At 45.5% G+C, this 269922-nt stretch overlaps 2 protein-coding genes across 2 annotated transcripts; both read right to left on the bottom strand.

The window, feature by feature from the left end:
* Window positions 1–3461: 3461 nt before the first annotated feature.
* Window positions 3462–10769, bottom strand: LOC127230311 (complement C1q and tumor necrosis factor-related protein 9). The gene is made up of 3 exons (XM_051195572.1): window positions 10584–10769; window positions 7487–7549; window positions 3462–4364 (listed from the first exon to the last, which is right to left on the bottom strand). Exons 1-3 carry the CDS (start codon window positions 10747–10749, stop codon window positions 3592–3594), a joined length of 1002 nt encoding a protein of 333 aa, XP_051051529.1. The 5' UTR covers window positions 10750–10769; the 3' UTR covers window positions 3462–3591.
* An 8252-nt stretch (window positions 10770–19021) lies between these two features.
* Spata13 (spermatogenesis associated 13) lies at window positions 19022–141787 on the bottom strand. Its single transcript, XM_051195573.1, has 13 exons — window positions 141635–141787; window positions 87713–89410; window positions 74754–75116; window positions 72377–72521; window positions 38085–38221; window positions 36732–36911; window positions 36219–36404; window positions 33842–34021; window positions 32178–32410; window positions 29802–29931; window positions 27064–27436; window positions 24337–24411; window positions 19022–22641 (listed from the first exon to the last, which is right to left on the bottom strand). The coding sequence occupies exons 2-13, from the start codon at window positions 89267–89269 to the stop codon at window positions 22466–22468; spliced, it is 3735 nt and encodes a 1244-aa protein (XP_051051530.1). The 5' UTR covers window positions 89270–89410; window positions 141635–141787; the 3' UTR covers window positions 19022–22465.
* Between the last annotated feature and the right edge of the window lie 128135 nt (window positions 141788–269922).

Below are 269922 nucleotides of genomic sequence, written 5' to 3' on the forward strand. Positions count from 1 at the left end.
ATATGAGAGGCTTGGGGAAGTCTCTTGACAGCCCCAGCCTTCTTTAGAGGAATACAGTCACATCTTTGTAGGTCAGGGTGCTGGGCTCTGCCTGGACCAGAGTTTTCCTTCCTAAGGTGCAGTCATCTCCTGCAGGTGACATATCAGGTGGCAGTCATATATGCTCTATAGACATTGGTAGAGAAGAAATGACAAGTTGGAAGGTTTCGTGTATGTTTGGTTTGTAGACAGGATCTTGCTTTGTATTCCAGGCTGGCCTGGAACTTGCCATGCACCCCAGTCTGACCTCAATCTGGCTATAATCCTGCCTCAGTATCCTGAGAGCTGGGACTCCAGACAGGAACCACCAACCCAGACGAAGGATTTTGTTATCAAGAACTTGATTTTTCCTTGAGAGATTGTATTACAATCATTAAAAACCCAGAGACAGATATTGAGATTCAAGCTTTAAGCTGAAGACCAGAGAAGCAAAGCAGCCGAGCCAGTAGATCTTACCTCTACCAGCTGAAATGAAAATCCTATCCCCACAAAGCCTCAGAGGCAAAACTCTCTCAGTTCCTGTCTCCTCCTCCTTTTGTTTCTTTCTGTACCCAGCCATATCCTACTGTCTCCGCCTTTCTAGTGCTGGGAGTATCTGCATGAGCTCTGTTACTCTTCACTCTTGTGTAGACCAGGGTGGCCTTGAACTCAGAGTGATCCATCAATCTGCCTGTCTCCTGAGTCCTGGGATTAAAGGTGTGTGCCATTACTACCTAGCTTCTACAGCTAACTAGTGTGGCTGGCTTTGCTTTCTGATACTTCAGGAAATCTTTATTAAATCATAAATAATATATCACCACAAGAGATTGCTGTGGGTACAGGTGGGGGCCCAGTGGATAGAAAAGGGATTTGGGGGTTGGAGAGATGGCTTGGAAGGTGAGTTCCAGAGAACCCAGGTTCAATTCCCAGCACCCACATGTCTGTAACCCCAAGATCTGACACCCTCACACAAACATACTTGCAGGCAAAACACCAATACACATAAAATAAAAATAAATAAATTATAAAAAAAGGCAGAAAGACAGAAAGAACAAAAGAAAGAAAGAAAGAAAGGGGTTTAAGTATCCCAGCCTTTAGGAGGTAGAGTTGAAAGAATCAGAATTTCAACACACACACACACACACACACACACACACACACACACACACACACACGGGAAGCAAGAGGGGCTTACAGTGGTGGCAGGATGATGGGGTAGATGGGCAGCAGAGAAAGATGAGCTGACACTCAGTTTGCCATTTCCTTCATTCCTTTTTCTTCAGTCTGTGGTCCTAGCCCATGGAATGGTTTCAGCCTCTTTCAGAGCAGCTCATTTGCTCTCCAATTAAACCTTTGTGGAAAAGCCTTCACAGTCTGGACCAGAGACGTGTCTCCTGGGAGCTTCTAAATTCAGTCAAGTTGACAATGATGGTTAATCATCACAGTCAGGGTTTGGAAACCAGTAAGAGAAGCAAGTGTGTTCCGAGGAGCATATGAGTTGTGGATACAAGTGTACAATTCACCATCACCACCAGGTACCCAGATGGGCAGGAAGAGAACCTACCTGAAACATACCCAAACAGCCCAGCAGTAAGAGCACATAAAGAACTGAAGAGTTATAGCAAGTGATAATGAGGAAATTGAGGGTGTTAAGAGAGGGACTATTGATCTATAAGACATAGGAAGGATGTCAACTTGGGCAAGTCCAGAGGGCGGACTATTGTGGGGATGATTATGTATCCTTATAAGACATGTTAAAGTACTAATCTTTGGTACTAGCAAATCTGAGCTTATTTGGGTAGGGTCTTTACAGATGGAATCAGATTGGGATGGACCTGAGTCCAATATGACTGGTGTCCTCTTTAGAAGAGGAAAGTTTGGACGTGTGCACTTACAGAGGAAACCTATGTGGAAATACAGGCAGAGACCCTGAAGTAGTGTGTTTCAAGCCTGGGGACACCAGTGGCTGGTAGAAGCTAGAAGTGGTAGGAAAGGACCTTCCTTCAGGGATTTAGTCTCAATCTTGCTGACACATGGACCTTGAACTTCTGCTCCCAGAACTGTCACAGGGTATATTTGATGTCTTAACCCACCCGCCTTGGTTATGAAAGTCCTAGAAAGTTAATATAGATTCATCCCAACTATTCTTTGAGTTGTATGGCATAAACGCCTATGTTAGAAAATAAAGTACCCATAGTTGTATTGAGTTGCCTCCTGGGGTGTCTCACTGACACTTGCTTAAAGCATTAAGTAATTAAATGGAATAAGTAGGTCTTTTGCAGCTCTGAGAATGAAACCCATGCATACTATGCAAATGCTATCCCCACTTAGACATAATCCCATCTCATTTTCCTTTACTTTCCCCTAATATCAGTAATCATAATGTGGCCCTTAGAGCAGGAATGTGACACTAGAACTCTCCCCACCACAAACACAAGCAGAGGATGCCTTGGGTAAGGGAGCAGTGATGTGTTAAATACATTGTAACAAGCAGGCTGAGGACAGAGCTCTGTGGCAGGGCATTTGCCTAGCATGCCCAAACCCTGGGTTCCTTCTCTAGCATGGAAAATTATCACAACAATCCCAGCCACTGTTTACTCTTTTAATCTTTCAGAGATTCTAAACCAAGTGTGGTGGTGCACATTTTTAATATCAACATTCATCAGGCAGAGGCAGGTGGATCTCTGATTTCAAGGCCAGCCTGGTCTACAGAGCCAGTTCCAGGACAGCCAGGAATACATAGAGACAACCTGTCTTGAAAAATTCAAAGAGAGAGAGAGAGAGAGAGAGAGAGATTTCTAAGCTATATACAACTGTGTCAATACATTATGATTAAAAAAAATCCCTTACATTATTGTAGTGGTTACATATGTAGGCACATATGTTCCCCAGTTGGTGGAACTTCTTGGGAAGGGTTAGGAGGTTCGGCCTTGTTAGAAGAGGCATGTCATTGGGAATGGGCTTTGAAGTTTCAAAAGCCCATTCCAGGTCCAGTCTCTCTCTCTCCCTCCCTCTCTCTCTCTCTCTCTCTCTCTCTCTCTCTCTCTCTCTGCTTAGTGTTTTTTGTTATCTGGGTCAGTTGGGAGCAGTTGGAATCAGCAACTTAATCCCTTGTAAATTCTGTTAAAGATTTCCATGAAGTATCCAATTACTTCCCCATGTGATGGTTTTGTTAAGAGAGCAAAGCCCTCTGCTGGGAACAGGGACAGATACAGAGACAGATTCACAAGGCACCCCTCAGGCAGACACAGATTCAGACTCATACGACAGACAGGAAAAACAGAAGACACATAGAACACTACAGGGAGGACAGAAGATGTGTGGAACACAAAGTAGGGAATTCAAATCTGGATCCACTCTTGGTTAAACCAGTGCTTTGACTGCTTGGCTTAAAGGGACACTGATGCATTGTTGGTATCTCTGAGTTTATTATTAATGTGCTCAAATGACTGGAATTGTAGGATTAGCATTCCACCTCTACATTTTAGGATTGATACAATAATTGGAGGAGTGGATACAGTCACATCCCACCTTCCCTGAGCTAGTTTGGGGCACCATGATGAGTCCTTTGTGTCATGAGCTGCTGAAGAGAAGGAAGCCGGTGAATGTGGTATCATCATCCTCATCTGCAAACAAGCCATTAAACCTCTCTCCTCCTGTCACCTGCATCCACACCTCGTCCCCAAGCTTCAATTCCAGCACAATGCCACCGGAGGCCTGGTCTTCGGAGCTCATGTAACCATCCTTGGTATGCAGGACTTTAGCCCCATTTTTGACCAAAGAGACCTGCACATTCCTGGAAAAAACAGTGATGTGGAAGGTGAAGTAGTAGACACCAGCCACATGGCAGGTGAATTTCCCTGTCGCTACATTGTAATGGTTCAGTTCATTGTATAGGACCTTATCAAATTTGATGGGTGCATCAGGAGGAGGGAACTTGCTGATCACCGTGAGCCCCACTGTGAAAGCACTCTTGGGGAAGATGGGAGCCTCTCCCACTTTCCCTTTCTCTCCTCGATCACCTTTCCAGCCTCTTATTCCTCTGACTCCGGGCTCCCCCTGGGGGCCCATGGGTCCGGCTTCTCCCTTAGGACCTGGTTTGCCAATGGGGCCCATTGGGCCAGGTAAGCCCTTGGGGCCCAAAGGTCCAGTACTGCCCACCAGTCCTTCTGGACCAGTGGGGCCCACATCGCCTTTATCTCCCTTCTGCCCCTGAGGGCCAGTCTCTCCTGGCAGCCCTTGCTCTCCGGTAGGACCAATGGATCCCTTTGGGCCATGCTTCCCTGGGGATCCTCTGGAGCCCGGATCACCTTTGATGCCTTTTGCTTCAACTCTTCCATCTTCTCCTAAATAGAGGAGGATAATAATGATACTTAGGATACATTCCCTTGTGCTCAATGTTGGACTTTCTACCACTAAGTGTTCAATTGAGACAAAGTAGTGTGTAGGTTTGAGATCTGCTCAGAGTCTGAAAATTCACAAACTCCCAAATTGCATGCTGGGAAATGCACATGTAACACATGTAAGCACACACACAAACCCACTTTTTTTTTTTTTTTTTTTTAAGACAGGGTTTCATGTAACCCAGAATGGCTTCAAATTCACTATAGTCAAGAATGACTGGATGATCTTGAACTTCCAGTCCTCCTGCCTGCACTTCCTGAGTGCTGGGACTATAGCTGTGTTTGACCATTCCCAGTTTATGCAGTGCCTGGAATAGAACCCAGGGCTAAGCAAACACTCACCAACCGAGCCACATCCCTAGCCTCCAAAAGTATACTTTAGTCAGTGCCAGGGCTCATATGAGTAATGACAACTGGCCAGACACAAGGCCACCCTTGGGAGAAGCTTGCATCTTTGAAGGAAAACATGACAAGGAGCAGATCAATCCAGACTGCTGAGTAACAGGACCTCGGTCCTAGGCGAGTGACAACCCCTCAAGGAATGGACCTGGAATCAGACGTTCATGAGGCCCACATGCCTGCCGACTGTGGAGTCCTGGTCTGCCCTTTCTGCACCAGTCTTCCCCTGTCTACATGGACACTCCACACCGTTGACTTCCTCCACCTGTACTTGGAGGCAGTGGTGGTGCTTGTGAGCAGAAAGCCTGTGCTTACCTCAGAACAACACCTACCCTTTCTCCACCCCACTCCAGCCCCAGCACACATGGATGTACTATATAAGTAGGTAATGAGCCTCCATCACATTTTTCTCTCATCTATGGAGCTGGAACAGTAATGCTACCTGAGGTATAGAACTCTTCTACGTTAATAAGAAACCTTAGATTAATGCCCAGAATGAGTTGCATGCATTTGGCATTAGAGTCATCTCTCTCCTCATCAACTGACTACTTACTCCCTACACTTCAGGTTGCAATTCATTCTGGGAAATTACTGGCCACTGAGCTGTATCTCCTGCCTGGAACCCTACTCAAGCGCCACTTTCTTCTTGAAGTAGAGACAGATGCACTGGGTGAAGTGGAACCTCCCTCCCTGGTGCTCATCCAGTAAATCAGAGGCCAGCACATCGTGGCCTGCTGCCCATATCTGTCCTCCTACCTGATTTTACACAGCTCATAAGCTAAGAATAGTTTATACGTTTTAATGAGCAAAAATAATATCCCATCATGGTGTGGTGGCCACAGACTCCCCATCTCAGCTACTCAGGGGGCAGACAAAGTGGATAGCCCGTCCATAGCTTTCCTGGTCTACATAATGAGGCCCAGGCCAGCCTCAGAAACTCCACAATACTCTCTCAAACTAAAAAGTTACACAAGAGAGGTGCCAAGGATAAGAAACTATTGAATGCTTAGCCAAAAATGGGCTATCTATGCCATCCCCTTCACTACCCAGAGGACATCGTGGAAGAGGGCGTAGAATGGAATGTAAGAGCCAGAGGAAGGAGTGAGGAATAGAACACTGAATCCCAGACATGAGATGGCTGCTGTACTCTTGAACTCACAGCAGCTGTGATTACCCTCAATACTCTGCCATGGAAGAGAAAGCTCCTGGGGCCCCACACTCCCCTGAGGATGTATATGCAGTCAGTGTGTGATGTGGATGGGATCACATTTTCTTCATTAGCTATTAATAAGGGTCACCTGCTCCTACAAGCACACTGTGTGCATATAAATACTCTATTGAAACTCACTGGGTCACACACACCAGAAAAGAGAGAAATCAGGAGAAGAGAAGCAGCAGAAGAAGAATGGGACCTGTGGGACTGGCCAGCATGGGCAATGGATGAAAATGTCACAGTAGACTCCATGATCTGTAACATATGTACATCAGGAGATGATTTTAAAGAGAAGGCTGTGGCACAACAGCATTTGCTCAGCATGCATGAAGTTCTAGGTTTACTCCCTGGTACTGGGACAGGGGAGCAAAAGTCCATACTATGCAAAAAGGATATATACAATGCAAACATTGGTCTTCCACCCTCAGCTCCCCCAGAACATGGCAACACTTGTTTGTGTGGCGTCTGCAGCTGCCTATTGGTGCAGGGTCAGATCCTACAGCCCACAAAGCTGAGACTTGTTTCCAGGAAGAGTTTTTTATCCCTACATGCACCTGTAGCTCTTGAAGAGCGAGAGTATGTTGGTGGCTAATCTCGATTATCAATTTGACAACATCTAGAATCAACTAAAACCCAAACATCTGGGCACACCTGTGAGGAATTTTCTTTCTTCCTCCCTTCCTTTTTCCCTCCCTCCCTCACTCCCCCCCACCTTTCTTTCGTTTGTTTTTTGAGCAGGTTTATCTGTGTAGACTTGGCTGTCCTATAGCTCACACTGTAGATCAGGCTAGCCTTGAACTCACAGAGATCTGCCTGCCTCTGCCTCCCAGCTGCTGGGATCAAAAGCACATATCATCACATCCCCGTGAGGCATTTTCTTGATCGGATCATTTGAGGTGGGAAGATCTACCCTAAATTGGGCCACCCCTTTTGTCACCAGCCCACTGTGAAAGGACACAGAAGGACACTTCTGCTTTTTGCCTGCTTGTTTTTGTCCTAGCTGGCAGATCTATCTATCCTGTTGCTGGGCCATTCCTTTGCTGGTGTTAGAATCTACTTCTTTATGATTACAACATAGACTGAAGACCAGCAGCCGTTTAGGAATTCCCTAGGATTCTAGAGCTAGATTGGGACTGCTGAAACATCCAGGCTCATAAACTGAACAACTAACAGATTCTTGGCCTTCCTGTTGGGAGACAGCCATTGTTGAACTCCCCAGACCACAACCTTATAACCACCACCACCACCACCACGTGTGTCGTGTGTGTGTGTGTGTGTGTGTGTGTGTGTGTGTGTGTTTATATTTCTATACAATCATTCTACCAGTTCTGTTCCTTTAGAGAACCTTGACCAATACAGTGGCTTATGCTGGGAGCAGCAGGCAGGTCAGTCCACAGTGGTGCTGAACAGCTGCAGTCAACCCAGCATGTGTTAGAGCAAAGCCATAGCCCACCTGGTTCTCCTTTTTCCCCACGAATTCCATCCTTCCCTGGGCCACCGGGATGTCCTGGTAATCCTAGGTGGAAGGAAAGAAAGCAGACAAGAGTTGAGATTCCAGTTCCAGTGTCCTTGCTGTGAGTCCCCAGGGCGATTGATATGGAAAGTCCTGGGGCGCCCCAGCCCACCCCTTTTCCCACCAGTGCAGGTGGAGGTAGCAACTGTTAGTGAGTACCCAGGGTGTTGAGTCATGTAGGATGAGCAGGTTATGAAATGGGTTGGTGAATTCCTGAGCCCAAGGAGCACCAAACAAGACAAACTAAAACACCAAGAGCCATGCTGTAAGCTTGTCTCAGGAGGAGAACTTGGAAATGGTCTGGATGTGGGAGGTGCTAGACATATCTCTCTGATCCCTTTCTACCATCCAAAGAGTGGAGTGGAAGGCTCACCAGATTCCGTGAAACACAGAGAACTCCATGATATGACTGTTGGGGGAAGGAAAGGCGTTGTAGACAGGAAATGAGCGCCACTGAACAGGCTGTGATGGGACACTAGCGTTCCGCTACTCAGACACTGTCCTAAGTCTGGGAGGAGACCACCAAGTCCCACCTTCGCCTGGTGTGTGTATGCATGGTGAGACGGCCAGAGCACGGTAACCGAAGAGTTCACAAGGCCACAGTTTACTCTAGGTTCTGTCTCATTCAAATCAGCCAAAACCCCAAAACTTCAACCCTGCCATTCTAGTTGTGGGGTGACAAGCAGCTGGGGCACTCTCCAGCTTCCAGGACTGGGGAGTGACACAGGGTGATTTGCATCCATCATAACGCCTGGTGTTACCCCAAGCAATCCCACTGAACCACCAGGTGCCAGATGTCCCCAAACCAGCCTCCTCTCCATTATCTTCACCACCCTGAGCCTGAGCCTTCCTACCCAAACTTCTTTCTTCCTACTTGTATTTTGTAGCATGATCTCAAAGCTTTTATGATCATACAGGCCAGAGCATGAACAATGACCCAAACAACTGTGAGTGTGTGTCATGGACACTGTACTAACTGTGTGTTGATTATATAAAACACATAGCACATCTTCAGGGGACCAGGTAATACAGAAGCAGCAGATTTTCCTGTCAAGCAGCATGGGTTAACATCATTCTCCTAAGAAGCAGCATGTTGAGTAGAATATGTATATGAACTGAATGGAAAAAATAGAGAAACAGATACTTTTGTTTGGGGTGTGTGTGTGTGTGTGTGTGTGTGTGTGGTGTATGTGTGTGTTGTAAGTTTGTTCGTTTTTTATTTTTGAGAGCTCTCTATTATGTAGCGCTGGCTGTCCTGGAACTCAATATATAGACCATGCTGGCCTTGAATTCATGGAGATCCACCTGTTTCTACCTCCTGAGTGCTAGGATTAAAGGTATTAAATGCCACTGTACCTGACCCAGAAAACATGTGCTTTTAAGAAATCTGTTTTGACAGAGCTAGGGAGGTAGCCCAATGGCAAAGAGAAAGAATGAGGACCTGAATTAGAATCCCTAGCACCCATGTAAAAAGCCAAGTATGGCTGTCTGAGCCTGGAGGAAGGACTAGAGGTGTGTGTGTGTGTGTGTGTGTGTGTGTGTGTGTGTGTGTGTGTGTGGGAGGGGGGTGCAGGGAGAGACAGCAGGGGGAATCCTGAGGATTTGCTAGACAGACAGCCTGGTCAACATGGTCAACTTCAGGTCCTGCAAAAGACCCTGCCCCCTGTAAAGCTGAGCAGAATAGAAAACCATAGCTGACAATGATGCACACACACACACACACACACACACATACACACACACACATGCACATACATGCAAAAGTACACACATGCTACAGAGAGCAATTGATCGATCGATTGATATTGAGCCTGGCACAGTGGTACATGCCTATTATCCCAGCACTTGAAAGGTAGAGGCAGGAGGATGAAGAGTTCCAGTTCATCCTTGGGTATGCAGCAACTTTGAGGCCAACGTGGGATGCATGAGACACTGCCAGTAAAACAGAAGGGTTGAGCTGGAGAGGTGGCTCAGTGGTCAGAGCACTGGCCGTGCTCCCAGGGGACCCAGGTTTGATTCTCAGAAAACCACATGGCAGCTCACAACTGTCCATAGCTCCAGTCCCAGATGACTCAGTGCCCTCTTCTGGCCTCCATGGGCACTACACACACATGGTGCCTAGACATGCATGCAGACAAAACAGCCACATACATAAAAAAATTAAATGTCTAAAAAAATGAAAAAAATTTAAAGCAAGAAAGATAAAGGTTTGCAAAGAGAGAGGTAAACAAATTGGTCATTACATGTATGAGAGTACTATCTTGATTTATCTAGTAATCATCTGTCTTCTTCATGTGTATGAAATATCTGATAATAAGCATTACAACTTCATATATTCAAAAATAAACACAGCTCCAGACAAGGTGGTACAAGCCTATGGTCACAGAACTTGGGAAGCTATATGTGACCCTCTCATCAGTCTCTCTGCAGCCATCTCAGTTATTAGAATGGTCGCTGCAGTCTCAAAGTGCTTATGGCCACATAACCTTAACTTTCGTTAATAAAATTCCCAAAGTGTAAGAGCATCGACACTGGTAACTTTATTATAGGAAAGTGTAATACTGAGTCTGTTTTTATTATTAATGGTTATTTACTCCTTACCTAGTTTAGAAATTAAGCTTTATCATGTATAGGGGAAACAAGATATCGATAGTGTTCTGTGCTTTCTATGGCCTTAGGCATCCGCTGTGGGTCTTCTCCCTGTGGATGGGGTTGCTACTGTACTTAGCCATCAGATTGCTCCGTTGGCCTGGAGATACTAAAGATCCATCACACCATAGTATCCCACTCAAATGCCCTAGGGTTACAGAAACGGCTGCTAACAGTCATCTTCAGTTGACGACAAGCCTGTGAGGGCAGGGGTGCTGTGGTCTTGTTCTGCCTAGGATGGCATGTGGCACAGAGCGGGTCTTTGAGAAGTGTCTGCAGGGCACATTGGTGGGTGAGGGCTCCGTGGGCAGGTGGAGCAGTACACCAGGGGCAAGTGAGTGGCTGAAGGGGTAAAGGAAGGCAGTGAGAACCTGCAAATGTCCAGTACCTATGTCTCCTTTGTCACCCTTGGCACCATCTCGTCCATCTCTTCCTGGTAGACCATTGTGACCTGGATTCCCAGGGATGCCAGAGTGTCCTTGCCGGCAGGTGTCTTGGGAGTATGTGTTCCTTGCACAGGCGCCCATAGCCAGCAGGAACCACCAGATCCACATGGTCAGATGACAGGGACTGGACTGAAAGAGGGATACAGAAATTGAAAAATGCCTGGCCACTGGGTGTAGGTATAGTTGCTGGGTATGGACAGGGCCTCTCATCTTTGCAATGGAACAGGCCTTGGTCTCTGGGGAGTGACATAGCCTTTTCTTTCTGCATTGACAAAGGATTGAACATGATCCTACATGTCAGATGGTCAGGGCAGGGGAAGTAGAAACCAGGTGGCAGAACAAGCTGTCATGAGGCCTGCCACAGTGGCACATGTCTGTAATTCCAGCACTTGGAAGGCTGAGAAAGAAATTGTTAAGTTCTAGGTCACCCTGAACTATATAATGAGACTCGTGTGTGTGTGTGTGTGTGTGTGTGTGTGTGTGTGAGAGAGAGAGAGAGAGAGAGGGAGAGAGAGAGAGAGAGAGAGAGGTGGAGGAGGGAGAGGGAGATGGGGTGGGGACCTCAGGGGGTGACACACAATTGGAACCACTTTTAATGGTCACTGAATGTGGAAGCCAAGCCTTGATGTTTGGGGACTCCTAATTATTGCTTCAATTTGATCAAGCCATTATTTTGAGCCAGAGAAAAATGTTTTCTTATCTCATGGGGCTGATGTAAAGATCAGATATTTGGCCACAATATACATGGAAAACACATTTAAAAAAGAAAAAGGCCCACATAGAATTGCTAATTCCTAGAAATAGAGCCAAATTAAAACTAAAACAAAACAACAACAACAAAAACTGAGGGACTTGAACAAGCTATGCTCCTGGCAGCAATGTCCACAGAGGCCACAAGGGGGAGCTGCCTTATGGCCATTAGTTGATGAGTCTTTATAGACTATGTAGTATATAAATACAGTGAATTGCCATTTGGCCTCCAGAAAGGCAGGAAACCCCGGTTCATGCTACATCATGGATGAACCTCAAGGACATTAGGCATTGACAAAATCTGGGACTGCAAGACTGGTCTATGTGAGTACTTATTTAAAGTATGCAAAACGGGGGCTGGAGAGATGGCTCCGCAGTTGAAGAGCACTGGCTGTTCTTCCAGAGGACCCGGCTTCAGTTCCCAGCACCCACATGGCAGCTCACAGCTGTCTAACTCCAGTTCCAGAGGATCGGACACCTTCACACAAATGCACATAAAATAAAGTTAAATTAAAAAAAAAAGAAGTATGCAAAGTGGTCCAACTCATGGAGAAGGCAATATAGCAGGTGCCAGGAGCTGAAGGGTTGGGGTGCTGCTCTGTGAGAGGTGAAACTTCTGCAGATATATGATGGTGATGGTTGCAGGTGACACGAATATACTTATTGCTTCTCAGTCACATACTTAAGGTGGCTCAGCTGGTGAGTTTGAAATTATGTATACATACATATATTACATGCATATATGCATATTTGATATATATACATATATATACATACACACATATATATATACATATATATGTATATACATATATATATATACATATATATATATATATATGATCAACAAAACATTAAGGCAGAGGATATGACTCAGTTGTAGAGAGGCTGCCTGGAACACATGACCACACACACGTAACAGAATTATGTGGCACTAACAGCAATGTACCAAGCAAGTGCATTTGGGTTGTGGTTTCAGCTCAGTGCTAGAACATTTGTGTCGCACATATGAGTCCTTGGCTTTTACCCCCACTGCTACAAGAAAGACACAAGCCTGCTGTGGCCCTGCATCCCTGAGCACACACAGGTTGAGGCATAGGCCTGTGCACACACCATCAGATTGGGGGTAACATTCCCATTCCTTTCCTCTGAGGACACTGGCTCTCCTTCTAGGGTTCTTGCCTGTTTGTATTTGTTTCTGTTTTTAATCTGCTTTCAGGCTCAGGTTAGAGCTGAGACCTGGGTGAAAGGGGAAAATAGGCTGGCAACAGCTTCCCAACAGGATCAGCATGCCAGCCCCTGCAGGGGTTTGAGTCCTTGAGATATGGATGGGTGGGATCCCAGATCAAGCTCAGGAACCCTGTGAGTGTGCAAAGTGTCACACCACCTCTCACCAGCTTTATATCCCCAGGCCTCAGGATAGAACAGTGTATTGAGCAGTATGGTTGAAGGCAAAGACTATGTGATGGCAGCTCTTTTAAGATTAAAGGAACAAAAAAAAAAACAACAAAAAAACACATAGGTTAATGCAACCCATCAGACCCCAGTTCCTATGTACCATCTACTGCAACATAGATATTCATAAGCCTTTGGGGTTTTTTTTTAAAGATCTATTTATGTATATTTATGTGTTTTTGTATGTATGTCTGCATACATGAAGAGGGCATCAGATTCCATTTTAGATGGTTGTGAGCTACCATATGGGTGCTGAGAATTGAATTCAGGACCTCTGAAAGAGCAGCCAGCAGTCAGTGCTCTTAACCTCTGAGCCATCTCTCTGGCCTCTATTCATATGCTTTTTGTTTGTTTGTTTGTTTGTTTGTTTGTTTTTGAGACAGGGTTTCTCTGTAGCTTTGGAGTCTATCCTGGCACTCGATCTGTAGATCAGGCTGGCCTCGAACTCACAGAGATCTGCCTGCCTCTGCCTCCCGAGTACTGGGACTAAAGGTGTGCACTGCCACCACCCGGCTCATATATCTTTATAAAGGCAAAAAATTGGGCATCTGTCCCTTTAATCCAGGAGTGTCATCTCTAAAATTATTCATAAAAAAAAATCAAGATCTGTGCGCTAATGGCAACTGCAGCATTATCTGTTAGGGTGGGAAAGGGCACATTATATATTGCCTAACAACAGATGTAGGGAGTGGGACAGTACATAAGCCTTCAGAGAGCTATCATAGCTGGTGACCTATGTAAAAGATGCCTGGAGGCAGAAGGATGATGAGTTCAAGATCAGTCTGCATACAGACGAGATTCTGTCTCAAAAGATCCAGCCAAAGAAAAAGGTCTAAAATGGGGGCTGGAGAGGTAACTCAGCAGCTAAGTTCTCTTGCCGCTCTTGCAGAGGACTGGAGTTCAGCTCCCAGCACCCACAGCGGGTGGTAGTTTACAACTGCTTGTAACCTCAGCTCCAGGGGATCTGGCCTCCCAGGGTACCCACACAACAAGCACATATACACACAAGCATACAAAAAATAAAATAAAATAAAATAAAATAAAGGTTTAGAAAAGTTTAACGTGACTTTTAGAAAGACAAAAATATCAGGCACATTATGAAGATATTGATATATGCATATTATCAAAAGCTAGGAGTACATACATGCAAATGACCAAACATGTTAATGGTTAGAATGATGAGGGGGTAAGAGGCTTTCCTGTGGAAAATGCCTTTGTAGTGTTAGCTACTCATTTGTAGCTGTTTTATTATCATTAATTGTGTGGGTATGTGTGCACATGTGTATGAGTGCACACACATGAATGTAAAGACCCTTGGAGGCCAGAGCATCCAGTCCCTGAGGACCTGGAGTTACCGGTCGCCGGATGTGGGTGCCGGGAACTGAATACTACTCCTAATGCTCTTAACCTCTGAGCCATCTCTCCAGGCCCTTTGTTTCTGTACACTGACATCCAAAAATCCGTCGCCCTCTAGTGGAAGCTGCTGAGTATTATGGGATACAGAAGTGTTTCTACAGGAGGAAACCCAGCAGTTTCCCCTCAGTCACAAACTCACTCCACTTTAGGAAGTTGAGCTTTCTTGGAGCCACATCCATGGGTTATCTACAGCGGCTTCTGCTGCTGAACTCACGGATGACGGGCGGGTTCTAGGTTGACTACTCTGTGCTTTGTCAACATCCCCCTCACTTCCCAACTTCCTCATAAAAAGCCACCTGGTGGGGTGGAGAGATGGCTCAGTAAGAGCTTGATCCTCCAGAGGACCTGGGTTAAATCCCAGCACCTACGTGGCTGCTCAACCACCTGTAACTTGAGTTCCAGAGGATATAATGTCTGCTCCTGGCTTCCAATGGGGTAGAGAGACAGTACTGGCATAACACACACATTATAAACAAACAAACAACCCACTTTTGGTGCCTCTTCTGATTAATTTTCTCTAATTCACAGTCAAGGGTAAGAGTATTCCCAAACATTTCAGATTCCTTATGTCCCCTCAAACATTTCAAATCCTTACGAAGCCCCAAACACTAACAGGAATCAGAACCATCTAACTTTTTCCAGGCAGGGTCTTTCTCTGCAGCTCAGGCCAGCAGGAGGACTCATGATCCTCCTGCCTCAGCTTCCAAGTGCTGGATGGCAGGTGTGCTGCACCAGGTCAGCATGGGAGCAGTCTCTGCTGAGGCCCAGCTTGCCCGAGCACAAACCGTGAGGGGCAGCATCATGACATCCCTCTATACTAGGCTGGCTTTATTACTTCTCCCATATATTCAATACAGTGTGACAGAATGCATCTGCTCCTCAACACATATTGAGGTTTTTATAGACCATAAATTAGCAAAGACATAATTATTAAAACAGACTCATTAAAACATGTAGCTGATAATCTATGAGCTTTTTAGAAAGGTCTGTTATTCGTGTGATTTATTCTGTTTTTTATGCCTCCTTTCAGCTCAGTATTTCAGAATTCTGGCAAGCAAAATTCTTTGCTTTTCTCTCTTATTTAGTGCCCCTCCCCCCAGTGTGTGTGTGTGTGTGTGTGTGTGTGTGTGTGAGAGAGAGAGAGAGAGGGGGGGGGAGAGAGGGAGAGAGAGGGAGAGAGAGGGAGAGAGAGGGAGGGAGGGAGGGAGGGAGGGAGGGAGGGAGGGAGGGAGGGAGAGCGTCTCATATCCGAACCCAGGCTGGCTGGCTGGCCTGGAACCCACTCTCGGTAACCCAGTCTGTATCAGTCCAGTATGACATTTCAAATATGAACCACCACACCTACACCTGTTTGTCCTTCAGAAAAAAAAAAATTTTAGAAGCAGATTATCTCAGTTCTTACCCAGAGCTTTTGCAGTGTATTTACCTGAACCCTGGAGTTGCAGCTGGACACAGACACTGTGAGAATAGGGAGCACACACGGTGTAAATAAAACTATGCCTTCCTGCCATAGAACTCCCCAGTGCACATAACTGCAAAACAGCAGGAAGGGGAGGGGACGGAGGGAGGCACAAGATGTCTTGGATGAGCTTCAAAACTCACAGCAGCTCTGGGGTCGGGTAGCATCTCTTTGGAGCACGCTGGGTGTGGAAAACCCCTTTCTTCTGTCCTCTTGAGAGAAATAAGGGGACTCCCGATGTCCCAGCAGGTGGAGTGCGGGGGAAGGGATCCCCATTGCAGGTTTTGTTCCTTAATGTGAACAGCTTTCTCATTGGCCTGGAGTCCATCGTGGGGTAGCAGTGCAACACTGACGAAGATGACAGTGACTGTCAGTAACTGGGAGCCCTTTGCATCGAAGACCGATAGGATTACTTTGGTTTACTTGGAACTTTCAAATGATTGGTTTCCATTGCCCGTGACTTTCATTAAGGGCAAAACTGAAATCAAGGGCAACCTACAATTCAGTTAACCCTCCCATTGGCATTCCCAGTTCTGCAGGGCACTTTGACGGCCACAAGGAAACGGCCTTTAGGGTGTGCTTTTGGGGTTAGTATGTTCAATAGGTAACTCTGAGCCCTTGTGACTTCTAAAGCTGTAGATAAGGCCAGACACTCCCAGTAACCCGGCTCAGTCCTTAAAATATACCAAATGTAAAATAAAGTTATTTTCCCCCGTTGGGTATTTAACTCAGTGGTAAAGCACTTGCCTAGCAAGCACAAGGCCCTGGGTTCAGCCCTTAGCTGGGAAAACAAACAAAAAAAAGCCATATTGGCACAAACTTTTCATCCCAGCACTCAGGAGGCAGAAGCAAGTGGATCACTGTGAGTCTGAGACCAGCCTGGCCTACAGAAAAAGTTTCAGGACAGCCAGGGTTATGCAAGGAGACTCTCTCAAAAAATCAGGAAAAAAGTTGTTTCCATAAAAGGGCTTTGAAATACATAACAGGTACACGTGGATAGGGACTGAAGGAGTCTAGAGGCTAGCTAGCATGGGCTTTGGTATGTAACCACGGGCATATGCTAAGGGAAGTGCCCTTTCGGGCAGGCAGAAACCCTTTCCTGAGTTCCTGAGGAATGCTGCTCCCTCTATAGACCAGCCTGAGCTAAGCAAACTGTTGTCTTGGGTTATCCACTGCTTTGGAGGGAATTGGGGTTCTCTTTAGAGGACCTGACAATTACTCTTCTCTTTTGGGAAATCCAAGTTTCAGCTTTTGGTGCGCTGGATGCAGCAAGTTACCATGGTCCAACCAGATCCTTCCAACATCTGTGCAGCCAGTTTAACCATGCATGGAGCAAATGAGGGCTTTGTCCATCCGGTCATCCACCTTCAGCCCACCCAGAAGCACGCTGTAGCTCTGCCCCGGATTGCATCTTGCAATCGTTACTCTTCAGGTTCTCCTGAGAAGTGTCCAAACATTAAGTGTCCAAACATTCAGACAAAAGTGCAAGTTTCCAGGGGATAAAAGGATGCTCTTCTGTTCTGAGAAGGGCAGGAGCTCACCTTACTGGCCACCTGGGCATGAGGTACGTAGGTACTGGGAAGCCTCACCTTACCATTAGCACCGCAGGAAGCCCCAACAATATGTCCAGGAGGAGGTGGGACTGGATTTAGCAGCATCCACTAAGCTAGGTAGCATTCACTGACTGCTACAGCCAGACTGCCACAAACCTCTTCTCTCCTGGCCAATCAGAATCCTCTCCAGCTGTGTTCCTAGCCCCACCAGGAATCAGGGGTTTGACTGGGTGCCTGGGCCACTGTTTATTTATACTACTCTTTATCTGTCTGTGGTACTCCTACTCATTCTTTGCATAAGAAGAAGGCTTAGGTCACCAGTGTCCCTCCCCTTCCCCAAGACTTGCTGGGACCACAGAAAGCCTGCTAGGCTGTCACCCTGGGCATCCCTCTGCCTCTGATTTTAGAGTTCTCTTTTCAGTGCAACCTATGTAGCCAATACTGACTACAGCTGGCCTTGAGCTATTTGGCCACATTAGGGAATGCCACATGCCACCATTGCCACAGGGTCTGGGTCATCTGTTAAAAACCAGCTCCAGAGACCACATGGCCCCAGGTCTGACTCAGCAGAGGCACTGTGTTTAATCCACAGAGGCCTTGGGCCTCTGTGAAGTCCTTTGGACTTGAGTCCTGGCCTAGATGTTTGACAGGGACAGGACTCCATTCTAGAAGCTGTCATGTGCCTACCTCACATGCCTGGTGCTATTGGTGCAAGGTGAACGTCATATTTCTACACAGTTCTCCAGCCACATAACCCTCTGGAGGCACATGGTCTCTCTCAAACAGCAGACAATGAACACACGTTAGCTTCCCCTCCCAACTCTTCTAGAATAAAGTACTGCTGTCTTCCAATTACATTCCCGTCTATGTGTGGTGCTATCCTGGGCCAATCCCCCACCCATGTTGTCGCTGTCACCCTTTTGCCCAGTGAAGCTCATGGAGAGGTGAGCAAGGGTACAGTGGACAGATGATGCTGAAGTAAACAACAGAAAGCAAGAGGCAGCCTTGGCAACCCAAAGGAACCTTTTCTGATTAGTCACAGCAAACAATGGGCTGTTTACTGGGATTTTCTGAGCTTGTTAATGAGAGGAGGAAATTCTTACTCACCCCACACCCTGGGTGAGGGCTGCAGGCTCACCTCCCAGTAGAGGGTCTTGCCAGCAGCCCTGGCCACCCACACTCCATCATTCATGGGAAACTGCTGCAATAGATTTGGCCTTCTGGGGACAGGCTGTCACTCAGTGGTAGGGGGCCTTGACCTTGAAGGTGGGGAGGGGGAGGGGGTTGTGAGGCAATTCCCTGTTCTAGCCAAACCCACAAAAGGGTAACAAAAACACCCAAACTGTCACTTCCCTCTGGCTCCTGTATTTCTCTAATGGCTTTGGAAGTCCAGTGTCCCGCTCTCCATCCCCTCAAGAGCCTTTGCTCAACACCCACCCAGTGATTCCCTCCCACCCAGCAGGATTGAGTATTGAGGAAGAAGTACCAGGGTCAGGACAATCAAGGATCTGAAAGCTCCAGCACTTGCAGCCTATGAAGAATTTCTTTCTTTCTTTTTGGCTTAGGTTGACCTTGAACCCCTTATTGTAGCCTCCACCTCCCATCTGCTAGGATTACCAATATGTGCTTCCACACCCAATTTTATACAGTGCTGAGAATCAAACACAGGGCTCTGTGCATGTCCCACCCCAGCTCTTTTTGTATAATGTGTCTGTCTTACTTTACTATGAAGAGGCATCACTAGAAACAGTGTGGCAAATTATTTTAATATACAGATACAAAATGACAAATAGAGATTCACAGCATTTACAAGAAATCAAATAACTATTAAAAAAACAACAACAATAACAAAAAACCCTTCATTTAGCAAAAATGCACGTCTTGTACACGTCCTATTTCAGGGTCAAGGCCGACTCACCATCTCAGGGACAGCACTTGACTTACACAGACGCCAGCACCCCGATATGGGTTAGTTATCACCAACAGAATAGCCAAGAAGCTCAGTCAGCAAGTCATGCTCAGTGGGCACCAATATGTACACAAAGAAATGGACCAACTATTAAATTACAGAAGCTGCTCAAAGTATTTTCTAAATATAAATGGCAATGCCTAGGAGAACATAAAGGCAATAATGAAGTGGGATGGCTAAGCAAATTTACATACATTATATACGTTGATTTCCCCCCTCTAAGACTAGCTAGAAGTTTCTACCTATTTTGTCCTATGTCTTTCGAACTCCCCTTTCCATGGCTCCTGAGAAGAAGTCATTTGTGGGCACTCTGTACCCAGCATCCTGGCTTTGAGCGGCTTTGAAGACATTGACTCACTTCTTGGCACTGGCTTGAAGGACACTTCTGCTTTTCCTATCCGTGATGAAGCCACAATGTGGAAGCTGTGGCTGGAAACAGGACTGATGTGTCCTAGGAAACATTCAGGTACAGATCTCCACATGTACATGATGCTGGATTGCTGGAGCTTACAAAAAGATTTCCATTGTGAACCGAATTTCCAGTTAAATACATTTTTGCTTTGTGTGTAAGAACAGCAACGTAGGATGTGGAATCATTCTTGAATGGCTTGGATATTAAAAGGCACAGTATTTAGAGATGGCATTCCATACTGGTGACAGTTCTCACCTGCAGAAGCAGAACTACCATTCGGAGAGGGGAATCGGAACAGATGACGCATCTAAGAGGTGGCATCTCTTAAGAGCCTCGACTCACTGTCTGCCACTCTCCTTTACTTCTTGGACAGAGCCTGGAATGCTCCTTCTTTCTCTAGACTTTCAAGTATTATTTACGACCACACTCTTCACCTACCATGTGGTGGCTATACATATAGGTATAATCTAAACCAGGTAGGCCTTCTCAACTCTATCAACAGAGCTGACAAATTCTGGACCACTAAAGACAGAACAAATGAAATCATTAAAATTGAAATCACTAGTCTTTTTTGGCCCATTCAGGGAGAGGGAGGGAATGTTGTTTGTGAGCATCAGACTCCATTTGGGCAACAGCTTTTCTTTTTTTTTTCCTTCAAAATAGAGCACATGCCTTAAACCAAGAAGGAGGTTTGGAAAACTGAATGTAATATTAACTCAAGATCTTCGACTTTTTGTAGAACTCAGTATTTGGTAATAAAATTTATACAGACATACAGATTTTTTTTTTTTTTTTTTTACAAAGTCAAAGGCTAGTATAGCTTTTAAAAACACATTAGTTTTCAAACTCACCCAGAAATCCCAAATAAGATTCATCTGGACAGACATTTGGTCAAACACGTCTTATACTGTATAAAATTGCCTGGGGCCAGCCCAGGTCTTGAACGTGACTCAATGCAAACACATCCTGATGTTAGGGATTGTTAGCAGGTCTCAGGAGGTAGGTGGGAGCCGGAAGTTAGGGCAGCTGGGAACTACATTAGGACTGGTCACAGACTCAATGTATTACTTCTTCACTGTCGTTAGTTGTAACAGCAAATGAATTCTGCAGTGAGACTCAAGTTGAACCCTCAGTGAAAATGAACAGGACCGAAAGACTCTCTTCACTTCCTTAAAAGCAATTTTCATATTAACAACACAGCACTGCTGCACATACACAGTGTAGCAGAGAAAGCACACTTAGTATAATTTCCAAATATATCATTGCATTCTATTAGTAAAAAACAAAAACAACCTGTCAGTTATATAAATGCAGCTACGCTAAGGCATGTATCTAAGTGTTCCCTCTCTCTCACTCTCTCTTACACACACACACACACACACACACACACACTGAACACCATGCACTGAACAGTTCTGTGCACTGAATCACTTCATGACACATAGAAATAGCTGTGAGGCCACTGACCACAATCCCCAGCAGTGCTGTGGCTAATCCCACGCCCAGGGTCAAGGTTATTTGCTGTGAAGTCACTTGCTTCAGCATAGCTCTACATATGGGGACAGAGTAGAGGAACTGTGCTGATGGACCAAACCTTCATCTCTAACACTGCAGACGTGTTTGTTCTTAAGCAAGGGCTGATGAGAGAGGAGAACCTTGCAGGAACAGCACCCAAGAACACACATGTCCAAAAGAAACCATGAGCTGCATAGCAGGACCCCTGCCTGGCCAGCTCACTGTGTAGATTCAAATGTAGAACCAGTCTTCCTTAGATCTAGTTAAAGGCATTTTCAATAAACTCCACAACATCAACAAAGGGGGCTTACTCTCTGCAGGTGTCAGCCCCTGTGGCCTTTATTAACAGACAGCTTTCTCAGAGCTAAGGAGTCATCAAAACCAATCTCCAGCGGGCACAGTCATGCTCGGCTCTTTCAGGGTCATGTGACAGAGGTGTCTCCACCGTCTTACTGATGAAGACCTGACAAATGGCTGCTGAAGATGCACAGGTCCATATTATCATGTTACCAAACCTGCAAGAATTCTCGCATCGCCACTGTTTCTGTGAATGGACGCTTGCTTCTTAGGTTGTGACCTCTGCTTGAATCGGTCAGAGAGACAAACGAGTTGGCAGTGCCCTCCCCACTGGCCAGGAAAGCAGCACTGCTTTGAGGATGCTATATGTCCCACGTTGCCAAGGTGATAGGTGCCTCCCGTCTCTCCCTAGTTTGTGAGTAAGGAACCTTCCAAGATGAAACTTACACTCTTGCTTGGCACCTGCTACACCTTGGGGAACTGTGGGTGCCTGCCCAGCAGCTCTAGGTCCTTCATTGTCTCTCCCAGGCCTGACCTGACCCAGGCCATCCTATGGCTGCCAACATCCTATCAATCTCCGTCAATGAGTTCCTTAAGATCAAACACAGAAGCCACCCTTACTGCAGTTGCTCCCAGGGGACTGAAAGGCTCTTGGTACTGTCCGGAACTGCAGTGGGAGTGGGGCCATCAGTGGCAAAATCTCAGGGTCACCAAGTCAGCAGTCCCCATGCAGAGAGAGACCCTGGTCTTTGCATCCTGGCCAGCCGAGGGTGCACCTTGGCTTCCGGTGTGGGACAGTGCAGTGTTTCATGGCCCCCTCCTCCTTGCCACAAGGGCACTGGCATCTCTCAAGATCAGAGGTGAGTCCTATTCCTTCTTTTTTATTGATTCCCAAAAGAAGTGTTCAGTCCCGAGCAAGAGGCCATGCCTGGACACCACACTGAAGAGACAAAACTGGCCTTCCTCCCACAGTAGCTCAGGGGCACACTGAGTGAGGCTCACTTCCTGAAGGGGGTGAGTTTGTGAAAGGTGTGCCAGAAGAGTGACGGCTTCCTCTTGGGCTCAGCCAAGGCAAAGACTTGCTGCTGTGGGATGCTGGTAGGCACCGTGATGTGGCGCTGGTGAACAGGCGGCAGGCTCTGGTGGGGTGGGGCCACGGGGCAGCTGCTGTAGCCTAATTCAGGAAGGACAAACAAACACACTAATCATTAAAAGCCACACTGGGACTCAAAATACTTAGCTGATTCACAGAAATCAGAAGGACATCTAGTAACTGTCCTAAGAAACAAGGCTTTTAGATACTCCATATGGGGCCAGCAAGGGTTACGTCATGAAGCCTACCCGAAACTTCACAGGGAGGAAGCCCAGGGGATGAAGGAGATCACCTTCCACCACAAGGGAGGTCAGTGAAGACTCAGAACCGGACTCCTGGTGTGGAAGCAGTGACATGCTCAGACCAAGCCCTGGAGCCAGCATTCCCTTGACTCAAATGCTACTCCACACTTACTGACCATGAGTATTTGGAGCGAGATTCTTTGATTTCTCTATGCCTACTCTCGAAAATGGGAGTAGCAGTACCAGGATCTCATGAGAATAAATGAAGTAAGATTCATTGGCACTATCTACTTTGGGGAGGCATTGAGTGTGAGCACTAGGACCCTGATGTCCCCTGGCCATGAATGTTTCCGGGTCACCACCAAGTTACTTCTGGTGAGGAAGCACTCTACAAGAGGCCCAGCGTCTTCTCGTCCACAGACACACTGGATGTCAAGATCCCCCCCCCTCCCCCTCACTGGGATGTGGCACACCGTGTTGTGGAATGTGGCTTTGACTAGGAAAGATGTGTTCCATTGTTTATGCTGTGGGCTATTCCTGTAACTGTGTAATGGTGTGTTCCATTTGTTTATGCTGCATTTGTTTAATTATGTAAAGATGTGCTGTATTTGTTTCACCTTGCCTGTCTAAGGCACCTGTTTGGTCTAGTACAGAGATGAATGGCCAATAGCTAGGCAGAGAGACAGAAAGAGAGAGACAGAGACAGAGAGAGGCAGAGAGACAGAGAGAGACAGAGACAGAGAGACACAGAGAAAGGGGAGAGAGAGAGAGAGAGAGGAATAAATAGGAGATTTAGGCTTGAAGAGGAAGTAGAAGAGAGGACAAGGGAAATGCTCAGGCCCAGCCAATAGCTAGCAGAGAGAGAAGAAATAAACAGGAGGAGAAATCTAGGCTCAAAGCGAGAAGTAGAAGAAAAGGGAGGATGAAGTAGAAAGAGAGGGAGGCGCCCACACCCAGTCAGGCAGCTGCCGGCCGGCCGGCTGGCCAGGAGAAGCAGTTTAAGTGTGATATATAGAAGGAAGGAAAGGAAAAAGCCCCAAGGCTAAAGGTAGACAGAGAGAAGCAGGTTAACTTAGGTGCTAGCCAGAAAGGTGCCTAAGCTAGGCCAAGCATTCATAACTAACAATAAGTCTGTGTCAGGATTTGAGAAGTGCTTGCTTCTCAACAAGAAAAAGCTTGGTATGCAGTCACGTATATATGGCCAGCACTTCCTTGTTGGAGATTCCTCCTCAAAGACACAGGGGCTCACTTGAATGGCGGTCCAGTGGTACCAGACTCATCCCTCCAGGGATGTGAGGAGCAGAGGGCACTGGCTGGGCTAGGAGGCTCGAAGGCCTCTGTTGCTGTCTGAGGTATTACATGCACCTGCATCCAGACCTAAAAGAGACTCTCCGCCCCTGTCAATGTGGGCCTGTTCCTCGAGTGTTCCTGGCTTTTCCTCTCCACCCAGGGCTGGGAAAAGTTCTTTGTGGTCACCGTCTCCATGTCATCACAAGGTCCATGGGAAGGAGACGAGGCCTTCGAGGAATCTTACCTTTAGATTTCCCATGTCCAGCCTTCTGAGCATTCAACATGGCGAGTTTCTTTTGATTTTCTGGGATTTCCATTCCTGGATTTGGAAACAGAGGTGGTGAGACCCCAGAGAACATTCTCAAGACAAACTGTGCACCACATACACTTGCATTCTCTACTAGAGCAAAGGGCCCTGAGAAGCGAGGGAAAGGGGAATGCTGGGAGTATCACCAGGGACCCCACAATGACCTCTGACCCCAGGTGTGTGACATGAGTTGTTATTGTCACGGGACACAGACCCTTGGTGTCTCAAGACAGACACTCAGGGCAGTGTCCACATGAGAATCACTAATTGCAGGTCTAAAACATGACACTCTGGAAAGAGAACCCAAGGCACAGAGGCCAGGGCTGCTGCTCACATGTGCCAGAGCTCTGTGGGGCGAGATTCTGCTTGCCTGCAGCCTGGCTCTGCAGTGGGGACAGACATGCTGCCTACACATGGCGGGGTAACTAGGTAAATAAGAGCTGGACCGGGAAAGAGGACAGAGAGACAAACGGGAACAGAAGCAGGGGTTGGGGGGTGACTGCTCCTTCCGGGGTGGGAGGTCAGGAGCCATGCTCCACGGTGGCTGCAGCTTGAGGTGACTCTTGTCTCTGTCTTGGATACACTCTCTACCTCGGTTGGCTCTGCTTCCCTGGCTTTATGCAGTCACATACACAATGTCTGTCTGACTGTCAGAGTCTCCTTCCCACCCACACCCACACAGAGACTGTCTTGCTCCAGGCAGAGCCTGAGGACCTGTCCTCACTGGTCCCCAGCTATGGGAGCCCACAAAGCAAAGGACACTCAGAAGCTGAAGAACAGAGTTGAAAGTGTTTAGGATGCTGGCGATCAACATGAACCCCCAGGGGAATGAGTGCAAGCAATCCGACTCAGTACTTCTAGACACACCAGACAGTGTGAACGACTGAGCAAGCTGGAAGCTGCTGATGCCACCTTCTCACATTTTAGTAACAAACTACCTGCACACTTCTGAGAAGGATTTCATGACAAGCTTTATTGCATCAGAGTCTGCTGGTCAGCAGCCAACACATGGCAGCTACTGGGGTTCCGATTTTCTTGGGTCTAAAGGACAGCCATACAGAGTAGAAGTTTCTACCTGGAGGCTGGGAGCTGCATGCCCTCAAATTTCTCTGAGCTCTGGAGGCCTCTGAAGAAATTCTTACTTTTAATGGCAAGATAGCCTGATGGATTTCTAAGTGCTCTCAACACAGAATCCCAGGACACTTCTTCTATTTCCAATAGAAATATGGCCAAGTCTGGAGCTGGTGGTTTGATACAGAAAACATAAAGACCACCCTTAAAGCCCCTTGGGCTCTGTAGCAGCAGGGCAATACATGCCCAGATACATGATCCTTGAGATCTGGGCAACACAGCCGTTTCTCACCCATCTTATCCCTGTGCAGCCCTGGTCTCTGGGCACCATAGCTCACATTTGACCGTGTGGGTGGGTGGCTCTGGAGTGTGGGCCGGGATAGACACTGAGAGCTGTGCTGATTGATGCCACACGGCAACTGCCTTCTCACAAGATCATGCAATGAAAAGATAAGAAGTTGGGATGACACACCAAAGTACAGGTAAAGTTCCCCTTATCTGAAACGCGTGGAACCAGAACATGCCACACTTTAGATTTTCTAGTATTTCACATACAACGTGGTGATGAGACCAAAGTCTAAACACAGGACTCAGTCATGTTTCAAAGACACCTTACACACAGCCTGAAAGTAACTCCGAACTGTACTTCTGGGACACCTGTATTTTAACTGGGTCCCTCACATGATGTTAAGGTATAGTTCTTCCACATCGATTTGGGGATCACAGTACAAGTCCACTACTGAATACCAGAAGCATGAGCTTACTCTGACATGTGGTACAGGTTCTACAGATGCCACAGATGGGAGGAAGCATGGGAGAAACCGGGTGTGAACTGACCCAGGCAGTGAGGCGAACTTAGAGTGTTTTACAACAGTGCTGGTAAAGGGGAAGCCTTGGCAATAAGCTGGCATTTCTGGGCTAGAAAGACGACCACTCAGGACTACGTAAAGAGTGCATGCTGTACAAGTATGAAGCCCTGAGTTCAAGTATCCAGTGCTCATGTAAAAAGCTGGTGCACTCATGTGTGCACCTACAATCGTAATGCTGTGGGGGATTGAGACGGGATTGCTGGGCCCTGCTGGCTGCCAGCCTAGCTCCAGGTTTAGTAAGACCCACTGCAAGTGAATAAGGCAGACAGACAATGATATAGCAGGACACTAGATGTCCTCTTCTGACCACATGCCTCACCCCTCCAGAAACAAATACACCACACACACACACTCACATGCAACATGAATAAATACGTGAAGAAAATAACGAGAATTATCTGATGTGTCTACTGGTTGGGTGAAGGGTATGTATGTACCACCACCAAATGGTCAGTCCCTGGGACCACACCAAGCTGGGCCATCCTATAAATAAGCATACCTTAGGGGGTATGGGACCATCTATAAAGTGTAAATAAAGGTAATAAGCACACTCTAGGAGGTTAGGGGCCATCTGTAAAGTGTGAGTAAAGGTAATAAGCACATTCTAGGTTAGGAGGCATCTCTACTATTGCTCCCCATAGCACATGGCTACAGCCCTGTTCATGGATTTGGCTCTTGAGGGAGCAACTGAGCAGAGGAGGTGGAGTAGGCTGCAGGGACTCACCCATCTGCTGGTCCTCCTGTACCCGCTGCCTCTCGTCTGCGTAGGCCTGCAGCCACCTCGCCTTGTCTTCTTGCTTTCTGGCGCAGAACAGGTGCACCTCATCTGTGGCTCTGCTGACCAGTTTGAAGGCATTCCGCATGCTGAGGTTCCAGTCTTTGTCCCGCCCATCCTCCACATCCACAAGCTCCACCTCGTCCATGTCCATGCGGCCCTTGTAGTAGAGCATGTCCCTGCGCAGCAGGTCCTTCTTGCAGGACACCAGCTGGTGGTCGAACAGGAAGAAGATCCGCTGCTGGCTCTTACCCTGCCTGGTGATTTTGGTCAGTTCCCCCGAATGAATCAACTCGGAGCTTCGCTCTAGAATGTCCAGGCCCTAGGAGACACAATTACACTGTGAGTTTTCTAAGCCAAATTGTTTCTAGTAGTAGAGACACAGAAGGGGCCTCTGATACAGTCTTCCTATAATAATCCAGTTCCCTAAGTCCAGGCATTGCTGCCCTACACACAGGCAGGTAGGGCCTCAAAGGCCATACAGACCCTGACTTCCTGGATCCCTTGTCCTGAAATACCTCTTTGCTGCTCTTTATTTCCTATCTCTGTTACTTGAAGTGTCTTTCTGATCTAAAAAAAAAAAAAAAAAAAAAAAAAAACACACACACACACAAAAACAAAAACCAAAAACCATGCTACAGTAACTGAATCCAGACATCTGCATCGGGAACCAATAAACCCTGACTTTGTCAGAATAAGAGAGAAGCAGAGGTTTCATTGTATAGGGATGTGGTATGACTGACTCTTACGGCTCCTGAATCAGGTGTATACCCACTCCCTGGAGTAGCTAGCTTAGGGTCCTGGAAAAAAAAGACCAGACTGCCAGTAGGAAATTCATAAATTCTGCTGAAATGATCTAATGTTTGATTATTTCTAATGTTAGAACACAACATTCTGAATGTTAGAATCTAAGGTTGGAAAGGAAAACTCCCTTTTATAATATCTTGAGTGGATGGATGCCAATGTCACCCTAAAAAATTCGATATGAACCCTGACTTCATTAAAAATCTTCATTTCCCCCTAATCCCAATAATGCACAGCATGTTTTGGAAGCAAAAGTGCTTACTCCAAAGTATTTCTTCTATTTCCTATCCTAGAGCAATTCTGTGCCCCAGGCTCTTCATTTAAAAAACAAGGGACCATACAGCGATGACAGAGGTATGCTCAGGGCTCCTGGGAAAGAGCTGCCTTCAGCTGTCCTCGCTCTCATAACTTCGGCTGATTCCTGCCCTCTCACACCACCCCTTCTCTGTCCGTGAAAGCCAGTTCTGACCAGCTGGTAGATGTAGGTGAACCTTACCTGGTTCATCAGCAATCTAGGTTGCTCTAGCTTGTGCTTAGCTGCTATGGTTCTCAGTGCAGGTGACCAGCTTAGGCACACACAACCACTCTCTAGCTCTGCCACTCTCTAGCTATGTGGCCTTGGACAAGGTACTTACAATCTTCAGGGCCTTTCCTTTACTCCACGGGTTAAATAGGTGCCCACTTCTAAGGGTCATTGAGAGGATTCACTGAGTTCATAAATGTAATTAGTAGTGAACACAGTAGGGGAAATGCATACTGTGAGTGTGTGTGTGTGTGTGCGCGTATGCATGTGTTCCTGCACACACGTGTAAATATGGGTTAATATACCAATTGGGCCATTTCTATGGGACTTAGCAGGTATGGTTGTTTGTACTATTACATAAATATTACATAATATACATAATGATCATGTAGCCTAAAAAGTAATATTTTCTTCCTTAATTTTTCCTTTTTTTTTTTTTTTTTTTTTTTTTTCTCCTTTCTTTCTTTTTTTGGTTTTTCAAGATAGGGTTTCTCTGTATTGCTTTGGAGCCTGTCCTGGAACTAGCTCTGTAGACCAGGCTGGCCTTGAACTCACAGAGATCTGCCTGCCTCTGCCTCCAGAGTACAGGGATTAAAGGCGTGCACCACCAATGCCCAGTGGTTCCCATGCTCCTATGACTGTGTTCTATGGCTGGGTGGGAACTGTGCCCTTGCTTTGGTGGAGCTGGTTCTCCTTATCAGGGGATTAGATGCTAAAAAATATATTAATGACTTTTAAAAATCATTTTTAAGCTGGATGGTACTGGTGCACACCTTCAATCCCAGCACTAGGAAGGCAGAGGCAGGTGGACATCTATGAGTTGGAGGATAGCTAGAGTTACACAGAGAAGCCCTGTCTCAAAACAAACAAAAAACCTCAAAAAAACAATTAATTTTTTTTATCTTATTTTATCTATCACGTGTACACAGGATATGTGTATGGGCATGGGTGTATCACAGTGCCTATTTTATCTATCTATCTATCTATCTATCTATCTATCTATCTATCTATCTATCTATCTACCATGGTACACAGGACATATGTATGTATGTATGAGCATGGGTGTGTCACAGTGCCTATTCTATCTATCTGTCTATCATGTGTGCACAGGACATATGTATGTATGGGTGTGAGTGTGTCATAGTGCCTATGTGGAGGTTGAAGGACAACTTTCAGGGTTCAGCTTTCTCCTTTTTACCATGTGTGCCATCTCACCTACTCAGACTTTATTTCTTTGTAAGCACTGTGTAAAAATAAGGGAACTGACATTTAGACTCAGACTTCCTTCAAAAGTATGTTATCACGAGGTCCATGGTGCAGGAGCTGTGGGCCACACTGTGCGTGTGTGAGTGCCACTCACCTCCCAGCCTACGATGGACACCTGCCAGCGGGCAATCTTGTCGATACTCTCCAGCTTGCGTTTGCGTTCATTGATCAAGCAGGCCACATTCTTCATGGCCTCATAAGCTGCCTTTATATTGTTGTAATCGCTGCAAAATGGGAAGAGTTCATTTTAATTGCAAGACATGCAACTCACAAAGGACGGACAGAATAATGTGCTCTCTTCCAGATCCATATGCTAATAGTGTAGACAAGGCATTGAGTAAGAGCCATTGTTCCCAATGAATAGACCACAGTCTGCACAGGTTAAGTGAGCTGAGGGGACACAATTCACAATTCTTTTGGAATAAGAACGTTGTCATTCATTTCCCAGAAATTGCCATGAATGAAAGTAAATGCCACAGAAACCAAGTGTTAGTCATAGCAACTAATTTTCATTAGTACAGAAACTGTCTTTATTTCTGCTTTGATTACAACATAACTAGTTCTGCTATATAAAGCTGCTTAAAAACCACTAGCAGTTTTGAAAGTAATTATCTGCATCAAGTCTCATCTTTTACTTGTTCAGGAAGGGACACAAGAGGCCATGAGCAACAAAGTATGATGGTCTTCCAGCAGCCCCCCAGCCCACACCTCTGAGACTGTTACATTTTGAAAACCCTAAAATCATCGTGTCTATTGTAAGAATGGGTTATATTCAGGTTTTACTCAGCAGAAGTGATTTGGGTCTGGTTTCCAGGCTGGGCCACTTGAGCTCATGTGGTGACACAGCCGGGACCTTGGCAGGCCGAGTTAGAATTCTCCTGAACAGCTTGAGAACAGAAGCTGTGAACCAGACATGGAAGAACTTGACTCCTGAGAAGTCCGCAGGATCATCCAAAAGCAGGCCCTGACTCCAGAGGCCTGTTCTCGAGGCACGGCAGGATGGGAAACAGACATGACATGGAACTGCCAAGATGTGGAAGCCCCCCCCCCCCCCCGCAAGAAAAGGAACAATGTTTTTGCTAAAAGCTCCCAAAAGCAGCAAATCTAGGGGGTTTTGTCACTTCTTTTTTCTAAAATCCCCACCCAATCCCTGTTTTACTTTAACAGAAAAAGAGAGTCCCGATGTCATTCTGTTTTGAACATTTTTCAAAGCTGATTCTGGTGGTGCATGCTTGTCATCCCAGCACACGAGATGCTAGGACAGGAGGATCAAGAGTTTGAGGCTAGCCTGGGTTACACAATGAGTCCTGACACACAGACACACATTGGAACAAGTGTGATAGTGCATGCCTATAATCCTAGCACTTATACCTTGCCTCAAAAATAATAAAATAAATAATAGGTGAGAAACAATCGAAGTCTGCAAATGCTCATTGGAAATGCTCAGTCTCCAAAGAGAAAAGTCAGGTAGCCGAGAGATGGTTCAGTGAATGGAGGTATGTGCTATGCAAGCCTGTGACCTGAGTTCAGTGCCTGGAACCCAGGTAAAGTGGCAAAAGGGAGGACTGACTCCACAAATTTCCCTCTGCCCTCCACATGTGTGATGTGGCATGCAGGTAGCATCCCCAAGATAAAGTGTTAAGAACATTTTAAACGGTGAAGCTCCCTCTTAGGGAGTGTGTATGTGGTGTGGTCACAGCTGCCCACCTTGGAAAGCAGAACACAGCCATTCCATGTTTCCAGAAGGCTTTGCTTTGCTTCTCAGTTCCCTTATTTATTTCTTCCCAAATCATTACTATGATGTCTTTCATTTATGATTTGTTAACTTCTACAAATTGAGGTTCTCCTGACTTGCTTATTTTTCTCCACTAAGCTCTTTTGATTTCCATATACACATGTAGAGATACAGTTCTGACCATAGTTTCAGGTACCCCCTGGTGTCTAGAAACATATCCCCCAAGAATAAAGGGGACTACTGTAGTCATGTCTGTCTATTTCTTTTAAAAATTAAAAACTGATTTACCACTAAACAACTACAAAGGGATATTAACATAATATTTGTAGATTATGCCAAATAATAACTAAGTGAAACTCCTTGTGCAGCCTGGTGTGATGTGCTTGGCTATAACCCTGGCACCCAGTAAACAGGATCAAAAAATCCAAATGCAAAACTAAATCAAACTGTAACAACAACAAAACCAACCCTCACCAAATCTCCAGGCACTCACAAAACCAGCCTAAGAATTCTTCTGGTTTTGTTTTTCTCAGTATCACAGTGTCTTCACAGACCTTGTAAACTTCTGTGAACTTCTTCCATGAAGCTAAGTGGCAGAGTGGCGATGCTACCACACCAGCACCAGCACCACCAGCACCAATACCAGCGCCACCACCACCAGTGCCACCATCACTTGTGCCAGCATCAGGCTGGCCGGGGTCCATTCTCCTGGCACCTGGGCGGCCTTTGGCTTACCTGTGCTCCTGTGTGGTGTACTTGAGCAGCTCAGCCAGCTGCAGCGGGTATTTGCAGATCTTCTGCACAGGCGTGAGGAGGAAGCCGTCCAAGGCGATGTCAATCATTTGCTGGAGCAGGCGACAGGCCTCGAAGAAGTGCCGGTACTTGCTCTGCTTCATGAGGTTGGACAGCTCCACACAGGCACCCGGGTGGTTGTTGCAGTACTCCGAGTAGATGGCAAAGCCCTCTTGCTGGAAGGGAAGGCAGCCTCATCAGTCAGTGGCTCATGACACTCCTAGAGAAGAGGGAGGATAGGCCAAGACCCCAAGGGCAATCCATGCTTGGCAGTGGCTTTCCACAGGAAGATCATTTGTGGGTGGTAGATAACTGGGTTCTCTTTAAGGGTGCTGGAGGGATTGGAGACCCCTGCCACCTGTGCTCACCAGCTCCTAGCCTGAGCTGATACAGAAGAGGGGAGAAGCAATGCTCTGAGACCTGGCTCTCCATCCTGGTCGGCTTCCTTCCACTGATAAACTGCCTTGGAGGTACCATGTGCTGCTGGCTAACCCTTGGGCCTGGCTTCCACATGGCACCCTTCTCCAACCGAAAGGCTCTGCCCACTTCCCTTTTTGCAGACTTCTTTTTCTAAGGTGCAGCCACACTGCTGCCCTCCTCACGCTGCCCACTTTCCCGGGCTTGGAGCTACACTCTTTCCTCTGCCCACTGTTCCTCAAGACTGGGTGGACACCGCTTCAGGAGCCCCGTCACTGGGTTCAATCCCACATCCCTGGTCGCCGCCTTTCCTTGAGCTTCAGCTGCTGGGCCATGCACTCCCAGCTGCCCTTCCTTCCTGCTTCCGCCAGCACGCCAGGCAGGCCTGGCTGAGCTTGAATGCCGCAGGTCTCCCACCAAGCCCCCATGCTAACCCCACCCCATCTGCTAACTCTATGACACAGGTGCTGGAAGCCGCTGCTTTTTCTTTGTTGGCACAACCAGCCTTGCCAGGCTTCCCTTGAAAATACCCTCTTTAGTGAGTCTCCTTTTCCTTGGCTTCTGGGCTGCCACCTGCAGGGCTGACCATGGCAGTGACTGCTATAGGACTCTCCTGCAACTGAGGAGACTCACCAGCCTGCTCTTTTCCTACCTCTGCTCACCTCCAAAGCCTCTCCTGAGCTCCTCACCTAAGGCCTAAGCTGCTCTGGCCACACAGGTCTTCAGTGTCTCAAAGATGCCTGGTCCCCAGGGACCCATTCCTGCTTGCTTCCCTTTGGAACCAGCACACTCAGCAATTGAAGGCCTATCCTCCCCTCCAGCTCTAGCCCCCTGCATCTAGAAAACCACTGGGTCCAGCACCCAGGCAGGGAGAGGCTATGGCTGCCACTGTTAGCATTACTTGAACGATTCTCTAAGTACAGAAATAAAATCCCCCCAAATCTTTTATTGTCAGCTATAGTCAGTCTGAACAGTAAGCATCAGTAATTCCTGTCACCACCAGAGGTTATGTACCATCTGCCTATGAGCATGTGACCCTGCGTCACTCGCTCTCTGGGGAAGGAAAATCCTATCTACCTAGAGACGGTACGCGGCGAGCCAAGGGGAGAACCCTCTGGACTGTTCTCAATCGAGGCGCCTCTCTATGCTATTGTCTGACCGGATGTGAGTAAGGAGGAACAGTGCCATACGTGTTGAAGGAAGCAGGATCCTATTTCACTTGAGTGAGGTTCCTCTTTGTTGTACTGTTTCTCAAGGTCTTTCAGAAACTTTCTTTGGAATTTGTAAATGTCTTCAATGTTTCCAAAAATAGTGGCTAGCTGCGCAACCGTGAACATGCCCGTGTGCTTACGACACTGTCGGATATAACCCTGCAAAGTACAAAAGCAAACAGTTTAGAGATATCTCAGCAATATAGCTTGTTGTTGCTGTTTCCGTTTGTGTTTTGGCCCAATGCCATGGTCTTGGGCTGAATTTTATTTTATTATTTTATTTTCAGGATAAGTTCTCACTATGTAGCTCAGGCTGGTCTTAAACCCACAATCCTCCTGTATGCTGGGATGACACATGTGTGGCACTATTTCCAAGTTGGAGTGGATTTTAATTAGAGAAAATTATTTTCCTTTATCTGTGGGGCCCTTATGGGACAATCATATGTCTATACCTAAAATTCACCATAAATATTTCAAAAACATCCTGGGCGGTTGGTGGTGCACACCTTTAATCCCAGTACTCAGGAGGCAGAGGCAGGCGGATCTCTGTGAGTTCAAGTCCAGCCTGGTCTACAGAGCCAGTTCCAGGACAGTCACCAAAGCTACACAGAGAAACCCTATCTCAAAAAATAAAACAAAAAGTAACTAAAAAAAAAAAAAAAAAAAAAACCAAAGCAAGAAGTGTCGTATGGCTGATTTCAACACTACGACGTGTGTCGTGTATGCGCATTTGTAATTGTTTGTGGGGTCAGAGGATAATCTTGGGTGACCTTCCTGAGGCACTGTCCTTTTGTTTGAGACAAAGTCCTTACTGGTCTGGAACTCTCAAAGCAGACTAGGCTAGCTGATCCAAGAGCCCCAGGGATCCACTTGTCCCCACCTACTTACTGCCAGGATTATAGATGTGTGCCCACATCTGGTGTCATATTGCTTCATTTCTAGATTCTAACTTTCCAGGCCAGGGAGATGGAGAGGTCAGTGTGTGAAGGCTTGCTGTCAAGCCTGATAACCTGAGCCAGTGTGGTTTTGGTCTGTTAAATCACAGCAAAGAACCAAGAACATTCTCATCAAGGACTCCATTATGGCCTGCTTTCATTATACAGCTTGAGTCTGTACTTCTTTAATCTGAGTCCTTCTATAAGGGCTAGCTGCTACTTCTCTATGCACATTATCAGGACTGGGTCAGTTAGTGGCCCAGGAAGGAAAGGCAACATATGCACGTTAACAATTCCCTCCCAAGGAGCATCACATACTTAAATAGAATAAACTGACCATTTTGTATATAATAAACCACTGCCTTCTTTACATGCGTGGCAAAATGTGTGTGCATGCATGTGTTGTACAGTGGGTAGACTTGCCCATTCAGGTACATATGACCTCCACCACTCCTCCACTTTTTTTTTTTTTTTTTTTTTTTTTTTTTTTTTTTGGAGACAGGGCCTCTCACTACTGGGGCTCACAGTTTTGGCTAGATTGGTTGGTTAGAGAGGCCCTGGGATCTGTCCATCTCTGCCTCCCAGTGCTGGGGTTACAGATGCATGCTGCCATACCTAGCTTTTATGTGGCTGCTGAGGATCCAAACTCAGGTCCTCATGGATGTGCACAAGTAATGCACCCCACCCACTAAATCACTCTATTCTTGTAAAAATTTTAAGAGAATACAACACTGGAAAGGTTCAGAGTCCAAGATGAGGGGCACACTGTCTGCCAACCCTGCCTCTTAACTTCAAGGCTCAGTTTCCTCATCTGCAATAAGCAACTAAGAGGACGTGTGTCCAGGGAGAAGGATGTGAGGAGCCGAGCTGAGTCAGGTAATGGGACCATCCATGGACGGGGCTTGGCAATGCTTAGGCGGAAGCTGTGACTCTTCTGAAACGTCCCTCTGAAGACACTGTTCACCACATATGTGTATAGACAAGTGGTGAGCCATGGCAGGGAGGCAACTGGTTCATCCATGACAGAACAAGCTGTCCTGACCGAAGCGCATCTCCAGCACTGAGTGATCACACCTGGATGAGTAGCACTGACATCAGCAACTAGAGAGACACAGCTCACCTGATCTGCGAACTGACAACCAGTTTGGAGGGAGCAGCCTGGCAGCCTCGAATCTACTAAGTCAGACTTCTGAATAACAGCTGGACATGGTGGCCCGTGTCCATAATCGCAGGAATGGCCACACAGTCACACTCCATCCCCCGACTCCCCCACTGCAGAAAGTCTACCAATTATCATGGAAAAGGTGACAGCAACATCACCAAAGAGGACCACATTCCCATCTGTGCAGAAACGATTGGGCATCCTGCCTAGAATCTGACGAGATGCGTGCGGTAGGAGGCCACCTCTGACTGGCACTTACCTCACAGATGTCCTTGAGGTGCTTGATGTATACTCGCTCGGTGTTCATGATCTCCTGGATGACGTTGGTGCGCATCTGCTGCTGGCTCTCGGCGTGCTTGTGGCGGGCCTTGCTGGTGTCCTCGTCCTGCTCTTCCCCAGGGGAGCTGCTGCAGCTCTCGGGCAGCTCCTCCTGATTGACTCGAAGCTGCAGGCCACACATAGGAGGCAGGTGGCTTAGGGAAGAGGGAGTGGTAGCAGAAGCAAAAAGCAAAGACCTCCCTGGCTCTGCCCTCTGCGTCATTATCGAGTCATGGTAAGTGTCCATGGGCAGTAGCAATGCCAAGGAGGTTGTTTGCTTTCATTGCTATTCTCACTGTAATCACCTGTTTCCCGCAGGTCTGTCTGGCTCGTCTGGGATACTAAACACGAAGGCAGAAGAACTGGGCCTGGTGAAGGCTGAGACCTGCTTCAACCGCTTCTGAAGCCCCTGTCCCACGAACACCCCTGGAAACACAGAGTGAGCACCACTTACCCTAACAAAGCTTGCAGGGAACCAGGCCTCTTTGTCTTCATTCCGGCCCCACCACCAGTCTTTGTTAGAGGCTTCCAGGACCTGGATGACATCCCCAGCCTTGAAGCCCAGTTCCTGGTCGTCCATGGTCACATGGTCCCACAGTGCTTCTGCACAGACCACGCTGCCATCGCTGATGAGCTGGAATGGAGATGGAAGAACATGCTTAGCATCCAGCCATGGGGGGCAGACACATGCTAGGCGAGCTTTCTCAGGGCGACCTGCCACCTTCTACTTTGTCTGGAAAGACTCGTGCTGGCCCGGTAAACTGGTTATATGAAATCAACCGAGGCAAACAGTATCGGGTAAGTGTATGGGACCTGCTCTTAAAGGGAAACTCAGATCAACTTTAAAAAGGTGCACATACATGCCGGGTGTGGTGACACATGTCTGTATTCCCAGTATGTAGGAGTTTGAGGCAAGAGGATCCCAAGTTCAAGGCCAGGCTGGGTCATACATACAGCAAGGCTATCTCAAAGCACAATAGTATACAGAAGCCCTTGACTGACAGTGGGGTCACATCCATCATGGTAAGTCACCCGAGTCAAACAGAGCACACATTTACTCCACCACACCTAGTAACCCTATGTCAGTGCTTACTTATCCTTTTGTAGTGTGGCCCAGAACACTCCTTTCTAACAGCCCACCTAACAGCAAGGACATCGCACAATGAAGTGCTGAGTATCACCTGAGTACTAAATTGAAAGCGAGAACAGAATAGCCGTCTTATACTGCTTTAAAAAAAAAAAAAAAAAAAGTCACCAAAAGGGGAGGAGGGTTAATGTAGCGTAGCAGGAAAACAGCACCACCTGACTGTGAATATGAAACACATGGTCAATTCTAGCTCTGCCATAGCAAATCATTTCACTCTTTTCTCTGCAGCTTTGGGGATAGAACCCAGAGCCCTGTGCACTCCGTGACTGAACTGTCCTGCAGGGTCTTCATAAGCTGACCAAGGAGGCAGGCCTTGAACTCGAGCCTCCTGCCTTAGCTTTCATAGCGGGCATCACAAGCACATCAGGCCCACCGTAGTTTCCTGTCCTTTCCTCAGGGTGTTGTGAAAATGCAGACAAGTGTTTTCCATTTACATTAGCAGCTGTGAGACTCACCTGAGATGATGAAAGCTTCTAGAAAGCTGAAACGCTAGCCCTGAAGACCAGCAGCCCCTTACCTTAGTGCTTACGGGGGTGACTGCCATGAAGGCGCAAAGCTGTTTTACAGGCACGTCCCTGGACCACGGGAGAAACCCAGCTAGCTTCAGGATATGCTGAGAACTTGAGAATGGACTATCGGGTACACAAGGGAGTGCAGTACCTCATTGATGGCCAGCTGCTCCCCGCCCGGCTGCAGGTACCGAGGGTTGGCCTGGCAGAGCTCTTCATAGCTGAAGTCTTCCTCACTACCGTTGTCATCCACTAAGGCCGAAGACTCTGCACCTCCATCTGAAGAGACTGCCGGGGAAACGTCAGAGATACATGTTTTAAAGGAAGCGGGCATGGCGGCTCACACTCACATAGCAGCACTCAAGAGGCAGAGGTAGAGGAACCACAGCAAGTCTGAAGACACAATGAATTCCAGACTGGGGTTACAGGGCAAGGTACAGTTAACAACAACCAACTTATATACAGGGCAAACCACGTGGCCCCGGTAACGCTCCTCAAGGAAATGGTCGTTTTCTCTCACCCAGAGTAGGGACGTGTTAGGAAATCCCCACTGAAACCCTAACCCCGAGGTGGCAGCTGGTGCCAAGAGCAGCTGGAGTCCAGTGTCCCAGAACCTCTGGAGATATTGCCAACAGGTATTTTGTGAGTCAAGGGAAATGATGTGATTGTGTTAATATCAAAAAATTCACCTTTAAAAAATAATTAATAAAAAAAATGTGAGGGTAAGCGCTTTGTTTGGAACACTGGGTACCCAGATGTTCTTTTGGAACAAAGGGGGTCCTTTTACCGCTGCTGAGTACTTGAGACATCCTGCCTTAGCTTTCCTCTGGTACAGAAGCAGGGGCATCCCATCACCATTTTCTCCAGCAGGAGGTCTGGTGAGTGTGGGGAAGGTGGAACAAATTTCATCTGCCCCCAAGGAGCCAAGACGAGCAGCTGGTGAGCTGGAGCTGAGGGCAGCAAAGGGGGCTCAGTGCTTAACACTCAAGTGAGACACTGGCTCACAAATGGTAATAGGGAGGCTTTCTACTGAGAAAGGCTCCTCAGTAGAGCTGTACCGCCTCAGTGATGATACCGAGACAACCTCTTGACCAAGCAAGAGCGAAGGGTTGCAAAATTTGAAGCCTACATGGTACTTGACTCCACGACCAAAGGCTCCCTTAATCGAAATCTTCACTCCCAAGGATATCCATTACTTACAAACATGGTTGAAAAATAAAATGGAAATTTCCAGAAATAAACAATCTGTCTGCTAGCTTCTGTTTAAGGTGCCACAGAGAGACCCAGGGCTTTGTGCATGCTAGTTAAGTACCCTTGATTCATTCCTATAGTATATGTTTCTTATTACTGTTGTATTTCTTTATTATTGTTGTTCATCTGAACCTTGTGCCTGGAGCACAAACAGGAAAACATAGCATATGGCAGATATGATCTGAGGTTTCATGTGTCCACAGATGTGTCTTCGGTGGCCGGGGTCCTCTGCATAAGGAGCAGAAGGGGAGAATGGGAAGACTGAGGCAGGAGACTCGCAGGGCCACAGAAAACCATGAATGCTCTCTCAGTGTGTGGTTTTTATGACTGGCTTTACTATGTAGTTCAGGCTGGTCTGGAACTCATACTCTCCTTCGTTGGTCAAGGATCAACTGGCTTGCTTCTGAGTCATGAGTCGGGGGTAATAAGTTTGTAGTCCAGGGTCCCCTTACAACACTGCAAATTTCAGAAAGATAATTTTGGCAGAATGGGACAAGGGAAGGACTAAATGGCTCTGCTGCAACAGGAAGGGAAATGGTGAGGCTGGGGGGAGAGGGGGCCACTGCAGAGAAGGGGCAACCACCCTGGGAAAAGGTGGGCAGACCTGGAGTCCATGGGTGATGGAAGTCATGCTCAACTCAAGAGCAAAAGCAGATGAGTTCAACAAGGCTCTAGAAGGACTGGGGAAAGGTGTAAGGATTCAGGCATTATGCTGGCCTGCCCCATCACCTGGCAGAATGCACTCAGGCAGTACCTTGGTCAGCCCAGGAATCCACGGTTGTGTAGTCTGCATGCAGGAGCAGAGGACCCTTTAAAAGAAAGATCCCTGCCCACTTAGGCTCTCTTTCTGATCTCTCTTCCTGCTGTTCTCCTGGGGCAGACAGGACTTTTCCTGTCTCCCACTTCTCTTCTGACCTCTGTATGTCTCTGTCTCTTTACCTCTTTTCTCTTCCCTCCCCCCTCCCCTTTCTAATAAAACTTCTCTCTCAAACTCTGCCTGGCATGCTTGTCCTCCACCTTGGTCACTCTTGCCTACCATGGAATCCAAGGTTCCCCACACACTCAGTCATAACAAAAGGGACATCATAGGAAGAAGCAGTGTGGCACGAAGGAGGCCCCTCTGCTACAGCCATCCCATGAGCCTAGGCAGTTTCTTCCTGCAGCATCTGACCTGGCTGGGCCTGCTCATAGGCCTATGCTTTCTTGCCTTGTTCCTGGAGGCTAGGGTCTCCTGCCACCTGCAAACTCACAACCTTGCTTTAGTGATGCCCCTTTCAGAGCTATCCTGTCAGTCTGGAGACTGTACATCTGTACCCAGCCATACACCAGTGTTGTTGAGATTTGCATGCCAAGTCCATGAATCTTGGACAAGCTGATGGGATGCAGCTGAACTGGAGTTCTGACCCACAGTGGCTGCTTGCTTCCTGCCTGAAGAGTTCAGTCCCTTCTCCCACCCCGAGCCTGTTTCTATCCCAGGTTGCAACTAGGCAAATTCTGGCTACAGTGTGGTGAGCGGCCTTGCAAGTGCCTCGGGGAGTGAGTGAAGGTGTCCCGGAACTTGAACCCAAAGCCAAGATGCACAGGGACACTCTGAGGAGCTCCTATGCTGTCCTGCACCTGGTGTCTTTCTGACTCCCTGGGGGAAGGGCGGGCAACTGGGCACGGGTAGACATCATGTGTACGTGTGTGATGAGAGTCCTCAGCACCTGCAAGTGTCCCCCCCCCCTTCAGGGATGCAGGGCTGGGGGTGGGGGGTTGAGGTCTTGAGGAAGTCAGATCTTAGCAGTCTGAGAAATGCACTTGAGCTCATAGTACAGTGTCTGTTCCTATTCAGTCATAACTTCCATTCCCTTTCTGTGGTCACAGGCCTTGCAGGTGCAGAATGGATGGTTATCTATTACGTGATGTATTGCATGATCCTGGGGTAAATGTGTGGGATGCCGAGGAATGAAGCCTTCAGGAAGCAAGAGTAGTTTTTCTGCGTGCGTAAGTCATCTGTCTCAGGCACCAGAGACAGCACTAAAGATAAAAGCCTTTGTGAACTCAAGGTGGGGGTGGGAGGAAGCATTGCAGTGGAGACAGCAGCCTGTAGTGGGGCCGGGTAGGGCTTGCTCAGATTCATAGAAGGTTCTAACGACCGTGGGTGAGAAACATATAGACAAACAAACCCTTGGTCTGGCAGGGGCCCAGACCTGCAGAATCTTTGGATGTCAGCCAGCAGTGACCTGGCGCTGCCCAACACCACCAGCATTTCTACTTATCACATTGCAGCTGTGGCTGAGACCAGATTTAAAAAGAAAGGAAAACAAAAGGAAAAAAGAAAAAAAAAAAAAAAAAAAAAAAGAAAAAAGAAAAAAGAAAAGAAAGTCATTGGGCCTCTCAGTCAGAGCAAAGCCCTGAAAATGACACTTTCCCCCTCAAAGAAACCACTGAACAATGTTGGCCCAGCAAGAACCCTGCCACCTGATCTGTCTGTTGCTGGGAACATCAATCTTTTCTAAACCCAGAAACTATCATCTATAATCCACACTTTGCAGGCGTCTAATATCAAGGATTCACTGGAAAAAGTGCTAGACTTCACAGGAGACAGGGATGCAAAGTGACAAGGACAAATGACCAAATAATCTCTGACCTGCTGCCATAGATGCTTAAGGATGAAGTGGGTCATGAGACTCCGGCTTCCATTAGCCCAAGTACACTGACTCAGGCTCCTCACCGGCTGACTGCAGGGGGTGTGGCTAGAGGCAGAAGACAAGCAGTGTATAGGGAAAGATGCCTAGCAGGACAAGGACCACACTGACCTCCCTACACCCATCACCACGTGGGTACACAAGTGAATGCTGCAACGCAGGCATGATTATACGTCACTACTTTCCCAGGCTGCTATGCCAGTTTCACTTTCTGGCTAAAGAACCATGGGCAAAGACACTGGATCCCTTTCAAGTTCAGTCCTGCCATCTATTATGAGCAGGTTTTCATGTTTTATATACTCAAAGGCCATTCTTCTTCTCCTGCCTTTCACATCTTACCTGGACTCTGCCTTGCCCTCCAAAGGGGACAAGAACCCAGCCAGCTCCCACCTGTCTCCCAGCACTGGCCTGGGTCACCCTAATAGGCTCACTCAGCTTCCCCTTGCTGGCCTCCCTGCCTTACCACATCCACTGTCTGTTTTAGGCAGCGATTATATCACTCCTAATTCAAACTGACTCTGCACATGAGCCTTGTGGGAGAGTCAAAGCCACGTGCTTCACTATACACCCACACCCTAATCCTGGTTCTGATGGCATCCTGATGCCCCCACCCCCACCAGGACACCCCTCCCCAGACAAGACTTTTGCTTCTTGAACATCCCATTTAAAAACCACATCTTCAAGACTGTCACAAGTTCAAGGCCAATCTGGACTAAGTATGGAAACCCTGCCTCAGTCAATCAACCAATCAATCAATCAAAATAACTAAATACATTCTAAAATGAAACCGGGGGGCTGGTAAGATGGCTCAGTGGTAAAGACACCCCTGCCAGGCCTGAGGACCTGAGTTCTATCCCTAGGACTCACATGGTGGAAACAGAGAACTGACTCCTACTAGTTGTCCCGCCCTCCAGATGCACAACCACAAACAATAAATACAAGGAACACCGTACAGAAGTGCAGATATTCTTTTACTGGGCGCTGTGTCGTGGGACCTCAGTGACCTATGTCTTCTCCCTCCCACTCCAGAGCAGCACTGGCTGCCTCTGTGATGCCTGTTACTGGTAACAAGAGAGAAAACCCGTGTGACAGACAGTAAACATGTGCTGGTACCAAACCTGGCTCCCAGTGAGGCCTAAGGACATCCTGACTCGGTTTGCCTTTCTTCTTTGCCCTCCACAACCTTAATGACAACCATGATTGTGTTCCTCCTAACCCCCAGGGCTCCCAGTTCCCAGTCCCATGGGCAAGGCTTATATGTTTCATTTTTACATGTAAACACCTGTACAGAAGATGCTCCACACTTTCCAAACAAGCTGCATGTTTCCAAGAAGTTATACAACCGAGTAGCGCTGCGCCAGGCCAGGCAAGGATGGACACCAGGTCTCCTTGGCACAAGCGCAGCACCCACCTCAGATCCTGCAGTCGGTCTTTGTTTACACATCTTCCCTCTCACGCCCCAGCCGTGCCCTATGCTGCGTCCACTGTCAACTCAGGATCCTGGTCTCAAGGTTTCACAAAAAGCCCCACAGTGTGGGTTTTGTGTTTTGTTTTTGTTTTTTTCCTGCAGCAGCCAAGGTCTCCTTGGACTGACTTCATTCTACTTCAGGGGTGTGATTACTGCCAGACATTTGCAGTAAATGATGTTCAGCTGAGCTGAACACTGTTAATGGGGAAAGAGCTACTGAAAAACCCCGGTGTGTGCGTATGTTTGCCAACGCCCACGCCCACCTCTGTGGGCGACCCCTTTCCTGGACCCTGTCCCTCTGCAGTCACTTCCTACCAGCTGAAAAGGCTCCCAATCCCTCTGCCACCAATGGGAGTTAGTAAAGATGACTTGTTAGCTTACAGTGACTTTGTGTAAAAATAACTAATATAAATTCTCAAAATGTTCGTCAGAAAAATCAAGAGAAATAAAAAGAAAATTGTTTTGGCTAGATGTTTTGAGACATCTAGCCAAAGGTAGATAGGAACCGCCGCCTCCTATCCACCTTTCTCTCCCATACTGGGAACTCGAGCGCGCGCACACACATACACACATGTGTGTATGTGTATTTGTATATATGTATATATATCACCACCAACGGCTAAATATGTAAATTTTTTCCTTCTTTTCCTTTAACCCCAGCTTAACCCCTTTAAAGCAGAGTTGAGCAGTGTTGTGCTCGGTAGCTATACATGAACTCTTTCATCTTGCAAAACCGAAACCCTATACAAACACTAACTTCCTTTCCTCCTTCTCTCTCCTGCCCACTCCTTGACAACCACCTATTTCCTGCCTCTGTGATTCTACTTCAGATAGTTTGTGTCCAGAACCACGTAGCATGAGCCTTGCTGTGACAAGTGTTTCACTCAGCATAACACACTCACGGTCTGTTCGTGTGGCCCCAGTCGGAATTCCCTTCTGTTCTAAGACTGTGTGAGCCTCCCTTTCTGTTTTGCTTGCCTGCTTCCATGTGGATGGGCACACTACAAGAGCTTGTAGCTCTTGGCTACTGTGAACAATGGCTGCCGTCTGCATGAGTGCGCTCAGCATTGCTTTGAAGACCTGCTTTCAGTTCTTTAGGTTCTGAACTCAATCAGGATAGTGCTGGCATTGCTCATTCTGCTGTAAGATTTTTGTGAGCTTCCATATTGTTTTCCAGGATGGCTACATCAGTTTATGTCCCCACCACCAACTCACAAGGGCACAGCTATCTATCGCATTTCTTTTGTTGAAAAATGGAAAAAATACTTTTCCTTCTTGAGACATTCTTTTATTATTATTATTATTAAAATATAGTTACATCACTCCCCACTCACTCTAGTCCTTCCTAGGCACCCCAACTCCCCTCAAATTCATGGCCTTTTTCTTTAACAATTAGTACACACACACACACACAACACACACATATATAATTTAAAAGTACATATATATATACACACACAGACAAATAAATATATAAATACAACTAATTCTCAGTAAAATAATCCTGTGCACATGGAAAAAAGACGGCTCAAAATCAAAGACACTTTAAGATCCCCAGACTCTCAGTTCTCATCCACCACAAGAGAGGGCAAGTGCTATTTCTAAGTGCTTACTAACTAAAACTTTAGCCTAATTCTGGAGAGACTCCCTTTATCTTTATTTTTTCAATTTTTTTGCACGACTGGGGATTGAACTCAGGGTATTGGGCATCCTAACTAAGAATCCCTGATCTTTTAACAGATCTCTGTGTGTGAGACAATTTTGGAAGAACACTTGTCAAGTCCACCTGTCCTAGATACAGAATAGAGTGTGTTGGACCACCATGGAAGGTTGTTTTCCTGGAGTACCATTTATATGTTCAATTGCCCTGTCCCTTACACAGTGGCCTCTTGTAGTTTGTTTGGGAAGATGTCTTCTAACTTCCAAGTCTGTTACCTAGGGAACAATTCTCTAGTGGAACAGGTGCATCAGGCTGTGTGCTACCTACAGAGACTGGGTCAATGTCTAGGCTCACAAGGCACTGGTCACAGGACTGTTAAGGAAGGACAATGAGAAGGGGTGTCGGTTTCTTAAAAGCCAACAAAGAGCTGGGTAGTGGTGGTACACACCTTTAATCCCAGCACACGGGAGACAGAGGGAGGTGGATCTCTGCGATTTTGAGGCCAGCCTAGTCTACAAAGTTCTGGGACAGGTTCCAAAGCTACACAGAGAAACCATGTCTTGAAAAACAAACAAACAAACAAACAAACAAAAAACCAACAAGGAACAGCAGCTATGTTCCTCATGAGATCAGCAGACCACCTTGCTAAACTCCAAATATGATCTGACAGATGGTCTGGTTCTAACAGGGCCTTTTGACAAGAAATGACAGCGCAGCTTTAACACCAGAGCCATGTTTTGTGCCCCCTTTCTGGCTGTACTCTGGAGAACAAACCCATCCACAGTGCCTGACATGGCTTTCTTCTCGGGACAAACAAGTCTCTTTCTCGATTGCTTATTGTTGCACACAGTGGCAGGGTTTAAAAGGACTGGACTGCCTAGTCCCCAGGGCTTGGTCTGGGTCCCAGTGAGGCCACCTTGGGAAAGCCACGATCTTTGAGCCTTTGCTTTCTCATGTGTAACTGAGAAAAACACCCTGATGCACACAGCCTGAGGTGGGTGTGGAGGTGAGAAGTACCCAGCCTTTCAGCTAGTCTTCAAGGCTGGGCCTGGAGATGGCACAGGCCGTCACCCACAGACTTGCTAATTAATGCACAGTGCCCTTTCCCAGCCAGCCAGCTCTGGTGGGGATTTCCCCAAGGCTTTGTTTGGGGGGAAATTCCCGAACTTAGAATAGTCTGTTAAAAACATACGTTGCAGAAAACCTCCTGCTGCTCACTCCACTTCCTCCAGGCTGAGATAAGCTATTCCAGCTTCCCCCCTCAAAAGCGGAAATGGCCTCACAGGCAGACAGCTGTGGTTATAGCTCAAGTGATGGGCCCAGCCCCTTCTCCCAGACAGCCACAGCCACGCTCAGGCCACCTCCATAGCCACAGAGGGAACCAACAATGCCCACAGAGCTGCAGGCAGGCATACCTGATCCACTCTTCCTCAGGGCCCTACAAACCAGAGGGCATGGCTCCCTGCCACATGCTTAGAGAAGAGGGAATCCCACCTTATTCTCTGGCCATCTGGGCCAGAACTGAGGTGGGAGGTGAGAATTTTGTTTTCAAAAGCCCCTCAAATGGCTTTGATGCCTGCCAAAATGGAGAGGCGATGGGCCGGGCCAGTGGTGGCACATGCCTTTAATCTCAGCACTGGGGAGGCAGAGGCAGGCAGATCTCTGTGAGTTCAAGACCAGCCTGATCTACAAGAGTTAGTTCCAGGACAGGCTCCAAAGCCACAGAGAAACCTGATCTTGATAAAAACAAAACAAAACAACAACAACAACAAAAAAGTGGAGAGGCGGTGGGCATTCAGGTGAACCTCACACCACAGCACACCCGTGTGTGCCTGTGGCCTGCCCCCACCACACCACAGGCTGCCCAGCAATGGAAAGTGCCGCTGCTGTGGAACGCTCTGATGGGAGAAACTGGTTTGCTCCTTCCCTCCCCAAACAACTCAGAGTTCTGAATCATTTTCTAAAGCCCAACTGTCTCTTCTTAGTGGAGGGTTCCCCATATGTCTCCCTCTAATCTGTGCTTTGATCCCGAGAACAGCCACCTCTTACCTGTTCCAGGAGCACATCTGGCTCACCTCTTTCCAAATACCTCCCACACGTACACAACTGCCTTTGGTACCATTACCACTGTTCTTCTATTTCAGTTAGGTATGTCCATGACTGTCCCATGGACCTTAAGGACAGGAACTCATTTGTGAGCCACTGCTGCAGGATGAACCAAATAAAGCATGGACAGCTTTCACACTCAAATATAAACTATTGCTCTCATGTCCTGCTGCCTTGAAAGCCATTCTTCAAAAATAGTTCTCTTTGCATCTCTGGAACAGGCATACCAACAATAAGATCCAAACAGACAATAGAAACAGACGCTGTCACCCTTGCTGATAACCTCTCATAAGGACTAAGAATCTTCCAGAAACAGTTCTCCCCATTCAGCTCTCGTCAGCACACTGCATGTTTCTGGCTGTCCAGAGCCGATAGGAGGAGGTCACATCACAACTGAGCCTAACCATACCAAATTCTAGAAGTGGATTCATTTTTCTGTAGATGACTTGTCAAGTCTTCAATTTCATCAAGTAATTTACCAATGAATATTCTCTACGCCACCGTGGTCAGCTTGCCTGGAGTTCTGCCATCCAAACTCTGGATCACTGTGCTCATCTGTAAAGTGATGGGATAGGATGGGATGGCATGGCATGGGCAGCTGACAGCCCAGGGTACCCCTCTCTGTGCCATTAGCCAAGAGGAAGTTGGCATCTCCGTGCCCTGTAACAAGTCTCAGCTTTATCTACGACATGCCCTGGAGCGTCTGCTGTATCCTCAGCCAGCTATGCCACCTCTGTAAGTCCCTGGTCTGATGGTGGCTGTACACATCCATCCTTACTGACTGACACCTGAGGGGTTATCCCTCCCGGATTCCCAAGTCCAACTGCTACCTTGCTGGTTGGAGAAATCTATCAGGGAAGCCAGATTGTATCTAACATGGTATTCAACACCTAACAAATGTCCTGAATTACTATCAGCACCACTCACTTGTCTAGGAGGAGGCCATAGCTCAAGATCAACTAGCTGTGTTGGTATGCCACGCCTATTATCCCAGCCCTCAGGATGGTTAGGCAGGAGAATCCTGAGTTTAGGAACAGGCTGGGTGGACTAAGAGATCCCACCTTAACTAAGAGACACCACCTTAAAAGACCAAAAACAAAGAAAAACAAACAAACAAAAAACTGGAAATAAAAAACGGGGGCCACACCAAATGGAAGGAGCATCCACCAGCCGACCCTAGGGTTCACTCCCCTCTCAGAGTGCTCTGTGCAGCAACCCACCAATGGGGGCTCCAGTTATTTTGGATACTTATTATTCCTGGGGAATTACACTACTTTAGATGATTTTACTGTGCTCATGCACAGCATGCCAAGACTTTGAGACAGTTCTTGAGTGAAGTCACAGAGTAGGGAAGTAAAGCAGGCTGGCTGCCGGGCTGCCCCTCCACACTGGCACAGCAGAGGAGTTGGGGGCTGACCTTCTACAGCTCAGCTGGTCACAGGGGCTGAGTACCCATCCATTGATTCCCCAAGCACAAGCCTCCATGGAAGATTCTGTAGTACTCTGTATCTCCTCCTGACTGCAGGAAGGTAAGAGCCTCATCCGTCTTAGTCTCCCAGTCCCTCTATCCTGGCTTTAGTCTGCTGTGCCGTGCCTGATGACAATGTGATTGAGCCTGTCACTCACACTAGGCTTGTGGGATAATCTGCCAGAGACAGATGCTGTAACCACAGCCCTGTCCTATCTCGGCTGCAGGGAAGAAAGCTGTAACAGGGAAGAAAGCACTAACTACAAACAGCCTCACTGCTGGCGGGACCTGCCTTTAAGCTGTCAACTACAGTTCCCATTCATCTCAGCACACGTTTCTGGCATCTATTTATGGCAAGACCAAAGACAAGCTCTGTTTTTTTCGAGTATCCCACTTCAGTGGGGGGAGAAGCCTTCCTGTGATCCCCCCCCATTTCCTCAGGAATTACAATTTACAACTTCCTAGAATAACATTTCTTTCACATTTAGCCCAGCTACTGATAAAAGAAATATTAGCAAGTAAGGGTAAGAAGAGCATAATGCCCAAACTGAACCAGGGCAGACTACTTTCAAAACTGCACCTCTAAAGCCAATCCTGGGCTTTAGGCCTTACCCCTCCCCCACAGTGCAGGAGGGGGCAGTTACACATCTCTACACACAGGCATCCCCTTTCAAAAGAGAGAAATTTCATGAAACATAAACAAAACCTATTAACAACCGCCTAGCAAACACCAGATCCCACCACTTGCAAAAGGTGGTCCACACTTGACTCTGACAGACTTCATGGTTCATTCTTACTCTATCATAGGCAAGATCAATTCTCTCCTGGGAGGAATGAGATTTCCCCTTTCCTTCCAGGTACACTCACACCAGATTAGAGAGGAGGGGGAGAGGAAGAGTGTGAGCTGCAGTTCAGAGAGTGGAGTCAACAACACTGAGAACTGCACACATACCCATGTGAAGGCTCTCCAGACTCCAAAATCTTGCAATTTCTCCTCTGGCTACCATCCTTCTGTCTGAACACGCACAGCAGGTTGAGGGTGTGACCCAGGAAGCTGGTCCTCAGCTCATTGTGGAGGGTGGCGGGTCAGGCTGGCAGCTGCGGGAACTCTTCAGCGCTGTGTGTTCTGGCCAGCGCTGCCCAGAAACTAACAGCCTGCTACCAGTGACTCAGGCATAGTGCTCCAGCGACATCACCACGCGCTGACTTTTGGGAGGAAATTCTAAACGGAGCGGAGCGGAGTGAGCGGCTGCCTTCAGCTATCGGAAAGCTTTTAACTCCAACCCCCCGGGGCTGCTCTAGCCTGGCAGAGCACTGTCCCAAAGCTGTTTGTTTCAGAGAGAAAAGCCCAGAGGTCACTGGGTTTGAAAATGGAGTTAGGATTTCACAGCATGGAATGCCAAAAATTTGAGTTATGATGCCACATAATACTAACTGTAATTTATGGAATCACTAAAGAAAGGGCTTTTGTTTAAAAGATATATGTGCAAAAAATGCAAACAGACAAAAAGATGAGGCACGTAATTAAGTATGTGCATGCTTTACTCTCCACAAGCAATACTTACATCTTATAAAATATGGGCTTTGTTCTAAAGGAGGTTCCATTAAATAACAGTGTGAGTTATTTTTAATTCTGCCATGCTTTTCTGTATTTCCCAAATATTGGGAAATTAGCAGGTTGGTCTTTTACATTTCAACATGGCTGTCAACAGTGTGCTTCCTTCATTTCTTCTGGGCAGGAAGTCACTGACAAACTTTATGAACAATGATGTGGATACATGTAAAACAGGGGTGGCATGACCATCCACACCATATGGGTTAAAAAGTCTTGATAAAGGCAATTGGTTCAAAACTGAAGCAGGGGCACACCTCACTAGACTAGAGCAGGGTTCCTCCACCTGGCTTCTGCTTCCTTCCTCACATGCCGAGGAAGGGCATTGGGGCACGCATGATCCTCTATGGCTGTTTGAAAGATTTTGTCAAGTGCCTGGAGCAGCTGGGAACTGTACTGGGAACTCATAGGGTTAGCTGTCCTGAGCCACTGTAGCTTGTAGCTACCTGGGGACCCCAGTAACATCTAATTTCCTGGGAAACCATAGCATCAAGGTAGGTCAGGTGGTCCATGTCTATAAACCCTGCACCCTGGAGAACAGCAAGTTCAGGCTAGTCTGCCATACATACATGGTAGTGAGAGCTTGCCTCAAAACAAATCAATTCAACAGAGTACCAAAGCTTAGAGTACAGCACAATACCCAGTGGGACTTACCAATGTAAGGCTATGGGTTTAATCACCAGCAACACACACACACACACACACACACACACACACACACACACACACACACACACACACAGAGAGAGAGAGAGAGAGAGAGAGAGAGAGAGAGAGAGAGAGAGAGAGAGAGAAACAGAGACAGAGAATGTGGTAGCTCACACCTGTACTTGGTAGGCTGAGGCAAGACTAATGTGAATTCTAGGCCAGCCTGTGCTACAGATCAAAACACTGTCTCTAAATTTTGTTTTATTAAAAACTAGACAAGGGGTTGAAGACATGGTTCAGTGGTCAAGAGAACTGGCTGCTTCCCCTAGTAACCAGGCATAATTCCCAGTACCTACATGGTGGCTCACAACCACCTTTAACTCCAGGTCCAGGGCATCTGATGTCCTTTTGGCTTCCATAGGTACCAAGGACACATGTGGTCAACATACGTATGTGCAAGCAGAATACCCATACACATTAAAACAAAACAAAATAAACAGCCTAAAATAAGGTAAAAACAGACACAAACCAAGTCAGCTTCAAATCTTCCTTTTAAAAGATGAGTTAGAATGGGAAGGAGTACAGCTCGATGATGGAGAGCTTGCTTAGCATGCATAAAGCCTGGGGTTTGGAAGCAAGCTTCAGAGAAACCAATGAAGAGAGCCAGTCTCAAAAATACAGGGAAGAGAATTCAAGGAAGATACCCACCATTGGTCTCTGGCCTCCATACATGCACACACACACATGCTCAGGTGTGTGCACACACTACACGTGCTGAGAGGAAAAGCATCACAGAAAGAACTGGTTCGACCTCTGGGCTTTTAAAAAATGTCCAGGGATTACAGTCTACATTTGCCAATGCTCCAACAAAACCTTAAGCACAGTGAAAATCAAAGTCTTGTCCTTCCACATAAAGCTATTCCTTTGGATAACTACTACGGCAGGCCACACAGAAGACCCCAAGTCGGGAAATAACCCATAGAAATGGAGTCACAAAACACGTATTGATAGCACATACTTAAAAATCAGGAGAAAGTAAGGCAGGCATGGTGGCACAGGCTTTGGGGCAGTCTGAATGAGAAATGTCCACCACAGGCTTGGCCATTTAACACTTGGTCACCAGCTGGCGGTACTGTTTCCGGAGGTTTAGGTGGTACAGGCCTGGTTAAAGGAAGTGTGTCTCCAGGCGCAGGCTCTGAGAGTATCAACTCTGCTCTCTCTGCTCGGTGTTTGTGTTTGAAGACGTGGTATCTGTCTCGGCTTCTTAGCCCTACTGACATGCCTTGTCCTTGTCACCAAGCCTCCCCACCATGAAGGACTCTTCACCCTCTGATGCAGTAAGCCAAAATAAGCTCCTTTCTCAGTTGTCTTGTTCGTGTTACTGTCTTATCACAGTAACAGAAAGTAACGCATAAAGGAACTGGTGCCAGAAAGTGCTGGGCTGGTGCTGTGAAAAAGCAGACCATGTTATTTTCTGGAAGAATATGGAGGAGTTTTGGAGTGAAAAAGTGGTTAAAAGCAATGCTAGCAGGCAGGCTGTTGAGCAGAGGTCTGTAAGATAGTGGTCCTGAGGGCACTGTGGAGGATGGAGGCCTGGTTCAAGAGGTTTCAGGGGGGAAAATGCTAGCAACTGGAAGAGGTTATTCATATAATAAAGAATCTGGCTGTAGACACGCCTTTAATCCCAGCACTCAGAGAGGCAGAGGCAGGTAGATCTCTGAGTTCAAGGTCAGCCTGGTCTACAGAGTGAGTTCCAAGACAGCCAGCTCCCCCCCATACAAACACACACACACACACACACACACACACACACACACACACACAGAGAGAGAGAGAGAGAGAGAGAGAGAGAGTTTGGCTGTTTTACCCTGTGATCTGAGAAATTTCTTGGGGCTAAATTAAAAAGTAATGGACTAATTTCTCTGGTGAAGGACATATCAAGACTGCATGATATCGAGTCCACGGGATACACACACACACACACACAAATACGTGTGTGTGTGTGTGTGTGTGTGTGTGTGTGTGTGTGTGTGTGTATGTGTGTGTGCTGACTGCTTATGGAGGTCCACAGTGAAAAACAGCATGTACAGTAGAATATGGTCTGGAGAGACAAAGAGCACTTTGGCTTAGCCAATGCAAAACTGGAAGAAAAACTCATGAGATTAGCATCTTGAAAAAGCCTAGGGCTCCTCACTGGTAGGAGAGAAAGGTGCCCTCAGAGCAAGACTACACCCAACTAAACTTCCCAATGAAGAGAACCTAAGGCATTATCTGCTCCTAGAAAGCAAAAGCAGAAAAACACTGCTGCTGAGGTTCAAGTCCAGCAGGATCGGTTCTAAACGAGCAGCCAAACTTGGCAGCGTTGTCCACGTGGTGTTGGTTTTAGAGGTTCAAGAGTGAAGGGAATTGACTGTCCAGTTTCAGAGAAACACTGAAGACAGGCCTCAGCATGAAGGCCCAGAGAGGGCAGGAAGCTGTGAGAGGCTATTGTCTGAAACTGTGAAAATAAAGCCTGGGAGACTCCCTATGTTGGAGATGCCAGAATTGCAAGACATGTGCGGGGGAGAGCTGCTCATGGGAGTGAAACTAGCCAGAGACAGGAGAGAGAGAATAGGCAGCAGAGCTGGAGGGGTGGAGCCATCTAAACCCTTTGACACTGGACTCGGAGCTACAGGATTTGGTATTTCAGTCTTGCTATGGTCCAGTCTTTGTCCACTGTCCCCATTCCTCAGTTTTGGAATCGTAATGTGTATTCTGTGGCATTCATTATATGTTGAAGTATGTAATTTGCTTTTTTGATCTTACTGGAGTGTATATTTAAAAGATGGCTTCAGTCTCCAAAGAGACTGGACTTTGAAAAGCAATGAGATTCTGAAAGACTATGGGGAGTTTGAAGTTGGACTAAATGCATTTTGCATTTTATGATCATGGGGGCGAGGCAGTGGAATTCGGTGGTTAGAGAGAACTGTCTCCCGTGTGAACACTTGGATCCCAGTTGGCAGTGCTTAGGGATCCAAGTGTTAGCGTGGTGCAACCCTCCTGGATTAAAGATGTCACTGGCTAGAGGGCTCTGAGAGTATATATTCTCACCCAATTCTAGTTCACTCTCTCTGCTTCGTGTTTGTGTTTGAAGATGTGGTCTCTGGGGCTTCCGGCTTCTGCCTCCACGCCTGCCACCATGCCTACCTCTCATTATGGATTCTTATCCCTCTGGAACCGTTAGGCCCAATAAACTCATCTTTCTGTAAGTTGCCTTTATTACAAAACAGAACAGTACCTGATACAATCCTTTGATCCCAATAGTCAGGACGCAGAGGCAAGAGGGCAAGGCCAACCAGGTCAACCTAACAGGGCCCTATCTCAAAATAAGAAAGCTGAAAGGGCTGGGAACCCAGTGCTCTCTGAAGAGAAATGGTGCCGCTCTGTACCTGCTAAGCCAGTGCACTTTGTCATGGTCATGTGCACTTGAACACATCATGACACAGGAAGTTTGTTCTGCATGACTTCAATGAAAGCTCCCACCCTTCCCCTCCCTTTCATATTCCACTTGCTTTCAGACTTGCTCCCAGACTCTCTCCACAGACACCAGCTAGAACTCAGACTGATGTAGAAACAAACACAGAACTGTTTTTAAAAGATGTTGTCTTAGATGGAGAGGCAGTTCAGCAGTCTATCAAGCCTGAGTTTGATTTTCAGGACTCATACAGTGAGAGAAAACTCTATAGGCTGCCCACCGCCTTCCATGTACACTGTGGCATGTGCGTGGATATATGTATGGGCACACACAAATGAATAAATGCAATTTTTAAAATCAGGAAGGGTGGCAAGATAGTTTAGCAGATCAGAATGCTTGCTGCCAAGCCAGACCGCCTGAGTTCCATCCCTGGAACCCACATGATGGAGGAAGAGGAAGGACTCCTCCAAGTTGTCCTTTGACCTCCATACACCTGCTGTGGGTTCTCTGCTTTCTGAAACTTGGGAATTAGACACAGGGATTTCTGAGGTTTTCCTTTCTGATTCTATTTTGGAATCAAAAGAAACACAAGTCATAAAACAGAGATTGCATTAAATGCTAGAAGATGGAAAGCTATGAGAATTCAGGAAAGTGTTAAATGCCAGGGTAAATGTGGTGGTACATGCTACTAATCACCACTGGGGAGGCTGAAGCAGGAGGATTAGGAGTTCAAGGCCTGTTTGGGCTACATACAGAGCAAGACCCTGTACCTTAAAAAAACAATAATAATGAAAAAATTCTCTATCGTGTTTTTCAGAGACAGAGACAGAACACTCTGTTCCTGTTTAAACCCCTTGATTATAGGCAATGATAAGCCACGAAATACCAGCTACAGAGTGGCTATTGGAGCTCAAGTAATCTCGGCCTGGAGGCAGCAAGCTTCAGGCAGTTAGGGCCTGTTCCTAATCCTTTCTTTGAAAAGGATCACAATTTCTGGATTCCTCGGCCTCTGTGGAATCCACACTATCTCACAGCAGGACTGGAGACAGTATTCTACTATCCAGGCTTAGCAGCCAGCAAAACACTAACAGCAAGGACATGCCTACAGATAAGTAAATGGATTTATCCTGTTTTACAAACAAGTACAGCCAATACCATAATCTCCTGGTATGCAGTATATCAAAGGCAGAGAGAGAGAGAGAGAGAGAGAGAGAGAGAGAGAGAGAGAGAGAGAGAGAGAGAGAGATGATGGGACAGGACATATGACCTCTACATCTGACAAAACTGGGGTCACTGCAGCCTTGATCACCTTTCCTTACAGTTCAGTTACTGTCACCCTCGTTAGGTGCTAAGCAACTGAGACGGAATCTCACGTTTCCTTTTGTATCCCCCTTGAGACAGGGTTTCACTCCTTAGCCTGGGCTAGCTTTTAATTTGGGGCAGTTGTCCTGTCTGTGTTCCAAGGTTGGGATTACAGTTGTGAACCACCATGTCCAGATCCAATTTTTCTTTCAAAAAAAGTTTGAAAAACAGTATGAATGTAGGAGTAGCTGGGCATAGCAAGGCATGCTGTAATCCCAGCAGGGCATGGGGGGCATGGGGGGCATGGGGGGCATGGGGGGCATGGGGGAAAGAACAGGGGGGCAACTTCAAGGCCACCCTGGGCTACACACACAGTGTGACTTAGTCTCAAAATAGGCTACAAGGCCTGACTACCTGAGTTTGATCCCTGGGACCCATGTGGCAGGAGGAGAGATCCAACCCCCGAAAATTCTCCTCTTACCTCCACACAAATGCTGCATCACTCGAGTGAATACTCTCTATAAGAAAATACAACTTAAAAAAAAAAAAAAAAAAGCAGATAAGCAGATATACCCAATAATAATGGTAATGAAGGCCAAACTAAAAGGATTTTGGGGGATGGGGAAGTGGAGCCATGCTAGGCAAGCATTTTCCAGCCCAGGTTGGTCTCAGACTTGCAATCTCTGGCATACCGAGACTGCAAACATACACCCCAATACCCTGCCAAAAGCTGTACTTGAAGGAGCCACACTTACCTGCCCACACTCCTGAGGACTGGACACTGCCTTTCTTTTTGCCCTTCGTCCTAATAAAACGCTGAGTGGAGTCTCAGAGTAATAAATTTTTAGGTATTCATGGGCAATTATGTGGTGACTCAAGTTTTGGATCATAAGAATCAATGGGACGATTCAATAAAGGTCTCCTCCCTAACATCCTGAGTGTATATATTTTAAATTAGCTTAAGCTGTATCTGGGTGTCCTGGACAAAACTCTAAGCCACTCTGTAGATAGGGTGGCTTATCCAGAACGGGCCACTGGCAGGTCTGGCCAAATAAGTGACTGAAGAGGCCACTGCTCACGTCCTGTGAGATGCCCCCTCATTTATCACAATAGTTACTCACACTGTGCCAGGCCAGCGTTCCAGCTCTGAGTCAGAGATTATCAACTCAATTCTGCATTTACTGATGATTTTAAGACCCTGAGATAAGTAACTTGCCCCTGATCAGCAGGACTCAATGGGGGAATGGGATCCTGTGCACGCCTCCTCTCTTCTAGATTGCATTAATTTATTCTGCTAATTGTACCCAACTAAAACAGAAACATGCCACCTGTTTTAAAGCAAACTATCTATATGTGAGTCCACCAATTCCAAAATATTAGAAATAGAATTTTGAAACATACACCACATATTTTGCAAAGAAATATGCTGCTATAGCTTCTCTTATTTCAATTCATCTAACTGAAAAAAATCAAATAAAATATGACACAAACAGCAAGCACCTATGAATAAATTTCCTCACTTTTAGAGAAAGACGGGGAGCGGAGTTAATATCCAGAGTATATTACTTTCTTCCCCCCCACCCCCCAGAGTTTTTCTATGTATCTCTGGCTGTCCTGGAACTCAATCTGTAGACCAGGCTGACCTTGAACTCAGAGAGCTGAGCAAAAATTTTGAGCAGATGCCTCCCAAATGGCTAATAAATCTAAGAACATCTTACAGAAATACAGACCAGGAAGATGAAGTCTCATGACATCATAACCCTAAATCAAGGAATGTCCTTCACTATTTTGTGGTGCTGGGGATGGAACATCCTGGGTGAGAGCTCCTCAGCAGAGCCACGCCTCCTCAGGGACTGGATTTCCTGACTTGTGTTGTTACTTGCATGAAAACCATTTAGCAAGGGTGAACCTCAGCTTGTGCATCTGTGATAATAAGCTTTCAATAATAAGCTTTCAAGCCCTGCCACACAGGGCTAGAATTTTTTTTTAATCATTAAAAACTGATTCCTGGAACTTACCGGATATTTCCAGTTATTAAATAAGGAAAGCATCACCCAAGTTCAGAAAACCATCAAGGACTGTACTCTTAACATCCAACCCAGGTGCAAGCAATCTTTCTGCCTCAGCCTTTCTAGTATCTGGAAACTATAGGAACAAGCCACTGGGACCCGCATTCAATCTTATTGGCACCAAGGAGCTCCTCCACACTCTGGGGACTCTACTTATCCCTACTATTGTCTATCTTTGTGAACCTCTTTTCCTGCCCCCTCCTGCCACTTCTGGTCTAGGAAGTCCTTACCTTCAGCCTGGGTCCCTCTCCCAGTCAACAGAACCTTGTGATCTGGGGCCTAATAAAGACTAAGCTGAGGACTCCAGTTCCACCCACAAGGCTGGGAACCTGCTCCAGTAACCCTGGCATTAATGTCATCATGGACTCCTCCCTTGCCCACAGCATCCAGACAATTCTTTAGACTTCTAAGCTCTTCACTTCCCCAGTATTACTGTCATGTTTTCCTACTTCTGAGCTATATGGCAACCTAATTAGGCAAGAGACACTTCCCACTGGCAATCTAGCCAACAGAGGCACTGAAATGAATATCTAACCACTTCCTTCCATCTCAAGCCCCAGAGCAGTTCCTGTCTGCCCAGACCCTCCTTTGTGTGGTAGCTGAATCTCAGGTCCAGAATGGCCTCTAAGCCCCCCACCCCAAAAGCGTCTGGGCTATTTAAACTCAGATCCTCCCAGCAGGAGCAACTTGGGCTACTCAAACTCCCACCCTCCGGGAGCAAGTCACAGCCAGACACTGACCCACAGAGTTGCACCATAAGCGGCTCAGCTGCAAACAGTAAAGGAGCAGCTGTTCACCTATACCAGGATGACAAAGGACTGTGTGGTCCCACGCACAAGCTTTCTTGCTCAATCCACACCATGATGCATCAGTAATGATTTCCTTCCGGCTTCTTGGCACAGCAGTGAACCCAGAGACACTGGCGAGGCAGTTGAAGACCAGGTTCCTTTCTTCTTCTCATTTTTATCATAGACTTTTGAGAATTTCATATGTGTTTTGATCACATTTATTCCCTCTTCCAACTCCTCTGAGGTTCACTCCCTTTTCCCAACCCATTCAACCCTGTATTCTCTAAAAAAACAAAAACAGACAAACAAACAAACAAAAAACACCCCTCAAAAACAGCAGCAACAACAAAATACTTTGATCAGGACCATGTGAGCCAAGTAAGTGCTTTCCCCTCCAAATTGCTATTGGAAGGAAGCTAGAGCGCTACCTATGGCAAAGAGTCTCCCTTACACATAGTAGGAACGAAACGCTCTGTCAAGTAAGTGCAAAACAAAAAGTTCCTGCAATTTAAAAAAGAAAATCTCTCCTCACCCCTGTCTCATTCTCCCACATAGGAGGGAGGAGTACTATACTATGCAAAGGACCAATGCTCACCTCCCACTTGGTTTTGTGATAGGGCCTCTTGCCCCTCCCACCCCCAGCTATGTGGGCCAGGCTGGCTGACCCAAAGCTCCTGTCCCACTTCCTAGTGGGAGCAATGGGGGCTGGAGATGTACGTCCTCCCACGGGCAAGGACTACACTGGATCTGGGGATTTGAACTCCAGTCCTTTACCTACTTGGCCATCTCCTCGGTACTGTTCTGTGTGGGAGGCAGACTCTTACACTGCCACTGGGGGTGGCCTGGGACTCATCTTGTAGCCCAGATCAGTTTTACTCCTTACGACAGTCCCGCCTCAGTTTCCTAAGTGCTGCGATTATGGACATAAGCCATCACACCTGGCTTTTATTTGTTTAATTAATTTATTAATGTTTCATTATTCTTTGATAATTTCATACAGGTACACAATATATCTTCCTTACTTTTTCTTGAGGCAGGTTCTTACCAACCTTACCAACATAGTGTCTGTAGCCAAGGATACCCTCAAGTCCCTGATCTTCCTGGCTCTACTTCCCAAGTGCTGGGATTAGGGTGTGTGCCAATCACCATGCCCCAATGTTTTGTTTTTTTTTTTTTTTTTTAAAAAAGACGTTTCTTTGAAGTCACAGCACATTTAAAATCTAACTTACAAACAAGCAAAACAGAAGAAATGGGAAGAAAATGAAACCCAAATAAGACAGATGGAAAAACAAACAAAATTAAAGCCTCAGCCTAGGCCTGGCCGGCCTCTATCCCAGGCCCTTTGAGTGTGGCTTGGCACTCCTCTCCAACTACAGGATGCAGAAGACAGACAGTAGCACCACAAAATAGAACAAATTAGTTCAGCTTAGAAAAGCTGAGATGATATCAGCCAGGCCCTCACAGCGGGTCAGACAACACTTCCTAACAGCTTCAAACTTAGCAACTGATCATAAAAAAACAAAACAAAAACAAAATCACAAAGAAACAACACAGATGCAGTGCCAGGCACCGAGCTGTTCGAGGCAGGTCCAGCTATCAGTTCCAGGCCAGCCAGGGCTACATAGTGAGACCCCCGTCTCAAAATATACAACCAACAACCCCAAACACTGAATCAACACCAAGGTGTTCCTTCAGCTGATACCAGCTCCTAACTGGGGAAAGGAAAATGGGAGCCTGAAGTTCTGTATAGTGTAATTTCACTATAAAATGAGGAAGAAACGGAAGCGTCCCTGCGTTTACACAACTGAATTTTGAAACTACTGGTCCTTAAACACTGGAAGGGGCCTGCTACATTTTCTTATTTACTTATATCAGCAGGCAAGGGAGGCGCTAGTAGGTTGCCTAGCAGCCCCGTGAAGGGGGGGGGGGGGCGGTCAGGGTGAAGGGGCAGACAGGGAGGCTGCACCAGGCTGGACCAGAGAGAATGTAAGGTTTTCCAAGATCCCCTAAGTGCCCACTAGATGGGAGGCTTTCATGCCCTGGGGCTCCTATAAGGCTAAGTTCATGCTTTCCTGCTGGGAGCCCCAAAGTTCTAGGCAGAAGCCATGCCCAGAACCAGTTTGCCGGAACCCACAAACAGGGTCCAAGCAGAAAGATGGCGGGGAGCTACCCACTATCTCTTTGGACCATCCTCCTGGCAAGTTTTCCAAATAATAGGGGAACTGGTACATCAACCGTATGAGAAGCAGCAAGGTTCTCTGTGGTGGAAGGCACTGCCCTACCCCACCCCACCCCACCCCACCCCACCCCACCCCCACGCACAGACTATTGAAGACTATTTTTTTTAAATGGTCCTCAAAGGCTAGAGAGTTGCCTAGGTGCTTAGGAGATGCTCAGTACCCATGTCCCAAGACTTAGAGCAGCTTACAGCTCCAGTTTTAAGAGGACAGGATGACTTTGGGTACTTACAATCACGTACATATACCCACATTTTGTACCACCTGTACAAAATAAAAATAAAATGGTGAAAAAAAGACTTATAAACAGCCCTCACACTCTTAAGGCAAAGGGTAGTGTGTCATATGCTGGAGTTCTCCTTTTTTTAATCATTGGGAAATCTGTGCTATAATTATAGCTATATACAGCTATAATTCCAGCTCTCAGAGGGAGCACCTAGAAGGCCAGCCTGACCTACACAATGAGTTCTGGGTTAGCTGGGCTCCACAGTGAGACACTGCCTCAAAAATCTAAACCAAATAAAAAAAGATAGAAAAGGAAATTTATTTTGGAAATGTAATTCGTATTCTCCATGCTTAGTTCTAGCTTTGTATTGTTTTGTAGACTGACCACTGTAAAAAAGAGTGACCAATTTTACTTCATCTGTAATAATTTCACAATTTGTTTGAAATGGGCCACCATGTAATTCAGGCTTTCGGGCTAGTCTCAGATTCTTGCTCTTAGGTTTGGTCTTCTCAGTGTTGGGAGTGTTGGGAGTGTTGGGAGTGTTGGGAGTGTGTGTGTGTGTGTGTGTGTGTGTGTGTGTGTGTGTTTACTGCATCCAACTTTGCTTGTTTGCTTCCTGGCAGCCACACATGGCATTTTAAAGACTTCAGAACAGGTTTTCAAGGCTCCTCCCTTCACCAGCCATTGCCTATGCCTGTGTGCCTCACAGTTGGCCAGCTCCTTCCACGGCAGCCATGGGCTGATTTCCAGCCTCTTGGGATGTTCAGATCCCTAAAATAGAATCTATACACGTGTTCTCCCAGATTTTAATCATTCCTAGATGACTACACAGTATAAATACAACATAAGAGGATTATACTGGGTTGTAAACATACAGAATACCAAAGAGGAAAATGTTTATATTCAAACTATACACAATTTTTCATCCAAATATTTTTATCTGAGATTTGTTCAGTTAGTAAGTGTGGGTCACACAGATAAGGAAGGACAACTGTGATCTGACCCAAGTGTCCTTTGTAGATGAAGGTGTTCTTCATCATGCGTTGAAAGGACTGGAGCGTAGGGCTGGACATGGCTCAGCGGTAAAGCATTGGCCTGAGATACACAAAACACAGGGTTGGATCCCGGACACCGGGTGGGGCAGGGGATGACTGAAATTTCAGTTGCTTCTATGTGTGTAGTAGTGATTCGTGTTTATAACAAAGCTGCTAGAAACGCATGGTCTTCTGAGGGAAACCGACAGATTCGGCCTAGAAACTAGGAATCTAGACTGGGTTGGTTAATTCTCTTTCCTAATTTGGAGTGACAGTAGTCTCTCACACACATAAAATGTAGAAAATAACAATTAAAATGAGCAATTATTGGAGTATGTTAGAAGGATTTTATAAAACAATAAAAAGCCAGTTCACACTGGATGTGTGGGTCAGGTCACACTTGAAATTCCAGCACTTGGGAGGTTAAAGCAGGAGGGCTGTGGTCAATTTGAGGCCAACATGACCTATATAACTATATATAACTATATAACTGTTGGCTGGTGGCTTGGGTTTCTAATTGGCTAGCTCTGTTTAACTATTAACCCATTTTCTATCAATCTATGTATTGCCACAAGACTGGCTTACCAAGTAATGCCCCAGCATGGTGTTACTCCTCCAACAGCATTGTGACTCCGTGTGGTGGGGGCTCACTCTGCCTACCTTTTCCAGAATTCTCCTTGTCTCTTACACCCACCTATCTTCCTGCCTCATTGGCTGAACTGTGTTTTATTAATTAACCAATAAGAGAAACACATATACAGAAGGACAACCCCCATCATCACCTACTGACATCAACGCATGGGCATGCATTAATTTTTTTGTTTATGATCCATAAAAAGTGCACTGGTGTTTAAATGTTAAGGAAACTAGATAGTCTTCTCTTTTTAAGACAGCCAAAATAATCAGTTTATCTTAAGAGCAAATTGAAATAAGAAAAATTTTAACATATCAAGTGTAACTTGGTAAAATTCATAAACTAGGCAGACTCATAAATACATTTCTCTGGGTGTGTGTGTGGGGGGGGGGTGTTGAAATGTGGAGGAGTGTGAAAGCCAGGCCCGGTATCTTAGCAATTTGGACTGTGGGGTAGGATGGTTAAGTTTAAGACCTTTCCAGGTTACAGAGTGAATTCAAGGCTAGCCCAGGAAACATAGGGAGATACTCAAACTAAAATAAAAGGAAAAGATTGAAGGGTTGGGAATGTAGCTCAGTGACAGGGCATGCTCAAGGTCTTAGGACCTACCCCTGGGAGCCCTAGATAGGGTAGTTCCACTAATTGGCCCACAGTGGCCTCAAACTCCTCTTCCCACCTTAGCCTCCTGAGTGCTTCACTTACAGGTATGTAAGCTGACTATAGCACTTTTACTGATGGACTTTGGAAAGACACTTGTAAGTGCCACTGATTCATCATCCATACTCCGTTATCTCCAACACCACACCCATGCTGGAGAAAGGCAATTCTCAGGACTGCCCGGTGGCAGCTACTAAGAGATAAGGCTGGCTTCTAAACACAACGCTAGGGAAGTGCCCAGAGCTAGAGAGAGTATTGTGGAAAACTTGAGAAGGGAGAACCTTTCACTGAGAAAACACAGATCTTCATTTCTTAAAGAAAAAAAGGAAGAAAGAATGAAAGCTAGCTAGCTGGGTGTGGTTATACGTAATTATAATCCCAGCACTTGAGAGGCAGAAACAGAAGATCATGAGTTTGAGATCAGCTTAGATTCAAGCAAGACCAAGCCTCACAACAAGAACAATGACAGAAAAGAGAAAGGTGGAATCACAAACATTCACTTCTCTGGATCCTGGGAAACTGTAGCTGTAGGTAGTTTTCTCTTTTCTTCGGTGACTGGGATGAAGCCTAGGGCTTCCCACATCCTAACAGTGTGCTTTACCACTGGGCATGGACAGCTCTGTTTCTGCAGATTTTGTCAACACTGGGCCAAGGGAGAAAGAAGCTTTTAGGTACTTACTGAGTGATTACCAGTATTTTTCTAATTTTATTTCAAGAATTTTCTCTCATCAACTTCACTGGAGTATGGAAAAAAATCTTTAATTATGCAGAATATATATGAATATGTATGTATGTATGTATATGACTTAAATATAGGTAAGGGTGGCTGGGAAGATAGGTAAGTCAGTAAAGTTCTTAACCTGGAAGACTGGAGACCTGAGTCAGATCCCCAGAATTCATGTAATAAAAGCCAAGCACAGAGTCACATGGCTATAAGCTCAGGACTGAGAGAGATGGAAGCAGACAGGCCCCTGGGGCTGGCTGGCCAGAAGGTTTATACTATTTTGGGAACTATCTCAGAAACAAAACAAAAGTAAAACCAAACAAAACCAAAGCAGAGTTTCCTAAATGAGGACTCTTTTTTTGTTTGGTTTGGTTTCTTTGAGACTGGGTTTCTCCCTGTACCCATACCTGTCCTGGAACTCACAGAGACCTGCCTGCCTCTGCCTCCTGAGTGCTGGGATTAAAGGCGTGCACCAGTCTGGCTCCCAATTAATGAGTCTTGAGGTTTGTTTGTTTGTTTTTGTTTTTTTGAGACAGGATTTCTCTGTGTAACAGCAGTGCAGGCTGTCCTGGAACTCGATTTGTAGACCAGGCTGGCCTCACTGAGATTCGCCTGCCTCCCAAGTGCTGGGAGTAAAGGTGTGTGCCTCAACTGCCCAACTGAGTCTTGAGCTCTTGTACGCACACACACATGCATGCATGCTCACCAAACCTTAAATAACTGCAGGATTGTAAACAAGCTTCCTGATTATCTTTTGCCCCTCACTCTGTTGACTTCTCTTTCCAATTCTTCCATTAAAGAGAAGCCTTGCCTAGATGATAACTGTTAAATCTGCATTCTTAGAGGCTCCAGCTCTCCCACAAAAGCCAACAATCACTGTCCCAGCCAACAAAACTCATAATTCATGTTGTCAAAATTCAGTCCCCATGAAAACGTCCCAATTTGGCTCTTAAAATAATCTTTAAAAATTTTTTGTTTTAATTTACTCTTGATTTGTATTTTATGTATATGGCTATTTTGCCTGCATGTAAGTCTCTGCACCATGTATACATCGTGCCTGTGGAGGCCAGAAGAGGGAACTGGATCCCCCTGGGACTAGAGTGACTGACAGCTGTGAACCACCATGAGGTGACCGAACTCTTTCCCTTTTGAAGGGATCATCACTCCGGTCCCACATGGTACTGGGCTTTGAGGCAGGAAGAATCCAAGAGTGAAGAGGTCAGAGACTTTTACTCCCCGGTTTCAGAGGGCCACTGAGGCCCGGCAGTGTGAGGCAGGGAGATCCTGCATGAAGTATCTGAGAGGGCAGGAGGCCATAAAAGACCATTGTGTGAAGCTGTGTAGCCTAGGTTGCAGTGGAGACCTGAAGATGTTGGAGATGCTAGACTGTGAGACATCACCCAAGGAGAGCTACATACAGGGAAGTAGATTCTGCTCAGTGGAGTGTGTTACCGGCAGCAAAGTCAAGGACAAAGCCATCTTAAACCCTTTGACATCAGGCATGGAGCTGTAGGATTTGGGGTTTGCCCTGCTGGGTTTTAGTCTTACTTTGGTTCAATGTTTCCCTCCATGCCCCCATTCCTCACTCCTGGAACAGTAGTCTTTGTTAGACTTTCTACTGCTGTGATAAAACACTATGACCAAAAGTACTTGAGGAAAGGGTTTAATTTCATCTTACAGCTTTTAGTCCACCATCCAGGGGAAGTCATGGAAGGAATATGGAAGCAGCAGCTGACATGGAGGAGGCCATGAGTGAGTGCTGCTTGCTCCTCGTGGTTTGTTCGGTGTGTTTTCTTATATCATCCAGGATCACCTGCCTAGGGACTGCATTGCCTACAGTGGGTGGGGCCCTTTCATATTACTCATTAATCAAGAAGATGCTCTACTGATGTGCCTATAGGTGAATCCTATGGAGGTATTTTCTCAATTCCCTCTTCCCAGCTACATCTAGGTTTGTGTCAAGCTAACAAAACTAACCACGATGTGCCTATAGGTGAATCCTATGGAGGCATTCTCTCAATTCCCTCTTCCCAGCTACATCTAGGTTTGTGTCAAGCTAACAAAACTAACCATGATGTGCCTATAGGTGAATCCTAAGGAGGCATTTTCTCAATTCCCTCTTCCCAGCTACATCTAGGTTTGTGTCAAGCTAACAAAACTAACCATGATGTGCCTATAGGTGAATCCTAAGGAGGCATTTTCTCAATTCCCTCTTCCCAGCTACATCTAGGTTTGTGTCAAGCTAACAAAACTAACCAGCACAGAGTGTATATTCTGTGGCATGTTGAAAGCTTTAACAGGTTGGGATTAAATGCATTTTGCATTTGGTATGATCATGAGTTTGTAGGGCCAGAGAGTGGAATGTGGTAGTTAGAATGGGCAATGTCCTCCATAGGCTCATGTATTTGAATTCTTGGTCCCCAGTTGGTGGCACTATTTAGGAAAGTGGTGCAGCCTTGCTGGAGGAAGTACATCATGGGGGAGGCTTTGAGAGTTAATAGCCTTCTCCAGTTCCAATTTGCTCTGCTTTGTGTTTGAAGATGTGAGCTGTCAGCTTCCTGCTCCTATGGCGGCCAGACATGCTTGCCTCCAACCCCTAATCTCTCACCTCTGTCAGGTTGGAGTCATATCCCTCCAGAACAGCAAGCCCTAATAAGCTTCTGTACATTGCTTATTTTATCATAGCACTAGGAAAGTAACTAATACATCCTCTTAGCATCAGCAGACAGAAAGGTAGGAAATAGTCCAACAGTAGCCATAAGCCAGCAAGTGAGCATTCTGGCAGCTTCTATTAGCTACAGACTGATTGGGCCAGAGATGCCAAAGATACCTTAATTGCCTCGGAGACCTGAACTCCTATTCGAGTGAAGCAATCACTGTTGTAGGATAGTGGATAGTTGCTGCCCTGGGCATTAGGGATCCTGACTCCTGACATCTCCTGGCATCTCTGATTGTGCCTCACTGATCTTAGGGGTCCCTAGCAACAAATCTGATGAGTACCTCCATTAAGGTGTCACGTGATTAATGAAGCATGAAATCTGTTGGTGAGCCAGTGTGACAGGGAAATCCAAGGCTCTGCATCTAGGGTCCCCCCCAACAGCAGGTCAACTTTGGGTAGGTATTCTACTAAGTGAATCATTTTCCTATGACAGGCTTCCATCCTTTACCTGGTCATTATGCACCCAGGACAGAGTGACCTTGAATGGAAGATGTATGCCTTAATTCTCCAGACAGAGTAAGCTTGCACACATGTATGCATTTGGGAGCTAATGGATTGTCAATACCATTGTGCCTTGACATGGGGCCAGGGGTGTGTCTGACAGAAGACCTTCAAAGCTTGAAAAGTGAAACACAAAAACTGCTGTTTAAAAATAATGTGGGCGCCAGGTGTTGGTGGCACATGCCTTTAATCCCAGCACTCGGGAGGCAGGTAGATCTCTGTGAGTTTGAGGCAGCCTGGTCTACAGCAACATCCAAAGCAATACGGAGAAACCCTGTCTTGAAAAACAAAAAAGAATCATGTGGGCATGATGCTCATGGTACAAACATAGGATAGGCTAATCTTCTCTACTCATCTTGATGGGAGGCTCAGTGGACTCACAAGAAACAAAACACCCACCAGGCTGCAGAAAGGGTGCCAGCCTGAGCTAGACCACAAGGCCTGCTCTCACCAGGGTTAATGATAGGGTTCTCTGTAGGCACCAGACAGCTACTTGTGGGAAGCTGATTACAATGGACATTTTTATAACAGAGGGGCAATGATTTGTCCTCACTGGAAAAGTCACTTGTGCTGGACACAGATTACCCACATCTCTTCACTAAAGGCTTCTAAACAGCCATAGTATCTCCCAGATGCCACCTATAACTTCCCAGTGACTGGCTCACATCCAACACCACCTCAATGAAACTCAATTGTCTAGGAAGCTTGGAGACATACCCTGGTGCTGCCATGGGGCACATGCTATGAACCTGTGACTCATGTCACTGGGGGATGGCAAGCCACAGCCGGAAACCCGGGGTAAACATAGAAGCAGATACTCTCCTACCCCACAGCACACTTGCAAAATGTTCTCCTCCCAGTCAGCACTGCTCTGTCAAACTGAATTTCATCTCCAAGGGGTAAAGTCCTTCCATGGGACATCCCAGCTCTAGCCCACCGAGCCAGAGCCTGGGCTAGGCATTTCAGCCTCCTTTTGCTTCAGGAAAATGAACACCCATGGGAACTGTTGGTGGCTTTTGTGGCCACGGCCACTGTGGATACTCAGTGGGACTCAAAAAGCAGCCTTCACGTCCATCTTTCTTCTCTATATTTGCCTTATCCAGAACTTCTCTACTTGCTTTTCTCCTTTACTTTCTCTGGTCTTTAATCTTTAATTTTTATTTATTGGTTGATTGGTTCGTTGAAACAGGATTTTGCTGTATAGCTCAGGCTGGCCAGAATTCACTGTGAAGCCCAGGGTAACTCGGCTAACTTCCTGGGATTACAGACACACACAATCACATAGGCCTGGCCACTCTTCCTCCTGAAGCACAGACCAGGAACCAGTAAGATGGCTCAGAGGGTAAAGGTTCTTAGGCCTGACCACTTGAGTTTGACTTCCAGGACTCACACGGTGAAAAGGAAGATCAGACTCCTGCAAGTTGTCTTCTCACCTACATATACATCTTCTGGCATGCTCGTGCCCACAGACACTCAACACACAGACACCACACATGTAAGAAGGTTTTACTGGTTTTTTTTTATTTTCATTTTTTAAGATTTATTTATTTATTATGTATATAGTATTCTGTTTGCATGTAAGCCTGCAGGCCAGAAGTGGGTACCAGATCTCCTTACAGATGGTTGTGAGCCACCATATAGTTGCTGGGAATTGAACTCAGGACCTCTGGAAGAGCAGCCAGTGCTTTTATCCGCTGAGCCATCTCTCCAGCCCCTTGTTGCTTTGTTTTTCAAGACAGGGTTTCTCTTTGCAGACCTGGCTGTCCTGAAACTCACTCTGTAGACCAGGCTGGTCAAACTTAGAGATCCACCTGCCTCTGCATCCCAAGTTCAGGGACTAAAGGGTTGTGAAACCAAGCCCATCTCTGTTGTTTTTAATTGAAGCGCAAACCAGAACGCATCATTTTCCTGTTGGCAATAACTCCTTACTGTACTTAGCACCTCAAGTCCTCAGGACATGAGATGCCTTCTGTTTAGCCACTATCTCTGAACACAGTGCCCTCTTCCGTCCATGTTTCCTGTGCTCAGCCACTGGCCTCCTGTTGAAGCTGTGCTCAGCCACTGGCCTCCTGTTGAAGCTGTGCTCAGCCACTGGCCTCCTGTTGAAGCTCAGTGAAGCATCTGCTGCTGCTAGGGTATCTCACTGCCTCTTCCTCATCACCCAGGCTGCTACTCAGTGTCACTCCTGCCCTTTCCTATTCTCCACCCTCCTCCTCACTTTCTCCACAAACATCACTAGTGGCTTAATGAATCCCATCAGAAATCTATCCAAATGCTGGGGTGTACAGTAACCCCTCTGTGTCCAAGGTCCCTTTGGATACCAAACTCTGGATACTCAAGCCTTTTTACTTAAAACAGCATGACCTTAGCACACAGCATATCCACATCTTATACATCTGAAGTCATTTCTAGATGATTTCACCATCTAGTGAGCATGTCCTGAAAAGGCTAGGGCTGGAGTATGTAGCAAGTTTGAGGACCTGGGTCCATGCACAAGGGACAGGAGCCTGGGCATGTTCGGTAAAGGCATAATTCTTTTTTAATATTTCCAGTCTGTGTAGGTAAACTCAGAGGACATGAAACCCAGGGATACAGAAGTCATCCGTATAGTCTTTGAGATGCTATTTACTAAATTACTGCCACAGCCCCTGGCTCACAATTGAGGCTCCACACGCTTTTGTAAGTTAACTGACTTTTGATAAAAAAGAGAAGAAAGAAGAAGACAGACCACTTTGTCCAACACAGATCCCTACAAGGTGAGAGGTTCTGGGAGGGGCAGGCAGCAGGCAGCTGGAAGAGGGGGTACGGAGTCAAAACCTACCACCTATGACCTGGCTCTAGAGGAGAGAGGAGACATTCCTTTTGTGACATCATGAATGGTGTGCACCAGTTCACAAATCCTGCCCTTCCCTGCCCCATTTCCTACTATGATACCGTGTGGCTTTTGTTAGAAACACTAGAAAGGCACCTAGCAGGAGAGGAAGCAGGGGTTATAGCTCAGGGTGGAGTGTTGCGTGAAAAGTAGAAGACCCAGAGACAGATATTGGGGTTCAAACTTCAAAATGAAGATCAGAAAAGCAAAGTAGTGGGCCACAGCTCTTACCACTGCCTCAGGCTGATGAGCTAATCCTGCTCCCTTTCCTTAAGGTGGCTGGAGAATCCTGAGACTGAATGTCTTCCTATCCTCAGTGTGGCTGGAGAATGAATTTTCCTATCTTCAGTGTAGCTGACTACTAAAGACCCTATTCCTATCTTTTATCCCTCTAGTGCTGGGAATACAGGCATGTGATCCCAGGTGCTGAGATCATCTTTGTGTGAGCTGTTTCTCTTTAGGACTGGATCAATCTTGTGTAGATCTGGGTGGCCTTGAACTCACAGAGATCTGTCTACCTCTTTATCCTGAGTCCCAGGATGAAAGGTGTACCACCACCTCCTTGCTGCTGGCTGCTGGGATTGAAGGCGTGTGTCACCGCTGCCTGACCTCTATAGCTTGAGTCTGACTTTGCTTTCTGAATTCTCACGCAAGCTTTAATAAATCATAAATAATATATCACCACAATGGAGGCCTTAGGCCTAGCAATGTCTGATGCAGTGATCAGCCTGTGGGTTATCTTCAGGGAAGGAGGGGCATTTCCATAGTATCTGGGGTAGGTACAGCACTATGAGGTGAGGTGGTTTGAGCATGAGTATGCCCCACCTTGCTGACTTCTCCTGCAGAGTGTCCCTGTCCTGTTAAACACTTCCCTGCTGATTCATTTTCTCTCCCAGGGCTTTAAGGGATGGAGCGACTCTGTCCTGTTCGCCACCGTCCCTCCTCTCACACACAGCAAATGCTCACTGCAGAGGGAGAAAGGGAGTATGAGTGGACCCACGGCAAGGGAGGACTTTGTCAGGACCGATCTGTTCCTGACACCACAAGGGCGCTGTTCTGGGAGCAGGACCTACATCTCTCCTGTATTCACACTGACGGCATGGAACAAATACCTGCATAAATGCAGAGGGGAGGGGACTGGACTCCCAGCCCTTGTCCCCGTCGTCCCACTACCCACGTGGTGAACAATGAGCTCAAACAGCTAGAGTCTCCATCCTGGGAGCCTGACTCTTGGAAGAACACCAGGAGGACAGGGCAGGCTGGCCTTCCCCCTCCCCCTGGCGGCATCGTGCCCAGTGACACTGCTTCTTGGCGTTTTGTGAGTACTGGGAGCAACCCTGACATCATACATGCCCTACCTAGTTCCCCAGCCATTCTGGGAGCAGCCAACATCCTCCTAATCCATTCCTCTTTCTTCTCTGCCCCCTTTTAAGTTAGGGTCTCATGTAGCCCAAGTTAGCCTCACACTCACTCCGTAGCCGAGGGGGGCCTTGAACTTGTGATTCTCCCTCCATCTTCCAAGTGCAGAGATGATGGGCATATGCCACCACACACTGTTTTATGTAGGTAGTATGAGGGGCAGAGTTCAGAGTTCAGGTACTCCACCAAATGGATGACATATTAGGTTGCATCCCCTTTTCTTAACCAAGTCAGTTAGTTTTGATGTTTTTTTTCAACCAAAGAACCCTGAGGTTTTTGTTTCTGTTTTTCTTTTTTTATATTAAAAAAAAAAAATCACACAAATTATGAATCAGGGTGCTCGGCTGTATACAGGGCTGAGGAGAATCCCTCTCCATTCCTAACAGCTTGGCAACATCTTCCAACCTTTTCTGGTATCCAAGCACACGCAGGCACGATAGACATTGACATAGCCACTGAAGCACTTTTGGTTGAACTGAACCCCAAAATGACAATGACATCCTCACCCCAGATCCCTAATGGTAACCTAGATGGAAGTCTTCGTAGGTGGGAAGTTAAGATGAGGGTACGGGGGTGGTGGCCACCTTAGAAGGGGGAAATGTGGGCACCTCCATTTGCAGCAGAGAGAATGCCACAGAGTGGGCAGGTGGAGAGGGGCTGCACAGGCCAGCCAAGGAGCCGTGAGGCTGGCAGAAGCTAGGAGAAGACTGCTGTGCTGTTCCTACAGCCTCAAACCAACCAACCAAAAGCACCCTCCACACTAGAACCTTGGGTATCGATACTGGGATGGCTCTGCAGCAACTTAGGTGTGTGGACATAAGAACAGGAGCAGGAGTCAAAAATTCAGGGTAACCCTGGCAACGGACAAAAGGTCCCAGGGCACAGAGGAAGCCCCAAGACTCACCATTGGATGCTTTCATCTGCCGTCGGCGCCCCACACGGTCCAGCCCGATGGGAGTGCTCTGGGAAAAGGTGAAGGGCCGTAGGCGGGCAGATACTGCCTTGTAGGGTGGAACCTGGTGTGCAGGCACCGGAGGCCTGGCTGCTGGCTGTGAAAGGAAGTGAAGAGCTGTGAGAAGATGCCAGGAAGTCTCAGCTCCTGTGAGCCACAAAACATCTCTGTGTTCTCACCCTGAAGCCTTCAAACCCAGCCAGCAAGCGGCTGCAGGCTGCACCAAGCTTGGTGGCAACAGGCTGCTTGAAAGTTTCAACAGCAGCCTCAGTGCTAGCTCAGTCACATTTCGTCCGGCTTTGAGCCACGCACCGGTAAGGAACAGAGAAAGAGAGGCATCTGTGGGAGAGGAAGATCCAGATAGCAGCAGGGCTGTGAGCTACAGTTAGGAAGGGACGCTGCCCAGAGCAGGAGCTGAGGAAGCAGGGGCCAGGCCACAGCACACAGACATGGTCACAGATCTCCAGTGTTGCTTTGCTTAGGAAAAAAAAAAAGGTTTTGTTTGGGGGCTGGGAGAGATGGCTCAGTGGTTAAGAGCACTGGCTACTCTTGAAGAGGACCCAAGTTCAATTCACGGCAGCTCACAACTGTAATTTTAGTTCCAGGGAATCAGGCACTCTCACACAGACATACATGCAGGCAAAACAGAGGTGCAACTAAAGTAAAAATAAATCATTTTGTAAAAGGTTTGTATTTTACACAGTACAGGTGTCTGTATGTGCATGCCACCCATAAGTTGATGCCTGCAGGGGCCTGAAGTCATAACTTCCTGATGCTGGAGTTATAGATAGGCACATTTGAGCTGCCCTGTTCTAGGAAAAAAAAAAAAAAAAAAAAGGGAACCATTCATCACGCTCCCCTTTGCTTTAGTTTGTACATCAGGGTCTTGCTCTGTAGACCTGGCTGGCCTCAATCCCACAATTCCTCTGCCTCAGTCTCTTAAATTCTAGAATTGCAGGCATGAGCCAGCATGTTTGCCCACAATACTATCTTGGTGTTCAGAAATAAAAGTCTAAGTACCTCAGATCATCCCTCAACTGAGTCTTGCATTCAAATATATTACAAATTGTTTTAGGTTAGAAATACTTCCTAACAAGTGGAATACCCTAAAACAAAAGGGCCTTCAACTTTGCTTTGCTTTGCTTTGCTCGTGGTTTTTAAATTTGTTTTTGAGGCAGTCTCATAGTCCACACTGGCCTCCAATTCTATACAGATGAATGACCTGAGGGGTCACAGGTGTGTGTGTGCCACCATGCTGGGCTTTTGATTTTATTTGAAGAACTCAACTGGGTTAAGCAAGGGTTTTTCAGTGTTTGGTTCAAGCGAGACATTGTGCTGCGCTTGGCAGGACGAGCTTTAACACATAATTCAAGCCTACTATCGGATTTCTTTCTCGGAGAATTTTTACAAGAAATTTAAGAAAGTACCTAGCAGGTTTTCAAAATGAAATTGAGCACACAAATTATTATATAAACTATTCTGTGACTATATGAGCATTGTTGTGGTATTAGTTGGGCCAAATACGCAAAGAAGTGTGAGTTTCTCCCCTAGGGCCTTTACTTGAATGTTCTATAGCCCTAAAGTGCTCACACACAATACACTTAAAAAATATTTGCCAAATGTGCTGAGGCCCAATGGTGTTTGGGATCAAACTTGCAGCAAAACTGCAATTCAAAAGTAGAATAAGGAACGGTGGTGTTGTTTCACAGCAGAGAGCTTGCCTAGTATGTTTCAAGCCTAGGTCCATTCCAGCAGTGGTGGGTGAAGGTGTGATGAATCACTAGGGAGGAGAAGAGAGATGTAATATTTTAGAAGATAAAGAAATTCTCTTCCAAGCATGGTCGTCCTCTTTGTTTTGGGAGGTGGGTGGAAGGGACACAGGGCTCCATGCATGAGATCAAATCTTCATCACTGAGCTGCATCCACCCCCCATCCCCTTCTATGTCATCTTTATTTTGTTCCTACGTTTGCATTCTAACAACGAACCACTTTGTCCTTCCACAGACACTCCCTCAGGAAGTGCACTAGATAAAGTCAGGCAGGGCACAGGGCGCCCCTCTCCCCCCTCCTGCTCAGGTTTCAGGCTTTTCAGACAAGTGACAAGTCTGTGCTGTTAGCTGAGGCACCAGGAAAGAAGACTGGAAAGCAGACGATGAGAGAATGGATTGTTAGTGTGCATCCAAGCAGGTTTCAAAGTCAGGAGGAAAAGGGGATGAGGAGGTATACCCTCCCCAAGAAGGAAAAGCAGTGTCCAGTTTAGTCTGCAGGAAGAACAGAGGCAAGAAGCCAAGAGTCTCTGCTGGCCACGGTTGGAAACACCAGCTCTTACTTGGACCAAGAGGTTCTCCACATCCTCTGCCTGGGTGTTGCCATAGAAGCTGACCCCTCCAATCACAGATATAGGTCGCCTTCTCCGGCCCCCCCTGGAACAGCCCGAGGGGGCATGTGGATGCTGGCTGGTGGTGGTCACTCTTGATGGGTGCATCCTGTCCACGTGGTTGTCATCTGGAGGGTCTGTAGCAATGGCATCTTCAGGAATGGACAAGCTTCTGCTGGCCAGTTGACCATAGTCAGACAGTGGCCGTGGCCGGGTGTGCCTTCCTGAGCCCCAGCTCCTCCTAGAGATGCGAGGCACCTCAGTCTGCTCCTCCTCCTGGGCTGAGCCCTGCTGCCAGTCATCTTCATTCACCACCTTTGCAAATGAACAGGCTGAGTGAGCTCAGAGATCCAGGCAGGGGTGAGCAGATGCCTTTGCCTCCCGCCCACTCTGTAGAGCCACAGACTCTCTTTACCTCAAGTGACTGTGCCAGGCAGTGAGAACACAACCACCTGTGGATTCAATGAGGCGGACTTCACTCCAGGCTCAATTAACACTACAGTTTAAGAGATATTTGGGGACCAGTGACAAGCTACAGCGAGACATTAAGGATGCAAGCAGGTTTACAATAACAAAATGAACATACAACCAAGATGGGTGTTTCCCAAATATGCTCAACAGCAGGAGGTTAGCCACGGCAGCCAGACATCGAGTGTGTAATAAGTGTGTAACAAGACCCACAGCTGCCCTGGATTCTCTTTCGGTGTGGGGGCTACTGACAAATAGAAGGTGCTAGAGATTACATCTAGGGCCCTGAGGGCTCAACACTTAACGATCCCATTCCAGAGCCACAGTCTGATGGGAGTCGACTAAACTAGACAGCGTTCCTAACACTGCCAGACTGCCAGCAAGCTGTGTGGGTCTGGACAAGTCAAGGCTAACCTTGACTCTCAGATAACTCTCATAATCCCATACTCAATGACCCTCAGATGAGCATGGAGGTCCATGAGGTAATCTCAGTGCTTGAGAGACAGAGAGAAGAGGACAGTGGAGATTCAAGCCAGCCTGCGCTACCTAAAGACGACTGTTTCAACAAGAACAAGATTCCAGGACTCTAAAAGGCAACACTTTTTTGCTAGCAGTCCTGGGATCAAACCTCGGGCCTTGAATATGCTGAGTAAACACTCCACCAAGTGCCACCTTCAAGTTAGCCGCCCACCACTTCTAATTGTTTAAATAAGTTTTCTATCTTTGGGGGGAGGGTGCAGAGGAGGGCAGAGTTTTGCCATGTATCCCAGGCTAGCCTATTAACTGCCATTCCTGAGTAAGAAGTTATGCACCACCAGGCCCACTCAGCTTTATATATTTTTTCAAAGGCAATCAGGAAAGTATGCATGGTTTAGAATCTGGCGGACTTTTGTATACATCCTTGTCAGGGCCATGGGCTGGCCGAGTAACCTCAAGCAAACAACTGAAATGCAATCCTGTCAGGAGAGGCCTATCAGGTAGAGTAGCCGTCCCCAAGGCTTGCCCTGCCTGGAACTAGGTGCCAATCCACTCGGCAGATCACCAAAGTCTGAGGCAGGCAGCAGCGGAGCTGGTCCAGAGACTGGCAGCAGTTGCCAGCAGTAGACACAGCAACTGCTGTGAGCCAAGCCTGAATGTCTCCAAGTACGCCTCCCTCCCTGTCTCTCTCTCTCTCTCTCTCTCTCTCTCTCTCTCTCTCTCTCGTGGAATATTAGTTAAAGATGTGTTCCATCCATTTATGCTGTGGAACATTTGTCTAATGATGCAAAGATGTGCTTCATTCTCTTATGTGGCATTTGTTTAACTCTGTAAAGCTGTGTTACTTTGCCTGTCTCAAGCATCTGATTGGTCTAATAAGGAGCTGAATGGCCAATAGTTAGTCAGGAGAGAGGGATAGGTGGGGCTGGCAGGCAGAGAGAATAAAAAGGAGAGATCTGGGCTGGAAAAAAAGATCGAGGAGGGTGGAAGAAGAGAAAAAAGGAGAAGGAGAGGAGTATGCCAGGGGTCAGCAGCCACCGAGTAAGAAGGGAAGAAAAACATACACAATAAAGAAAGGTTAAAAAGCCCAGAGGCAAAATGAAGGACAGAAATGGGTTAATTTAACTCAGAAAAGCTGGCTAGAAGCAAGCCAGGCATTCATAAGTAAGAATAAGTCTCAATACATTTATCTGGGAGTTGGGTGGCAGGCCCCATAAGAGGGGAAAAAATTCAAGGACACCCCACACACACTGTGTGTGTGTGTGTGTGTGTGTGTGTGTGTGTGTGCGCGTGCGCGTACACACACACACACATCCATCCATCCATCTGTCTGAGGCAATCTCCCTGACCCAGACTCCCAAAGTGCCAAGATTACAGGGCAGTGCTACCCATCTGGCTTGTCCCTATTTGTCTTTTAAAAACACAAACCAACAGGCTAAGGAGCTACCATTTGGGGAAGGATCCTGAGATATGCAGATTAGGCAGAGATGCCTCCACAGCAAGGCAGGTAGGACACATCAGAGGCAGGTGGCCAAGGGATGACACAGCAATGTACCTGGCCCTGCCCTGTCCAAGAGACAGTCTGGGCCAGAAGAAGGTTAAATGGTAGAGGTTCCGGAAGAGAAACCTTGTGCCAGGGACAAGAGCCCTAAAATGAAGGCTTGCTTAATTTTCAGGCTGATATGTTTACCTGTTCACTAAGATTATAAGAGTTCAAGGCTAGCCAGGATAACATAGTGAGATTCCCAATTAAAAAAAAAAAAAAAAAAAAAAAAAAAGATAAAAGATATGGTATACATGTATCAAATTAAAATACTGGACCTCATAAATAAATGCAGATCATCAGCCATAAAAACCGATGCTAAAACAGAAGCTGGAATGTATAGACAATCTACATCATCCTCTTCATTCTTCAAATTAGAAATACTGGGAGAGAAAGAGGAGCGTAGTGGTTTGCTCAGGGCCACGCAGCCACTCCGGTGTCCTCTGAATTTCTATTCACAATCTCTGCCTATGCTGCTGTCCTGTAACCTGTGAAGGGGCAGATTATACTCTATAAATTCTGTGAGCCCAAGACATCTGAGTAAAGTTACCCCTCCCACACCCACCTATGAAGCTACCTGCCTCTAACAGACTCCCCAAAGAATCCAATGGTCCTAGGCTCCTTCTCACACTATTTTCTTGCACTACTGTAGAGTAGGAGAACCACAACCCTTGTTTTCCTCATTTATCTTTCTACAGACCTATTTCTCTTAAAAGACATCCATTCTCTCTCAACTTCCTTCCCTATCTAAATGGTACCGAGACCTCAGATTCTCACCACCCTGAGGTGAACATATTTACATACATACCCAGGAGAAGATATCTATGCTTTTAGCCTCCCTAATATCACCATGGGAAAAGGAGAGAAATTATAAAGTAAACACCATTTCCTGAATTCTGTATGAAAATCGGGTCATTATGGGGGACTCAAACAAATCACTAACTACATACGATACACAGTAAGAGTAAATGTATATGATGTCACTTAAGGGCCAGACAACTTCCTAGGCAAACAGGTGCACAGAACAAAATCAGAGGCATGGAGCAGTCTTAACTGCTCCCAAAGGAATGTATACTTATTCATTTTATAGTTTTCAGTTTTTGTTGTTGTTAATGGCTAGAAGCTTTTTTCCCTGATTATGCAACAAGCAACCTGATTTCTCATGCCAAAAATAAAGAAATACACCAGGAAGTGACTGGGGCTGGGCAAGGCAGGCTCAGCTGAAGCAGCCTAGCAGGTATTCCTGCCACATTTCTGTCAGACAGTTGCTACTGTCTGAATACAGAACTCCAACTGTAAGGACTTCAGTGTTACACAGTTCCACCGAAGGTACAAGAAAAGACACCCTCTGAAAGGACACCCAGAAAATGTTCTGGGAATCCTGAAATCTAGTTACAAAGTATCATATCAAGTTGAAACATTCATTTCAGGAGAAGCAGCTGAGAAGGCCCCTGTGAGCTCACATTCAAATGCTGCTCCCCAGTCAAAAGGAAACAGATCTCTTCCAAAGGCAACTTGGATTTGTCTACATATGGATGAACCCGAACCCTTACACACGCCAGGCATGCCAGGCATGGACTCTGCACCCAGCTGCACTGATTCTAAATGAAATCTTTTTATTCTAAGCAGAACTTTGGTGCTTCTGGAATACTGTCAGGGTTCACTTAGAAGAGTGTAGACTAGTGGGCTCATTCCTAGAACTATAAACACACACTCCAGAAAGCATCATTCTCTCTAGGCTAAGAACCTACCTGAGATTTAGCCATGGACAGGGGCTGCCCACACACACACTGGAGGAACAGGCAGTTGACCACATCCATGTTTCCCAGAGTTGCTCTGGTCTTTAAAAAGCTATGATCAGGGCCCTACATGGCCATGCAGAGCTTTACCTGGCCCAATCTAGCAGGCTCAACTCACTCCAAGGCTCTGAAGCTTGAGTAATCAAGTCACACCCAAGTCATAAACCTTGGTAAACAGACCTTGCACTCTGGTGACTGCCCTTTTTAACTCTTGCTTTTCTGAACTCTTCTCAAGCAGCTTTCCTAGTCAATGAACAGTATTTTCTTCCTATACAGAGTTTACTTTTCTTAGTCACAGAAATGAAAGACTAGACAAACAAATATAAACTGTTTCTTGAAACATTTTGGTGATGATAGGAAATTATTAATTGGAGAAAAGAAACTTGCTTAAAAGAACCTGACATGATAGCATTTAATCAAAAGAGACACACAGGGTTAGCTGTCCAGTGGAACCCTGCCCACGCTATGGATCTGTCAGTGTGCTTTGTAGAAGCAGGCACATTAGAATGGGCACACCCCAGGTTAGATGGGTTCTAAACCAATGTCTGTTGACTTTCTACACAGAGGAAAATATGGATACAAATACAAAGGAAGCAAGCTCTTGAAGACTCATAGACCCTCAGGTGATTTAGCTGCCTGGAAGCAGGGTTGGATGTAGCCCTAGTTAGCTTCAATCTTGACACGTGGCTGAGGATGACCTTGAACTTCTCATATTTCTGCCTCCACTTCCCAACTCTTGGGATTAAAGCATGCTAGGCAGGAATTCTACCAATTGAGCTCTATTCCCCAGCCAAGGAATGACACATTTACAAGCCAGAGATTGTCACTGCCACACTTTGACTCTGAACTTGTGGTTTCTAGACGTGTGAGGTGGTAACTGTTGTATCAGCCATCTGCTGCATATCCCTTGTTAGGCAAGTCTAGCTAACTAAGCCAGCAGTGGAATTCGGAAGAAAATACAATAATGAAATAAAATTAAAGATATTTGTGAATATTAAAACAAAACAAACAAAGACCTCAGGTGGAGATTTAGGTTTCTGAAAATGCACACGGCATCAATCTTACTTCCCAGAATGTTCCGGGAGAACCACAGGCCTGGACAAAGTTAGGACTTCAGCTCTTCCATGGAAGAGAAAGGGAAGACCCTCTACGGCAGTGCTTCTCGACTTTCCTAATGCTGTGACCTTTAACACAGTTCCTCATGTTGTGGTGACCCCCCAACCATAAAATTACTTTTGTTGTTACTTCATAACTGCAACTTCCATACTGTTATAGATCCTAATGTAAATATCTGATGTGCAGGCTATCTGATATGGAACCCCCAAGGGGGTTGGGACCCACAGGTTGCTTCACCACACCCTACAGTGATGTAGAGGGCAGTTTCCCTGCCTGAGTGCGGGAACACAGCTTCCATAGTTAACCTTCCTGGCCACCCTGGAGGAAAGGACTAAGGAGAATCTACCTCAAAAAGCCAATGTAACACTTCGGCAAAATGAAGTCAGAGGAGAAACTTACTCCTTACAAAAACCCAAATCCTTATTTAAAAGTATGACTTGAGTACCTTCACACTAGGATCAGAGCATTTCAGATCTGTCAAACTGGGGACAAGTGGCTGTCTGTGGTCTCTATGAGCATACGAAAGTGCATGCTGACCCCCAGGTTCACTTGGTACCCATGGCCCCCTGCCTCCCTCCCCTGGTTTCTCATTGCCTTATAACCCTGCTATTTGGCCATGTGCTCTCCCTTTATGTCTTCTTTTCGTGACCCCTTCTTTCTCGCTTGTCTCTTTCTCTTCCTCTCTCACCCTCTCGTTCTCTCCTCTCATGGTCTGGTTCAGACTACTGGCCATGTTCAATCTCCAGCTTTCTCTCTCTGCTCTGGACTCTTCCAGATGTCCCTGGCTGTTTGCTCCCTCGAATCTACAATAAAAAACCTTCCCCCTCAACCATCCCTTGGAGCAGTCATGCCCTCAGTTTATATGAGATTATTTTTGTCTTGTTTTGTTTTTTGTTTTTCAAGACAGGGTTCCTCAGTGTAACAGCTCTGATTGTCCTGGAACTCACAGAGATCCACCTGCCTCCACCTCCCAGGTGCTGGGATTAAAGGCATGCACCACCTCCCAACACATTTTTGGATTCTAGAGTATTTACATGCAAATAAAGAAAGATCTCAAGGATGGGTTTGTCCTGGTTGGGTTTTTGTTTTTTTTTTTTTTTTTTTTTTTTTTGTTTGTTTGTCAACTTGACACAAGCTAGAGTTTTTGGGGGAAGAGGGACCTCAGCTGAGAAAAATGCCTCCATCAGATCAGCTGTAGACAAGTCTGTAGGCCATTTTATTGATTAATGATTGACATGGGAGGCCCCAGCACACTGGTGGCAGGGCCACCCCTGAACAGACAGATGGTCCTGGGGTGTATAAGGAAGCATCCTGAGCAAGCCATGGGGAGAAAGCCAGTAAGCAGTGTTCCTTCGCAGACTCTCCTTCAGTTCCTGCCTCCTGGCTCCTGCCTTGCGTTCCTTACTGATTTCCCCTTCATGATGGACTGTATGCTGGGAGGTGAAATAACCCTCTCTTCCCCAAGTTGCTTTTGGTCACAGACTTTATCAAAGCAACACAATCCCACAGTAAACAGGGTCCAAAGCAAAATCCCCCAGTGTTTCACATATGCCTCATTATAGTCAAGCCAACAGTAATTCATGGGCTATTTTTAACAATTTTGTACACAAAACAGTTTCAGTGTACGATCATGTCAGTGCTCAACAAGTGCTGGAATGTGGAATGTTCTGGCCTTCAAACATTTGGATTAGGGATGCTCAATCTGTGCACTTTACTCCCTAAATGAAAATTTACGTGCCACAATCAACAAGGAGTTTGAAGCCAGCCTGAGCAACATGGCATCGGCATGCACAGGTATGAGTTTTACACATATGTCCTATGATTTCAAGTGAGATCTCCTAAGATCCCAGATGAATGACAATTTTTCAGAGTGCGCAAGTAGGACTTGTGACCCAGAAGATAGACAGGAGGGTGGAAAGGACAAGGCCAACCTGGGCTACACAGCAGGACCCTCTCTCAAACAAACCACACACACACCAAACTAACAAAGACATAGTAACATGTCCAGAAAGAGAAGGCTTGCTTTTGTGTTTAAGGTCTCTGTCCCCTTTACCTAAACAGCCCCTCCCTCAAATTCCCAGTCTTCTTGTAGCTTCCCCTCTCCCCAAGCCTTAACTTTCTCCTTGGGCATAAGGGTGCCATTCCACAGGAAGGGAGCACTCGCTTCCAACAGCACAGGGCAGCAGACCATCAGAGGAAACACCGGCGATGTTCAGTTTACAGAATGTACACTTTTGCCCCCATTTCCTTCTTCCAAATAAAAACCATCTGACACTGTCTACAACCACAGCAGACACATGCAGATAGCACACCTGTCACCCTCCCAGACAGAAAGGAATTTCCATTCTGATCTTATCACAGCAAAGCTTGGGAGGGAGAAACCTGGCAACAAAGCATATACACTGGGACACATTTCTTAGCCAGCGGCAAGAACTTCCCCCAGAAAAGAGTACTGAAATTTACTTTTCTTATTTTAGGATTTCAGTTAAGGCTTATTAGGCCTTTTCTAGTCCCAAATTAAACAAGGCATTCATTGAGAGAAAACTTGGAAATACTATAACAATGGTTCATATTCATGTGATTATCTCGTATTCTTTTCAGTGCTGAGGATCGGGCATGTGCCAGAAAAAGCACACGGATTCTGAGCCATACCCCAGCCCAGGCTTTCATAAACACTAGACAGTGTATTCATGCTATTTGTAACATTAGTATGATATGCTTGGGGTGGGGGCATGACTCAGCGGCAGAATAAATGGCCTTTATCTGTCCTGTAGGTTGGAGAGAGAAAAAAGTAACTCCACCCAATGATTAAAAACACTTCTTTAAGCTTGGTCCAGTGCCCTAGGCCTGGAATATTAGGATCTTGTATCAAGAGCTTGAAGGCAGCCTGAGAAACAGCAAAATAGTGTTTCCCCCTCCCCACAAAAGGGTAGGTGTGGTAGTAGGAGGATCGGGAGTTCAAATCAGAACCCAGCTACATTCACTTCTCTAGATATAACATCATCTTCCTGGTTGTAGGAATGGTTATGTGAAATAACTTCTGCACCCTCAAAATCTTCCAGAAGCAACATCTCAGGACTTGCCAGGTTTTCCTGCACCTCTGCTGAACCGTGCAGACGCAGCAGCATCAGAAGACCCTAGAGGCATTCATTCAAGCTGAAGTGTCCCGAATTTACTGTTTCCCTGCTGGATGATTCTATTGCTCTCAGTGGGAGAGACGCTTTATTTTAGCAGCAGGGCACTTTTGCTTCCCAGTCTTTCAGGTTTGTGGCTTGCTGAATGGGTGGCACAAAATGTTACTGACCCTCTGTCCCCTGTACATAGAAAACGCTAAGTGACTTTGCAGTCCATGACTTCCTCCCCTCAGCGCAGGACTAGACTGAGGAGGGCTGCAGCTCCTCTACAAAGCTGGCCCAGTCAAGCCTGACTCCACAGGCCCCTTGCCTCATGCTCTCCCTGACTCCTCGGTGCCTGCAGGGTAAAGTACAAGCTCATAGCACCAAGCCAGGTCCTTTCTAATCATATCCAGACCTATTGACCAACCCCAGCTTCCATTTGTCCACCCATCCACCGGCATGAAAGTTAGCTACACACAGCAGTTCAATCGCCTGGCATCGTCAGGTGCAAGCAAGCCTCTGACAGACACAGTAAGCCAGATGTGCTAAACAGCTTGCGTGGAGGGACTGGTTAGTCCACCCTGACCTCACAGCAGCCCGTGTGGAGGAACTGGCCACCCTCAGGTTAGAGACCGGGCTGGAGTTCAGGGAACACATCCAACCTCTTCTCCCAGTCAGCCCAGAATGTCCAGCACTCCCCAGGAGCTGGGCCTTCAACATGCCAGGGCCCCACTTCAAGTACCTCCCTATTTCTGCTACTTTCGTCTCACATATTAATTCTAACTTTGTGGTGCTTTGTTGTGTCTGTGGTGGTTTGCATGAAAATGGCCCCATAGGCTCATAGGGAGTGGCACTATTGGGGAGGTCTCAGAAGCTCAAGTCTGGCCAGGGTCTGTCTTCCTTCAGGCTGCCTGCCCATCTGGGTGTAGGGCTCTCAGCTCCTCCTCCAGCACCACAGCTGCCTGCGTGCTGATGTGCTTCCCTACCATAATGGACTAAACCTCTAAAACTGTAAGCCAGCCCCAATTAAATGTATACAGTGATCTGCCTGCATGTATATTTGCAGGCCAGAAGAGGGCACCAGATCTCATTACAGAGGGTTGTGAGACACCATGTGGTTGCTGGGCATTGAACTCAAGACCTTTGGAAGAACAGGCAGTGCTCTTAACTGCTGAGTCAACTCTTCAGCCCCCAGAAGTTCAAGGTTTTATGGTGAGTTCAAGGTCAGCCTGGAATAAATAAAATACTGTCTCAAAAAAGAGAGAGAGAGAGAGAGAAACCAATCTAATTATTCAAAGAATTTCTCAACTTCTTGTAAAAGTATAATGCAGTATTGATAGACAATAGCTTTGGGGGAATAGCTCAGTGTTAAGAGCACTTGTTGTTCTTCCAGAGAACAGGAGGACCCTAGTTAGACTCCTGGCACCCACATGGTAACTCCCATCCATCTGTAACTGCAGCTCCAGGAGACCCACTATCTTCTTTTGGATTTCAAAACTGTTAAGATGCTAGGTAAACGGTTAACATAAGTGACTACATGGCTCCCACAATCCTATCAGGCAGGCAGTCACTTCATACTCTTAGGGACAATGGAGACCCAGAGAAGTTCAAGGCTTCCCAGTTTGCCAAGATACCTGAATGGCATCTTCTGAGCCAGAATCCCATCAAATTAGGAACATTCACAAAAGATTCATTACAGTCCTGGGACAGGCTCAGAGCTCGTGCTCATTACTTACAGCCAATGGCAGGCAGAAAGACAGTGTCCCTGTATATATTCTATATTAATACTGCAGAAGTTTTATCTCCAAAGTTCATAGATGGAACTCATGGCCTGGCAAGTGCTAGGCAAGAACTCTACCAGAAAGGCCCTAGGCCTTGAACTCTCGTGTGTGTGTGTGTGTGTGTGTGTGTGTGTGTGTGTGTGTCTTTTTTAGATAGAACTTACTATGCATCTCAGGTTGGCCTTGAACCTGAAATCCTCCTGCCTCTTCCTCTCTAATGCTGGGTTTACAGATCTGTGCCAGCACACTCAACTTCTGAATGGCATTTCTAAAAGAAGGAATAATTTTTAGGATCATGTCCAATCTAGCTCTGTTCTTTACCAAGATTCACCACCAGGTGGCAGGATGAGACCGTGTTTTGCATATGACAGCAGCATTACCACCCTCACCCCACCCCACACACACTCTCTGCCCACTTACAAACACCCCACAGCTCTTTTTCATAGCAGATCTGATTAAGACAGTTAACATTTCCCCAAAATTATTTTGTGTTCTGTTTTGCTGGGACAGGGTTCCACATAATCAAGGCTACACATAGCTGAGAATTACCTTAAACCACTGACCCTCCTGTCTCTACCTCTCAAGGGATGAGATTATAAGAGCACAAGACATATTACTGGGCTTATGTTGTCGGAGAGATCATACTCAGAATGGGAAGGAAGCACTCTATCTTAGCACTCGGATCCTACCTTTAACATAATAGAAACGGCTAGACTTGCAAAAACCCTTTACTAGAATAATGGGCCTCCAAATATGGGGGTAGCAGTGTCTGCTTGAGGATGTCTCACAAAGGCTCATTTGGATGTCCGAGGCCCTCCAAAGTCCAAAGTTAAAGCTCACTCCCTGGGGTGAAACATTGGGAGACCCTAGTGGAAGGTCCTCAGGTCACTTGGAACATCCCTTTCTCTTTCTGCCTCCAATCAGTCACCGACATGGGTTCCAGCCCACAATGTGCAACCCTTGTCAGAGGGCCAAACCAACAGGACTTTGAACTCAACCATCAACGAATCAAAACTCTTCGTTGAGGCAGTCATGCTGCAACACAGAATGGTGTTGGATTCACAGTCCTCCTGCCTCCATCTCCCAGGCACTGGGATTAGCTGTGTGTGCAAGCACACCCAGTCAGTGGTCTGGGCCTTTTGTAGTACAGATGCAAAACTGAAAAGCATGCCCAGGAGTGGATAAAACCTTTGGCCAATAAAAACTCCACAGTCAGCAGAGGTTGAACTCCTTCTCAGGGCTGCCTGTGTCCTATAAGGGATCCACACTTCCTTTTTAAGTATGCAAATGAACCAATCATCTTCAATACCAGACATCTTCAATCCTGGGCCTAGGGAATAAAGAAGTTGCACCTCTGCTGACGGGGTACCCTTAAAGCTGGTTTAGGTCTCCCCCAAGCACTCTGTAGTAATTTTACTTTCTAGGTCCTTTCCCACAGGCCCTATGATGTAAATGTCTTTGGACAACAAAGCTCAAAAATAGCTATTTGCCAGGCATGGAAGTGTGGGACCCATCAATCTGGATCCCAGCACCTGGGACTGTGACTTTGAGGCCAGCCTGGGCTACAGAGCAAGCTCTCATCTAAGCAAATTTATAACAGCTAGTCCAAAGGCTGCCCTGGCTTCTGCTTGCAAACCCAACTGTGCAACCATTCATCTGCCGGCCCTCTCCAGGATTGGTGGTGAGAGGGAACATTTCCCAAAGGGTTATTTCCTATTCCAAGCACCAATTCAGAGCTATAACACGGTCTAGGAAAATATGCAGAGAACAATTTATAATTTACACACACGTGGGCACACTTGTCTATGTAAGGTGATATTACTGAATGTTCTTATAAAGCAAGACTTGTACAATGAAGTAAAATTGTCTGGGTGTTTGACAGGATGAGAAAGGAACACGGCTCTTGTAGCTCTGACAGCTATGTGCTGATTCGATCCACGAGCTGCTCGGAGCTCTACCCTAAAAATAAATACAATGGCCATCATTAAAATCTCTCTGAAGAAGCATCATCCTGGGTTTGACAGGTACTGAGCTGCACATTTCTAATTCATTCCTAGGAAATAAAAGACTCAAGACATGTAATGTTCTCTAACAAAGAATTGCATCTACAAGCACTCTGTTGGAAAGGAGACAGAAACAATTTAAAATACACAGATGATATGGGGTAATAAAATTGTTTCATAATGTAAAACCTTTAAGCAATTCTAGTGGCCACAGTAATTCCTTATCTCCAGAGCCTAGCAGCACATAGTAGACACTCAATAAAAAAATCTTTTCAATGAGTGGTGTGGTAAACACTACATCAATGAATCATTTTCATTAGCAATTCAATTTAAGTGAGATAAAGTTTACCTTTTGGGGAGGTATGATGCTGGTGGGACCTTGTACATGCCAAGTACAAATCTGCCATTGAGACACATTGGAAAGCACTCCAGAACTAGGGAAACAAATTCAACAACTTCCATCTCGGCTAGAATCCAATATAACTAACTACTCAGTGCGGACAGAGCCAGTAGTCTTTGGAATTCTCTGGGTGAATGGCAGAGCACTGGTAGACAAGCACCCCTCCTGACACGGTCACCCACCAGAGGGACTCCATCTGGGCCCTTACCTCCTCCTTCCTCTCTTCCGGACTGGCCGCCCCATTGAGATTCATGGGGAAATGGCTGTCACTGCTTTCTCCTCCCTCATCACCGGCCGTGGTGCGCACAGTATCCTGCAGGGGCACGGGTCCCAGCTGCCTGTGGGCAGCATCCTCTGTCCTTTCTTCACTGTCCGCTGAACTGAGGGACAGCACACTTACACTACTGGGACATTTAGTACTCCCTGGGCTCTGAGGGCTTTGGGGCTTGGGCGTGGTGGGCCTCAGAGGGGTGGGAAGCTGCACAGGGTCAAAGGGAAGCTGGCTGCCAGCAGTTGCCTCATTGGAGGCTTGGCTCAACCCTTCTGGGTCTGTGAGACTTGGTGAGGGACTGCGGGCACGAGGTTCATCTTTTCCCAGGGGCTGAGCACTTTTGGTTTCCAGGGGGAATACTGCAGTGTCCACATCTAGGTGGGGTTCTTGAGCTACACTGGGTGTAACAGTACATAGTGCCGGGACACAGGGTGTGGACAAAGGGCCACCACGCCTGGAATCTGGCTCCACGCTGCTGCTGGTGCGGCGCGAGTAGTCATCGTGTAGCTTGCTGCGTGGCCCCAGTGGTGGATTCACATCCCCTGGGCCGGGGCTAGAGGCTGCACTCCTGGGGGCCTCCCTCTTCCAGGCCGCATCCTTGACGTTGCTCACCAGTCTTAAGACTCGGTCAAAGTCCTTGGCGCGGATGGGGCTCCTCCAGCGTCTGGTCCTCCTCTGGGAGCCACCGGGCTTCTCTGAGTCAGTGGATGAGCTGCTAAGGGTCCTGGGGGGAACCTGCCTGTCGCCTGGCAGTTCTGTGAGGTTGGATGCAGACTTGCGCTTGAAGGAGCTCTTCAGGACGCTCAAGCTGTCAATGCTCTTGCTTCTGCGTGGTTGAGGGACAGCGCCACTGGGCTCAGGGTTGCTCACGTGGATCTCACACAGGGCGGGCTCCGGTGCTGGCTGCCGCCCCAGGTCCATCAGGCTGATGCGGCCTAGGCCATAGGCCCTGCGAATGCTGCGTGAACGGTGCGTGCTCCTCTGGAAGGCATCCTCCGTGTCCTCAGGATCCGAACAGTCAGACCCAGTCCCATCCCCTGCAGGCCCTAAGGATGGGTACCTGCGCAAGCCCTTTCCCAAGATAGTGATGGTGCCATTGGGAGCAGTCCTTCCGGGGTCTCCTGATGGTTCTTCCTTGGAAATATCTGCCGCCTCCCGGTTCTGAATTCCTTGAAGGACAGAGGATTTTAGTCTTTTAAAAGATCCCATTTTACGGAAGGAGGCCAGGGCATTCCACGTGGAGGAATTCCCCACGAGAACCACCGAGCGAGGCCTCTCCGAGTGGTCATTCATCCTCTTCCGACTCCCAGAGAAAAGACGCACCAGCTTGGAAGGGCTGGGCCTGATTTCCACAGCCTCCGGGTCGCTGCTGGGGCTGCTTTTGCAGTTTCCATTCTGACATACTGAGGATGTTACCATTTTGGGGGCCTTCGGGTTGGAGGCTGAACAAGTGGCTGTGGCACCCTGCCCATGGCCATCCTGGGCTGTTGTCATGTTCTTGGGGTGGGCAGCCTGGTTCAGACCCCCATTCAAGCCCGTGACCGGGGGTCCCAGCTCCAGACCTTCATCTCCAAGGACGCCAGCCTGGCTTTCACATCTGCTGTGTACATCTGGATCCGTAGTCACAGCTACTGCCTGCAGCACAAAACAAAGCCGGCATTTAACCATTGTCCCCAAGGAGGCGCCTCTATAGAGGCTGATCGTTCAACCTAACAACTGCTAATGGAAGAAAAAGGAACACCCCAGGACAAGGCTGATTAATTAAAGAATTACTTTAAAATTTACTTTTCATCAAAGAATGGAAGGAATGCAAATATATATATTCCTAACACGAGAAATGAAAAGGACAGCTAGGGCTGTACATTGAACATAGTAGCAGACTCCTGAAGCCCTGAGTGAATGCTGGCACAGAAATGGCGAGACCTTGTTCTCTGTGTGAACTGGGAGGAGTCTTTTATTATCAAACACTGACCCCACAGCAACTTCCAAGAATTCCTGCTGAAGCACCAGCCTGCAAGGCAGCCACAATGCAGGGAGCTGGGTTAGTGGCCTCCAGGGAATTCTGACAGAGGTCAAGTGTCTCGGGAAGGCTATAACATACCTCAGAATCCCAACTGCGAGAGACATACAGTGTTACAGGGACTCAGGGCCCAACACACCGAGCCAGGGAAGCTTGAGGAAGAGTTCTGTGCAGAAGAAACCACCAAGTGATGTGAAGGCTCATGGGAGTATCGGATGCTCAGACACAGGCATTAATAAAATACCTTCTTCCCTCTGGCATCCAAACCCCTGGACACACCTGCGCCCATTCCCCCCCCCCCCCCCCGCTCTTGCCCATGCCTACCCACAGCACTACGTACTTCCCAAAAGTGAAAACACGCATCTTTGATGTTTGCTATCAGACAAGTCTGGCTCAGCCTTCCTCAGTCTTCACTGGGTGGCTTAAATGTCATGGCCATTCTAGTCCCAATAAATAAATTAATAATTGTGTGCCAGATCATGAAAGGGCATTGTTCTGGCAGTGCTTACACTGAGGTCAAGTGTAGATATGGGCTCTGTGCTGAGGTCTTTACGCACAGCATCACTGAGCATCCTACAAGTTTGAGGCCATCAGAATAAACTCTGCTGTACAGACAGACAACTGCATGGCCATACAGGCAGGGGAGGCATTTTTCTGGTGGTCCTGCTGCTGTCCTCTCGAAGCTTGCATTAAACTAATGCATAGGGAGATGGAGGCACAGCTGGGATCTGCACTCTGTGCATTTGACTCCGATTCCAGTACCGCCTGACCTCAACAAATCAAATCCCAGCTGCTTTTAAGATTCCAGTCAAGGTCATTACCTCCTAGAAACAGTCAAGGCAGGAAGAGGAAACGGTAGAGAGAATCCAGGGTTAGATTTTATTTAGCTTACCGTTTCGAGTTGAATTTGATCTTATTTGAAAAGCAGTATGTTCTACCTGCACCTGCACACACACTTTCTTTTCCTTTCGGCCCTTGTATGGTGTCCAATGAGGAAGGATCGCCAGGGAGAGCCAGAGGAAAGCAGATTAAGGGTCCATGCCACCTGGGATGAGGGAGCCCAGCCCCCACTGACCCAGCCTGTCAGCACTTTACTAATAGGAATACTGATGGCCTACTGGGCCCCCTGCAGTGCAGAATTCTAATGAAGAGGGCAGCCTGTGAGAGCTTGGGGGTGGAGAGGAGCTGTGGGTTGCCTGTGAAGTCTTGAAACCTCTCCCTGAGACTGGAGGTGAAATCTGTAACTGTCTGACAAGGGGCAAGAGTTATGAGATCCACCTATCTCCATCCTCAGCAACATGGGAGTGTACTTATTTCCACACCTTAGAATCCTAAATAAAGCAGACAGTGAAGTATCCAAGTCCATTCACAGGCAAGAACTGACGGCAGACTCAGTAGTAATAATGGTCCTGCTTGTGTGGTCCTGCCTGATAGTGTGGCTGAAGTTAGTGACACCAGCAGAGGGCACCACAAGACCCTTTTAGCCCAGAATAAACCCTGTGTTAAGGGGACCCTTAGGGCTCAAGGGATGCAGAGAAGCTGTTGGGTAGTTTGAAAATTCGCCTTGGAAGACACAGGGCTAGGCTGAGATGCTTGACCCACTACTGTCACACAATCGCCAATAAGCCACCTCAGAAACCTGTGCTTCGGGCCATCTATAAAATAAGAGGCAACTAACTATCAATCAACTCATTAGTCACGATCCCGCACTGGGTGCAAGCGGCAGGGCAGGCCCCATAAGGAGTTCAAGATGGTGAGAGGAAGCTGGCATGTGCAAAGGGCAGCTGGGAACACAGTACGCCTGGGAGGCAGCGAATGAAGGTGAATGGTCTCAACTCCCAGGCAAAAGTTGGGGAAGTCCTTAACAAACTGGATAGGGCAAGCACAACAGGGTTGCTCAGTGCAGTAAGTGCTGAGAATCATGGGAAATGGGGCCAGACATCTACATACCCTGCCTGCACATAAAACCTAACCATTCTCCAAGACCAACTGCAGGGGTCACTTTCTCTAGGGGGTCTCTTCTAGTTCCCCTAAAATGAGCAAGATTCCTTATTCTGTGCTTCTACAGGACTGAAGTCTTACCACATGTCCAAGGCCTAGCCATACTCTGGTAATATGAACAGATCTATGTACTTTTGTGGCGTGAGAACTGTGTGATGGTACACTTAAGCTTATTTAAGATCTTCTTGATACGAAGCTGTATCAGTTTTCCTGACTGCATCTTTAGCCAGGTGACAGATCATCACAACATTGTTGTAGTTTTATTGTCTGTGTTTTAACTGGTGATTAAATCGAGAGCCTCCCACATGCTAGGCAAGCCTTACACCAGTGAACTATATCCAAGCCCTCTTTTGCTTTCATTGATGCTGTTTTGGTGTTATTTGTTTGCTTTACTACCTTTTACTTTGAGACAGGGTCTCACTGAGTTTGTCTGTAAACAGGCATCCCCCTGCCTCAGTCCCCTTAGTAGCACCATCGGGCACTGTTTACCAGTATTTTCATGCATTAAAGATGCTTACATGTTCGAAACGATAAACATTTAAATTTAGATTTAGATTCAGACTCCATAACACACCCGCAACAACCTGGGAAACTTCCACAAGACTTCTGAAATGACACCCATAGAGGGCTTAGTTTTAGAAGAGTAACAACTTACTGTTTGTTCATGAGCCGAACAAGGCCATTGCTGTTGACTGCTTTAGAGTGGAAAGTGAAAAATCACAGGAAAAAACAAAGGCTTTCCGGGAACCTCTGAGTAGCACACCAAGTTGCATTATTTAGAACTGCTGCCTTGACCTCCATTAGCTAACAAGGGCTGCGATTCAATTACTGGCTTTATGGCCAGCCTTCTCAATCATGGGAGCACTTCCAGAGACACTTATGAAGAGAGCTACAAGAAAGAATTTGGGATGGGAATATTGTGAAATCCAGTTGCCCACAAGCTGGACTCTGGGGTCAATGAACTTTACAATGGAATATTTCTCCCCACTTGTAATGAGAATTCTCTAAAAGCAGCTGTGACCAGCAAACTTAAATTAGAACTTAAGTTTGAAAATCAGCGATATAAACCAATAAGCCCACTGATTAAATGTCAATTGCAGAAAATGTGAGACTGGTAGAAAATGCACTGAAACCAGAAACGTTAATAGAGTAAAAGTACAGACCAGCGCTACAGGGTTACGGATACTGCCTGTGAGCATAGCGGATGGACGCCCTTATGAAACCAGTGAGACTGAGCACTACTGTGCAACACGCACGTCCCCCATCCATTTCTGTGTTTTCTGGTATGTTCAGACAAATGTGACCCAAAGGAATATTCCAAAAGTAGGCAATTCATAGGCTTTTCTTTGCCTTTCACACCGTCCTTCTCTGTCCTGCCCAGGACACAAATCATCTCTGTCCGGCTTATCCACGCCATACACACTACCTCCCCTCCATTAGTCATTCAGTAGCCATCAGAGTGGTTGTCGTGGCATTGCAGTGGTGGGTTCAAACAATCCTTGTTTTACTTAATTCCTCCCAAAGCACAAAAGGAGAGATGCTGGCAACTCAAACATGCCAACGAAAGCACCTCCCTTACGCTATCTTTACGTCATCCACCAGGAGTCTTGGTTGTTAGATGGGGGTGGGGACCGCAAGGAGAGTAGTGGGTAAAACACAACAGACAGGCATGGATTCCCTAGTCCAGCACTGTCACTCACTGGCCAGAACCTAGAGACAATCTCACTACTTCCTCCCCTGGTCTCCATGGTCACCAAGTCTCAGAGACATCCCTGCCTTGCTCCAGTAGTGCGGAGCAGCACACTACCTTATCGATAGCCTGAGGCGCCTTCCTCCTGGACAAGTTGGCTCCTGGCCACCTCCCATCTTACAGCCCAGCTCACCCCTGCCCCTCCCCCTTCACTTTGTCACCAGTGTACTTCCTGATCTGCAGATGGAGTTGTCACTGAACACCATGTCATTGGCTGCTCAACACTCCGGACCTCACTCCAGCCAAGTTCCATTTTTGTTTAGGTTTTGTGGAGCTTATTAAAAAAACAAAAGGGACAAAAATTCCAGTGCTTTGTGCAAGCTAGGCAAGCTCTTTCTCCTCCTCTGGAGTACATCTCTAGCTCACAGACTCCCCTAGTGCTGGTCCTCTTCTGCGTTCAGATTCTCTCCTGTGGGTGTTGTTTTGGCTGCAGGGGATCACAATTCCTAGCCACCATCACTAAAGGCATCTGAGGGGTCTGGTCAGTGGGAACTAAATGTGGGAGGCGACTTGAGAGTGGAGAGGAAGGAGGCCCCAGGACTTCTGTGGGTAGCATTTGTCTTTGCTTTGGATATGCCCTATTATATCTCAGATCCTGTCAGGTGGTCCCAGTTCCTGGGTTCAAGTGACTGTCCCTTCCCTCCTCCAGCCTGGGGGTCAGCAGCACATATGCCACTTTCCCAACTGCACACATATAACCCTCCCTGTGTTGGAGTCTCTGTTTGAAACACCTGGAGGAAGTTCTCTTCTCCTGTTCAATAGGCACCTGCTTTCTGACTTCATTAATGTAACTGTCACCCCGTCCCTGATGCACAGGCCCTTCCTCATTCCCAGCACCTTGCTCCAGCATTCGGCTCCTTCTCTGGTTTCCCTGGCAACCTCTGAAGAGTGTGAAAAGTTCTTTGAAGGTAAAAACTGCTTCTGGATTTGCTGTCCTTAGCATCCATCGGGTGAATAACTGACAGATGAGAATAACACCATTTGTTCTGCATACATCAGATACTTCAATCTGAGGTCACATAATTCTCCTGTGGGAACTGTCCTGTATCTTGTAAACTCTTTCTTACCAGTGGTGGCTCCTAAAGCTACTGGGAACAAGAAAGACTGCATCAGGCGAGGCTCAGGCTAATCCTAGCACTTAGGAGACGGCTGCAGGAAGAGCTTGAGTTTGAGGCCAGTCTGGGTTATGTAGCAAATTCTAGACCAGCCTAGGCTAAATACATCAAGGTTGGTATGTGCATAGATAGACAGATAGATGGATAGAAAACTGTCCGAGAGCAGAGAGTAATATATGAAACTACTGAAATTGATTTCAACCATAAAACTGAAGGTTATATTGTTTGGTGGTCCCAAATATGTTTTGATCATGCTATAATTAACAGCTCTGTTTTATGCTGTAATAGCAATAGCAAGTCATTCTACAAATGACTTTAGGGTGTGTGTGTGTCTGATTTCTCTGTGTAGCCCTAGAACTCTAGAGACCAGGTTAGCTTCAAACTCAAAGAGATCTGCTTCCCTCTGCCTCCCAAGTACTGGGATTAAAGGTGTGAGCCACCACTACCTGACCACAAATTACTTTTTTAAATGCTGATAAGTACTAAGCTAATAACAATATTCAATCACTTTCCTTCTAAAGACAAGGGTTAATGGTGTATCACTCACTGCCCTTAAACTCACTATGTAGTCCAGGCTGGCTTTAAACTCACAACAAACTTTATGCTTCTGCCTCCCATGTGCTGAGATCACGATATGAGCCACCACACCCAGGCCTTATTTGGCCACTTTTCAATTATCAATATAGGTATTTCATTTTAATGAGTGATCAATTTATTAATCAAAATTTAGTGATCTGTATGCTGACTTTGCAAAAATGTGTATGTGGGTGGGCCTAGCCATTTCCTTGCATTTCAGAGCATACTCTGTGAAATGTAAAACGAAGGAAGCAGGGGCAGTGGTTAATACCTCCTGCACCCTTCATGCAGGGAGCAAGCACAAGCTTTTCCATTGCCTGCCAAATAGTGTAGATACCTAGTCTGTGCAGTCTGAGGCCTCAAATTGCTAGGCTCTTGTCATCAAATTGTGACAACTGTGGGAAAACGAGGAAATGAGCAGCTAAAATGCATTCAGATAAATAATAAGATCCTAAAGATCTTACAACATCAAGAATGATCCTTCGCCACAAACACTTTGATTCGTTTCATTTTGGGACCCTCAGAAGGAAAAGCCTATGGTCATGTTCTGCTCCTGCTGGGCAAACCCATGTGCCTCTCCCCCAGCAGAGTTCTTACCTTGCTGTCATCTCGGCATTTTTCAGGGCACTGGTGAAGTTGGGGGCCAGAAGCCAAAGTTTTAACACCACATTTTGAGAACTGATTGTATTCCATATGAGTAATCTATTTCATACAGAAATGGTGTGTGTGTGTGGGGGGGTCTTTTTAAAAAAATTTTGATTATTCTTTATTGCATTTTAGGTTATTCCATCTACCCTGAACTTATATAATACAGTTGCCTTTTCATTTCCTCACAATTTACAATGTTTTTATAGTTGTATGCATTTGAGTTCCTAATTTCAGGGGGCAAAGTGGTTTACTCCCCAGACTCTCACAATTTCCTTCTCGGCAGCCTCACTATGGACAAGTGGCCCAGGAAAGGGCAGGAGGTCCCCTACGCAGGGGGATCTGCGATTCAGCATTCTCCCAGGTAAAGAGACAGGTGTTTTCTAAAGCCATGTGTGACCGCTTTATTTAAATATTTGAAGAGTGAAGTGACACTGTGGGTAACTGGGCAAGATAGAATACTTGTGTATTTGGAAAGTGCGTCAATTTCATGCAGGCATGGCATGGCCCTAGGCATTCCTTATCTAGGCTACGGGGCTAATGGTGAGAATGGGAGGAAAATGGGGATTTCAAAAGTCAGGGTTTGGTTTAGTTTGGTGTGTGTGTGTTCCTTTTTAGCTTTTGTTTGTTTGTTTGATTTTGGTTTTTTGAGACAACGTTTCACTGTGTAGCCCTGGCTATCCTGGAACTCACTCCGTAGACCAGACTGGCCCCAAATTCACAGATCTACCTGTTTCTGACTCCCTAGTACTGGGATTTAAGCCACCATCACCAGGCTTAAAAGTCAGTTTTAGACCTAAGAAATTCTCCCTGCTGTCTCTGGAGAAGGGGGTTCAGGCATGTGTAATGTGAGATACAGAAGTAGGCAGGCAATGTACTCTGCTGTCCCCTCAGGATGCTGTCCCTAAAACTCAGAACAGGTCCTGGCTGTCCCCTTCTTCCTTCACCACACAGGGGTGCAGAGAATTTTGAAACAGTGTCCCCTAAAGTTGTCGAGTGGCTTGTCCAGATAACCCACAGCTCATCCCATCCTCCACTTGCCTTACAGCAGAAAAATACCGAAGCAGCTACCGGCCAAGGCCACCTAAGGCCTGCACAAATGTCAAAAGAGATGTCACTGTGGAGCCTGTGCCCCTGCCTCCTGCACTCACCATTCAGAGCAATGAAAGCTTTTCCAGATGGGTGGCCTTAATCTTGCAGGCACTTAGAAGGTCACTGGAGCAAAAGCAATGCCTCTGCTTGCTGGAGGCAGGGTGGCCAGACTCTGGGGCTATGTGCCAGGGGGCTCACACATTCAGACCGATGGTGCCACCGACACAGAAACGCCCAAGAGAGACAGCACAGTGGTACAGCCAGAGTTGGACCAGACACGCTGATGACCGTCGACAGGAGCATGTGCCTTTACAGTATTTCCCCAGCACGCTTATATTTCAGAGTTTCTGCTTTGGCTTTTTGTATTACATGTGCCTCTGTGTCTGAGGTTCAAGAGATCAACTTTCTGCTTAGTTTCCATCCAAAAGTAAAGGAAGTCGTGCCTTCACGGTTCAGGGAAGGTCACAGCAGAGTATTCGCAACTGTAAAAGACAGAATCAAGTGAGGGCCCTTCCCTGCCCTGTGCAGCCCGGCAGCTCAGTTCACCAGCACTAAGCTACAGCCAATACTTTCTGTTGTCACACTCAACTGCCTTCCATAGTGGAACTGACAGGTGGACCATGTCTTTTTGCAGAGCCCTTCGCAACTCTTGGCACAGACCGAATGCAATGAATAGAGCCGGCAGTAACCAGCTACCCATAACTCTTGGCAGCTCACCTCTCCCGTGACACAGGCATGTCCTGGTCTGGCAGACAAGGGTCTATGATCACTTTGTTAAAGGGGAGGCTCTGATCTCTAGCCTGTCTTTAGCGACACTGTGATTAAGCATAAAGCTTCTGGCAGCCAATCAGAAAGCCACATTCTCACTCCTTTGACACAGAGAGTGAATGGGGCCCAACCACGGGGAAAACTTGGAAGAAGGAATCCAAGCAACACCCCATTAAGAGAAAGTTACAGGGAAGAAAACTGGCAGAGAACTCTCAGGGCCTGCCCTAGCACCCATTCCTCTTAGCAGAGCTGTCTATAAAAAGGGACTCCCAGGCAACACAATTCTTTGTCTCCATAAACATGCACAGTCAGTAGCTTTGGGGGCTTGGGGGGAGCTGAGCTGCTGGCACATGCTGTTGGTGAGTTGAGCTGCTCAAAGTATCAGAGGATGGGCACCGTTCCAGGTGCTAGGCATGCAGAGACCTCCCTGCAAATGATCAAAGACATCAGTTACCTGGATCACCATGGTTACAATGTCCCTGTTAGGGTTTGACTGTGAACTGTCCCACTTGATCCCCTGATGGTGGCACTGAGTTGGGAAGGTGTGGAGCTTTGGGGACAGTGGTCTTAAGAGCAGAAATGCATTGTGGGGAGCAGGCTTTGAAATGAAACCTGCTTCTTGTCTACCTCTGTGATGAGGTTGGCTGCCGAGACAGCAGTCAGTCCTACCATCATGGCTCCTTACCATGAGGGAATTAGATCCCTTAAAACTGTGGACTAGAATAAACCCTTCCTCCCTTCAATTGTTCCTGTCAGGTTTCTGTCACAATAACAGGAGAAGTAGCCAATATAGAGACCTTCAGACCGCATACTGCAACTTAACTGCCAGAGGAAGAGTCAAAGCATTTGAGAACTGACCACACAGTGAGGGCTGTGCCCTCATAAAAGGACTAAACTGTGCAACTAATAAATGGCCCTAACTGTGGAAGTAACTGATAGTGTAAGCCTCTTGCATACTTCCATCTTTCTCTCTTGCCATGTGATGCACCTCATTATGCTATGATACAGCACAAGAGCCATTGACTTGGATTGTCTAGAGCTATTGTCTAGATGCTGCTTCTCCATATTGGACTGCCAAGCCTCTAGGACTGAGGTGAATATATCTTTAGCAATTATAATCTTCCAGCTTGCGGTATTCTATTACAGTGGCAGGCAATAGACCAAAGCACAGAAATGTCTTTAGTGGACACCTGCTCTTTCCTCTACAACCTATAAATGGACAATGAGTAGGAAGGGCCAAACCCTGCCAAAGAACATTCCTCAGTCCAGTACCTTCTAGTGAATACAGCATGGACATGTTTCTCATGTCTCCTTGTCTGCTTCTGATCTCCTCCCCATCATTCTGTCATTGTTCATCTGCATCACCTCCCATTAGAGACACCCAAACAGCACAGGGACTCACAAATACTCTTTCCCAAGTTGTCTACTGGGTGGGACCGCACTGGCATCCAGCATCTAGGAACACTCTGATGGGCGCCTAATGAAACAAAACATGCTTATTCCAGACTCAGCTACACTCTGGCATCCCACTGACATAATCCTTTGACACACTGAAGCTTCATCGTGTCCTCTCTTGGTCATGGAGATGACCAGAAGTGGTGGTTGCTGCATTGTGAGAGGAAATTCACCTCACAGGGCTAGTCCAAATGTAAAGTTGCAAGACCATTTATATTGTATGTGTCATTTCTGCACCATGGTAAAGGAAAAAAAAATACAAAAGGAGGTGGAGACTGTTATATTCTATTTGTAGGAAAGCAATTCTAATCCCATATAAGGTAGTTGGAAAAACAAAAGGAATATCAAAGCTTGCAAATGTGCTAAGCTAGGCAACTATTCCTCAAGGAGTCCATATCCATACTTCCATATGTATGTTTTGCTTACTTTTTTCCTTCAAAAAAAAAAAAAAGGAACAGCTTATTTATTTTCTTATATTTAATCAATTGTGTGTGTGTGTGTGTGTGTGTATATACACATTTGTGACAATAAACACATGGCAGAGGCCAGAAGACTACTTTCAGCAGGCAGAACTCTCCTTCCACCCTGAGTTCTGGGAATCAAACTCATGTCATCAGACTATGAGATATAAATATTCAAAACAACTATAAGTCAATTGCTCAAACTTTAAAACACCTCTTATCACAAAACACTTATATTTCCACCCCATAAACCTAATCCATAATGCAAACAAACTACTTACTAATTGTGATGGTTAATATTGATTTTCAACCTGCCAGACTTTAGCTAGCATCATATATGAAACAAGCCTTGGAGCACACCTGTGAGGGCTATGTTAATTAGGTAAGAAGACCCACCCTAAATGTGGGTGGCATTGTTGCCTGGGCTGGTGTCCTAGACTGCATAAAAAGGAGAAAGATGGCTGAGCATCATTGTCCGTTATCCCATCCATCATCTTGTCTGATTCTTGACTGTGCATGCAATGTGACCAACTGCCTCAAACTTCTGCCATAACAGACTGTGAGCCAGAACATTCTCCATTAAGTTGCTTTTGTCAAGGTAAATTATCGGAGTCAAAGGGAAAGAAACTAAGGCACTAATGGTAATGGGGTTAATCTATTGGTAATTGTTCACTAGTAACATACCAAAGTAAGTGAATAGTGATGTTGCATAAAAACAGGAATCGCAAGTGATTGGGAGAAGGCAGAATGATAGTAGACACAAAGAGGAAGAGAAGCAATGTCCTCTTTCTTCTCAGTATAACAGAGACCCTTTATAGTAGACTTTTTGAAATAGCATCTGTGGTGGTTGGTATAAGAATGGCCAATAGATTCCAATTTGAATGCTTAGGGAGTGGCATTAGGAGGTGTGCCTTTGTTGGAGGAAGTGTGTCAGTGAGGTTGTGCTTGGGGGTTTCAAATGCTCAAAACAGTCCCAGTCTCTCTCTCTCTCTCTCTCTCTCTCTCTCTCTCTCTCTCTCTCTCTCTCTCTCTCTGCTGACTACTGATACCCCAGGCTCTTCCTCCAGCACCATGTCTGCCTTCATACTACCATGCTTCCCGCCATGATGATAATGAACTAAACCTCTGAACTTGGAAGCTAGGCCCAATTAAATGTTTTCCTTTACAAGAATTGCCATAGGCATGGTGTCTCTTCACAACAATAGTAGCCCTAACTAAGATAGCACCTTTGTCCCTGGCATTCTCTGGTTTCTTCCCTGATAGCTCTCAGCCCTTATGAGGTTTCCTAGCACACATGGCTGCCTTCCCCAGTTTCTCAGCCCAGGGATCTTGCCCTCAGTGTTGCAGACAGAGGTAAAACCACAAAGGCCCCCACACAGAGGCGAACCTGTGGTTTCCTGAGCTGTGGCAGGCTCCCACACATGAGAAGGCCAGACTGCGGAGTTAAACACAGATGAGAGAAACAGAAGAGTAACCATATAAAAATTAATAAAGTTAAAATGTTCATATTACTTAAAGTGATCTATATATTCTACACAATCTCTACAACAGAAATGGGGGGGGGGTGAACCTGAAAATTCATATGCAACAATCATAAAAGGTTACAAATAGGCAAAATTATTTTTTTTGAGATCAAACTATCTGACTTTAAATTACATTATAAAACTCAAAATAATATTGGCATAAAATGGATGTACAGAGCAGAACAATAGAGCGGGGAGCTGTCTTAGTTTCTTTTCCTGTTGCTATGGTAAAATACTGTAATCATTAGCAACCTATAGCAGGAAACATTTATTTTAGCTCACAGTTCAAGGTACAGTTCATCAAAGAGGGGAAGCCAAGGCAAGCACTTAAGGCAGCTAATCACATCACACCCACAATCAGAAACAGAGAGATGAATACAAGCCTGTTCAGTTCCCTTTCTGCACTTATAACATCCAGGGGCCCAGCCAGGGAATAATCTCACCCACAATTAAGATAAGTTATCCCACATCAATTAATGTAATCAAGACAGTTTCCCATGGGCATGCTTAGAGGCCCAGCTACCAGGTGATTCTAAATTCTGTCAAGTTGACAATGAATGCTAGCCATTACAAGAGTCAAGAAACTAAGCCGCTCATACACACACACACACACACACACACACACACACACACACACACACACACACACTTAAGCTATGATCAATTCAAACTTAACAAGGTACCAAAAATGGGGAACAGACAGTGTCATTTATTAAAATGGTGTTGGAAAGCTGCACACTGCAAACCAAAGAATGAAACTGAATGCTATAGAATACACACACTCACTTCAAGATCAATTAAAGACTTCAACACAAGAGGTGGGCATGGTGGTAGATGCCTTTGATCCTAGCGCTTGGGAGCAAAAACAGGAAGATCTCTGTAAGTTCAAAGCCAGCCTGGTCTACATAGTGGGTTCCAGGATACCCTTTCTCAAAAAAAAAGACAACAAAAGACTTCAGCATGAAACTGGAATCACATCTGGGTATGGTGCACACCTACAACCCCAGCATCTGGAGGATGGTGCAGGAGGCTTCTGAATACACAGGACCACATAGTGAGGCTCTTCTTCAAAAAAGAGAAAGGAAAACAACTCATTGGCTAGCAAGTTAATACAGTTCAAAATGGAAAATACCTGAACAGATTGTTTTCCTTTTTATGTTTGTTGTTATTCTCTTGAGTGAGGGCCTCATTATATAGCCAGGCTGGCCTTGAACTCACTATCCTTCAATTTTCCCAGTGTTGGGATACGTGCATGCATCACCATACCAGATTAATAGTTCTCCAAAGTACACATACATGTGGGGCCAGCAAGGGGGCTCAGTGTATAAATGTGCCTTCAGTCGAGATTGCTGACCTGAGTTCAATGTCCAGGGCCCACATAGTAGAAGTAGAAAACCAACTCTGGAAAGCTGTCCTTTGCCTCCATATGCATGCCATGGTACACATTTGTAAACACACACACACACGCACACACTCACACACACACACACACACACTCACATAAGAAATGTGATTAAAAGTATTTGTTTAATATAACAAAGGCATACAGATGGCCAATAAACCTCTGAAAAAGTTTTCAACATCACAAATCAAAACTATAAGGAGCTATACTTCATACCACTTATGGAGTCTATCATCGGACTCTAAGAGCAAAGCTTAAGAAGGATGTAAAGGAAAGTAACCTTAGTTGGTGGGGTAAAGCAGTATAGCTATTGTAAAAGAGTGTGGAGGTGCTTCAAAAAACTCAGAGTCCAACTATGTCATCCTCCTTTCCACCTCTCAGAAGCCTGTAAACAGTACGTTCTGTGGAGATGTATGTCTTCACCCTCACGCTCACTGCTTTCTCAGAACAGTCTCAGACTAACCAAAGTGCTAATGGGCGGGGGAGCGTGGGAACAACCAAAGTGCCTATGGGTCAGGGAACATGGATGGAGTTGAGTCAGAGAAAGGCAAGTCCTACAAGACCTTACTCGCACGTGCAATTTAAAGTGGAAAGTAGAATGGTGAATGCCAAGCACTGGAGGTCTAGAGCAGTGAAGGAGGCCTTGGTGAAAAGGCACTAAGTTTGTTGGTTTCTTGCAGTACACCATGCATACTCAGCAAGCACTCTTATCAGCAAGCTCTCAGGCTCTTTGTAGACCTGCTCATTGTCCATTGGGAAATTAAGAATAAAAAAAAAAAAAAAAAAAAACCACATACCTCCATATCTAGGTATGTATTTAGGTAAGTGGGTGGGTGGACAGATAGATGGACAGACGGTTGGGTAGACATTTTTCCCCCCACAACTTATAAGCGAAGTGGTCAGGAGGTAGCCACAGATATGCCCTAGGCCTGACACTGACTGACCAGCAATCTAAACACAAGACACCAACGCCCAGTTTGCTCTGTCATATGGACAGCAACCAGCACCAGGAGGAGCAGACTGGGACAGCGGTCCTAGAACCACCTCTGAAGGGACACAGAGAAAGTGAGCCTGAAGCAAGCAGTCCAGCATGAAGCAACATGCAGGGATTGAGGGGTGTAAGGAGCCACAGGGTATGGTGTAGGTGCAGTTACTAGCTGCTAGGCAACATGGTTTTACTTATCAAGTAACCTTCTCTGGGACTGCCATTCTACCTCCAATTCCTCACTGCCTTGCCGGAAGTGTGTGGCCATCCAGTTTCATCAAAACACACTTACCTGTAAGTCCTACACTTCTGGTCATCTGAGTTGACTCAACGTCTAATGGACACTTCAGAGAACAACAAGAGGATGGCAACTTTAAATATCTATCCTGGGTATTATTGTGATTATCAAATTGATTCCTAAAATGACACTGGCTCCTAAACACAAGGATCCCCACTGCTGTGTGGGTACCAAAGGCCCCGGAAGTCACAATTCACATGCTCTCCGGAAGAAAACCTTGTCAAGAAGGAAAAAAAAAATTGCTAGCCATGGTGACTCATACTATGATCCCAGCACTCACTTGGCAGAAGGACTGCCATCACAGGACAGAGGCCAACCTGGGCTACAGACCGAAACCATCTCAAACAAAAATAAAAAGGCAATAAAAACATAGCTCACAATCTTACTTCCAGGGCCTCTGTGCTTTGGTGAAAGTAGTTCAACAAACTTAGGTTCAAAAAGAAAACTATAATTTTCCAGTGATGGCGTCTCTTCAAATGGAGTGGCTTCAAGTGGAAACACACAATAATTTCTTTTCCTTTCTCTCTACACTTAGAAATATCAATTTCCAGGCAGCTAGTTAAAACTATTTAGACAATGGAACCATCAGCATTCCTTTTGACCAAGAGCCTATGTCAAGATTCACCAAGACAAAGGTTGCCACAAAGAAAAAAGTCAGGCTAAACCTACTGGCCCCTGAAGGTTAATGTGGGAAGCCCCAACACTTTTCACTTCTGTCATCCTCCTCCAATGCATAACTTATTAGCTAGCATGAGCCACATCCACAGGAAGGGAAGGTGGCTCTCTGAGACTCTCCTCTGTCTGTTTTGCTCACTGACTTCTTAGCAGTACTGAGAGGTGATGAGATTAACTCCAACCTTAGTTCTATAGTCATTCCAGCTAATATTGGAAACACTGTGCATAACCAACAGAAACCTGGTTGGAACCTGGAGGGTCCATCAGCCTGAAGGTTCATCAACCTGCCACAGGATGGATGCTTTACTGGGATCCAGCTGCCTTGCCCCAAGCTACCCACTATTTGCAGAGGGAAAGTACCAGGTCTTTGATTATGAAAATGCTCAGAGTGAGCATCACAGGACATCATCACCTTCCTCCAGGCTGAGAACAAAGATTTCGGACTCAAACCATTGTGGCAGCTTTGACAAAGACAAGACTGCCACTTCCCCACTGACTGACCTTCCACAGCATCCCCCTCTGCAATACCAATAAGCCCCTTCCTTTTACATGATTACCAGTAGCAAAAGACTTTATGCATTAATGGACAGATGGATTGTCAGAGAAAGAAGGGACAGATGGATGGGTAGACAAAGAGAGACAACTGCAGTGGGCCCTTCTTAGCTTGGTGTTTAATTTTCCAGTTTTAGCTGTATGTGGTCAAAGATGAAGTCTTGCCCTCTTAGTAACTCCACTGATGGAAAACAGAAGATCAGTTCTTACCCTGATGCGTGCTATCTTCTTTTCTAAGGCTTAAGTTAAAGAAAATATTTTACACCTTCTTTTTCATATGCAATACCAGCACCCCTAACCCTGAGATACAGTGGTGGTCACCTGATGCACCATAACATAGCTACTATGAGACTTTGAGAGAATATACTGGCAGTAATTTGTGTAATTGCTATGTTTATTACTGTTAATAACTAACTGCCCAGTTATAAATTAAACTTCACCATTGGGCAATACAGGACAGATAAGGAAAATACACACACACAGAAACACACAACTATGGCACACATCAGATTGGTACTATGCAGTTACAAGTATGCACTAGATTTTGGTATTCATTACACAGACAAGAAAGGCTTCTTTCATTTTACAGAAGTAAAATCTAGTCCTGAAATCACACCATAGGCAATGATTAAAGCTGTCATTTGTATCGGGGAGCATGACCAGTGTGTTCCCTCTAAATCCACTGTAACTGCCTCAAGCTATGAGGAGCAAATCCCCTTACAGCAGCAGAGATTCACCCTCTAAGTCACATAATGTATTCTTTTCATATGACTATACTATGTATTATGTATGTATGAACATATACACACCACACCAATGCTTTCAACCTCACATCCATTTAAAATGACTATTACTTTAAAGTGTTAAAGACATGGATTTCTATGCACCATTGATGAGAACGTAAAATGCTATAGCCACTATGAAAACACTTTGAAGGGTCCTCAAAACAAAGCAACAACAACAACAAAATCAAATATGGGATTCTTATTTGTTCTAGCAATCCGCTTGTGGGTAAACCCCCAAATGAACTGAGGACAGGTAGACCTGTAGACTTGAGTTTATAGCAGCATAATTCATAATGACCAAATGAAAGACTTGACCCAAGTGTGCATGCATGCATGGATGGATGGATAGGCAGATGGATAGATGGTCGGACAAAACTGTGGAATGGATACAAAATACAATACTATTCCGGCCTAGAAAGTAAGGGCATTTTGACACATGGATAAACACTTGGCTCGGTGAGATAAGCCAGTCACAAAAAGTCAAACATTATATAGTCCCATGAGGTTCCCAGTGAATCAAATGTGTAGAGACACAAAACTGAATGGTGATGTCAGAACATAGAAGGCAGGGACATTGGGAATGCTCTGTTTCTGAGATACAGAGACTCAGTTTGGGAAAATGAGAAAGTTCTGGATGGAAATGGTGAGTGCTGGGAACAGAAAGATCAAGGATCTGTATGTACATCCGAGAATGCTCAAAACGGTAAATTTTACATGGAACCACATTGAAATATTGTCTGGCTAAAGCAAAACTCACGAAAGCAATGTTTTAAATAATTTACATTATTTAAAAGTTTTCCAAACCATACTGGATTAGTGGGGATTCATAATTAGTTTTGCGTATTCCTACAGGCTGTTTCTTTAGATTTTCCATCAGTTTAATGGGATTAGCAACAGGGACCCCAGAGGACCACTGTGAGGATTAAACAGTATTAGTTATTGACAATGCCTAGCTGTAAGGGGTGCTGGCTATTACCCCAGACAAGGCTATGGTCTGCCTCACCATGAGCCTTGCTGGCATCCTTGGGTAATCCTAACTCACCTAAGGGCTTCAGCTTTGGGGGGATACAGCTCTCTCACTGCCTTCCTGGTACTGAGAACCCCCATTAAACCATGACACATGCCACAATTCCTGGGACACACTCCCCATGACAGAGGGCTAGCCTCAGCACGACTGGCACACTTCCATTCAGACAAACTGCTCCAAGACGGGCTCTTTCTTAGTCATCGCCAAGCACAGACTGTGCATACAGCAGACTCTGACCCAAACAGAAGCTCAATAAATACTGTTTGGAACTTCCAGGGCCTTTTATAAACATTGGCTTTAGATGCCAGCAAGGTAAAGTCATCCTTCTGTGGGGTGATGACAAAAGTCCTCAGGCTCAAGGACAGCGTGCTAACGTAACATGTGGAGGGTCTCTGGCTCCACCCTACAACTGAAAACTCAAACCTGTGAATCATCTATACTTTCTACTTAAAGAATTACTTTCCAGTTCCTTCTCTCATAGACCATCTAAGAGAAAGAAGTCCTGTCCCACAACTAGTACATCCTGTGACTTTGAAGCCAGGAATGACCCTACACTGTGTGGGTTCCGAGCAACTTGGGTAATCAGACTTGGCAGCAGCACCTTTGCCTCTGAGCCATCCCACATTTCCCTACCCCACTCTCTGCTTTCAAGAACTGGCCATGAGGTAAGAACACGGCCTGTGTCACTGAAGTCTTCACCCTTCATCCACGCACAGCCGCTCACCAGACACCATACAGCAAGCTGCACAATGAGTAAAGTCCTCAGTGGCAGGTTTAGGAAAAACAACGCAGGGACAGAGAACTCTTGTCCTTTCCTTCATTTGAGCTTTGGCCAATCAGTCAGTCATGAAATAGACTTTATGAAGCTCAACCTGAGCATGTGAGACTTCTGCTCATAGAACCCTGAGATGAGATATGGGAAAAGCTAAGAGGGTGTCAGCTTGACTAATGATCCTGGCACTGACTTATGCCGCATCCTCTATAGAATGATCCTGAAGATTCTGGGCAGAGGATACAGACAAGACACTTGGCAACTCCAAGGTCACCTCTGAAATCTTGATGATAAAGATCCCTCCATAAACCTACGAGGGAAGAAGTGTCTCCCGTGTTGCGACTTCCTCCTTCTTTCTCAACTCCAAGCCCAACAAGTCAAGCAGCTGTGCAGCTCCAGCTTCACCTGCTCTGTTTCACAGAGCAAGCGGTGCACACTGTACTAGTCGCATCCCTTGGGAGGACTTCTCTCTCCCGGCTTCATGGAAATTTCCTCTGTGACTATGAAATGCACAAAGAGATGAAGAACGGATGACGATTCACAGTGACAGGTCTCTGTCTTCAGAACCCTGGATCTATTCTTCTCCCATCTCCTCCTACTCCCTTTAGCTGGTTCTCTTCCTGCCCCTGACAACAGCTGAGCAGCTTGCTGTCTCCATGGACAGGCACCTTCTGGATTTCATATCACATGGTCTTTGTTCTCTCATTCTTTGGCATGGTGTTTTTGAAGTTCACCCATGCTGGAACAATAATATTTTTAGAGTGTTAAAATGAGTGACTACAATTTTTGACTCCTGTATCTTTGGATATGTTTAAGCTTACCTTTGCCTTTAAAAAATAACAAGCAAGAATATAATTTGTCTAATGTATTTACTGTCTTTCCTGCTTGGCCTGGAACTTACTAGGTAGCCCACACTGGCCTTAAACTCAAAATCCTCACACCTCAGCCTCCTGCGTGCTGGTATTATAGGAATATGACACCAGAGCTTAAAGGAAACAAGGTTCAACCCAACAATGGCCTGTACAACAGTTTTGACACAACCTTTTCACAAGCAGTCAAAGGATTCTGCACAATCAGCTTCAAAACCCAACCATAGGTAAGACAACACACAGTGGTTTCTTCTGGAAGAGATCAAGCACTTACTGAGATGCACACTCCAGCAAAATCACTGTCAGGGTAAGGCTGTTTCATTCTGTGACTGAAAACTAACAGTTAATGAATGATGCTTCCAAACAGAACATGTTGTCCAGCAAGGTCCCTTAAAGAGGGACCAGTAGGTGGGATCAAAGACTGGGATGGATTTTGAGTTTTAAGACAAACCTTGTGCTATAAATCATGAAGTTTTTGCCCCAATTGTAAAATTTTTATGATTCTAAGAATGTAAACACATACTCTAAACATATAAATTTATTACCAACCACATAAAGGCACTGAGTCTTTCTTTAAGGAGGAGACTGGCATTTCAGATACCCTCTAGTAATTACTGGAGATCTGTTGTGGCTGACATTCACCTAATTTTGATGAATTTCAAAACCTGTATTAGTTCCTGTATCCTAATGGCAATGTGTGGGACAGGCCCACATAGCACTGTTCAGGTTTTTGCATGAGAAGAAAATGTAAAACAGCACTCACTTTTTTGCCTGACATGGGTCCAGTTTTTAATTCTAACCGTGTGGGACAGGCCCACATAGCACTGTTCAGGTTTTTGCATGAGAAGAAAATGTAAAACAGCACTCACTTTTTTGCCTGACATGGGTCCAGTTTTTAATTCTAACCCACACTTCCTAGGAAGCAACAATGGATTGCCAGCAGAATGAAAAAGAGTAATACCAGCCCTATAGTCACTCCAAGAACACTCAACAAGACATCTGTTAGTCTCTTATGGACTGTATTGTCTGGGTCTGAAATTCACAAATCCCCGCCCCCCCCCCAGGCTTTCTTTTTTCCTAGAATTCAACTTTATAAGCAATGTATAAAGATGAGTATTCAGAAGGCAAAGGCTAGAGCACCTGAGCTTGAGGATAGCCTGTGCAACACAGTGAGACCCTGTCTTTAAAAGCCAAAATAAAGGACTGAAGATGTATCTTAGGGGTAGAGTCCTTGCCTATCATGTTCAAAGACAGGTTTGATGCCCAGAACAGCAAACACAGATGTTCCAAATAAAGAGCAACTTCCTATGACTATGTCTCAGAGTGAGAGGAGGCTGTAAAGAGCTGACATTTAGTCCAGTGAGAAGCAAACGAGGTGAGGAGAAAGGCGGAGAGGGGTGTCCTGGTGGATGAGAAGAAAAAATCTGGGTTCTGTTTCGCAGGGCTCAGGACTCAACACTGGCTTTGTGCATACCAGGCAGACACTGAGTCACTTGAACATCTGTGGAAGGCTGGTTCTGGACATCTCCCTCACATGGTACTGAAGTCCACAGATGCATAAACCCTTACTGGAAACCAGCACAGAGTTTGCATATAGCCCAGGCATGGTGTCTGACCTGTACACTTTAAATCACCATTCTTACACTATCAGTGTCATATTTCTTTTTCTCAAATATTTTCACTCTGCAACTGGCTGAATCTGAGGCTACCCCAAGGGATATGAAGGCTAATCATATGTTTTTTTTTTAAGGGGATGTCAGCCCGAAAGAGAAAACTCTGCCTTCAGGAGACTCCATACCCCCGGGAGAACTGAAGAATTAGTGGAACATTCCAAGCTTCCTAATAATTCTGTTGGTATCAATGGCCACTTTTTACTCCTAATGTGTAATGTGTTTTTTTTTTAATTAGCCAAATACAGGTGATGGATAGATGGATGGATGCATGCATGACCTTCCAACAATTAACCAGAGCCAATACAACTGGTCTACCCCAAGAGGGTATCACTCTTCAGGAGATCATACATTATTCTGACTTGCTATTTACTGTGATTTAAACATGTTACAAGTTAATCTGTAGATTTTCCTTTTTGTTCACTAGAGATACAAACACTTTCTACCCTTCAGAAGATTACCATAAGAGCTATGGTTTTACCTACAGAACATTTTCCAGTTTTGTTTCTAACTTGGTAATTTTTTAAGTCTTTTCTAAAAAATCTCTTCAGTGATTTGGGAGCCAACTCCAACATCCTGTGGATGTCCACATTAAGGAGTTAACTTAATCTAAGTAAATCTCTGACACGTGTTCACAAAATGCTTGCAGGGAAGCCATGCAGCAACATTCTGAAATCTGTACTTTGACCAGCTAAGCCTTTGCTCAGTCACTACTGGGTGGCTCACACGCTCCATCTTTACACTCTTTCTATTGAGACTGTTTGGTGACAAAATGTTTATGTCGCTCTTATTTTCCCCTGTTCATTACACAGATATTATAAGTAATTTTTAGCAGTTGTGGATGATTTTTAAAGACTAGAAAGTTAAGTCATAATAATAAGGGTTTTTTTTTATTTTTTTGGTTTTTTTTGTTTTTGTTTTTTGGTTTTTTTTTTTTGTTTGTTTGTTTGGTTGGTTGGTTGGTTGGTTTTTTTGAGACAGGGTTTCTCTGTAGCTTTGGAGCCTGTCTTGGACTTTGTTCTGTAGATCAGGCTGGCCTGGAACTCACAGAGATTCCCCCTGCCTCCGCCTCCCCAGTGCTAGGATTAAAAGTGTGCACCAACCACCACTGGGGGAAGATGAATTTTTTTAAAGAACAAATCAAGTTTCACTGTTAAGGTTTAAAGTTAAGGTTTCTACAAAACTAAGTCCTGGGCACACTGTACAATGAAACACTTGTCTAGCACACGTAACACTTTGGATTCTATCCCCAGCACAACGGAGGTGGGGGTAGGGAGAGCAGCCCCCGACAGCAGACAACTCACTGCACAATTCACTTGTGTTTCTTTTATTCACATTGCTACTTCTTTCTAGTCAATCCAATATTCAGCTTGAGAAATCAAATCCACCCAACAGTTTTTTTCAGGAAAGTCAACAATATGTACTGAGAACATTGAGTCCCAGACACTGAAGGAGAACAATCTGAGCAGATAAATAGGCAAGGAAAGAGCAACAACAAAAATTAAGTGAATTTAGCCTTCATGTGACTCTAAACACATCAAAACCAATAGAAATGATTCTTTTTTTTTTTGAGTGCTGGGAATCACTCAGGGCCTCCTTGCCTATGTAAGGTAAGCATGCTACCACCAAGCTACATCCCCAACATGGATATGATTCTTGAAAGTCTCTTTTCTCCTTGTTTCCATTTCTGAGTCCCCTTTGTATCTTCTCGCCTCTTTCATTTTCCCATTTATTATCATATTGTAACATATTTCAGGGACCTATTGGGCTCTATAGCTCTTGTTATGTTTTCTTTGCTTGATCATTCCCCAGATCCCATATCAATGTCTGTAGATGCAAAACACCAGGAACAGTCCAATCATTCTCTGTTCCACGGTGACTACAGTCACCTTTTATTACATATGAGGTCACCAAGTCCTAGACACCTATAGACCTAAACACCTAGACACCCAAGGCCACACGTGGTGGGATAACAAAGCCTGATCTCGTCTCTACCACACAACAGTGTCTCCCACTCATCTCATTCTAGAAATTTCCAGTGTGATCTTTCCATGCACAATCCCTTAATGACACTTAGAAAGAGTAAGTGAGCATCTTGGCCAGAGTCACACAGGAAGTGTCAGAACTGCTGGCTATAAAACTGTCACCCCTGGTGATTTATTTGTAATTACCCTGCCTTCAGATCTCTCGAAGCATCCTTGTGGGTGTGTCCAGTTGCCGGTGTACCGAGTTCTTACCGTGCTGCTTCCTTGTGCATCGTGCACACTTTGCAAGAGGCGGGAGGACAGCTTTCTATGTGGGTACCACCACGTGCCAGGGCCAATAAATACTTAAAAAGCATTACGCAAGCAGGTAGTATGAAAAGAACACAAGACATCTGTTCTACCTAAAGAATATTTGTGATGTGCTAGAGAAAGATAGAGCTCTTTTTATTTGATGTTATGCAGGTCGTGTTTTAACACTAAAATAGTGCCTACTATACATGTATTACCTTTAAGAGACGATAATAAATGTCAGTGTGTTCTAAAAGACTGGAGAATGATACTTAAAAAAGTATTTGCTTACTTAACACAGGACACTTTATATCAGGTCTGGAGCCCTGCAGAATGGTGCCTGCTTCTAACTGCCCTCATGGGAACTTTGTTGAAACACCACCAAAGTTATCCCACCACTAGCTGGCGACCCCTCCCAATGTGCCTGATGTACAAGGCTAATAGAGAATGTGCCCAGCACCTGGAGATGTTTTGAACACTGCACTACTTGCTGTGACCTTGGTAGAGTTTCTTGGCTTGTCAGTATGAATAGCTGCTGTTGCAGTTTTTCCCATACAATGGCCACCCACATAATATGGAACACAGTTAATTATTAACAGATCCACAAATGAAAACAAAATTTACAAATTATTATAATACCCAAGAATACACCAACATAGTTCTACAGGTTTGTCAGCCACGAAATCCAAAGCATTACTTAAGGTCATTAATTCAGCCTTTCCCCACTTGGACTATTCTGACAACTTGTAAGCAAGTGTTAATATGTGTCTACATTAACCAGCGTTGAGCTCTCCCTTGTTCTTTCCATCCTGGTTTTCCAGCGGAGTAAAAGGAGATATTGAAGTAAAGCGAACAAATCAGTAACTTGGGAGACAGATAAAGAGAAGTGAGCCTCCCCTCCTCCACAGACAACCAGCACCAGAGTGGGAGTCTGGTGCAGACTGCACCCACCATTCCAGCCAACCTCAAGTGCTGGCCAGGCTGGGGAGATGGTCAGCACTCTCTTCTACTGCTGGTGTGGACTTAAAATGGTTCACTTTGGGAAAAGGCTGGTAGGTCCTCAAATACACTTACCATGTGACCCAGCACACATGTAGACTCCAGAGAACTGAAAACTTATGAACACACAAAAATATGTGTGTCAGGGTTTACAGTAGTATTATCCACAACAATGGAAAAGTAGAAACAAACCAAATATCCAGTGATGGATGGACGAATAATTACAGAATTTGTCCATAAAACAGTATTTTCCACTATAAATAGGAAGTACTCAACATGCTATTACACAGAGGAACTTAAAAAATATTCCAAAGATGCTAATTGCAAAATGCCACATACTGTGTGATTGTTTGTATATATCTAGAATAGTCACATACAAAGCAGCAGAAAGTAGATTAGGAATTGCCAGAGGCAACAGCTCAGCCACAGAATAAATGACATGTTAAAGGAAATCCCTGTCTTTCCAGATGAATGCAGGAACCAAGTCAGCCCAAGGCAGAGGTGGAAGGGGGTGGATTGGATGGGCTGTGAGATCCCTCAGGGAGCCCACTATGTAGTTACTAGTTAACTACCAATTCTGTCTGAGTAGGGTGAATGGGGAATTATTAATCCTTATCTCTGGAGTGGCCAGAGCCTCATATGAACTGCATCTAAAACCACAAAGCACCCGCCATAACTCCCCTATCTTCTCTGTCTCTTCTCTTCACTCTGAGAGCCACAGTTTCCTGCCAATGGTTCTCAATATTTCCAACACTGTGTCCTGTACTGGGAAGAGCCTGGGTGTGTCCCCTTTCAGTTTCTGTCCCATTCTTACAGGGCCCAAGAAAGAGAAGTTTCCATTAGTGTAGCTGTATGAACAAGCCAACAATGCCTCCTCCTGATCCTCTTTCACCAAATAATTAATTTAAAGGATGTAAAGTTTGGGACATTTTTAGGAAGAAATTTTAAAATGCTTACATTGACAAGTTATCTGGCATAATTCGTCATTTAACCATTCTGCTGGAGCACCAAAGTCTTGAGTCTGGGATCTCTGGTCTGAAAGGTCTTTAAGGTCTCTGGATGCAGCTACTGGGTGAATACACAGTAGAGAAGAAAGGGCCACTAAGGCCCAGGTGACTGCTATTGGCACTGAAGCTCAAAGATTGAAAACTGGACCTGGGCTTGAAGAGAGGAAGGTGATTCTCTTCTACAAACTCTTCAAATTTCTGCCTGCCTTCTGTGTTTTCCCAGTTCTTATAACTAGTTCCCTTCTCGGCTTACACAATGAGTTAGCACCCCTGCATAGGGTTGGGGGTGTTGGTCTTGACAGTCAATGTGGCTGGATTGATAGATGTTTATGGAAGCACACTTCTGAGTGTGTTTGTGAAGGTATTTTCAGAGAAAAATAACTGGGAGAAAGAAACCCCCCAAATGTAGGCTATACCATCCAATGGTCTGGGGGGGGCAAGACCAAAAAAAAAAAAAGGCCTGTTTGAGAAGGCAGCCAGGCCATGCCTTCTGCACAGTGTGTCTGCCAATGCTCCTGTGCTCCATCAACCTCAGACTCTGGCCTCTTGAGCCTTTCACAGTGAACTCAACACCAGCGACTGTCCCAGGAGCCTCCAGACCTTCAGTGCCAAACTAGCCCAGCTTCTCAGACTGAGTAGCCACCAGGTTCTCAACCTCTCCAGCATGAACACCCACTGCTCAATAAATCCCTTTATAACATATAATTATATGACATATGTAGAGGCCATGGGTTCTATTCCTCCAAGGAAGCTTGGCTCATTCACTGCTAGTCACATCACCTACTGTGCATTACCTGGAAACTCTCCAGACCTGTTCTGTTTGAAAGTAAAGCTTCATTCCCTAGCACAGTGCTTGCCACGCAGCAGAATTCCAGGGATCAGTGTTGAGCCAATGAGTGGCTATGTGGCCGAATTCACTGAGTTACCTCCCTACACTCTTGGATGCCTAGTGCATTTTGTCAATGTCTTGCTAAGTGTCACATCAAATGGACACTCCAGAGAGAATCTACCAGCCCTGCCTGAAACCTCTGATGTCATAGCTCTACACATCCAAGGTACCAACCTCTGTGGATCCCTCCCACCTGCACGCTACTCCCCTATTCCTTATCTTCTTACTTCCTCTGCCCATTCTGAGACTCGAAATACAATTTGTTTCTGCAGGGGCAAGGACTGATGTGCCTGAGTGGCCACTAACACACACCCAGCTCCAGGTGCAATTCACCTGTAAGCCAGGAACATCTATCTCCACCAGAGTTCACCCCTTTCACTACAATCCAACCATACACAGCCTTCTCATGCTTACTCTCATTTGGTCCCCTCGTCCCCAAGACAAGGTTTCTCTGTGTAGCCTTGGCTGTCCAGGAACTTGCTCTATAGACCAGGCTGGCCTCGAACTCAGAAATCCACCTGCCTCTACCTCCCGAGTGCTAGGTTTAGAGGCGTGCGCCACCATGTACAGCAAAAGTCTTCCCTTAAACACAAACAGTACCTCACACCATCTTTGTCAGTACCTACAGAACACAAATACTCTTTAATTTAACTTGGGGTTGTACCCGGATAACCCACTGAAAGTTAAACATGCCAAGCTGAAAATGTACTTCATTCATTTACCCTAGCGGACACCCGTCTCTGGAGCATACTGTGGGCTCAGTGCTTCTTCCTCGTGATTTAGGGACAGGCTGGGAGACGGGATCACCTTTCCAGTCCAGCAAAGAAAAACTGGCCACATGACACCAGGCTAAGAAACAGCCAAACTGAAAACCTGAATTTACTACTGAATACTCATTATTTCTAGGCCATAATAATGAAGACAAAACAGATCCAGCAACAATCCTGCCTTAATAAACTTTTGCGAATCAAGAACTGCCTGTGTGGCAATCATCTTTTTGTCCTAGTGCCACCTATTTCCCACACACTCTACCCTCTGGCCTTTTGGTCACTCCCTCCTGTCACGCCATGTCACTCTCTACCCAGAGCTAGGTTACTTCTCCTCGACGCTGATTCCATGCTTCAGCTCTACAGTCTACCCACCCACTACATTGCCAGGTAAGACTTCCTGGAGGGCTCTTGTCACAGAATTGTGCCCGGTGTCCCTCCCTGGATAAAGCCCAGTCCTCGAATCCTTCACCATGGAGTCTGGGTAAGGCCTTGGTGAGAAGGGGGGGGGGACAGTAGAAAATTAACACCAAGGGCCTTCACACGAAACACACACTATCAGGGTTTCAAGTCTTGGCTCTGAAAAGACACGCAAGACCAGTGGTTTGGGAGACATCTCTATTTAAGGGGTTGCCCAGAGGAGGAAGAGCAAAAGGAGGACTAGAACAGCAGGTGTCACCTCCACAAAGCAGAGACCGAAGCAGGGTGGAAAGACCTGCAGTGTCAAGGGTTGCAGAGAATTACTGTGTCCCAAGCAAAGTCTGCCGCTATACAGATGCAGAGGCCACCGTGTAAGTCACAATTGCTTTCCTATTCCAAATAGGCAAACCGTCATGCAGAGCCCTCTGAGATACACGCCTGGTGCGGCAGCTGTCCCCCATGCTCCTGTCAGACTTCCGGAAAAAGCGGAGTGGAGGGACACAGGACAGTGACTGTGGGTGAACAGGGCTGAGAACCACAGAGCAGAGATCACTCACAGTGCTTACTTCTCTGACGTCAGCAATGCGCCAGGCTTCACTTCAGAGCAGATAATTCTGTAAGCCAAAGAGAGCTGGCTGTATGAGTGACAGATAGGGTCTAACAACAGATGGGCAGGGGGCACTGCCTTGGAAAAAGTCCTCCTGTCAGCATGATGGTGTGTAACCCAACGTTTCCTGGAGCAGCCTCCTCCAGAAGGGTGAACAGAAGTCTTCACCGGTGCTGCTCAGTTCGCATAAACCCACACCCACAGAGCTGAGCCACACTAGGCCCCTACTACTTATGCAGCACAGTAAGTACCTGCACAGAAAAGTAACCAGGTTCTTGATGAGTGTGCCAATTAGCATTTCCCAAGTGCATCCAAAACCAAACACACTCAGCTTCCTTGGTCTTCCTTTATTCTTCTCAATTGGTTGATGGCTCACTAGCTCAGGCTCTCCCTTAAGTGAGGGCTCTGTAGAGCACTTCTAAAGCTTGTATTTCCTTGCAGGCCTGCATCGTCACCATCTTCCTGCAGCTCCCAAAGACTGAAGGCCGAGAAATTCTGGAAGGTTAAAAGCACCAGGCCTGACAGGGTGGCATGATTCAGACCCCAGGGTCACTGTGGAATCATTTGGGCTGGAAGCTCGGATCAGACAACATGACTGGCAGGCTTTGCTTGTGGTTTTGGTTTGTTTGTTTCTGGTGCTGAGGATCCAACTGGAGCCTCAAGCATGCTTAGGTAACTTCAACCACTGAGTCACACTCCCAGCCTAGTATTGTGTGAGTGTGTGTGTGTGGGGGGGGGTTTGCAGGCAGACACACACATGTGTGTTTGGTTACATGTACCTGTGGGGGCCACAGGACAGCCTTGGCTATCATTCCTGAGGAATGTCACCTACCTTTGTGAGTGTGTGTGGGGTTATGTTTTTCTTAGGGGGTGTGTGCATGTGTACATGGATGGGGCGTACATCTGTGTGGAGGCCAGAAGTAGATGTCAAGTGTCTTCTCCCACCTTAGTTTTTAAGATAATCTCTCACTGGCCCTGGAACACGCTAATTCCACTAGATTCAGTGGCCAATGAGATCTGGGGGTTCACACTGCCAGCTGTGGGGTTACAGACACACATCAGTGTGGTCAGCTTTTATCTGGGTGCTCAAGTCTCCATGCTTACACAGCAAGCATTGTACTGACTAAGCCATCTCTCTAGCCCAAATCCATGCCCCTTCCTCCTCATTTTATTTTACTTATTTTATTTAGTTTTTTAGACAGGAACTTTACTGGCCTGGAGATCTACCTCTCTCCCCTTCCCCACTGCTGAGATTGCAAATGTGTGCCACCACACCCAACCTTCTTACATAAGTTCTGGGGACAGAACTCAAGTCCCAGCTCGTAATCACTTTTCTACCTGAGTTACCTCTCTAGCCTCTTAAGTTCAGGAATCTCAGGTTTCCTGCCAGGCTCTTGATACTGTCCCCTCATCTAAATCCTCTCTGTGACAGCTTACTCTTGGTGACAACCCCCAGCACATGTGTGGAATGAGCCATTGTGTTTCTGACAGGCCACGATACTTCTGTAGAGTATCTGCTTCTCTAGATGCTACTCCTATACTTGCCAGCTGCTCTCTGCTTTTCCTTTGTCCACTTCCATTATTATGAAAATGTCTCCATGAGCCCCTGCTATAAGCCATTTTCTTGATTAGCGGATACAGGGAGGGTCCAGTCTATTGCAGATGGTGGTCCTGGGTTCTGTAAGAAAGCAGGCTGAGCAAGCTGTAGGAAGCAATCCTGTAGGCAGCTCCCCTCCATGGCCTCTGCATCAGCTTTTGCCTCCAGGTTCCTGCCCTGCTTCAGTTCCTGTCTTGACTTGCTTCAGTGATGAACAGCAATATTGGAAGTGTAAGCCAAATAAACCCTTTCCTCCTCAATTTGCTTTTTGGTCATGGTGTTCCATCACAGCAATAGAAACCCTAATGAAGACTTCCAAGCTGACCAACCCACCCTGCTGGCTCTAAGCTGGCTGGGGCCCTACAATTACAAGCTTACTTTTCAAAGCTGAGTAGCATTTCTCAGTCTCTCTCTCCTTCCTTAACAATGCCCGATCTTGTTGAATTTTCAGAATGTGTAAATCGGAAATCTACAAATCCCCAAGTGTGAAACATTTTGGACATAGATCTGCATCATGCTATTATTTAGATATTTGCCTCTCCTTCACCCCACCTGCCCACCTCATTGGAAACCTGTTCCCAGGGTAGGGGCATAGGAGGTAATGTTCAGCAGTGAGGCCTAATGAAAGCTTCTAAGGCCACAAGGAGTATGTTTAAGGCAGTGGTTCTCAACCATCTTAACACTACAACCCTTTAATACAGTTCCTCATGCTTCGGTGACCCCCCCAATCATAAAATTATTTCTGTTGCTACTTCATAACTGTAATTTTGCTACTGTTATGAATTGCAATTAAATATCTGATATGCAAGGGTTGTTTGAAGCCCACCCCCAAAGGGGTTGCAAAGCACAGGTTGAGAACACTGGCTTAGGGAATTCCTCACAGGAGCTGGGTTGGTTCTCCTGAAAGAGGCATTGTAAAAGCCTGGGCCTGTCCCCACCCAGTCTCTCTGGCTTCCCTCACTGCAATCCACCATTGAGATGATGTTCCCCATACTGCCTCACCACAGGCCCTGTGCTGTCTGGACTTTCAGTTTCCTCGGCTGCCAACTAAGTAAACTCCTTTTTCTTTGTGAAACAATCTGCCTCATTTTGTTGAACTACCAGAGACACTAATACATATCTCAGTTAGGAATTCCATACCATGAACTTTATTATAAATGGTTATATTATTAAAATGGTTATATGAAACCATTTTGGTGCCATATGTATAGAAATCTATGAAATAGAACTGAACTGTGTGTTCAGACTTCAGCTCCATCCCCATGGCATATCCCATTATGTTTATGAAAATATTCCAACATTTAAAAAAAAACCCTGATAAGGATGGATACACAACTATTTGCCCACACATGCGTACAATCTACAAACTGTTTTTCTGGGGAACTCTGACTAATACATGGGTCATGAAAGAAAACTCATATTTATGCATATGTTTTCTAAATTCAATTAAGGCAACTGGATACCTTCAATAAATGCATTATTTGATTTCTAAAATACCGTGCCTATTATATAAAAATCAATGATTTCCTTAAGGTTTCTGAAATGAGACCTTGTTAAAAAACATTAATAATCACGATGTCAAAAAAAAAATCATACCCAGGCTACTAATGGATTTTGAGTTCAAGGATCAATTATTTCCAGAGGTAATACAAAAGTCAACTTCATTCAGCTCTTTCAATTCTCAAACCCTAATTTTCAGTAAAAGCTTATTTCTTAGTGAATGGATCTCCAGATAACTTTAGGAAAAAAATTACAGCTTTGAAATTGTAAAGTCTAAATTATGGGCCCCTAAAAACCATACTTGCAGCAGTATTTTGCTAATAAATAAATCCCTCATGGAAAAAAAAAAGACTCTGTAAAGCAAGCAATAAACGTCCCTGGGTGTCTGTCCTGTATACCAGGCACTGCTGTGAACAAAGCATTTACTGCAAGGTCTTTAAGGGCTTTGGTGACAGAAAGTGGCATCTACTCAGCACCACAAAGGTTCTCAGTGTGGTACTGCAGCCTTCCATGTGAGGAAAGGCTTCTATTAAACCTCACATGGTGAAGGAAGCCCAAATTGGCAATAAACACAATTACAAAGCAGGTCCAGGGAAGAGCAAAACAGAAACCACAGGCTTATGCGGGTCCCGCTCTGAATGGCATCAATGATTTTTCACAGAAGGAGCATGGCATCTGCCTGGACCCTGAAACAGCAAAGCGGGGGTGTACTTTAGACTCAGAACGGCACTCACTCTATATGCTTTCTCATAATTGACTTTCATGACCATAACTAAGGAATAATATTATATAAAAGCAACAAATTGCAACCTGGGTGATGGTGGTGCACACCTTTAATCCCGGTACTCAGGAGGCAGAGACAGGCAGATCACTGAGTTTGAGGCCAGCTTGGTCTACGAGAGTTCTAGGACAGCTAGGGCTACACAGACAAACCCTGTCTCAAAAAAACAAAACAAAACAAAACAGAGAACAAAACAACAACAACAATGCAACAAGCTGGGCCCATCCTACGTCTTAGGCTCTTCACAATGTTACTACAGGGTCACGCCACAGCAGGTATGGCTTTATTGGGGTTCAGTCGCTAGGCTGGGGAGTCCAGACCATGAAATTAGCAGAGCACTGAACTTTGTCCTAGTCGGAACACAAAATCCACCAGTGTGTTTTAGAAGTCTGTGCTGCTGCCTGGCATTAAGTTAATATATAACAACAACCACACATCAGACAGGAGAAACCAACAGGTTAAACATACACTCTAGAGAAACCAAAATTGGCATCAACAGCCAGGGAGGGGGGTGGGGGGTGGAAAGTAGGGGCTGGAGGGTGGAGGGGGACAGTAACAGTCCTGGCACTCCCCCGTGTTCCCGCGTATGTGCAGGCGTTTGCTGGCAATGAGATGGACCTGTGCCAATGATTCCTGGCCCATACTGCACCCACTTAACGGAGCTTAGGCCAGGAGTTGTGGGCACACAGGAAAGTGACCCGACTACTCAGTTTAGGAGCGCATCCAGAGGTTCCCAGAGAACACTCCAAATGGCTTTAACACAGGTTTCATAAAAATGTGTCACTCAGTCGGTACTGATGACCCCAGGCCCCTTTTATTCATGAGTCAACACACAGCAGCCGACACACAGCACCACGGGGAGGAAGTCGTGGAGTCCCCGTCACTCTCAATAACCCTGACCGCAAACAGCCCAGGCTTTTCTGGGTGAAAAACATTGCCACCATGCCTCAGGACACTTCTGGGCATCATTTTAGGACAAATGCAGAACAAAATCGGTATTAGAATGAACACTTTCCTACTTGTGACCCAGTGCAGAGCGGAAGCCACCTCCTCTCTTTCTCTCAGAGTCCAGGTGCACCAACAAGGAAGGGCCACCACTTCAGCACACACAGTTATGAGGGAGTAGAAAAGCCTCACTTGGGCCTCTTTAAAAACTACTTAGCAAGAGTTCCCACATTAGGACACTGTTCTTTTGTGTGCAAAGTTTAAGGAGTGGTGATGCCCTTGACTAGAGTTTCTGGCTCTGTCACCTGATCCTGGTGGGGTGAGAGGGCACTTGTCCTCAGGGAAATGAGGGACAATGCCAGCTGCCTAGAAAACTCTTGTTCTCAGCACATTTAACATGTGTGATGTCCAACATATTCATTGATAGGATTTCATACTGCAAAAAGCGCATCCCTCCTAAAGCATCTAAATGTGCAAATAAAAGTGAAACAATGATGAACATTGCACTCTGTAAGAGGTAAAGCACTGGAAACATTAACCACCACAGTAGCCCAAACGCTATGCCATTGTTGTGTTGGGCTATCCAGGTTCTCAGGGTCTCTCTCCAGCTTTCCCAGGAGACTATACAAGTAAAGAATAGTCTGTGACAGTGGCTTCATACACCCTGACTCCAAATTCAGCAAAAATAAGTAATAATGAGGGCCCTGTGTACCACTCATCCAGTATGGGCACCAATGCCCCTGTGTCCGTGCAGGAGTGGCCCTTGTTCACTGGGTCTGGTTTAATGAACCAGCTCTGTGTTTACCCATCTTGAGTAATGAAGTGGAGCAACATGTTGAGTTTTCCCAACACCGATATCATCTACACAGCTCGATAGTTTTAACCCTAGCAGAACCATCAGGAATCATGCAGTTTAGAAATGAGAGCAAGCACATCAAGGTCAGCAAGGAGCCCCATCCTTCCTGTCTATCAACAGAGGCCCCCGGGAAAGCTTCCTTCCCTATGCTCATACTCTTAGCCTATTCTACACTGATCTCACATAGGCAGGCTGCCTTCTAATCGCAGGAACCCTTGCTCCAGGCAGAGAAAAACAGGAATTTTCTTACAAGTAGTTTGCCAACAAAACACTTCACTTAGGGCTAGAAAAGTTCAGTAACAGGGCCCATGCCTAGTATCCGAAATTCAATTCCAAGCACTTCAAAAGCAAAATACCACCCCCCAAGAAAACCTTTCATTCTGTTTTTTTTTTTTATTATTATTACTTTTTGTTTTTTTTTTCTTTTTTTACTTGTTGTATGCACACTTGTGCACTTGGATGTCTGTGCCACAAGGATACTGGCGGAGGTCAGATGATGGCTTGCAGGAGTATATGGGTTCTAAGTCTAAGACTCAAACTCAGGTTGTCAGACTTGGCAGCAAGTGCCATCACCTGCTGAGCCGTCTTGCTTTCTTACATGCCAAATACTGTTTGAAGCCCGGGAGACAGCGAGACACACCTACTGCACCTACTTATCAGCCCCTGCCAGCCACTCATGCTGTGCCTGTCAGCCCAGCCTGAGTTCTCAGAAGGATGCTCAGAGACATGAACTTATCTCCAGGTGACAGATGAGGAGTGGGGCAGATGGTGTCCAGCAGTGAGCGTGGGAATGTGAGTTCATTACAGCCGAGTCTGGGCTCGTGTGCACAATTCCTATAGCCAAGGAAAAAAGACAGTCTATATAACGAGTTTCCAGAGCCAGCACATAGAATTAGAGGTGGGGGAAGAAGGATGCTCGTTTGCCAAAGAATAGAAAGAAGACAGGTTTCAGCTAATCAGACATAAACAAAACTGAAGACTTCACTGAAATAGTCACCTATTAGTTCAAATTAATACCAGAACATGGTAGATAATATACAGGTGTTAGGATATGGCTAATATTGGATTCACTAAAAAAGAGTTGAAGATATCCCTATAAATCAACATTTACAACGTGTCTACTAATGTAAAATATTGTACTAGACAATCTATACTCTTATTCCTGGGCTTAAACTAATGCTATATTGTATAAGGGAACGAGACAGAAGGCAAGCCTCAGAACAGAACACTTAGCTCATTGTGAAACAGCCAGGGTTGGATCCCAGGACACTGCCTCCTGTTTTATTCTCTTCAATACTAGGTCCATGTTTGAAAAAACATGGTCATGATACATGTATATTGTACAATCATGGGAATTTGCACATGCACAACCACAGGCAACCAAACACACATATCCATATGAAGATATATATCCATATAAACACTTCTTAGAGTTTATCTGACCTGAAGAAACTCATGTACTAAGAAACCTTCACAAAGGCTTTTTAGAGCCTTTAATCCGTGTAACTGGATAAAGGGCTGTCCATTTCCTTGCTGTAGTATACTGGGTACTTCAGGACACTGTGGGAAATGGATACTGCAGTCACCTTCAACAAGGTCACATTCAAAGTGGACAACAGAAGCAAAGCAGGTGAAACAGCAGGGTGTAGCCACCTGGACCCAGGGCACAGGGTGCTCATGGGGCTTATCCATTAGCTACACAAGTTCGGACGCCAGAGCAGAGGTGGACACGGGTAAAAGTGTCATAGAGATGGGACACGAGCGAAGCGTCATGGAGATGGGACATGGGTGAAGTGTCATGGAGGTGGACATGTGTGAAGTGTCATGGAGGTGAGACTTAGTCACTGGGAAAGATGGAATGTATGGCATGGCTTGAGAGAAGGTAGGATGTAATGGCATGAAAGTTGGCCCTTTCAAAACTGAAATCAAATAAGGGGAAATAATACCAATTTTAAAAAAAAATCTTCCATACAATGAGACAAAAAGGAGCACTACCGACCTCAATCTATGAGCCAGCATGAGTGAAGAAGAGGAGAAGACACAATAGCCAGGCATGGTGACCCACACCTGTGTCCCAGTGTTCAGGAAACTGAAGCATGAGGATCTCAAGTTCAAGGTCAGCCTGGTGACACCTTCAGTAGTAAGACTATGCCTCAAAAAGCCAGTCCCAGAAACCATACACAAGTCATCCTTTGACTATAGAAACAGACATCATAGAAACATTAGCCAACCAAGTCCATCAACAAGAAAAATGATTACACACCATGGCAGACTAGGATTGTCATAGAAATGAGGGTGTCTTGAACATATTAAAAAAAAAAAAAACTAGAAGAGGGCAGTGAATGTGATCAAAATGCAATATACAAATTAATAAAGATTATTTTTTGAAATTTAAATGCATATGAGAAAAAGAGAAAAACTAATCTTGTAATGGGATAGACTATTATCATTATAAAAGATTTTATGATCATTTCACTTTAAAATTTAAACTCCTTTTCATGATAGACACACCCAAGAAACAAAGGAATAGGCAAGAAAGGCCTCAAGCTGACAAAATCATCTCTGAGCATGCATCGTGAAAGAATGGATGCTCTCCCCTAGGACAAAGGTAGGGTGCCACAGCCACCACTTCTAGTCCACATCATTCTGCCCAGAACAGTTCAGCAAGAACATAGAGATAAAGGCATCAGACTGGACAAGAAGTAAGATCAGCTCTCTTCCCATGTGTCATAATCTTACACAGAAAATATATTAAGTAAAACACTAAAACACCCACTGAACCAGTAAAGGACAAGAAGTAAGATCAACTCTCTTCCCATGTGTCATAATCTTACACAGAAAATATATTAAGTAAAACACTAAAACACCCACTGAACCAGTAAATAAGCTCAGAAAGGCTGATAGGTAAAGATAAAATAATGAAAAAGAGCCAGCCCTATTTTAACATCACTGCAATAAGTCATTCATTCCCACAGGAACTGCAGGGAAGAACTCCATTTACAGTAGCATCAGAGAGAATAAACACTTAGGGACACTTTAACAAAGGAAATACAAAACTTACACTCAAAAACTATGAAATAGTGTTGACATTCAAGACCTCAATAAATGGATTCACCACAGTCAGAATGGAAATGTGCCTCAAATTAATCTACATACTCGATATAAAACAGTTAAAATCCCAGCTAATTATGCTTCATAATTTTGAAGGCTGATCCCATAATTCATATGAAAATTGAAGGGACCTAGAAGAGCCTAAATGTTCTTGAAAAAGATATATCTTACATTTCACAATTTCAATGCTTACCACAAAGCTACAGAAATGAAGACTGTGGTGTTGGCATAAGGGCAGATATATAAGACAACAACAACAACAAAATAGCTCAGTTGGGGTCATTAAAATTAGAAACTTTGAGGCAAAGAACACTAAGTGCTAAGTAAAATGAAAATGTGTACAAGGGGAGCAATGGTTACAGACCCTTAGTCTAGTAAGAGTCTAAAATGAGGAACACAGCTTAACAACAAAATAACAAGTCACCTTGGTATGGAAACAGATTCAAGTCACCAATAAGATCATATAAAAAGATATCAACATCATTATACATCAGGGGAATGCATCTCAAAACCAAGGAGACAGCACATGATGCCCCTGGATACAGTAGTGTTAATGATGGCTGCCAGCGGTGGGACAAGGGGTGAATATGGAATCGTTACTTAATGAGTGGTGCTTCTGCAAAATGAAGGTTTAGAGGGACTGGGGAGATGATTCAGAGGGTAAAATGCTTGCCATGAAAGCATGAGGAATTGAGTTCAGACCCCCAGGCCCCACACAAAAGTCAGGCATGGGGCGATACACACCTGTAACCCTGGTGCTTGAGATGGGGGACAGAGAGAGACTAGCTTGCAGGCTGACCTTGAAACCACAAATCTTCCTGCATCGGCCTCATCACTGCGGACCCATCATATCTAGCTCTTATGATGTTCTTAATAATTGAAAGCAACAATGAATCCAGAACAATAGTGTTTAAATCCATTACACTTCAAGGAATAATAAAACTAAAGAGTATGACCTTGAACTTGAGTGGGGAAGAGATGATAGTTAGAAAGCAGACTACTGAGGAAAAATGGTGATGTCTGACTTCTCATATGGATAAACCAGACAACCACTGGCAAGCATCGAAGAGAGAAAGAAATTAGCTAACAACTGAATAGCTAGAGTTGGCCTGCCAGCTAATAACTGACAGGCAATGCCCCCACTGTTGTGTTGTTATTATTTGGAAAATAGATCTTTCAAGAATACCAGGCAGGGCTGGAGAGATGGCTCAGAGGTTAAGAGCACTGGCTATTCTACCAGAGGACCTGAGTTCAAGTCCCAGCAACCACATGGTGGCTCACAACTCTCTGTAATAAGATCTGGTGCCCTGTTCTGGCCTATGGGCATACACGGAGGCAAAACACTGTATATATAACAAATAAATAAATAAATCTTCAAAAAAAGAAAAAAAGTGTTTATTAAAACAAAAAACAAACAAACAAAAAAGAATACCAGGCTTCATTTTTATAGAAAACAAAATAGATTCAGTCAACTATCCCAAGGCTAGGGATCAATTTAAGGCCCCAGGCAAAGACCCAGTACACCTAACCTGTCCTTGAACTTGCTGGGCCCCATTAAGAGACCTGGTTTTCCAGAAAAGTTAACAGTTTGTTTTTTTGTGCATGTGTATATGATTGTATGTGTGATATAAAAAGCAGACATTCAAATGAAACTATGATGTCATAAGGAAAAGAACACCACCATAATTTACCAATTTTCCAACTTTCTGCCTGTGTTATGTGAAAAATAACACATCAAGGTCTTGGCTGCTCTTCCAAAGTTTACCTGGTAAAAAGAGTTTAAATTAATAGCATGTTCACAAAATGACATGGAACCACCTCAGTATGGACCCTAGACCTGCTGTATTTAAGCTCAACATAACTTATACAGGTAGTTCTTAGAATGTGGTGTCACAACAAAGGCAGATCCAAGTAAAATTTCCCACTGTGAGCCTGGCACAGTATTACAGGCCTTCAATCCCAGCACTTGGGAGGCAGAGGCGGATGGATCTCTGTCAGTTCAAGGCCAACCTTATCTGAATTCAGCCTGACTGAATTCTAGGACAGTCAGAGATACATAATGAGGCCCTAATTCAAAAGAAAAAAGAAATTCCCAGTGTGCCTGTCTTTCCTTCTCTCCTCCCTCTCTCTTTCTTTAGTTTTTCTTCTTCTTATCCTGAGTAGAGGTCTCACTATAATACCTTAGATCAGCCTGGGACTTGGGGTCTCCTGCCTCAGCCTGAGAGCTGGGATAACAGGTATATGACCACCCCTGAATCTAAGCACATTTTGGGATGTTTTTGTTTTTTAATATTCTGATCTCACCACAGAAATACAGTAGGCAAACCAGGGGTGAATGTGAGCATGCATTCCAGAGGAGATCACCCAGATACCCAGTATCAAGCCTGAGTTACTCGGCCTCTATACCAATTCCTTTGGAACCACCCCCCAGACACCCATAACATCCCCCCTGTCACCTACCTGGCACTGGGGGAGAAAAGCAGGGTGTGGCTACTACAAAGTGTCCCTCCATATCCACAGGAGATATGTTCCATGAGTCCTGAAGGAGGCACGATGCTACAGACAGTTCTGAGCACTATATGCACTACCATCAAGTCTACTCAATGCACTAGGTACAGTAACAATCACTAATAATAAAACAGAGCTGGGTGGTGATGGTGCACTCCTTTAATCCCGGCACCTGGGAGACAGAGGCAGGTAGATCTATGAGCTTGAGGTCAGCCTGGTCTACAGACAGAGTTCTAGAACAGACAAGGCTACACAGAGAAACCCTGTCTCAAGGGGGAAAAAGTTACTAAATGTGTTCAGGGAGTTTTCTGGTGAGCTGGAGGGACATCCAGAGTAGGTAACTGTCCCACTTCTGAACAGCAGGGCTCAAGAGCTCTCCAGCTGACTCAGTGTCTGGTCACAATGATCTTTTTATCCCAGGCTGATCTGCACAGATCACCACTACCTTCATCTCAGAGGAGTGCCTCGCTGACAAAGCTTTCTTCAAGAGCTCCAACCTGGGGACAAAGATGCCCTGTGTGGAGGAGATGTGGCTTCTATACACTTTCCAAGAAAGCCTGAACAGCAGAGCCACCCTGATGACAGGCAGCTTCACCTTCCTGGGGAGACCCCTCTATCCAGAATGGAAGGGCAACGGAGACCAGCAGCAATGTCTACTCGACAACAACAAAACAGGATATCAGACTCCGACAGACACCACCCACAACAGCAACAAAAACTAATAATCTACATGAATAAGTCAAATCAGTGGTCCAGCATTTAATACTCCTGAAATTTAATAAGCCCCTCTGCTTCAGAATACCTGATACATGGGGTTTCATTTAATTAATCTCAGCAGGCTTAAAAAGAAACTGCAGGAAGTCACAAAAAGAAAAAAAAAAAAACCTCCCCGGGCTGGGCCGAACTGGGAAGGAAGAAACTCTGCTACCAGATCAGGGACAAATATTATCAGCTGCAGTGGTTCAGTTCTGGGATGCTTCTCAAAGACCTGCTCTGCCTGGTCCTCAGCCCGCCGCACCATTATAAGGTGTGTAAGCAGGACCTAGGGAAAGAAAGTAGGTCACTGAGGCCTACCTTTGAAAGGATTTTGAAATCCAGACCCCACCCCTTCCTGGTCACCATGAATTAATATCTCTGCACAGTCACATGACCCCTTCCACACCTGCCATGATGCCACATGCTCCCGACCATGACGATGTGCCTTGCCACAGACCCCAAAACTGACCCAACTTCTGAAACCAAGGCCTCAAATAAACAACTCCTCACACATTGTTGATAAGGATTTTTTTACAGTTACAAAAAACCATGAACATGGAAGTTTTGACCCATCCACCTATTAGGATTTGAAAACAATATATGGTAAATTAAAGACATGACCTTGTAACATTGACTAGTCTGCCTCTGTGCTTTACCAGAGGCTTCTAGGTCAGAGCCCATTGAGTGCATAGTATAAAGAGGTCAGATTACAAACAAGGATTAGAACTCTTACTTCCTCCTCCAAGATCACCTCTGTGAGAAGATGCCCAGCAGGCTCTAAACCCTGAACATTCTTCTGGCCGCTGAGTCAACAACACACAACACAAACCATCTGCAGGCAGAGCAACCAGGCAGAAGAGTCACCGTATTGCTGGGTCACACACACCCCCTCAATGCTGAACCCAGCTTAACTGAGAAGGAAAAGTCTAGAAGGGCTTCCTCCTTTTCTCCTTTCCTCTCCCTTCAGCAGTAAGAGATGACAAACTATTCATCATTCAAGCTACAGCTAAGGTTAGATCACTGGAACATGTCTCTTAACTCCTGACCCAGACCAGCACAGCAGCATGGTACTCCAGGATTGAAGGGATCTGGGTGGGTGCCTGGGGTATCCTGGGGGCTGCCATGAGAATGGCTTGCTTTCAGATGGCCAGCTTTGTTGCTTACACTTGAGCTGGTTGGGAAGGACAGCAGTGTAAGGCAGTCAGGTATCATTGAAAAAAGCTTGCCTATTACTTCCTCCCAGGTTCAAACCTTCCATCTTAAGAGGGCAACGTCTAAAGACACAGGGTGTGTGGGGTTTGAAAGTAGACCCCATCCTATAGGATAAAAGGTCTGAACTCACTTCTGGGTTTGAAAACCCACTAATCCCTGGGTTTACCCCAAACTCGGGATTTGAAATCCCACCAATCTCCACCCTGGAAAGCTCCTCCCTCAAGAAACCCTATCTAAAGCCTGTCTCCTGCTCAGTTCCCTGCTGCTACTCCTGTGTCCTTCCCAATGAATCTCTTGTTTTGTTGTGTGGTGTGACTCTGCAGTATTTCTCCTGACTGCCAGGGTACCTTTCACCTCAGAACTCATTTACACATAGACTCATAGGGAGTGGCACTATTTAAAAGAATTAGGACATGTGGCCTTATTGGGGTATATGTATGGTCTTGTTGGAGGACCTGTCGATGGAGGAGTGGGGCTTTGAGGTTTCAGATGCTCAAGCCAGACCCTGAGTCTTTGGCTCTCTTCCTGCTGCCTGCCGATCCAGGTGTAAAACTCTTAGCTACCTCTCCAGCACCATGTCTGCCTGAATGCCACCATGCTTCTCACTCTGGTGATACTGGACTAAACCTCTCAACTATAAGCCAGTTCCAATGAAATGCTTTCCTTTATAAAGGTTGCCTGGCCGTGTCCCTTCCTGGCAATAAAACCCTAACTAAGAAAAGGGTGTAAGGGAAAGTGAAATGAAAGGACTGTTTAGGGCGGGTGAAACACTGCTCCAGGTGCCCAGCTTTCAAGAGCTGTCACCCATTTTGGGGTGACACAGCTCCTTTGAGTTATTTCTATTCAATAAGTAACCCCAATAAATAGTAACACCAAGTTGGACTTTAGTGGTGTCCATACTTTGTTCTACCATCAGTTCCCTATCTGGGGGTATGCAGACATTTGTTAAAGTCTCCCCAGAAAGTTGTCACACAACTCTTGTCAACAGACAGTCCTGTTGCTATGAGATGACAAGAGTACCCTGACCAAAAAAAAAACAAAAACAAAAACAAACAAAAAAAAAATTAGGTTGCATGGTATACATTGTATTATAGCATGGCCTGCCATCTCCTGGGGCCATAATCAATTAAACATCACAAAGTCACATCAAGCTCAAGAGAAATGACACAATCAGGAGAGCAGTTACAGACTATAGGACTCCGGGACGGCACACTGTCACATACTGCATGGCACTCAACAATGGACCACATACACCATGGGGGTTCCAGTCTCCTTTGTATAAGTAGACTGTGACATTTGCAGACCCACGACATCACCCTAGGATAAAGTAATACATTTTCTTTCATTAGGAATTCCATGTTCTTATCACACCTATCCCCTGACTTGTCATAAAGAATAAATGCCCTAAAGAAGCCTCTGCTTATTCAGAAATCCACTGCTAAAATGACAGTGGGGCCAGGAACCTGAGACCGGGGAGCTGACATGGCTGGCACCTCCCTCCTGAGCACTCTTCTGGATGGGTATACCAGCACTGCCCCTATCTGTGCCCCCCAGGACAGAGACCATAGCCAAGCCTGGGACTCAGACATCACAAGGGGAAGAAGCCTGTCAGAAGCCTGTCCCACAGTTCTGACAATGGCCAAGGACAGAGAGAGGATCTAACACCAGGGCTGAACTCACCCTGGTAAAACAAGAAGGCCCTTCAGCAAGGAGGGCCAAGCACTGGCTCTGGGGATCTCAGGTTTGTTTCAGGAGAGTAAAGGTAGAGAAAGCATAGAAAGCAGCTCAGCAGCTCTCAACACACAGCATTGGAAAGAACAGTGTGCTTATTCTTTCTGGTATATAAAAAAACTTGTGGGTTTTTAGCATTTAACATTTAGTTTTTCTCATTGAAATGATAAATACATTGCAAATATAACTAAATCTTCACCTAGTAATACATTCTCTACTGTTCAAATGAGCCCTGAGAGGATGTTATTTCAGAAGGATCCACGAACATTTAAGCAACTGCCATTCCTTTGAAGGCCTGATTTCTAAGCCCTATTCAGGCTGTGTGCAAGGCCACTGATACAGCTAAGTCCACACAATGGCAGCTAGTCTTTACCGCCATACTGAGTGGCCTGTGTGCTGGCTATACAAAAGTTTCCCTCTCACTTAGTAATTGGGCAGCCGAACAAATACAGTGAATCAATTCTTCCCGGCTGCAATCCACATTTAAATATGTGAGGTCAGCTTAACGGTAAACACCCAGTATTTGCAGCCCTAGGCTGCCTAGCAAAACAAAATGAACACCATCGTCTAACTTTTCCACAGAAAGAACACATCATGAACAGGATATGAGTTCACAAACTTCTCGCTTTTATAATTAGTTTCACCACATAGCCAGGGCTAATTCAGCACCAAAATAAACTGGGAGCAGACAGGACTCAGTGCATCTCAGGTTTCCTTCACAGGGTACCATGCTTGCTGTGGGCCATCATGTGCTCAAATCTTAGTGTCTTGGGTCAACTTGGTTTTAATAACTCACCTGGATATTTCTTCTTCTTGCCAGGATATTTTAGGGCAATTGTTGCATGGGATTTGATTTAATTAATCTCCACAGGGTTCAAAGAAAGCCCACAAGGTCAACACGAAAAATATCCTTCAGATGTTCTAATATTAAAAGTTGAATAATCGTGTTACCACAAAAGACAAATAATGGAGAATGTTGTCATTGCAAATCAAAACCTAAACCTAAAGAAGGGGGGCTGGTTAGAAGGCTGGCTGGTAAAGGCACTTGCCACCAAGCCTGACAACCTGACTTTGATTCCCGGAGCAACCCACTTGGTGGAAGAAGAGAACCAACTTCAGAAAGTAATCCTCTGACTTCCACATGTTCTAGGTGAGAAGAGAATATATATATATATGTGTGTGTGTGTGTGTGTATATGCGTGTGCGTGCATGCGTGTGTGCGTGCGTGTGTGTGTGTGTGTGTGTGTGTGTGTGTGTGTATTCACCTAAAGAAATAGTTGGTGTGTAGCAGGGCTCATGTCTTTAATCCCAGCATTGGGAGGCAGAGACAGATGGATCTCTTGAGTTTAAAACCAGCCTGGTCTGCAGAGGGAGTTCCAAGACAACCAGGGCTGTTACACAGAGAAACCCTATCTTTAAAAAAAAAAAAAAAAAAGAAAAAGAAAAGAAAAGAAAAAGAAAGAAATGGCTGAAATGGCTGTGTGTGCTGCTCAGAGGTAAAGCATGTATGACTGAACCCTGGCTCCTAAACTCCCTAACAAACAAACAAACACAAAACCCCACAATCTTGGGCTGGAGAGATGGCTTAATTAGGAGCACTTATTGTTCTTGCAGAGGACCCAGGTTTGATTCCCAGCATCCACATGGTGGCTCATAAACATCTGTAATTCTTGTTCCAGGGGATCCAATATCCTATGTGTATGAATCATGTATACACATAGTGCACAGATATACTTGCAAGCAAAACACCCATACACATAAAATAACTAAATCTTAAACAAACAACAACAACAACAAAAAAAAACTTTATTCATGACAAGAGAGAGAAAAGCCTTTCCTTGGGTCAAACTGCAGAGTTTGAATCAAAGTTCAGAGCACTTGGTTCACAACAGGTGTTCAGCAACAGCTGTCCATCCAATTGAGTAAAAAACCAGATGAAGTTGGAATGAATGTACACAGCTAGACATACAATGCAAAGACTATACACTCTTTCAAATAATGATAGGAACAGGTAATTTATACCATAACAGATCTGATGCCAAAGAGAGACCAGGTTAGACAGGTATGGAGGGAAAGTGACACTTGGTTTGGAGCAGTGCAGGCCTGGAGGCACTGGATACTGTCATCCATGCTTTAGGGCAGTGGTGCTCCCCAATACCAGGCTCTTGTCCCCTGTGCACAGCAGCATCTTCTGAATTGTGTCCCTGAGGGATGCTTGCAGGAATAGACATGGTGAGTCACAGTGTCTATGACACTTCCCAATTCTCAGAGCACAGCAGAGGGCCACAGGAGATCTGCAAACTGGTGTGCACTCGGTGTGGAGCACAGGGCCACTAAGAACTGCACCCGCTGCAGCGTCCTGTCACAAGCCATCAGGGCATTCAGGGACTCGTCCTCAAAACAACAACACTCCCAAGCCTTTTTTTTTTTTTTTCTACAGACAGATCCATCCACTTAACTTTCAACAGCCTGACTCCCCAAACTTGACTGTGTTGGGGTGCTTTCAAACAGGCCAATGCCTAGGTCTCATCACTGTTTTAGGTGTGATGACATACAATCAACTTTTGTTAATGACAGGTGATTCCAACAAGCAGCAGAGCTTCTGAAATCTTCAGCTGAGACAGTTACTGCTGGACATCATTGTGTATCCAAGAAACTTTTTCCCCATACTGCAGTACCAGGCCTAGTAAAGGCTTTTCCCAAATAAAATAATAATAATAATAATAAAAATAATGTAATCCCCCAAATGATGGCAGTTAGAAATGAGGGCTTTGGGGAATGAATGAGTAAGTCATGAACTGGATTAAGGACCATATAAAAAGAGCCTCCAGGGTACTGGAGAGGTGGCTTAGTCAGTGCTTGCCATGCAAGTATGAGGACTGAAGTTCATATCCACAGCACCCATGTAAAAAAACAAAACACAGTGTAGCACTGCATATCTGTAATCCCAGAGCCAGTGGAGGCTTCTTGGCTACCAGTCTAGGCAAATAAGTAACTCTAGGCTAGGGCCAGGGGCAGGATGTAGACCTCTGGCCTCTACACGTATGCATGTTCACACACACAAAACAGTGAGGGGTTTCAGAGAGCCATTGCCTGCCATTGGAACACATAATGCCCCTATTAGTCCCTTTCACCAGTTCTGCCCCGAGGCCACCACAAGAAGGCCCTTTCCAGACATCACACACCTGTGCCTTGATGTTCAGCTTCCCAGGCTCCAGGGACTGAGAGACGGTTCTCTTCTATGCGCTACAGTCTCTACAGCCTCTGCCGGTCTTAGCAGCACAGACAGTCTAGGGCGGCTTCCAGCTATGGCATCTGAGGCCAGAGAGGTTAACACCTTCACAAGATCACACAGCTGATAAGCAAGACACAAACCAGAAGGCCAAAGGACTGTGAAATGCAAGAAATCATCCTTCTTCCCTCACATGGCTGCTCGACTTGTCCTCTCTCAAGACGTTCAGGCTCCAGAGATTCCTGGCCAAGAGGCAGAAGCAAAATCGTCCTGCTCCCCAATGGACTTGGGTAAAAACTGATAACAGAATTAGGTACAACTCCAAGAGATGACACTGGGGAAGGAAGCTGGGTGTGTCACACACTCGGTGGTGTGCCTGGGGGTTTATGCCAAATCACAGTCATCCATCAATCCTATCAGATGCAGCTGGAGGGTTTTGACCTCTGCAGATCTGGATGTGTTTAAATTAGGTGTCAGATTTGCTTTTTATCTATTCCACATGAGCTAATTGGTTTGTTCAGTAATAAAATCTGTAGACACTTAAAAAAAAAAAAAAAGCTAAGAAATCATGGCAGCCAGAGGTGTTATGGTCATGAAGTAAAACTCCATTATGCAGTGACATGAAGCAGGGTAGGCAAAAGAGACAGGATGTCACAGGGAAGAAAAGAGCAAGCAATGTGGACAGCTAGCTGCTGGGCTGAGGGAATCCACCATGACTCAACAGTTGTGTATACAGGCGCCCAGGAAGCTCAAGGAACTGTATAGGGACAGCAAAAGACTGCTCACCTCAAATGTGTGAGGCCATCAGCAACTACAACAGAAAAGTAAAGCAGCTGCCCAGGATGCCCTGAAATTAAGCATCTTAGAGCCATGGCTGTCAGACACCTGAAACACACAGGTTTGTTATCATGCCCGGCATGCACAAGGCCCTGGGTTCCACCCCCAGTATCTCACACATAAAAAAGATAAACAAGAAAAATATTTGCAGGTTACTAGGTTGCACTCCCGAATGTCTATTCTATAGGTGTGGGAGCACCTCTAGGACTTTCTAACAAGTCCCCACACCTGGATCACAAAGTCACAACGAAGGTGAGTAGCCATGAGAAACAGCCCATGGGGGCCTGGCTGTCTCCACTCTAGTCTCTGCTTGTGCTGCCCTGAAGACCCTACCGACAGCCCGTGCTTCCTCATCTCATCTCCAGGAAGGCCTTCCTCATCTCCAGGAAGGCCTTCCTCATCTCCAGGAAGGCCCTCCCCTGTTTCGGAGCTCCTGGGAACCCCACTCCCTCCTGTGCTACTACCACACCATGTGCTCTTCACAACTGTGCGCACACACACACACACACACACACACACACACACACACACACACACACACACTCCCCTCCTGCTACACAAGCTGACGAACCTCTCCATGAAAACTGTTCCAGACGGATTAGGATCTAGCACATAAACACCACCCAATACATGTTAGGTACACGTGTCTCTGCAAACCAGCACAGACAACACGCCCACATGTGACTGTGACAGCAGGAGCCACAAGTCGGAATGTCTCCCCTCATCACTCACTGCACCATTCATGGATGAGAACATTACAGGGGAACACTCCATCCCTTGAAGGGAGGCAAGCAAGCACATTTCTAAAGCAGAGATTATTTTTCTTCTGCCACAGAGAAGTCCTAACCCATAAAGATGTGTGTAAAAGTACACATGTAAGCTGGGATGCAAGGTCCCTTTATCTCTAGCACGTATGGTGTGCTCAGCACCAAGGACTGATCTCTGACCATTTAATGGGACAGAACTGCAATGTTAGCACTCCGACACAACAGAATGCCTCATTTCTGTCACTTATACAGACTTTTTAAGAAGGTCTGGGCTGAGTACTCGGTCCATGGCATTACAGGCTTCCCATCTAGTGCTGTCACACAGCTTGGCTTCACCCTCTCCTTGTACCTGCTTCAGAGGTGAACAAAGACTCTCTCCTAGTTCAATACCATATATAGTAGGGTGCAGAGGTGTCACACCGTAACTAGGAGGGTCTGAGAAAGGTATGGTGGCCTAAGGAAGCTTCCTGCCCCTGAGGACCTTCCAAGTCTCTCCCCACTCCAAATCCCTGTCTGGCCTTGTCAAATCAATCTCTGATTCCTCTCCAGGGACAACAGCAAACTTACTCTGCCACCCCATTAAGGGGAAAGGCTAGCTCTTTCAACCCATTTAGATATGAAGAGTTCTCTGCAAGCTCATCAATTTTGTGGCTAAGTCCCAAGAGGGAGGTGGGGGGAAATTATGAGGCAGAACATGATTCCTGAAATCAGCAATGCCTGAGCTCCTCATTCCCCACAAAGTCACCCAGTGACACTGTTCCTGAGCCATGTGTGGCTGTTTTCTGATAAGTAAACCAGGTTCTTTAAGATGCTCATCAGCAGAGGTGACAGTATCACGTCACACTGGAATATGAATACCTGTATCCACCAAGGTGGACAATCTCAGCCACAGTAAATAGCCAGAATTACACAGAAAAGGCATTTGCAAATCTCAGCATTTGCCACACGGCCACAATTACTTGGGGGGGGGGTGGGCATAACAAGTATCACACCCTGGCAGGCCCAAAACAAAACAGATTATCCGGGCCCTCAAGCTCACAGGCCCTGCTCTCCTGCCCTGTTCTTTGTCTTTAGTTCAGTAAGCAGGAGGACCCACTGTGGTGGCATACTTGCCTCGGCAAACTGTAGGCTACAGTCACAGACCGATACACAGAAGAGTGCCCATGACAGACCATGGGGCTCTGGGCATGGCAGCTTCCCTGAACCCCAGATTGACTACAGAGCAGTGAAACCCAGCTGCTGCTATGTGAACCACACAGCACAGATGAAATGCACAGATGTGTTCTCCCTCCTCCCAAGGAGCCATGGGCACCCTTGCATGCTAACCATCTGAGTGCAGTGGGAAGTCCTGACATACAACCCCCACACACATACACCCTCGGGCCCTCAGGGCTGAACTCCATCTAGAAAGGCTGATTTGGAAGATGGGCACCACAGAAAACCAAGATCCTCAAGGTTCTCCAACGGTGCCCATGGGAGTCAATGCAGACGGCTGCAGTGAGAACCCAAATAAGGGCCTGAGTGCAGAGGCCAGCACCAACCAGGTCCCTATCCTCTGCCCTTTCTCCCCCGCACTGCTGTTTCATTCGAGGTACAGAGGTAATGAAAATCATGTCCAATCTTTGTGCTGATGCAGCTCTCTCAGGAAAGACAAAAGGCAAAACACATGGGTTGCTGATTTTGAAATTCCTGGGTGTGATATGGTCGGCCTCAAGAAAGCCATGTACCTTTGCTGTTCGATCCTGCTGCTCTGGGAATAATCATTCTTCTAGACACACCTGCATTTATGCATAATTCTGTAATGCCTTTACTCCAATTGTGCATCCCATGTCTCAAAAGCACACAGTTTCTTCTTAAATCCTTAAGGCTTTAGCCAAAAGAAGAAACCTACAGACGATGTCTACTCCAAATGTGTAGTTCCACTTAGCTATTTAGCTCAGAAAAAGAAAGGAAAATAAAGCTGCTTTCCACATCAATCTGTAGAGCCAGGGGTCCAAAGACCTGGGTCCCAGGGCCAGTTCTGGGGTTCGACAGCTGCCCTATGGATATGTCTGTTTCTGGGCTGGCTAGGCTTCCTGCTGTGTGGGCTCTAAGGTCCCTTCCAGCTAACAAAGTCCATAACTCCAGGAGTCTCCTTCTGTAAACTTGCCTCCTACGTGTAGATGTGAAGACTAACCAGGATATATCTGATCAAAACTAATGAGGGCCAGGCAGTGGTGGTACACTCCTTTAGTCCCAGCACTGGGGAGGCAGAGGCAGGTGGATCTCTGTGAGTTGGAGGCCAGCCTGATCTACACAGAGAAACCCTGTCTCAAAAAAAAAAAAAAAAAAAAAAAAAAAAAAAAAAAAAAAAAAAAGCAACAACAAAAAGACTATGTAATGAAATAGAAATGAAAAGACTCGCGAAACCGCATGGCTCTCAGAGGGAAGGCCACCCAACCCCCAGGTTCATTCTACTAAAGTGAAACTGAACTCCTGACACAGGAGCCAGTTAGCAATATACTTTTTATGATGTTTCCTTCCCTATGCCCTATGCTGAAGATGGGAAGCAGGCATGGATGAAGTGACACCCAGGCTTTCTGAAGGACATCAGCCATTTGACTTTCCCAGACACTGTCCTACAACAGTAGACTCTGCCCTAAACTGGCATACACTGCAAAATAAACAAAACATGTCAAACAATAACCTCATTTCCAAAGCTGAGTGCCAGGCCAGAGTTCAAGAAGTCACATGGCCCCATGAGAAGGTGGTCTAAGGACAGAGCCATAGCAAACAAGACTGTGGCAGGCTCACCTTCCCTGAGCAGCCATACCCTGTCCCATCTGCAAAAGGGGACAGCAGGAAATCTTCCTTTACAGGGACTGGAGGAGGATTTTAAATCAGTATTACTGTTTGGCACAGTGATAAATGCTATGTAATCATCATATTAATGTTGATAACGATATCACTCCAGGCGGGACTGCGTGTCCAATTCTATTTTAATAGGCACAGACAGACAAAGTGGAAGGCCTCCTGTGGAAATGCAACAGCTTCCTGACACTTCCAGGCTTTCAGGGAAAATAGTATGTCTGTGAAGTAACTCAGGGCTGACCAGGAAGGAGGAAAGTGAACTTAAATGGTGTTCTTGGCCTGGGGTGTGTGTGTGGGGGGGGCAGGCACAAGAGGGATCTGAGACCCAGTGAGCTCTGGGAAGGCCACCAAAGCACTGGCAGGCTGTGCCTGGGAGAAGTACTTGTCAGGAAGAAGCAGGTTAAAAAGGCAGAAAACAGTGCCGGGTTGGGCGGGGGTGGGGGGGTGTTACACACAGGTCACAAATAAAGGACAGGCTTACTCACTAATGGGGGGCCAACTGTGCAAATTTCACTCACCAAGGAGGTGAGTGAAAAATTAAAACACTGGATGGGAAGCAACAGCCCTTCGGCTCTAGAGGATGGGGGAGGGGCAGAGAACAAGGTTCAGCCCCACATGGTGGGGTGCATAATTAACCCGTACCGGGGGAACAATGCGGTGAGGAAGTTTGAAAGGGGTCGGAGAGCAGAAAGAGAAAGGGAGCGTTTGTTAGGAAAGGTTGGGGGGGGGATAGTGAGGGAAAAAAGCAAACGGTGAAATTTCTGTGCTTTCAGAGTGGGATCAAAAAAAGATGAGCAAAAACCTAGGTCTGGAGAAGTTAGAAAATACTAGACAACAGAAATGGAGTAAAAAGAGCCCGAAAACTCGTGGTGGGGAGGGAAAGATACGGCTCTGGGAAGCCTTAGTAACCAGCAGTGAATAAATTCAAATTACCATTCTACTTATCAATGCCAAGATCCCATGCTGGGCAGCAACTATAGTAGCTCGGCTCGCTTGTGTTTGGTTCGGTTAGTTGTGGAGATTTTTGGTTTGTTTGTTTGTTTGTTTTACTAGGAGAAGAAATTTGCTCCGGCTCTTTAACTTTACTGTGGCCCGCCAGCACAAGCCACCTGAATTCCTCTCCGACGCCTGTTGCAGCCCTACCTTCCTGAGACTGGCCAGTATAGCAATTCCCCATATCCTCAACAAAATTGGAGCCAAACCAACTCTGCCAACTCACTCTCTATGAACGTGACGACAGAGTCCCGAAGTCTTTCTTCCAGGGTGAGCCCCAGCAGGGGCTAGGGGATAAATCTGCTTTCTAATCCAAGTGCTCCAACCAAAGGCAACCCCTCAAGCCCCTCCATGCACAGGTCACGCCCTCTGAGGAAGGAAACGTTCAAGGGGCCAGTGGCGGCCAACCTTTGTCCGTCGTCCCGGCGCAACCCCGCAGCCCGCCCTTCCAGCAGGGAGAGCGAGTGGATAGAGTTTCAGGGTAATCCCTTACCGGTCCTGGGGGGGGGGGAAAGCCACCAGCTCTAACAACACATCGCGCCCTCCCGGGGGGGGCGCTGCCGAGAGAGCTCAGTGGTACCGAGCAGCCGCTACCAGGAGGATCGCACACAGTGGCGCAACAGGTGAGCAGCCCGGTCCGGTCCCACGAGCCGCTCAAGCAGGAGCTGGCAGTGGGACACCCTCAGGTCACGAAGACCGTCCTTGGCGCTCAGTTCCTCCGCGATGCCCACCCGAGAGCCCCCGTCCCGCAGAGCCGAGCGCCTCCCTGGGAAGTCTCACCTCGGCGATCCTCACTTCCACCGAAGCTCCAAAGCCCGCATACCCAAGAAGCCCTGCACGCCGGCCAGTTCCAGCGCGTATGCAGCCGCGAGCTCGCCAGGCTCTGCGCGCCGTGGCCTCCACAGAAAGAGCAGCGTAGATTCCGCCCTCCCGCGTTTAGCCGCCTCCTCCCACGGGCCACGCCCCCAGCCCGCTCCCGAAGCCACGCCCACACACTGCTCCCCTGAAGCCACGCCCCGAGCCCGCTGGGGGCGGGGGCTGTCTTCGCCCCTGCTCCGCCATCCTTCTCTGCCGGGGGGGGGGGGGGGTCACGCTCCCAGCTCATCTTCCCTTAAACCTCGCCCCTACCCACTGTAGATTTTTCCCTCAACCACGCCCCAGCAGCGCACTCTGTGCCCACCGCCCCATACCTCGCCAGGCCACGCCCTTGGCCTTAAAAGACACCCCTCAACCTAACTCACTTCGTGCCCCGCCTCTCACCATGCCCCTGGCACATTCTCCCTCCACCTCCCACCCCATCCCCCACCTCCAGGTTGTGCCTCCTTGCCACTCTCTCCAAGTCATACCTCCGCCCCTTTATCCCTACCACCCTCTCTAGCCACTCCTCTTTCGCCTCTCAGCTTCCAAAAAGGCTCCACCCCCACTCCCCGTAAGCCCCGGACTGTGTGGACCACACTTCCCAGCCCCACTAGAGATCACCGTGTCTACTCACGCACTACTCACCCACTGGTTCTTACTGCTCCTTACCAGCCAACTCCCCAGCCCATCGAGGGTGAGAGCAGCTCCGTCGCCTGGGCGACCGCCTGACGCCCACTGCTCCCCTTCTGCAGGGCTCGCACACTCTGCTCAGGCTTATGGCTGTTCTCTGAGCGGGCTCGCCTTTTGAGTCCAAGGAAACTGGGCTGAAGATGCTTTGACCTTCCGTTTTTCCAAGGGCCTGAACTATGAACTTTCTCAAAGAACTTTTCTTACTTGGCTCAACTGAAACTGCAGAGGAAAGACAGCCCTTCTGTACCAGGATCTGTGATAGCCGCTCCCCCCTTCCCAAAATGCACTGTAGTTATTTCTGAGGAATTCATAGAACAAGAACATTCTTTTAAAACATGTGGTTTACTGAGAGGATTCCTTTGAATTCCTTTAAATAAGCCGCATGATTGTTCTAAATATTACAAACTAACTTATAACCAAAGAATAATCTCTTTTAGACAAAAGAATATATAAAGGCATATACCAATAAAAAGTCTAAATTAACGTTAAGTATATTTGAATACAAAATTTTGTTCCTTTGAAAATCTCATATAACATATTTTGATCATATTCACGCTCATTCCTCCCCAGCTCTTGTTTATGTCTGTCTATCTATGTGCATGTGTGTCTCTGTGAGTGAGTATATTCCATTTGTGTGGCAGGCCAAAATGAGTCAGATCCCTTGGAGCTGGAGTTAGAGGTGATTGTGAACCTTCTAATGTAGGTGCTGGGAGCCAAGCTGTAGTCTTCTGGAAGAAGAGGAACTGTGCTTACCCCTTGAGTCATCTCTCCAGCCCTAAATTAATTTTTGTAAGCTCTTTTTTTGTTTGTTTTTGTTTGTTTGTTTGTTTTTAGGTTTTTCAAGGCAAGTTTTCTTTGTATAGCTCTGGCTGTCCTGGAACTAGCTCTATAACCAGACTGGCCTTGAACTCATAGAGATCTGCCTGCCTCTGGCTCCCAAGTGCTGCGATTAAAGGTATATGTCACTACTGCCCAGCTTGTGTATGTTCTTAAATCCTGAAAACACCATTCTGTAATGGTGAATCCATGTCATTATGCACTTGTGATGAACCCATAGCAAGCATGCCAAAGTGGATCCCTTATAGGCTGTACATGTTGCTTTCCCATGGCCTATCACTACTGACTCATGAGCAGGAATGAAAGTACAATAACATAAAAAGTTAACAGGACAGGAAACTGTGGGCATGTCAGAATTCTATGTTTTCCAGTCCATATTCTGTAACCCTCAACTGCTCTGAGAAATCCTGTAGTAATAAAAACAGGTACCAAAACTATGAGGTGGTATCTCTGGGTTGTGAAAATATGAGATTATTCTTTGAATGTTTATTGAAATATCCCACCCCCAGATTTTGACAACAAGCATGAATAGTTATAATAGAAAACACTATAAATTATAAACTACAGGGCTGGAGAGATGGCTCAGAAGTTTAAGAACACTGGCTGCTCTTCCAGAAGACTTGAGTTTGAGTTCCAGCACTCATATGGAGACTTAGAACCATTTGTAACTCCAGTTCCAGGGGCTCTAATGTCCTCTTATGGCTTCTGCAGGTACCAGGAACACATGTAGTACACAGACAAAACACCCATATGCAAAAAATAATAATTATTATTTTTTACTTTTCAAGACAAGGTTTCTCTATGTCACTCTGACTGTCCTAGAACTCACTCCATAGACCAGACTGGCCTTGAACTCAAAGATCCACCTGCCTATGCCTCCCAAGTACTGGGAGTAAAGATGAGAAAATCCACTGCTTAGCAGGAGGTTTAAAAAAAAAACTATCATAAAACCCACAGGAAGCCCTCATATATGAAATCAATTTTAGTATTTTCATAATATTTTTATTATTCCTTTAACATTAGCACAAATTTAGAGAGTAGATTTTTATTTTTCTTTACAAGAATCTGCTTCAAACAATCACTTCTGGCTGCTTGGAAACCACTATTAATATTTATAAGCAATGCTTTTTTTTTTTTTTTTTTTGTCCTGGCTCTCAGATAGATGGATTTATGCACTTAACTGAAGGCCATTCTGTCTCCCTGACACTCTGGAAGACCCAGTCAGGCCTTTTGCCTTGACAAGTTAAGCTTCCTCTTCAGTGTACATTTGACAGTGGGGACTCCTCCACATTAATCAGAAAATCAAAACTGTAGTCCCTGTCACACTCTTCTTGTCCTGCACAGGTACTAGACAGTGCAAGTTCCTGGTCCTTAAAGCAAGACATATCTCAGGGTTTCTGTGGGGGTTGCATGAACTCCTTGAATAAAGCTCCTGATTCCGATTTTAAACTTGTTAGAGAATGATCCAGGGTCAAGAGAGAAGTCACTGACATGATGGAGGCAGGCTGAGCACCCTTTTCCATCACATCAGCAATCACATGACTCTAGTTCTTACTCATCTACTAAATGACAGACCAGAACCAGAGATCTCAACACCTCCTTCCATTTCTATCATTCCACATGTATGTTCCACAAAACATTATTTCTAAGTCAAAGAACAAAACCAGTCTCTATGGGCGGCTGTTCCTGTGGCTGTTGCCCACCACTCACAATCCAGCACATATCACTGACATCTGCATGCCCCACGGGTAGGAACAACCCAAAGGTCTTTCCCACAGTCTCCTTCTCAGTGATCTTCCAGTGCCTGAGATTCCCTTCATCCAAGATCCCTCATAACCATGCTGATTCTTTCTTTCTTTTTCAGATTTTTATTCTTTGATAATTCCCCAGCCCTCCCAACATGTCTCCCCTCCCACACCTTGTTTTTGTATCACCCACTGAGTCCATCAGTGCTGCCAGTGTGTGCATGGGAGTGAGGCTATGCACAGAAGCAAGGACACGCTGCTAGTAGCCACCACGGAAGAGATATAACTTCCCCTCCCCTAAACATGGGTGCTTTGGGGTGGAGCATATCTGGGGATAGAGGCCCCCACCTCTCCCCAAATCTAAAGTAACCCCCATCATACTTTCTCTGAATTTAGGCTCTCTTTGCCTTAATATCTATTGAGTGCTTAATACCCTGTGTGATTCACATTCATTGTCTGCTAAAAAGCTTCAAAACAATCTTCAAGGAACTATCATCATTTTCATTTGTAATTGAGGAAAATAGAGTTCAGAGGGGTTGAGTGAGTGGCCTTAGGTCACCCAGTAAGTGAGGCAGCTGGACTCTGATCGCATGCTCCAGCTTTTAAACATGAGATGGAGGCAGTGTTCAGGGGAGGCATTGTTGTGTTCAGTTTACTGAAAGTTCCCTCCCATCCCAAAATCGGCTGGGACTTCTAACAAGGGACAAGGGAGAACATCGTTCTCTAGACTCTAGGGCTGGTTTTTGTTGTTGTTGCTTTTCTTTCTTTCTTTTTTTATATTTTTGAGCCCCTTTTTCAGTGACTTGATTCTTCCAGGGACCACAATCACTGCTTTTCTCTACCTCCTAATAATGATTCTAACAAGGGACTAATCAATCCACCTATTAGGTCCAAACCCATATGACCGAGTCATATCTAGACGTGCCATCACCAGTGCTCCCCTAGAGTTACATTACTAGTTACTTTACTAGCCCTTGAGGCAATCAGGTTGACAATTAAGATCAGCAAGTGACAAATGTGCAGTGGAAACAGCTTTGCGAGCTCACATACAAGCCCCGTTCTGTCTTCAGAACCCATGGCATTTTTTTACAGCTTTGCACCAGTAAGATTGTGTATCCCTGGGGAGGGGGGCAGTGGTTCTTAAACTTCATTTGCTTTGGGACCTCCCATAGAACTAGATGCAGAGCAGATACTAGCTAATCGATAAAATAACCATAACAATGATAATATATTATTTGTTACTGGTATGTGTTTTAAATCATATTAATTGGAGAATGTGATAAATATAAAATACAAAGTAAAGCCAGCTTCTGAAATTGGGGAGCCAACAATTGGGGCACATTGCCAGTTCTTTTTGGCTGTTTTAATGTTTGATGTCAAACAATGATTCCTCTCCACTCCAAAATTCCGAGCAAACACTCAATAAGCACTATAGCCCATAACTACGATTTGAAATAGATCATGTGACCCATTTTGAATTCTACCCTTGACCAAAATCTTCCATTTTAAATCCCAAGCAAATTCTTCCTTTTTTCCACCAACTTCCAAAGCCCAGAAGAACAGATGGGAGAGAACAAGATGACTCACTGTTTACTTGTAAGTAGCCTTAAAGGATGAGGAACAAAATAAAGAGAATTGTATTATAAGTGACCTTAAAACCAATGCACTACTCACTAAGGAACATGGCAGGCGGTGGGGGGGGGAGGGTTATGGGGGTCTCCGGGATCAATGAACAAATGAGGTTTGAGGAAAGTGGACTAGTGCCAGACAGATTCTTGGGAGTGTGACACACTGTGGTAATGGTCCAGCTGAACAAGGATTCTGAAACATTCTAAATAGGCTACATCAAGGTATGTCAACCGCTCCTGAACATGTTTGCAACTGAACCTGGTAATGTTTACAAGTACTAAAAGTGTTGACTAGCATTCTCTGAGCCACTTACTCTAAGTTTCACTACTGCCGAATTCTCTTGTTGCTGTGACCACACACCTGACAAGAAGGATGTTAAACAGAGTAGGAGGTGGCTGGGGAGCTAATGGCTCAGTCCCTAAGGCACCTTCTGGGGAGCCAATGGCTGGGTTTCTAAAGTGCCTGCTGTGCAAACACAAGGATTTGACTTTGGATAGACAGACTCCACCTAAGAAGTCAAGCAGTGAGTGCCTGTAATCCCAGCCCAGGGAGGGTGGGGTGGAGGTGGAGTCTGTAGAGTCAGGCAAATCTGCGAAGCTCACTGCCTAGCTAGCCTAGCTGAACCATGAGCATCAGGTTCAGTGGGATTCTGTTTCTAAAGCTTTTTTTAAAAAGGTGGAGATTGATCCAGGAAAGACACTTGAGAACAGCCAGGGTGTGGCCTCGAGTGTGCATTGTTTCGAGTACACACACACACACACACACACACACACACACACACACACACACGAGAGAGAGAGAGAGAGAGAGAGAGAGAGAGAGAGAGAGAGAGAGAGAGCAATTGAAGGAAGGATTCATTTTCACATGACAGCAGGCATGTAAGGGTGTAAGGATGCTGGTCAGTCAGTCACCCCCAGAAACACCCACATAGGCAAGTTAGTGTGTCTCCTAGGAGATTCTCACATGCCCCAGTCAGCACTGGGAAGAAGAGTACAAATTTTGGCATCATGGCTGAGTTATGATAATCCTACCAAGTAGCTGTATGCCTTAGAACAATGTAATTTTTCTCCCTTGGGGCTGGGGAGGATTATTATTTTTTTATTGTTGAGGTATAACTTAGATATTGTGAAGCAACTAAATCTTTTTTGTTGTTTTGTTTTTTCTTTTATTGAAAATAGACTTTTTTCCGAACAATATATTCAGATTACAATTCCTCTTCCCCCATTCATTCTAGTCCCTCATCTCCTCCCCTCCCCTCCCATCTGGATCCATGTCTCTCATAGCTAGGAATCAGAAGAGGATAGCTCAAAGACCAGGATAGAACCAAACATAATAAGGGGGGGGGGAGTCAATGAAATGATTCCTAATGATATTCTGCTATACTCATAGATGAGTACCTAGCCCAGTTGTCATCAGAGAGGCTTCATCTAGTAACCGATTGAAGCAGATGCAGATAGCCACATCCAAACATAAGGCAGAGCCAGGGGAACACCCTACCTCACTCCCCCACCCTCACCCACACCCCACACAGGAGGGAGAGGGAGGATTGTAGGAGCCAGAGGGATAGAGTACAGCTCAAGAACACAGCCCACAGAATCAACTAAGCAGGTCTCAGAGGGGCTCACAGAGACTGAAGTGACAATCAGGGAGCCTATATGGGTCTGAGCTAGGTAACCTGCATATTCCTTATGGTTGGGTAGCTTGGTGTTCATGTGGGACTCCTAACAGTGGGAGTCAGGTATCGCTGACTCTTTTGCCTGCTCTTAGAACCTTTTCTTCTTACTGAGTTGCCTTGTCCAGAATTGATATGAGGATTTATGCCTGGTCTTATTATACCTTGTTATGCCATGTTCTGCTGATATCCCTGGAAGGCCTGCTCTTTTTTTTTTTTTTTTTTTTTTTTTTTTTTTTTTGAGAGAGAGATGGAAGAAGAGTGGATCTGGGGGAGAGGGGATGGAGGGATACTTGGAGGAATGCTGTGAACAGAATATAATGTATGAGAAAAAAGAAAAAGAAAAAAAGAACCAGCCATCTAAGGAATAATGATAAAATAAAATTAATCAAAATAGAACAAATCAGAATATGACAAACAATCAAAGGAGAAAAAGAGCCAAAGAGAAGACAGAAGAAATGCATGTAGATGCAGAGAAACATGTTCATATATTCAGGAATACCATAAAACATACACACAGACATACACACACACACACACACACACACACACACACACAGACACACACACACACATACAGACACACACATACTAGAAACAATAATACATATGAAAAGGACCTATAAGACAGAAAACAAAACAAAACAAAAATTCCCTGACCCAACATTACAAGATAAAGAACCTCCAAAGACGTCATTGAGTTCATTTTGTATTGATCTACTTCTACTGCTGGGTATCTGGCCTATCCTTAAGAGTGGTTGGTTTCCTCAGTGAGACTTGGAGAAAATTAAGTTTTTATTTGCAAGTTTCTGGATTAGGGATGGGGCATGTGTCCACTTTTCCTTTCAGCTCTAGGACCCCATCATGTGTGCACCAGCCCTGTGTGTCTAGAAGGCCTTGGTTCCTTGGTCTCCTCTTCTGCAAGGTTCCCTAAGCTCTGAGAGGAGGGATTTGATGGAGACATCATTTTGGGACTGAATATTACAAGCTTTCTCACTCTCTACATAATGTCTGTTTGTCACCTTCTGCTGCAGGAGGAAGCTCCTCTGCTGATGGCTAAGCAAGGCAATGATCTATGAGTATAGCAGTGTCATTAGGGATCATCTTATTGCTATGTTCCTTTAGCAGAACAGTGCTACTTGGTTTTCCACTAGGTCCCTGACCTATCTAGTCTCATACCCAAGCAGCATTGGGTATGGGTTCCATCACATGGAGTGGGCCATAAGTCAACTCAGATACTGTTGGGTTATTACTACAAGCTTTGTGCCACTATTGTACAGTATATTTTGCAAGCACATCACTCTTGTAGATTGGGTTTGTAGCTGAGTTGGTGTTTACCTTTCTCCTTTGGTAGTAATGAAGCACCTACTCTTAAGTGTGAAGCTTGGCAAGAGTGTATGTTAGACCTTAGGATGACCTCCAGATATGCCTGTCCCCTGGTTTTTGTGCATCCATACAACCCCTTATTCCTGAATGTAGACAAAACCCTAACCATAGGACACGGTAAGTAGTAAGATGTCATGCAGTGATCATGTTACATTGTATAAAACCCTACCTTAACTCAGTCTGATGGCACAGTCTATGATCTCAGTAGAGGCAGGGGGATCAAAAGCTCAAGCTCATGCTCAGCTACACAGTGAATTTGAGGCTAGCCTAGGTTACATGAGCTCCTGTCTATATAATTAAATTTAAACAAATAAATAAAACAAATAACAACAAATCTAAATTAACAAATTGCCCATTTGATGCAGTGACTTTGCTGTAGAAGCCCACTTGACAGGAACGGTGGGCGGCCCCTGGTCTCAGAGGCAGTGTCCTGATTCCAGCTATCAGGAAGCTGCAGTGCTCACCACACAGCCCCAAAGGAACAAAACCAAGTCTAACTTACTACTACAACTTCTACTTACTATTATTTACTGTGTGGGTATGCATGCCATGGCAACTTTTAGGGAGATTTCTCCTTTCCTCCCACGATGTGGATCCTGGGATAGAATTCCTGCTGTCAGGTTTCAAGGCAAGTAAGTACTTTCACAGACTGCATCACCTTCCTGGGCCCCAGCCCACAAATTGATTACAGCTTTGTGAGATCTGAGCAGACCTAGAGCTAATAAACTGAGAGTAATAATCTGGTGTGAGTGAGTGTGTGTGTGTGTGTGTGTGTGTGTGTGTGTGTGCATTCGTGCTGTTTTAACCTGTTTTTTTTTTTTTGTTTTGTTTTGTTTTTGTTTTTTTGGCAATTTGTTCAGAGCATAAAAAAATTAGAGAATACCAATATGACCACCACTCAGATCAAAATACAGACAGGGGTTAAGAGCCCTTGTTGTTCTTCCAGGGACCCTGAGTTGAATTCCCAGCATGCACATCTGGGCTCACAATTGCCTGTAGCTCCAGCTCCAGATCCATTACCCTCTTCTGACCTTCACACACACACACACACACACACACACACACACACACACACACACACACACACACACAAATACATCTTTAAAAAATACAGAACATTTCTGGGTCCTCAAGAAAGCCCCTCATTTCCAATACCTCAAGGGCAAACTTCTGTCCTCTATCTGTCATCATAAAGTACTTCTGTTTGTTTTGTTTTAGAACTATGTGGCTCATTTTTTTAATGATATTTTTATTTACATGTTTTACATGTCAATCCCAGTTCCCTCACCCTCATCTCCTCCCCTGTCACCCCGAACCCCAATCCCATCTCATTTCTGCTCCCAAGAGAGGGTGAAGCCTTCCATGGAGGATCTTCAACGTCTGTCATATCATTTGGAGCAGGGCCTAAGCCCTCCCCCATTTGTCTAGGCTGAGAGAGCATCCTTCTATGTGGAATGGGCTCCCAAAGTCCATTCATATACTAGGGATAAACACTGATCTACTATCAGAGGCCTCATAGACTGCCCAGTCCTAACTAACACCCACGTTTAGGGGGTCTGGGTCGGTCCTATACTGGTTTACCAGCTATCAGACTGGAGCCCATGAGCTCCCTCTTGTTCAGGTCAGCTGTTGCTGTGGGTTTCTCCAGCCTAGTCTTGAATGCTAGCTCATCATTCCTCCCTCTCTGCAACTGGATTCCAGGAGTTCAGCTCAGTGTTTAGCTGTGGGTGTCTGTTTCTGTTTCCATCAGCTACTAGATGAAGGGTCTAGGGTGGCATATAAGTTAGTCATCAATCTCATTATCGGGGAAGGGCATTTAAAGTAGCCTCTCCACTATTGCTTAGATTGTTAGTTGGAGTCATCCTTGTAGATCTCTGTACATTTCCCTAGTGCCAGATTTCTCTTTAAACCTATAATGGCTCCCTCTATTATGATATTTCTTTTCTTGCTCTCCTCTATTCTTCCTCTGACTCAATCGTCCTGCTCCCTCATGTCCTCCTCTTCCCTCCTCTTCTCCCCTTCTCTTTTTCCTAACTCCTTCTCCCCTCCCCCATGCTCTCAATGTGCTTGGGAGATCTTGTCCTTTTCCCCTTCTCTCTTAGGGTCCTCATTTCCTAGCTTCTCTGGCGGTGTGGATTGTAGGCTGGTGATCCTTTGCTCTGTGTCTAAAATCCATATATGAGTAAGTACATACCATGTTTGTCTTTTTGTGACGGAGTTACCCCACTCAGGATGGTTTCTTCTAGTTCCATCCATTTGCCTGTGAATTTCAAGATCCCATTGTTTTTTTTTTTTTTCTTCCATTGTGTAAATGTACCACATTTTCTCCATTCATTCTTCAGTTGAGGGACACTTAGGTTGCTTCTAGGTTCTGACTATTACAAATAATGCTGCTATGAACATACTTGAACAGATGTCCTTGTTGTATGAATGTGCAACCTTTGGGTATATACCTAAGAGAGAAATTGCTGGATCTTGAGGTAGACTGATTGCCATTTTCCTAAGGAACTATCATACTGATCTCCAAAGTGGCTGTACAAGTTTGCAGTCCCACCAGCAGTGGAGGAATATTCCCCTTTCTCCATATTATCTCCAGCATAAACTGTCTTTGGTGTTTTTGATTTTAGCCATTCTGATAGGAGTAATATATCTCAGAGGTGTTTTGATTTTCAGGTCCCTGCTGGCTAAGGATGTTGGGCACTTTGTTAAGTGTCTTTCAGCCATTTTAAATTCCTTTATTGAGAACTCTCTATTTAGTTCTATACCCCACTTTTTAATTGGATTTTTTGTGTTTTGGTAACTAATTTCTTGAGTTCTTTGTATATTTTGGAGACCAGCCCTCTGTCAGATGTGGGGTTGGTGAAGATCTTTTCCCATTCTGTGGGCTGCCATTTTGTCATGTTGACTGTGCCCTTTGCCTTACAGAAGCTTCTCAATTTCAGGAGGTCCCATTTATTAATTTTCGATCTCAGTGTCTGTGCTACTGGTGTTATGTTCAGGAAGCGGTCTCCTGTATCAATTCATTCAAGGGTGCCTCCCACTTTCTATGATATTTATCACAAATGTTCTCACTGACAGTGTGGAAGGCATTGGTAAGTTTTTCAATTCAAATTTTGTATACACTTAATCTTTACTTGACTGTGGGTTACCCCTTCCTCTGGCTGCCTTTTCTGACTTGTAAGAGAGGCACAGGCAGAGCTCATGACATGCAGTGTGATGCAGGCATTGCAAAAGACATAAAAGTGCCACTATTTTACCAGGTAAGTCTGGGTTCCCCAGCTCACTGTGTGGTCTGCCTCATGCTGTGGACTGTGGTACAAATGGTGTATGAGGTCACGGGTAGAATCGGTGTCCTTTTGAAAGGATCTGTAGAAGGCTGTTTGTCCTTTCTGTAATTCAGGATACACATGTCAGTTCTACATGGAAGCTCCCAGACATCCAGCCTGATGGAGTCTTGATCTGGGGCCTTTCAGCCACCAGACCATGAGAGATTAGCTTCCTGTTACTTATAAATTGCCCACTCTTGGGTATTTTATAATACCCGAAAGGAGACTGGGACAGACTGTTATGTTGTACCTAAGTTCAAAGGTCATGAGGTGAGGTCCCCTTGTGTGGGGTCACTGTCTTCCTAAAAGAGACCCCAGAAAGTTGTCTTGATTCTCATGCCATGTGATGCCACAGCACGAAGGCTGACTCCTGGTTAACCAACACCTCCATGTGGGATTTCTCAGCCTCTACAACTGTGTGAAGCAGCCAAAGTGGTTGCTTGATGGAAGCAGCCTGAGCTGCACACAGATGTCACACATCACCTGTGGTCTCTGCTCCAGGAGGTCCCTGCCAGCTTCACAAACTCTGTTCCTTGAGAACTAAAGCACATCTCAACAGCTACACACTCCCTACCCCCATTCTGCTTCCCCTAATCATGGGCCACGTGTGGTATCAGTTCATTCATACCCATTAATCAAATATATCAAATATAATTAATACAAAAAACGGTATTCCCGAGAAGCACCGAAGGGTCTGTTAGACACCGAATATATGCTAGATTCTGTTGTTTGTTTCAGTTTTGAGACAATGACTTACATAGCCTTCGATGGCCCTAAAATTGCCTTGGAGCTGAGAATGACCTTGAACTAGTTCTGGGTTGGTAGGTACAAGTCACCATACCTAACATACTTGTTTGCCTTTGACACCATCTCACAATGATAATGTAACCAAGTTAGGCCTGGAAGTTGCCTTAAAGGCAGTTCACTCCGATTGGTCTAGAAATTGTGATTCCTCCTGTCTCACCCTCCTGAGAGCTATGATTACATGCATTCTTTCGCTTATATGTGCAGTCATGCCAGATTCTACCAGAAGCATTTTACAAGTTTGTACTCACACTGACCCTGTTTGGTAGGAACTGCTAAATTCTCCTTTCATAGATACAGAAGCTGAGGCCTTGATGGTTCTGGAAGCTATCGTCTAAACAACAAAACCAACCAACCAACCAAACAAACGAAGAAAAAAAGCAGGGTCTCACTATATAGGTCTGGCTGGCCTGAAACTCACTATGTAGATAGACTGGTCTCAAACTCACAGAGCCCTGCCTGCTTCTGTCTCCCAATACTAAGGTTCAAGGTCTGTGCCACCATGCCAGGCCAAGTTGGTGCCTTGTCCACAGCTGCCATTTGAAGCTTTCGGACTCAAGGTGACTGAACTCAAGTTCTACTCTGCTACAGAACTGAGCCTCATAAGTTGGTGTTGCTTTCCGGGAATGTAAGCAGAAGGAAAGTCAGAACAGAGACAATTAAAGGAGCCAATAGGCAGGGATACAGCTCAGCAGGAGGAAGCTTGCCCAGCATGCACTAGGCCCTGGGTTTAATCCTTGGTGCTGGATCAGGGAAAATTGAGTATAAATGTACATAAGCACAGGGGGGCCAGTGTTGATCTTGAAGCCTGATTGAACTTTCAGCTGCAAAAATAGCTATTTTCATTTTCTTCCAAATGAACGGGTGTGAACCATCGCATATTATTTTTGCTAGCATAGAGCTGTTGTCTGGGGTGTGATTTGCCAGGTTGCAATTTCATCTCATTGTTCAAATTGTCCTGCAGGGAAAGTTTATTGCTTGTTTCATTTTTACAGTGGGGAAACAAATGGCTTCAGTTCTCAGCTGCAGGTGGTTGACACAACTGGGACCGAAACTTACCAGAGGCTTGGAATTCGGCTCATGGGGAGGCCTCTCCCAGCGTGTGCCAAACCCTGGGGTGGTGGTTTGAATAAAACTGGCCTCCAAGGCTCCTGTGTTTGAATAATTGGTCCCCAGATGTTGGGAGCCCTTGGGAAGTATTCACAGGTGTGGCCTTGCTGGAGGAGACATGTCCACCCTGGGGGCAGACTTTGAGGTTTCAAAAGATGTGCACCGTTCCCAGCATTCTCCCTCTCTCTGCTTCATGGTTGTAGACCAAGAAATGAGCTCCCAGCTGCTCCTGCTGCCAGGCCTTTGCTCTGACATCACAGACTCTAACCCTCTGAAATCGTAACCTTCAATTAAACTCTTATAAATTTCCCTGGTCGTGCGTGGTGTTTTATCCCAATGATGGAAAAGTGACTAAAACACCTGGGTTCTATCCTCAATATGGTGAAAAGAAATGAGCCAACGGAGAGTTGCCTATCAAAGGCCAGACACGCACACCTGGTCTGGACATCTAGCTGTTGAAGGGGTCCTGTCCACTCACAGTGTAGGCCTCCTGGGGCTGCTGCCTGAAGCACCTGGGGCCTATAGGTCATGACCTGGACTTTGTTTCTGAAGGCAAGTGATTTGGGACAAGTTTCCTAAACCATATGAAGGTTTGTATTCCCATTTGTTAAATAAGGATTCCATCTCTTCCCAGAATTACTGCAGGAATGGATTCAAGAATGCAAAGGCTCAGAGAGGGACTTGCTGACTCCCAAGTGTCAACTTGGGTGAGCCACCATGCTCAGTGGTTTAGTTAAATACCGGTTTAAGATGTTGCCAGCAATTAATGTTTAAGTTTACAGACTTTAAGCGAAGTAAATGGCCTTTAATAATGGAGGTAGTGATCATCCAATCAGTGCAAGGCCTTAAAAGCCAAGATTATCACTGCCCAAAAGAGAGGATCTGGGCATCAAGACTGCAAAATTAGCATTCATCTGAGTCTCCAGCCTGTGTGTCTGTTCCATCAGCTCCACACAATCCATCAAATTGACAATTTAGATTAACCATCACAGGCACAAGATTCCCAATGACCTAACAGGAAGGGCTGGAACAACCTAAGAGGAAGGGCTGTAGGCAAGGAAACAGACAAATGTGAGGATATTTCTAACATCTCTGCCCACACCCACAGCCACACCAGAATCACCTCAGAGTCCCATAGGCACACAGAGGACAGTAAGAAGAAGGTGCTGCCCAGTGCTGACAGCAGCTGCATCTGGACTCTCTATTCTGTGTTGTTTCATTTCATTCTGGACCCTGTAAGTGATGGGTGCTACAGATGGAGGCGCACTATAGTGACCGGCATGAAGTGATAACACACGGATACAGGCAGGACAGCCCTTTTCTCTGATCTGTTTCCTCCGGGCTTTCCCGTGTTTCAGTTTCTGTCCTGCACCTGCCCGCTAGAGAAGCTGGTGTTATTTCACAGATACACCCTATCACTTTAAACTCCCAGAAATCGTACTTACACGATGGCACTGACCTTACATGTTATCCTGTAACTGAAAACCTATCAGGGGCCATTTCTCTTCTGGTTTGATATTTCCACAGAACAAAAAGGCAAGGACCTAGGCTTGCCCCTTTCACATCTCCCCCTCAGAAGAAGTTACTGGAGTACCATTGTCTTAGTCACTTTTCTATTGCTGTGCTAAGGCACCATGTCCAAGGAAACTTATAGAAGAATATATTGGGCTTATAGTTTCAGAAGGTGAGTCTGTGACCATCATGGCGGGAAGCATGATGGCAGGCAGGCAGGCAGGCAGACAGGCAGGCAGACAGGCATGGTGCTGGAGCAGTAGCTGAGGGCTTACACATTGAGACAATAAGCCTGATTCAAACAGAGTGAGCTAACTGGGGAAGGGGTGGACTTTTAAAATCTGAAAGTCTACACCCCAGGCACATGCTTCCTCCAACAAGGCCGTACCTTCTTTTTTCCCAATTAATGTATTATTTTATATACAATACTGTTTAGCCTTCATGTATGTGAGGGTGTCAGATCTCGAAGTTACAGAAAATTGTGAGCTGCCATGTGGGTGCTGAGAAGAACCATCAGTGCTCTTAACCGCTGAGCCATCTCCAGCCCCAAGGCCACACCTTCTAATCCTTCCCAAACAGTTCTACCAACCAGGGACCAAGCGTTCAAACATATGAGCTTGTGGGGGCCATTCTCATTCAAACCACAACCATGAAGGTCATATAATCCACTCACATCTATAATCCCCTCTGAGAGAAGTATCTCCCAAGGAATCATGAATCTCCCGTCAGACAATGGCTACCCCTCCTTCCTTTTCGGTGCTTACATTTGAGAGCAGGACTTCACTCTCGTTAGGAAGTGTCCCATTGCTGAGCTACATCCCCAGTCCTCTTTTCACTTTTTGTTTGTTAATTGGCTTTGTTTTTTGAGACAGGGTTTCTCTGTGTGGCTTTGGCTGCCCTGGAACTCACTCTGTAGACCAGGCTGGCCTGGAACTCACGGAGATCCACCTGCCTCTGCCTCCTGAGTAAGTGCTGGGATTAAAGCTGTGTGCCATCACCACCACTCAGTTTCTTTTCGCTTTTTATGTAGAGATAGGGCCTCATCAAATTGCTCAAGTTAACCTTGAGCTCTTCAGTCCAGGAGAACTTTGAACTAGTGATATACCTGCCTCAGTCTCCAGGGTGGATGGGTTTACAGCACCATTTAGCCCAGCTTAAACCTAGTTCTTAAAGGTCTCACTACCTCAATACCACCACAGTGGATACAAGAGCTTCCATGCCTGACTCAGAACAAACCACACCCCTGCCATAGCACTGGGGTACACCTCTGTGCTGCCCTACTCTACCTCCTGACTATCTTTTAACAATTTATCAAACTCAGCTTTCTTCCTTGTCATGCTATTTCCAGAAGGACACCACTGTAACACAAATAATAAAACCTGGAGACAGATATTGCAGTTAAAGCTAAAGATCAGAGACACAAAGTGGCCAAGCTACTTCCTGACCATGACTGGAAACTGAATTCTGAAAACTGAATACTGAATGCCACCTGAAACCCTGAGCTCCTGTTTTATGTACCTCTCTAGAGCTGAGGTTAAAGACATGGGATCCTTTGTGTTCTGTTTCTCTTTTAGACTAATTCATTCTCCTATAGCTCAGGGTGGCCTTGAACTCACAGAGATCCATCTGCCTCTGTGTCCTGAGTCCTGGGATTTAAAAGTGTGTGCCTCCACTGTCTGGCCTCTATGGCTGTGGCAAGATTTATTAGATCATAAACAAAATATCACCACACACCAGACCTGAAGCAGAAACACAGACACTTGGTATACACACACACACACACACACACACACACAGAGAGAGAGAGAGAGAGAGAGAGAGAGAGAGAGGTGACCATTGTCACAAACACAATTTCTAGTATTTATTGAACAGAGCCTTAATAACAAGGCAAGGTTGGTCAGAGAGTTGAGCGTCTGCAAGATTCCGATTCAGTCTTGCTTTTGACATTTGGACCAAACAAGTTGGATAAGGAAGAACATGGTAACAAGAGAATTCCAGTCTACCAGTGGTGTGTAGAGAGGTTTGGGAAGCTTGAGGAAGGCAGCGAGGGCAGAGTGGTAGGGGAGGGCATGGGCCTCGGTGTTTATTTCATGAAATCACTTGTTTATTGTTCATGGTTTCCATGAGTGTCTCTACCAGGAAGGGCTCTGAGCAGGGTGCCGGCATGAGAGAACTCTGATTTAATGGTGACTAGCCCTCAAGGAATGTAAACTGCATCCATAAACAAAGAGGCAGCGTGAGGATTTCAGTGTTGTGTGGGACCAAAGGAAGAAATGATTGTGACTGAGACAGGAGATAGCTGAGAAATCCTCAGGGCCAGCTAGGATTTAGGTTAACCCTTGCCATCCTGGAGGCCTGGGAAAATGGCACCACTGATGGGGTAGTTAGGCCTGGAACTGGGTCCTGGCCTTTTGGTTCTATGCTGAACCTGAAGAGGACTAGGTTCTGCTTTGGTTTCAGTTACCCGAGAACATATAGTATCAGTATTGTTGTAGAAATAAGATTTCCAGGAGCTCAAAGTTATAGATGAGGTTTACCAAAGAAAGAAAAACAGCATTCACATAAGACAGAAGCTGAAGCAGCTTTGGAGGAGGGAGCAGAGAGAAGGGGCTGGTTGTAGCAGGTTTTCTGTCGCTGTAACAGTAAGGCCGGTTTCCCCACTATGATGTCATTCATCTTGATGAGATACAGCCAGGGCTTCACCAAAGCTGAGCAAATGGGGGCCAGGAAATCTTGGACTAACAAGATTACAAAGTTAGTCTCAGAATAAATGTCATTTCTTTATAAAGAACCTGGTCTCGGGTATTTTGTTATAGCAACAGAAACAGCCAACTGATTTCCTTTTAACGGTCGTTTTCAATTTGTGCTCTGATTTGTGCTCTGGGGAAAGAAACAAGGCCTTATTCTGTAAAACTGAATGCAGAAGTAACTGGGTTCAGAATAAAGGCGAGGGTGATGCAGATGCCTCAGACATTTCAAGTTTATTTTCTGAGCCCTTATGCAGTAGTGATGATCCTAATAAGACGTGCACAGTGAAAAGGCATACTTCATTCTGGGCAAAGGAACATGGCAGCAAATAAAAGGCTGTATTATTTTTAAAGGTGGTCAACCACATGATTCATCAGTTCAGGGTATATTCCATAAAGAACTGAATTCAGCAGGCAGCGGTACCCACCCTCAACTCTGACAACCTGGGTTGGATCTCCAGGCCCCATGTGGTAGAAAGAGGGAACCAGTTCCTATATATTGTCCTCTGTCCTCCATATGGATGCCACAGCATAGGCATGTATACACACACAATAATAATGTAATAAAAATGTAAAGACTCATGATGCTGTGTTTGTAGCCACCATGCATTCTAACAATAGCTAACAATTGGAAGGAACTCAAATAGCCATGAATAGGTGGAATCAGCAATAAAATACTTGAACACTGAAGGCTGGGTCAGAAGTGTTCCTCCAAAGACCTGCATATTAAAGGGTTGGTTTCCAGAGCCTTGCCATAAGCAACCCTGGTTTTGGTTTGTTTGCTTGTTTTTTGTTTTCAGTGTTGATATTAAATTCAGGGCTTCACACGTGCTAGGCAATGACTCTACCAGAAGAGTCCCAGTCCCATTTCTCTTTATAATTGATCATCTTGAGAATGTTATGGTAACAGAAAGCTGACTAACATCAGGCAGTTGTAATGTCATTCAACTTTAACAAGAACTTTCTGACAGACTACCACCTTAAGGACATTATGCTAAAGGAGATAAGCAAGTTTCAAAAGACAGATGCTGTGTGACTTCACTGAACAGAGGGTGCCTGCATGGAAGGAAGGAGGGAACAAGCATTTAATGGATATAGCATTTCAATCAATGGATGGTGATGATGGGCGCCAAACCCTGTGAGTGTATTTCTACACTAAAAATGGTTATGTTGATAAATTATGTTATGTGTATTTACTACAGTTTGAAAATGCCATGGCTAGTTCAAAGAAATGGGCTAAGTAGGGTGGGTTGCCATGACTGAGACTGAGAAAATGCCACAGACCGAGGAGCTGGCTGAGTCCGGTCCATCCCAGAAGTCCAGTCCTCCTGCCTTGTGTCTCCTCTTACTCCTTCCTCTTTGCTCGTTGTGTCCCTTGGCATTGAGGATTGTTCTGGAAACCTTTAGGGAAAGAAGTCATTGATACACATCAAGAATTCCAAAATGTGCTCTTCCTACTGCCATGAGTCATTTTTCTAGGACAAAAACATTCAGTGTCTGGACATAATCTTTTAAGACTACAAATGGCATGGGTGCTCAAAATGAGAAGAGAGATTAAGCTGTCTCTGTCTGTCTCTGTCCCTCTGACCCCCTCCCTCTGTGTGTGTGTTTGTGTGCATATATGTGTGTGGTATAAGTACTATGCAGCCAAGCACATGGGAAAACCTCCAGGGACAAAAAGTCATACTAATTAAATGTATGACATGATGTTTTTTAAAATACTTGTGACAAGTAAGAAAGCTTTGGGCAATTGTTAAAGATTTCTGCTGACTTTCCAGAATGACATCATAAGTAAGAATGTTCTTAGAAGCTATCTGTAGATTGTGTTTTTCTATGTGGATTATCACAGAGGCCTATGCATTTTTCTTCTCTTTCTAAAGTGTTATAGACCAGAGTATAGACACATGTTTCTGTATCTATCACCTCAGCAAGTATAAACGGCAGTTCCTGTCCTAATTTTTCCAGTTCCTGTCTTTAAGTGGAAGCTAGTCATCTCTTAGTAGACTTGTCTCCAGGAAGGCAAGGAACAATCACAAGTGTACTCGGTAGAGTAGTTACCTTATGTCTGCAATTAATGCCCAGCACAGCAAAGGAGGAGAGAAGAAAAGAGCTAGGAGATGGCTCAGTGTGTAAAGTACTGCCTTATCATGAAGACTTCAGTTCAAATCCACACCACCCACACAAAATATGTCATGTCTGTAATCCCATGCCGAGGGCAGAGACAAAGACATGCTTGAGTCAGGGCTCACCAATCAGACATTCTAGCCAAATTGGTGTGCTCCAGGTTCAGTAAGAGACTGACTCAAAAAGTAAGTGGAGGGGTTGGAGAGTTAGCTGGGTGGTTGAGTGCTTGCCTAGCAAGCACAAGGCCCTGGGCTTGGTTCTCAGCTCTGGGGGAGTTAAAAGGTGGGAAGATGTCTTAGTTTTGGCTCATTGCTGTGAAGTGTCACCATGACCATGGCAACTGTTATAAAGGGAAACATGTAATTGGGGTTGAATTATAGTTCAGAGGCTTAGTTCATTGTCATGGTGGGAAGCATAGTGATGGTGGTATGCAGGCAGACATGGTACTGGAGAGGTAGCTGAGAGTTCTACATCTGTATCCAAGGGCAGCAGGAAGAGACAATGAGCCATAGGCCAGGCTTAAGGTCAACGCCTGTTCCCATAGTGATGCACTTCCTCCAACAAAGTACACCTATTCCAACAAGGCCGTACTTCCTAATAATGCTACTATTGGCCCATAGAGGCCATTTTTATTCAAATCATCATAAGAGATATGGAAAAAGACACCCAATATTGATCTCCGACCTCCACATTCATACACACACCACCACCACCACCACCAGCATGCAAACATGCATATATCACACATGCACAATAAAAGAAAAGGAAAAGGAAGAGGCAGAGAAGGAAGGAAGGGAGGGAGGGAGGGAGGGAGGGAGGGAAAGAAAGAGGGAGCTGTTGGCCCATTCCACCAAGGGATAGCCTCATACAGCTGCTCTCCACACCCTCGCCTCTATCCTGCCCCTTCTTACCTAGGCCTGCTAACAGGTCCTCTGAGCCCTCAAATGAGCCCAGGTAGAGGGATACATACAAAGGGCAGTGCTAGCACTTTCTATGAACTTGTTTCTTTTCCCCTAAAATGGTCAAGCTTTATACTTCATTCAATGACCCCACAGTTTTCCCACTCAATACAATGCCACAGCTGTGAGAGAAACCCTAGTCAATATCTTTCAGTAGAAAAACAGGTTTCCACCAGTTATCTCCAGCTAGGGTTCTGTGGCCCAGGAGGCAGCAGCAGGGTTTATACATTTTTATCAAGCCACCATTTTAATCAAGTTACCATTGCTGTGATGAAACATCATGACCAAAAGTAAGCTGGGGAGGAGGGGTTTATTTGGCTTACACTTCCACATCATAGTCCACCACTGAAGGAAGTCAGGAGGGAACTCAAATAGAGCAGAAACCTGGAGGCAGGATGATGCAGAGACCATGGAGGGGTGCTGCTCACCAGCTTGCTCCTAATGCTTTGCTCAGCCTGCTTTCTTAAAGGACCTAGGACCACCAGCCCAAGGACTGCACCATCCACCATGGACTGGGCCTTTCCCGTCAATTACTAATTAGGAAAATGCCTAACAGCCAGTTAGTTTGGAGGCATTTTCTCGATTGAGGTTCCCTCCTTTCAGATGACTCTTGTTTTTGTCAAATTGATATATAAACTAGCCTTTCTGCTTTTCCTGAAGTGTTAGATATACCTTCAAGGCACTGTGAAGAGCTTTGGGAAGACAGCTTAGAAACAGGTTTCTTGACTTACTGGCTTTGGGAACAATGGGTGGTTCTGTCCTAATGTATTCACCAGACTTCTTTCCTCTTCCCTCCCTATGACCTCATTCCACGTAGTGGCTTCCTGTAACTACATCTTCCATGTGGTCACAGAGTCTTCCAGATTTGGGGAGGAAGCAAGTGTTGTTTGGCAAGGGTCCAAGATGGCCTTGGTCGGGAGCTGAAGGTTAAAGCAGAGAGAACCACAGCCAGGTAAGTACACCGGTCAGAATGTTATCTGGTGCTACACGCTGCTGCATCCAGGGCTGGCATCTCAGGTCTCTGCATCCAGACAATGGCATGTCAGTTAAGCCCTGCTCAGAGCCTAGGAAGGCAGATTCCAGACTCCAGGCCCCAGCAATGGAGGAATGCACACAAACTCACAGAGATCAAGGCATACTCAGAGTTGCTCAACTTGAGCAAAACCCACCTAAGCAATTGCATTTGTGGCCTGCACACTGAGTCTCTCTCTCTCTCTCTCTTTCTCTCTCTCTCTCTCCTCCTTCTCCTCCTCCTCCTCCTACCACAGGATGGACCCCAGGGCCTCCTGCACACTAGAAGTTACCTTTGAGCCACACCTTCCCACTCAGAATCTTATAAAAGATACTTTTATTCTATATTTTTATATAACAGGGTACACACCTGGAAAACAGAGGTGACAGCTCTTCTCCTTTTCTCATTCTGACAGAGGATGTAGGGTTCACAGGCACCCATTCCTCATCCCTCGCATGTGGAACTGTCTTTGTGTGCCAGATTTGGGGAAATTGCCTCCTGGATGTGGACATGCCTGGCTCCAGCCAGGGACCGAGGCTCCATGGCCATGGGAACCAAGCTTGGATCTGATCAGTGAGGATCAAAGTCATGACCTCACTGGGTGATCAAGGCTGGCTGGGATGATGCACTGATGCACAGTGGGAAGTTACCCTCCCCTCCTTCCAGAGTGCAATGCTGGAAGAGACTCAGGTGACCTCGGTCCAGGCTCTTCTCAGGCATGTGATATCAACATCAGGGCACCCACAGAAGTCGGTGCTATTTCATTTTACAAGTGAGAAACTTGAGTAAACATTTTCTTTTCTAAGACCGCTGGCCAGAAAGCAAAAGGTTAAAGGTGAATCCCCCACTTCTGTACCTCATTTAGGATGCCCATTTCATACCTTCTGGGATGGAGTCACCATAACGGGTGGCATGAGGTAGCCTGAAAGTTTCTGGACAAGGTGCCCCCCCACACTCACACCACGGTGATGAGTACAGTTGGGCAACAAGGCAGACACAGAGCAAGGATATTCTCTGGGAAGAAACTTACAGACCTGGCAGGGGGATACCACCCTTCTGCCTTTGAGTGCTAGACTGAGCCCTAGAAAAGCTCCTTGCCTCAGGTCATTCATCTTTTAAAAGTAGGATCACCAAATGATGGAAAAAAGATGAACAAGACTCTTAAGCACAGTTAATAAGACAGTGCCTGAACATCCACAGCTCACAGAATTTCGGCTTTATGTGTATGCTGGGGTGTGGGCTGGAGCACACTTAAGAGCTAGGGAGTAAATGCAGAGCTCAGAGGAAAACTAGGGGGAATTCATCCTCTCCTACCATCTGAGTCCCAGGATAGAACTCAGGTCAGCTGGCTTGGTGGCCAGTGCCTTTATCCATTGAACCATTCGCCAGCCCTGAGTCTCTGTCTTGATGGTCTCCATTACCACACCTGTCCATTTGGAATTTGTTTATTTTGATTTCTTAAAGTTTTGGAGAATGAGAGAAGGAAAACAAGAAATGGAAAAAGGAAAGGCAGAAAAGGAGAGGCAAATTTACCCATATTTCTATGTCCTTGCCCTTAGACACTCGGGCTTTTTCTAGATATACTTTCAGCACAAATAGCTATGTGGGGGATGTTGGAACACTCTAGGACATAAGGAAGTATGTATCCTTGAGAATATTCATTCTAAGACAGACAGTCCTCATGGCCCTATCTCTCTTGCCTGCCCCCTTGGGCATTTCCAGGCTCACCCCTAAATGTACCACTTACTGAATCGTTGCCTCAGAATAATGAGAAGCATTGTAAAGGTTAGAAGGCTAGAAAGAGGGTGCCGGAGAAGAGGGCCCTGGGTGAGTCTGACCAGGTCAGTCTTCCCAGACAGACACCCTGGAGGACAGCCGAGCTGTCTTCTGACAGAATCCTAACATTAAGTCTCTGAGTGACTTAGATTCTCTGTGGACCAGGGGGAGTGGTCATGCTGGCATCCTTGTGAATTCTCAAAGAGGCTGTAGATTAGCAGCTGGTATCATGTACATACTGCTGTCCTGGCCTTTAGGCTGCTAATATAAGAAGCTTTGAGAAGCATATAGGGGAGTCTTTTTTTTTTTATTCTACTTTTGAAATAATTTTATAAGACTAAAATTATTACTATTTTAATTAATTATGTGCAGGAGATCAAATTCAGGGTTTCATTCAAACTATACGGTCACCTTACCACTGAGCTTCACCTCAAACGCTAAAATTAATTTTACACACTCTTGTGTTTTGGAGGGGAGAGTGTCTTTTTGCTGACCTCAAACTCACAATCAATCATCATGCTTAGGCCTCTCAAGTGCTGGGATTACAGATATGCACTATCACACCCAACTCACTAAAATTATTATTTTTATTATTAGTGTGTGTGTGTTCAAGTGCTTATGTATGTACATGTGTATGGAGGCAGAGGACAACTTCAGTGTCATTTGGGGAAAAAAAATGTTCTTTTGAGGCAGAGTCTCTCATTTGCCTAGAGTAGCAGTTCTCAACCTATGGGTTGTGACCCCTCTGGGGGTCAAACAACGCTTTCACAGGAATTGCTTAAGATGATCAGAAAACAAATATTTACATTGTGAGTCACAACAGTAGCAAAATTACAGTCACGAAGTAGCAATGAAAATACTTTTTGGTTGGGGTCACCACAACATGAGGAACTGGATTAAAGGGTCAAAGTAATGCTGAGAAGTAAGGCTGAGAGCTGCTGGCCTGGAGTTCACTAATTAGGCTAGTCTAGCTGGCCAGGGAGCCCCTGTCTCGGCAACATTTGGATTACAAGCACATGCCATCATGCTTGGCATTTTTACATGTTTTCTGGGGATGGAACTCAAGTCCTCACGCTTGCAAGCCAAACACTCTAACGGCTGAACATCTCTCCAGCCTTTAAAGTCATATTTAAATAAAAGCGGAAGCAAACTCCCCCCACCCAAAGTCAGCACTGCCTGCCTGCTGTGATGTCAAAACTGGATCGCAGTATAGACACGATTGCTGAGCTCTAGAGGATCGAGAAGCCCCATTTCTGTTATCACTCCAGCTGGCAGCATCTGCCACAGCATCTGTGAGTCCTGTTTCACCCATCCCAGCAAGCACTGTCCTGAGGTGAGACGCTCAAGGGAGGGTGATAGCTCGATAAGGATCTGACATGTTAAAGTGGTATTTGGAAGGAAAGCAAATTGCCAGACATGCCCAAAGTGATGGCTATTCTATCTGAGGCTGCACATTGCTGCGTTTGCAGTGATGCATGGTTAGAAAGGCTGGCCTCACTCATTGTACACTACGGCAAGCTCAGGCAGCTTCAGAGCCCACTAACATAGTCCTGCTCTTATTGGCTGCATGCCAGGCTGGGGCTGCTGGGATTGAGACTCAGACCCTCTCGTCAAGTATGACCATCAGCCTTCAGAATTCTCAGGTTTGGACTCCACAGATTCAAACAATGTTGGTTTGAAAATATTAAAAAGAAAATTCCAGAAAGTTCCAAAAGAGGCAAGCTTGAACTGATCACACATACAGTACCCCACTGATTTGTTTCCATGCCACTGCCCTAAGGCCCCTTGCCTGCCTGCATAGTCATTTGGGTGCTTATCTCACATGTACTGTGTGGTGGCTGCATTGACACTGAACATGTTCAGACATGTTTTCTTTTCACTACAATAATTATTTATATACTATTCACCTTATACTGGGTATTATAAGTCCCTTAGAGATCATTTAAAGTCTGCAGAGATGTGTGTATAGGTTCTATGCATGCATTTTCCCATTTACATAGGGACTTGAGCATCCTCAGATTTGGTACCCTGGGAGGTGGGGTCCCACAACCAATCATCCAGCAGATGGTGACTATTCACATCCTACTGCCCTAGGTGACATCAACCAATAAGTTTGGAGCAGAGAGAAGGAAGGGACATGCAAAGTATTTTTGGAACACAGGACAGAAGGGGAAAAGTCAAGTAAGAGTCCGAGAATAGGAGTTCATCAAGTATGAAGGCTTGTGGATATTCACAATATAGTTAGTGGATCAAGTGCAGCTGGAATGCACAAGGAAGAGTCACCATGCTGCAAAAGTTAACTTTCACTAGAATTTCTCAGCACATCTCATACATTAACCTCCAAAAATCTTCAATCTTATCACACTCCTGCAAGATTATATGACACAGGCAAACTCTGCTAGTTTTAACATTAAAACTGTAGCAGATAGCCATCAGCTAAATATATCCCAGTGTTCAACACTTAGCAGGCTAGAAAATTAGCCCAGAATTTGTGGCCCCACCTCATCATTCTATAGTCTATGACTTTTTAAAAATTTTTTATCTATCTATCTATCTATCTATCTATCTATCTATCTATCTATCTATCTATCTATCTATCTTAGCTTTTGTGACCTGCAGGGCTTCATTTTAGCCCTATATATCTAAGAAAACTTCACCAGTTGCTTCATGACACATGGGAACAGAAGCACACAAAAGCCAAACATGGGAACATGAAGGTTTGACTGCTGTGGAGAGAGGTGGGTTCTCCATCTGACTCCAGTGTTCAAGTCCTGAAGTTTCTTACCTCCAGCCCCACCAATGGGTTGTTTAGATAGGGCTCTGAAGATGAAAACACCACAGTTCAGTCTCTAGTTCCACTGAAGTATCAGTGAGCCATTGATAGCGTGGTTTTCCCTCCCTGCCTGGAGAAAGGGCCAGGATTGACATTGGGGCCACCCTGTATCCATTAGAGCTCAGGATCTTCCTTATTTAAGGCAGTGTTCAAGGAAAACAGGAGCTCCAACATAAATTGATTTAACTTGCACTGTTAGGCCCGTGTTTCCTGTACACAAATTGGAAGGGTGGATCATCCCTCCAGACTCATGAGAAGACTGGAGCCAACAGATTTTCTGCCTGTGTGGTCCTTGGTGATAAGAGCTGAATGGTGCCTAAGATGTGGTAGCCCTTCCATGTCAGATTTTGAGACACGAAATAGGTGCAGCTGTTTGGAAAATTGCTCTACAAATTCAGGCATACTCCATTTCTCAGAGGACATGCTTTCTATCACTCATATCTGCCAAGCCAAATCACCTCAAAGATTGATGATATGCCTGCGCAGATTCTCACTGCCTTGTGGCTCACCTGCCAATGTTTCCATCTTTTCTGCACGAGAGTCTCCTACACGTATTTTCCCTGTAAGTGTTATTGCAGGCTGAATAGTGCTCTCTCAAAAGGGCAAGTTGCAGTCTTAATCCCTGTGAATGGATCCTTTTTGGAAGTAGGGTATTTGTGGATGTTGTCAATATGACCAATAGGGTGACCTTTAATCCAGTTTATAAGAAGAGGGAGGGCTAGAGAGATTGCTCAGTTGGTGAGGCATTTGCTGCACAAGCATGAGGGCCCAGATTCAGATCCTCAGCACCCACATAAAAGTCAGAGGTTTGGTGGTACATGCCTGTAATCCCAGAAGGTGGAGCATTACAGGAAGGAGAGAACCCATGGCTAGCTGGTCAGCCAGCCTTGCCAAATCAGTAAGCTCAGGTTCATTGAGACCCTATTTTAAAAAGCAAGGTGGAGAATGATTGATGACGACACCAGTATTGATATGAGGCTCTACCTACCTGTGGACACACACAAGCACACTCAACACACAAGAAGGATGATGACTGGACATGTGTACAGAGGAAGAATATAATGTGGGACAAAGCAGATGCTGCAGTGTGGCCCCCAAAGGGATGTCAAGAACTCCTGACAGCCAGTAGAAGCCAGTAGTGGCAGGCAAGGTAGGATGCCCAACCCCTCCCTGCCTGAGCCTCCCCAAATGCAAGAGAATAAATGCATGCTTCTGTAAGCCATTGAGTTTATGATCATTTGCTACAGCAGACCTAGAGAAGTTCAGTAAAATTCTAAAATCCAACAATATCCCAGCAGGCAAAGGTCATAGGGAAGATATTTTAATCACTAAAAAACACCATTGTTAAATAGCTGTAGGAAAAACCTATTCAGCCTTATTAAGTATAAAATAAATGTACAGGGAGGGAGGGAGGGAGAACTGGGATCGACATGTAAAATAATAAATTAAATAAAAAAAATGCTTTGACTCCAAAATTTAAGTTCAAGGACAAGTTACTGGGGAAAAAGATTTCTAATTTTGTTTCCACAGAAAATGAAAAGATGTGGATTCCTTCCAGACTAATGTGGTTTGATCAAGCCAGACCACCTGAAACAGAGTGCGAGGTGATCCTACATTCAAAACAGCTGGACAAAGCAGCCTTACAGACTATAGCCATGATTTCTGAATCTTCTTCGAATCCCCCATGACAGCGCCCCTTACCAGCAGGAAGTAGTTTGGAAAGAACAACGCCCAAATTCCCAAATATTGTCTCTAAATGTTTGTTCTCATTTAAATGGACTTTGTTATATAAAATAAATTAAAAAAATAAATAAAATTCTGGTAGAATTCTGCACTGAAAAAAAAAATAAATGTACAATAAGCCATCAGTGTGATAGGGTTTTGTTTTCTTTTCTTTTTGTCTTTTTTGAAGTGGCAAAAACCCAGCCTTAAGTCAGTAACCAGTAGTAACACGGACATTCCCCCTGGGAGAAACATAGACCCTCTGGGTCTAGGGGGAGTCACTTGTTAATGTGGATTCGGAAGTGCTTTCATAATCTTCTCTTGGCAAATGGTATCTAGTAACCACCCAGGACCAATAACAGAGTAATCTCTGAGAGCCCAACTCTTCTTTCTCCTTAGGCTCTGACTGCCGGTGACTACAGATTGGGGTCTAAGGGCAGAGTGCCCCACTTCCTAATAACATTCAGTGTCACTACCTGGTGCCACTTTGAGAAAACACTTAAGGTGGCTTTTCAAAAGACTAAGTATATATCTATGTATGTACACACATGCATTGTGCTGTACTGTATTGGATTGCATTATACCTGCATTTTGTGTTATACCAGGCGAATGTTCTGCCACTGGGCTATATTGTTGGTCCTGCTACAGACATTCATAAAATTCCAGGTAAATTAAGATGTTTAACATCGTAAGGATCCTTAACATCTTAAGGATCCTTTGTGGCTGGGAAGAGACTGCCCTTTCTTGAACTAGAAGACTCTTAGTGATAGCAAAGGAGCCAGCCCCTGGGACAGTTCTGAGAGACAAAAACTCACAGTGCAGAGCCGGTCCTTGACTCCGCCTGAGGGTCTCGGGAGGCATCAGGCAACCTAGGACCACTTCTCAAGTTTAGAAACTTACAGACTTATTCAAGTTAGCTAATTCCAAGATATCACTTTGCCCTACCGTGCCTTTCCTGTGAAGGCCTCAGGAAAGGCCCTGGCCTCAACCTTCTCCTCACCCCTGGTCATGCTGGTATCTTTGTTGTGTGTCCCATGTGTGAGAGTCCTATGTCTAGGCCTCATGAGTGCAGTGAGCTCCAATTTCCTTTGCTTCTCCTATGGGCGAACCTGACCGACAATATCAAAAAAGGACACAAAGCTAAGTTTCCCCCAAACTGCATCCCACTGTTTGAAAATTATAACTCACACTGTAGTCTACATCTCTGTCCTCAAAAGTCCTTTCTCTGTTTTATAATATGATTTCTGTATCTAGTAGGAATCACTGGTACAAGTGTTATAATTTGAATTTCCAAAGAACATTGCATTCATTGAAGGCTTGGTCACCGGCCTATGTTATTACCGGGAAATGGTGGATCTTTAGGACATGGAGTCTAGAGGGAAGAAAGAAATTAGGTCATTGAAGCATGCCAGTGAAAGAGATATTGACATGCAGATAGCTGCATCTCAACTTCCTGGCTGCTATGAAGTAAGCATTTTCCTCTAACATAGTATTCTGACTTACCTCAATCTCAGACATCAGTGCCAAATGACCTTGAACTCAAACCTCAGAAACTGAGCCTAGAGACAAGATTCCTTTACAGGGCTGGAGTGATGGCACAGTGGTTAAGAGCACTGGCTGCTCTTACACACAGGACCCGAGTTTGGTTCCCAGCACCCATGTGGTGGCTTACAGCCATTTGAAATTCCTGCTCTGGTCTCCATAGACACCAGGCATACCCGTGATGCATATATGTGTGTGTGTGTGTGTGTGTGTGTGTGTGTGTGTGTGTGTGTGTGTGTATGGAAACCAAATACTCATATACTCATATACATACAATAAAATAAATACACCTAAAAAATTAAATTCCTTCTTGTAAGTTGTTCTCTTGATATTTTGTCAATGATGGCAGTAACTGGCATAGCTAACTCCATCTCCCCATTTTACAGAGGAGGCCAAGGCTCAGAAATGCTAAGCAGTGTGATCCTGGCCCCTGAGCCAAGGAAGCCTGGGGCTAGGATTGCATCATCTCATCTTGGCTCAGTGGCTGTCTACACCACAGGGATAAGAAGTCTGTGCTGACCTTCTCAAAGTTGTTGGAGACTTAGACATCAGCCAATGGATGAGGGAGCTGAAGTCTGAGGTATGAGAACAGTTTTGTCAAGTCATGTGGTTATTGCCAGATGCCCATACCTGACTCAGAGTTATGTGACTGCATTGTTCATAAAAATAATGAACCCTAGGGGACCCGTGAGATGGCTCACTGGGGTACCTGCTGCCAAAACAAACAACCTGAGTTTAATGTCTGGGACCCACATGGTGGAAGGAGAGAACCTAATTCCTCAGAATGTTCTCTGGTCATGTATGTGCTATGGTGTGTGTGTGTGTGTGTGTGTGTGCATGCACACATAATAAATGCACTAAAAACAATGAACACATTGAATCAAAATTCCACCATTACATAGATTGCTTGTGTTTTGTGCTGGTTGGTTTTGTCAATTTGACACAAGCTACAGCCATTTGGAAAGAAGGAACCTTAATTGAGAAAATACCTCCATAAGGTCAGACTAGGGCATTTTCTTATTCAATGATGGAAGAGGGCAAGTCAGTAAGCATCACTCCTCCGTGGCCTCTACATCGGCTCCTGTCTCTAGGTTCCTGCCTTGGGTTCTTGCCCTGACTTCGCTGAATAATGGATTGTATATTCCATGATGTGTAAGCCAAATAAGCCCTTGCCTCCCCAAGTTGCTTTTGGTCATGGTGTTTATCACAGCAATGGAGATTCAAGCTAGGATGCCCCCCAAATACATTTAGTCATTTGGCATTCTTTAAGTATTTCTTGGGGGTCCCCAAATCTAAGCCTATCAACTTAGCTTTGGGACATCTAGGACCAGAGCTCACCTAGCACTTCTGGAAATGTGCTAGTTCTTTCTGTCCATTATTTCTAGTTACAAATGAGTAATGGAAGCCCTGGCCTGCCAATGAAACCCTTCAAAATTCAGGTAAATAATTTCCTGTTAACAACCCCAGTACTTGGGAGGGCTGAGGCAGGGGGATTACTATAAATTCAAGAGCAACCTAGCCAGTGGCTCCCTGCCTCAAACAAACAAACAAAAGTATTAAAATCGAACCAAACAATAACAAAAAAATAATCATCTTAATGCTAAGATATAATAACTTGGTGGTAGAGTATTTACCAAGCGACTTTCCTCCCCCAGCACCAACTCTACCACCACCAATAGCAACAACAAATAAAAAGCATAAAAATGCCCAAAACACCTAAACCAACAAAATTATCCAATTAACACTGAGGTATTTGCCAAGCTGGTTTCCATCCCCAATACTAGCTTCATCACCCTCAAAAATAACAACAACAACAAAAAAACCAAAATAATTTACTTAGGAAAATTTGTCTGCCACAGCTACCCCACCAAGCTCAGTGTTCTGAATCAGTTCTGAAGTAGACCCCTTTTTAAGTCCAACCAAGAACCTTTGAATTCCTCTCAGGAAAGTGAATACTTTGTTTTCCAGAGATCAAAAACTCCGTCTAACAAGGAGGGTCCTAACCCTGTTTCTTTCTTCTTCATCATGGTAGATTTGCAAGCTTTTGTGGGACTCATAAAGTGGCCTCGGGTCAGGCAAATCCATCACTGCAGAGGATGCTAAGCTGTTAGCGGTCCCTCTCAGTATCATTAGCATTTCATTGTGGTGCTTGAGCCAGCACTAATTCTCAGGATTAGTGGGAGCTTCTTGTTGGGGAAAACTAATTCAATCTAAAAACATTGTTGAGTATGAAACAGAAAGTAAAGCACATTGCATAATTTTATCTTTAAAACATTTCTCTTTTTTTTGAAATAGAATTTTTCTGTGCAGCACAGAATTGCCTCAGACCTCAGACTAGTCTCAAATTCACATGCTTCCTGCCTCGGCCTCCCTGGTTCTAGGATTACAGATGTTTGCCATCACACTTGGTGTAATTTCAATCTGAGAGATGAAATATTTTTTTCCCAAAGAAGAACTGGAATCCAACTAAATTATGTGAGTCCTCGACAAATATAATTTTAAACCTTCCTTTAAAATATAGATGTTTAAAATTGGTGTATTGCCCTGAACCTAATTGTTGCAAATCAGGAGTCAAGCATGGTGGTGTATACCTGAAATCTCAGCACTGAAAGCTGAGACAGGAGAACTGCCTAGAGTTCAAAGCTAGCCTGGGTTACAGAGTAACAGATTGAGACCCTGTCTCAAAATAAAAACAAAACAAAATGCCAAAACCAAACAAAAACAAAGCAGAAAGCAGAGAGGAAAACAAATAGTGTGTGTGTGTGTGTGTGTGTGTGTGTGTGTGTGTGTGTGTGTGTGTATTTGCTGGATTGCCTCAAGAATGCATCACAGACCCGGGCTTTAAACAACAGAAGCTCATTTATGGGTGGATATTCCAGAGGCTACAGTTTAGGATCCAGCAGTTGGGGGTTCAAGGAAAGCCATCTTCCCTCTGTGCCTCTGACATCATTCTTCCTCTCTGCACACATGTCTCCACGTCCACACTCTCTCCCAAGAACATCAATCACTGGACCAGGATCTAACCCAAGGACTCAATTTTAACTAATTACATCTATAATTACCCTTTTTCCAATAAGGTCAGATTCTTGGGCTCTAGGGATTGAGAAGTCCATATACTTCAGGGCACTGTTACAGCCAAAGGAATGGCTAGAATAGTGGATCACAACTAGGCAATGCAAGATTTTCTCCCCTAGCTTGACAGGGACCAAACAAAGGCCAAGGGAAAAGGCTGCTGCTAGGCTCCAAAAGTCTGTTTCTGTGTTTTGTTTTGTTTTGTTTTGTTTGGGTTTTGTTTTCCCTGGTTTGAGCAATCAAATCTGGGGCCTTAGCTAGGCAAAGGTTTGGCCATTGCATTTCTGCCCCTGAGCAACTTTTTCTTGCAGGCTGAGGACTAGAGGGTCACTAGGAGGACAACATACATACAGAACTTCACATTGTACCATTTGTGTCATCTTGCAGGGAAGGCCTGCAAGGACCTAGTTAATGAGCATAGTCTCCCCCATCTTTTTGAGGGGGATTGAAAATAATCATGAGTCATACATAGTCTATGGGTGAAGTGCTGCCAAGGGCTGACTGGGTTTCCTGCTCCAATCACAGGTCTCAGTTTCCTAGGGGCTGTAAAAGCTTTCCACTAAAATGCACAGTCCTCATGGTCTCCAAAACAATGGATGAACACTTGAGCATTCTTCTGTCTTCCCTATATTGTGATGGTCATGGGAACATGAGGCTGGTAAGTTCAGATTCCCTGTGTTGCTGAGTGATTGTTGTAGAAAATTATTTTAAGCCGTGTGACATTTGTCTATGCTCTGGAATATGTTTAACGATGTAAAGATGTGTTGCTTTTGTTTGTGCAGCATTTGTTTACTCTGTGAAGCTGTGATTCTTTGCCTGTCTAAAACAACTGATGGTCTAATAAAGGGATGAACGGCAGGAGAAAGGATAGGCGTGGCTGGCAGGCAGGGCAAATAAATAGAAATATCTAGAAGAAGAAGAAAAAAATGGAAGAAGAAGCAAGATCCACCTATCCATGGACAGTGAAAGTAAGATACACAGAACTAAGAAAAGGAAAAGCCCAGGGACAAAAGGTAGTAGGGATAATTTAAGAAAAGCTGGCTAGAAACAAAACAAGCTAAGGCCAGGAATTCATAAATAACAATAAGCCTCTGAGAGTGATTTATTTGGAAGCTGGGTTGTGGGCCCTACAAAAGAGCAAAAGAGAAAAGAGTGTAAGAGTAAAAACAACCAACAACAAGCGATGCCATCCCCCAGGCTAACAAAGCCTCAACACAACCTCCATCCTTCTGAAGCCATGCACAGTACAGATACAGGCACCTGGCTTCCAAGAGGGTTAGGCTTCCCTTGCAGGATGTTGATCTTAAAGAGTAAGAGCTTTGAGTCTAACAGGATAGTATGTATGTCGGGGTCTCTATGGATGTCCCCTTGTCCCTCACCCTGTAAAAACCATCTATGTTCCTCTCTTCTGAAAGAATTTTTTGGGGATGAGGGGAGCTCATTGATCCAGGTCTGGCCCAACTGCTAACAAAAGGCACATTGCTCCAAGAATTAGCAGCCTCTCTTCACCAAACATCCCTCCCTGCCTATTGCCTCCAAATAAATAAGAGCAAGAGACAGGGCTGGGTGAGTCCAAACCTGAGAGCACAGGCTCGCTTGACACATCCCAGAATAAAACCCTAGATAAAACTAGAGCTTGTTCTCATGGTTGGCTTTCAGCTAGATTGGAAAACATGGTCTGAAATGGAAATTTCAGGGCATAGTGATGCACACCTCTCATCCCAGAACTTGGGAGGCAGCAGCAAGTAGATCTCTGTGAATTCAAGGCCACCCTGGTCTACAGAACAAGTTCCAAAACTACATGGTGGGTGGTGGGGGAAGAAATGTCTCTATGGGCTCATAAATGATGCTGCTATTGAGGGAGGCTGGGGAACTTTGGGGATAGCTGGGGCCTGGGTCACTAAGGGCGGCCTTTGACAGTTATATCTGGTACCTGGTTCTTGTTCTGGTTCTGGTTATAGAGTCAGCTGCTGCCATACTCTTTCACCACCATGAACTGAGCTCTCCCACTATGCGTCTCTTGCTGGAGTGAGGTCATACCTGCAGAAACTGAGCCAAGATAAATCTGCCCGGTTGTAAGTTGCTCCTGTTAGGAACTGTGACTTCAGAGGCCCGTGCCGTAGCTGACACCAAGCTACAGCCCTAGCCTATACTTCCACTTACCCAGGTAAGGAAATGAAGCTCAGAGGTTCTGGACATTTGCCTAAGGTCACATACTAATTAATCAGGTCTAGATCCAGAATTTGGATTCAGTGCTTTTGCTGTCTGAGCAGGAGTTAGGTTACATTGGGCCACTATGGTGTGTGTGTGTGTGTGTGTGTGTGTGTGTATGTGTGTAGGAAGGGGTAGAATGGTATAACTAAATAGATTTGTGTTGTTCTGCCAAACAGGAGAGTTGAGGCATATTCTGTTGCTACAATAGAATACACAAGACTGGGTAATTTATAAAAGAAGTTTATTCAAATCATAATTCTTGTTTTTGTTTTGTTTTGTTGTTTGTTTGTTTTTTAAGACAGTTTCTCTGTACTGCCCTGGCTGTCCTGAAACTAGCTATGTGGACCAGGCTGGTCTCCAACTCAGATATCTGCCTGCCTCTGTCTTCCAAGTGCTGGAATCAAAGGTGTGTGCTGTGACCACCACCCAGCCAGATCATAAGGCTAGATGTCAAAGACTAGGAGGCTGCATCTGGTTTGGGCCTTACAAAATGTGATGGCATAGTGCAAACGTAGATAAGAATGTGCATGCAGGCAGATAAGAAAAAACATGGGGGTAGCCTCCATTTGTAACTATCCTCATGGTAAGTAATCCAGAGTTCTGAGAAAGGGTTTAATCCTAAGGACCACATACTCCATACTCCAGCACACCAGGGATCAGGTTTCAACCTGATCTCCAAGCAATAGCATCTTCATAAAGAATCAGGCTCCAGGCTCTTTAGATTTCTCTATAGCTAACATGTGGCTTTGAATCTGTGGTGAGAGATAAGGTAAGTCAGGCTTGGTGTGCAGGCCGGTATGCTAGTACTCAGGAGGCTGAGGCAGGAGGACTTCTGCTAATTTGAGGCCAGCTTGTGTTACATATCAAATGTGTGATCCCAGTCACCTCCTCCCAAATAAGAGATGGCAACACAGTTCCCTGACCTATGTGCCAGGAAGAAGGACTAGGGCAACATCCAACCTGTTTCTCAAAGACATCACCTTTAAGAGACTTTCTCAGGAACCCCACTATTGACTCCATCATACCTTACAGTGTCACATGGTCAACCCTAGCAGCAAGAGAGTCTGGGAGGGTGGGCATTTTCCCACCTGAGCTCTTAGGAGGGAAATGGGATGAATGGCAGTTGGGAGTGTCTGGCACAGGGCCCTATCTCTGGCACTTGTCTTCCTTCGTTTTCTACTGCTAACAACATCCCTGTCTTGTCAGCCTCACACTGGCTCTTCCCATTCCTCACCCTATAAGGGTTGGAATTTATCCCCTTTACTCATTTGTGGGTAGGTACCCAAAGTAGAAACCGAAAACGGTTTCTGTTTTAGCTGCAGGAAGTCAAGGCTCTCTGCTCCTTAGTCATGGCCACCATGAGCCGTGGTGTAGGCAAACCTGTTGGCCATTGCATTATTCAGCAGTCTCCAGGGTAGGCTCCTGGGCATAGGGACTTGTGACTCCCTTGGCTCCATTCCTTTACACATGGCACCTGGCACACACAAGGCACAGAGCAAACATACCTCCAGCAAATACTGATCCTAAGATGGAATGATGCCAGCCTGCAGGTCCAATGCCAGCTCTGGGCAGAGGGAAACTTCCTGAAGCAAAGGGTCTGGCAGGGAGCCTCCAGAAGGCCTCAGTTCCCTCTTCATTTAGCTAAAATGCCTAAGCCTTAGAGAAAGGTGACTTTCTTCAACACAGAATCATTCTGGGTCCATGGCTCTGGATCATGAGATAATTTTAACCTTTATCTCCACTCCAGAGCTGCTGGGGTACATATATACAGAATCTCTGGGGACCACATTTAGGGTCTAGTAAATTCTAAGCTCTTCTGTATACATCTAAAAGCAAAACCCTGCTTTTAACAAAGGCACTGTGTAGGCTGGTTCAGCCAGAGCACCCTTCTCTGTGTCAGAGCTCCTTCTAAGTCTGATCAGGTGTCTCATGCTCCATACCCCTAGCATGGGTGGCTGGGTACCCAGGCCTATCTCTGGTAAGAATCCTACTGAGTGGGTTTTGGTTCTTCTTAGCCAATTCCCATCCTCTGATCCCAGTCTGCTCCTTACCTGTGGAGTCTCCCTTGCTCCTGCTGCACACAGAGAGCTGAGGCCAACTTCTCTTCCACCATTGCAAGGACAATGCTATCCTTCCCTTTCTCTCTGTTTGATCCATTCTTCCTCCCTTCCTCCCTCCCTCCCTCCATCCCTCCTCCCTCTCTTCTTCCCTCCCTTTCTCTTTCTTTGATCTAAGGATGGAGCCCAGGATCTCATTCATCTATACCGGCCTTAATTTTTTTTATTTTAATAAATGTCATTGAATCTTTTTCTTTCTTTCTTTCTTTTTTTAAAACTGAGAGACAGGCATGATTCCTGTTGGTGCTTGGCTTAATTCCTGTGTTGGGGCTGAGGACTTTTGACCAACAGAAGGACAAAAGTATATTTTACTTCAAGTAAAATATGATAAATATGTGTCCATCACACACAGCCTTTGGACATAGTGCCCAAAGATACAAGAATCACAGCCGGCAGTCTCCCTTTGATATGGAAGGTCCCCTCCCATTCATCTTCCTGCAGGTATACATCAGATAGGGCTTTCCTCAGGCCCCCAGCAAAGGTCCAGTCTGCCTGCCCCCAAACTCTGCTGTGTGAAGGAAGGCGAAGGGCATGAGAACTTGATCCAGACTTTCTGTATTGCCCTTAGCATGTCCCTGGACCAGCTCTGTCTGTGTCTGGAGACAGCTTTTTGTCCTAAAACTCCAGGGATAAAAGGATAGACCATGGGAATAGAAGGATTAGTCACAGCAGGGCTCCTGTGCGTGCCTCCCAGCCTCCATCGCCCACACAGGACAGAGTTCCCACTAGTTCTCTGATCTCTGGGTGTTCCCCTGACCCCTGGCATTTTAGTGTGGGCCGTGGGAGGCAGACCTGCACCCTGTCACTGGATTCCAGACAATTCCTCTTTCAGCCGACATCACTAGACTCTAGATCTGAAGTCTAACGCTGCAGGAGCCCTCTCTTTAGAACACTCGCTCAGTAGAAACCAGTGTGACTGGCAGAGGAGCTGGTGGTGATCGCAAATGGAAACAGTATTTCCTGCGAGCTGCGATTGTCCTGCGGTTGCAGCCATCAGTTGAGGCCGATTGTTTTACTGAGGTTTTGTATTATTTGGTTTTGGAGGGTAGAAAAAAAGTTTTCAAGTTCCTTTTTTTTTTTTTTTTTTTTTTAAAGAGCAAGAACACTGTAAATGCCTTTTACAAGAGATTACAGCCCAACTTCATTATTCTCAAACATTATAATACTAGGTACTATCTGCACTTGGTAGTATTTACAAGCAGTGATCATAATATAAAGTAGAATATTTATATCTTAGGTTCTTTTTAGGGGTGAGAGGTCGATCTGTCCTATGTACCTGTCCAGCATGAGGGAGGAGGTGACACAATGGCCGCCCCCTCTGGAAATGTGTCTGCGTATATCCTGTGACTGTGTGCCTCATGTGCTCTGTAGACATTTGAATGGATTCTAAAGCAGTGTAATGCCCTGAGGTGGCTGTGGCTCACTTCCTTAGTCCTTCCTGGATAGGACACCGGCTGTCTTCTTGACTTGCCTATACCACCTTTCCCATTCAGCTGTGTTCCCAGCAGCCACACTGTAGGTCTATATCCAGGGACTCCAGGGTTCAGGCACAAGCAGGGGCTGGAAGGAGGGAGAGGGGGAAATGAGATCCTACTACGGACCCCTCCCTGCAACCCTTGACAAACTGTTGCAGGCACTGGTGAGGCTGTCCTATCTCCAAGCTCTAGCAGCATCTGTTTTCCCCTATGATGTGAAGAAGGTGATTTGCTGTCACCAACCTGAGAAGGGCACTATCTATGTGGCTTTTCTGGGCCTGGGCCCAGTGTTCGTTGAACCTGGAGCTGAGAAAAGCGTGCCTCAGAGTATAGCACTGAGGGGTGCTGCTTCCGAACTGAGGGATACTGGATATGAAGCCTCCCACCGCTCTTCTGCTGCCCTTCATTCTCCTGTCCTCCTTTCTCTACAAGGTGGTCACAAAAGATGCAATTCTTCTTCCCCAAGGCAGTCCTGGAAACTAATCAAACCCCTAATGCCAGCCCCTCCTCCAACGTGCAGGGTTTGTGTTGGACTCTGCCAGAAGGGAACTGTCTACCAGCCTTGTCTGAGAGTAAGATCCAGATCCTAGAGGGTCCCGCTTCAAACCTGGGGGGAGGGGGAGTAGTGGCACCCAGAGCCAAGAGTAGGAGCAGGCAAGCCTGGCTGCGGTCCTCAGCCAGCAACTGACAGATCACACCCTGTTATTCAATTGCCCTCCCTCCCACACACCTGCCCATTCTTCATTTAGTTAAGCAGAAAAACAAACAGTGTCCCTTGGGCCTTAGTGTCTTCATTTCTAACTTCTCCCACATCTTAGAAAACCCATTTAACAAGTGTGATACTTCTCCCGTGCTGACCTGTATTTTATTATAGTGTTACCACATGCCTTGGATTCTAGAGCAGTACCTAAGTAATTCCTTCATGTAATATTCCTTTGATTGGCTGTCAGGACCTCCTAACAGGATGTGACCAGTGATTTAAGGAGGTAAGTGCCAGTTTCATTCCACAGACTGTTGAAAGAGCGAAGGGTTTTCCCTCCAAGACTTCTGGACCTTCTTCAGCCCTTTTCTGTTTAGCTCCAAAAGCTCTGCTCTTATTCTCTTCTCAATAATAGCCCACAACAAACTGTCTATTGGAGCAACCATTGGGCCCCAGTTAGAGACTAAGACTTGATTTGGAGCTTCCCACTCCTTTCTCTGTATGTGTGTGTGAACATATGCATGCAAGTATATGCATGTTACTGTGTTCGTGGGTAGGTGTGTACATGTGGGCTCATGTCTTTGGAAGTCACATATCAGCGGCTGGTATCATCATTCTTTAGAACTCTCTTGTTTTTTGAGACTGAGTTTCTCACTGAGGTGTAGGCCTCCCCCATTAGATTAGCATTGCTGGCCAGCAAACCCCAGGGATCCACCTGCGTTTTAAACACAGGATCTGAGGATTGAACTGAGGCCCTCACGAAGTCTCCCCAGCCCCTCCACTTCTTACTAATTTTATGAAAAACTGTTTCTTAGTGCTCAGGCTGAACCGCCCTCTACCCCAGCCCCCAACCTCAACCATTGATTTCAGTAACACCAGCTCCAGGAGCTCCTGACTCCATCACTGGTGGTCCAGAGGGCGTCCCTGCAGCACAGAGCAGGAAGTGCTGTTCCTCTGGTGAAGGAGGAAGTTCTGCCACTTCTAGGTCAGGAGGGCAGGCACAAACTTCTAGATGCTTACACCAGGTGCCTGGTTCACCTGTGTGTGAGAGCTGGGCTGGAGTCCGGGGCTCTGATCTCCAGATTCCACTGTGTGGAGGCAAGCTTTGAAAACCACATGACAGGATGGACTTCCTTACGTCCTCTCATCACTTATTCTTTCTTCCAGTTGACCAGTCAGGCTTTTCCTGAGCACCTGTTAACTCCATGAAAAGTGCCTGTCTGTGGCTGTCCATCTGTCTCCTGGCTCCTTCCCTCTTTCCTGAAGGTAAACTTCCCCCAGACTCATCTCACAGTTCCTACCTCCTTGTTGCTTACCTTCCAAATGAACTCTGTTTCCAACAAACAAACAAACAAAATGAAACAAAAACTCTCTACCTCTCAATCTTGAGATATTAGCCAAGTATGAGGAAGCAATTCCATGGCTATTAATCTATACCAGGTAGACTGGCCACCCTGCCCAACTCTCCTTACTCTGTAACACACTGGGTCTCGTGGGTGAGTTTTGGAAAGTGTGGGAAGAAGCTAAGGGTCTCTGAGTCTCCCATATGGAGATGGGCTGCATCCTAGACCTATGTGGAGGAGAGAATCTTCAGAACACAGTCCCTAACTCCACCACTCAGCGGCTTCCGCTGGAAAGCAAGCAGGTTTCCTCCCACTCCTGTCTTTCTGGGTCTTCCCTGGACCCAGGGCCTCAGAATGGCCCCCGTATTCTCCTAGTGAAGCGTGGAAGCCCTCATTTGGGACGGGAAGAATTGTCCTTTCTCACAATTAAGGAGTTCTTTCTTTGATTTTGTTAGAGGGAGTGACTCACCTAGGGGCTCCTGTGCTGAAGAGGACAGACAAGGCACCTCCAGCTGCCAGTTTGAAACCAGGGCCTATCTTTCCACTGCTGTGCATATGCTTAGCTTAGGGAGAGCCTCAGAGGACATGTTCAGGAGGGAGGGTAAAGAACTAGCAAAGGAAAGGGGACAATGGAGCCATTGGAGGGAGACAGCAGGACCCTGTGAGCCATCACATTCTCTGAGAGTTCCTGTCCACCTCCACCCCTTCTTACCCAGGGGTTTCAGTTCCTGTCAAACACAAACATCATGATGCCCTATAGACATCTGATACCACTGAAAATGTTTAGGTGAGTCTGTGAGAAATAAAGAGAAAAAAGCATGTGTGAGTACCCCTCCCCCCAAAAAAGGAGTAGTTACACAACTCTGGTCCATTACAGCTATTGAGACCACACAACCCGACACAACTAAATGAAACTTGAAAAGTTAGATCAAATTGGTTCTTTAGCCATGTGAGCGTGTGTGTGTGTGTGTGTGTGTGTGTGTGTGTGTGTGTACATGTACATATGTATACAGAGGTACACTCACCTATGTGTGCACCTGGCCAGAAGTGGCCGTCAGTATCCTCCTCTATCTATCCATGTAAATGTTTAGACAGGGTCTCTCACTAAACCTGGAACTTTATTTTTGCTAGAATGGCTGCTCAGTGAGGCCAGGGAATCCACCCCCACAGCACTGGGCTCACAGATGCCTGCAGCCACACCCTGCTTTAATGTGGGTGCTGAATATCTGGACTCCGGTCCTCATGCCTTAAGAGGCATTTTACCTACTGAGCCTTCGCCCCAGCCCAGCTTTTGAAGTGACTGAATGCCTCTGGCTAAGCTTGTTTGACACCCAATGAATAAACCCATCTTCAGTCTGCTAATTTTACCTGCAGTGAGCGTAGCATTCTACAATGCTACAGCATGGGGAGGCATGCCAGTGTTTCCTTTCTACCTTGTGTTACTTCAGATCGTGTGTGTGTGTGTGTGTGTGTGTGTGTGTGTGTCTGTGTGTGTGTGTGTGTGTGTGTGTGTGTGTGTGTGTTCCTGCAGCCTGCTCCTGGGAGTCAGTGACTTGAGAGAGACAGAATCATAAACTGAGCATGGCACTTCAGAGACTGGGGTGAGACAACTGGGTTTGCAACAGACTGGGCCACACAGGGAAACAAACAAACAGTGTGGCCATTTCCCCTGCACCTTATCTTACAGATGGAAAATGAGAAAGATTCTAAAGTGCTATCTTTTTAGTCTGTTTCTGTTTCTAGAGCAAAATGTCTGAGGTTGGATACTTTAGAAAGAAAGGTGTTTTATTTAAGTTCACAGTCTTTAGAGCCTGGAAGCTGAAGGCGGAGTGGCTCTATCTGTCGCCTCTCTGCTAAGGCTCTGAGCACATGGACTGTGCCACGTGTGGCAGATGGCTCCAAGATGGGAGTGTACATGAAAGACAAGATGCCCGAGAGATTTGTGAAGGCTCCCTTTCTATATCAACCCTCTGAGGGAACTGATGGCAGTCCTCTGAGAACCACATTAATCCCTTCCTAGGGAGCACCTCTGATGGTATAACCGCTGCTCACAAAGCTCCACCACCTCTCACAAAGGTCCTGCCACCTCAACACCTCTGCACTGGAGACCAAGCTCCCAGCAGCAAACTTCTCAATACCCAAACTATGTCCAAACTGCTGCAGACTGTCCAGATCAAATGACCAAACCAAATCAGCAATTCCCAACTACAAAAACAAACAAACAAACAAACAAACAAACAAAACAAATCCTAGAAAGCACCAGCTCAGTCCAACAGGTGGGAAGCCTTGTGTTCAGTCTCCTACATGCAAAAATGCAGCAGACTCTCCAGCCGCCTAACCGTCAGCTGCTTTCTCTGCACAGGTTCAGACAGCTGCCATCTGTATTGAATTCTCATGTTTCTTTGGCGCTCATCAGACCCAGCCCCAGACATTCTGGGCTAGGCAAGAGGGCAAAGGCTGCTGGACAAACTTCTAATGAATCTTGTCGCTTCTTTTTAAGGACACAGTTCAGATGCAAAGGCTCTAGAACCACAGCTCCATTACCAGCCCAACTTTTGTGGAGTGGTAACTGGGCTGCCTGGGATTCTGGAGCCTTCCTTTCCCATGAGCATGTTTTGCCTAGGTTATCTCAAAAGCCTGAAGCAGGAAATACATTGGGGAATTAACAATAGTACCTCTGGGTGGAGGGACGTTTAAGGGCTTATTTTCTACTTTTAACATTCCTGTGTATTTCCCAATGGGCCTATGTTGCTTTTGTACCTTTTTTTGCTTTTAATTAAAAAAGAAAAAAGCCAGCAAGGCTGAGGCAGGCTCACTTCCTCTTCTTCATTGTTAGTTTGCGTCCTTCTGCCCAGAAACTCTAGCCCAGGAAACTTTACAGTCAGTGTTCCTAATGTCGCCTCCAGTCACCTTCCTGCAGACAAGGCTGCAAACCTGTTTGGTCTCTTCTAGTAACCTGCAAGAACTCTGAGGCAACATGCCCTCCAGCTTCATCCCCAGCACACAAGGCTGTTTTCAAAGGCTACTTTGGTTCCCATGTTAAACATTTGCAATAACAATGGCATTTATGGAGCAGAGCCTCCCTTTGTGTACAATATCTGTGCAGATGCCCAAATCCAGGGTGCTCTTAGTGTTGAGTGTTGATCGGTGGGGTTTTTGCACAGAACCTACACACACCCTTTTTTTAACACTTTAAATCACCTGCAGCTACCTTGTAAATAGCACAAAATAAAGAGAAAAATGACAAAAGTCTGCAAATGTTTAGTGTATGCAGGCACACACACACACACACACACACACACACACACCACACACCAAAAGCTCATGCAAACTTATGGGCATACTATGTGTGAGCAGGTGCCCTGCACATGTATTCTCATGTGCCTGGAGGCCAGAGGTCAGCCATGAATCCATCTCAGAAATTCTACACCTTGTCATTTGAGGCAGGGTCTCTCTCTGGTCTGGAGGCTTGATGATTAAGCTAAACTGTTAGCCCCAGGGATCTGCCTGTCTCTGTTTGTCTAGTGCTGACATTACAAGCATGTGCTACTGTCCATGGCTTTTTATGTGGCTGCGATGAATTGAATTCAGGTCCTCATGCTTGCACAGGAAGCATTTTACTGACAACTATTTATCCAACACCAAGTAAATGCACAGCTTAAAAAGATATACATTTAGTCCATGGATGTGGAAGGCTGACTGCATTTACTTTGTGGAAGTATTCGGAAGTGTTCATTTTTAATCTTTTTTTCTGTTTTGAAATTTCAACATTATTATTGTGCATGTGTGTATACATGACTAGGGAGGGGCCCTGATATGAATTATATGTTTCTCAAACTCAGGATGTCAGCCTTGAGAGGCAGGTGCTTAGTCTGCTGAGCATCCCACTGGCCCCTTGACATCTAGTCTTATTTAATCCCCAGATGACTCCAGGAACTGAGTATTATCATCATATACATTTTACAGGTGAGCTACTGAGCCCGGAGGGGGGGGGTGGCAGAGAAACTTGTCCGAAGTCACACAGCTATTGACTGGCAGAGCCAGAATTTGAATCTGGGCAATCGGCCCGCAAAGACTGTGTGGAAAATGTGGGGAAAGCCATTTTCCTTGTGGCTGCTGTTGCTGCTGGTACATTAGGGACAAAGGTGAGGAAAAGACAACAAGAGCTATAAATCTCCCAAAAGGCAAAACAGCACCAGGGAGCCAGTAGCTAGTAGTCTAGGCGACTCTGGAGCAGAATTGCTTATTCACAGAGGCAAGAAGCTTGCAGAATTTCCTCTGCCACATTCCAGTTCCTCAGCAATCATTAATAGAAAATGAAACACTGGAGGAAAGTGAATTCCCAGAGCCTGGGGTGAGCAGGAAGCCCAGACTGCTCAAACACTCCACACCCATCACAGCAGGGTGTGAGCCCATCCATTTGCTTGTAGGCAGCTGAAATAAACAAATCAACCAATCTTCCGTTTGGCCACTGTTTCTAGTTGTTGTGCTGTCTGTGGGAGATAGCTGATACCTGTGGCTATTTGAAGAAAGCTTGAGCATTGAGACCCTGATTAAGAGGTTGGTGACAGTACTGTCTAAACACTATTCGATTCCCACCAGGAAGGTCTATGGGTGCAGCCTCCAAGCTTCGTCCAGGCTGGTGTCCCTCTGTGGTGCTGTAGGCAACTTGGGCTGAAATCCCCTTTTCTATCCTCCCATTCAGCCTATGGCACACTTGGTAGCTCTCAGAACACTGTTTACAGTGAAGGCTGAAGGTAGGACGCCCCACCAGCTGTCTAGCGACAGTTCCAAAGCCTTAGTTAAATTAAAAAAGACCTTAGGGAAACCTGCAAAGTCCTCTGCTTTTCTGAGTGAATCATTGAGCCCTTGTGAGGATTCTTTTGGACTGACAGAGGCTGACACTATGCAGAGGTTACCTCAGATGGGGGTGGAGAGGTGGGGGGAAGAAAGGCTTCTTTAAGCCCCTGGATAAATGTCACCTGAAGGGGAATGGCTAGACCCTAGGCTCTTCAGTCCTGCAGCTACTTAGGGAAAAACAAATGAAAACCCCATTTGGATACACACACACACACACACACACACACACACACACACTCACTCACATTTTTGTAGCCTTCTTTAAAAAAAATATCTCCAAGTTTATTCTTGGCAAGGATTTGGTAAGAACTTGAAAAATAATCACCAAAAGGAAACATTGTCCAAGAGTCATTCTGCCTGCCTGCCTGCCTATCTAATTGTTAATCTAATCCTCAAAGTATCTGTCATTACTTCTGGCACACTTGCTGAAGTCTTTCCCACTGTAGAATGCAAACAAGCTAGCATTGCTTGGGAAGTGCTGTGTGACTTAGATGAGGTGGCCCTTGAAAAGTACTTAACCTACAGAGTAGCTGTAGTAAGTGCCTAATACAAGTCGTTCTTGGTGGATGAGAGGCTATGTGCTGACATTGTACCAAAGCTCAAGACCATATATGCTCCCAGCTTCTCCATGGAGGTACTCAGTGGTCCTAGAACCTGGCATGCCAGCATCAACCAGAGCTCACCCCACACAACCTGGAGCAGGGCCTGGTAAGCTGTGATTTAACTTCAGGACACTGATGCTGGGACAAGCTGAGAACCACCATCTAACTTGTATTCCTGATTCAAAGCTGTAGTGAACTGAGTTTCTAACTGAGTTAGAAGTTTGTGTTGTTGTTGCTGGTCCAGAGGTGTGGTGGCATATGCTTGCACCTAGCACTCAGGAGCCTGAAGCAGAACGATTTTGACTTTGTAGCCAGCCTGGGTTTTATAGCAAGACCTTGTCTCTAAAACCAAAACCAAAACATAAAAATAAAACATACTCTTCAGTTCCTGAACACATCAAAAATGAATGCATGTATTCCAAGAGCTGTCTGTCCATCTTCTGCATATTTTTAAATCACTATAGATCTTGCAAATTAGAAACATTTTCTGGGAGGAGATGGTGCATGCTTTTAATCCCAGCACTTGGGAGGCAGGGACAGGTGTATCTGTGAGTTGAAGGCCAGCCTGGTCTTACAGAGTGAGTTCCAGGACAGCCAGGACTGTTTCACAGAGAATCCCTGTCTGGAAAAAAACAAAACAAAACAAAACAAAAACAAAAAAGGAAAAGAAGCAAGTTACTTAATAATTAGTATTTGATAAGCAGTAGAGGAGTCACAGGAGCTCCTGGGAAGGACTGGGACTTCAGCATTTGGTTTCATGGTTGGTGGTGCTCAATGCTGGGGTCTGACTCCCTATATTGTAGGGATCTTCTCTGTATGTCACGCTCTTTTAGGGTTCTGTTTTACAGGGTTTTGTTGTTTGTTTGAACAGGGTCACCCCATGTAGCCCAGGCTGACCTCAAACTCGAGATCTGCCTGCCTCTGCATCCCAAATGCTGGAACTAAAGGCGTGAGCCACCATGGCCTGCTGTATTTCATGGACTTTCAAGGGGGCTATTTGGAAGATTCTTCACAAGCTGCTTCTGGAGAGCTGAAGCTTTGCCTCCCAGCATGCCTGAATGATAAAATTCCACAACTCTTGATTTCCCATCAGCTCCACATAGGAATTTGCAGAACCGCTCCACAATGAGGAATTTAATTAGTGGAACACACTTCCACCAGGAAGCAATCCATTCAGAAGACCAAACCCACACAGGGGACACTTTGCAAACTTAAACAACACACTCTCTGTGCTTCTTTTTTGTTCTATTTAACAAGATAACATAGTCTCTAATCAGAAGTTATTCTCATCAACAGTCACTTCAAACTCAATTTGATGTTAAAAAGGAAAATATGGGCCAAAATATTTTCTGTAAGATACTAAATAACCAATGCAAAACCTGCTTCTTGCTTTACATATGTAGTTATATGCCATGCAAACTGGACATTGGTACTCAGTCTTCAAGTGGATATGATACAGCTAGACGCTAAGTGGTGTTTCAGGAAACTGTAGAAGGAGAGCCAGGACTTGTCTAAGCACCAGCATTTGCTCTGCTTCCTGGTGTACGCTATTTCTGTGAACCTAGCTTCCAGGAAGCCAGGCTTTCCTGCCTCTGACCCTTCACAATAAGTAGCTCCTCCTGTTAATTGATGATTGTGAGTGGGAACTGTAAGACAACAGAGTTCTAGGCAGTTTTTTTTTTCTTTAATTTATTTTTTACATTCCAATCCCAGTTCCCCTTCCCTCTTCTCCTCCCGCCCTCCCATCTGCTCCTCAGAGAGGATAAGGCCTCTCCTAGGATGTCAGCTAAGTCTGTCCCATCACCTTGTTTAGGCAGGACCAAAGTCTTCCTGCCATGTCTAGGCTGCTGAGTAAGGTATCTCTCCATAGAGAATGGGTTCCACAAAGTTAGCTCATGCATTATAGTTAAATCTTGGTCCCAAGGTTTAAATGTGATCTAGACATGGCGTTGTCCCATCTCCCCCTGCCTTAACCCCACCAATATTCACAGGCTGGAAGTTTAGTGTTCAGTGTGGTGGTATTGAGGAGGTGGTACTTTAAAAACTGAGACCTGGAGGCATACACCACCAAGCTGTAATGAATACAGCTTGATATTGGCATAAAAACAGACAAATGGAATAATGAAATTGAATCAAAGACCCTGATATCAACCCACACCTATGGACACCTATTTTTTGACAAAGAAGCTAAAAATATAAAATGGAAAAAAGAAAATATATTTAACAAATGGTGCTGGTATAACTGGCTCTCAACATGTAGATGAATGCAAATAGATCTGTATCTATTGCTATGCACACAACTCAAGTCCAAATGGATCAAAGACCTCAATATAAATCCATCCTGAAACTGAAATACTTCTGTAAAACAAAAGACATGGTCGACAAGACAAAACAGTTCCCTACAGAATGGGAAAAGATCTTCACTAACCCCACATGTGACAGAGGGTTGATATCCAAAATATACAAAGAACTCAAGAAACTAGACATCAAACTTCCAAATATTCCAATAAAAATGGGTTACAGGTCTAAATAGAGAATTCTCAACAGAACAATCCAAAATGGCAGAAAGACACTTAAGGAAATGTTCAACTTCCTTAATCATCAGGGAAATGCGAATCAAAACCACTCTGAGATTCCATCTTATACCAATCAGAATGTCTAAAATAAAAAAAACACCACAGACAGCTTATGCTGGAGAGGATGTGGAGAAAGGGGAACAATTCTCCATTGTTGGTGGGAGTGCAAACTTGTACATCTGCTGTAGAAATCAGATTTCTCAGAAAGTTAGGGGTCAACCTACACCCAAGATCCTGCGATACCACTGTTGGGCATATACCCAAAGGAGGCACATTCGCACCACATTGACATTTGCTCAACTATGTTCATAGCAACATTATTTGTAATAGCCAGATCTTGGAAACAACCTAGATGCATCTCAACTGAAGTATGGATAAAGAAAAGTGGTATATCTACACAATGGAGTACTACTCAGTGGTAAGAAACAATGACATCCTAAAATACACAGGCAAATGGGCAGAACTAGAAAAAAACCATTCTAAGTGAGGTAACCCAAAACCAGAAAGGCAAATATAGTATGTACTCATTCATAAGTGGATACCAGAAATAAAGCAGAAGATACCCTGCCATAACCCTCTTCCAGAAACAGATGAAAGCAGATGCAGAAATCCACAACTAACCAATGGGCCAAGCTCCTGGACTGCAATCAAAGTGAGGGAGAAGTGATAATATGAACAAAGGAGTCAAGACTATGATGGGGAAACCCACAGAATCAGCTGACCCCAGCTAGTGCGAGATCACCGATTCACGTCTGGCAAATGGGGAATCTGCATAAGAACAAACTAGACTCCCTTAATATAGGTGACAATGGTGTGACTGGGACAATATATGAGGCAACTGGCAGTGGGTCCAAGACCTAACACTAACGCACAAACTGATTTAGTGGAGCCCATTCTATATGGAGAGGTACCATGCCCAGCCCACACAGGGATGCAGGGTGGAGAGGTGCCTTGGTTCTGCCTCAACTAGAAGATGAGACAGACTTAGTAGACTTCCTATGGGAGGTCTTACTCTCTCCATGGAGCAGATGGGAGGAGGAGTGGAGAGAGGGGGAACTGGAATTGGAATGTAAAAAACACATTAATAAAAAAAATACTTTTTAAAAAAAGGGCTGAGACCTAAAGGAAGGTGACTCACTCACCAGGGGCACTGCCTTAGTAAGGATGCATGTTCTCATTAGATTGGTTAGTTTCCAGAATACTTCGCTTCAAAGAAGCCTGCCTCACCCCTGAATCTCCAGCTCCCTGTCTTTCCCTGTGATCGCTTCCCCACACACTATCCTGGGATTCAGTTTGTCACCATTTTGTGATGTAGTTAAAAGGCCCTCACCAGGACCAAGCAGATACCAGTGCTTGTTCGGAGCTAGACAAGTCAATCCACAAGCCAGGGTTTTGTAAAGCCAGAGCAAAAAAGCCCAACACCATGCCCACCGTGTCTGAACTAATCAGCACAGGTCTTGATGGCCAAGCAGTGGAAATAGCAAGCAAAAGCAACAGAAACTGAATATTACGACAGCTGTCTGCTGAGGAACTTGCTGAGGAAGGTGAGTCCACAGCCTCCGAGGGCAGGCAGGGCACAGCAGGGCAGACCGGACCTGAGAAGCCTCCGAGGGCAGGCAGGGCACAGCAGGGCAGACCGGACCTGAGAAGCCAGTGGAACTGAGGTGGGTGGTTCCCTGCTTGGACACTGGTACAAGCTGCTCATTAGACAGGAAGGAGCTGTCTGTGTCCAGTAGTCAGAGCATTTAAGTCATTTATTCCACAAATGCTGACTGTCTTTCTTTGGTGCCTGGCACAAGAAATGGCCAACAAATGTGTGAAGTCACGGCCTTTCTAGACATGGGATTTGCAAGGACAGGAGGGCACAGTGTGAAAGGGCCCACTGTTGTTCTGACTGTAGAGAAGACACACGAGTGTCTCACAGATCAATGTCACCACTGCTGTAGGTAAGCCAAGCCAAGAGCCCGCTGACCCGGCAAACTCAGAGAGAGGCTTTGTTCTTACTGGAGGTGGAGAATGTTTAGGTCAAACTGTATGGTTTTGCTGCGCTGCAGAAGGCAGAGCAGCCCATCTTTATAGCAACTTTTTTACTAACAAGGTCACATGTCTGCAAGAAGGATGCTCAGACGAGCACTAAGTGACGAGCCACTAAGAGAGAGGGTGGTCTGGCCTCCAGAGAAAGTGTAGTCAACTGAGCAAACACTACAGCCAAATAACAAAAGTGAGAGCAAAGTCCCCTTCATTCACATATACACCCATCCACCCAAGGACAGTGGCCTGTGAATGCTGATGCTTCCCAATCTGGGATGCTCAATTTATGATTCTTTGTCTATGAGAGGGAGAAGCTGTGTGCTTCAGGAGTAACGGAATTTGGTTTTAAATTTGCATCCTCCCTCTCCCCTAGGCCAGCAGGACTTGATCTTTCCTGTTCAGTGCTGGGAAGTAGTGGTGGTTACAGATCTCTGTGCTACTGAGCTCATAGTTGGCATCTTAGTGCTTAAAGGCACCTTAAGATAGGTTTCTCAGGATGTGAATTAAGGAGCATCTACAATTCAAACTAGCCAGAGAATGAAAAGAGTGAGACAGAATCTTCACCTGATTATACAGACCTCGTCTAACTTCAACACCAGAGTCCACATATACTAGGAATCTCTGAGTCAGTTTGGACTATAAACAGGGAGACAAATCACCCTCCCAAATCATACTCTAGCAAATGACTCCAAGGATGGATCTTATACAGCTGTCATGACCAAGAAGGAAGGGAAAAGATGGAGTCAGAGAAGGAAATAAAGAGGAAGCCATCAATTCAATTGCATAAAAAAATATTGAAGAAATAAAAGTCCCCACAGGAAGATGGACTCAGCAAGCAAGATCTATGTTGGAAAGCAGGGTCTTGAGTTAAGATAGTAACATAAAAACATGATGGAAAACAGTGTAGTTTATTTTGTTAAAATTAGAAACATTTTCCCTATTTCCTTTTTTTATTAATAAAGAGGAAATCAATAATGTGTCATAATCACAGACACAGCAAGCATACGCCAGTAGTTAATGCAGTTATTTTTCACTACAGTGCAAAAGCGACTGTAATAAAAAGAGTATGGTTTAGTTTATGATTCCAGAGGGATAAGAGTCATGAAGTCAGCAAGGCACGATAACAGGCAGCAAGAGCAGGAAGCTGAGAGATCACATTTCCATCCACACACAGGAAGCAGAGAGAGCCAAAGATGGGGCTATAAACCAACAGAGCCAGGCCGCAGTGACCGACTTCCTCCAGCAAGGCTGCACCTCCCATAACCTCTCCAAACAGTGCCACCAACTGTTCCAATACCCGAGCAATGCCTGTGGTGACAGCAGTCCTTAGCAAGAGCCCAAAAGCCTTACAGTGATTTTTATTTGTTTGTTTGTTTCCTTATCCAAGGTTGGTCCCTGAGCAGAAGTTCTCCCTTCCTGTGTGTGATCTACTTTATGATTATAAAAGTATTTCTCTTAGTTGCTGCTATTTTCCAATTACCTTGCAAGCATCTCCAAACAAGAGCATGTTTCCATGATCCAGCATCAGGCCTATCACATGGTAGATGCTCCATACTGTTTTGGTGAATGAATAACAAACAGTCATTTACCTGCAAGCCATGCTTCTCCACCAGCTTCCTTCCCTTGTAGAGCCACAGGTCTGGGAGAGGCAGGCTGAGGAGGAGCCTAAGCCACACCCTTTCTTCAAGCTTCAGCAAAGGTAAAGAAAGTGCATTATGTAGACCCCCACCCACTCACTGACACTACAGCAGGAAACCCATAGCTAACAAGAAATGCTTCCTAAAGTTAAAACAAGATGGCATGTTCCCTGTCAAACTTGTAAGCATAACATCTGGGGGGGGGGGGGGAGAGTTGGCGGTGCACGCCTTTAATCCCAGCATTCTGGAGGCAGAGCAAACGAATCTCGGAGTTGGAGGTCAGCCTGGTTTACAGAGCTAGTTCCAGGACAGACAGGACTACACAGTGAAGCCCTGTCTTGAAAAAAACCAAAAACCAACCAAACGAAGCATTACATGTGGGGTTGGAAGAAAAATCAGTCCTGTCCCTGAATAGGGTTGAAAACAACACAAGCTCTTTAGTGCAATGTACACTAAAAGCCTTAACAATGGTGCGCTTGGACCTGACCCCATATGCACTAAAGGAAGCACTACCTAGTACCCCATAGCATGTACAGCATTTGGTATGCCTTTAATGTATCACTGAAATAAAATAAAAATTGCACTAAGCATTTCATTCCTGGGAGTATAACGCAAAGGGCTGGGAAGCCTGTGGATTATACGGAGATCCCACTGCAGATTTATTTCTGACAGGTAAGCATACAAGCAAGAGCAAAGGAGATAGGAATTTCTATAGACCTGAACTACAGTCCACCCAGAGATCAGAACCCTACTGTGTCTGGAGAACAATAGGGGGTAGAACTTCAAAACCTATTAAGCATGTATGTGCATGTGTGTATGTGCGTGCATGCATGTGTGTGTGTATTGGGGGGAGGCGCTTAAAATGTATTCTATGGCTAATTTTTGAAAGTGTTTTCATGAATTCTGGATAGATCACTTTGGCTGAGTCAGGGCACAGAAGCAAGCAAAGCCGACTGAAGCTGTTACTGCTGTCTCCATTACCAACTCCTCCACTGTGGCCCCTCCCTCCTTAGGCTCTAGCATTGTAACAGCAAAGTGAAAGAAAGAACTAGGGAAGAGCCCAGAGAATCGAGTGGATGGTAGGTATGTCACAGTAGATTGAAGATAGAGCAAATACAGATGGCACACTAGGCCATTCCACCAAAACAAGGTAGAGCATTGCAGCCTAGATCATCCACAAAGGGCTCTGGAGAGAGAGAGTAGGAGAGACAAGTTTCTGAGTGAAACCTCATGGAAGCTCTGGGTTTGGGGTCCATAAGGTTAAGGGTGAGAAGGAAAAGAACTAAATTGGCATAAACTGGAGACCGGCTAGCACATTCCCCGCCCCCCCCCCCGTCCCCCTGCCCCCCAGCCTCACTGTGTGAAACAGCCAGTCCTTAGCAATTTAGAGGGCTCTGCGGAAGAGAACTGAAGGAGTCTGCGGGAAGAATCATCACCCTTCAGCATACCCACCCACAGGTGCAGAGGGCATTCCAGGAGGCATTTGGAGGAAGCAGCCTTAGAAGCACAGCTCCCAGAATGCTTTGCCAGGGTTTTACTCTGAAATATACACTGGCCATGCTCACACTGGGAAGGAAAAGCTCACAGTAACAACAGGCCGATCAGTACTGCAGAGGCTACATCCCCAACAAGATTCAACCACCTCTGTGAAGTTATTCACAGGGATGGGGACTTAAGACGCCAGGGCAAAGCCCTCATGGTGGATTATGAACTTTCAAGCATGTTGGAAGTGGGTTCTTCAGGCACCAGACTTGATGGAATCTTGATACTGGTCTTTGAGACACCAGAATTGTGAGAAAGGCGCGCAGCAGAACACACACAGTAAGAATGTACATATATAAATATTGGAAGAATAGCCCCATGCAGAGAACGGAACATCTTGATGGTTTGCTTGAATTGACATAGTTTGTCTCAACTACTCTCTGAAGAAACCATTTTATTTAAATGAAAAGTTCACATGTTTATTGCGTTCTTTACTAGGACTTTGGATTTTTTATTTTATTTTTTTATTTCATTTTATTGAATACTTGACAACTATTTTCCTGGTTCCTTGGGACTACATGGTAGAGATTTTGATCATCAATGCCTCTCTCTGAACCGCATTGACTGTGCCCAGGGCGTTTTTAGCAGTGGTGAGCCTGAGTACCTAGCCATCCTGTCGTTATCTTGAATTATTTCCCCCCCCCCCTTTAATAGATCTACTTTAATTTCTAGTATTTCCTTTCCCTGATAGAGTTATAAAAAGCTTTATTTATCCCTCCATGACTCTGGCAAGCATAAAGTTCTTTCCTTTTTTCTTCTGTCCTTATCATCCCTTCATGTGGGACTTAATCAGAAGGTTCCCAGGAATACAGTTTTCAGACAGGAAGCAGGTTTATAACCCAGCCAGCTCTAGTGTTTGCTGGAGCCACAGCCTTGGGGACATTTAGTTCCAGTGTATGACCCCAGGCTCACTCAGAGCCGTGGTTCTGCTCTATCTGCAGTTTCCAGCCAATTTAGAGATAGAGGTTTCTTTTGTTGTCTCTCTCTACAAGATGACCTAGTATTCCATTTATTTTTCTCTGGTTCTGCTTTTAGAATTGCAATGTAGGGTTTCCATGAAGGGGGCACAGTCCTCACCTTGAACTTGTCTCTTAAGTTTGCCCTGGTCTGAGAGTCAGCTCTGGTGGCCCCAGCTCCAGGAGATTCCACTGGGGAAACAATCACTGGATTGTTGGAACACAGACCCGGAACACAATGTGAGGGTTGTTCTAGCATGACTCCTGCTGATCTGCTGCTCCCACCAAGAGGCTTAGTCTCCAAGGCACAGTCCGGAGGCTGAAGTCGGGGAAAGAGCAGGTGCTGAGAACTCAGCCTTGACTCCCCCTGTGGTGCAACAGTTTCAGGGACAGGTCTGCCATAAAGAAAAATGACTCGGCTCTAACAGATGAGAACTGGAAGACAGGCTCCGTTGATGGTGGTGGGAGGGTATTTTATCTTATAGCTTATAGTTCACTAAGAAGAGACATCCGGCCATGGAGTAACACTGCTCATGGTTTACTCCTCACCTCTTGCTCAGTTGGCTTTCTTATACAGTCAGAACTATCCACCCAAGTGAGCTGGGCAATGTCGCATCAATCATTAATCAAGCCGGTGCCTCACAGACACACCTACAGACCAATCTTACGAGACAGTTCCTCAATCAAGGTTCCCTTTTCCCAGATGACTCTAGTTTGTGCCATGTTGGCAGAAGACTAGCCAGCACACCCACCTGTTTCCACCAATGAATTTGAAAAGTGTCTAGATTGATGATTTGCTTTGTGCTGTTACTATGAAAACTTCATGAAAAGGTTACCACATTGGAACACAGAACTTGGGGGTAACCTAAACCTGAGTTTCCAGGCCATACTCACTCATGGTCAGATCCAGAACACCTCATCTCATCCCCTCTGAGGTCAGGGCTGTGTTTCTTTCTTCTTTTTATAATTTTTTTTTGTTTTAATCAGACTTTATTTACACACACATACACACATACAGAGCAAAACCCATTAAAAAAAAACACAAAATTGGAAACTATAATATACAAGCAAAAGATCGGTAAGATACAATATGTTCAAACAAAGCAAAGCATTATGAGATGAAAATACCATTGATTTCATTTTGTGTTGGCCACCTACTGCTGGGCATGGGCCCTTCCTTAAGAGTGGTTTATATACCCAGTGAGACTCCATTACAGAAAACTATTTTTCCTTACAAGTAGTTGTCAGTTGGAGATGGCTTCTTGGTTAGAGATGTTCACTTAACCTTCTCTGCTCTGGGACCCCATGTGGCTTGGGCCTGCCACAGTTTCTGTGAGTTCATATGCACATCAGTCCTGTTGTGTCTTGAAGACACTATTTCCTTGGTCTCATCCTTTCCTTATGCTTCTTACAATTTCTTTGCCTCCTCTCCCACACAGTTCCATGATCCCTGAGGGGAAGGGTTTGGTAAAGGTATCCTATTTATGACTGAGAGTTCATAAGAGTAAGAGTTTCAAAGATTCTTATTCTCTGAATGTCCAGTCATGGGGCTCTGTATTAGTTCCCAACTACTTCAGGTGGGAGCTTCTCTGATAACAATTGAGACACTAATCTATGGCTATAGCAAAATGTCATTAGGAATAATTTTATTGCTATGTTCCTTTAGCAGACTAGTACTTGGTTTTCCTCTAGGCCCATGGCCTAACCGGTCTCAGATTCTTGCCTACCCTAGGTATATCAGGCATCCCAAGGAGTGGACCTTAAATCCAATTAGATAATGGTTGGTGATTCCCACAACATTTCTGCCACTATTGTACCAGCAAGCCATGCAGGCAAGCTACCATTGTAGATCTCAGGGTCTGTAGCTGTGTTGGTGGGGTGGTTACCTTTCTCCTCTGGTAGACTGCAAAATACCTCCCAGTACCATGAGCACTAGGGCTGAAGGCTCTATTTAGGCACAAGCTCAACTTCTCCACATTCAGTGAGAAATATAAATGTTGTCTTCAGCAATATGGCCTTACCATCAGTTTGTGGAGAACAACCAGAAGTTTTGGCAGTAGCTTGGGTTCTTTGGGGGTTTCCATGGGGCACCTTTAGCCAACAACTCAATCAGATGTAACCCATTCCTGGTGCTGAGGTTTGTTTAGGTGGCAAAAGACGTTTAGCTGGGGTTTTGCCTCCCCTGTTATTTGGTGATTCCACTTAGATGTCTTTCATATATGTATGTATTTTAATTTTTCTGCTATAGGCTTCCACATGATCCCTCAAATGTTCCTTAGTTGTCCTCTATATTTCTTCCTCTTTCCTCCCCTTCTCATTCCAATCTTTTCCCTGTCTCTTCATATCTACTCCATTTCCTCTTCTTTGAGAGATCCTCCTCTCCTCCTAGTCCTGTAGTCCATACCTAACCTCTGTAGTTATATGAATTGTATTATGCATATTGAAGGTTTAAAAGCTAACAACTATATATAAGAGAATACATACCATATTCATCATTTTTTGGGGGGGTCAGGGTTACCTCACTCAGGATGATTTTTCTCTAGGTACATTTATTTACCTGTAAATGTCATGATTTCATTTTTTAGATAGTTGAATAATATTCCATTGTGTAATTATAACATATTTTCATTATCAATTCAGCTATTAATGGACATCTCTGTCCAGTTCTGGCTACTATGATTATAGCACAATAAGCATGGGTGAGCAAATGTCTCTGTATCAGGATATAAAGTCCTCCAGGCATATGCTCAACAGTGGTATAGCTGGATCTTGAGGTGGATTGACTCCCAGCCTCCTGAGGAACTGTCACACTGATTTCCATAGTAGCTACACAAGTTTGTACTCTGACCAGCAATAGATGAGTGTTCCCCTTACTCTATATCTTCACTAGCATGAGCTGACATTTGTTTTATCTTTTTAATTATTTATTTTTATTTTATGTGCATTGGATTCTGTAAGAAAGCAGGGTGGGCAAGCCATGGGGAGCAAGCTACTAAGCAACATCCTACTGGCCACCCCTCCCCCACATCAGCTTCTGCCTCTAGGCTCCTGCTCTGCCTGAGTTTCTGTCTTGACCTCCTTCAGTGATGGACTATGATATGAAAATGTAAACCAAATAAATCCCTTTCTCTACAAATCGATTTTGGCCATGGCGTTTCATCACAGCAATAGTAACCCTAACCAAGACAGTGCATGAAGACCTTTTTGAGAAAGTATGTTTGAATCCTATCCAATTAGAAAAACCAAATGGACTCCAGACTGAAATTGCTTTATGAGGAATGGGGAGATGGCTCGGTGGTTGAGAGCTTGCTGTGCAAGCATGAGGACTGAGTTTGGCTCCCCAGAACTGTGAGGAGCCAAGCATGACTAAGTACTAGGAATGGGTTGGAGTGAGTTTAGAAGCAGGGGGATCTCTGAGGCTTGCTAGCCGCCAGCCTAGCTGAGAAGTGGTGGGCTCCAGGTTCAAGGAGAGACTGTCTAGAGGGAGTGAGTCAGAGATAATAGAGGACACCAGATGCCCTGCTGTGACCTCCACAAGCACATAACAACATGACACTCCTTTCCAAACACTCATACAACTCCGTGTTAAAGTGGTTTGGCATTCAAAAAATGGTGTTGAAAAAATTAGGCATGACACTGGACCCTTAACCTTTTGCTACATCCAGGTATCAACTCCTAGATAAAAACTAGGTAGAAGACACAAAATTCTTAGGTTCTAGAATTAAAATGCAAGTGACAGGAGAGGACACACTGCTGCAGCATTGAGCTGAGAGGGAGGCCTGCTTCTGGTTTGATTCTTAATGTAGCAGGATGATTTCAGGTCAGGAAGTAAGAATGGCTAAAAGAAATAAAGTAATTGCTACAAACTGCTTCGGTCAGCCCTACTCACGGGCTCTTGCTTTCTTAATAACCCAGGGAAAGGAGTGTGTGGCCTGTAGTGGCATGGCTGGAAAACACATTGCCTCTGTTACTGTCTGTGAAGAGACACATGACGGCCAGTGAGATGGCTCAGAAAGTAACTGTGCTTGCCACCAAACCTGATGACCTCAAAGTTTGATCCCTGGGGCCCACAGAATGGAAAGAGAGAACTGACTCCTAAAGTCATCCTCTGACTTCCACACATGGGCCATGGAGTGCACCCACACCACAACTAGATGCATGCACACACATAAATAACATTAAAAAAAAAATCCTCCAAACTAAATACCTGCCTAGCCTCTAGAGGAAAATCTCAACTCACTCCTTCTCATGTACAAAATACAATGATGCGTGCATGAAAACCATCTTGTTTGCTTACTGAAAAATAAGGTAAATCAAAATAGCACCTCTGTCCCCAGAGACAAAATTATATACATAAAACCTTTATAGCTGTCTGATGTTATGGTGCTGTAGCTGCTTTGTACTATGTAAGATAAATAGAAACACTGTTTCAAATACCACAAGTGTGAAGACCAGACAGAAGTAACAAAATACACAGACTGCCTGAGCCACTGCTGCATGCCCCTGTGTTTGCTGATTTCTCACCTTGACATATGGTATCTTTTATGATTCCATACTGGGGATCAAACCCAAAGAGTTTCCTAGAAGGAGGCTAGAAGGCTGGATGAGAATCACAATGGGATAAATGTTTCAACAGAGGCGACAGTGACATCTTGGGAACTCAGAGGAAAACATGGTCCACCCTTGTCTCCTAGGGGCTTAAAAGAGATTTTAAAAACTGTGATTTTATTCTGTTTATACATGCTTTGCCTGCATGCATGTCTGTGCTTTGCACATGCCTGGTGCCATCAGAGTCCAGAAAAAGGTGTTACAGATGGCTGTGAACAGTCGTGTGGGTGCTGTGTGAGCACTCTTAACTGCTGGACCATCTCTCAAGCCTCTCTAGAGAGGCTTTTAAAGAGGTGGAGGACCTGGGCTAAGAGACCAAGCTCTATCTATGTTTACATGGCTCCATTACCTAGGGAAGAACATTCCATCCTTCTATAGACTTACAAATGAACAGAAGAAGGGATGAATGCCACTCTTCATGGATCTGCCAGGGGCTCTGAAAAAATGAGAGAGAGGGAAAGGGGAAAGGAGAACACGGGAAAGTAAGATTTCCATGGACACATTTAAGATCACATGAGCTAACGAAACTTAACTCATCTGAAGATGACGTGCATAATCCTCACTAGCAGAAGAGAATGAACAACTGTCTTCTCTCCTTAGACTGCAGCTCAGAGGGCAGATGGAATCTCTTCAGTGGGATTATGATGGTTGTGTGTGTGTGTGGGGGGGGTGTGGATACAGACGCCACTCAAAAAAAAAAAAAAAAAAAAAAAAAAAAAAAAAAAAAGGATGGGATTTGGGATTGGTAAGAAATTTAAAGATATTATCTGTTCAAGTCCAGGTCAGAACTTTCCAGATCTGGACTTTTATAATTGTACATTTCTGATGCTGATCATCACTTCTCATGCCATACTTCCTGAAGTTGATACAGGGATCCAGAGGCTGTGGTAGGAGCATCTTGGTGTCATTATCTCTTCGGGGGATCCTATTTGCTTTGAACTCTCCTCACTGGCCACGGCTGGTGCTCAGTGTCCATACCATACTCTTTGGTGATGCAGGGCACACTCTGTGTATTCACTGTCCTGCTGGGCGAGGGCACTGGCAAATGTGACTGCTAAACACTAAGCCATGTGACCACTATGACTAAGAGGCATGTTTTTACATTGGCAGCAAGAGTGTTTAGGTGCTCTAATTTCTTCATGTCCTTGATGAAACCTGCTTCTTTTTTCCATTTTAATTGTAGCTATCCTATCACTTATAAATGTTTTGAAAGAAGCCTGTGTAGCTCATGTATAAGCCAGTGTATAAGGAGGAAGAAGGCTTGAGAGAGGAGGAAAAGAAGGTAAGGAAATACAAAAGATATGACAGGAGAGCAGCAGGAGGACTGTAGAGAGGAGGAAGAGGGTTGGTTGACAGCAGGGCACAGGGGACTGGGGAGGGAAGCAGGGGAGGCAGAACAACGTATATGTATGGAAAATCCATCACTTGGCTTGCTAACTTAAAACTAATTTATGAAGAGAGAGCTATCATTTAGATGTCCTAACATCTGTACTTTGTAGAGAGCCACCGGTGCCATTCCCGAAGATGGCGCCAGTTTTCTGTCCATAAGCCAGCAAGGCGCGGATGTGCGATCCACGTCATGGGGTGACCGTTACGACCGTTGCAGGCTGCAACTGTCAGTAACGGACACAGCTCCTCTGCAACTGTCAGTAACGGACACAGCTCCTCTATATAAGCAGAGCCCTTTTTCCTCCTCGGGGTCTTCCCTCAACTTGCTGTAATGAGCCGCGCAATAAACATAGCTGCAGAAGAATCCTGTTGTTGAGCGTCGTTCTTGCAGGCAAGGCGATAACGCTCGACAGTACTTCAATTTGGAAGTAAAGAGAAGAGCATGTTTAAGATGGAGGCAAGAAGATGTGAACTAAGGGATTAATGTAGGACAAGGCTGACTTGAGTCTAAATGGCACATGCTGCCAAAGACATGTAAAAATTCCTGGAGAATAAGTCCATACAATCTTGCTGAGGACTGTTTTAGATAATCAGTGTCCACCAAGGCAGTTTGAGGGCAACTCAAGAAGCATCCTAGGGAGTGACTCATGTTGTTGTCTGGAGAACTTGAGACAGCTGGGTGAAAGCAGAGGTGGTAGAGTGTGTGAAAAGGCTGTAGGCTAAGGTAATAGAAATCAAATAGAGATTAAAACACAGAAGAACAGTGAGAGGGAAATACGCACAGTCGGACTGTTGATGCTTTTAGTTTATAATAGCCAGGTGTGGTGGCCCATGCCTTTAATACCAGCACTTAGGAGGGTGGTGGTACACATCCATAATCCAAGGAGTCAGAAAACTGAAGCTGGAGGATCGAAAGTTCAAGGCCTGCCCTGAGCTACACAGACAACCCATGTCTTAAATACATACATACATACATACATACATACATACATACATCAACAAACAAACAAAATAAATGTCAGAAACTGTCCGGGCATCCATGGTCAGCACAGTGCACGCAGGTATACCAACAGTTTTGTTTGTCATCTAAGGGTTGGGGTGGGTGCCAGCTCACCTGGCAGCCAAAGTGGCAAGATGGCTTTTCTATAGACTAGTATATAATATTGGCCTTGATTTGTAGTTCTCTAATGAGAAATGATTTTGAAGCTGTTCATGGGCTCCCTGGCTTTTTATATATCATCTTTCTAAATCCTATGCCCATTTTATACTGGATGCCATTTCATCACTGGACTGCACAGGTTCTAGATGTGGCCTGCCTGACACATGCTTCGATGCCATCTTCCCAGTCATTGGGTCACTCTCCCTTTTTTGAGCCAGGATCTCTCCTTATGTAGCTCTGGCTGTCTTGGAAATCTCTAGGTGGACCAGGCTAGTCTCAAACTCACAGAAATCCACCTGCCTTCACTTCCAGAGTGCTGGAACTAAGGCATATGTCACCACACCCAGCCTCTTTTCATTTTCTTAATGTATGGCTTGAAGCACAGAGTTTTTTTTTTTTAATACATTTTTATTTAAAATAAAAGCAATCTTATTTTACATACCAATCTCAGTTTCCTCTCCCACCCCCCATCCTCCAATGCTCCCCACCGTCCCCCAATCCCACCACCCTGTCCACTCCCCAGGGAGGGTAAGGCCTCCCATGAGGGATCATCAAAGTCTGACATATCATTTGGGGCAGGACTTAGGCCCTCCCCATTTGTGTATTAGGGATAAATACTGGTTCTACTGCCAGAGGCCCCATAGACTGCTCAGGCCTCCCAACTGATACCCACGTTCAGGGGGCCTGGTTTGGTCCTGTGCTGGTTCCCCAGCTGTCAGACTGGGATCCATGAGCTTCTGCATGCTCAAGTCAGCTGTTTCTGTGGGTTTCCCCAGCATGGTCTCCACCCCTTTGCTCATCACTCCTTCCTCTCTACACCTGGATTACAGAAGTTCAGCTCAGGAAGCACAGAGTTTGTAATGTTACTAAAGCCAATTTGTTGTCTCAGTGGTTGCTTATATTTTAGGTGTCATTGTCTACTTCAAGTAACAAACACCTAAACCATTTCTAACTTTTTTTTTTTCCAGTGGCATTAAGCACAGTCACACTATCTGTCACATGACTATCACCCTAGTCTACTTCTGGTACCTTCTTTTCTTCCCAAATTGAAATGCTGTCTATTAAACAATAGCTGCCCATGGCAACCACCATTCAGACTCTTGTTATTATGCATTTTACCACTCAGTATCAAACTCAAGTGGATTCATAGAGTGCATGAGTTTATTTTTGTTTGTTTGTTTTTGTTTTGTTTTTTTTTTTTGACTGATTTTTCCCATTGATTATAATGTCTTTGAAGTTTATCCATGTGGTAGCAAATAATAAGATTGGCATCTGTGGTTCGTGTGTCATACTTTACTCATCTGGTTGTATTAGTTTTTTTCCTTTGTCAACATGACAAAATGCACTATGTAAACAGCTTAAAGGAGGAACGATTCATCACTCTCTTCCTAAGCTCTTGGCTCCCTAGCAACAGCTCCTGAAACCTTAGGAGTCTGGAGGGATCTTAGAGGATCTTCTCTCTGCACAGGACATGACTGAGCATTTTGAAGGAGTTAGGATGGAGGTTGGTCACAGGAAAGACGAAAGCACCAGAAGAGGGAACAGGGCTAAAGGGCGAGCTGGTTTGCTCTAGATTTATAATCAGCCAGGATGACAATGCTAGAACTGTATCACAATACAGGATATCCAGTATGCTTGTGGTAAGAGAATTTCAGTGTTTCTGTGTGTGTGTGTGTGTGTGAGAGAGAGAGAGAGAGAGAGAGAGAGTCCTCCTCCCACATTATAGTGACCAGAGCTAACCCTTCCTATAATCGAGTATAAGTGTAGAAACATTCGCATTCTCCTCTACCTCCCTGATACAGTGCTTTGTTTAAAAAAAAAAAAATCTGGTTATCAGTGGTGGCACACACCTGGGAGAAAGACACAGGTGGACCCCAGGTTGAGACCCTGACTCAAAAATAAACAACCAGTAACAACAGCCCCCCAATTCTTGGGGTCTGCTCCCGATAACTTGCTGACCAGAAGCTCTATGGCTGGGGCCTGGGGATGCTCCTTTTTGGGAGTGGATATTTCTGAACTAAGCCTATGCTGCATAATCCAGCCTGGCCTAGAGCTCATTGTGCAGCCCAGGATAGCCTTCAACTCATATTCCTCCTGCCTTGAACAACAGTGTCTTTTTGATGACAACCTGGCTCCTTCCTCAGCTCTGTCTTGTATGTTACTATTGGACCCTCCATTCATAGTGCAGCTAGGTCTTCTTTAAAATTGTAACATTAAACCAAACACATAGAAAGCATACTAAAGGTTTAAAATTTGTACTTGGTAAATAAACTGTGGGAGGAAATGGATTTTTAAAATAAGCCTATGTAGGTTTAGCCGGAGTCACTGACTTGAAGTGTGTTTCCCTGCCTAATGAGCCTATCCCACAATGACTGTCTTCAGTGGAGAAGCAAACTGAACAGATTTCAATGGGATCTTCCAGGTAAATCCTCCTCATCTTTCTTAGACTGTGTCAAACACTGTGTCCCCACTAGAACAGTTTAACTGACTGCTTCTGCCCAAGGCCTGACTCAATTTCAGGAAGTTGTTTTACCTTAAGAAAACGCAAATAGGGGCTGGAGAGATGGTTCAGAGCTTAAGAGCACTGACTGCTCTTCCAGAGGTCCTGAGTTCAATTCTCAGCTGCCACATGGTGACTCACAACCATCTGCAGTGAGATCTGGCGCCCTCTTCTGGCATGCTGGCATACATGAGGCACAACATGGTGTATATATAATAGATAATAAACCTTTTTTTAAAAAAGAAAACCTCCAAGGTCTTTTACATGCAGTGGCTACCTGCAAGTGAGTGATGACATTTCTGACTCATCTTCAACACAAGAAGGATGGAGAGCGAGGTAGGAGCTCAGGAGACAGCTTGGGAACAGGCTGAGTCATGGAGACTCAGTGCACGCCCATTGACCTTTTACCCCTGTGAAACACAAGGCCTCTTTATTAGGGACAGGTGGGAGAGTGGGGTGTTTATTGATTTAGATAATAATTCATGGAAAATGTGGCCTCACTAACAAAACGTGGCCCCTCTTACCTCAATCTTTACTAGGATTCTACGTAGGGTAAACTTCACCATCCCACACAACCCAGGCTGTTTGGGAGGAGACAGCCATCTGCACAGTGAAGGAACAGATGCTAAGCATCACACACTCAACGTAGCGTTAGGAATCCAAGCTTACTCAAACAGTCTCTTGGGTTTTAATGGCCTTTTCAGGAAACTGACATAATATTGTCTGTGGGATACAAATCTCCAAATAAAAGTGTTAATCCCAGTTGTTTGGTCTGGACTATAGTGAGAATTCAAGGCTAGAATAGGCTACATATATAGTAAATTCAAGGCCTGCTTGGGCAACTTAATGAGACACTGACTCAAAATAAGAAAAAAAAATAGAGAAAATGATGAGGCTATAACTCAGCAGAAGAGTCTTTATGTAGCACATGTAAAACCTGGAGTTCAATCCAAGGTGCCACATTTTTTTATAAGCTACAAGTTAAACTATGTTAAAAAACATATTAAATTGCCCAAGATATGGCAACTTAAAAGGAAGCCAATAGTATAGCAATAGAACAATAAGTTTAAAGAATCAGAGGTCAGTAGAAAGACCAGTATACACATTCGTCTCTAACAGACCCCTGATGGTCTAATGGCTATTGAATTATCTTAGTTTCCAGTACTCTCCTCATAAGCTCTTATTTTTAATTGCTTTCTGTGTTATTATCATCATCACTGTTTAGTTGCTCTACCTCGTACTAATTACTCTCCTTCTAAAATGACTGTCACTCTCCCTCATCATCCAGGCAGGACTGTGACCAGCTGATAAACTTCACACAAGAGAGGGAAGAAGAGCCCTCAGGTGTGAGGCCATGCACACTCAGTGTTTAAAGTACTCATTGACCCCAGGGGCAGGAAGAACCCTCATCCTAAAGCTGCACCCAAGAGAGCAGCAGGGTACCTAGAGAGCGTCACTGGGGATGGTTTCCTTCATGCAACAAAGGAGAGGGGCAGATTCTAAAGGGCACTTTGAAGATATCAGACTAAAGATGAACTTCCAGAAGAGCAGCCTAGACATGCTCCCCACAACTCCATGAAAACAATAACAAAACTGGCAAAACAATCCCCCAGGACTTTGTAAATAAACCAAAGACTTGAAACAATCCAAACAGTGTTTATTAAGGAATATGTCTGCATCTGATTAGGAAGAGTGAGTTGTATGGGGTCACCACTACCTTCTTCCCTTCCCAATCATTCCTAGCCCCAGGTTAACCTGGAAATCTAAAAGCCCTTGGGACGTATGAAAACCAGTAGACAGTCATGTGAGGAATAGCATCAATGGGATCTCCTAAGAACCACTCTCAGGAAACTCCATTCCCAGGGTTTGTTCTTACGGATCTTCTTCAGGGAACCTGTGTGGGAATAGCTGTATATTCGTCAGATACAATCAGTGACAGTCATCCATCATGGTTAGGACTAACAAGAGGTTGACCAAAACATAAAAGGAAATCGTAGGGAGTGAGATGTTCCTACAGAGCTTTGTAAAGCAGAGGTATACCATTGAGAATCTAGAGGGCCCACATGCACAGAGATGCCTAAACAAAAAGGTAAGGTCTTAGAAGGGGCAGCCTTGAGGCTTGAGAAAGCAAGGAATAAAATCTGAGGCAGAGATGTGGAGGGTTGAACTGCACGTCAAAGCAACACACAGGAAGGCTGCAAGTCAGCCCAGTGCATGTAAGGAAATCCCCCTTCAGTTATCAGGGGATCAGCCAAGAGAGCAAAGGCTATATGACAGGAATGCAGAGCTCATAGAACTGTCCAGGAAAAGCCCCAAGCAAGTGAACAACAGCCACAACAGGTCCCAGAGACAGAGAAGAGAATTTAATGTTTATTTAATAAATACTTAAAAGATCCAGTTTTTTTTTTTAACTACATAGAAAATGAAGGACAGCACGATGGCTCTGCTTTAAAGGTATTTGCCTGGCAAGACTGGTGACCTGGGTTCTTTTCCAAGAATGTAAATATGGAAGGAGAGAACTGAATCCATAAATTTATCCTTTGACCTCAACATATGTGCCATGGTACATGCAGACACACACACCACTCACCACATACTAACAATAATAGTTAATTAAAATACAAAAAGAACCAGGAGATATTGTCTAAACACAGGAAATAATGTACCCAACAGGAACTGCCCTGGAGGGAGCCCAGATGTTAACATTTTCTAAAGAGGATGTAAGGTAGCCACTCTGAGTGTGTACACATCACTAAAGGAACCATGTCTACTGAGACTAGGTGACTTCTCATTAAATATCAATAATGGGATAGAACTTATTTTAAAAAGAAGAACCAAACAAATCCTAAAGTTGAAAAGTGTGCACTGAAGTGAAGAATATATTTGAGGGGCCCCAAAGCAGATTTGAGTTGGTAGGCAACATCGCTGAATACACTGTGGCTCCATCCACTGAAGTTATGTACTCTGGTGAACACAAGGGAAGTTGCGAAACAACCTCGGAGGTCTATGCAGTGAGCGAACATACCCATGCTAGCAGCCCCATGAGGACAGCCATGAGAACCCATCTGAGGTCAACAGGCTCTGAGTAAGAAAAAGTCAAGGAGATGTATATCTTTGCTTATCACAGGTGAACTCCTGAAAAAGTAGCTGGTCTCACACACGAGATCTCTAGTAAGATTTGATAATGTCCTCAGAGTATCAGAAGGCCCGGAAGTCAGAAGTTACTGCAATGTGGGCACCCACCAAGGATTTCATAGCTAGGAAGGCTGGTCTTCAAAATCTAAGAATTCTGTGTCTTCCCAGCTCAACAAAGACTGAGAGAGTTTGTCTCTTACAGTCCTGCTGTATGAGAAGGTCGTCACATGGACTGAATGCAGGGACATCAAATAGCAACTTGATTCTACAAAAAGAAATAAAGACCCAGGGTAGGGGATGATACAGAGGGAAATTTAAAAGTATGAGTGCATTTTTGCTTATATCAGTTTCTCCTGCTATTTGATTTTTAAAATGACTGCGTAAAAATTATAAAATTAGAGCTGGGTGCAGTGGTGCACGCCTTTAATCTCAGCACTTGGAAGGCAGAGGTGGGCAGATCACTGAGTTCCAGGCCAGCCTGGTCTACAGAGTGAGTTCCAGCACAGCCTGGGCTACACAGAGAAACCCTGACTTGAAAACCAAACCAAACCAACCAATAAATAAATAATTAATCAGAGCGATGCTTTGTGCTTATAAATAATTGACACAGGCTATATGACAACAATGGAAGAAGGGAGGCGAGAGGGACTAAACCAGAGCCAAGGCTTTGTAATGCTACCCAAATTACATCGTTATTAAGTCAAACTGCAGTGTGCTGTGGTGTCAGTAGTGATCCCTGGGGCAAACGCCAAGAACATATTTATCTTTAAGAAGTAAGAAAAGAGTTAGCACAAAGGAAGCAGCAGTGGGGGGCACAGAGGGGCAAGGTGTAGAGAGGTAGAGGCAGGAGGATTGCATGTTCAAGGAAAGACAAAGACATAGAGAGAAACGAGCAGAGAGCAGATGCAAATCCTCTCTAGTTAACACATTACATATGATGGACTACACCCTTCATTCAAAAGACAGGTTAGCCATATGGGTAAATACAAATTAAAACAAAATGGTCTGGCTATAAGGAGTTCAGCAACCACATTAGCGATCCCCAAAGGTCATATGATCTACACAGATGCATTCAACATCCAATCTAGGAAATGTGGAGACGGAACATGTCAACACTGGCTTGCTTGAAGACAGTTTAATCAAACAGGTAACGGGACATTCCAACCCTTTGGTGGCACAATATAGGCTGGTATTCTGGTTAGTTTTAATGTCAACCTGTCACATATCAGAATCACCTGAGTTGGAAACCTTACCAGACAATTGTCCAGAAGGTCTTGATTGAGGTGGGACCCCAGACCTAGCCTCGCCCTATACATGTCAATCCAGACCAATGGGCGTGGTCAGTGCAATGGGTGCAGGCGGGGTGGATATCTCACTACACTGAACTGCTGTGAGAGTATGCCTAAATTATATGTGGGAGCCTTGTGCCTAAGTGAGCACGTTACTCCCCACTTAATAAACGGTTGCTATAAAAACAGCCTGCTGTTCCAGAGAGCTGAGTGCTATTAGATGTAAATTGGCCCAGAGTGCCCAAAAGGCACATGGAATACAGATAGAGTGAGAGACCACGGCTGTATGGGATACTTGGCTCCAGTGCTTCAATTGCCCTCACTAGGGAAATGGCTTTAGGCAGGCCAAGAGGAGGTGGCCCAGACCCACAGGGGCTGGAGGGCTGCATACCTGCAAAAGCCCCACAGGGATTCCTGAGAACACTATCTGAAGTTATGCAGAAATATGTTCTACCCTTATCAGCATCTGTGAGGTTTCTGTTTGCTAAACACCCAGACAGCAGCTCTGGCCACTTTCCAGGGGAAAACACAACAGATGGGTATAACCAGGACCCAGAACCCAGCAAGGATCAGAGCCCTAGTGGCACTGGATTCCTACAGTAGGTCACTGGAAGTGACATCCAAGCTTTGGGTTCCCACATGTGAAGGAAGAATAGGAAAGCTAGGAAGAGGGGTGTATCTTATGCATCCACATATCACATTGGACTCCACAGCTGCTACAATTAATATTCATCAGCTGGAAGAAAAGCAGGCTTTATTTTGTTATTTGCAAAATCAGTACCATTGCTGCACACTGGCCAGTGCTCAAGCTTTGCTGCTCGGGGAGAAGCAGGGACTGCCCCGCTAGGTACTCATCTCATGAATAGACTTACTCATCTCATAGACATAGCAAGAGGAAGAAAAGGAAGGAAGCAGGAGCTTCGCTTTGGAACCTGGAGTAGAGTTCAGAAATTGAAGCCACTATGGGTTTAGTTTTAATCTCAATTCTGACTCACAGTAAACTCTAGGACCTTTTGAGCCTCAGTGTGCTGACCTGCACAGTTGTTTTGGAGTTTGTGATGGCTAATATTGATCACTAACTTCACAGGGTTGCCAGGGAGACACATCTCCATGTGTGGGGATGCTTCCAGGGAGTTTCACCGGAGGTGAGAAAATCTACTGTGAATGTGAGTGGCACTGTCCATGGACTGAGGTGCTGAGGGAAACAAGGTAAGCTGCAATGTTCATCTCTACTTCCTGACTGCAGTGTGGACAGTCACCCTGAGCTCCTGCTGCCGTGATTTCCCTGCCATGATGGAAATATATCCTCCAACAGAGTCAGAATGAACCCATCCTTCTTCTCATTGCTTTTTGTCAAGGAAAGTAGCACAGAGGCCTAACATTTAACAGGATAGTCTCTTGTCCACCGAGACCTGGTCTCAGCCTCAGCTCACATGACAACTGCCATCCTGGCATAAGTTAAGATCACAAGCTCGGTGATGTGAGACCTTTAAGGCAGAAACCCTGCTAGGCAGGTGGTACTTTTCAAATCAGAGTATCAAGTCTTGCTGTAGGATGTTATAAAATAGTTGCTGAGTGGGGTGAAACAAAGGTTAGCCTGAGCTGGAGGAAGGTCAGAGCTTGAACGCAACAGACCCACTTGATCCGTGCATAAGCAGGAGTGGCCTGGGGCCAGGAAGCCACAGTCAGCCCCTGGTTCTTGTCAGGGCCCTCCCCATCTATGCACCTCCATGGTAGAGAAAGGGATTCAGTGTTCCCCCAGAATGCCAGGCTTGGGAGAAATGTGGAGTCTGGGGGGCTGGAGATCCACCCCATCCTTCTGTGGCATAGATGACTGTGGGTTGGGGAAGGGGGGAGGATTAAAGGTGGTCAGGCATGTGCTTTTGCACATATCTAGAGTGCTTCCATTTGGCCCAGGGTGGAAGGAGTCATTCCCAAACATCAGCCAGAGTGGTTAAAACTCCCAAGACTGTCATAGGACCCACAAACCTTCAGGATCTTAGCAAAGTTGTGGTTGGCTCAGCTGCTGTTAAGATGATGGGCACAATCCTTGGCTAAGAGTTCCAAGGAGAAAGCATTGCTCATCCACTCAGTGTGTGTGTGTGTGTGTGTGTGTGTGTGTGTGTGTGTGTGTGTCCGTGTGCTCATCTGTCCTTTGAGGGATGGAAGAGGGAGGGCAATGAGCTAACAGTCATCTGTGACTTACGCACTTTGCCGAGCAAGTTGGAAATAGTGTTCAGACACCTGGACCATAGTTAGAGGACTTCTCTCTTCCCTCCACATCCCTCCACACCATGTACATGGAGCTGGCCGAGCTGCTGGGCTTTCCCTGTGATTTTCAGGTAGGGCAAAGGCCTATGCCCATATCACCCCATTGTGACCAGGGCAAGGAGCCAATGGCAGCAGCTAAGATAATTCTCAATGTTTACTTAACAAACAAACAATTACTTTGGGCTACAGGGTAATCAGCTTTGCAGCATCTCAGCCCAGAGTAAGGGTTAGTTCCTGTAATCTCTCGAGGACCTGGTTTTACCCTATACCCAGCTGCTCTTCCTCTGTCTAATCTCACCTCACTCTTGAAAACTCACTCACTCTCTGCTTGATTCCCTGACTGTTACTGCCTTGAGGCCACAGCCCCAACCCATTTTTCTGTGGTAAACTTCTAAAGCTAAACCTTTCCCTGAGTGTCTACCCTAGAGAAATCTTCAGGAGAATTCCAAATTCTGACCCTTTCTTCTTGGTCGGGTGGATGTGGTACCTGGCCAGAAGGAAGCATGGGAACTTGAACAGGAGTGTATGGCGGGAGAGGGGACCCACCAAGGGTCAGGACTAGCCCCTGGAAATGGTCATGGAGAGACAGGCAGAAGGTGCACATAAGAGGCTCACTGTTTCAGAGGGTATAGTCCATGATGGCCCGATCCAATGTGCTGGTGAAGAATATTCTAGGAGAGGTAGTGTATAATGGAGGCAATATGGAGGGAGGAGTGCGTGATGGGGAGGGAGGAGGGAGGAGGGAGGAGTGTGTGATGGGGAGGTGTGGAGGGAGGAGTGTGTGATGAGGAGGTGTGGAGGGAGGAGGGAGGAGTGGGTGATGGGGAGGTGTGGAGGGAGGAGGGAGGAGTGTGTGATGGGGAGGTGTGGAGGGAGGAGTGTGTGATGAGGAGGTATGGAGGGAGGAGTGTGTGATGGGGAGGGAGGAGGGAGGAGGGAGGAGTGTGTGATGGGGAGGTGTGGAGGGAGGAGGGAGGAGTGTGTGATGGGGAGGTGTGGAGGGAGGAGGGAGGAGTGGGTGATGGGGAGGTGTGGAGGGAGGAGTGTGTGATGGGGAGGTGTGGAGGGAGGAGTTGGTGATGGGGAGGGAGGAGGGAGGAGTGTGTGATGGGGAGGTGTGGAGGGAGGAGTGTGTGATGAGGAGGTGTGGAGGGAGGAGTGTGTGATGGGGAGGTGTGGAGGGAGGAGTGTGTGATGGGGAGGTGTGGAGGGAGGAGTGGGTGATGGGGAGGTGTGGAGGGAGGAGTGTGTGATGGGGAGGTGTGGAGGGAGGAGTGTGTGATGGGGAGGTGTGGAGGGAGGAGGGAGGAGTGTGTGATGGGGAGGTGTGGAGGGAGGAGTGTGTGATGGGGAGGTGTGGAGGGAGGAGTGGGTGATGGGGAGGTGTGGAGGGAGGAGGGAGGAGTGGGTGATGGGGAGGTGTGGAGGGAGGAGTGGGTGATGGGGAGGTGTGGAGGGAGGAGTGTGTGATGGGGAGGTGTGGAGGGAGGAGGGAGGAGTGTATGATGGGGAGGTGTGGAGGGAGGAGTGGGTGATGGGGAGGTGTGGAGGGAGGAGTGGGTGATGGGGAGGTGTGGAGGGAGGAGTGGGTGATGGAGGAGGTGTGGAGAATGGGAAGCAGAGAAAGAAGTGAAGAAATGGGAACCAGGTGAAACCTCTAAAGCCACCGACTTCCTTCAGGTAGGCCACACCTCCCCCATCACCTCCCAAAGAGGTTCCCACCACTAGCTGGTACCAAGGCTTCCACACGTGAGCCTGTGAGCTATGTCAGATTCAAACCATAACTGGCCCCCAATTGTTGTGAGAGACGTGCTTCCCATGTCATTCGGTAGATTTTAGATGCATACAGCATCATGGGACACCTGCCCCCACTGACTCCCTGGGCTACTTGAAAATCCTGTAGGAGCTCTCCTGGCCTGCAGTTCTTCACTGGAGACCTCTCCAAATGGTACTGAGCAGTTGCCACAAATTCATCCCCAGCTAAAGAACCCCAGAATAGATTTCTTCCTTTAAGAAAAACATGAGACCTACACTTGCCTGAGATCCTGAAAGTAAAAGCAGAACAGGCTCAGAAAATGCTGTCTTGGGCAGTTTGTGCCTGGTAAACCTCAGGGTGTATGTATGTATGCTTGGAAGTAGCCAGTGGGTGGTCAGAATCCCTCCCTGGGCGCCTGCCCATCTAAAGCAGCCACACCCCTCACTCCTGATACAGCCTCTCCTCCTCCCCTCCTGGGGGCGGGGTGCTCTAAAGAATTCTCCCTGAAGGGAAAAAGGCCTCCCTGTGCTGCACCTGGGGCACCACTCCCGCCCCCCCCCATTCCACCCACATCTTACCAGTGAATTTGAATTGTCCCCCTCCCACCCCATCCCTCCAGTGCGTTGCTAAGTTACAGAAGACAATTAGGACCAGCTTTGGGAGCTCTTTGCCATTCCAGTCATGAAGAGCTCTTTCTAGCTCTCCTTTCTTTCCCTGGGAGCCGTAGGGGAATGCTTATTAAGCTACAATGGAGAAAAAAACCCTCATGTTCAGAACAGGCGGCAGAGGTGGCTTTTCATCACACGGCTCTAGCAAACTGCACAAGTGGGCAAACACTGCTCGGTTGGATGCAGCCCTCTTAAGAAAATGTCTGAAAAGCCATTTTATACCTGCACACAGGGCTGTCACCTGAAGGAAGCAGTTAAACTCCCCTTTGGAAGAGACAGAGAAATGCTGTCACGGCTGGGGTTGGACCTGGCTGGATTGCTGGTGAAGGCGGTCTGCCCGAAGGGTGGCTCTCCTTGCTTTCCAAAGTAACTATAGCAAGACAGATCAAATGAAAACGTTTTAATCTACTCTGATTAATATCACAAAACAGCTCCCCCACACCTGTAATACGGTCCCCTGAGCAGTATGAGGAACTTGGACCAGCTGCCTCAGGAAGGGCAGTCCAGGGAAGCTGTCCTTTGCCCCAGCAGATTGCTAGTGATTTTCAGGGCCCAAATTGGTCAGAAGATTGCCTGAGAAGGCAGACTCCGGCCATCCTGAGCCCAGCAGGCTGTTGTCACAAACCTCTTTGTGCCCAAAGCAGGTACTACATTCTGACCTGTATTGTTTTTAAAATGCCAACCGGCACTTTGGCTAATGTCTACCTTTCAAATCACCCTGAGTTCTACTAATACCAGTGATGGAAGCAGCACAAAGTACATCTTTGCCTCTGCATGGGGAGCAACCCTTTCTGATCTCAGAATCTTCACTTGATGAGGAGACAGTGAGCCGGAACCTCACAAAGATGAACATAGTGAAGATGCTGCATGTGAAATGTGCAGAGCCAGGGAGATGATAGGTGCTCAGGCAGTAGCCAGTGACTTGACCCGTGTTAGTCTAGATTCCAATTTGATGCTTATGAAGAAGAGGTAGGTCTACTGGCCTGCGTGAGAATGACGAAGTCTTTTGAGAGCAACATGGCAGCTGCCAGTGCCCTAGGTAAGCACGTGACCTGTGACAAACAGGGAGTGATGGGAGATGTCATTCTGTATATGTTTCTCATACTGGTTAATAAATAAAGCACTGTTGGCCAATAGGAAAGGAAGATAGGAGGGACTAGGAGACAAGGAGGAAGAGGAAATAGTAAGGAGAGTCAAGATGGAGAGTCGGGAGAAAGCAGTATGCGGCAGCTGGCTCCGGGTAAGAAGACCATGTGGAAATACATAGATTAACACAAATGGGTTAATACTTAAGACAGAGCTAGCCAATAAGAAAATAGTAACCAGGCCAACAGATTATATCGAATACAGAGTCTCTGTGTGTTATTTGGGGCTGGTGCGGCTGCCGGACAAGAGTGGCGGCAGGTGGAAAAACCGAACTCCTTACAAGGGAGAGTCTCTGAGAGCATGCCAGTATGAGGGGAATGGGGCCCAGAGGCTTATGGGAGCATCATGTGTATCTGCATGCCATGTAAAAATCAGCATGAGGCTCAACCCATGGGAAGAGATGAGGAAAGTGGAGGTTTTGGAAGACTGGAGCAGATAGAAGAATAAGTAGAAGTACCATGGGAGGCTTCCGTACTCTTAAGAACCACATGCAAGTTTTAAATGGTAATACATAAAGGGCAATTCACAGCACAGAACTGCTGATATGTGCTTAAATATTCACTCACGTGTGTAACAGTTGTGTTTTCCACAGGTGTTCAGGTATCTACATCCAGCCATGTGCCAAATGTGCTGTGGTGCCATGAGGTGGGCAGAAGGCTAACAGGCATGGAGATGAAGTGAGAAAGAGGGTAAATTAAAATAGGATAAAGATCTTATATAGGCTATTACTGAATGTTGGATAACTAACCCTTCACTTTATGTAAAAAAGAACAAAGTGGTTTCTATTATTGGTTTGGCTGTGTGTGTGTGTGTGTGAGTGAGTGTGTGAGTGTGTGTGTGTGTGTGTGTGTGTGTGTGTGTGTGTGTGTGTGGGTGTGGGTGGGTGGGTGTTTTAACAAGTCTGCTTTTATTTATCAGTCCAATGGCAAAGGCAAGGGGGAATTGTCTTCCAGTTTGGGTTGATGTTTTAACTCATTGCCATGATCCTTAGCACAGCGCTAAGCACACATCGAGCAGGAGGTAGATGTCAGTGAGTGAATAAGATAAAACATATCAGTATCCATGCTAGATGTTCCTCCCTGTGCTGGGCAGAACCTTGGGACTGAGCGAAGGAAGCATGGGGGACTTCTCGGAGGCCAGATGTTTGTAACTGTGAAGGAGGAGAGAAAGGTTGACCAGAGCTGGCTTCCCCTAAGGTTGGTCTACTCTTAGGAAGGAGCAAAGACAAACGAAACCATCCTCGTCAGCACCTGCAGTGCACAGTGAGGGGCAGGCTTCTCAAACACCCTAGCATGTGAGGGAAGTGGCTTCTGTTCCCCTTGCTGACTTCTAGGGGAGAGGTACGAGGTATATCACACAGTGTAATTGATACTGTGTGACAGCAAGGTCACAGGCCATATCCCAAACCTAATTGCACATTTAAGGGGGAAATTGCCTTCTAAGTGACATATGACACATCAAGGTTGAAGGATTCCAGAGTCCAGCCTGGCTGGGCTCCATTCCCAGCACCACATGTATGCCCAGGACCCTGACTTTCCCACCCTGCCCAAGTCAGTATCTCCAGAGTGAGAACACTCAAGTGTTTTATTCTTTCTGAAGCAACGTGGCCTGTGACAGTGACAAAGAGCTAGGCTCAGTCCTCAGTCACTTATTCTAAGTTATTGGCATCCATGTAATCTCCCCAAAGTCCCTTCTTCCACCACAGGGGACTTTCCTCTCTTGCTGTTATGTCCCTTTGTTTGTCTCTAGCAATAAAACTTGTTGGCACATCCTTTAAGGGCCTTATCCCAACACTTATGTTTTGACATTCAGTCAGTGGAAGGAGATAGATGGTTAGGGTGAACTGTGGGACTAAAAGGGTTCAGGATTTAAATTTGCTTGCTTGTGATAAAGAGCCTGAGAATTCCAGGTTATTTCAGTCTTTTCATTCTCCTTCAGCTTGGAGGTACTGAATTTATCATATGAAATCTCTCATTTCTACTTTGAAATAATGGAATTTTGAAAACTACAGATCTGGCCTTTAGCAGGAAGAGCTGATAGATCATCACTTGACAGTCAGCGAGAGCATTTGGCCATGTGATTGATTGTAAACAGCTTGTAGATGTCCTGGAGCCACACTGTTCTCATGGGAGACTCTGAAATCAGGTACACAGGATGATTTGACTAAGGATGGGGAGCCAGTGGTACAAAGACCAGAGTTAGTGACTTCAAATGGTACCCTGGCAGTTTTAGGTTCTTTCCTATGATGCAGGAGAGAGAAAGGGAAGAGGAGGAGAGGAAAGAAGAAGAAAACAGGAATTGGCTCCAGAACAGCCCTTGTCTTACTGCATGAGCACTGAAGTCAGAAAATGCTGAAATCCCTTATGTAAAATGACATTGTCTTTGCACAGAACCTGTGCATATCCTCTCATGCTGTTAATCTCCGTTCAATTTACAATGCCTAACACTTATAAACCCTGTATAAGTCATGCTGAATTGTACTGCTTGGGAAATGATGACAAGAACATGAGTCTGTTTGTTCATGTTCAATGTAAGCACAGCTTTTTCCTCTGAGTAGTTTGTGTCTGTGGTTGGTTGAATCTCAAGAACAGAAGTTACGGGCTTGGAACACTGCCTGTATGTGGGGGAAGGTATATTAATTGGCTTGACTTAGTAAGTCACAGTTCACATGTCTACCAAAGCAAGGATGTCAGAACCTCATGCACATCTTAAAATACACTCAATTAAGAAGATCAGTAATGGACTGGCTTCTCATCAGTTAGCCCAGCAAGACAACTTAGCCAGAGTTTCTCAGATAGAAGGCCAGACCAGCGGTCTGCCTTCTCCCCAGCTCTGGCCTCTCCCTGACATTTGCTTTATAGAAGGATGTGAAGTGAGCTTTACAAAGAGGAACTTGGCTCATACCCTCCCTTCTTAAAGCTGCAGAAGCAAATAAAGCTCTGAGGTCTTTTTAGGGCCCTGAGCAACCTGGTCCTTGTTTGTTTGGACAGTGTCATTTCACACACCAGTTTTGCAGCAGACTACAATCTGGTTCCCATACCCCAGGGCCTTTGCACTGTCTGCAATGTGCGTTTTCCCACCTTGCCCTGCCTCTTCCTCATCTTCTACTTCTCAGATCAGTGGCATTTCCTCTGGGAACCCCTCCTGGATTCTCTGATTAGATCAAATTCATCCATTGTCATTGAGAACCACAGGCCCCCTTAGAAGACTTGTCTATGGTAGGGATGGCTTGATAGCATGATTTACCAAGCAAAGGGTAAAATCTGGCTAAGCTGAACACATCTTTCAGATGAGTCCACAGGACCCAGAACATTGAGGAAGGATGCTGGCTGGGCAAGTAGATGATAGTGTGAGCAAGCTTGAACTGAACTCTCATCACATCACAAATGATAGACTCTGGCTGCAGATAGGAAAGCTACATGCGCTTGGCTGGGCAGCTGAGTTCGGGATTATATATTTAAAAGAGTGATGTCAGTGACTAGGGTGATAACTGGCTCCACAGTAAAACAAATAGCATCAATGACTTCCAAAGGTCTCAGCTGCTGGGCACTGTGCACCTGGGCACTGTGTAGGAGCTATGCACATGCTATATACAGAGGTTAAGTGAATAGATTTAAGGTCACACAGTTGGGAACAGATAAAAAGCACCTTGTCCTAAGTACTGCCATTTTGACTTCAGACTCCATTTGGGAACTTCCAGTAGCTGATCTACCTCCTCCTTAAACCACAGAAATAGTCGTTCTGCACCTTTAGTTCTCTACAAACATTATGGCTGTTCCTAACAACAGAAAGAACAAGTGGATCTGATTGGTTGGACTGAAAGGTTTGCATTGTATCTCAGTTGACAATGATGGAACACTCAAAAAAGCCCCTAATCTCTGTATCTTGATTGGTGAAAACTGTAACTGTAACTTGGCAGCAAATGCTTGTGATTTTTGTGCTTAAATACTTGCTTTAACTGGCATTTGGGGTCACAGTTCAGCTCCCGAGTCTGTTCTGAGGTCCTGATTGACCAGCCCCTTCCCCTCCCCCATCTTTTGTGCTGCCCTGTGTTAAATCTTGCCTTGTGTCTGCTAAGGTTGATTTGGAGACTTGGACCACAGCACCAACTGCTATAATTTATGGTGAATGTTCCAAAGTTCCTTATAAGGGTGTGGTCTTCCAGCTTGTGTTATGGAATGAGCACACCTCCTTCATAACCTGCTCCTACACTGTACTGTCATGGGCTCAGAGCAATGGACTGAACCTTTGAAATCATGAGCCTAACCAACCTTGCCTCCTTTTATTTTTCTTTATTTTTAAAAGATGTATTTATTTCAAATTTTGCCCGAAAGTTTGTCTGTGCACCACGTGCATGCCTAGTACTCTCAGAGGTCCAAAGAACTGGAGTTACAGAAGGTTGTGAGCCACCATGTGGACACTAGGAATCAAATTCTGGTCCTCTTCAAGAGCAGTAAGTACTCTTAACCACTGAACCATCTCTCTAGAATCCCCTACTACTTTTTGGTTGATTTTTCCCCCTGACATCTTGTCATGGTCTTGGAAAACAGAAAGTTAGCAAGAAACGCATCTTTCCTAGTCCATCTGATGCATGCATTCATGCAGTAAGTCCAACTTGGTGACCCAGTGACTTCTATTAGGGTTACTTTCAGAACAGAAATGACCAAACACAGCTGAGTCACCAAAGCCCACCCCAGCATGGGTGCCAGCTCACAGAAGCTGAGTACCTGGAACACACTACACAGCCAGCAGGCAGCTCAACAGAAGGTCTTCCAGGCAGCTGAGCTGCTTTCCTCCTTCCAGGTTGCTCAGCTGGTCTGTGGGTCTTCAAGACAGCTCAGCTTGGCTGAGTGTGTCTCACTGCTTGTAAAACCTTGGGCAGGGGAGGGGATGATGGTGAATCTTGTCAAATTCAGGGACTTCCTGAAGCCTCTAAGTTGTTTATTTCCTGAGTTTAAGGAACTTTGCTGCAGAATGTGTTACCTCCCCTTAGAACAGTGGTTCTCAATCTTCCTAAAGCTGTAACCTCTTGTTGTGGTGACCCCCAACTATAAAATTATTTCATTGCTACTTCATAACTAACTTTGCAATTGTTATGAATCATAATGTAAATATCTGATATGCAGGGTACCTGATATGCAACCCGTATGAAAGGGTTGTGCCCTAAGGGTTGAGAACCACTGCCTTAGACCTTTCTGTGTCCTCATGAGCTTCCCTGCAAGATGGAGGGAAATGTTATATAAGGCACAAAAGTGCATACTCATACTTTAATAGACTCCTGAAGCACCCAGATCTGTGGTCTCATGTGTAAAATGAGGTGATTACATCATTTACTCCAGAATGTTCAGTATGAAACTTAACCAAGCTAACAACTGTAAAGTTCCTTGCACCAGCATTAAAATGCTATAGCTCTTATTACCATCCCTATAAAAACCGAAGCTCAGAAAAGTCAGCTTGTTTCAGTCTCACAGATCACGGATGAGAGAGTCACTCAGTCTCAGGTAGCTTGGCCATGTTGCTTTGGGCCAAGGACAAGATAGTGTCATGGCGGGAACATATAGTGGAGGAATCTGTTCACTTCATGGTACCCCAGAAGTGAAAGAAAAAGAGGAGGGACTGGGTTCCCATTTCCACCCAGGGACCAACCCTTGGCCCTGGCTTCCGGGACTTGCCTCCATCTTTCCTGGTGACACTGGTTCCAGAGTTTTGGTACTCAGAGGAAGCCAGAAAGGGATCACCTAGGATGAGAGCAAGCCATGAGATCAAACATTTCTGGTTTACACCTGTGAGTGAAATCATGTGATAGTCATATCTCTATATCTAGCTTACTTCATGTCACATAATGAACTCTTGTCCCTCAGGTATTGCAAATATATGATATACAAATATCAATATTTAAAAAAAACACATCTATTAGTTGATGGTGCTACATTTTTGGAACACTGGGGGGGGACAGACAGATGTGTCATCAACAGGTGGCTTCCATTAATCTCTATGACAATGCTTTTGAGATATAGTAGGCCCCTGGCCTCAGCCTCCCAAGCGCTCTGATCACGAGTGAGAGCTACTATGCCTAGATATTGTTCTGCGTATTTCTTTTGTCTTTTGCTTTTCTCCTGTTTTGTTTGTCTTTTTGTTGTTTTGGTTTGCTTTTATGAGACAGAGTCTTACTCTGTAGCTCTGGCTTTCCTGGAACTCACTATATAGACCAGTCTGGTCTTCAACTCATAGATATCTGTCTGCCTCTGTCTCCTGAGTGCTGGGATTAAAGGTGTGAGTCCCTATGCCCGGCTTGTTTCATGTATTAAGTATTTATGTATTTAAGAATAGCTAGAAGAGAGAAATTCTAATGTTTTGAAACAAAGAAATAATAAAAATTTAAGGAGATAGGGCCATTCTTATTTGGGAACTATAGAATGTGCACAAATATTGAAATAACACATGATTTCTAAGAAATATGCATAATCTTCATATGTCACTTTAAGAAATCAAAATCCCTCCAGGTGGTGGTACATGCCTTTAATACCAGCACTTAGGAGACAGATCTCTGTAAGTTCCTAAGTTTGAGGCCAGCCTGGGATACAGAGTTCAGGGGCACTCAGGACTTTCACAGAGAAATTCTGTCTTGAAAGATTCAAAAAGGAAAAGAAAAGAAAGGATGGAAGGAAGGAAGGAAGAAAAGAAATTAAAATCCCCATGGCTAGACCTCAGTGTGGCTGGACACTATAGGCCATACCTTAGTGGCCCTCAGATTCGGCCAGAGTTACTTCCAGACAGGTCTGCAGGAGGGCTGTGGTAGGACCAAAGTGGACCTGTCTACATGCGCTGGCCAGACCATCTCCTGAGCTCCAAACCAACAGTAGGAGAGACGCCATCCTGACTCAGTGGGACCAGAGAAAAAAATGTTCTGTGAGGGACATGATGTAGGCAGGTTTCAAACACCTTCAAGCTAGATCCCCAGTCTGGAATCACACTGAGAGATCCCAGCTGTGCGCATAGTCAGACCCTCACTCAAGCCTTAGCTCAATACACTGTACTGTAGTGTAGCATCACATGGAGCCTGAGGCAGGTCCGGAACAAAGAAAACACAGATGCTGCACTTCTTGTTTCACTCTCCAGAAGGCATATTGGGATGCTGATTGTCTTCAGCCATGGCCTGTGGCACTGAGGCTTCTTTTATCATGTATTAAAAAAATAAAATTCAAGGATAACGATAACCACAAGCTACCTCGACCCACAAGCTGCCACCATCCTCTTCCAGCTCAGAAAAAGGCCCTGCAACCTTCGGGCCTGGCCTCTTCTTCTTAGGGTCTTCTCTTTCCCTTCTCCCAAGTCCTCCAGGGAACTCCATGATCTATTCTGATCAGCTGAATGTGAACCCCTCCTCTCAAACCAGCACCTGACTCCATTGGACATCAGACCACAATACAGACAAAATACCTGGAACATGGTACTTTTGGACAACATATATCCTAGGACAGGTATGAATTCAGCCTAATATATTTGCAGATAGCAATGTCTAGTTTGCATGCTAGAGGTTATACACCCTGGAATGAAGTCCCATTCAAGTTTTTCTGTTTCTCACGTAGGAAAATGTTTCCACAGGAGGGAAAGGAAACAGCCCACCCTATGCAGGCAGCAGTGTTTCAAGATGCTGGTATTTTCACAAACTCTGTCTGCTCATTTTATGTATGGTTTCCCTATTCTAGATTATTTTCAGTCACATGTCTCCTACTTAAATTCTTTCTATAGAAGTTTCTCTTCTACAAGAAGAGAAATATCATTAAAACGACTGGGTAGGCCTGACTCTCCTCTCTACCCAGAAGTGTTCCTGTGGGACATAGATGTCCCCAAGTCCAGTGCAAAGGGGAAAGGGCACATCCTGTCCAGGTTCTTTCTGGAACTTTATTTGGAGGTCAAGGTGGAACTTGCATCATTTTAACTCCAGCTGAAATGATAGACAAACTTCAAGCCTCCTTGAACTAAACGCTTAACTTTCACAAAACTAAACATACATAGCTGGAATCAACACCACTGTCTCTTGTGCAATCAGCAGCTCAGCTACAAGGAGCCAGACTGTCACATGGGCGTTGGAAGTCAGAGCATGGAAGCTCAAAGCAGGACTCCTATTTAACCCTGGAGTTCACTTAAATCCTTTCTCCCATGGAAAGAGTCCATTCCTTTTACTAACATTCACTCTTTTCTTTTTTATTGTGCCAACAAATATCAACTGAGCACTTGCTATTTGCTCCATGAGGATCTGGTTGTGGGGGTGTATGCGTGCAAAGTCTGCCATGTTGGGGCTTGTGATTTTGGGGGATTGTTATGTATAAAAATCAAAGGAATATAAACATTTAATGAAGAATGGGGCTAAAGCAGGTTTTAGGATAACTGCATGGTCAGGAATGGTCCTTCTAATTGGATGCTGGTTCAAGGAGGTGTGAGCACAGGAACAATACGCATTGTGTCAAACCATGCCACAGCATCCCACCCAGAAGCTTACAGGACAGCACTAGATTGAGCCAGACTAGGGCTTTGTACCCCGTTTCTACCCCAGGAACAGGTTTCCTGACACCTAGAAGTGTTTTCTGTCTCTTTCTCTCTACATTGGCGACAGATGGATGGTAATGGCTCCTAACTCAAGGATGCTATGAAGTTTGAAAGAGTTAATGTATATATATTATTGATTTCTGTCACATGGTCACTACCACATAGGGCAGTCATTATTATTGGAGTTAAAAGTGCTAAATAGGAACAACCACGTTCACATCCATTATTCACAACAGCCAAGAATGTGAAAACAATCTAGAAGTCTATCAGTGGATAAGTGGCTGAAGAAATACAATGGAATATGACTTGACCTTTAAAAAGTAGGAAATCTAGCGCATTCCCCAGCATGGATGAACTTTGAGTCTATTATGATGAACAATGTAAGCCAGTTACAAAGCGACAGATGCTGGACAATTCCATTTGTGTGACCCAGAGTTGTCAAAGAGAAAGCAGAATCCAGGCTGCCAGGGCCTGGGAGAGAGAGAGAGTTGCTTAAGTGGCACAGCATTTCGATGTTATGAAACTAAAGAGCTCTGGAGATAGCAGCATGAGTGCCTGGGGTCGTCACTGAACTGCACATTTACAAATGGCCAAGAAATAACAGTGCATTTTATGCTATATTTTACCACACATGTTTTAAAAGTGTTAAGTTCATGGATAGACACAGGGAGGGTGCAGTGTCTGTGCAGTAGGGGAGGCTGTATGTGGGGGTGATCCTGCTCACCCTTAAGATTTCCCATGTAGACCCGACTATGCAGAATCTGTGTATTATAGGGAGCTCAACCCACCGCTTGTTGATATCCATACCTCACTTTTTCCTGTGCTTCTTAGGGTCCTCAGACAGAATTTGTGCCAAAGTGGGGGCCACCCAGAAGAATCATGTCTCAGATGTCACACATGTCCCAGTGTAAGGGCAGACCAAGAGACACCTGCATTAGCTGCCACTCACACCAGGTGGAGTGAGTTCTACTGCTCAGTTCCTGAAATGAAATACCTGATGTTTAAATGGAAACCTCATATAAGCAAATTGTAGGCAGAAAGTCATAATAGCTGACTGGGCCTTGGATGAGAAGATGCTGGAAAATGAGTTTCCTGGATTTCTGCCTTGGGGCAGTAGGAGTCATAAATCTGGGGGACATTTTTAAATAGCAAGGAGAAAAGTGCAGAGCACTACCCACAAGGAGTAGACATTGGAAACCACAGATAGCACCAAAACCTATTTTTGTGCTAAGTTTAGTTAACAAAGTACACTAAGAGACAATAACCAAATACAACCATAGTAACCTCATAATATATATATATAATATTTGATTATTTATAGATATAATTATATATATATTAGATATATTTGAGAAATGGTGTGAGAGGACATGTTGGCTGTGATGAGTGAAGTGGTCAAATGACACAGGCCATGTGACAGTGTCTAGCTACTGTGTACCAACATAGTAAAACCAGCATCACGGTGTCCATAACCCAGACGGAGTAGCATTCACAGTATACAGACACCGGACAGAGGACTCATGTTTGGGGTGTGTTGGAATGGGACAGCACAGGATTTCATCACAGTATTCAAGATGAAGTGCCATTTAAAACTTATTAGTTCTGGAATTTTCTATTTAATATTTTCAGAGTTCAGATGACCATGGATAAGCACATAGACTATGATCTTATCTAGAAAAACAATGCCTCCATCATTGTGTAACACAGAAAAACATAGTTAATAAAACCAGTGTGCATATGGGTTCCGCTTGAGAGGTTGGATCAAGAGCTCAGGGGCTGTAGTGCATCAGTTTTAGGGATGTTTGTAAACAGAAACTCAAGGAGTATATAGAGGGGAAGGAAGCCACGGGTATCAGAAGAGCCACGGAAAACATAGGTGGACATGGTGGCATATACATGTAGTCCCAGAACTTTGCGGGCAGAGACAGGATGATCCGTAATTCCAGGCTAGCTTGGACTAGAGCCTGTTACAAACAAATAAGCACATAGAAAGCTACCAGGAGAGCTACCAGGGGGGTGACCTGGGAGAACAGGCTCTGGGGACATCACACATGACACTGAAGAAGCTAAGGGAGAAAGGCCGCTGGCGAGACTGCTGTGCTGGAACCACAGGAATGGGGGCAGAATTCAGGGGACTGAACTGGGCAGACAACAGAGGAACAAAATCTAAGCAAGCATGCCATGCAGTTTATCCCCCAAGGAGGAGACAGGAGAGGGCAGCTTCATTCATTTCTACTGATAAAACACAATACCACTGCAGTTTTTTTTTTTTTTTTTACTCTTCTGGGTCCTAAATACATGGAGGGCTATTCTTAGTTATGAATGCTCAACCTTTGCTTGGCTTGTTTCTGACCAGCTTTTCTTTGTTGATTATCCCATTTCTCTTTAACTATGGTGTAGCATGAGATATGTAACACAAGTTCTAGTAGGTCTTAATAGTAAAAGCCCAGAGTTGGTTATTAAAGGATAAAAGCTGAAAGATCAGAGAAGCAGAACACCCAGTCACTAGAGCTCTTCCCTCTATGAAATCCTCAGTCTGAAAAGAGACTGAGTTCCTGTCTCCTCCTACCTACATTCCTCTTTCCGCTGGCCATCTCACTTCCTGTCTGTCTATACAGACCGCCAGACTTCTATGGTTAGCTAGTAGCTAGCTCTGCCCTCTGATCTTCAGGCAAGCTTTATTTGTACAAACAAGATTTCTCCACACTATGTTTTGCCTCTGGGCGTCTTACCATTCTTTATTTTATATATCTTTCTCTCCTTCTTACTCTGTGGCTTGATGTGTGGCTGGCTCCTGGTATCCTCTCCTTCTCCTTTTCTTGTTCCTTGCTCTTCTCTCCTAGATTTCTCCTCCTATGTATTCTCTCTGTCTGCCAGCCCCACCTATTTCTCTCTCCTGCCTTGCTATCGGCCATCCTGCTCTTTATTAGACCAATCAGGTGGTTTAGGCAGGCAAAGTAACACAGCTTTACATAACTAAACAAATGCAACATGAAAGAATACAACACATCTTTGCATCATTAAACAAGTATTCCACAGCATAGAGGAATGTAACATATCTTCAACTAATATTCCACAACATATTATAAAATGGATAACGTATAAGGAAAGGCTTGTTTTGGTTCATAGTTCTGATCCCTGGTCAAGTGTCTGATGCAGTGATGGGCCTTGTGTTGGTGGGTTCCAGGAAGCATGCAACAGCACACAACAGGGGCTATGTGAATACCTGTCCATTTCAATTCTACAGATCCACTTGGGAGACAAGCCAGGAAGCCCTTAGCCACCCACTGGATGAATGAGTGAGTCCACCTGTCAGGGAAGAACTTCAATTGCCTCTTAAAGACCCACTTCTTGTGGTGGAGATTAAATTTCCATGAGTGTCTTCCAGAGAAGACAAACCGTGGTCCAGCCACAATGGAGATGGACAGGCAGATGAAATTTCATACCCAGGGTCCATGAGGGATCAAGCAATCCTGATCCAACTTTAACTTCATCTCTCGCACCCAACTCATATACTTGGTTTTCCATTTGCCTTTCTGCAATAGCCTATTGGACTTGCTCAGACACAAGGATGGTAAAAATGGCTTGGCAAAATAGTGGCTTTGGAAAATGAACACCTAAAAAGAGACAACAATTTGAACAACGATTTGGGGAGTTTTTCAAAATAAAATTGGGGCTGGTGTTATGGCTCATGGTAGATTGGCCCATCATCTCAATCCTCAGCACCAGCAAACAAAAGTGAATTTGCATCAGCCGTTCTAGATGTTTCTGGTTTTTTTGTTTTTGTTTTTGTTTTGTTTTTTCAAGACAGCGTTTCTCTGTATTGCTTTGGAGGCTGTCTTGGAACTCACACTGTAGACCAGGCTGGCCTCAGACTCATAGAGATTCACCTGCAGTTAGTTATAGTCATTTCCTATAATTCTCAAAATAATTACTGTTGACAGAGAACAACTTCGTTTTCCTCTCACACTTGCACTCATTTTTGTACTTTCTCCACTTAACTCGTGTAGTGGTCATGATTAAGCATGGATGCTTATGTTCTGTGAAGAATAAGAGGTGGGCATACAGATGGGCTTTCTGCTTAGAAAGCATATGATACATGTTTCATTCTGCCGAGAGAACCAGCACTAACCTGTCAGGCCTGTCTCTTTAAGTCTGAGATCTATGGCACTGGGGGTGGCTGTCTTAAAGTGTACCCAGAGAGAATTCCCTTACACATAAATTCTTTAAAGCCTTGCCGTGCCAAAACTTTTATTAACGTAAACACAGAGCATCCAGGCATGTAAGCAAAAAGCCATGAGAGCAGCAATACCATAGGCCTCCTCTTCTCTAAATATCATTGCAGGCAGAGCAACAAACATCTGTCAACAACAATACCAGCAAAGGACATCACACCTGACCAGACACAGTGCAGAGCAGTCCATGTGGACATGCAGCTAGATACCCCATGGACACCTCAAGGTGACAGCAGGCTGGGCCATTGATATTGCCCAGCTCTGAGTACCTGTTTCCTTAGTTCCACATAAGAGTGTATAATTGGATGGACAGGTGGATAGGTAGGTGGTCAGGTGAGCTGGTGAATGGGATGGGGAGATGGATGGATTTTCCTGGTCATCCTGACCTCTAGGAATCTCTGGCCAGAATATGGTTTCATTATTTTTGCAGGTTTTGTCTATGTTGCAGTATGTTGTTAGGGGTGAAAAGTATGTAACTAGGTTAACATGGATGCCCATGTCAGTTGCTTTCCATTGACACAATGACTGACATGACACTGAGAGATGCTGGACACAAATAGTAGAGTTTTGAGTAACCTCAGGCTTTGTTTCTCTCCATAGAGGACTTGAATAGATGGGTTGTAGAACTCAACTTATCACAGAGAGCTCCTGTGTGCTTCTAGCGGGTCGCCTATGGTCAACATCTTCATTCCTATGGGGCATTTGTCACAGCTATGAAACTAGGGTTAGCATACTGCTAGGAATTGAACCTCCCAAGTGGTTTGATGTGAATCATGGGCTTCCTACACTTTCCAAGACAGTGTAGGGAAGTGTTGGCTAAGCACTCCACAGAATTTCAACCATTGGGCTGGGCTAGTCTTCTCATAATTAGCTCAGGAAAGGACATCCCAAAGGTGAAGTGGTCCTATCATGCTGGTCCACTGGGTCTCACAATGTCACTGGTACAGTTAATTCTCATCACTGGTTAAGGTGATGCCCAGAGTGTATGGACTGCACAACAATGCCTTGTAGACCAGTGGTTTACAAACTACGGAAAATGATTTATCACAGTTCGTAGCTTAAGGTCTAAGATCAAGGTGCTAGTGAATGTGATATCTGATGTGAACCTACTTCCTGGGTTAGCTTCCCTATTATTTTGCTTTATTTAAAAGAGTGAAGCAAAATCAGGAAGACGGTGGACCTCTCCTCCTACAGAGGACATGGCAGGAGTCCTGGGCATGGAGGCAAGCTTTGCACAAGCAGTATACTTGAGTGGTAGCCAGGGTTCAGTTCAGGGAAGGAGGTGAAGTGCTTGGAGGATGTAGGAATGCTTGATTTTCCTCCAGAGGAGGGATCGGGAGGCTCAGGATATGTCTTGGAGGGCAAGCCCCTGAGGCACTTGGGACAGGAGAGAGGAACCTTCAGGAGAGGAAGGTGGTTGTCTGGAGGGCTTTGCATCTGGTCACAGATGAATAGTTATAATGACTAAAACTGGATAATAGTGATAGCTGTCTATAATCGCAGCAACCCAGCAGCGATAAGGAACTCCCAGGGGAAGCTGGTGAGCTCCATGGGTTCAGTGAAGGCCCTGCCTCAATAAATACTGTGAAAAGTGATCAAGGGAGACAACAATGTCAACTTTGGGTCTCCACATGAAAATGTACAATATGTGTACACACCCATAGTCTTAATTATTTTGGGTCTCCACACAAACATGTACACATATGTGTATACACCCACAGTCTTAGTTACTTTGCTATGGCCAACATAATTTATAGAAGGAAGAGTTTGTTTAGAGTTTACAATTTCAGTGGGTTAGAGTCCATGACCATCATGGTAGACAGCATGGCAGCGGGTGGGCAGACATGGCGCTGGAACAATAGCAGAGGCTTACATCTTGATCCACAGACACAAGGCAAAGAGAGCTAACTGGGAATGGTATGAGCTTTTGAAACTTCAAAGCCTGCCCCCAGTCCTCCAACAAGGCCACACCTCCTAATCCTTCCTCCAACCGGATATCAAGTATCAAGTATATGAGCCGAAGGGGGCCACTGTCATTCAAGCCATTGCATTCACACGTGCAAATACACATACAACACACCACACAGATATATATGCAAAAGGGGAAGAAACAGTGACTTGATAAGAATGTGAAGAAATGCATGTGTTAGCTAGCTTTATTTGGTCACTTCACTTCAAAACAATATGCTGTACCTGATAAATACACGCAAGTTTGTGTGTAAATTAAAAGGAGAGTTACTGTAGATTTATTCATTCTCCCCATGAATACTTTGAGTGCTTTCCTTGTGGTACTGGGGGTCTGGCAAGGAGGATGTGAAAGACCCGTGGAGGGCTTGAACCCTCACGCCCCGACTCAGGAAAGGCGGCCCCCCAAATCACTCACGAGAAGCGGTCTCGATGCAAAAGCATGAGGTCTTTTACATTCCAGTGCACTGGGGTCCACAGCCATACTCCACATGGGGTAGAGGACTGGGAACCCTGGGTACAGGGTTCAAACAGCTTTTATAGTGTTACAACAAAGCCCGCGCATCACAAACCAATCATCTCATACCATTCAGTGCGGACCAATTAATTTGAACTATCCAAGCCTGTGCTTAGCCTAGGAAGTTTGCTTTCGCTAAGGGCTTCTGGGTAGTGTGAGAAGCCCACACTTAGCCCAGGAAGTCTGCTTTCACTAGGGCTTCTGGGTAGTGTGGCACGGCTCATTTCCTGTTCTCATTCACTCACAGGTGCCCTGTCGTAACAGTCAAGAATGACCTTTTGCCTACTCAGTGCTAGGGGGCAGAGTCTAGGGAGAATTAGGCTAAATTTTTTTCATCCTTACAGATGCAGTGTAAAAAGGGTTCAGGGGATGACCTACTGGAGAGTAAGTGCTAAGAGACACAGGCAGATAAGGGAATGAAGTGGGCCTGGTCTACTGCCTTAAAGAGAATGAAACTGAGCAGAGTGGAGAGAGCAGAGTGTGTGTGTGTGTGTGGGGGGGGGCGGGGAAGGCAGCCTTCCTCTCAACCAGAACTGAGGTGGTGAAACCCATGCATGAGGCAGGTGGGAGAAGGGAGGAGGGAAGGAGCAGAAGCCCTGACCCAGCTTCTGGCCTTCGTGCTAAGCACAGTGCAAGGCCAAGTTCTTGCTGAGGGTAGCCTTACAGTCTGGCTTTCCATGGCAGACTTGATTCGGTGTGCTGGGACAGCCTGAGGCTGTCTGCAGCAGTCAGTCCACCTGAACCTAGGGAGATACAAGTTCCCCAGATCTCTCAGAGGCAGTGTTGCACCAAGATCAGTAGTTTTCTAAGGGTAAATTGGCAATAGTTGCTGACTATGGGTTTGACTTCCAAAATTCATCAACATCTCAGAAGCGGAAGTGTTTGTGGATTGGATGTGGTGTCAGCAAACAGGCAAGCTCTGTCTGCTTTGATGGACTCTCCCTACCATCTGTCTGTAGGCGAAGAGGCCTCACTCCTCTGAAAAGTACATCCAAATGAGGGTAGACTGTGGGGTGTGGGTTGTTACCCCTGTTGCAGTGAAAAGCCTTCCTGTTCAAGACTGCTGCTACATAGACCCCAAGGAAGGGGTAGAAAGTGTGTCTCTCATCCTCTACTTGGTCCTAGGCTCCATCCAGGCCTTCAGGGTCTGGTGGTGAGAGGTAATTAGGAGGGCCAGACACTGATGATGGCAGAACTGTGACCTAAGCCAGAACAGAACCCACCAGAAGCTCACAGTCAATAGCAGCTTCCAGAGTATCTGTCTGGCTAAGCCAATCAAAGTTTAGATATTTTGATTGTGCTGTTACTTAATCCTGAAAAGGAATTATGAGGAATGGATGATGACAGATGGAAGCATGAAGCCAGGGTACACCCACACAGGCATGCACACACACCTGCAACCTCTGTGGAGTGCAAGTATGTTAGGGTTTGAAAGTGAATTGTCCCCAGCAAGCTTGTATATATGTGAACACTTGGTCCCCAGCTGGCAGCGGTTTGGGGAGGCTGTGAAATGGTTTGGACATGGAGCCTAGCTAGCAAAGGAGGGGTTATGGTGGCTGGATTTGCTGATTTCAGCTTGACTGGCATTCTAACTGAACTTCCTTTGTTTCTTGATCAGCTTGCTGAGATGTAAATAAGCTCACTAATGGTCTGTGGAGCCACTCCCATCACCACAACCAATGTACCGTGATTCCCCCACTGTGAACTTAAGTATGTCCTTCCTGGGGCCAGGGATGTGGCAATGGAAGGATGAAGACCACAGTTCAGATCCTCAGAAACCACATAAAATGCCTGAGTAGGCATGTCAGCCTGCCTGTGACTCCAGCCTGGGAGGAGGGAGGCGGGACCCCACACAAGTGAGACTGACTGTCTCTGCAAGCTTTTGGGTTTGATTAAGAGACTACATCAATGAATAAGATGGAAGAGCAATCAAGGGTGAGTCCTGGCCTCAGTCTCAGGCACCACATGTGTGTTCGTGCACATCACATAAATACACATGTTCCCTATACACAAACATGAATACACATACACAAGCACACACTGACATACACATGCACAGAAACACACACATACATGCACACACACATTGACACACACACACATGCACACACACTCACACATGCATGCATGCACACATACACACATGCACTTATACTTAATACATGCATGCATGCATGCATGCACACGTGCATCTGTGAAAATGGAGAAAGACAAAAAGGGTTTTCTCCTTAAGTTACCTCAGCTGGGTAATTAGTACATTGGGTCATGATGCTACTAAACAAGTCCCTTCCTTGTTCCCTGTTGTGGGCTACCAAGGGAATCTAATATTTCTAGGAATGTAAACAGCTGGAGCTAGATATAGGCTCTTTTGTGATGCAACTCAACATTCTCTGATTAGCAAATAAGAAAGATGAATCCCCTATAGGAAGTGTGCAGGCCTATAATCTCAGCACTGGAACAGCACAGCTGCAGGGGGGTGAGGGGGTGAATCTCAAGTTTGAGGTTAGCGTGGGATAAATATTGAGATTCTATTTCAGAAAAACTACAAACAAAGGAATTAATGAATGAACAAACAGAAAACCATACCATTCAAAAGGTCATCATAAAGCAATCTGAAAAATAGTCATACAAATGTTTGTGATCACTGTCACCATCCTCCCTCAGTTGGTTTTGTCTTCCTCTATCCAGTGAGATTTTGTTGCTCATGATATCTCTGGAACTCTTCTAATAGCAATTTATTTTTAATTTTCTGATGCTGGCAACTGACTCTAGGGCCTGGTGCATACTGAGTGCATATTTTACACTGAGTACACCCTAGCCCTTAAGATAATCCTTGAGTCAAAGGTTTCCAAGTTCATTCTTGTTGGTGCATGAGAGTGGTTAGCTGTGTGACTGTAGAAGAATAAGTTATCAATCAAAACTACAAAAGGAAATTATTATTCAATATTCAAAACTGATAGGAGGGGCAAAAGAGATAATCAAAGTGCCCATCCTCACACAGAATAGCCTCAGAAATGCTTTCTGCCTCCCTCTTTTGGACATTATTCTCAGATAATACACTTCAAATAATTGTAGGGCTGACAAAAGCATCTTCATCATCACCATCATTAGCACTAAAAATCATCATCAAAACTCATCACTACCAGCATCATCATCACTACCACTATCATTGCTATCACCACCATTATCACAACCATCATCACCACTATCATCATTGCCACTACCACCATCATCATCATCATTATCATCATCACTGTCATCACCACCATAACCATCACTATTATCACTGTCATCACCACCACCACTGTCATCATCACCATCATCATTACTATCATCATCATTGCTCTCACCACCATTATCATCACCATCATCATCATTATCACCACCACTATGATCATCACCATCATCACCATTATTATCATTACCATCTTCATCACCACCACTTTCATCATCATCACTACCACTTTCATCATTATCACCATCATCATCACCATCATCATCACCCTCATCACCATCACTACCATCATCATCATCACCACCTTCATCATCACCACCATCATTACCACCATCATCATCATTGCTCTCATCCCCATTATCATCACCACCATCATCATTACCACCATCATCACCACCACCACCATCATCATCACAGTCACAGTCATCATCATCACCACCATCATCATCATTATAACCACCATCATCACCACCATCATTACCACCATTATCATCACTATCATCATCATCATCACCAATCTCCGCATCATCCTCACATCATCAGGTACTTGATACAGGTCTCACTCTATAGCTCAGACTGACCTATTATGTAGCCATGTTCCTAGGCTAGCTTCAAATTCACAGAGATCTCCAGCCTCAGCATTCCAAGGGCTGGGATTATTGGTGTGAACCACCATGCTCTGCAACATACATCATAAAAAGAACAAATCATTTCTTCCCCAAATTAGCTATTCTTCACTGGTATACCATGTCTTACTAAACTTAAAAATAACCTAGCAACAAGTAATTTAGATATTGTAATTACATAGGTATTTTGCAAGCCAGGAGTTTTGAACCAAAGAAATTTTAAGTTGATAGTTTCTTCTGTTGAAATCTCTAAGTCAAAAATTTCATGTTAAATAACATGTAATACGTAAGAAATGAAGATAAGTTTAATAAGACTTTCTTTAATCCTGTGCACAACAGTGGCCCATGGCAAGAGGTTTAGATGCCTTCTACTTTGTCTCCATTCCTTCAGTTGTATAAAATAGGAACTTCAGAATTATCCTATTAGAGGAATATTTGAAGACTGAGTTGACAAATGCTCCTTCATTTCTGATTGGAAACCCAATACATATGTTGTTGAAAATATTACAGGTGAAAACATTACAGGTTAATACACCTAACCTGTTAAGTATCACAGCATAGCCTGACCACTCAGATGTGCTCAGAACACTTCCATTAACCCACAGTTGGGCAAATTACCAAACACAAAGCCTGCTTTTTACTAAAATGTTGGCTATCTCATGTGTTTTGCTTAATACTGTATATTCGCTAAAAATCTGAGAAAGGGGAACCATGTTAGACTGGAGACCACCTACCTGTCATTAGTTGGCATAGTCATGGAGTTCAGAGGAGTTTCTGTCACCATCTTTGATTTTATCTGATACCCATAGGGCAGCAACAGGTGCTGAAGCTTCCTATTCTGGAACTCTGCATCCCTTTATGATTGTCAGCCTCATCCTAAGTAAGCTTTCTGGTTCTGGCTTCTCAGAAAGCAACAACAGCCCCAAACATCACTAAAATATTGCCTTCCCAGGACTACCAGCTCCTTAACCACTGCAGGAGTGAAGAGTCGCACTGGGGGAGCTGGGGGTCCTGGGATCGGTGGGGCAGGCTTGGAGTTCATCCTACCGGGTGAACATTACTGTGCTGGAAGAAGCTTGTTAAGTTTGAATTTGACTTTGAACATCTCTGTTTTTACTTATGTAGCTTTTTTTGCCACCAAGTCTATGAAGTGAAAAGTCAACGGTGTGGTTTGGGGGCCACAGTGTATGCCAAGATCCAGAACAACCACAGAGAAGACAATGATGTTAACCCCAGGCTTCCTCTCCATCCCCACTATCCTCCCTGGTCTTCTAAGGGGATCCTCTGGCTACAAACCCCATTCTCACCCCACCATTTGCAGGTCTAGTCTAGAGTCCTGGTATGAGAGGAGGGAAAAGAGTTTTGACACATGCATGTGGTTTGGAAATTCTAAAAAGGTGGGCATGCCAGCCTATAGCAAGTTACATAGAATGTCATGGCAGGAGACTGGGAATGTAGAGTTTATAGTTCAACAAGATAAATCAAATTCCCTGCTCTGGACCAAAATTTTCTGTGCCCCACATCATTAGACATTCCTGGAGGACACTTCTGAGCACAAGGCCGGCAAGCATGGGGTCACAAAACTCTGAGAACATGCTGTATTTACCAATACAATTGAGTGCAGCAGAAAAACACATTACTAGAAGCAAAGAGACACTGCTGTAGATGGAAAGAGAAAATTCAAGAATTCCACAGAAAAATCAATGGCTGCAACAAGATGACAAGGTGTCAGAAACCAAGAAAATGGCTGGATGAAGAAGTTACCCTACCCACATACAACCCTCCCCATATGACCAAGCATCCCTAAAGATGCTGGAAGCCTCAGTAATAGATAAGGAAAGCCACTCCCTTTTGCCTGAAGAACTTGCAGTGAAATTAGACCCCTGTCCAGCTCTGTGGGGGAATCTTGTCAGCCACTTGTGGCAACTTTCTCATTGTGCCTTCACTGTTCTCTCGAAGCAAAGTCACCAGAACACAGAAATCATGAACAGTCAGGTTAAGAACAATACTGGTTGGTTTTTGCCAACCCAACACAAACCTAGACATATATGGGAAGAGGGACTCTTAATTGAGAAAGGGCCTCCACAGGATTGCCCTATAGCAAGTCTGTGGGGTTTGTCTTAATTAAAGATTGATATGGGAGGGCCCTGTTCACTGTAGGTGGCACAACCCCTGGGCTGCTGGTCCTGGGTTCTATAAGAAAGCAGGCTGGCAAGCCACAAGGAGCAAGGCAGTAAGCAGCACTTCTCCATGGCCTCTGCAGCAGCTCCTGCCTCTAGGTCCCTGCTCTGATTTCCTTTGATGATGGACTATGATGCCAAGTCTAATCTGAAATAAACCCTTCCCTCCCCAAGTTGATTTTGGTTATGGCGTTTATCACAGCTACAGAAACACTAAGGCAAGTACCATGTCTCCTCAGATCAGAGTGTGTACTTATCTAAGATCATCATGTGTCTATGTATTCTCTCCTACAAGCTGGCATTGTGCAGACTAGTTCAGATAACCCAGAACTTAAACTGTAGAGGAAAAGAAAGAGCAGAAAAGTAACCACATGACAGCAGGAGCATCTAGAGTGCTATGGGTATCTTGGAAGAAGCTTTATGACTTGCATGGAAATTGAATAACAAACCCAAGGTTAAGTTTATTCTAAACATCCCAAAATGTGTCTCAGAGTTCATTTAAGTGGATACCACCTCAAAGCCATTTCAGGCACTTGGTTTCTTCATCATTTTACCTTCCCCATCCATCTGTCAAAAAGTGACTGCCTCCTTTAATTGGATTGTTTCAGTATCCATGACTTGCTGAAGATGCCCTATCCTCCTGCTGTAATGTAGGGAAGGTGTCTTCGGGGATCACAGACAAAGGTGCCAGCTCGTTCCTCAGGAAAACCTCTTAGGATACTTTCCAAATTATTCAACCTGATAATGTTAATAGGCTATCCTCACAGCTCCTCGTATATCAAACACCTAAAAATAACTTTCCATGGTCAAAGTCAAACTTGCAAAGATCATTTGTCTAATGTACCAGTTTATTCTGCTTGGTGCCTTGGGTATCGGAACTCTGCCAGCGGGAATGGTGTTTCACAGAAAACATTTGACTTATAGTCAGAACATTCCAGAGCATTTAAAGTTGGAAGTAATTTAGAGACCATTCATTCTTTTCACCCTTGGACACAAGAGGAGAGTTGGAGGAGTCTGGTTGTGACTAGCCAAAGACATCAGCTGGTGGTGGTTCGCAGCATATGAGGGCTGCTATGGGCAAGAGATTCTAGAGCTTTTCTGTGATTGTCAGAGAAAGCCTAGCATCATGAGGGGCACACAGCTGCATACTACATGTAACGTTGAGGGGAGCTAATAACTACTGAAAGTATGCTAACACTGTCCAAAGCCCTCGCTAGAACACTTGCTTCCCTAATAGTCCCGTGAGGTAGGTACTACTATCTGCCACCAATAAGGTAAGTAGAAGACCCAGCTTAAGATAGCAGAGATAGAAAATGGAGGGTCAGGATTTGAACCCGGGTGCATCTGTGATCTACACACAGTGTTGTTCTGAAAAAGAAAGGATGACTACACACAGCATATGTAACACTGAAGAACCAGGAGGGGGCTGGGGAAGCTACTTGGGATCCCCATTAGTGAGACGTAAACTGTACATGTGCATGAAATCACAAGCTGGTGCTTCACAGTACATACAAGTGGATCCCGAGAACCCGAGGCCCACATACAACACACAGCCTCCAGGCTGATGGAGGCTAGTTTACACAAGCTAATCCTTAAAGACTCCCAAAGATAAGACAGGGCACGGCCCTTCTGTTCTTCTCCGGCATCGTTCCTTTACAAACATTTTGAATGATGACTGTGAATGTGGTCACAATAATGCCCCTCCGGAAGGGGCCAGCTAAATTTGCTTATTTCTAAGTGCTGGAGGGCATGTCACCAGAGGGACCAGCAGGAGCACCGCACAGGCTGTCAGCCTTCTGATCCTCACACGGCCGCTCGTCTCCGGGCTGCTGACCTGGGAAGGCTTCTGCTGGCAGGCTGGGATTTTAGTGTCTCACATTGCTCCCTCCCAGAGCAGCTTAGCAATTAATTATTCCCAGGAAAGCTAGTAACTAAAAGCTCATTTTGTTAAACTTGACATGTGTCTATCTACGGTGACTGCAAAGTGCATTTGGGGACCTCTGAGGTCCCACCACTAGCAGTTTTTCTTCCCGGCTAATGGTCTGGACCCGGACCTGTGGGATTAGACTCGTGGTCTCTAGTCTGTGCTCTTCAGTGTGACAAGAATGGAGGCTCCCTGGTGCACGGGGAGAGTGTGAGGGTCCTTCAAGGTGTTTTTGAATATGTATATATGTATGTATTTGTGTATATATGTATATACATATATATGTATGTACACACACACACACTGATCTTTTTTTGTGTTGAAATTTTTAGAAAAATGTGTGTGTTTGTGTATATGTGTGTGTGTTGTGTTTGTGTGTGCATTCATTCCATGGGGGCATGTGGAGGTCAGAGGACAAGTGTTAGGCATCATCTCCTTTCACTGTAGGTCACAGGGATCAAACTCACAACAAGGTAACCTGTGGCTATAGTTTGTATCTGGACTGTTCCCCAGAAGCCCATGTGTTTGGTTGGTAGCTTGGCACTACTGAAGTTGGTGGAACCTGGTTAAGATGTGGAATGTACTGGGAAGGGTTCCTTAAAGCTGTGAGGATAGCAAGACCGCAGTCTCTTCCTCGTTTGCACTTCTGCTGCCTGTGAGGGGAGCATGTTTGCTGTCACATGCTGCTGCCATAGACCCGAAGCAACTGGGCCGATCGTGGCTTGAAATTGTGATCTAACCTGAACCTTTGCTTTTAATAAGTTGATTATTTCATGTATTTGTTACAGCAGTGGAAAACTAACATATTCTTTGTGGACACTTAGGGCAGCATTTATTTCGTTTTCCTGCATGGGCAAAGTTATTCAGGGCCCTCCATTGGGCCACAGACACAAATGAGCTTGTCTGCTGTTACAGTTTTACGACCTGCAGCCTAAGTACATAACCTACATGTAGTCATTCTTCTGTGAGCTCAATGAGGTCTAAAAGATCTAAAAATTTCTATCTGTAGAACCCAGGAATCAGTCCCTGAGACTGCAAATGGCTCCTAGTCAGGTTTCAAACAGGCACACAAACAATTAAGGGACACTTTCTTTTTTCTTTTTATATCTCTTAAGATTTGAATCTGAATCACTGGTTGAGCCATCAGCCTCTATACAAACCACTAACTAAAACATCCTCTCACTCTCACCAGGGGGACAGGAACTACCCCCACCTCCACACCTCAGCCCCATCTTGTGGCCAGAGAGAGAAATGCACTCATAGACAGAAAACCCCGACCTGGGCTTCCATATTCTATCTGTAGCAAGGTGAGCATAAAGGGTCTTAGGAACCCAGCTGGGTCATGACTCTCTTTTCTTGGTACCATATGGGGTAAGAATGGCTTGCCAGATTCCAGGCTTGTGCTAAGTGATGCTGGCTCTTAAGTCCCACTTCTACCTGAATACTGATTCACAGGGAGTCTAGGCTGTAAGCACTTGAGGGTGAGTGACAGTTTCAGGTGTGCAGGGAAAGTCTCAGCAAACCATCTTTACTAGGTGTTTGTATCTGAGGCTGTGACTTTCCTGACTCTATGCCTTAGCCATTATCAATCGTGATTTGGACTCTTGCTTTGAAATCGAGGGCAAATGTCTTCTAAGACCTGTGAGGACGAAATGGGAGAAAAAAACCGAAGCATTCTTGCTACTCGAACACTTGGTGCTTTTATCCAAAGTAACAATGTCACAGAGTTAATAGCTGTGCTGGAGATACAGAGAGGTTTTACAGAGCCTTGATAAAATGCTAAAGGACTAGACTCAAGATTAGCCAGAGACTGAGCTTTAAAGAGTCAGCAAGTGGAGTGTCCTGCAAGGTGAAGGGGAAATAACAAAAGGTTCTTAGTCCCAAAACAGCCCTACAGGAAATGCCATGGAACAATCCTCTATGAAAAACAGGAGATGTGTCTTATAAATAAGGAGGCGGGCAGAGCTGTGGGGAGACAAGGCGCCTTAGCGGAAGAGGGAAGGCTGGACAAGGATGCACCTTCCTGGCCGGAAGAAGACAGCATCTGGTACAAGGACGAGGTATGGGATATTCAGGTGCTGCCTATGGAAGATTTTATATAGAAGGTTAGGGCATTGTTTCTGTGCCTAAACAGCTCCTTAAAGTACCTTCCCTTGGCATTTTTATCCTCTCTCTTTCTTTTTCAGATCTGTGTCCATGGAGCCTTATGTTCATTGAGAAAAGGGGAAACAGGGAGAGATGATCCACAGAGGAGTCTTAACAAAGAACCTCATATGATGTCTCTTGTGATGCATTAAAAGGATGGAAGGTGTGCCTAAAATACATATATAACAATACATATTTGTGTACATATCTCCCTGTTTCAATAGTAAGAACCTTGAATGTAGGTGTTGTTCATTCCAGATTTAAATATTAAGAAGTAACGGTTGTTGAGTCAGCATGAGCCCGGCGAGCCGGAGAGCCCCCAGAACCAGGCTTTGTCTTATGTTCATCCACTGGCCCTGCCTTAAGAGCAGAGCTCTGAGGGACTCCAGAGGCCAAAGGGAGGCGAGAGAGTTGAAAAAGCCAGTCCCAGCCTGAGGCCAACGACTCCTTGGGCTGAGGGATAGATAGCACAGGTGTACTGGCAAGGCTGGGTGGCCAGAGCTGAGGAGCGACCCCCAGGCCAGCCACCTCTGTCTCAGCTGCCCCCCATCACCCCACTTTGTCCTCCAGGTGCTAGGAGTGTCTTCCACCTCGGATCTTCATGATACTACCATTAATTTCTGCCCACCTTTCCTCCCCTGCCCCCAAAGCATGCACCTCTACCAGTTCTCTCAGATGATCTGTCTCTGGAACCTTCCACAGCGACTGTCAGTGAGGGACATTGTCTACATAGCTGTACTGTCCTGGGCCAGGGAGGAGACAGGAGAAATCCTTTATCGACCCCCACACTGGGAAGGACAGCATTGCTAAGTCCAGACTGTGTGTGTATGTGTGTGTGTGTGTATGTATGCATGCATGTATGCACTCAAGTAGCTTCTCCTGGGGTGCCCTCCTGGACTCCACTCCAGAACCCCCAAACAGGAGGTAAGGGGGACCCTAGAGGTGCACTTAGTGAAGCAGGTTAAGTCAAGATGGCATAACTAAACCAAGACAGGTTGGAGGCAGTTCATAAAGGAAATGCCAGCTGCAACATCATCCTGGTGGCTGTGGGTAGCTTCCACCTCATGTGATGGCGAACACTTTCTTCATTTCACGTCTTCTTTGCAGGTTAAGTGGACTCTGCACCCAGGTGGACAAAGGTATAAGCTGTCAGATGTCTCAGTAGGGCAGCCCCAGCCATTTCCTTTAGAGTTCGTTAACTTTGTCCTTTCCACACACAACTGGGAAAGGGCAAAGATGAAGCTGATGGCCAGGGGGGTCCACAACCTGCCTTAGTTCACGACACAGTCTCAGGTGAGAAATTCGAGGAAAAACACCTGGTAACACAATCTATGTGCTTTAGCACAACAGTCAGCAGTTTGGAGAGGAAGGTAGGCTTCCTGGGATAGGGAGTAGCCCATTCTCTCCCTCGCTTTAATACCTGAGTGCTGTGCAAATGGCTGCAGCTGTGAGGCAGTAAGGCAGTGCCCAGGACACACCGGTGGCCACTGCCCCACACTCCCTCCACCTGAGTTCTCGCTCTGAGTTAAAAGAGAGGTGCTGATGACATTCAGAAAGTTCGTGGAAACCCTGTTTGCACTCAAACTTCTGGCTGGGACATAGGTCAGAAAATGACTTCATCTCTTCTGGGCCCTTGCCCAAGGCTGAGCCCTGACAGCTGCTACCCTGTGCCTGGGTGCTGTTCTGGCTGGGTACCAGCTGTGCTCTTTCCGTCTGTCCTGGCTGCTGGCCTCACTCATTTCCGTGTCCCAGCCATCCTCAGGGTCCTTTGCAGCAGAAGGCTGCTTGTTTGACTTGCTCTGCTTTGACATCACCTCCTTCAGCAGGGATGTCTGGTTTTTCATTTTTTAATTTTATTTTGGTTTAGGAAGAACTTGCCGAGCAGGTAAATGTGGATCTGGGGAAGTGACCCGTCAACACTATCAGATTTCAAGGAGTGGGAGTGCTCTGAGCTGGAGGACTTTAGTTTTCTGTAGTGGCTGTGGGCCAGCTATTGTTTAGTCACATTTTACATGCAAACAGTTTCTAGAACACAGACGGGTTACAGCAATCCTTGGATTTCTACAGGTGGTAGAAAGGCTGGGAATGTCTGCAAATGAGATGATTTGTCCCCGCTTGGCTTGTGGAATGGCGTATTGTATGCTAGCGGCACAATAAAGGGACTCCAGAGTATTTACACATGTGGGATAAAGGCCTCCATGGCAAACAGGTTCAATACCTTCCCTGTAACAGTGTACACACTCGGGTCATTAACATTCTGAACAAACATTCAGCACAGTTGGTCCTTGTTATAAGAGGATTCTGCAACTTTGAATTCAACCAATCACACACGTACACACACACACCTCCTGTTTGGACTGAAGCACGTCCACCAACTCCTGTCATTACTCCTTGAGACCAATATAGTCCAATAACCATTTACGTAGAGCTTATATTGTGTTGCAAATTTTAAGTTACACAGAGAAAATGTAAAGTATAAGAGGACATCCGTGGGACCCATGTAAATGTGAAACCACTTTGGATAAGGGACTTGGGCATCTCTGGGTTTTGGTGTGCTTGAGAGCCCTGGAGCCAACCATATACACGTATGTGTAGTAGGCTTTTCACAGAGACTCTTACATACTGTCAACATTGCCTAATCTGAACTAAAGCTATGCTCATTTTTAGCTTCCATCATGGCCATTTACAAGGCCCCTCATTGTCATTGTCATTATTACTGTTATTGATATTTTACAGCGAAGGAAATCAAACACTACAGACTCAGGGGTTTTAGGCTCCTCGGCATGTGTGGTGTTAGAACTCAGGCATTTTCCAGCCTTAATCTGAACATTATGTGGCCAAGGACTCAGTGCCTGTGTCTGCTGCACTGTTGTGAGCTCCTACCTTGGTTAGGTCCCTTGTCTTACAGCCTTTGGGTTTTTCCCTGTTGTTATTTACCTTCTAGTTTCTTAAGATGAATTCTAATTCGTATTTTAAGTTTTCTTTCCATATTAAAGACAGTGTTCAAAGCTATTTCCTCTAAATATAACCTTTTATGTATGCTGTAGGTCTGCTGTGAGGTCTGTGTGTGTGTGTGTGTGTGTGTGTGTGTGTGTGAATTCCCTCACACACCACCTGTGTGTGACTACCCACAGAGGCCAGAAGGTGGCAGTGGACGCCCTGGAGCTGGATTTACAGGCAAGTGTGATCCACTGTGTGGGTGCAGGGAACCAAACTCTGGTCCTTTACACGAGCAGCAGGGGTTTTAGCTGCTGAGCCATCTTTCTAGCCCATCTCTTGGTTTTGCTTGCTAACCAGCACACTTTCAGCCTCGACTTCCTGTTTTCTCAGGGACATCTAATGAATGTACTTTGTTTTCTAAATATAGGAAATGTGGGCCTTTACATGATTCATCTATTTGGGAGGAGGTGATAAGAGTCCGATGATTCTAAAATCTACTTTCATAATTATTTGAAATGTCAAGTTTCTGACCAAGGTTTACAAATGGTGTAAATGTTGTAAAATGTATCTTTTGAAAGAGAAAAAAAATATGAAAAGTGATATGTTTTTAACTTTGTGGTGCAAATTTCATATGTAAATTTGCAAGATATTAAAATGCCTTAAGATTCCATTGTCTTTGACCATTTGAGGTTAATTAATTGGAATTCTTCAATTAGAAAGAATATTTAAAGCATTCATTATGCCCATGTTTTTCCACTTCCTGCTTCCATTTCTGTTGTTGCTCTGTACGTTTGGGTGTGCACTGTTTGTATATACAAGTGTCTTAATTTACCTAAATGATATAATGTAACATTGAAAGTGCAGTAGGTCTGTCAGTCATCTGGAAATTGGAAATGAAAGGCACAATGAGGCATCATACTGGCACGAGATGGGTGAGAGGGAATTTATATATCTCTGCTATGCTAAGGGATGCCCAGTTAGCAGGTAAAATGTTATCTCTGGGTGAGTGTGTATCTGTGAGGGTGTTTCCAGGAGGTGTTGGAATGCTGGACTGAGCAAAGCTCGCCTCTCCCTAGAGTGAGTGAGAACCATCTAATCAAACAAGGGCTCGGACAAAAGTGCACCAGGTGGACTGACTTTAGTGAAGACAAAACCACAACAAGAAGGTGGAAGGAAGCCAGGCAGCTGGACCACTCACCTGAGCCTGCCCTGGGCTTGGTACTTCTAGTGCTTGGACCCATTGACTTGGGCCAGTACTAGGGCATCAGCTTCCCTGTCCTCAGGCCTTTGGGTGTAGACCACAGGCATATCACCAGCTTTCCTGGTTCTCCAGCTTGCAAATTATAGATCCTCAGAGCTCACAGCTTTCACAATGGTGCCAGCCAATCTATCAAAATGTCTTTCTATATGTCTGTACATGCATATGTCTACATCCTGCTGGTTGTATCCTTCTAGAAGCTCCAAAGAAAAGAGATTGCCATATGTGTGCTGAGTATGACAAGGGCCACCTGCACTGCACTGAGTAGAAATGGGAGCACCACTTTGGAAGACTGTGAGCACTGCCTGAAGCTGACTGACATTCCTGCCTTCCACGTCCAACAGTAGAAGGCACACACAAGCACGTCACAGTGACACAATTACAGAATCCTCATTCTGCAAACACAAATCCCACCCCTGTTGGGCTAAAAGCCCAAGCATCCGGTGATGGGCATCTGTAGAGCCAAAGGAATAACAAGCTGTGGTTCTACTCATGTCATGAGTATATGCTGCAAATGTGAGTGAAAAAAGCCAAGACAAAATGGTACAGTCCATTTATAGGATGATAGATAGTGGATATAGGATAGTGGGTACCTTCTGTGTCATGTAGTGAGCAGGGGAGGACAGGAGGGCTGCTGGAATGGGTTTCCTAATCCAAATAAATGGCAGCACCTGAGTGTACAGGCTGGGGAAATCAAGGGAGCTGAACACTGTTGAGGTGTGTGTGTGTGTGTGTGTGTGTGTGTGTGTGTGTGTGTGTGTTGCCATACAGCTGGTTTTGGTTCTTTTTTTTTTTTTTTTTTTGGTCATTATAGGGCTCTGCACAGGATTTGTTATGAGATAGAAACATCTATGCTTGACTCAAATTTCAGGGAAACTTCAGGCACTGTGCTTATTCTTCTATAAATTACCTGTTTCATTCTTTGCAATGCTCAGTGAGGGGGGACTGTAGCCCTGTTTTATAGAAAAAGAAAAGGAAACTCAGGGCTGGAGAGATGGCTCATCTTCCAGAGGAACCAACCGGCTTTGATTCCCAGCATCTACACGGTGGCTCACAACCATGTCCTAAGGATCAGACAGGCTCTTCTGGTCTCTGTGGACATTGGGCATGCATCTACTGCACAGACATACAGGCAGACCAAACACCCATACACATAAAATCAATTAAAAAATAACTGTTTGAAAACAAAAGAGGAACCCAGTCTGTAATCCATTTGCCTGTGTGTCTGCTGGTTGTCATCTCACTGTCCAAGGGTGGTGTCCCTCAGCACAGCCTTAGTAGGCTGTCTCGGGATCAGGGTCCCTGTTTTCCTACTGGCTATTAGGTGTGAAGCCTCGAGTCCCAAGTCACAAGAAGGTTGAGGCTCCATTTTTTAATGATCTCCCAAGATATTTTACACGGATTGCTTAGAGAGACTTCACAACTCACACTAAGCCTTGGTGTTCTTTCTGCTAGCTGTGAGCTTTCCTTGTCCCTTGGATTAACATCACGGCTCTGTGTCATAAGCCTGGTACCACTGTGGTGTCATTTCCCAACCAGATTTCTTCCATAAGAACAATGCTTGGAACTTTCAGTGCTTAATTTTTATTATGTGGTCTACCCAGTTCAATTATATATGTATAAATATATGTATGTATATGCGTGTTTTTGTTTGTTTGAGACAAAGTTTTATTCTATAGCTTAGAGTGACCTTAAATTCAGGGTAATCCTCCTGTCTCAACCTCCTGAGTGCTGGAATTATAGGTGCAAGACACCATTCTTACTTTTCAGTTTAGTAATCTTATGACTTTGTTTGGAGTGGAAAGGCCTGGAAAGGAGGGAGACACAAGAGAGTATGAAGGGGGTGCTTAGATGAGCAAGGTACAATGGTATGTATAAAACATCATAACAAAACCTATAGTTATGTAAACTCACTTTAAAATGAATTAATAAAACATTTATTCAAAGGACCACATTTCCAAAAAACTTTGGGTCGAAGTAGAGTGAAGCTGAAATGTACAGTTTGGAGTCTCATCGTGGGAAGGGGAAAACGTCTTAGGGTGATCCAGAGGCCATGGCTGATTGCTAACCTCAGCTCCGAGCTTTCTGGAAGAGAGTTATAAATCTCCCTTGATAACAGGAAATAGGCCAGTTATTCAAAGAAGACAATTTCTCAGATGCAGATTCCCAGCGGATATGCCAAGAAAGCCCTCTGAAGGTCACACAGAGAGCAGGGCACCTGGTAGGTGCGGTGAAGCCAGAAATACCACCAGCAGGAGAAGCTCACAGACTCAACAGCCTCAAGGTTTATTTTTAGAAAGTGAGTTCAAAGAGGAAAGAAATTCAAAGGAATAATGGAAGGAAGAGAGATTTGGGATTCCAAAAGAGGACCAGGCAATGAGGGCAGGGAGAGATGAACTCCCAACACCATCCTAGGTCAAGGTCCCTGAAGTCACAGGGCTCAAGCAAGCTCTCCACTCTTGGAGCTTGGGGCTCCTACCAGGGACGTGGACAGGTCAGGATTTTCTTGCTTCCTCCTCTTAGAGCAAAAATGCACGATGACATCTATCAACTTCTGTCTGTGCTGCCACCCAAACAGGAAAAACAAACAGTACAACCTCCCATATCCCCGGGGTGGATGGAGGTGCAGTAAAAATGCCACCCTCTGTCTTCCCTTCTGCCCCAGTCCCAGGGGTATCTCACTGTCCTGTGCATGGTTCTCAAGTCCGTCAGGAAGAATGTTTATTAGAAAATTCCAGCATGTGCTGAATTAGCACAGAATTATGAAACTGCATTGCAAAAAATGTGACCTTTCACTATGAGCTGCAGTCACACAGTATTTTGTCCTTTTTCTGTTTTGAAAGGACACACTGCCCCAATTAAAGTTAGAAGAGGCACAAAACTTGAGGAAGAATTCAAGGGGGACCCTATCTTCCACGAATCCATGCTCTTGGTGCTGGGGAGCTGGCTTCGAGGTTAAGAGTTCTGGGTGGCTCTTACAGAGGACAGGGTTTGATTCCCAGGACCAGCAAAGCAACTCACAGCCATCTGTCACTCCAGTTCCAAGGGATCCAATGTCTTCTCGTGGCCAGACACACACACACACACACACACACACACACACACACTGTTGAGGAAGTGCAGAGAGAGAGCCACAGAGAGTCTATCTCCAAAGTTCGGCTCAAAAAAGTAATGTTTAAGAAACCAGTAGTAGTAACATATATAATCTTGATTTGCAAAGGGAGTGTCTGTCTTCTTAACAATAAACAACATTTTCAAAACCTCTAGCATGGCTTGAAATCTGGTCATATGGTTTTGGGCTTGAATCATGCTAAGCAGAGAGACCAGCCATTTTAACCCCACTCTGATGCTCAGCTAGAACAAGGTACAGTATATTTTGTGTGTTTGCTTATATCCTCAGTAGCTCCCGTGATTCACCAGTCTACAGTCACTGTCTCTACTGGCAGCACTGTCTCAGGATTCCTAGTGGGCCACACTATACTGTCTTCATTGATATTGTCTTCTCTTCCAAGACTTGCTTGTGATTGGCCAACCATAGCCTAACCGTGAAAATGGGAAAACGTTCTATAGCTGGAGTTGTTCTTGTGTGTTCTCCTTTTGTGATGAAACACTCTGACCAAAAGAACTTGAGGATGAAAGGCTTTATTTGGCTTACACTTTCGGGTCACAGTCCATTGCTGAGGGAAGCCAAGGCGGTAACTGAAGCAGGAACTATAGACAGACACTGTTATTAGCTAGTTTTCAGCTAGTCCTCCTACAACACCCAGACCACCTGCCTGGGTACAGTACCACGCACAAAGGGCTGGATCCTCCCAATCAATTATCTAGGTAGTCTCTCACAGATATGGTGTCAGGGCAGTCTGACCTGGGCAGTTCCTCAAATTAGGTTCCTTCTTCCCTGGGTGACTGACTCTAGGTTGTACCAAATTAACAGGAATATAACAAAGAATTACCCAAATCCAGACAGAAACAATTAACAGGAATTATAACACAAAGAATTACCCAAACCCAGAGAGAAACAATATAAACCACTGCAGGGGAATCCTGGAGGCTCGGTTCTCTCAAGTTTTACAGTTTGTGTCCACAGCAGAGAAACCCTAGCTGGAGTTCTTCCAGGCACTTCCTCCTCATGCAGAAGGGGCTTGTGGCTTAGTTTCCTCTCTCTCCTGGCCAGATGACAGCATCCACATCTGTCTTCCAGAGGCTGCAGGTTCACAATGTTATCTGCCAATTCAACTCTCACACACAGAGGTGGGTGATGCCTGGCTTCTGGGTACTAGGATCCATTTCTCTGTCCCATACTCTAATTACTGCTCAATATGGGGTGATTCAGGCTCAGACTCAATTCCAAGTCTTGGCTCAGTCTCCTTCCACTTTTAGAACTTACTTTTTCAGAAGCTCAACTCTTCTGACTTGAGAAACAAAGTTTGTGATATACATAATTCCTTATTTTATAAGCTCAATTTTTTGGTTGCTAAAACAAAATACCAAGAGCTGAGTACTTCAAGAAGAACTTCCTTCCTTCTTCCTTCCTTCCCGCCCCCCCCTTTCTTAGACAGGGTCTCACTATTGTAGTGCTGGCTGTCCTAGAATTCACTATGTAGACCAGGCACAGAGATCCTCCTGTGTCTGCCTCCTGCGTGGATTAAAGCTGTGCCCACCACACTACACCCATCCCATGACAACTGCACCAGTCTCTCTGAGAGTAACCTCACCAATGGCTTCCCAGTAGCAGTAGCTGCACCTCTTAGAACTCACCAGGTCACGCAAGGGACCAAGCTTTCATCTATGAGCACAAACGTATCCCACCATAGCACATGCTCAGAGCCTGACACATGCAAAGCTGTGTACTTCCCCTCTACCTCTCCAGGACCGGAGCCCTACCACAGCTCTGCCAGGTTAGCTACCAGCACTGGCACAGCCATCCAGTCTAGCCATTCAGAACCTCAAGTCTGTCCATTTGGAGGTTTTCTGCTGAATCGATTTTAGTGAAAGATGAGAAAAAACTGTAGCTGAAATGCTCTTGGGAAATGCTCCTGAAGGTGTTTCATAAAAGGCGCCACAGGGTCATGTCCTCAGCCTCCTTGTTCCTTCCTTCTTCTCTTGGTGGGGACCCTGACAGTGACAGGACCACCGCTTCTCAGAAAGTATTGATGAGCACATTTATGGTTGCCCTTAATTCTAAGTTCTGGGGCACAGAACTCAGGGCCCAGGCCAACTCTTGTGTTTTAGGTAGAATGTCTATTTCTGTGAAGAGACACCATGATCACGGCAACCCTTATAAAGGAAAATATTTAATTGGGGTGGGTCACAGTTTCAGAGGTCCAGTCCCTTGTTATCATGGTGCAGACAGAGGTGGTGCTGGCTACATCATGATCAGAAGGCAACAGGAAGTGGACCGTGATACCCAGCAAAGCTTGAGCAAAAGAGACCTCAAAGCCCACTCTCACAGTGACACACTTCCTCCACCAAAACCACACCTACTTCAATAAGGCCACACCTCCCCATAGTGCTACTCCCTATGAGCTTATGGGAGTCAATTACATTCAAACTACCACATAGGGAATTTCCTCCTGGTCTCAGTTCTAGGCAAGATCAGGACAGAAAATGTCAATGTAGAAAAGGAAAAAAAAGAGGAGATAGGGCCCTATAGCTGACGAAATACAGAGAGCAAAGGAAGGCTCACAAAGACAAACTGGACTGCTTGGGACCCAAGGCCCCCTCCTGTGTACATACTAAGTGTATTCGATGGTGGAGGAGAACTGAACAAGCTGAGGCTCTGGCCACATCTTGGATGTGATGTGCAGGTTGGCCAGTCTCAGGCTCTTCTGTCCCTGGATGGTGCTGGTTCAGAGTTGAATAGGGGCCTTCTCAGGAGCAACCCTGAGTCTCTCTACCCATGTCATCTACTTCCATCAGACTTTTTCCTCCCCGGGAAGCTCTGGGCAGCTGTCAACACTGGTTTGCTACTAATAGCCTGTTGTGGGGGAATGGCCGCTGTGATGCCAAATCAGAGTTGAAGGAGACTCTTTCGAGAACTCTGGTGACATCACACACCAGCCTATCTTTTATCCATTGTTTGCAGGGGACAGAGGATGAAATGGTCCCCAACTACAGAAAGGCAGGTCAGAGTAGAATTGCCATGCTGTCTCCTTGGTCATGTGGTATAGACAATATTTCTTTCATTGCTTTTGATAAAGGGTGTGGGAACTGGGGCAGTGACCACAAAAGTCACCCCCATTTTCCTTCTAGTACCAGTGGGCTACCTTGTCTGAACCCTTACCTATGTGAGCTACTGACTCTGAATGTGAACGATCACTTAGCCAAGAGTTTCAGTACAAGTCGTGGGCAAAAGGCAGAAGCCAGGACTCTACCCACCTTGCCAGTGCCATGCTAGTGACTGGCAATTCTTGCATCCTCATTAGCTATGAATGAAGTTAGAAATTGGCAAGCTCCTGCCTGGGTCTCAATGTGCACTCTGACTGGACTGAGGATATATGGAATACCCTAATGTATAGCACAGATCAAAAGCACAGAACTCTGGAGACCACCAGCCGTGTACCCTCAGGATCATGGCACTGCTGGGAGCTGCAGCTGCTGCTGTGGCCTGGTATAAGGACAGGGGTTTGGACTGCATATGTCTAACCCAGGAAAAGGTCCAGACTCAAAATTCCAACTATAGTTTCTACTACACTGGTAACTAAGTGCCGGTTCTGCAGATGAGAAAGTTGGCCCATCTTAAATTGGGTACCATCTGTACAACGTTTGTCCAGCGTCTCTTATAGAATTCTAGCCAGGTATCTGTACAGGACAGGCTAGATGAAAGGTTCTTTTCCAATCAGACTGCCTTTTGCTGAAGTGACCAAGTACTTGGAATCCCAATGTAAACACAAAATGGAGGAAATGGAGCTACAGAATGGAGAGCCCATCAGCACAAATGAGGAAGGACAGGCTGAGTCCAGAGGACCAGAGCATCTGCCTGATGGCTGGAGCATCCGTCTGGTAGCCTTTCTGACCGTATCTAGCAAATCTGTGCTTTACAATCCTCCAAAGACCAATACAAATGTAGCTGTAAGGAGTGTGGCTTACTTTTTTTTAACTCTGAGAGAGGGAATGAGAGAACAACATAGAGGAAAAAATAGCACTGATAGCCACAGTTTTATTTCCAGTTTCTGGGTGTGCATGCACCCAAACAAATTGATTGAGAAACATTTTTTTCTCCTTTGCTTCTTGTGGGAAAACAAACAAAAACATATTTAAGATACTCTTTTTCAACGAATACACTTGGATACTTTCTTAGTGTTGAACCTAAAATTGTCAACATCTGCTGTTTAGTGCCAACTAAACAGTGTGGACAGTCACATGCCAGGAATGAGAAAGAAAAGCCACTCCTGTGGTTTAAGGAGGTGAGAGAAACAGTCACGGAAGAAGGATTTGTCTCTGAATGGGCACCAAAGGTTCAAACATGTGGGGAGAGGTGGCCATGGTTAGGCAGCATCTCAGTCATCAGGGTAACTTTCCCACTTGTGGGCTTCAAGCAGGGAAGACTCAAAACATGCCTAAAACTATCTATCATCACAAAATTAACATCCTGTTATCACATTCCACATTACAACCAACTTTTCTTTTTTTTTAAGTATACATGCGTGTCTGTCTATGTGTGCATGTGCCTCTAGGAGCCTGAGACAATCAGAAGAGGGCACCAGGTCATTTGGAGACAGAGTACAAGAAGTTTTAAGCACTACCACACAAGTTCTGGGAACCAAACTCAGTTCCTCTACAAGAGCAGCCCGTGTTCTTAATTGCTGAACCATCATCTCTCCATCCCCTTCAAAGAACTTGAGAAACCCCACTTACAAAGGGGCTCAAACAAAGCCGTCATTATCTAGAGGACTGCTTAAGAATGCCTCCTTTCCCACTTACATAGCTGGCTGGGGCCAGATTTTCTTCATCAACTTCCACCAAGACAACGTATTTCGACAGATTCCAATTAAGCCTCAGCTGTCCTCCATGATAGCCAACACCGAAAGGAACTTCAGGATTCCCAAACAGCACCCTTCTTATGCAATTCCTTTGACTCTGGAAAATGTAGCTATTTTTTTATAAAGGTATGTGTAAGTTGTATGATGGGATTATTCTTGTTTCTTTAAAGGAATTAGTAAGAACGCATAAAGTCTCCTGGTTACACTAATGCTATAAACATTACATCTAGTCCATGCCAAGCAAAAGCTTCTCAGAGCCTCAGTTTCCAAAACAGTCAGGTGGCCTGGCAACAGCTTCTATCCACCAAGGGCACGTTGACGAAGCACTTTGTCACCCTTTTGTGTGTTTCTACATCACACTGAGTGTAGCACCTCAAAGACTGCCAGCCCACCCTGTGGCCTTTAGGAGAGTCCGCCATTCTGCTCACTGTTCCCTGGTCACAGCTCGAGCTGGAGGGCTGTGGTGGAAGCTGGTAGTTTACTCAGGAAGTAAACAGTTGCTGAAGAAAGCTGAGGAAGGGTTGTCTCACATGTTGGTTATGAAGGTGTTTCATTTAAATCCCCTGAGCACACTCCTTAATGGAAAGGAAGTTTCTGTGACATGGCAAGGTGGTGGCCACCTCTGGCACCCTCAAAACAACAACACTATGGAGAAGCTGGCTGCTATGCACCTCTCTGCCTGGCTGTCCTTATTTATTGTTTGTTTGCTTGTTTATTATTTTTACTGCTTTTGGCTTTCATTTTTACCAGATTTTAGAAAGTCTATACTCTGAGCAGTTTCATTCCATTTGGTGGTGTCGAACAGTTTGGTGGTTATTTTGAAGTTCTTCTGACTGTGAATTTTTCAAGCTCTAAAGATGCTAATGCTTTAATTTTCATAGTTTTGTGGTGCCGGGGATGGGACCCAGGGCCTTGGCAAACATGGGTTACAGGTCCACCCTTAGTCACTTCCAGACAGGAAGCTTCATGTTCCGACCTCGTTGCTATAAAAAGGAGAGAGGCAAACTTTGCACGCACTCAGCCATCCTGTGAATGACTGGAAAAGGGCAACTCCCACCCCATCCAAAAATCACTCCTCCTGGCTCCTCACCAGACACGGGAAGCTCTGGACCGATTCCCAAAGCATGTTTCTTGCTAATGAGTGCGCGGTTTGATAGGAGACAGCTTCATGTAGACTCAGAGCACAGCTGTCTGAACAAAGTCCTGACAGTGGGGTGGAGGCCACAGTGATCCCCAAGGAGCAGCTCACCTGCAGGGATAGACAGCCTGCACACAGTGGGAAGGGATGCCCTCTGCCCTCAGACACGAAGGCCAACTCGAAGATGTGGTATCAGCTGAAGATATCACTGGCACTTACAGAAAGGAGTTTCCCAAGTCAGCCAAGAGTCCTGCAACAGGGAGGTCCAAGACTCCCCAGGGATGGATCACAGCTATGCTCATCTTGAATGCGGTCCACTCCTCTCTTCCATCCCCTGGCTTTTCTCTTTGAACACATCATATATTTTGTTTATTTCCATGGTTCTTAAATTTTCTAGGCCAGATTATTTGAGTAATTTATCTCAAGTTTTAGTACACAGAAGTGTATACATTTTGTTTGAGGTTAAACAGTTCCCTCTTGTGGCTGCTGATGGAAATTAGGTTTGTGGGTCTGAAGCATCGTGAAGCTAAACTGAATTTATTTTCAGAACTTATATTCAAGTGGTTCTTAAGCAACTTCAGTTTTGAGATTTTTAGATAAATCACCATTGGTGGAAAGTTTTATTTAAGATAAATATCTTATTTTCATGCAGAAAATAAATAAAAGTTGTTTCAATATTTAGTTCAACTTTTCCCATCCAATAATTTTAAATGTGCTTATAAATGATAACATGTTACCTAAGCATTATGAAATGTTTTATTAGGTTAAAATGAAAATAAAATCGAGGGGCTGGAGAGATATCTCAGCGGATAAGAGCACTGGCTGTTCTTCCAGAGGTCCTGAGTTCCATTCCTGGCAACTACATGATGGCTCACAACCACCTTGAATCTGGTTCCTCTTCTGGCATGCAGGCAGAAGACTTATTACATAATAAATAAATAAAATCTTAAAAAAGAAAAGAAAATCAAGACCTTGTCTCAAAAAAACAAAAACAGAAACAACAAATTATACATAAACATACTTGGTTAGGTCTTTTAGAAGTGAATTAACAAAACAAAACAAAAACACACACAGCATGAACAAGTTGTAACTGGTTCCATTTACAGTCATTATAGTCTGCCATGAAAACATGGATGTTCCTGTTATATATAAATGTTCAGGGGCCATGAAGATGGCCCAGCAAGTAAGGAGTTTGCCACTAATCCTGGCAACATGAGTTCAATCCCTGGGGACTCACATGACAGAAGGAGAGAATTAACTCCCACAAATTGTCATCTGCTCTCCACACCTGTACTGTATGTAGTAAGCCAGCGTGTGCGCACACGCATGCACACACACACACACACACACACACACAGACAAACTTCTCCGAGTTTCTGAAGCTTAAATGTGCTTTCAAATCAACTTCCCTAAATTCTGTATTCTGTATTGTTTAGCCAATTAATACTCCCATTAAGTAATTGTAATTAGAGACATAAGAATTCAGTTTGATAGACCATTTAAATGCTTTAAAACAGACAGACCTGATGAGGTTTTTATACTTTGCTATAATTTTTTTATCTGGATATATATCAAATGATTTGGAAGATATACACAGATAACTCACCAATAATATACTATGCAAAATCTTGGTACACAAATGTCACACTTTCACAGACAGATGCATATAGAAGTCTTTACTTACACCCAACAGCAACAGTATAGCTGTAAACACAGATGGCATGGAAGAATGGTCTTCCACAGCGTTGCCCCTTCCCAGCAAGAGAGACATTTGGTCTTACTACTGTCCAGTGCTGCTTATAGTCTGGTTATATATAACAGGACACAACTGGGCGTCCGGGGAGACTGGCTTTAGTATACCAGAGTTTGATGATGTCCATTTGTCATTTTTAGAAAATGGAGCAGGGTTTGCATAAAACCTGAACACATACTCCAATGCACTTGAAGTCATTTCTTAGGATATTATCATGCTATCTTGTTTAGAAAAGGATAATAATAACAAACTGTACAAGCTTAGAAAAGTCACAATTAAAACTCTCTATTTCTTTTAGTGTGTGTGTGTGTGTGTGTGTGTGTGTGTGAATGGGTATACATGACTGGGCATGTGTGTAGAGGACAGAAGAAGACATTGACCTCTTCTATTACTCTCCATGTATTACTTTGAGGCAAGGACTCTTCAGGAACCTGGGGATTATGTTTTCTCTTCTGGACTGGAAGCCAGCAAGTCCCAGCAATCCCCCTGTCTCTATTCACCTTGGAGCTCGAGGTTATGGACATGTATAGGAATCCTTACCTGTGATGTGGGTGCTGGGACCCAAGCTCTGGTCCTCATGTTTGTACAATAAGTATCTTATCACTGAGCCGCCTCTTCAATCCTTAAACACACCTTTGTTCCTTTGTTGGCTGATTCTGGAGCTATAGAGGCTAGCTGAGTATCATATTTATATCCATGTTCGAACCTGAACACCAAACGTGTTAAACTCCAAGATTATATTCAGCCAACAAAAAATTCAAAACTCCAAACAATCCCCGAGTTTGAATCACTGTGAAATATGAAATGTTTTTTGTAAGATCCTCATGCTCTTGTTTTCCACACTAGTGTGTGGTGACTAATTGGTATTCATCTTTAAAATAAAATCATTCCTAAGATTGCCTGTAGGTAATTGACTAAAGTAGCTAAACAATCTGTGGGCAGGGGACAGAAGGATTAACTTCAAAAGGGAGGTGTCACCTGGAAAGGCCCAACAGTGAGTACATTCTGACAGCTGGGGAAAGCATGAAGCTGCCAGTGTGACAAGGTAGGCAGTGGAATTTATAGGGTAGCTCAGAAAAGAAGCAGGGTAAGAGGACACAAAAACTTCCTTACCAGGATGCACAGCTGCCTGAAAACAGGCTGAAGTAAAATTAGTGTCGGGCAGGGTTCTGAGCTGGAAAACCGTGTGAAGGAGAAGGCTATCTGAATGCCTGTGCTTATATCACATACATACATACATAACCTCTCCTAACACATCTCACACGGCCCTGCCCACAGGTCCTTATAGCACAGATTAAATTCTCTGCCTGACCTGTTGGTGCACACATCGGCCTCACATAACAAGCCCAGGTTGTGAGTTCACTGACTATGGTTAAGCTCGGCCACACAGACACAATCCCACATCCTTACTGTGTGACCCTGAACAGTCAATGTAATAACTCCGGCAGGGATGACGGGAATTGGAATTAAATGAGCTAATTATGACTTATAGTTTGGCTTAATGCATCACTGCAGGGTTCATGTTAGAAGCTGAACCCCCAGTTTCACATATTGGTGGTGTTTGGAGGTGGGGCCTTTTGGGGGGATTCGGAGTAGTTGAGGCAACGGGGCATGACCCTCATGGCAGCATAGTCTTTAATGAGTGTCTTCCAGCTGCTGGAGGATGAATAGTTCCAGCAAGAACTCAAGAGTAGTTGGAAGCCAGTTTAATAAAATCACTCTCACAGGCAGCGTGACATCAGCCAGGGAAGAGATTATTTCTGGATTCTGATAAGAAATGGTCATTGCCGAGAGACAGGGAGCAGTAACTGTCACTCAGATGACCAGGGAAGCAAAACAGAAAGAAGAAATACTACTGGTGTGGCAGGAGCTAACTCCACAGCCACCCTGGCAGCAGCCCACCCGAGGAAGCCACAAACACAAGCCCAAGAACAGACCGCCTGTGGCAGAGCATGAGGAAGGCGCATGGAGCACCCTGAATTCTGCCAGGACACTAAGGGACTTGGAATGGGGCTCTTGCACCTACATGTGGGGGTCCAAGACATCACTATCACTGAGGCTGACATCAACAATATAGTTCGTAACCTCCACTTCCTATGGAACTGAGCTATGCTGGCGACAGAGAAAAGAACATCAACTGTGTCTTCAGGGGTGAAGTGAGGCAGATCAAAACCGCCATGGTCTTTAACGAGAAAGTTACAATCAGTGACGAAAAGGTTATTAGCTCTTAAATGGTCTCTAAAAGTGACTTACTGATTCATGTTTGTCGTGGTGGGGCCTGGAGAGGTGCGTTGGAGATGAGACTCACAGTGGAGGAGGTGCTGGGACTGTCTTCAAAGAGGAGGTGGTGCCTGAAAATGTTGTTGGGACCAGGGCCTGGATCAGCCTGTGGGACAATGGGGTCTTACTACAGCGACAGGTGGGAAAGAGGGGCTCTGTGGCTGTGTCTGGCAATGTGCATTTGAGGGGCAGGCAGATGGGGAAAGCCCTCAAGATTTCCCTGTGACCAGAGAAGAGGCCTAGCCTGAAAGGAGTGACAAAATGAAGCTAAGAGGACAGTCACTGGGTGGCTGTGGTTGTTGATGAGCTTCAAGCCCATCCTCACAGCCCAGCCCAGAGGTGGCACACTCATCCTGTGCTTTCATAAGATGCCTGCTGACCAAGAGTTCAAGAAGAGAAACTAGCCCAGAAGCAGAGTTGTCCCTAAATTGTTCTTGGCACTGACGTCTATGCTGAAGAAAGCATCCCCAAAATACATATTCCAGCTCAAACTATGTCTATTTTAGAAGAAGCTTGTACCCACCAGGTTGGATATGTGGATGGATGGGTAGTTGGGTAGATGGATGATGGATGGATGGGTGGGTGGGTGAATGTGTGAATGGTTGGTTGGGAGGGTAGATGGATGGGTAGGTGGGTAGATGGATGTGTGGGTGGGGAAATGGATGGATGGGTAGATGGATGGACAATTGGGTGGGTATATGGTTGGATGGATAGATGAGTGGGTGCATGGATGGGTTGATGGATGGATGGATTTTCTCCCAATGCCTGTCTTGAAGAAGTCATTATTTAGACCCCTCTAATGATGCCTTATTATGCATCTATGGCTATGAAAATCCAGAGCCCAGTATGAAACCTCAGCCAGAGCAACAGAAGTTCTCAGGACCATTTAACTGGATAGGGCGGTCATATGAAACTCAAATAACATATGTGCAGGTTATGATCTGTTAAGGTTTGGGTTATAATACATTTCTATCTACCTATCTATTTTTATTTATTTACATAGGGTCTTACCATATTCGTGACTGACCTGGAACTTGCTGTGTAGCTCAAGCTGACCTTAAGGTCACAGAGATCCACCTGCCTCTGCTTGTCAAGCATTGGATCAAGCACAGATGTATTCTGTAAACTTGGGAATTGTAGCATGCACCATCATACCAAGTCACAGTATAGATCTTTGTCACCATCATTATCATTAAGATTTATTTATTTTTGTTTTATATGTATGGGTGCTTTGCCTGAATGTATGTCTGTGAACCAAGTGTGTGCCCAGTGTCCGTGGAGGCCAGAAGAGAACATCAGAGCTTCTGGAACTAGGGTTACAGACAATTGTTAGTTGCCATATGGGTGCTGGGAATCAATCCCAGCTCCTCTGGAAGAGCAGCTAGTGCTCGTAACCTCTGAGCCATCTCTTTCCAGACACCATGGTTTGGATCACCAAAGCTATGGGTTGGAAACTGGGTTATCAGCCTGTGGCACTGTTAGCAGGTGGTAGACACTTTAGGAGGTGCATCGCAGTGAGAAGTTAGGAATGCCCTGAAATGGAAATTAGAAGCCCTAGCCTGTCTGCCATCCACCCCCTCTCTGTGAGTGTGTGTCTGTCTGTCTGTCTATTTCTGTCTGTTTGTCTGTCTCTGTGTGTGTGTGTGTCTACTTCTTTCTGTCTGTCTGTCTCTCTCTCTCACCACCCACCCCTCACCTTCCTGGATACTGGTAAGGTGAAAGACCTTGCTGTACCATCTGCTCATACACAGGCCCAAAGCAACAGAACAGAGCGAACATGGATCAATTCTGACACAACACAAAAGAAATCTCCTCTTCTTTCAAGTCACTGCAATGAAAAGGTAATGAACAACTTTCTTTGGCTGTTAAAGCAAAGATTTCTCTTATCTCTCTACTGCAGATGACCTTCCAGGGGACATCTATGAGGCCTGCTTCACTGTTGTGGGCTAAATTATATCTGCTACACACTACTTATTAAAGTAATAAACCCCAGTAATTTAGAGGGTAACTTCATTTGGAAACAGGGATGATGGGGAGGTAATTAGTTAAGATAAGGTTAGGAAGACAAGCACTAAGCCAGTGACTGGTCTCTTTACATGAATCTGGATGGAGCAGCAGCCCACGGGGACAAGCCACAGGACTCTTGTGACCAGCAAGGAAAAGATTTCTTGCTTTTGCTTCTATAAAATCACTCCCCTGGATTTGCAGCCTAGGCCTGCAGAACACATTTGCTACCACATAAGAAGTTCGTGTTCATTCTTCAGTGTTTAAATCACAAGTAGGTTTTGTTCTTTCTGCAGTCACAAGCATCTTCAGATAACAATCCTATAAGGATGTCTAGCAAGCCTTCCTAGGAACAAAGTACATATGATATGTCTGATAATCCCTACAATGAACAAAAGAACTCAGTAGTTCTATTTCTCTGAACTTCCTCATTCCTTTTCCCAAGTGGTGTGTGTATACCTGCATGTGCGTTGGGGACAAAACCTTGAACATGCCAGGCAGGCCTGGGCTGTACTTCTGAGCTGCATCCCAGCATTCCTTTCCTCCTACATTAAAAATGTTACAGCCCTTAAGCTCCAGTGTCCTCCCCCAAGAGTCACACAGTGGGACATTACCAGGCAGGACTTTGAAGCCGGCAGTTGGTCACCCTCAGTGTCCCAATTACCATCCCCTGCAGAGCCCTTCCATCTCTCCACTGGTGAGCATCACCCAGACAGATGCAGATCACAGGCACGTGAGCAGGTCACACAGCCCATGCTTTGCCTTTGCTTTACAGGCCTGGGCAGAGCCACTCAAAAAGTAAGCCGCACTTAATTCTGTACAGAGTTTTGTGCTTGATGTCATCAGGTGTCTGGGCATTGGCCCTGACAGGCTTGGCCATCAGGTCAAACATCCACAACAAGGACCAAAGCTCAAGAGATCACTTAAGAGCCGGGGAGGAGGATCCTTTACCAAGGAGATGCAGGAAGGCTGTCCATGAGAATAGGCACCAGAATGGATCCCAGCACAAAGGCCAACTTTGAGCTGAAAGGATGGAAGACATGCTGGTCCCAAAAGACCAATGAGAAAGCTGAGGAAAACATCGAACCTCAGCATCATTTTTTGCCAGGAGTTTGTGGTTATCACAAAGCAAAGATAGCCTTTTCTTCCCACCATTTACTCAGCTCTGGGGAGATCAAACCTCATGAAAGCAGGTAAGGAGGTGGATGGTCCATCTGTTTTGCTGCCTCTACTTGCTAGGCTCCTGACTGAGATGTGAGCCTTCCTGCAACTCAGTATCTCAGCTGTGACACTGGATGGAACTATACATGCTTGACAGATTGCTGAGATGGTCACATCTGCTAACCTTGGAACACCCACAATTAATGCTTTCTTACTATTACTGCTGTCATTACTATGACAGAGCCTTCCAGTCAGCTTTTGTTTGGCCTTTCTGCTCCTTGCTGCTCCCTGCCAGCTCTTAAAATTTGCTGAGCTCATCCTGGCCTTCCTGGTGTTTCTTCATATATAAGACACAAAATGGGTGCCTGCTGGAAACACAGGTAAAGGACCTGGCAGAAATGGCTTAAGGGAGGAAAAGGGTTTCACTCTGTCATGATGGCGGAGGTCTGGTGAGTCCATGGCAGCAGAGGTATAAGGTGGTAGAGTAGGCAGCAGAAACCACACAGGAACCAGGGGCTAGACTGTACTCCAAAGGCCTATCCCTATCCCCCACCTCATTAAGCCTTCACAGCATCTCAAAATAGCACCAGCTCAGGACCAAGCATTGGAAACACATGTTTGTGAAGAACACTTCAGATTCACCATGCCTGAGACTTCGCTCACTCATGCTGTCCATTCAAGCTGTTCCTATCATCTTTGCAATGTCCTCAGATGCCGAGGAGGCCATGCGGGTCCTGTGTGTTCCTTTATTTGCTAATGAATCAGTGATTCCAAATTCCCATAAGAATCCAAGAGTAACAACTTCCGTGTCTCCTAGGAGTAGGACAAGTTCTTTTCTTTGGCGGGAGGGGGACAGGGAATCTGGTTTTGCTCTGTTGTCAGGACTGGTCTTAAAACTCCTGGGCTCAAGTGAATCCCCTGCCTCAGCCCTCACAGTAGTTAGGACTACAAGCATGCTCCATTATGCCCAGTTTGGGAAAAAATTATTTCAAGAAAACAACTCCTAATGAGCACTGCTAGTTAGACTTGCCCTCTGTACCCCTGGGGTGAACTTCAATATGTCAGTTATCAAGCACATGGAAACCAATGCTACTCTAGATCTTAGTCAAAGGCCAAGAAGTGGCAATAACATGTACATTACTATTCTGTTGCCCAATAATAGAATCATAGCTACTCACAAAACGGCTGCTGTTCTCTGTAGTTCCCACTGGAAAGTGAAGAAATGTCACCGGCACGATCGGTCACTTCCAGCCCCGTTGCTCCCCTCCTGTGGTTCTCATGGAGGTAAGTTCAAGCAGGCCATCATCATGCAGCTAGACAGGTGATAAACGCACAAGGGGGCAGCGTGGTGTCTTTCAGAAGGTCGGCTGCAAAGGTCAAGAGGGCGGAAGTCTTAAGGAAGGAAATATGTCAGCTATGCTGTTATGTGTGAGAGCAAGAATCCACTCCTCCATTGTCAAAAATGTCTAGACTGCTGCTCGATCAGCCCCAGCCCAAATTTTTAAGGCTGGCTTGCAAACTGAAAAGAATGTGCATTGCTCAGGAAATGGCCCTCTGTTTTGAGTGGCCTCAGAGTCATTCGGAAGATGCTTTCCAGCTGTTCTTAATCATTTTGATTATCTGAGGAGTTTTGTGAGCAAAGTATCTTTTCTGTGCCTCTCCTACACCCTGTTACTAATACCAAGTGGATGAAACACATGAATGATAGAGGATCTCATGTAGCCTGGTCCAGCCTCAAACTCACAATGTAGCATTGGATAACCCAGGAACTCCTGCTTCTACCTCCATATATGGAATAACAGGTGTGTGTGGGTGTGTGTTAATGCTTTTGATACCTGTACACACATTTCATGTCACATATTTAAATACGAGCTCTTGCCCTGAACCCACCCAAGTAGGCAATAACTGAACACTAAATCCTGCAATGTGATTTCTCCCTTGTGACATCAGAGAAGTGGGGTTCTATCAGATCAGGACTCTCAGAGAATCACACACATTGAGAAACTCTTCAAGCTTTTAAAATCAGAGGCAAACATTTCAGATCTGTTATGAGAAGACAGAAAGGTGAGGGGATGCAGATGCCTTTCAAGTGCACTTGGGTGAGCTCAATGAGTCATTCTCACACACAGGAGGTCACAGGCTATCAGAAACCCCAAAGTCCAGGGCTGGGCTTCACATTATTTAGTGCAAACCTGATGGTGGAAGAAAGTTCTTTGTCTAATTCGGTGGTGGTGGTGGTGGTGGTGTGTGTGTGTGTATGAGTCATTGGCATTTTGGATTTTGAACCATTCCAGATTTCAGATGTTTGGATTAGGGATGCTTGTCCCAGTTTGCTTTCTACTGCTGTGATAAAGAGTATGGCGGAAGCAACCTGGGGAAGAAGGGGCTCATTTCACCTTACAGCTCACAGTCACCATGGAGGGCAGTCAGAGCAGGAGCTCAAGGCAGGGACCTGGAGGCAGGAACTGAAGCAGAGGCCTGGGAGGAGTGCTTCTTGCTGGCTTCTTGCATGGTTCTCTCAGCGTGATTTTTTTATACACAACCAGGACTGCCTGCCCAGAAATGCCACTGCTCATAGTGGACCAGACCCTCCCACCTCAGTCACTAACTGAAAAAAGACAAAACAAACATAAGGAAGGAAGGAAAACAGGAAAGAAAAAGGAAGGAAGGAAGGAAGGAAGGAAGGAAGGAAGGAAGGAAGGAAGGAAGGAAGGAAGGAAGGAGGAAACCTGTAGACTTGCTTACAGACCAGTCTAACGGAAGGAATTTCTCAGTTGACATTCTGTCCTCCCAGGTGACTCTAGCTTGTGTCAGGTTGACCAAAAACCCCAACCAGCACAGGTGCTCAACCTGTAATGAACAATGGCTGATGTGCAATCTAAGAGCGAATACTTTGCACTCACCACAAATGCCCTGGCTTTCTTTGTGCAGCTGTGCCATTAGTAAGCTACCTCACAAAGCCTGCTGCCTGAGCAGTGCTGGAAGAGCCAGCTCTCAGGAAGATGCTGCCCTCACTCCAGCTTTCTTAACTCCCGGGTTTTCTCAAATGCTGGTTGTTGTCAGGGGAGGCTTTTCATTCTTCCTGAGGGGGAAAATACAATCCTTGTGATCTATTGTTCCCTACACACTTCCTTGTGTGCACTCCATTTACTATCTGAACAGTTGATCTTTTTCAAAGTCTAATCTCCCCAACCATCTTCCCTTATAAACCTAGTTATCTTCAGGCCCAGAAACGAAGCTGTGCCAAAGAAGCTATGTTCAGGGTTGCTGAGACATCAAGATAAGTTTATTCAGCACTTCCCTTGATATGGCACACACACACACACACACACACACACACACACACACACACGAGAAACAGACATGCAAGACTGAGCAGTTGACCGGAGGGAGGCATCCTCCACACTGCCAACATCACAGGGAGAATCAATAGACTTAGGTGGATGCATGCGGCTGAAGGTATGGCCTCATGGTGGCACACTTGGGGGGCAGTAGAGCCTCTGGGGCATAAAATCCTTGATTCCCGGCAAGCACATGATGGCTCACAACCACCTTGACTCTGGTTCCTCTGCCGGCATGCAGGCAGAAGACTGTATACATAATAAATAAGTAATAACTTTAAAAAGAAAAGAAAATCGAGACCTTGTCTCAAAAAACAAAAACAGAAACAACAAATTACACATAAACATACTTGGTTAGGTCTCTTAGAAGTGAATTTACAAAACAAAAACAAAAACACACACACCATGAACAAGTTGTAACTGGTTCCATTTGCAGTCATTATACTCTACCATGAAAAATGGATGTACCCTGTTATACATAAGTTATACATGAGGATTGGGATGTGTCCTTTAGATTTTAATGTTCCCAACTGGATGGTAAATAATCTTGCTTAATCCCCATTTGCTGACAGGTATTTCACGGTGGTGATAAAGTTGACTGTCACAGAGTCACACTCCCAGTGTGGATGGCCAGTGCACCACTGTCTGTTGTCATTTACTAGGGAGGTAGGCAGGGTGCTAGTGCAATGAGACATTCAGGATGGCTGCCCAGCAATTGTAACAGGCCCCTGTGGTTCCTTTCGTTCCCCATGGTCCAGCCACTGGACCATGAGGGTAAAAGGAGCAGAAGTGGAGACAGGGTTTTGTCTGGCCTGTGAGCACAAAGGAAATAGCCTTCAGGGAGACTGCTTCAGGGTTACAACTGCTTTAGTTTATTCCAACTGAGGGAGATATATAAGACAGGGACAGTAGCTGGGACATCACCTAATTCACATTAGGCACCATGCTATCATAAACTCCTAGTACATTGTCTAGTTATCATATGTGACATCATTGTCCTATTATAAAGTTCTTAGCATGACATCTTATTACCATATGGACAGCAGGGGAAAGCTTTTGCAGGGAACTGTGTCAAGGGTCACAGGAGATAAGTTAGGCATCTGGGTCTAGAGACATTGTACAAATAAGGTTAGGTAGAGAGCAGGAAGCCCTCACTGGAGGGAGGGGTGAAGGATCTTCCATATTACGTTGATCTCTGAGAGAGCTGTCTGGACATAGACATGGTAGACTGCAACCTCTGACTAGCAGGGCCTCCCAAAAGGCCCCAGATCTCAGCACAACAGACACCATGAAGGAAGTACCATTCAGGCCTTGAAACCCAGCACATAGGCATCAACATTTGCCAAAATGAGAACAAAGACCTAATCCATCAAAGTCCACAGTTCTGTGAAAGTCCCTAAATGTACTAAGGTTGCCTTTTGGCTTCTGTAGTTCTGTTTCTGGCTAACTGTTCTTGCTAACTGAGGTGTGTGAACTAAGAATGTGGTGTTTGTGCTTAAAATTTCACCCTGAGAAAGGATGGGGATTTCACTCAGGTTCCAAACATCCAGTGTAGCTGCTGACTAGCTAATAAAGACTTTCTACTGGCTTGGCCCCACGTCTGAGTGGTCTCTGGTGGATACCTTGAAACACACCAAGAGCAGCTCATTTCCATCAGCACCCAGACAGGTCCTGAGGAATGAATGGTCCAGTGTGCTCCATGCCCTTCACCCCAGAGTCAGACAAGACCTGAGCACAGTCATCCTTCAGGGAGACTCTAGACTGTATTTGGGAGGCTCTTTGCTACTTTCCATTCTTGTGGTCTCATTAGCTAAATGGAGGGATGGGGCTATCCTAAAGAGCAAAACCAGGGTCTCATCTTTCTATACCTCAAGCTCTGTAGACATCTTGTGTTTTCCTAAACCACAGAGCTTCCTTGCAAAACCCATCAGAAGCTCCCCCCTAGGCCTCCCTCTGAGTTCTGTCTGCCCTGTGGAGAGCAGTTCTAGAGTGAATTTTATGCAGTTTAGAGAGTATGAAATGACAGCTTTTTGTGTTTGTAATGAAAAAAAAATGTAAGTCCATGGCAGAGACCCAGGTGTGCATGTAGTCCCAGCCCTCAGAAAGCAGAGGCAGGAAGATCTCAGTAAGTTCAAGGCCAGCCTGATCTAAATAATGAGATCCTGTCTCAAAACAAATAAACCAAGACTGAATACTACCCAATTTACTCTTTCTCCTTGAAAAAAAAAAAAAAAAAGAAAAGAAAAAACCCAAATAAACCTAAAACTAATTCAAACTTATGAAACAATGGTTTTCAAATACCAGAACACAGGCAACACTTGGCAGGGGCCCCTGAGAAATAATACAAAAGAGGGAAGCCCTTCCTGCTGTAGCTCAAGGAGGAAGAGTGGGGAGGAGTTGAGTGTCGGGGAGGACAAGAGTTGTGGCTGAGAACTGGGGTTCAGTATTGTCTGTGGCATATCTCCCCAGCTCCAGTTACACACTCTACATCCTAATAGAACCCCAACACATGTTTTCTTTCATGGATGAAAATAAGGATCTATTCCTACAATACACAAAATAGCCCAAACAAGGAGTGTGATCTGGGAACTAACAAAGCTACAGTTATCAAGACAGCCAGCCTGGTGTTGGGGGAACGATGGGAAACAGGCCATTGTGCAGAAGAGCATCTAGAAATAGATGTAGCTGATTGATTTTCAGCGAAAGTGCACAGGCAATTCAGGAGGAAACAGATTATTTTGTCAGAGAATGGTGGTGGACCAGATGGACATTCTTATGCAGATGAAACACCATCCTGCCTACACCATATGTGAAAATCACTCAGGAGCATCACAGACCCATAGGCAAAATCGAGCTGGGTATTTGGTACCAAGGAAACTGGGGTCTTCTCTTGGGGACTTAGTCTCACAAATAAAAGAATATAAGAATAGACTCAAACGGAAGCTTGAAGACAACTTTATTAGAATTGCTCTTTGAAAGACCATGGCAGGCAAGCCTCTGCCTGGAGGAGGACACTAGAGAAAAGAATCATGTCATTTGAGTTCTGATGGTGTGGATGTCAGCCATGTGATGTGGGGCAGGGATGGAGGCGCTTTAAAGAGAGTTCAAGGAAGTCAAAGTGTTGGGGAAAGCAAGCTCAGGATGGCGGCAAAAGGAAATTACAACCAGGGCTTCCTGAGCAATTCTGAGAAGCCAGCAAACTTACCATCCTTAGCACAGCTTGAGATGAACCCACCCTCCTGGGGAAGTCCCTAGGCTAGGGGACTGATGCCCGGCTGAAATGTCAGCTCCCCATGAAGGTTAGGAAGCTTCTGTTCTCTTGACCAGAAGTTTTCCCTTAATGGGCTTTACTGCTCTGTGTCATAGGCTTCTATAGCAACACCTAGGGGGAAAAATCATTATTGATCTTGGGTTAGGAAAGGATTTCATTAGTACAACAAAATATAAAACTCATAAAAGAAAACAGCGAAAGAATCAAGAATCGGAAAGGTCTCAGGTTTGGGGCTCAAGGGGGACTCTGAGGCACATTGTTCTTTTGGGTAAAAGGTTTATCAGAAGCGTTATTAATGTCATAGGCATACAAACAGACAGACTGAAGCATTGCAGGGAGTTCAAACATACAAGGCAGTGTGGGGCTCTTCTTATAGGTCTCAGAGGAAAATGGGAGATTTCATAGCACATGCCTGCAGTCAGATTGCCGGGAAGCGGGCAGGGAGGGAATTCTAGGGAAGGCATGGGTGCCTCTGAGGATGTGGGGGAGGAGGGTCACATTTAATTAAGGTCCATTTATGTCTTTATAATATTGTGGGAGGCATATGTTCATAGCCCTCTGGTGCCCTGTAAGCATCCTGAAATCCAGATACCTGGGGACTCACGGGCAGGCGGCTAGCGGACTGCTTGCTAGTTCCTCTCCAGCAGCTGCTAGTGGGCGTGGCCTGGCCGGTTTGCAGCCTCAGACCTAACTGCATAATATTTCATCAAAAGGAAGAACGTAATCTTTTTGAAAAACACTGTTAAGAAAATAATTTTTAATAGGTTTATGAGATGGCTCAGCAGATAAAGGTGCCTGTGGCCGGATCCCCAAGCCCCACATGGTGGAAGGAGAGGAAAATCCCTGAGAGTTGTTCTCTGACCTCCACCTCCGTGCTGCAGCATGTATGTGGGTGTACACTCACATGCCTGTACCTAAATAAATAAGTAAATAAATGGGGGTACATGTTCATGAGCATGGGTGTCCGTGGAGGCCAGTGTTGTCGGTCTCTTCTGGGGCTGATGTCACAGGCTGTAAGTCACCTGACATGGTGCTGGGATCTGAACTTGGGTCCTCTGTGAGAGCAGTGAGCACCCCTAACCACTGAGCCATCTTTCCCACCCCATGCCTCAATAATTTTCAAGCGCTCAAATCCTTTGTTCTTTTCATGCTTGCATGCAAATGAATTAACACCACCTTCTGTCTTTTATCACCTTCATATGGCTTTTCAGAAGCTTTTGGGAAAGAGAGTCA

The sequence above is a fragment of the Phodopus roborovskii genome, unplaced genomic scaffold, assembly GCF_943737965.1.
Source record: "Phodopus roborovskii unplaced genomic scaffold, PHOROB, whole genome shotgun sequence".
Lineage (NCBI taxonomy): Eukaryota > Metazoa > Chordata > Mammalia > Rodentia > Cricetidae > Phodopus > Phodopus roborovskii.

Excerpts from the sequence above, each read along its gene's own strand:
- LOC127230311 (XM_051195572.1), bottom strand. The coding sequence starts at position 10,749 with ATGTGGATCTGGTGGTTCCTGCTGGCTATGGGCGCCTGTGCAAGGAAC. Across the intron at positions 7,550-10,583 it reads GGGTGACAAAGGAGACATAG|GATTACCAGGACATCCCGGT; the intron begins GTACTGGACATT and ends CCTTCCACCTAG. Across the intron at positions 4,365-7,486 it reads TGGGGAAAAAGGAGAACCAG|GAGAAGATGGAAGAGTTGAA; the intron begins GTGGGCTATGGC and ends TCCTCTATTTAG.
- Spata13 (XM_051195573.1), bottom strand. The coding sequence starts at position 89,269 with ATGACAACAGCCCAGGATGGCCATGGGCAGGGTGCCACAGCCACTTGT. Across the intron at positions 38,222-72,376 it reads GCAGATGAAAGCATCCAATG|TCTCTTCAGATGGAGGTGCA; the intron begins GTGAGTCTTGGG and ends TTTCCCCGGCAG. Across the intron at positions 24,412-27,063 it reads ACAGGAGGACCAGCAGATGG|GAATGGAAATCCCAGAAAAT; the intron begins GTGAGTCCCTGC and ends TTCCAAATCCAG.